The sequence below is a fragment of the Melanotaenia boesemani genome, chromosome 9 (assembly GCF_017639745.1).
Source record: "Melanotaenia boesemani isolate fMelBoe1 chromosome 9, fMelBoe1.pri, whole genome shotgun sequence".
NCBI lineage: Eukaryota > Metazoa > Chordata > Actinopteri > Atheriniformes > Melanotaeniidae > Melanotaenia > Melanotaenia boesemani.
The window spans coordinates 10,497,627-10,785,984 of record NC_055690.1 but is presented as its reverse complement, the minus strand read 5'-3'; the positions used below and the strand labels follow the sequence as shown (position 1 = coordinate 10,785,984).

At 38.9% G+C, this 288,358-nt stretch overlaps 6 protein-coding genes and 1 long non-coding RNA gene across 21 annotated transcripts in view; 6 read left to right on the top strand and 1 right to left on the bottom strand.

Moving 5' to 3' along the window:
• zgc:85932 (uncharacterized protein LOC405875 homolog) overlaps positions 1 to 882 on the top strand; it is a 19,158-nt gene extending 18,276 nt beyond the window's left edge. Inside the window, exon 20 of the mRNA XM_041993814.1 lies at positions 1 to 882. This exon is cut by the window's left edge and continues 154 nt beyond it. The gene's annotated coding sequence lies outside the window, so the exon portion shown is untranslated.
• A 7,171-nt stretch (positions 883 to 8,053) lies between these two features.
• LOC121645572 lies at positions 8,054 to 10,099 on the bottom strand. The gene is made up of 3 exons (XR_006011449.1): positions 10,032 to 10,099; positions 8,873 to 8,941; positions 8,054 to 8,114 (listed from the first exon to the last, which is right to left on the bottom strand). It is a non-coding gene; the product is annotated as an uncharacterized LOC121645572 (long non-coding RNA).
• Positions 10,100 to 10,166: 67 nt separating this feature from the next.
• actn4 (actinin, alpha 4) lies at positions 10,167 to 61,929 on the top strand. Of its 7 annotated transcripts, none has more exons than XM_041994067.1 (23): positions 10,169 to 10,513; positions 39,599 to 39,713; positions 40,188 to 40,307; positions 43,520 to 43,606; positions 45,621 to 45,708; positions 47,283 to 47,361; positions 47,456 to 47,537; positions 49,383 to 49,468; positions 50,572 to 50,664; positions 50,749 to 50,874; positions 51,017 to 51,121; positions 51,320 to 51,467; positions 51,740 to 51,890; positions 52,013 to 52,121; positions 52,271 to 52,411; positions 53,656 to 53,838; positions 54,255 to 54,389; positions 55,098 to 55,277; positions 55,519 to 55,665; positions 57,173 to 57,253; positions 58,016 to 58,081; positions 58,773 to 58,931; positions 60,025 to 61,929. In XM_041994067.1, exons 1-23 carry the CDS (start codon positions 10,388 to 10,390, stop codon positions 60,181 to 60,183), a joined length of 2,766 nt encoding a protein of 921 aa, XP_041850001.1. In that variant the 5' UTR covers positions 10,169 to 10,387; the 3' UTR covers positions 60,184 to 61,929. The 7 variants fall into 7 exon arrangements, with proteins under 7 accessions (XP_041850000.1, XP_041849999.1, XP_041850001.1 ...); XM_041994068.1 differs by lacking the exon at positions 49,383 to 49,468 and adding an exon at positions 48,158 to 48,243 and having other exon boundaries at positions 10,170 to 10,513; XM_041994065.1 differs by lacking the exon at positions 57,173 to 57,253 and having other exon boundaries at positions 10,168 to 10,513.
• A 790-nt stretch (positions 61,930 to 62,719) lies between these two features.
• On the top strand, positions 62,720 to 82,967 carry LOC121646736 (SPARC-related modular calcium-binding protein 1-like). 3 transcript variants are annotated; one of them, XM_041995915.1, is made up of 12 exons: positions 62,720 to 62,752; positions 62,923 to 63,281; positions 71,557 to 71,731; positions 72,142 to 72,378; positions 72,552 to 72,605; positions 72,925 to 72,963; positions 73,993 to 74,073; positions 74,690 to 74,891; positions 76,169 to 76,239; positions 76,471 to 76,558; positions 78,219 to 78,559; positions 82,057 to 82,967. In XM_041995915.1, the coding sequence occupies exons 2-11, from the start codon at positions 63,201 to 63,203 to the stop codon at positions 78,556 to 78,558; spliced, it is 1,368 nt and encodes a 455-aa protein (XP_041851849.1). In that variant the 5' UTR covers positions 62,720 to 62,752; positions 62,923 to 63,200; the 3' UTR covers position 78,559; positions 82,057 to 82,967. The 3 variants fall into 3 exon arrangements, with proteins under 3 accessions (XP_041851849.1, XP_041851850.1, XP_041851851.1); XM_041995916.1 differs by having other exon boundaries at positions 62,722 to 62,752; positions 74,699 to 74,891; positions 82,057 to 82,966; XM_041995917.1 differs by lacking the exons at positions 62,720 to 62,752; positions 62,923 to 63,281 and adding exons at positions 68,461 to 68,503; positions 68,576 to 68,621.
• Positions 82,968 to 100,415: 17,448 nt separating this feature from the next.
• On the top strand, positions 100,416 to 265,765 carry slc8a2b (solute carrier family 8 member 2b). 2 transcript variants are annotated; one of them, XM_041995158.1, is made up of 17 exons: positions 100,416 to 100,553; positions 159,349 to 159,386; positions 194,985 to 195,047; positions 228,114 to 228,614; positions 233,629 to 233,766; positions 234,017 to 234,244; positions 234,476 to 234,862; positions 236,494 to 236,619; positions 236,912 to 237,107; positions 238,527 to 238,657; positions 244,258 to 244,631; positions 248,048 to 248,151; positions 249,551 to 249,568; positions 253,931 to 254,055; positions 256,958 to 257,057; positions 258,014 to 258,289; positions 261,163 to 265,765. In XM_041995158.1, the coding sequence occupies exons 4-17, from the start codon at positions 228,234 to 228,236 to the stop codon at positions 261,537 to 261,539; spliced, it is 2,961 nt and encodes a 986-aa protein (XP_041851092.1). In that variant the 5' UTR covers positions 100,416 to 100,553; positions 159,349 to 159,386; positions 194,985 to 195,047; positions 228,114 to 228,233; the 3' UTR covers positions 261,540 to 265,765. The 2 variants fall into 2 exon arrangements, with proteins under 2 accessions (XP_041851092.1, XP_041851093.1); XM_041995159.1 differs by lacking the exons at positions 100,416 to 100,553; positions 159,349 to 159,386; positions 194,985 to 195,047 and adding an exon at positions 221,222 to 221,236.
• Positions 265,766 to 266,375: 610 nt separating this feature from the next.
• On the top strand, positions 266,376 to 273,109 carry srsf7a (serine and arginine rich splicing factor 7a). Of its 3 annotated transcripts, XR_006011520.1 has the most exons (9): positions 266,376 to 266,610; positions 268,157 to 268,390; positions 268,564 to 268,737; positions 268,878 to 268,970; positions 269,108 to 269,149; positions 269,373 to 269,417; positions 270,208 to 270,306; positions 271,183 to 271,721; positions 272,285 to 273,109. XR_006011520.1 is itself a non-coding variant. In XM_041994621.1 (8 exons), the coding sequence occupies exons 2-8, from the start codon at positions 268,167 to 268,169 to the stop codon at positions 271,274 to 271,276; spliced, it is 771 nt and encodes a 256-aa protein (XP_041850555.1). In that variant the 5' UTR covers positions 266,376 to 266,610; positions 268,157 to 268,166; the 3' UTR covers positions 271,277 to 273,109. The 3 variants fall into 3 exon arrangements, 2 of the variants coding, with proteins under 2 accessions (XP_041850555.1, XP_041850556.1); XM_041994621.1 differs by having other exon boundaries at positions 271,183 to 273,109; XM_041994622.1 differs by lacking the exon at positions 271,183 to 271,721 and having other exon boundaries at positions 266,377 to 266,610.
• A 644-nt stretch (positions 273,110 to 273,753) lies between these two features.
• LOC121645691 (heterogeneous nuclear ribonucleoprotein L-like) lies at positions 273,754 to 286,065 on the top strand. Of its 4 annotated transcripts, none has more exons than XM_041994291.1 (14): positions 273,754 to 273,883; positions 274,609 to 274,724; positions 274,904 to 275,141; positions 275,752 to 275,837; positions 276,196 to 276,292; positions 277,048 to 277,120; positions 280,240 to 280,272; positions 280,924 to 280,992; positions 281,583 to 281,824; positions 282,346 to 282,467; positions 282,665 to 282,866; positions 282,989 to 283,046; positions 283,634 to 283,744; positions 285,536 to 286,065. In XM_041994291.1, exons 1-14 carry the CDS (start codon positions 273,806 to 273,808, stop codon positions 285,592 to 285,594), a joined length of 1,584 nt encoding a protein of 527 aa, XP_041850225.1. In that variant the 5' UTR covers positions 273,754 to 273,805; the 3' UTR covers positions 285,595 to 286,065. The 4 variants fall into 4 exon arrangements, with proteins under 4 accessions (XP_041850225.1, XP_041850224.1, XP_041850227.1 ...); XM_041994290.1 differs by having other exon boundaries at positions 280,921 to 280,992; XM_041994293.1 differs by lacking the exon at positions 280,240 to 280,272.
• The last annotated feature ends 2,293 nt before the right edge of the window (positions 286,066 to 288,358 follow it).

Here is a 288,358-nt window from a genome sequence, read left to right as displayed (position 1 = left end):
ATGTAGTAGCCATAAATCCGGCCTTCTTATACTGTTTATTTTTTCCTCTTGTATGTGAGCCTGTAGTTGAACAGAAGCATTTACTCGAATAAAATAAATATAGAGAGAATTTTTATTTTTCATGATCCTGCAAGGATGAGTAAATTTTAAAAGAAATAGATTTCAGTTTTCTATTTTAAGCAGGTGTTTTTTAGATCAGCTGTGTGCATGTCAGCAGCTCCTATCAGGTTGAGGTGCGATGACAAACAAAGGGCTGAGCCCCTGAAACATAAAGGAGAACTTTTTCAGTCATTGCTTTTCTATTTTAGCATAAAAATATAGAGAACTCATTTGAAACAAGAAGAAAGCCTGAGTCATTCAAGAACAGGCACTAAATACATCACATAAAGTTTCAGATTGTTTTCTTCTGCAGAATCTGAGAAGTCTCAAATCTTCTTTTAGCCCCCCTTTTTCTTGCGGAGGTAAGATTCTCCTCTAGCGATCAAGGACGAGGGGTCGTCCAGATAAATGATTTCAGTTTTTCTTCTTGATAACAAGAATAAAAGGTGCATCTTACCTCTGCACATCAGCTGGTAAGGCCAGTGGGAGGTACTGGGATTGTGCTTTGGACTGGTTCACTATTCAATCTTGACATCTGAAAGCACAAAAGGCTTTGTTGTCATTTAAATTCTTGCTTCTTTCACTTAACTCATACACTTATTCATCATGTAACTCAACCTCCGTCTTGTATTTCTTTTAACTCGTGGAGCCTTAAAGCTGAGCTGATTGTAAAGATGTATACAATGTGGTTTTAAATCTTTGCCTCTTACTAAATAAATGTCGGCCCATTTTTGCTTTATTATGTTTGAATAAAGAATATAAAAACAATGTTGAGAAAGTGTGAAGTTATTAAGTTTGGAATTACAATAACCACCAAGTATGCAAAGGTTAGAAAGCTGGATTATAATAAATTAAATTTATTATGAACATTTAGTAAAACTGAACTCCACATCTTGAAGAGTTTTCTTTTCTGTTTTGTCTGAAACTGCACCAGTGAGTCAGCTTCAGGCCTGTAAATGTGAATGTAGATCTGGATCCATCTTTCCAGTAGGAGCAGGTCTGGAAAGGTTTTGATAGAACTGCCAGGCACAAGCACAGACTGGGAAAAGGTGGCACGTGGAAATGATTTACAATACTGCTACAAAAATCTAGATTTTAGGAAATAAGTATTTATCAAACAGATATTTAATCAGTGTTTATTCAGCCCTCTGGCACAGTCCTTCCATCTGCTGGTATTATGACTTGAACATCCTCTATATAAAAAGTAAACAGTCTGGACAGACATGGGATCAGTGTCATCTTTTATTATCACAGATGTATGATAAGAAGGCCTACTCAGCATATAGTAATATTCCGTGTGATTAAACATGAGGAGGAAATGAGCCATTATTTACTTATGTGGTCTTCTAGTAAAATGAAAATTAGGAAGAATTCACTTCACTTCACAATGCTGTAGTCCACGGGGATGATGCAAATAGAAGGACCCAAATGCAGCATAGAAACGGAGGAGATAAAACCAGGTAATATCTGGTGCCTTTAATGATGAAACTAAAGTAGGGAACTGATCATCCACAGTAAGAATATAAAAACAGAGAATGAGGAGTGACATGAAAATGATCCAGCAACAGTCAACTGAAGGCAAGAGTCCATATACACAGATCACCAAAATGAGCAACAGGGGAGAAAATCAGCAAAAGAAACCAGGTTGAAAGAACAGGATGTGATCAGAACAGAATACAGAAAGTGGTAAACCTACAAAATAAAACAGGAAACAAGACAGAGGATTTGGAGACAACATCAACCAGAAACTAAACCAAAAATCCACAGACCATGACCACGTTGTTGGAAAAACGTGTTATATCATGAATTCCTTGTTACTGTATGGGTGCAGGTTTTATTAATTTAGACTTTTGTGTGATGCATTGAATATTCATTAATAATGACACTCTTCTAATATAAAAGCATAATAATAGTAAGAGGCCATTGGCCTAGAAAAGCTCTTACTTCTGCCTTTTCCTTTCTTTGGACCACAAGGATTTAAAGGAGATTACAGGCAACTTTCGTGTTTTTCCTGTTTGTTGTTATTTTGGTTTTGCTTTGTTATTGAATATGGACTTTTATTTCATTTATTGCATTTTCCCCCTTCTTTCACTTTATATTCTTTTACTGTGTTCAAAAAGTAAATTAATAAACGAAACAAAACTAAAACTTTATTTAACCCCATGGGGGGATTAAAAGGCGCAGAGAAAGCACCGCATTGGAAACATAATAATTAGTATAAAACCCAGTAAAATTTAGGTAAAAAAAAAACCTCAAAATGTAATGTGCAGTTCAGTCAGTACCAGAAACATCCTTGGGGAAGGAGCGGTTGTGATGTTGGGACAGGGAAGGGTCAGAATTCAAATACATTGCACAAAAAGTACAAAGGATTGAAGATGGTTCTTATCATTTTTAGATGAGTGGTCACACGACCTACAGTATATAGCTTTGTTTGTTGTCTCAGCTCTTTTCTGTTCTAACTGAAAACATGAAAATATCGTTCTCCCCCTCAGTTTATCTGTTCTTCTTTTATCTCCTTCTATAATTTTTCCTGACCCAGCTTTTACATACGTGGGTATCCAGGAATTGTCCTCCAGCTTTATTGAAAAACTTTCCAAAACTCTTTGGGTGTTTCATGCCTTTTGTTCAGATGATCCCACACTGCTTCAATTATGTTGAGGTCTAAGCTTCGGGGGTGAATCATCACTCTATAAGCAAAGCAACATTATCCTGGGTAGTATGGCTTAGCTTTAACCACAGCCATGCAAAGATTGATATACTTCACTGATAGCAGGAGAAAAATTACCTTGAGCCCAGTCAGAAGTTTAATCAGTGTTTATTCATCCTTCTATTCATCCAATAAACTTGGCCCAGAAGGATGATTCACTGGTATTATGACTTTAACACCCTCTTCATACAACCCATGTAGTTGGATAGATAATGCTGTATGTTGTGTTTTATTTAAAATGCTATCGTTTATTTAGAAAATTAGAGAATTTCCAAGTAAAAAGGATCTGCAAGGAGACACCATCTAGCTTCCCTAGAACTGTTTCCCAACTCATGTTTTATAGTTGCAGCTGTTATTCAAGGGCTAGTTAGCATGTAGTTATATTTAATCTATTTATTTAACCTTTATTTAACCAGAGTGGCCCTTGAAATGACTGGCCTAGAAAGCATGCTACAGCAGTCAATATGAATAAAACAGCACACAAAAAAACTATCAACAATCAAACAAATGTAAAGTACATAAATTCAACATTAGGAGTGGCCCTCACAGTTACATTGGTTCTTTAATAAAGCTTTACATGGACCAAAAGAAACCAAGTTAGTGATTTTTTTCCTTTTGTTTACATTTATTTTCCCAGGTTAAAAATGTTTGAGAAGCAATTCTTCTTTACAAATATTGAAAACTGTGTTTCTGTTGGTATTTATTTGCTGCAATACATTGGTCTCCTTAGCTAGGCTATTATTTCTTTTATGGCTTGTATGAATATTGATTGGATCACAATGAATTGGCCTGAATTGATTTGTCTGTAAATGTCCTGAAATGACTTTGTTGTGAATTGGTGCTTTACAAATAAAGCTTAATTAAACTGAATTTAATCTAATCACTTTACAAAAAAACAAAACAAAACAAAACAAAAAAAACAAAACAAAAAACAAACAAACAAAAACTGTTATGCTTTTATTTCCTTAGAATATGCCATTTATGTCTACTTGCCATATTTATTCCATCATTTTTACTACGGTGTCTTCAAATGGAAAAACAACACTGTGTGTGAAGTGAGAACCATCTGAGCTTTAAAACTGCAGTACTGGCTTTGTTTGATAGGTGCTAGAGCACTGTTTGAGATGAGTAACACCTTAAAAGAACCATAGAAGAAGACACATTACCACAATGTTGAAGTTACCTGTTTTGCAGTTATAGCAGAACCTGAGGCCACTTGATCCACTCACAGATGAAAACATGTTTATGTCTGGAAGAATTTTGACCACTGAGGGCCACCGTCAATTCACATCTGTACTTCATATTTGAAGTCAGTGCTATGCCAATCTTTATGCCCAAATTAAAATGGGCATGAACATTATTTGTTAGTGTGAAGAACATGTGGAAAAAGGTAAATAATGACACCAGTTACAGGCTGAAGAAAAGCGTATGACTAGCCAATATTTAACTTTTTGAGGATGAAGTGAAATGTAAGCTGTTGAGCTTTCCTCGTAGTTCTTCCAACCTGGTTCAACTTACCACACAGCACCTGGCTCATTTTACCTCACAGATATAATAATATCAAGCTAAATGTTTATCATGGTTTAATACAATGATAACTTAACAGCAGATAGCAAAAATATTTTTAGACTTGGATGAATTGGCTTTAATTTAGAGGCCGTTATATCTAATGGACTAAAATTCTTTCTTTGACAAGCCTAAAATAGTTTTTTAAGGAAAATGATTGGTCATTACTCCCCACTGTGCTCCTTAAATGATATATGGTTCCATGATGAATGGCCACGCGACAATAATAATGTACAGTTGTCACAGTAAACAGGGTGAGTCAACTTACTGCACTTTGCCCTACATACTCAAACCATATTTATTTTACTTACCTGCATTTCTATTCTCATTCATAAGCTGGAAAATAATTCCCTGCCATGTTTTATCTGGTAACAGTAGCTTGTTCCTGTGCAAACATGCTAACTTTACGATTGCGATAAGGGATACTTATGTGCTGCATTCACATGCACTTGGGCATCTGAGGCTGACCCAGGTACATGTCAGTTTAGACTGGAAATTTCTTAGAACATTGTTGCCTAAACATGGATTGGCATCTGGGAAGGCAATCAGATTGTAGAGGTGATCCATGCCTCCTCCCAGCAGCCCATGATTTTGGCTCCACCTTTGCTTGGCAGCGACCCGAACCTCAGGGGATGTTTTTAGAAATTAGCCTCTGTCCTGTACTTCTGTCAGTAATGTGTAAATATCCGTCGTTATAATTATCCTGTAAAGTAAGGGCAGTCAGAGTTGTGTGTATGTTTGTTCATTATCCTGCAGTGCTTCTGTTGCCTTGGATCAAAGTGACTGTTGCTTCCATGTGTAATGGTAATCAGTTGAGCTCTAACAGGCTGCTGAGATGAGTCTGAGTCTGAGATGAGTATTTATGTGAAAATAAAAACTGCTGTCATCAAAAGTTCAAACTATTACAAACTGTGTAGGATCTACCTGTGGATGTTTTTATAAAAACACAACTAGAACAAACTCACTGCACAAACTTCAAGCATCAGTTTATCACAGGAAATGTAACTGTTGAACAGATGGGACCAGTTCCAGGCATAAGTGTTGTGATCGACTTGGTTACTGAAGTTCAGGTTGTTGCTATGTATCATTATCATTGGTAAATATGTGGTTGCAAATATTGCTGAAGTTAAAGTAGCACTGTGTACCCTTCTGATTTTAAAAATGTGTTTCTGGCTTCTTTTGATGGCTCAGTGACATTTATTATGTACATTCCTGGAACCATCATTGCCCAACAGCAACCCAAGGCAAGGAAACCTCACGTTGTTTTCCTGGGCGCTGCGTTACTTTACAGCAGCTTTATGGCACTGTGTAACTGGATATCAACTCACTGGCTGTTTTGAATGTGTACTGTGGCTGATTCATCAAAGAAAAGCAAGAGGACATTGTAGAGGAAGCAATAATAAAAAGATAAAGGGACAGAGCAAGAAATAAGACAAGAGTCAATGTATGACTAATTTTTACTGCCTGGAGAGAGCTCAGAGTAGAGATAGGATGCAAGATGGATGCTGAATTAGCCATCGTAAAGGGCCGCCACAGTGTGAAAATCTTGCAGTTGCTGCTTTAATTTAAGTTGACTGAAGTTAGATTTAGTTGCAGGTGTGATATGTGTTGCCAGAGGATATTATTAGTTCAGTTACTGTTGTTTCACTAACTATTGTAGCTTATAGAAATGTTGCTGTAGTTTCAGAGGCTGGTTTAGTCACACTTATGTTAAATTTAGTTGTTGCTCTGTATGTGTAGGTATAAAGCTACGGTGGTTCCAGTGCTTCATTGGTAGCTGAATTTGTTGTGTTTAGTTGCATTGCAGTGCATCAGAAGTTAAAGTTGGTGTAGCTGATGCATTTTCAGAGGTTGGTTTAGTTGAAGTTTTGTGTTTAGTTGAAGGTGTTGCTGCAGTTTCACCCACTGCTTAGTAGCAGTTGATAGTTTGTTTGCAGATTTTTAAAATATATATATGTATTTTTACTTTTATTGAACCAAAAACTGCATTGAGATTAGAAATCTCAAAGCTATGTAAAACACACGTGATACACAAATGATCAATGAGAGAAGTAATGATATTCTTTTTTCACTGCATTCTTTATGATGATTATTAATATAATAGCTTTTAGTATAAGAGTTTTTGGAGACAAGTCCATGATAATGGTGCATTGGTGGAAAAAATACTGTTTTACCAAAGTCTGTCAAAGTTCAAGAGCAACGACTAGGAGGTGTGCAGATAGTAACCATAGAGCTGATAGTTGGAAGGGTGCTGAAGTATTCTAAGAATTTACCCAGCAGAGTTTCATAGATGAACATCTAACAGTGTTGTTGTGTCTGGATGGTAAATGTTGTCCAGCCAACCAAATCACAGAGCGTGCAGTGGTGAAAGAGTAATGCATTTAGAGAAGGATGATACACTGAACTGAGGCTCCTTAAAGTGGAGGAGGCTGCATGCTTCTACAGTACATATGCATAATCAGTCACAGACGATGGTGATTGCTGTTGCTGTGCAGCAGTAGTAGTATTCAGAGCTATTACTTCAGTGGCGCTGGTTGTCGTAGCTACAGATGTTGCTGTGGTTGCTCAGCTGTTTAGTTGTAGTTGTTGTGTTTGGTAGTGGCTTTTGCTGTAATATCAACAGCAGGTTTGGTTGCAGGTGTTGCAGCACACCAGAAGTAGTTTTTTATGTCTTTGCTGAAGTTTCTGGTTAAACTGCTTTTTTGTTACATTTTTGTGCTGCTGTTATAATTTCAGGATGGCTTTGTTTTAATTGTGTCATACTCTGTTTTTTTGCTTTGTTCTCTTGTTAAGATGTTGTTAAGGCTGTATGGCTTTGTTATCATCACTGTTTATGTTCATGCCTGAAATAAAAGTCCCTCTGTAAAGTTTCTCCATATTTTCTTTCCTGCTTTTGTTTGATGCACTTCTCTGAAATGTCTGTTTCCGCTTTAAAAGAGGAAATTAATTTATGTAACTCTTAGCTTTGAAATGAGGTTTTTTGATGTCTAACCAGCAGTAGAACTTACTGTTGAAAGATTGTATCATAAATAATTTTTTGGGACAAAATCTGGTAACAAACATGTTTAAATGAAATGTCACATTTTGTAAGGTTACATCAAATTTTTATATGGCGGTATGTTGATTTTTTTTTTTTTTTTTGCGTCTCTGCTTTCACATCATTGCCTCATGTGCAAAATCAGCGGCTACATTCCATTCATTCATAAGTTCTTACAGTCCACGGTGTGATTACAACTCCTGCCTGCTGTGACCAATCACAGAGCTGCAGTGCTACACGTCGTCACATGACCACATCAGAGATGAAACATGTTCATGCCATGCTGCCCCGGCTGCAGTGACGCTAATCTACCAGGACAGCCTGAGTGTGACCTACTTCTGTAGGTGGCTCCTGCAGGCAGGACAGCCAGCCTCGGCACCCGCCCGGAGCCTCCGCCTGGCAGATGTGATGGATGATACTGCAGCTCAGGCCTCTTTGCTTTGTGATGCCTGTCCTCTGGGTCAGTGGCTCTCAGGAGGGCTGGACCACAACATGAATCAGCTACTGAAGATTAATTCTCCTGGTTGGTTCTGTTTCTTGTTCACAGGAGGTTGAAACATGGGAAACTATATGAAAACATTTTTACTAATAATTATTTAATAATGTAATAATTCAACTTCCAGAACTAATAAAAGCATAATTATGTTGTATGTGTATTTGTCATCATTGGTCCTGATAAGTTTGTACTCTCTTCCAGTGAGATTTCTGGGAAACAAAAAGTTCCACACAGGTATGTAAACGGGGACAAGTTATTATTTTGCTGCTTTCAAAAACAAACAAACAAACAAACAAACAAACAAACAAACAAACAAACCAAAAAGGTCAGAATAAAAAACAAAACAGCATTCAAGAATGAAATTAGGGTGATGAGGTCTGTTCTGTCATACACTAATTTCTAAAATTACGTCACATTATCTCGTTTACTGATAGCATTTGTGCAGTGCTTTTTTAAGATAATTTATGTGTATGCAAGTTTCTGTTTTCTTAATCTGAGATAATTATTTTATTTTAATATCAGAAATGCACTGCACTCCTATAAAGGTAATTACAGATATGATGACCAGATAAATTACAGTTTCAGATATCAAAATGTGTTTTAGGATATGTAAAATGACATAAATATCTAAAATTGTTTTACATTTTTGGAATTAAAACCTCAGTACTCAAAACTGGAAACAATGACACAATCTCTCCCATTAAGAACAACAACTTATTTTTCTAATATTTTAAATGGTCATTTTTGGTAAAACTGAATGTCATTAATGATTTTTCAAATGTTAATTTTTAATTAATTAAACTGAGAATTAAGGATACCTGTAAGCGCATCTTGTGTAGCTATTAAAGGAGACATATTTAACCCTTTTCTAGATAGTTGACACAATTCCCTGAGGCTCTAATTTAATGAAAATGCTACAGAGAGTTCATCAACTCCTTTTTATCCTTAAACCTCTCTTTACACTGACCTGTTTTTGGGTGAAGATTGACCCACTCTGTTCTGTCCACCCCTCTCTTCTTCAGAACCCTTCTCTTCTCTTTAAAAAAAAAAAAACAGGAAATGGTTGAAGAGCTTTCACTACCACATCCAGCAAATCCAGTTTAGACTACCCCACACTGTACTTTTATTTTCATTTTCTGCAGTTCAGCTAAACACAACTCTTACAAATCTTACTCATACTATAAACATACATTTATCTGAAATAATAAGTGCAGCAACTGTGATGGTAATTTAAATTTAGATTCCACTGAACTTCAGGGGCAAATATTGTAAAGGAATTTAGCATATTTTAATTATTAACTAATGAATCCTGCAATCATCATACTATAATATGATTAAAACTGCATAGACCTCCACCCTTATGTGTAATACGGCATAGTGTTACATTGAAATAGGCAAGGTGGTTAAGGAAGATAATTTATAATGTAACAAGAAACAGGAATATGACTTTACCAACAAAATAACGTGTTTTTTTTTAAATCAGTTTTGAATTTATAAGTTTTTTTGATTGTGGCCTTAAATCCTAAACATATGTTCTTGCAGATAATTAGTCTATTTTTAATAGCTTTCCAAATAAATTAACTTATATGTATATTTGTTCTAATTTTTAAAGTAGTTCTTTATTTATTAATTTTAGGTTTTTAATGCTTCATTGTTTCAACAGCTCACGTTCAAATACGACATGCATATTCATGAACTGTGTGGACCTATAGAATCTACTGGAGTATTTGTCAAGTTTACCGACGTTACCGGAAAAAAAGTGACGAGGCCTTAAACATAAAATGTCACAGCTTTGCAATTGAGATGGGGGCGTTCAAATGTAAAAGTGGAAAATAAAATATCTCACGGACATTTTTAAGGTCATATATATGCTAACTGTAAATGTTTGAATAAGCACATAAAGTTTCATTATGATAATGGATTCAGGCTGGCTGTGAGGATTTTTTTAAACATTTCAGTTACATAGAAAATTAAAATAAAAAGTATTGTTGAAAAAATATATATATAAACAAATAATAGAAACGTATATGTCTTAGTTTTTTTTTTTTTTTTTTTTGTACATGTGTTAGTGGAAATTATCGTTGAACCGAACACACGCAGACTAAAATGTGATTGAAAGGCATTACCGGAAGTGGTCCTCGTGGGTGCTCCCTGCTTGTCGGACTCGGTGCAGCCCGTAGGAGCGGCCGGTTCCTCCTCCCAGCAGCCACACCGTTCACAGGGAAAGCTTTTCTTCTCACAGCAGCAGTGGGGTTTTCTGACTTCACACACCGGATACTCATCACATTAAAAAAAAAACTCTCACGGCTGGAAGCGGCGAGAGAAAAAACAGAGGAAGAAGGACACTTTCCTGGGTCGTGTATCCCTGCCCACCCCACCTTTCTGATTTGGGCCGCGTTCGCTTTTCCCGTTTTTATTTTTTATTTTGGATAGTCTCCTCCTGACAGTTTGTCTGTGGCGCACTCCGGTTTCTTTTGCTGACATGGTAGATTATCACGCTGCCAATAACCAGTCGTCCGCGGGCGGAGTGCAGACCTACATGGAGCAGGAGAATGACTGGGACCGGGACCTGCTGCTGGACCCGGCCTGGGAGAAACAGCAGAGGAAGGTAAGGCAGCCTGAGTCGGGCCCAGCTGGGCCGAGCGGTGCCGGTCTGAAAGGAGACGGCGGCGGGCTGAAAGAAAATGGCAGGGGAGGGATGGGATGAAACGTGGAGGTCAGAGACCGAACACGGGCCTCTGTTTTGCTCACTAAACCCTATACGAACTCCTGAAACTCCCTTTTATCTGAACCATTTCTCTTCCTCGCCCGGTTTTTATCTTGGCTCGTAACCGAGTGCATGAGAAAGTCTTTAATTGTGTGTCTGACATTAGTGCAGCTTTCGCCCTTTACAGGTGACATTTTTTCTTCTCTGATCGGAAACGGGGCCCCTCATTGTTTTAGAAATCCAAACTGAGATTGTGCAGACATTTTTGGTTGTGATAACATATCAAACAGCGCTTTTAAAAATTGTGCAGGGCGTTTTCAAGGAGGCTTGTGTGACTGTTTAGAGGCCGATAAGACTGAACGAGGCGAGTTTCTACTGCTGCTGAGGATCTGACCGCAGCCAGGGTGTTAAGAGCTCTTATGTGAAAAATTTAACTATAAAGCTGCCACGATTCAGCTTGTCCACGTTGAATCGTGTATGATAACGGGTTAGTGGTGTTTTCTTTGTGAAATTAGTCTGGGAAACATCTTTACTGAACCCCAGGGCCTGCTGGTGGAATTCCTTTCATGGTTAGCAACTCTCTGAAGCCTTAGAGTATTTGAAGCATCGCAGCTATTTTAAAACGAGTAATAAATCCTAAACAGTTATGGAGTTGACTGTAGTATGTATGCATGTTGTCTGATTGTAAATACTGACTAGATTTATCTGACAGGTCAGGTGAAGAGAGGGGTTATTTAACCCTAAACCACATCCTGTCAGGGGTTATGCCATATTAAGGACACTATTGCCCTCTGTGCTCTGACAGAGCCCCCGTTTTACAAGTTTATGCAGCCAATCTGGTTTCGCTGATCTGGACTGAACACCCACTGTTGATACTGCAGATTTTACCCAAATAACATTAAACTGTGCTCACATCCCACCATGCCCAACCTTTGTTTTAATGGATTCTTTGTTTTAACTTCTCTACCTTTCTCCCTGATGTGTTTCTTAACCCCCTAAACCTCTCACATAATTTCTTTAATTCTCTAATCTTTTTTTTTATTATAAGGGAGTTGATGTGTCACCTAATGAGGGATCATTTGAAGAAGTGTGGTTTAACTGTGTGTAATGACTGAGTAGCCAGATGACTGGTATTCTCTTTAGGTGCATGACTGCATGCCGAGCATTGTCTCGTGCATTTCTAGTTGTCACCACAAATTCCTGCAGGTAATCATCAAACCTGGCGGGTAGGTCCTCTGCTGTTACCTGGTTGGTCAACTGTGTGAACACTCTGTCCAGAGATCACACAGGGCAAAGGTTCCTCAAAAGAAAAAGTCAAACCTACCAATGATTAACAGAGAGAGGCCTGTTGTACTAACCTGTGCTGAGGTCCCTCCCAGTAATGGTTAGACATGTCATCTTACTAAACCTGAGCTGAGGGGAACTAAAAGTCAAAGTAATGCAGCTGTATTCACATTAACTGTGTGAATTGTTACAAAAAAGTGAGGAGTTGTCTATTGCAGGAATATTTGTGAGATAAGTGAATGCCAGAAGTGTGTGAAAGTGTTTAACACACCCTTTTTCAGCCATGCTGCCTCTGGCATATCAACCGGGTTGAGTAACAGTAGAAATGGGAAGTATTTTTTTTTTTATTTTTTATTAGTTTTGCTCAAAATAGTAAATTGTCTCATGTAACTTGAACCCTGGTGGCAGAAATATTTGCAGCATCTCTGTATGAGCCTCACTGAACAGTAAGAGTTGAGCCTGCTCCTTTTTTAGCAGAAGCAACGTTTGTCCTTGCTCAAACGTTTCAGGTTTCATCAACTGAGCAACATTTCTCTACACCCCAGAGCTGCTGAACCGAGCCCAGCCGAGTCCAGTTAATTGCAGTTTATTACAGGCGAAGCTCCTCGTCTGCCAAACATGTCATTAAGTCTTTTTTTCACTGCTCTGGGATCTGCCACACGTCGAAACATGTCAAAGTACGCAGTGACGCCACCAGAGGTTTTATTGTAACTCTCAGCATTGCATCTTCTTGGTGACAGTTGGGCTGTGCATATTTCTCATGTCATGTGGCGGGAAGAAAGCACAGCGAGGTGGGTGGATGAGCTAACAAGGAAAAGCTGTAAAGTACACAAGCCCGAGGGCCCGGTGTAGACGGCGTCACTCGAGACTGACTGTACAAATGATTAAAACATGTTACTACTGATACCAAGTGAGCTACCAAAAACGAGCCTTTAAAAACGGAACATGACAGAATTTGGCTCCTGAATGAAATTTTAGAGTAATTTATTTGTTTTGTTTTAACTGCAGTTTAACTGTGGAGGATTTCCTCTCTGTGGTCGTGTCTGTTTTTCCTATACTAACAGCTGTTTGTGTCAGTATGTTTGCGCTGCAGTGATTGTCAAATGGACACTGATGTCACACTTAACTGTAACTGATAAGATTTTTCTTTTTTACCTCATGAGGTGGAGAAATTGTTAAAGCTTATTGAGTTGTGCTAAATTGTTTTTAAAAACCTCATCCTTTAACATGCTGCATGGATGAAGTAAGCAGCACAAGTTTGTTTGCATTCCCCAGACTTCCCCTGACTTATACTCTGTTGCTGGTAAGGTGGGCAGCTGGACACAATGTTGGTTTGTTCTTTTGTCGCCCACTTTCACATGCTTTCTGTGTGTCCGCCTGGCTGGCAGAGGAAAGTTCAGACAGCCTGGGTTGGCTCAGGACGAGCTGTGAGCGACACTTTGTCAGGACCCAACAATGCATTGCAGCGCTCTTCACTACGCTGGCTGAGATCTGACTGCATTACAAACTGCCAGGCCTGCTATTTTTCCTCCTGCCATTTCAAAGAATGACAGGAGCTAAAAATGTTTGAGGAGGGTTGTTTAAACAGCTTGCTTTCTAAAAGACAAAAGACATTGTGTCTGTGTGTGTTATTGGTCAAGATGTTTTAGTGGGAGCAACTGGAGCTGGGTGTCTCAGAGAGAAGACAGACCTTTTATCTGTTTTAACCCTCAGGCATCAGTTTAATTAACTACCCTCTTAAGTCATTAGGGTAAAAATGTAATGGATAAAATGGAGCAGATTTCATTGTTTTGAGCAGAACTGAAGTTGATCAAAAGGTTTCTCTAAAAATAATGATTTAAAAGGGTAGTCAGTTTTAAATTGGATGCTACAGAAAAGCTAAAATTGCATCAAAGTCAGTATTTTGGGTAATCTTTGACGTGTCCATGACAAGTTTGAAAACAATCCCCCAATAATCCAACATTTGTGTTATCTAAAACATTGTTCTAATTTTTTCCCCATAAACAACTGTGAAATGAAGTCATCAAGCTTGTATTTAAAGGGATAAAATCCAAATGGACGAAAATATCCATAGCAATACATGAGGGTTAATTAGGGAAGTGAATTGTTGAGCAGATATCAGTGAGTTGTGTCCACTGATTGCAAAGCTTTATCTGTAATCCTGTTAATTCTGTTTTCTCTGCCTCACGTGAACAGTGGGTCTGCTTAATCCTTATCACACACTGATGCATGCATTACATTGCATCCTCTGAATATACACCAGGCTTAATCTGCTCCACCAGGATCATCTAACTCCATATAGCAGTAGTAGCAACTGCAGGCTCAGACACCTGAAATTGACCTCTGTGCTTATTTTGCCGTTTTAAACGTGTTTTAGTGGAATTGCATGAATAAATATGAGATGTGCTGCCTGGAAAATCTGACATTTTAATTGGACAGATTATTGTTTGTGTTTGACATTTAAAGCCACTTCTCTAATGTTTAATGGTCAAAAATGATCTTTGCAAGTATTCGTGTGTCTTATTTCCTCACTGCCAGCTGATTCCAGGTCAGCTGTGGGAAAGCCCTCTCCCTCAGCTGACTAGGATCCAGAATCAGCCTAAACAACGAACCAGTCAGTCAAGCAGACAGCCGGCGAGAGGACAGAGCAGAGAGGAATGTAACCCCACTCCCTCTCCCCTTTTGTCTCTCCCTGTTCTGCCACTGAGAGCACGCAGGGGGAAACATTCCTTTGGTGGCCTGTTATAGCCTGCTGGGCCAGTGGGAGTGGGCTTTGGTCTAAATGGGGGGCGGGGTGGCCTGTTTTTTTGCACGACAGGGGGAAAAGGTTTTAGTGTGAGGAAGGGGGTGTTTTGTAGGATTGCAGATGCAGTTGTTGTGGAGAGGGATGACCCCACTGGGGGGGTTCCATCCGGTTCAATGTTGAGGAAGTCGTGGCGCCAAACGCTGCTCCAGATATTTGTCTGCAGAGACTTTCTCGTGCACCACCGTGCTGTGATTGATTGCACATTGGAAGCATTTGGTTTGTTTCTGGTTGACAGTGCCGCCCTGAGTTTTTGAACAAATGCAGCAAACTTGAGAAACACCCCAGTCAGTCGGTGGAGGGGTTGCGCTGAGGTGGTGGACCTTAATGTGTTTGTCCTTTTAAAAGAGATTTCTTTACAGTCTTTCTCTTTGTGTGTAAGGAAGCCATTGTGTTTTGGGGCGAAGAAGAGGACTGGGGTTTGACTGAATACCTTCACAGCCACCGATTCAGTTTATATCTGATATAACCTCAGTAATCGTTCTAACCGTGGCGGTTCACAAGCTTACATCCTGGCTGTTGTGCATAGTTATGGGGATTAGTAAATAGCATTTCCCACTGATGAATTGAAATTGGCAACAATAGAGACTGAGAATTTCCTTTTGGTCGGCTGCCAAAATGCCTGTTGATGGTTTTAACTTGAGGCTCAGACCCCCCCACCCCCTTCTTCGAATTTAGCCTTGAGAGGAATTTTGACCTTTCTTAGCAAATACAACTTAAGTTTCCGGCTCAATTTGACCCTTTTTAGATTGTGTATAATTTTACTGATTTATTTAAAGTAATTCATTGTAAGCGGTGAAAGTACAGAGGTTAGAATCATTCACAGGATGTTATATTAGCTATTAGCTCATCAGGTTTGAGGAAGTTTGATATTTTGTAAGTTCATCTCATTGCTCTAATTTCATCCTTTTCATTGCTTTGTCCAAACTCCCACTTGTGACCTGGAAATGGTTCACAGCTAAATGTGCAGCTGGAGGAGAGAGGATGTTAGGGTGTGCTCTTCTGTAGTTTTTAGTAACCCCAATGTTTGAAAGGGGATTTTTATTCCACAGTTTTGATACTCACCAGACAGAACTGATCAAATTCTTAAAATTTAACTATACAGTGGCTGATGTTTAGTTAATTTCAAGGCAATGCTCTGAAGGAGCAACATCTAGTTTGGTTGAATACCTCTTACCTCAGTTTCCTTTCCTGAAGTTTGTTCCCAACTTCTCTGCTTCCATCCCTGGAGAGAGGGACTAAGACACAATTGTAGGAGTGAAGTTGGTGAATCAGGTGTGTGCAGATTGGGCATGCCATTGTGAGGGTGAGGTGAAGCTTATTGCTGCTCCTGCCATGCTGCAGATATCAACTCAGGAGGCTGAAAAAGCAACATTTGTCAATTTCAGCAGAGGAATTGTGACTGTGTTGTGCTGTTTGTGTTCATGCAGACCCAGTTTATAAGAAGGTCGAGGGCGGTGTTGCCTAAAAGCAGCACATTAAAAAATGGGATGTGTTTAAGTGTGGAGCACAAATATGAAGGGTTGGGGTCTTGGGGATGGGAGTGTAAAGGTTTTTAAACGGAACAGCTAACCTCTGGTTCCTCATGTCCTCACTTCCACTATTTTTGTCTGTATGTGACTTTGTTCGTCATCTGCAGTCCATTGAACATGCAGGAAAATAAACTTAGGACATTGTTTGTCGTGTGTTAGTGGAATAAGCAGTACAGTAGTTTGCTTTTAGCTTCCTCAAACACTTCAACATAGAGGAATTACAGTAAACTCACACCCCCTCTGCTCATACTTCTGTAAATTGTTCTGCGTTGTAGTGCTAAAAGATCATATATATATATAAATATATATATATATATATATATATATATATATATATATATATATATATATATATATATATCTCAGCAGTCTGCATCTTATTCTTAAATCTAGTCTGAATTTCTAAAATTACATACAAGCTTCACCTCAGAGGAAGAGCTGAAAGATAATTCATGCCTTTGTGTCGCTATGAAATCTCAAGATGAGAGTATAGATGTCGGCGTGGTGCATCTTTTAACCCGGCCCTCTGCCCGGCCCCGCATCTCTCGCCTGTCTCCATGGCTGCAGAGTGCAGATAGTGTTCATATGTGGATCTGTGAGGCTGCAGCCTCTCTATTCTGAACAGCAGCGCTCTGCAGGGCTCTTTATTTTTGGAAACAGCACTTCAGAGCTCCGTTGTCAACCGGCACCTGAGATCGAGCAGGAGACTTGAAATCCAATGAAAATTTGATCAGATAAAATAAGAAGCTGAAACCCTTTCTCTCTAGTGTCGTGTCAGGCTGTCCTCTGCTAGAAAGGAGGCCAGTGCACATGTCTGTGTGTTACATTGGGAGCTATAGATAGATGCTTGTGTTGCCTACACCATTAACACTTTTTTCAGTGTTCTGTAGAAAAACAGTTTTAAGGTGCTGCTTTGATGTGAGAGGATGTATTCATGCATTGTTGGCATTTCTGCAAAAAAAAAATGCAGAACTAGAATTTAAAAACTTCATTTTTTTTCATCATCATTTAATTCATTGAGAAACTCACTTTAAGGCAGTGTTTAATCTTTCTTTCATGCTGTATTTGGTGTGTTTAAGGCTCCTTCTACTTGATGTTAATGGTCATCGTCGTTGATTTTTACTGAATTCGTATATAACATTGGGAAAAAGCATTATCAGCTTGTGGAAAAAAATATTTCTACATTTATTCTGAAACTTTCCATAATTTCAACACAGATCTTTGAGTACAGTGTTCTCCATCTAGATGTAAAACTTGTAGAAACTCCCTCAGTGTTGTTTATGTTCAATGAAACAGTGATAAAACACGCCAAAAATGACAAAAACACTCAAATCATAAGATAGTTGAATCAGCTCAACTTATCAGTCTTATTTTCATGAATCTATGCCAACAATGGCATGATGATGATGATGATAATAAAAAATGGTCACTAGCACAAAATGCAAATGTCTTTTCAGGATTTCAGGAGAGGTCTGTTACTCTGACAACAAGGCCCATTTTGATGTATTTGCTCTGCTTGTTGCAAACAGCCTGCATTGTTTTGAAGAGAAGGCTCATGGTTGTAAATGTACAATACATGACCAGCAGATCATACAAAGATTACATCCAGCTCTCGACCACATCATGTCCACAGTGTACACGAAGTTGCTGAGTGCTGGATACACACTCATGAACAAGCAGGTTAGGACCAGAAGAGCCAAAAATGCAGCCTTTTCATAATCTTGCTCCTAATAAAGAATAAAAGGGTGAAATGTTTGCAAATCTTTGTTAATATGACCTAAAAGTTAAAATAATTTCTTCTCGTTTATGATGTTTGATCACTGTAAATCAGTTCAGTTTAATGTTCTCCAGGGTCCATTGATGGAAAACCTGCTCAGGATTTAACCAGTAAGGCATAGCTTAGCACAATTTTTTTCTTTGGTTGGTGCGTCCAGAAGCAGGTCAATGCCTTGTAGCTTTAAGCTGGATGGCTATCTGCATATAAGGCCACACCTAGACAGGTTATTCTCCCTTTAGTGTGAGTGTTTGCTAAATGAAACGGATCCTTACATACTAACATAATAAAGGCCGAGGATGGTAAATCCTGCTATATGTGGAACACAAAGCAGATATCTGAAGGGCATGTTTGGGAGGGGAGGAGGGGATCTTTTGTTTTAATCCCAAACCGAGCTAACAAGACAATACAGAAAGATGATATTTTTTTGTCTGTCAGAGTGTTAGTGTTATAAGAATTGCTGCTTTATAAAAAATGTTATGTAAAAGATGATCAGGGAGCAGCTCAAAGTAAGTCTGTTTGAACAGGGAGAGCTGTAGTTGTTGAGCAGCTGCCTGAAGTTTTTACACTAACAGAAGGTTGGCAACTCCGATCAGAAAATGAATGTAGTGTTGTTACAGTTCTGCTCCCGAACACCAGCACTTAGTCCTGAGAGATCAGTTGTAAACAAAAGCATCTAAATGAAACATGCTCGTGGTTTTAACAAAGAACATTTGCTCCTGTTTTGTGGATGTTTTGAACTGATGTTCAGTGATGGGGAAACACCAGATGAGTCTGCAGATTAGTTCATGTTGTGTTCAAACAACTGCTACTATGTAAGTGTATTACAGTAGCTTTTAAAATGCCGTAACGGGTGAAGACGTTTCCACAGCCACTGTCTCTGATTTCCTCTACGAGTTTCTCCTGTATTATTTAACAGCTTTCAAACTGGGCCACTGGGCAAAGAGGTGAGGAGGAGAAGCCTACTGGGACACACGCATACAAACAGCATACACAGTGTGTTTGGACAGTGTGTACTCATGTATGTTAACTCTCAATCACTCTAGAACTGCTCTGTTTTCCTTCGATAAACTATACCATGCCAATACCATAACATTGAAGCAGATATGCAGCCGTCAGTCTACACAGGAATAATTTAGGAGCTCGTGTGATTTTTCAAAATTAGATTTGTTCCTTTTGCTTGGGCACCTGAAGCAGAAACCTCTCAGAGGGGTGTAGGTTGAGCCTGTGTTGGTTTCAGGCCACAGAAAAGCAGCATTAAATATTTACAGGTTGTGGCTGGCCTTCAGGTTCCTGTGCTCTTAAAACAGGATTCTCTGCTCATCAGATAATCCTACGCAACACTCTTCCTCTCCTTCCGACTCCTTGCATTATACTGGTTTGCATTCCTCGATCCAGCCCTCTCTTGCCAGTGTTGTTACAGCAACAGCTGCACCAGATTTTTTTTCTGTACAATTTTTCACTCTGGGGCTTCTGTTTGTAATGTGGAGGGTACATTTGTGGTCAGGCATCTCTAGCTGCAGCCTGAGGCCTGCTCATAAGTCCAGTCTGTCTGTATCTTTATTTATTTGCTTTCACGGTGGGGGTCTTTCTCCAACTTCAAGCCCACAACTTCTCCAGGACAGTTTTTAACAACGCAAAGGTACTGATGTAGGATTTGATTCAAGCATGAGCTTAAATAGACATTTAGAAATATTTGAAAGCTTTTTGTTAATGATGTCTACAAACGTAAAATTACATTTAAATTCAGTTGCATGTGAAAAGAGGCAGAGAGCAGATGGGTGATAAACACAGAGTTGCAGCTATAAAAGGAGATGGATGCTAAAAACATACAACTGCAGACCTAGAGGCCATCAACAGAGAGCAGGAGAATTCGTTTTGCTGCTTGTTTTTCCGTCACTTTTTGTCTTTACAAAGTAACGACAGTCTTGTCGGGAATAGTGAGATTTTTTTTTATTGCTGGTAAAAACATGGTCAGTGTAATCTGCACAAAATGCTTTAATGTCCCTAATTAGCATCTAGAACAGATGCAGCTTCAAAGTCCAAATCTCAACTCACAGAAGAACGTAAAAATTAAGATGAGTGTCTGCATCACTGACTTGGCCTATTGGGAGTCATTGTAGTGGAAAAAAAGAGGAAGTAAGGCTCTGAGGTTTCTGTGGTTTTCTGCTCTTTCCCTGTTTGAAATATAAAGCCACCACACGCAAACACTAAGTCCTCTGAGTCAGGCCAGATAGATGGGTCACTGTGTGTGTCTGTTGGTGTGTCACCTCTGTGTTAATGGACCAGATGGTTTGCAAAATAAACGGGGAATGCCCGCTCTTAAACTTTACAGCGTACTGAATCAAACTACAGAGCAGAGAGTGACTGCTGTCCAACATTTGTCTGAGCTATCATGTTAAATGACTGTCCACATTTTGAATAGGTTCCTTAAAGGGGAAATTGGAGACTTTGCATCATCAATGCACCATCTTTTCAACATCAGAAGTCTGAGGAGCTGCTTTTCCAGGTTATTCCAGAAAGTGTTGGAGTTCTCTGCCCCACTGCTGGTCTCTGTGTGTCAGGGAAGTCCTCTGCCCTCACCGCCAACAGCCACAAGCCTACTATCCTGTTTGATCCAATCAAAGCTAGCCTGCAAGGGATTATTTAGCTACTGTTAACAAAGATAGCTCTGTTGGTCCTCCTCTGACTCACAGCTCTGTAGTGAATGCACAATTATGTACACGTGGAGTTAACCCAGGCCCCGATACGCTGCAGTGACTTCACAGCAGTTCTGATGTGTGTGTGTGTGTGTGTGAGAGTGTGAGAGAGACAAATTCTCTGGTTTTGACACCACTGCTGTGGAGGCTTAACAGTTTGACGCTGCAGCGTGAGAATCGGGTTGCAGTGTTTCTTGCTCGGCTAACCACGGCATTATGAGACAATTTCTGCTGCTAAGATGCTTTCTCACAGTCAGTACTTAATGTGTTTTTTTTTTTTTTTTATTTTTGTTTGTTTTTTTTTGTTTTTTTTTTTGCTTTCACTGTCAGACATTGATAAGTGAAGTCATGCACATTGACTGAAGGAGGGGTGAAATCTTTTGTGGGGGAGAAAGACAGGAGTAATGATTAAAATGAAAGCATACAGTATGCGAGGAGATGATGGAGCTCATGACTTCGATTAGTTTGCACTATGGACACCATGCGCTGAGATGCATTTTAAACCTTCTAAAAATAAGATGCTGTAGTCTTGTGTTGCCTAGCAACGACCCTGAAGCAGAATTGTGGTGCTAATAGGGCTGCTGTGACCAAAGATTTCCTTAATGAAACTTAAGTGATGAAAAATATCAAACTGATAAGTGGCTGTTGCACCACAGAAAGAAGCTGATTCTCCCATAGCTGCAGCCAACCCCTCCTTTAAGTTTAGGCTTAATTTCTATAGATGTAGATAGTTTGAATCAGTGTTTAAACCTCAATAACAGCTGAGAAGTCAGTGTGGATTTAGGAGTGTCTTAATTCTTAGAAGAGAAATGTCAACGAATGGAAACCAGTTGATGTGTGAACCTGTCAGAGGAAGTTCGGCATTTCATAATCTGACTCCTTTCCCCAGACTGCTCACGCATGCATCAAAGCATCTTTAGAGTTGCACGATGACTCTGTACTCTGCCAAGATTTTTGCCTGATATTGAATGAATACGTGCATCTTAAAAGTTTTGGAGATTTTATACTTGTTTTTGCTGATTTTTGAGATTAAGCAGTTGCTTGTTTGCAAACAGAGTAAAAGTTTTGGAGATGATCCAACTATCACTGTTTCCCTGCCCACACATCCTGGGATGCTCCATATACAGCACAAGAAGAGGGGGAGGGGGTTGCTGTGATATTAGTAATTTTAAAAGGATTACATCAATCTACACAATTTTTGTTGCCATGACCACGTCCTGCATCCAGAGAGGATCAGAGAGAGGTTGTGTGTTTACTGTGCGAGTGTTTTTAAGAGCTTTGCCTCGGTCTGCATGAGTATCTGGGGCAGGAGGATCACTATGTTAAATCAACTTAAGGTTTTAGGGATAGTGTGGCAGGAGTGTGTAATTGATGTGCATCAGGGCAGCAGTGGATTTTTAATGTGCCCCGTTTTGGCTTTGCAGGTTTGAAATCCTGTCTCACATGTTAGATGTGACTCCAGCCTTATCAGCTTTACTTATTGTACACGACTCTGGGAAGATGTGGGATGTTAATGATTTTCCATTTCAGTAATGAATTAAACTCTTACAATTGAAATCTGACTAGCTATCTTAACTTCCCTGTTTGTCTCGTTTAACACTCTCAGCAGTTGTTTGATGTACATTTGCCTGCTAATTTGCCTTTGAATCCGCTTCACTCTGTGTGTGTATGTGTGTGTGTATGTGTGTGTGTCAGAAAGGCAGAGGGCCAGTGAATCATAAAGCCATAAAGGGCAGGGTGAGCTCTGGAATGTGTGACGGAGAAAGACTGAGGGGGTAGGTTTTGACTAGATGTGCACGTGTATGTGTGTGTGTGTGCGTGCATGCGTGCATGTATACACGTGTATGTGTTTTGTACGGATCATCAACAAGCGGAAACTCAAGGAACAAACAATGTGCCACTCCTTGTGCTCAGTCTGGACCCTCTGAGCTCCGTTTACAAAGTCTTCTAACCAGGAAGTCCATTAAAACGTCTGAGTTGGTTTAATTGATCTACAATGAAAAATTGATCTCATTTGAAGTATTTTAGGATCTGATTTTGACACAGCAATGACTTTTCTGGCATTCAATTATCAAAATTTGTTTTTTTTTTTTGTTAAAGCAAAACCTAAAATTCACACGAACGTTGTGTCTTTCATCTGCATGTACAAATAAAAAAAAAAAAAACTTTACTATTAGATGTATAAAGAGCCAAATGAAGCACAAGATTTACTTTTATAAGCTAGACCAGATTTTATTTGTGTGACAGCGAACATTTTGACATGCATGGCAGGTAATGTACAGGCCCATCAATGATGGCTGAATTGCTCTTGGGAGACGGTCCTTTGGCTTTGCTTTCTGGTTCATTGTCAAGATTTTCTGTGGCACTAAAGGGAACTTGGTCATCAGGCTTTTTATGATGTGCCTAGTAGATGTCTGTTATGGAAAAGGTGTGTTGATGACACTAAAATTTCTTATTTGTTCTTAAGAATCTGATTATTAATTCACCCAATGGGGATTATTAGGAGAACATGAGTAAATGGCTGAAACTGTCAGGTCTGTCCTTTTTTTCTGAGTTTCTTTAAGCTTTGAAACATTTTGTCTGTTCTGACACAGTTTGGACTTCAGTCTTTGGTTGCCGACAACTTGACCCTGATCATCGAGGTTTAAAGGATCAAACTTTTCCATTTCAGTCCTAACAGATCAGTTGCTTCAGCCACATTTGCTACCACATGCTGTTCTGATTGTCTGCTGTAATCGTGGCTTTTCATATGTCTTCACTTTACTCTATACCAGGGATCACTAGCTTCAGACCTCTTGAGCCAGTGTCCTGTAGGTTTTCTGTGTTTCCATGCTGCAACACACCTGACTCAAACTTTAAGACGAGCAGAACTTGACAACAGGCTGTGGAGAACCATTTCATGTAAACCAGGTGCAGCAGAGTTACATCACAAACCTACAGGACACTGGACAAGGTAGTTTCTACTGACACTTTGTCCAACCTGCTTCCTGTCTGCTTAAACCAAACGACTAGACTCCATCAAAGTGATCTAACTGTAGCTAGGTTTCTGTCCATAGAGCAATGAATCTTAGGAAAAAGGCTAAAATCATCTCAAGTGTGGTTCTGAAACTGCGGATTTTACTCAACTTAAAGATGCTCTACATTAAAGGTTGATGCAGCTAGTGATTTAAGAAGAAACGGTTTTCATGTCTCATTTCTAGAGAAGCACTGAGTCAAAATCGTCACTTGGTCAGAAATCTAGTTTGGTTTCCTCATCATGAGTTTAGGCTGCAGCACAAAGAGTGTGAGGTTAATAAAAACCACTTAAGTACATGGATGCTCTTCCTATGTGTGAAGTCACTTTTAGTTCTTGTTGCTCTTAACTTTCCTCCTGAGTCTGTCCACCCATCCCACTGCTCGCCTGTTTCTGCTCTTTCATAGGAAGCAGAGGGGAAAGAGGAGGTGTGTGTGTCCTTTTACACATTCCTGTACTTGAGTACACGTACACACACACACGCACACACACAAAACAGACATGGATGTAGTCAGGTAACTTTAAAGGGTCACACAGTCAAATTCAAAGTGAGTGTGTCTATTTTCATTTAATTTAAAACCCCCCATGCATGTCCATTTGTGGGTGTGTGTGTCAGCAGGGGGTGCATCTTGCTGCCCTCTTACATCACCATTGTCGCTGACAGGCACTTAAATGTGTTACCTTATAAGGTAAAAGCGTGCAAGCCGGGTGGAAAGGAGGAGGGGCAGAAAGAGCCTGTTACCGTGACAATGCTGTCTGCTGCCGGGCAACTGAGCCAGCCTGAAACTCCAGTTTGACCACATTTACTAAAAGACTCATACACACTCACACAGCCCAGATTGTTCCTTTTTTTCCTCCTCCTTTCTTGTCCACTTCTGAAGTCACATGACTCGTCACATTTTTATTTTGTTGTCATCAGAAATATTTTTGTTGCTTTTGTTTGTCATTACTTTCTGAGGTGTGTGTGCATATTGTCGTCATATCCTTTGCGCACAAGAAACAAAAATGCCAAGTATGAGGGTTTAAAGCTGAAATACTGTAATACTCACACCACACATGCACTCAGTTTGCTAAGCTAGAAAAACAAGCAGCTGTAGACCTGCTTTATTTGTTCACACTGGAGGACAAACCAGCTTTTCCTTTCTTTTCTCCCTCTTCTTCCCCTGCTTCCTTTTTCCTCCTGTTTGTCCAAAATGCCAGGTCAGAGGGTCAGCATGTCGCCACCTTGGCTTCTTTTTTTCAGCTCTGTCTAGTTTGACCTTATGGGGCAGATAAAGTGATGCTCAGCTAAGCACGTTTTGGCTCATGTCTCTGGTGTGTAGACACTTTTTTATTTGGGCTTTATGAATAAAATAACTCAGCGCTGACTAACTGTGTTGTTGCTGAATTTAGCACTTACTCACTCCATCTATAGTGATGTTTACTCACACAAAGGCAGACTTATTTACACAGTAGAAATGCTGCTGAAACTTGGTTAAAAATGCAGAACGGAAAGATGTATTTAACTTGTAATGGAGTATAATTTTTGAAGGAAAAAGTTTCATTACCCTGCAAATAATGCACAAAGAGAAGTTCAGCTGTGCTCTCAGAATAATTACTTCTGGTCTGACCAATAACTTCCTCCAACAGACTTGTTAGTTTCAGATCAGGTTTCAGTCCGGTTTTAACAACGGCTGAAGTGTAAAGAAACACTCTAAAAAAGTATCTGTATATCTCACTTTATTATGACACAATTACTTGAATGATTTTAAAGACCCATTTCCCGTAAAAGCAAAGATGATGATGATGAGAAACAGCTACCAAGCTAAGGGTGCAGCGAGGCACTGTAAATGTGTTTTGTAATAGCTACGATGTCTGGTATTGTCTGGCAATCATATATTCATAGGTATTTAGGTGTGTCTCACATTAGATTTGACTCATTTTCTCTTTCTCTTACAAATGCAGATCAGCCATAGCATTAAACTCTGCCTGGAAACCTGAAGTTCTGATATTCATATTGTTTGACCTGAACCATCCAGCTAAACATTAAGGACCATCAGTGCCAAGGCTCTAAGCCTAATTGCAAACTCATCTGATCCTAATTAAGCAGAAATGAGCAGAACAAGACAAATCCATGTAGTGGAAACCCCTGGACAAACCATGTCCTTACTGGTCTAAGAGTTGTTGGACCTCCACAACATTAGGCAAGTGGTCTTTTTATGCTGTGGACGATCAAATGGACTAAATGACTGTCACATGTCAATGAATCCTGTTTCCAGAAATTCTCAGTTCTTTGGCCAAAACGAAAAACTGGCAACAGAATAATGGCAGCCAATGAGAACGTGATGTTTACAACAAATTTTTATGATTGAAATTTTAAAGCTGTTATGGTGTCATGATGGAGCTTCTTTCCCGCTTTCATTATATGCACTGATGTGGTTAACTAGCTACATTTCTTAAGGGACAAGAAGCTGCATGATTTCATTCACTCTGTTTTTCAAGAGCAGCAAGTACAGTCCGTTAATAGAAATACAGATATATTTTCATTTCATTCTATAAAATCTATTGTTTTTCCCTTAACCAGGCTATTATTTATTATCATGTATGAAAACTGATTGGATAACATTGAACTGGCTTGAGGTAATTTGTCTGTAAAGTGCCCTGAAATGATGATGTTGTGAGTTGTTGCTATACAAATAAAGCTGAACTGAATTAGTTTTTAGTTTGTTTTTGTAGCATCAGTATGATTTAACCACCATCTGGTAATTTTTAGGTGGTTTGGTTAAGATAACCATTAGCTTTCTAACAAAAGGAGGTTGGTGTGATTCTGTTTCCTGCTGCCTGAACTGATCAACAACAGAACAGCAGAACTGTTGCGGGGCTCTGGAAAGATTCAGCCAGCGGTTTTAATAAAAGGCCGACACAAACAGCTGACGCTCCTCCCTGCCAACTGCTGCTACTGCCTGCCAAACCCCTGATTTGTATGGTGTAAAAACACACTCGCATAGAGAAAAGTGGGTGTGTAGTAATAATAATGACCTCAGCTCATTCAGTGATTAGCGTGCTCTGGATTTTGTAATGGGAGGTCAGACTGGTGAAAGAAGGGGAGCACCACTCTGGCTACTGGTGGCTTCTCAAACCAGCTCCTGCACAACAGCTGGAAATTTGAAAAATAACTGAAAGGGCTCACATGTGCATCAGAGCAAGGCAAAGGTGAACTCAAGGTTGAAAGGAGGCATATGTTAAACAGACATGGGTCCTTTTTGCCATTTGTATCAGACACTTTCTTCTTCACTTTCTGTTAATTTACTACCGATAACTTTGACTCTCAGCCAAGTCAAGACAAGAGAAAGTGGGATGAGATTTTTGCAGCTGCTGCATACCACTGTAAATATCTCAAACATTACAGGAGGGTAGAAGTTTTAACTGTTAGCTAAGAGTATGAAGAAATCAGAGGAGTTGCTAACTGGACAATGAGTTGCTAGTAAATGAAGCATTAGATAAACGTGGCACATAAAAGATGGAATGGTGGTCAAACGGGTTAAAATCATCTAAAAGACTGCCTTAGTTTGGTTAATTTAGGAAAATAAGATGATTTCAGTCAAAACTGCTGCAGCAGAAAGCTAGCCACAGGTTACGCTATGATTAATCAGTTATGAATTTAGTTGTTTGTTTCGGTTCGGGTACTGCTGCATGAATGGAGAAAAAGTTAAGTTTCCTGCTGAAATCCTGAAACCGTTGACCCCAGAGTCTTTGAACGCAACCCAGCCACCTTTTACTTCTGGAGCTGTTGTTTCTGTCTGACCTCACTTGGCCTTTTACACCTTTTGACTCATCATAGCGTGGCAGGCTTGTACAAACTTCCTGTGTGTATCGCACGCTGAACTCTGCATTGAGATGTGTCACTGGATGTAAGACTGTACATACTCAGAGAGCTGATTTTTAGCAGCTTTAACCACTTGCTCAGAGGTTAATGTTTTACATCTTGTACAGTTGGATTCATTCACTGCATTCCTGGAGAATTAACATGGACATCCTCCGCCCACCCCGTTTCCTGTGCTGTGCCTCTAAAGACAGGAAGTGGATTAGTTGGCTGATGATTGGCTGAGGAGAAAAAGACCTGATGGTGTGATATGAGAGAAACAGACACAATCAGAAGGAAACGCCAAGTACTGCTGACTCCCTCCAGTGAATTAGATTGTTGTCTCGTGTCATTTCTCTCTGTCAAACAAGTCTCTTCTGTTTTCCTATTTCTCTCGTTTGACTAAAATGTGCTGCTTCACAGTTTTTTAAAGTAGACCAGGGACATATTTAACCTTTTTAGATGACCTGCTCATTCTTAGCAGAACATTGACAGTAATGTAGAGTATTTTTATTTTAGAGCCAACTACTTGGAGGAGGATCCTCAGCCTCTTGAAGATTAGACACCAATTAAAGATAGCCATAAATTAGAGGCTTGTTTTCTGTCAGCAGTGTAAAAGGACAGAGACCTCTTGATCCACCATTAATTCTCTTAAGTTTAGCAGCTTTGATTTTTGGCAAAGATTACATTAAAAAGACAAAGATTACATGAGCCTGGAGCTTAGACAATTTGAAGAAGTGTACAAAGAATGATTGAGATGAGACGGTATGAAGGGGAAGGATAGTTAGATGTATTAGAAAGGGAGTTGGAGGGAGGAAGAACATAGCTGGCATTCCTGACATCTTTGTCGTGTTCAACGAAGTTGACACGTCCACAGACTGTGTCCTTACAATGCAGACTTGGCACAAAAAGACAAATTTAAAGCGAGATGTTTGTGGTTTGTTTTTGGCAACTGAAGTGGGTGGAGTCGTTCATTCAGAACTGGGACAACTCACTGCTATTTGATTTGTCTTTGGAAGCAGTAGATAAATTATCCAGAAAGGGAATTTTGTGGAAAGTGTTGATGGATGACATTTACTACAAATAGACCCCCCCCGTTATAGAAGTTATAGAAGACCCTGTTCTGGATTAAAGATCAAAGTCTGAGAGTCTCCCCTTTCAGCTGTCACCCCTCATCCTCATTAAAGTGTGTCTCACTGTTAAATGAAACCTTCCTCAGACTCTTGGGCAGAGCTGTAACAGAAGTATTAAAGTCAGTGGCATTTATTTATACATACCCAACATGCGTCCCTCTTCAGCAGCCTTCATCTTTCTCAGCTGAAGTGTAAAGAGAAGAGAGAAAGTGATGCATGTTTCTGCAATGAAATTCATAAAAATGAAATAAAATATTCTTAATAGGAATTGATGGCATCTATTCTTCCCAATCTGCCTTGAAGAATAGATTAAGTTTGAGTTTATTGCCTCTACTCTTTAGAGTAGAGGATATTTTTTGCTTACTACTTAAATGTGGCCTCTTCAGAGCCAGCGTGATCGCATACTTTACAGGATTAATATTTCTAAGCTCTTGGTGATTTTTCTGCTGGTTTGCTGTCAAATAAAGAAAATCATTAGAAAAGGAAGAGTTGTTTTGTAAAACCCGTTATCACGTGACTGGCTGTAACTGGTTACTAAAACTTTAGTGCCACCCCAGATGTGATCATTTCCAGTTCAGTGTCTCAACCCAAGCTCTTCTAAATGCAGTGAATGGAGAAAAGAACATGGGGCTTTGTGGTGGGCAGTGTCAACATGCACTTATGCAACACTGGACTGTGTGATTTGGAGTGGAGCCGCTTGCCCAAGTCACCAACAGTTTGTGTTGACACACAGCGGCCTGATATGGCCTCATGTGACGTTGGAATATTCATACTTGGTGGGTAAGAGGCCGTGAAACTTGGCTGGCATTTTTCATATCGAGCTTGGATATAGACGTGGAGTGTTTTTGTATTATTTACATATAAAGTGACGTTATAAGTCAACAGTCCATAATTCAAGTTTGGTGCTAGTGATGGATGAAGAAGCTCTCAGTTTACCACTCTTATGTCAAGAAGCTGAAAAAATCTTCCAAAACCCTTAATGTGGATGTTAAGAAGCAAGCTGTTTAATTCAAGTAAGCACATAAAAATGCTTCAAATGTGTTGCTGTCCAGCAGACAAACAACTGTTAGCCATCTTTAATAACTCTGTTTTTATAAGCAATTTGTTTCTTTTATTTGTTTGATGACTTGATGAAAGTAAAATGGGTTTGAAAGTTTGCCGTCAGGAGTGGTGCAATCCAACCCCTGGCCGGACTCTCGAGCAACAAAGGCAGGAAGAGACATAAATAAATGAACAAATAACCACATCGGTTGACACTTTACCCCTTCCCTCCCTTTTCCACTCCGCCTCCTCACTCCTTAATATCCTCTGCTTTCTCTTCACCTTTGGAGCTTCCTGTCAGGAAAAAAACTACCAGTCACTAAAGATCGCCTTTGAAGATTATCTGGAGGTAAACGGACATCACGCAGTCGGTCACTGGAGGGCAAAAATGTCTCTTTGGCTGCTAAAACTGCAAATAAGGTTTTAGGTTGTTAAATGTACAGTCAGTTGAAATGTTGGAAAGATCTGCAGCAGATTAGCAACTTGGGGCCTTGCAGAGGTTGAATGCTTCAACTCATTTGTCTTTTTTCTAGCCAAGATTTTTCTCAGGGGTGTCCAAACATATTTAATAAAGAGCCAGATTTTATAATACGAGGAGAGAGGAGTTCCCTGTGACAATATTGTTTTTTTGGAGAAACATAAATAATAAATTTAGAAGACAGAAGGCACGTGTCATAAGGATGTATGTGTGTGTTCTTTTTAAATTTTTATAGAAGTGCATCAGTTTATTTACCTCTTATGGGCCATATTCGGTTGTCAAAAGGCAAAAACCATCTTAGAAAATCAAGGACATTTCTTCTAGTGTCTCCACCTGTTTGTATGTACAGGAGGATGTTGCATAAAGAAGCTTGTTTTATTAATCAGGTTGTATTCTGATCAGTGGTCGTGCGTGCAGCCATTCACTCAGGGCTAATAAATACAGCTTTTACAGGAAGGACAGGGACATATATTTTATATGAATGAAATGTCTCACAAATGCTTAGACATGAGCTTTAGGTCACATATCTCTTCTCTTATTCTTTTATCCAATAACTGCGTATTTTCTTGGCAGGTCATTTAAAACATGCTCAGTACAATCCATGTGAGAGGTTAGGATTGGGTCATGTTTGTATTCTCCTGTGGGGGGACAAGCAAATGCAGCAATCATGCAAGTGTGCTCTGTTACGAAAGCTTGAGTCTGGTTCCTTAGTCTTTCCAGAAGAGATCTAAAAACCTAAACTTTGTTTTTCACTGCAGCTGAAATCATAATTTTCCCCTTTTATTTAGCATCTGTTGAGCTCCTTTATAAACATCCCACCTCCTCCTCAGCTTTTATTCACCCGTCTGTGATTTGAACTTTAAAGTAAGTCTGATATTTGTGAGACAAAGTCTGACTTTCACATCTTTCTTTCTCTTTCCCACATTTTATCACTCTTTGTCCCCTGATCATCTCCTTCACCCCCCCACCCCCCAACCCTTTCCATTTCCTCTCCCCTCCTGTCGTCCTCTCCTTAATCCTCCCTTTCCTTTGTTTTTGTTAGCTGCTATATTAAGGCTTCTCCAGAGATCTGCATCTGACTGGACACAGTCGATGAAGCTTGTTGGAAACTGTTGCCGTTAAGCTGCTCACTCGCATAATGGCAGATCTGAAGGGCATTAGGTCAGCCAAGTACACGGCAATTACACATTTGTCAGCTTCGTCTGGGGGCTGTGTGTGTCCTTATATTACAGCTCTGGTTTACAGAGTACCTGTCAGCACATGAAGCAGGAGGGAGGCTCCCCCAGTTTGTGTGTGTTTGTGAACCCATGTTAATGATCACCTGTCTAGACTTGAAAAGATAATGAGACCAGAGCAACCCCTACAGTATGGTTCTTCTACACCTTCCGTCTCAGACTGGTTCTTTCTCGTCTTCAGTGACCGCCACAAACCTCCTGGTTGTGCTTTTTCTCTCTGTAGAGCCACTGTTTTTCTTTTTCACTTAATCTGCATCATTCCTCATGAAGCTGGGTTAGGGTTAGTTGTGTGTTTTAATGTTTTCCAGCAGCCCTGAGAAAGTGTGATTCTTCAAACAGCTGTTCACTCCTTTAGCTTGAGGCTGTTTCTTCCCTCTCATTCTTTAAGTTATCAAACCACAAACCATCCCAGGTGCCATCATGGCCCCCGAGGGACAGTGTCCTGTTCATGCAGGGTAAATCCAGAGTGCAGCATACCTATACTACAGCAGGCAGCGGATGCTGTTACAACACAGTTTGAATGGGCTGCCTTTAACCGGAGACGAGCGGATTCTTCTCCACAGATTGTTTTTATAGAGTTTGTTCTCCGAAGTTGTCATGATGTTTAGTCCTGATATTGATTTAGTGGATTTTAGTGCTTTTTGACTCTTTTACTGGCTTGAGGAAAACATTGAGTTGGTTTTACAATTATCATTTGTATCAAGAGAAATTAAAACCTCATGACTTTTTATCCTGTCTGGTCTTGAAAAGTTTCTTACTGTAGGGTTGTGTGAATTAGCAAAACTTTTCTTTTTTTCCCTTTAAATTTCTTAAATTTTAATGTGAATAAGACGTGATAAATAGGAATGATAAAATTAAGTTTTATTTTACATTTTTAAATCCCTACTATTTGGCAAAAAATTGTATGCGCTCCTTTGTGTTTTTTTAATGTTTTGTATGAAAACTTTATGCACAATAGAAGCAACTTTGAGTCACATCTGACCTAGAAAAAATTAAAATGACCCAACTATCGAATTACAACTGCTAGCAACGCAGCTTTTACCATCACAGCCTCATTTATTTGCTTAAAAACATTTTTTTTTTTTTTTTGCTGCCTTCTAAAATGTTAGTGCTAGTAAATGAAAATACAATTGTTTTATCCTCAGCAGACGGCGGTTAGAGCACGCTCTGTTCAGACCACTGAAGTTTCCTGACAAGCGAGCCAAGCTGAAAAGCAACACGTAGGAGTGCTGTGCCAATACTATACAGTGCATAGTTTTAATATTTGGGTTGGCGCATTTAAGAACTTTTATGGCAGTATTGAGATGTTCAAATGATGTTTTAATATTTATAACCGAGTTGTTGTGACAGTGCCAAAGGATTGAATCTTGAATAGAAAGGTGAGATGAGAGGAACATAAGTTTTTGCTATCTACAAAACTTACTACAGTAGTGATGTGTTATAAGCCAACAGTCTAGTTTTTGCTCAAACAGTTGGGAAATTTGAGGTTTAGGTTTAAAATAAAAATTGTAGTCTTCTCTTTTGTCCTTTCTGAGTAGCTCTTTGCTTGACTTGTCCATCAATATTAATTTATTTTGCCCCAAACTGAGAGCATTCTGATTACTCCAAAGTATGAAGCTCCACATACTCAGAAAATGATGAAATACCCTTTTAAGACAAGCAGCAAACAATCATAGAGCAAGTGAGGTGAAAGTGTATGTGACAGTAGTTAGCAAAGCTGCTGTTGCAAACCACAGCCCTCTTTTAATTGGCGTGTTTCTAAGAATAGGAGACCTTCTCAGGCCAGACCTGACCAGTAACAGAGCTGCATTCACTGGGCCAGGACAGCATGGTTTTGGCCCAGCTGAGTTTGGTGCAGCCAGTCCAGTCTACTTTGGTGTTGTCCAAGTTCCTTGAGGTTGTGCTCCCTGCCAGCAGGTCCACATTTTTAACTTTAGCTATCTTCAAAGCTTTTGGTGCAGCATCATGCTGCTGCCACAAACTGTTGGGGCAGCTTGCATTTAATTTCCTCGTTGACTTGTTGGTAAGTTCTTAACTTCTAGAATATTTTAATGTTGTGATGAAGAATTATTACAGCAGAAGTACAATGTGGAGGAAGCAGAAGGGGATAAAATATGTCACCAGCATGCTTCAACGTGTCCTTGAAACCCGATGTAACTGATGAAATCAGATGGTAAATCGTATGTGTCTCATTTAAAAAAAGCTGCCACTAACAGCCATGTTTCAGCTCCCATCCTCTGAGCTCGCCTCGTTGCAGGTCTCTGCATGCCTGACTGGTAGCCCGTTTAACTTGCCACCAGTAGAAAAGCGTGAGAGAGTGCAACTGACATCCAGAGTTTGTGTTTTTGCTGTGTGGGTTGAGAATACATGAATCACTGATGAGGAACTTAAATAAGAGGTGAAGTTTGAAGGTTTGGAGTGTTTAACTGTGCAGTCATCTCAATACAAACATCTGACTGACAGCACAGGCAGTGTGTGGAGTTGCTTTTATAGTAGGTTCATCTGTGTTGGCCTGAAAAAGGGTGTGTGATCTTCAAAACTCACACACCCTCGTACGATGCACAGAATGCGAGGCAGTTGTGCAACAAGTGTTCAACCTGGCTCATTGTTTCCAATCATGGATTGACACACCCTCATCATCCTCTGTGTGTGTGCAGTCAGCGGTATAAATGCAACTATGACACGAATGAAGTCAGAAAATTACACATGCATTAAGAAATTGGGTGTGGGAATAATTAGTGTTGCTTGGATGTAGTTGAAGTTAGCCACACAGATGATAGATGTGTGTGGTTGGATGGTTCTTGTGTAACTTGAGAGTACATTCCTGTACAAGGTGTGTGTGACTGATGGCAAAGAAAGGTGTAATAAAAAGCACGAGTCTTTATGATTTAATGTTGAGTGGATGTGAGTCGTCGTGCTTGTTTTGTGGTGTGTTGGGGCATTTCAGACCACTCAGTTCCCTCATTAAGTAATAAAATCTATATGAACTTTTACATTTGACTCAGTCAGATCAGAGATTAAAGATTGGAGTCGCCACAACAACTGTGGTACAGATCTGTACTGGTATGTGTGTGTGTGTCGGCTGACCCCATGTGAAGTCATTATCGTAGTGGTGTAAAGATGTGAGGAGACAGTTGTGTATCTGCCAGAAATGTTGGATGATTTAACCCCCTCCAAAACATTTTCTGCAACTTGAGTTGCAACTCAGCAGTCACCTTCTACAGCTACTAACGCCCACTAATCACATGAGATTATTAGTAGATACATTATTACAAAACAAGGATCAGCTTGTAGCTCTGTTTGTTCAAGTCGTGGACCACTCCTCATTTAAGTCTTGAGCAATAGCTCTGAGACGTTTAGACATTCCAACGTTTTTTAAAAGACATTACATGTCTTTTCACTCATTTTTAGCCCAGTCTTTGTGTCTGACCACAGCTCAGCCACTTAACGCTGGAATCTATGAAAAAGGGCATTCTTGCAAAAACAAGGTAATTCCCAAAGAGCTGAAAACTTGACATACCTCAGCTCATTTCTTTATAAAAAGTAGTGCTAAATCTAAACTATTTACAGCAGATGAACAATAATAAATATGGAAAAAGATCTGGTACAGGACCTGAGAAATGTTTCTTGACTTACTGTTGATTTGGAAAGCTTTGGAAAGGCCTTCCAAAAGCTTGGAAAACTTAAGGACATGAAAACTCCTTAAATAAACTACAAGAAAGCTTGTGTAAGAGCTTGATTTTGTGTTTAACAAAGCTGTTCATACCAAATGTTGATTTTCAACCTTTACTGACTAATTAGACAAACTGTTTTTTGCCTTAAACTGTATTTCCATTGAAGATTTTAATGTTATAAATCATATATAAAGCAAAAGATGTCTCAGGAATTTTTCTCAGTATTGTAGAAGTTTGACCCAGTTTCATCAAAACCACTGTTGGCATGTGAAGGCTTTCATGGAGAAAACAAGAAGGGGGGGGGGAACAAAAAACAAAACACGCCCTTCAAACCAAACAGACATGTTGTTTCGGGATATGTTTGTGCACAAGAAAAGCTCAAAAGCTCTGCACTGGCCCACAGATCATTTTTACTGAGTGAAGTGGTCTGATCCTATAAGGTTTCCTGGTATTCAGTTAATATTTTTTCAGTGTTTGTTGGTGTGTTTAACAGGAAAAAGCAGCTTTAAACCAGGTCAGCATGATTACATTTCAAGGTTATAGATTGACAGAGGCTGATGCATGCAGCAGTGACTGGGGAAAAAAAAGAAACTGGGAGGGTGTGTTTCACTGCTGCTGAAACTGTTATGTAATAGATAGCAGAGGATAAGCTCCTGAGCCTCATGTCTACAATGTAAACCTTCTTAACACTTAGATCCACATGGACCTCAGCTTTTTATCCATGTCCTCAGTCGAGGTTAGAGATCCTCACAGCTGATCTGATGAGTACAGCCAACAAGGCTTCAGTTAATTATCAGTTCAGTTAATTATTCGAGCAGATTATTGCCTGAATTAAAGCTAGAAAGGCTTTAATTCACACACACAAATTAAGAATAACAATAAAAAATATTTTACACCCTCAGCTGACGTTAAATTCAAGTTTAATTAGCTTCATAAACCAGCTGTGCAATGGGAATAAAGGTCAGTCCAGATCACATGAATACTTTCCTGTAAGAGGTATGGAGGTCACATGCTGCACCTGTTCAGGTATTAAAGTTTGCAGACTTGGCAGAGGACAGTTTTGTAAAGTTGGCATGATGTAGTACCACACAAACACAGACACTCACTGTTAGATTTGGCTTTTTAAAGCTCTGATAGAGGTGGACTAAAGTGTCCTTGTGTGCCATTCACTATGACTTTGGATGGAGGTGATGATACACAAGCACAACGTGTCACATGTTGTTTTGCACCAAACTCTCTGCAAGTCTCAACCTGTTGCTGTTTGTGTGTTTTTACTCTGTATTGGCACTCCCAAAGGCAGCAGCTGCTGGTTTGCTAAAGCTACTCTTACATATTTGCCATCAGGAAGCCTCCCTGTTCTTTACTTTGTTCCAGTGACACCTAACGGGGCAAATTAAGTTTCCGCGTACCAACATAAACCACAGTTACTGTGGATGCTCACCTGATGTTGATTCTCTGTATTGGCTGCATTTAACTTCATATGATTTAACAAACTTTAATGTTGATGTTTAAAACTTGGAATTAAATGATAAAGATTATTCAGCAGATGTGGACTAAAAAGTGCATACACAACAAAAGTGGTAGGGTTGCTATAGGACAAAAAGTGTTGCCGGTTTAACTGTATTTAATATGCAATGTATAATTCAAACTATTTTTCTGAAAGTTTCTGAAAAGTTCAGGTGCAGAGATTGCGGTCGTTTAGATGTGGGAATTTTATTGTCTTTGTCAGCCTCGAGTTTTTTATTCCTTAATATTTTTGACTTTGTAAAAAATCAACTTTGCAAGAGTGTAACTTTAGTTTCTAATGCATCAAAGGTAACAGCACAGATATAACATTTTACATATTATCTTTACTAAGTTAGCATTTATGACATGAAGTTGGCCTTTAATTAACCGGACGCCAAAAAGGAAGTAGTTGAGGTGGTTCAGGGAGACTTCCTGTGGAAGGTATTTTCAGGCAGCCCGTCAAAACGAGGCCTTTTCACAGACCCAGACGTCTCTAGAGAGCTTGTATCTCAGCTGATTTGGGAATACCTGACTGCTTCCTCAGGAGGACGTGGCGGAGGGAGGAGGTGGTCAGGGATCTCTGCTCGGACTGTTTGCCCTACAATCCGGTACCAGACAGGTCACAGAAGATCATCGGATAGATGGAAGAACATCAGCCAGTCGCTGTCTCCCTGTTTCTTGACTGCGGATGTAATGTTACCGCCTGTAGGTACCGATAGTAATGAAAGAAGGTGCTGCTGTGTCAGCTTTAGTAGTGGTTACAGTAACCAATGTCAGCTGAACACATGTGCTGTGGATGGAGGCAGTTATTTCTCTTTACGTGTTTACATTTGACGTACAGCTTAGATTGGAGTCAGCTCTAGCCAAACGTATCCCAGGCAACTGTTTTTGTTGTGAAATTGGCTGATGTAGCTCAGACCAAACTCCGCTCAACATCTGTGATCTGTTGAGTCTTTTTCTGATCAACTCGTGTTTTCTCTTACAAAAACATTACAAAAACATGTTTGTTCTCCAGTAAATACATCAATTCAGACGCTGTGATTTGTTTTCATGAAAAATTACTTTATAAAATTAAGTTTAGATGATGAATTTGAGGATTTATGGCTCCAGTGGAGTGATTAATGCATCTTCATTCATTGTCTTCTTTGAGCTAATCTAAGCTGGAACTTCCTGTCATTGCAATGCCACTTCCTGCTGCATTGTATGTGAGTGTGTGTGAGTGTTTGTGTGTGTGTGTGGTAGGCATGACATTGTCTTTCCACTGGTAACCAGCTTTGTATGTCTGTTTATGTGAAATGTATCACCCCGTTCTCCTTCCTCCCTGCCTTGTCCATTTCCAGCGCGGGAGGTGTCTACGTTTGTGTGTGTTGGGGAGAGGGGGTTGGTATTGGGCAATCTGGGGTAGGGTCATGCACATGTACACACACAGAGCAGACTGAGGGAGAGCACAGGGGGCTGAAGGGTGCTATTATCCACTGGGCTCAATGGGTGCTTTGTGCCGGTGGCCACAGTGGGACGGCGGGGAGAGGGGCGGGGTGGCAGCAGCACCCTGTCATAATGTTTTTGAACAGGAGGCATTGCAGACAAAGAAGGAGAATGTATTCTAATTTTGCTGTCTTTAAAATCAGGGAAGAAGTTGTGTGAAGCTGCTTCCAATCTGGTTATGATCAAATGGAGCTAAATTACATAAATTCCAAGTAAACTGAGATGTTTCAGAAAATTACTATCTCTGTTTTCTACTGAAGGATAATCGGCATGTGTTCCTGCAGTGCTTCTGAGTCAGTTTTATCCTTTTTAAACAGTCCCTGCTGCCATTAAAACAACATTTATGCTTTTCTCCCTCCCCGTTTGCACTGTGATTTGTTTTCTGTGGAAGAAGCAATTTAATGATGTCACAAATTTAGATGTGAGATGGGATATTGGTCTTGGTTGAAGTCTTGCTGCACTCTTCTAGTTTCTTCCTTTGTTCACATAATGGTCATTGCTACTTTGAGCTTACATTTCACCTGTAATGCATTTTATATGGATTTTTAAACCCACATAAGGTGCACTTTGTGTTATTGACTTTAAAGTTTCAGGAAGTCTTTGTCACATATCGACCATTTGAAGATTTTTAATCTGCATGTCCATATTAAGGCCAAGCCTTTAATGCAAATTTAAGACAATCTGTATTTTATTTGTGATTTAAGTTAAATCATAAAGTTTCTCGACATATTTAGCCACTTTAATAGGTGAGCTCAGAGATTTTTAAAGACAAACTTAATTGAAAAGCATCTGCAGTGTAGCGTGCCACCTCTGTGCCATGATCTCCTGCAAAAAGAAATGTATTAAAACACATTTTAAAAGAATTCCAGCTAACCAGAGGTAAAAAAAAAAAACATGGCTTCCAACCAGCTGTTGATGTGTGATTTCTGCTGGTCTGCCTCGCATCCCATATGTGTGTGTATGTGTTTTTGCGATTTGGTACATCCCTCTGAGATTTGATTACAAGCAACACGGATTGTCTTTTTTCAGTAAAGTGAATCTTTTTTTCAACTTGGGCAGCATCTCTTGACTTGTGGCTTTTTAATGGCAACATGGCACTGACTCTCCTACTTCTGAGGCTAAAGGAGGGCACGCTGAGCTTCAAAAAGTGGTTGAGTTTATTTATGGTTTCTGTGCAGAGCTGAAATAAATTCATGACCAACTTACAAGAATGTTGTAAAAGACAAAATGAGAGAAAGTGTCGCCTACGCTGAGAGGCATTTGTTATTTATTTGCCAACTTCACATATTGTTAGAGATCAGCAGTGTTTTTCATTGTTTTCTCTGGCTGTTTCCTGTCGTCTCAAAGCACATTCCTGCCTGTTCATTGAAGTTTTTTTTTTTTAATTCTATTTTTAATGCAGAGGGGTTTTTTTTGATAAAACTTATGGAAACTTTACAGGCCAGGGGTTAAATAATCAGTTTGTCATGTGTCTGTTCTCACCTGCAGACGTTCACGGCATGGTGCAACTCCCACCTGCGGAAGGCCGGGACGCAGATCGATAATATTGAGGAAGACTTCAGAGATGGACTCAAGCTCATGCTGCTGCTGGAAGTCATCTCAGGTAACACATGCATGGCTTCAAAAAGCTGCAATCACCAGAAAACGCAGCTTTTAATTAAACAAAACCAGCTGTAATAAGTGTTTTTACCCGCCTGACACAGAAGCCACAGGAAAAGCTGTCCAGCTTAGCACACGGGCACATCTGTCACCGGGCAGCAGTCGCATTTTCAAAGCTGTCTCAATTAAAAGGAAAAATAGTTTCAGATGTTAAAGATGCACAACATCTCGGTCCACTTCAGGGTGTCGGCACTCGGTAGCAGCCTCATCATTGTTCAGAGGCACTTTAACACACTTCAAAAACATCTGCATATTTCTTTTAGCCAAAATAAAGTTTGGCTTCCTTTTTCACTTTTGCTTCACTTCTAAAGGGAATTCAGACGTCGATGCTGCGCTGACAGAGCGTTGTTCTGCTGAGCCGGTGGAAACGTGCACAGCTTCCCTTGCCACAGCGAACTCACCGTTTGTGTGTCTGCAGGCGAGCGGTTACCCAAGCCTGAGCGAGGCAAGATGAGGGTCCACAAGATCAACAACGTGAACAAAGCCCTGGACTTTATTGCCAGCAAGGGAGTCAAACTGGTGTCTATTGGAGCAGAGGGTAAGCATCCTCACATTAAGCCAAGCATTATGACATCACCATGGAAACCACCAACTCAGTCACCCTACTGTGTTACCGTAAACAGAAAGGGAACTTTAGAGTGCATATATATATATAAAATTTGTGTGTGTATACACGCACACTCTTTTAAACAAATAATTCTTACTAACCTTTTGCGCATGCAATTGTTATTTTAAATATTTCACATTGTTAAGATTTGGGTTTTAGATTATCAGTGTGCAAATGAGAATACAAAGGAAAAAAAATCTGAAAATACAGGTTACTGTAGATTTAAATAAGAGATAATGACTTATTACTGGGTGAGTCACCCACATTCATAAATCAAGTTAAGACTCTTGGTGTAGTAAAAAAGGTAAGATAATGCAAAGATATATGTCAGGAAAGAGAGCTGGGTGTAAACAAATACTGTTTCTTTATCTGTACAACAGAAAACATCTCATTAATCCAAACTACAAAACCAGGTGTGGTTTTATAGTTTTTAACCAGATGTGATATTAAAATTTTAATGTTTCTGAAGAGCCACTGGAAAAACCCATGTTGAGTAAACAGGAGTTAGATCCTGAGAGGCACCTAAACTTGCAGGCAAAACTTTATTAATACCAGACAGGACCATTACAAATGTTTTTTAGCAACCCATTAGCAGAATTACACCCCCCACACTGAACACACGATGAAAGATTTAGCTCTGTTTTTCTTATGCAGTACTTTGTACTGAATTAATCAGTCGTTTATCAGATTTCTATTCAGCACTGAATAAGTGGTTATAAAACACCAGAAGGTTGTCTTAAATGGAACAAACCTCCAGAAAGGAAACAACTGTGGTGGACATCCACAAGAGTAAAACGGAGAAGCATCTTCTTCAGGAAGTAATTTAATCTCTGGTAATATCTGGAATATTACATCATATTTGGGGAAAAGCCGTGAGTTTACTGAGGATTTAGGATATTAAAAGACTTATTCTCACTATGTCTTTTATGAAACAGGCAAATTGATTTTTGCAGCTTCTGTTTACCTCTCCTTATTCACATCTTTTCAGTATCAGTTTATCCTAGAGCTCTATTGAGACCTTTAAACCAGAAAAAACTGAGCTAGGCACATCCAACAAATTTTGAAGTCAGATATTTTGTGTCTGAAATGAGCCCTGAATGTCCGTGGAAAGGATAACTTCGCATGGATTCAAATTTATGGAAGTGCTCCTTAATCTAGCAGCTACTTGAAATCTACTGGGGGAAAATGTATGTTTGAAACTTCGGTGCACAGTTGAAGAGATGATGCAGAATGGACCCTGATATAGTGAATTAAAACTGGTTACTGGGCTTAGCGATGTTGTAGTTGGTAAGTTTGCAAGACTGGACTTATATGGGATGTAAATTATGCAACAGCTGTTGTAGTGCAAACAGAATTAGACAGTTTCTCTGGTATCATGTAAAAAAAAAATATATATATATATATATATACATCCAGAATAAAATGAGTTCTCTGCCATATGCCACACAACCCTAAATCTTAAGTAATAACATACACGGTGAAATTGTAAGGTCATTATCTGTCTGATGGTTTATGGTAGGAAACTGTTGAACAGTCCTGTGGTTCTACTCTTGATGCTTCAGACCTATAAAAGGAACAACTTAGTCTGTGGTTCCTGCTATTGTGTGCATTAGCAGCCAAGCATAAATGGTTCTTGGTTCACATTCAGAAAACTTTATTTATCCCACACGGGCAATTCATTTGCAGCTTACCACAGACACCAGGCAGCATTCAAAGTGCAATTACATTATCAGTACACAGTACCCATGAGATTGTTGGAAGACACAGTAAATTAATACATTAAATTATCAACAATAAAACAATCAATACCAGTACAGGCTAAGGGACCTGTTAGCTCAGCTAACATAAAGCAATGACAGAATAAATGTCACTTAAAATGATGGCTGTCAGAGTTTGTGTGACAGGTGAAGGAATAAAAGATGCAGAATATCTATTGGTTCGTCTTTGAGGTGCATGATAGCGCCGGCCTGATGGCATCAAAGCAAACACGTGGTGATGATCACTGATGATGGTCTTTGCTTTCTTAATAACCTGAAGCTTCCAGAGGGATGTGAGATGCATTGAGCCTCTGAGTTAAGATAGAGGTCCGAGGTCACACAATCATATCACACTGTAGCCTTGTGTTCCTGTGTGTATGTGTGTGTAAGCTAGAGGACGGTGACCTTTCTCCTACTCTATCAAGGCAACCATGACATTCCTGCAGCCTGACGCAGCTGATACCAGTGACACTTGAACACAAAATGTGGCAGTCCATCGTAAACGCACGCTGTCTGGTCCTCCCATGAAAGGAGCACACTAAAGGCCATCAGCTGGAAACTTCCTGAGAGAAATGCCAACATAGCAGATGGAAGAGGAACAAACTAAATGAGAGAGGAGGACGTCCTACACTTTCCTTCTCAGATCTTCCTTCCTTCTGGAGCTCAGACATACAGTTAATCTGCAGCAACGTCAGCATCTAACGTTTCTGTAGTTGTGTGCGCAGAAATGTTGATGGCAGGTCTGAAGAATGTTGAAGTAACGCTAGTCATGAAGGACAAATTCACAGGTGACAGCCGAGAGTGCAGCTGATAACCTGAGAGATGAAGTTGGTGAAAGTATGAAAGGACTGTTTGAACTATGTGTGGAATCTTACTCAAACAACATGCTGGCTAACATATCATCATTGTGCACTATTTAGTGTGTGTTCAATAACCTGTCAGATATTATGTTTTAACTGAGATAAAGACATCTAAAAGCTCTCAGGTTTCATTGTTAGATTAACTTGAGCTTATTCATTTTATTGGATGAAATTCTGCCACTTGGAGTCGAAATAGCCAAATAGCCAAACTATAAAGAAACTATTTGTTCTTTTTTTTAAGTGTTGAGAAGCTGGAGATGTCTACTGTAAAACTGGTTTAGGAGATTGGGTGTCATCTTTACAAAGAATTTATTTGATTTTTGAAAGAACTCATTGTTTTATAAAATGCAGTCTTTCTCAGTAAAAACTGGAGCTATAGCAGTCGTTAGTTGTGTGTGGGTGTGTTGGTGTTATTAAATGAAGGAGCAGATGTAACGCTGTAAAAACACAATTGACAAGAATTGTGGTCACTTGTGGAGCAAAAAATGTGGTCACTGACTGAGATGACTTCTTGTATTTCATGCAGAAATCGTTGATGGAAATGCCAAGATGACCCTGGGAATGATCTGGACCATCATCCTCCGCTTCGCCATCCAGGACATCTCTGTAGAAGGTACTGCTACCTGTGGTTTCACTGGCCAATCCTAAATTCATCATTCATTACTCTTTCTTTCCCAAGCAAAGAAAAAGTCCAAATAAATTGCATAAAAACATCCTACGCTGCCAGCGAGCTGAAGACTTAAAAGGAGATTTTACACACATGCAGATGTGTGTGCTTAATGTGTGTGTGGGAAGTAGAGTGGAAGGCAAGCTGTATACACACAGTGGGGTGAGCAGCGGCAGAACGGAGCCAAGATAAAGCCGACCTAACCTACATGACTGCCATGATGATCACAGAGCAGGAAAAAAACTGCATGATGCCACGTTTTCCTGACTTCTGTTAGAGGTTCAGTATAAAGACCTAAGATAAACTTTATTGACCCAAAAGGAAATTCTATGCCACCAGCTGCTCAGTACACAATAAAACCTTCACTCAATACAGAAAAAGAATAAAATAAGAAATACAATCCACCTTCTTCCTTTTAAAGTTACCATATTAAGTTTACTATGCAGTGTGGCAAAGGCTGGAGGAGGTGACCAGCGTCTTGCCTTGAAGGTTGATTAGATTTCTTATTTTATTCTGTTTATTTATTGAGTAAAGGTTTTCCTCTGCTTATCTGGGATTGGGTCTTGGGGGCAACTCCCTAAGCAGGGAAGCCCAGACTTCCCACTTCCGAGCCACATCTGCCAGCTCATCCGGGGGGATCCCGAGTGATTCCCAGGCCAGCCAAGCGATGTAGGTCCTCCAGCATGTCCTAGGTCTTTTAAAAAGAAAGAAAGGGCAACAAAAGTGAAAGATTTCTATTGTCCTCATTTATTTAGATGAATCACTGTTTGTAGAAATGGAGGAATATGAATGACCATTGCTTTGAGTGTTGTTGCCTCAAGGACTTAGGACACAGAATTAGCTTGATATTTCCATGCAGTATTGTCCAATCCTACACTTAAAGAGACACTAAACATGAGGCCCATTTTATTATCATTTAGAGAACTTGACAATTTCTTATCATGGCTGCCACTGAGATACTTCTGGGTCATTTTACCCCAATAAAAACCTTCCTAAACATGCAAAGACTCTTAAATAAACCCCTAGATTGTTCTGGGTTATTATTAAGGTAGTGGATGGATGTTGATCACTGGCTGTACGTTTTGAAGGTTTGGATAAAGGTTATTCATGGCAGATTAACTTGCTCACTTGTGTAATTCATCTTCTGCTATATTTTAACTTTAATTGGCCTTTTCCCCACGATAATAAAATGCTTGTATTCATCAAATAATATCCTAGTTTTCAATTCACGGTGCAGTCCAGTGATTTGGGTAATAATATAATCAGAAGTCACTACAACAATCTTTTTTTTTCAATTTCACTCTAAACTAATGAAAACAGTAATGAATTATATTAGACACTGGAACATAAACATTTTTAATGAACCAGCAGAAAATTCTCATTTAACCTTCTTGTTAATCTTCAAAAAATGTGGATCCCTTTTATTAGAAAGTTTTAATGTATACAAGATGCTGCTGCCATGCACGCCCATGCTAGTTGCCACGGCAACCACTGCTTGGAGACTCCTCCCGGCTCTGATTAGTCATTTTCATTCAGGCAGAGTGGATTGTTGCTCATCGATGCCATCGGAGCAGTTTTGTTGTTTACATTTGTTTCATGTTGATTAATGCTGACTTGAACAGTTTCTACTCATTCAAAGCTGTAATGAATCTGCTGCTGCATTAAAACTGTCTCTGTTAAATTAACTCTGGTGGGTGTGGGAGCTACGCAGTAATCTGAGTCACATTTTTTTAATTCTCTCTTAGTATCTCATACTTGTCTGATGTTTCCACAAAAAGGCAGCAAACAAAAACATCCTCATATTTTCAACCCGCAGATAAATATCGAAGCTGTTTACATTCATGGAAGTAAACTGCTAATGGACTCAAAACAACTGCAGTAAACAGTTCAGGATGGCGAAGACTCGTTTCTTCCTTACTCAGACTAACAAAGAACTTTTTTCTCCTCTTCCTCGCTACAGAAACCTCTGCGAAGGAAGGTCTTCTTTTGTGGTGCCAGAGGAAGACGGCTCCCTACAAGAATGTCAATGTGCAGAACTTCCACATCAGGTAATGTACCACAAGCTTTAACTCATCTCAGTTAAGGGCCGCTGCTGTTGGATCATTTTAGCATGTTTTCAAAAGAAATCTAAAGGGAGAATTTTGTTCTCCATCTTGAGTTTGGAAAGTCTTGGAGGAGATAATATGTGATGGAATGTGTTTGTGGTTTGCTGGGGCCTTCGAGGAGCTGGCCCTCCTTCAACAGATGGAAAAATGATAAAGTGGTCCATTAATATTTAAAAAAATGTCTATACATCTTGCAGTAGTTGTTGTATATCAGTAGATACATTTTTAAATTTGTATATTTTGGTTAGAGGAGGTGATTAAGGCCAGTTGGATGGATGGATAACTATTGAAAAAATCAATTCAGAATCAATTCAAATTCAATTCTGTAGAAAGGGCGCCATCTGGTGGAGAATCTGGGTCATGATTGTGCTCAGAAGCCTCTGCTGTTTAAATGTGTGAAGGGAATATGAAGTATGGAAGCTGAGAGCGGTCGTGCTAACAGGATAATTTATCTTATTATAACAGATTATTCAAGTGCAGGGTCATGAGAGGGCTGTAGCTGTTCCTAGTCCATTACAGAACCAATACAGAGAGACAAACATTCAGTCAGACCCTCACTCATAAGATGCTTGTCTTTAGACTGTGGGATGACGCCAGGAGAGAACCCGTGCATACATGGGGACAACATGCAAACTCCACACAGGTTCCCCCCCAGGCCTACTTGTTTTTAATATATGAGACTTATAAAAAGAAAAATTAAGTATGTACGTTTATAAATTATTTTTGGATTTTATTGAGTGTGTTTGTGGTCTACTGAGAGAAGGGGTGGTTTCCAGTCTAACTGCTGCAGGAAGTAAGGAGTTAGCTCTGCAGGGCTATCAGCAGGAAGGGTGTGAGGCGGTGGGGTAGGGGGCTGTCCTTCAGCATGGACACGAGCTTCGCCGTTATCTTCATCTTTCCCAACACCTCAACTGATGGATCCAAGTGGCATCCCAGTACAGACCTGTTCTGTACTGGGATGGCACAGTATAGTCAAAGCCAGCAAAAGAGGCAAGTAGACGTCAGATGGAGAAACGTCCATCACTGATCAATACATCCGATTTTACTTCTAACAAGTCTTAAAAGGCTGAAAATGCCACGTGTCAAGTTTTACCATCACTCATTTACAGAATGACACATATACACAAAGACTGTAGCCCCTCCCATCAGCTGTCATGGGGTCTATTTTGATCAATGAAATCAGGTGTAAAACAGTAACCACTTAGTTTTAAACCTACCACAATCACCTCTTTATCTCGAGAAAATAAACTTAGTTTTCTGTAGATAATGAGAGAACTGAACCCATTTTCATGAGAAAAGGGTCTTTGTTATCGATTACAAAAAGAATAATAGTCGGGTTTGGCCTCTCTCAGCCTGTGTAATGAAGTACTACTTGGATGCAAAACATTTTTTTATTAATGTTTCACTTTGAATTAGTTTCTATATGAAGTCTTATGACTCCAGTCAAGATGAGGTCTAGAAATTCAAATGTTATTGTCTGCCTCTTCTACATAATGAGAGTTTGTTTCCCCAAACAGCTGGAAGGATGGTCTTGCCTTCAACGCCCTGATCCACAGGCACAGACCGGATCTCATCGACTACGACAGCCTCAGAAAGGTGAACAGATTCATTCATCAGATCCAGTCCCGACCTAAATAATTTAAAGTTCATTTAAAATTAATTGGTGTGTTTACTGTCCTCTGCTGTTTAGGATGACCCTGTAACTAATCTGAACAACGCCTTTGAAGTGGCTGAGAAGCACCTGGACATCCCCAAGATGTTGGATGCTGAAGGTGGGGTGAAACTTGCCATCAGTTATTTGTTTTGTACTTGCAGTTATCTAAAATACTACATTTACTTGCACATAAAGTGATAGTTCCTCATGATGTTGGTGAGATGTTTCTGTGATCTCTGTAAACAATGAACAAAATTATTTTATCTGATTTAAAATGTTGGATTTTACATGATTTCTTTTTTTGTAGCAAAGTTCTTGTGTGTAAAAGACCCGCCGTTGTTATGCATGTGACTGTAAGCAGTCCTTTGGCCTGGAACATGAGTACAATAACATGAGTACAGTAACATGAGTACAGTGTAGTTTGACATGCTGTGATGTGCATGTGAATGAGACCACTGATCAAAATGTGGTTGCACCTCTTGGTTTGTATGTGTTGTAACTGTTTGCATGTTTTCATCTGTTTTTTTGCATTTAAAATAATCATAATCTGTTATTTAAAACTTTTTCAGCTTTGATGTATGTTAATGTAAAATTGAAATGTTCCCATTTGCTGGATCTGTATTTGCTTGTGTTTGTCTGTCTGGCTGTTTCATGTGTGTTTGTGTTGAGCTTCCTCCATATACATCCTCTGTCCTGCCTGTGTGTGTGTCTTCATAACCTCGGTTTCCCCCCTCGTAGACATTGTGAACACTGCTCGTCCAGATGAGAAAGCCATAATGACTTATGTGTCCAGTTTCTACCATGCGTTCTCTGGAGCACAGAAGGTACCTTCTGACCTGATGTTTGACATCCTGTTACTAACAAGGTGCTGCTTCCTGTCCAGCATGGCTTCACACTGTCTGCAGCGCTGCAGCTCAACAAGAACACTGGTCTGGTTGGGACACAAACACACACATGCGCTAGTAAACACATGATGTGAAAATAAAACTCTGGAGACTACATCTGTATCATCAGATGGTGTCTGTGCAGTAAACATAAATTGTATTTGTCTTTTGTACAAAATGTCACAAAATAAATAAATAAAATTGTGCCATTATTGTTAGATTTTGGCCCACGAATCGGTCACTTCCTTTATATTGAAAAAACTGTGCTTACAAAGAAGTGTACCCGCCCCTGTTAGAAGGTGGATTTCCTCCTTTTCAAAGCAGTGTTTTTCAAACTTTTTTGGCTCTGTTGTGGGCTGCTCTTTCATATTTTTAACCATGAACACAGACTATTAGCACAAATTTGACTCTGCGATAAAAACTAGACTCATACTTGAAAATTAAAACTCTTTAAAGGGCAGAATTATAATTAACACATCATGCCAGATATAGAAACATAATTTTGCTGCTATGCTGGTTTTTCCTTTCGTTTATTTAAATGTTTATGAATTATAACTCGATGAGTTATCTTTCCAGTAAAGTATTTTTTTATGGAATAATTTTTTTTATCTATTTGATTACATTGTATATCAGATGAAAAATCAGGAGAGTGCTCAACACTTTTTATTTAAAATAGACCAGAATAAGACTTTTTATGCTGATCACAAGGAAATTTACATTTTTACGTCACCCTGTGCAGAAAAAAGTGTAGAAAATAGACAACAATAACAGCTAAAATGTTTGTTGCGGAGGTGGTGAACACAGCTTTTCTCATTGCGCTACAGTTCATGTGTGTGTTTGGGTCCCAACCTTGAACCTGCAGCTCCGGTTGTTCTGACCTGTGTTCCAGAGGACCCCTCTGGTCCCGTCCTGGTGATAGGAAGAAGTTGAGGCTGTGGATTTCACTTCAGCCAGTTGCTCTTGCTCTCAGATGCCGCTGTGAGCAGGAACCATTTAGCTTTGGGTTTTCAGCTTTGGCTTCACTCTTTCAGTTTACTTCTCTTTCTCTGCCTGTCTCTGTTCTGCTGGGTGATGTGTAGACATCGTGGGTACTCTGAGGCCAGATGAGAAGGCCATAATGACCTATGTATCCTGCTTCTATCACGCCTTCTCTGGCGCACAGAAGGTGAGCTCCTCACTCTTCAGACTCACATTAATTTATGAGTACAGCAAAGAAAAACCCTAAAATCACAGCAGTTTCCATCAGATGTGATGAAGTTTTATTACAGACAATCAACTAAATATCAGCCACTATCAGAAAATTAATCTACTGGAATTCTTATTTCTTACTGGACTGAACTTAAGTGACAGTTTCAGTTTCATGGCCATGGCTGGGCTTATTAATGGAACCGTGATGGAAACTGCAGCCAACACTTTTTAATTCTTCTGTTTCTGGTCTTTGACCATCACCTGCATTTCCTTTAAAAGTGATTTACAATCTGGTCTGAATTTCAGTTTCCTTTTTTATCTTGCTGCTTTTTGCAGCTTTTTTGGCTTCAGATTTCTACCTGAAGTTTCCGTCTTGTAATACTGTAGACATTGTGCAGACCAGTTTGGCTTTATTACTGTGGGAAATGCTGGTTGATATCTTTTGAGTTTCTTTTCAGCTATTAACACTTCTCAAACTTAAATGTTTTTTTTTGTCTGGTGAATTTATCTGGTGAATTTCATTGATTACATTTGTCTTGTAAGTGTAGTGAGAGAGAGTGGTTTGTGCAGTTTATGATATTTAATTAGCTTGTCAAAGTCTCTACTTTTTTTTTCTTATATATATTTCAGTGGTTCAGTAGGGCAATGTCCTAGGCAGACGCACTGATGTGGACTGCAGCGCATCATGAACCTGTAACTAGGTGTTTGGACTGGTTCTCAGGTTTTGAAGGGCGATGCATGGAGTTTTAAACTGTTTTAAAACAGACAGATTTTTGGCACATTGAACTAACCATCAGCAGCATGTTTTTATTAGTCAAATTAAGCTCCATTGTGAATCTGTGCACATTTTTAAATTTTGTGTGCCTAAACCTTTTAAGATGATAATTATTCACTGCCTGTGTGTGGAGTGTGTTCGCACAAGTTTGAAAAGTAAAATTTGATAAATTCAGGAGCTGAGATACTAAAAAGCAGCGTTCACACATTACTGTGTTTAGAGACCGTTATGATTAGGCTTTGAGTATGCAGAGTAGACACTCTCCTGTCACTGTGAGCGCTACTCATCAGACTGTTTCATGATAGGCCGAGACAGCCGCAAATCGAATCTGCAAAGTGCTGGCTGTCAACCAGGAGAACGAGCAGATGATGGAGGACTACGAGAAACTGGCGAGTGATGTGAGTATAAAGCATGTTTGCACCTGCTGTGTTTTTTTTGTTGTCTTTAAATTCCCCTGGCCTCATCTTCCTTTTTGCCCGCAGCTGCTGGAGTGGATCCGTCGGACAATCCCCTGGCTGGAGAACCGAACCCAAGAGAAAACTGTAAATGATATGCAGGCAAAACAGGAGGACTTCAGAGACTACCGTACAGTGCACAAACCACCCAAGGTTGAGAAAATGTCTGCAATCCTTTCTGCACAGCAAAATCCAACAATGGCTTTACATTTAGCTAAATGAATTTTGAGCAGTTCACCTTCAGCTTGTGTTGGATCTGTATCCTGATGATGTTTTCTCTGCTGAATCTGGTCAGGTCCAAGAGAAATGTCAGCTGGAGATCAGCTTCAATACTCTGCAGACTAAACTGAGACTCAGCAACAGACCTGCCTTTATGCCATCAGAAGGACGCATGGTTTCTGTAAGTGGGCAAATAGTTTCTGTGAGAGTTTACAGTTCAGATTTATTATCCCAAGTAAATCTCTGTGCTATCAGAGAACCAGGATTTGGAATATCTGAGATGTTCTGGTTCGGTCTCAGTTAATTTCTTTTATACATGGCAGAATACTCAACATCAAGTGAAGGACATCCATCAGTAATTGCTGCTTTTGGGTTTCAGGATATCAACGGAGCGTGGCACACTCTGGAGGGAGCAGAAAAAGGCTACGAGGAGTGGATCCTCAGTGAGATCAGACGTCTGGAGAGACTTGAACATCTGGCTGAGAAGTTCCACCAGAAAGCTGCAATCCATGAATCCTGGACTGATGGTGTGTTCAAAGACTATCAGAAAACAAGACAATCCAATAGCTGCATTCTGTATTTTTGCCAGTCTGGTTGTTTTATCCCATCTTTTCTAATGGGACCACTTGAAACAAGTTGTGTATCTTCTTAACATTCTCACCCTAAACTGGAAAAAGTAACTTAAAGTCTCAGCAGCACGCTGACAACGCTGATATTTCTTAGTAAATCTGATTTTTTTGCAGTTGTGTTCAGCTTTAAATCGTGTAGTTGGTTTAGTGAGTTTTCTGTATGTGTGCAGGTAAGGAGGCCATGCTGACCCAGAAAGACTATGAGACCTCCACTCTATCAGAAGTGAAGGCGTTGCTACGGAAACATGAGGCCTTTGAGAGTGACCTGGCTGCCCATCAAGACCGAGTGGAGCAAATCGCCGCCATCGCACAGGAACTCAAGTAAGGAGGGAGGGAGAAGAGTGAGGGCAGCTCTGCAACTGATGGATCACAGAGGAAATGAGGCATTAACTCATGATGACATTTGAGATCAGAGGAATCACAGGTTTTGCTCTTTTTGTCAGTGAACTGGACTACTACGACTCTGCCAGCGTCAACACTCGCTGTCAGAAGATCTGTGATCAGTGGGACGTCCTAGGAGCCCTCACCCATAGCCGCAAAGAGTCACTGGAGGTATGAATCCGTCTTTTATTTATCATTCATTCATTCATTCAGCTGTGAAGTTGATTCAGTTTGTCATCTGCCCGCACTGATCTGTTATGGCTGCATCTAAAAATTAATTATAATAAACCTCCCTCTTGTTTTGATTGACTTGTTAACAGAGGACAGAAAAGCAGCTGGAGTCGATAGATGAGCTCTACCTGGAGTACGCCAAGAGAGCGGCGCCTTTCAACAACTGGATGGAGGGAGCGATGGAGGACCTGCAAGACATGTTTATTGTTCACAATATTGAAGAGATCCAGGTAACTTGACACAGTGCTGCCTGCAGGACGTTTCTCTAGACAAAGCAAGTTTCTAAACCTGACCCAGTTCTTTGTAATTAAACGAGTTTGACGGTGGAGCCGCCTCTTTACTGGAGGATTAAGATTATTTATTATTATTTAGGTGATTTACATGACATTAGAAACAACTAAACGTCTTAGGCCAAAACTGAGCTCAAGGCAAGCTCAAGTCGCTGGCCTTGAGCTCGTAACTTTATGACAAAGTCTGTGCAGTGATTTTGGCTTTACTGACAGTTACGATGATCTCCCAGAAAGAAAGTTAGAAGTGTTCGTGGGTACTGGAACACATTAAACATATTTAACTCAGTTTATAAACAGTGTTTACAGCTTTGGTTACAGAATAGAACAGAATAAAATAGGCTTTATTGTCATAATACAGCTGCAAGTGCCACTAAATGGGCGTTTCACTTGGCTGCTGTGCAAAATAAGGTGTAAAACACACATTAAATAGAATAAAATGAGAGGTATATAAAAGAAAGTACTGCGCAAACTATGCAACAGACATCATGTTTGAACTCTGGTTGAGCACCAGCACTTTTAAACATCTGTCTGTTGAATTCTCCATGAAACGTTGGACTATAGTAAGTCTGCATATTTTACACATTTCTACTTCCCTAACAAGCTGCCCCCTGCTGAAAACTGTGCTCTTGTGTGTTTTCTTGCATGTACAGTTGGTATATTGTATACCCCTGAATGCAGCACAAGTTGTCCTCTATTTCCAAGCAATAACAAACTGTGAAATACAATTAAAATGACGCAGAAAACAACTTTACTTTTGGTCCACATGCTTGTGATCTCAATGATGTAACGTGCAGCACTGATCATATAAACAGTTGATTTCACGAGGACCTTCAAACTGCTGACAGACTGATGACGTTGAGACACCAATTTGCTGGAAAAACAAGTCAGATTTTGTGATTTGTGGAGAAAAAAAACATTTCCCTGCACTTTGGTCCTTGCAAGAGGGATGTTCAGACAACAGAACCTCTGTTAGAAGAGATATTTTACAATGACGTATTGACACGGCCCTGCAGCGGCGCCCTGCAGCGGCGCCCTACACCGCAAAAAATAAACCAATTCTTTAAAATGTAGACCAGCACCACCAGCGGATTTAAGCTGGTCAAAAAAAAGAAGTTCAGGTACTGAAAATTGTATTCATGTGGAGAAAATGGAATCAAACCTTTCCCTTTTTTTTCTTCAATTAGGGTTTGATCACCGCCCATGAGCAGTTCAAATCCACGCTGCCGGAGGCCAACAAAGAGCGGGAGGCCATCCAGGCCATCCAGTCTGAGGTGCTGAAGATCGCCCAGAGCAACGGCATCAAGCTGAGCGGAGCAAACCCCTACACCACAATCACACCCAAGAGCATCGACAGCAAATGGGAAAAGGTGAGCTGCTTCTTTTACATTCTGGATGAACACTGTGGAAAGGGTTAATCCTGCAGAACTGATGGAAATAATGGCATTGTGAACTCTGATGAGAGATGAGTGAATTCATTCCCTTTTCCCTCCATCTGGCTTCCAACACACCTCATTTTTAAATATTGAGTTGTTTCACAGCACTGATGGTAAATGTTTACCTCTTACTGTGACTGTTTTTACTTCATTACACATGTTCTGCAGTGAGAACTTAACAATAAGTTCTATAATAAACTTCTAGTTTCTCAAAACATTAACTCGGGTGAGCCCATCATGACACACGTCTGAATTTGTTCTTCCCAAATGTTTGTGTTTTGGTAAAACGTGCACATTGTGTTGGTGTAGCCATGTTTCTGCTTCAGCTGTGTTTGTGAATCGGCTTGCAGGCGATGGCCATGGTGCCGCAGCGTGACCACGCCCTGCAGGAGGAGCTGAACAAGCAGAACTCCAACGACAGTTTGAGAGCCACATTCGCCAGTCAGGCCAACGTGGTCGGTGCCTACATACAGGCTAAAATGGAGGTAACTGAAAATCTCATGCAGTGAGTCCTTTTGTTTAGGACTGTGCTGAAGCTTTACCCAGCTGTGTGCAGTTTGTCACAGTTTTCAGATCTTCTCTGAGTTCAAAGAGAAAATATTCAACAGGGTTTAGCAGATGATTCCCCCACAGTTTGCGCTTCACATTTCTACTTTTGCCAAATGTATTTCTTTATAGTTTTTAGATTAAATCTTGGCCGTTCTGGGGGCAGACAGTAATGACCGTAAATATCCTTTTGGCTGGAATAGTTTCCCTTTGTTTTGGGGTTCAACAATCAGGGGATAAATATGACTCTAGGTTGTCTAATTTGAACCCAAGCGCAGTGAAGAAGGTGATGAGAAGAGTTTATATCACTGGAAGTGTAAACCAGGATACAGGCGATCAGAGGTGGGAAGGGGAGAGTGACATGATGTCTGTGATATCTGTGCAGCAGCTTCCTCTAAATGCTAAAGGTGTAGCTACACGTTCTAGCGTCAGCTGTTCAGTGTTGAAGCAAGCCAAGGATGGTTTTTCTATGATTAGTGCAACAATACATTGGACTGAAGTTCTCTTGTGATATAGTTTCATCTTCCATTACACATAAAGTAATCTTATACACAGGCAGTCATGGTTGTATAAACGTGTGCCGTGTCACCTTCAGACTTTCCATTTGTTCAGACACCTGGATAGTAAATGCTTGTCTGTGTTTGCAGGAAATTGGCAGGATATCCATCGAGATGAACGGCACTCTGGAGGACCAGCTGACCAACCTGAAGGACTACCAGAAGAGCATCATGTCATACATGCCTGAAATCAACAAGCTGGAGAGTTACCATCAGCACATCCAAGAGGCCCTCATCTTTGACAACCAGTACACCTCCTACACGATGGAGGTAACAAACATCTAAACCTTCATGAATGAATTTTCAGTCCATCCTGGTGTTTCCACTGCACAGCAGCAAAGTTTCAAGAGCAGTAAAGTTCTCATAAAAATGACAACATCTCTACCTACACGAGCTGTAGGACAGATGATAGTGACTAAATGCAAACTGACAGGTATAAGTGTTGCACCATATTGAGAGAATGTAAAATAGTGAGCATCACGCACCCCCTCTTTGTCCTCCCTCCCTGTAGCACCTCCGTGTGGGGTGGGAACAGCTGCTGACCACCATTGCCAGAACCATCAACGAGGTTGAGAACCAGATCCTGACACGTGATGCAAAGGGCATCAGCCAGGAGCAGCTCTACGAGTACCGCGCCTCCTTCAACCACTTCGATAAGGTCAGACGTCCAAGCTTGTTTATCCGACTCTTTTGTTGTCAAGTTGCTGTTTTTTATGCATTTACTCTTATGAAGAGCTCAGATTTATTTTATGTTGATATAAAATGTATAAGAAGGATTTTAGAGTCATTGTGATTTTTTTGAACTAGAATTATCTCAACATTTACACTCATGCTGAGCAGCATACTGCACCTTATTAGAGCTGATTGTAAGAGACATCCCTCTTTTCCATTAGGGATTCAGCCTTTTCTGTATTAATGTGTAATATAACTGAATGTTCAGAGCTGCAGCGGGGGTGAGAGAGGAGCCAGATGTGTGAGTACCCATCCTGATGTTTCTCACATGGCTGGTTTCTGCACGGGAGGTGTTTCTTTAGTTTGGGTGTTAACGGTGCAGAAAAGCAGGAGCCTGTCATCATGTGCAGGCACTGTTGGTTTTTATTTGAGTTGAGAAGATGGCGAGTGTGGAAATGATGCAGGAAACAGACAGTTTTGATTTAAAGATGATGAGTTCAGTTTAATACGATAGTTTTGTTTTGAATCTGCATGAGTGATGTAAAATGAAAACAAGTTATTATAGTGGTTGCTGGTAGAGGGTTTTAGTGATATTTATTGGTCAAAATATTGAAGAATTGGGGGAAAAAAGATCTTAGTTTTCTGGTAAAGGAACCCTCACTGCTCTTTTAGCTCTATTTCTCCCACATCTTATCGTCATTAGGATATAATCCTAAAATGAAAACCTATAAAACAGTTTTTACTTCAAACCTATTTTTTCTTAATTCATTGATTTATTCTCAGATAATATCCAAGTTTTTTTCTCACAAAAATTAATTTTAATCTCTGAAATGTTGAGGGTTGTTTTTTTTAGGGAAAGCATTTTTCATGTTATTAATGTGAGAATTTTCTGTGCACACGTCTACGCAGTCTGCGACATTGTGCTTGAAACTGTTTCTTCATTGGCTGTAAAAAGCTAAATGTTTTTTTGTTGTTAAACCTTATCTGGAACTTCGTGAAGATGATGAAAGCAGCATCATCATTTACCATCTCCCACGGCTGTGTGTTCTTCACTGTGGTGGTTCATAAACACTCATTCATCCAGCTGTGCTCACTCATAAGTCTGTCACGTCGGTGTGTGTGGGTACACAGCACATCTTTTGTCTGTTCGCAGCAGAAATGTGGATTTTAAGCCTGACTTAAAGACGGAACGGAGTGCAGCGTTCGGATTCAGTCCGACTATAATCATTTTAAGCTAGAAGTCTTTTTTTTTTTGTTTTATGCACATTCATATATGTTTCTCCTACACATGTATGTGTTATTCATGGGTCAATCATGACTGCCTGCCTCCAGAGTTGTGTGTGTTGACATTGTCTAAACATCCATGAATGTTTGTCTGTCCCTCCACCCATTCCCTCATCCTCCCCCTGCATGCTGTGGATCGCATGGTCACCCTCCACCACCACCCTGTGTTGTGATGCGTTCATCCTCATTGGGTGTTTGGCCGCCCTCAGGACCACAGCGGGGCCCTGATGGCTGAGGAGTTCAAGGCCTGTTTGATCAGTCTGGGCTACGATGTGGAGAACGACAAGCAGGTAGGAGCTCCGGGACCAGACGGAGGGAGAGCTGCTGCCTGTCAGGTCTCTGATCAGGAGAGCAGAGATCACTGCCGGCCACTGACTCAGCTGTTATGTTAGCTTTTTAAATAGATGGTGTATCCTAACAAACTGCTGCAAAGTCAGACATTTAACTCATGGACATATTTTTCCTGACTTGGTAATTGTAACTGATTTATTTTTTCCCATTGAGAGAAGGAAGTAGTTAATTGATTTAGTAGTTTAATTTATCCAGGAGCGCACCTGAAAACTGCACACAGAATGCTGTGTAAAATGGATTTTTCCTGACATAAAAAAACTGTATTTACACACACATTTAAGCTCATACTTTCACCCAAATTGAAGTGAATGACAGTCGGTCAGTGATCTCTGGACAGTCCTGCTCAGAGCCTCCTGATGAGCTGAGACGGGATTCGGTCCGTCAGCATGGACAGTTGACAGTTGCTGCGTCCCTGTTTGTCCACCGGGAGTCTCTGTTGTTTTGTGCTGCTTCAGCTCCGTGGGGGCTCCCTCTGAGTGGACCTCTCGTCTGTCTACCTGTCAGGCTTACGACCTAGTGGGACTTTCTCTGTTAACTGTCTGTGCTTTTTTATCTTTTCACCACCCCAAACACTCTCACTCTTTCTCCATCTTTTTATATGTACGCCATCATTCTTTCTCTCCTTCATATTTCATCCTCTCTGGCTCTACATCTGTGATCTCGCCTCCCTCCGGCGTTTTCTTTGCTGTGGCGGCCTGCAGAAGCGATCGGGACAGATGGTCTCAGATGATTTCCGGGCTCTACTCATTGCTACAGGAAACAGCCTGGTACTGATGCTGGTGTGATGCTCTCCGGGTGTCTGCAGGTCCAGCACATTCAGTTTAGTTAGCTGGAGTTTGAAGCCTTAAATGTCCTTTTATGATGCAACTGGTTTTTCTTCCTTTGAGCTTTGATCCAGATCATTCATCCTGTTTTTATTTTACATTGATTTCTTTTAAACCTTTTTATGCCGAGTAGAAAAATTCAGCTTTTTGTCAAATAGAAGATCAAGCTTGAAGAAGATAATTGGTATAAAAAAAACATCAGTCTTGTTTGTAGTTTTTATTAATGTATTAACTCTGTCATGTGACTTGACACCTGCAGACACCCTGACCTCGATTTAAGATCCTCTCTCTGCTTTCTTAATGTTTGTTTTGTCTTTACCTCCCTTCATGACTCTAGTGAACTAAAAATGTTTAATGTAGAACCTCTGAAGTGTTTTTGTCCTTGGTCCCCTCATCTATTATTGTCTTTCTTTTATATTAACCAGTGGTCCTGCAGAGTGTGTGTGTGTGTGTGTGTGTGTGTGTGTGTGTGTAAAGTGCATCTGTCAAAGTGTGAAATATAAAACCTCAGGACTTCAATCTATTTAATGCTGGTCCTGATGTTTTACTCTTTAATAACAGCATGTCGTGTTTTCTGTGTCTGATTACAAAGTGACGTCTTTCCCAGGTTAACCAGTTGTTTCTTGGTTGCCAGGGCGATGGTGAATTTGCTCGCATCATGGGCATCGTGGATCCCAACGGCAGCGGTGCCGTCACCTTCCAGGCCTTCATTGACTTCATGTCCTCAGAAACAACTGACACGGACACCGCAGACCAGGTCATCGCCTCCTTCAAGATCCTGGCTGCAGATAAGGTGTGTATGTGTGAGCGTGTGCAAACACAGTTAAAATAGGTTGGAAAGTTTCTGAGTTTACTTTAAACCTTTTTTTCCTTAATTGTAGAAACAAAAAGAAGCAGAAGAATTTTTATATTAAAGCAATAAAATTCTTGCTGTGAGGAGCTGGTGTTGACACCAGGGCACTCGCTTGTTTCTGTTTATTGCCGCGTTGTTTCCAGCTGTTATACCATAACTTGTCTTTATGTAGCATTTTGAAAAGTTACATTTTTTGTTTTTTAAACCTGAGTCACTGGTAGAGCACGTTGACTCCACATTTAAAAACATTGTCACGATGCCAGCCTCGAAGGGCAATTTCCACCAGGTGCATGTGCGCCGCAGCCTCCACAGCTATTCAGCTACGCCATGGTGTCATTTGCTAACTAAAAGCCCCCATGCAGATTTGCTGAACTATGTAAACATTACATCATTAATTGGTCTGGTGGTCACAGTGGGTTTTTATTTTTCCATCATGGACAACGACACGTTTATCCTGGAAGTATAGAATCACAAGATTCTTCTGTGATTTCAAGATCCAGCTAGGCAGACTGCACTCACGGGTGCTCCACATCTGGCACGCTCCCGGTGTGGATTGAAACTTCTGCGGAGGTCGGAATGAAACTGCTGCGCTGCCAGAATGCGGTGCACACGCACCCGGTGGAGATTGGGGGTCACAAAGCTGCAGAAACATTGTGCAAACCTTTTACAATACGTCATGACTTCATGATGGCTGCTTCTGCTTGTGCGTTGGGTCTGTGTGGGAATAAAACTGCGTTAACTGGATCAGTTGGGATGGTCTGCATGCACCGCAACCGCTAACCCTAAATCCTAACCCCTAACCTACTGCAACAGCTAACAGATTACAGCCCATAACATCCAGAATTGTGTGGACTGTGCAACCCCTAACCCTAATTGCATTTTATTTTTTAAAGAAATGCACCAGTTGTCAAACATGGTTAACTGGACCGAGCATAAATTTTAATATCTGACTGCAACTGGATTCTGGTATCTATATAAAATATTAAAAACAGCCCAGTGATTGTTCACTGTCTGCTCCCTCTATTTCCATCAGAACTTCATCACACCGGATGAGCTGAGGAGAGAGCTCCCACCTGACCAGGCGGAGTACTGCATCGCTCGTATGGCGCCCTACGCGGGGCCTGACGCTGTCCCTGGAGCCCTTGACTACATGTCCTTCTCCACTGCTCTGTACGGAGAGAGCGACCTGTAGAGGAGGCAAGAAGAGGAGGAGGGAGGGAGGGAGGGGAGGAAGAGGGGAGGGAGGCAGAGGAGGCGCCAGGAATGGAGCATTTGAAAAGTGTGTGCAGTGTTGTGAGGTGCCCCTGCGAGTGCCGGTTTAGAAACCGTCAGAATATTTGAAGCCTCTGAGCTGGATGATTGAACTGTAGTTGGGTTTGAGCCCAGACATGTAAAGGTTCAAACGAACAGGCACCTCCAGGGGCAGCTGTGGGACACTTGCTCTCTAATATCGGTCCTTAGCTTCACCCTCTCTGCCTTTTTTTGGGATCAAATATGGGGAGGGGACGGGGTGGGGGGGTTGGGCACAAGCTAATCTGATACTTATGCTAATTTTTGTTTATTTTATTATGGTTTTCTCTTGCCAGATGGGTTCAGGGCGTTGGGGCTGGGAGGGCTTGAAGTGGGGATTGGCAAGGTTTGTGTATTAGATCCTAGAGAGATATATGCTGCGGGTCAGGGATGGGAGGGGAGGGGTACCCAGCAAGAAATAAAATGACATATTTACCCATTATCCCATAAGGTGCCCTGTCTAACCTCAGCTCTTACCTTCCTCCCATCTTTCTTTCTTTTTTGTTTTGTTTTATTTTCTGGAGCAGTTGGGTGGGTGTTGGGTTGGGGAGGCTCAGCGCTGTACATACTTTTTTTTTTCAGTGCAAGGGAACGCCACACAGTACCGTTCATTAAAAGTAACCAATCAAAGGCTTTCCAGCAAGTCAGATAGTGATGTTTATTAAAAACCAGATGAAAAGAGACAGTGATGGCGACACGCAGAGCAGTTTCACCAGTGGGCAGGTTTGAACTTCCAGATGTTTTTCTTATTAATGGAGAACACTTGTGGACATGTTGAAGCTGAAGTTGAAGCTTCTCCTGTATAAATCCAGTGACAGACAGCTGCAGATAATCCACATCTTTGCTTCTGTAAAACTGTTCTTTGTTTCATTCATATAAAATATAAAACTTTCAGAGCTAGTCAATTTTATAAACCAGAAATTTTGCTTATAGAATTATATACCGGTGTATGGAAGCATTTAATTGGCTGAATAAAGGTCTCACTGGGTTTTTATCTTGGGTTTTTACAGTAACCAAACTGTGGGAGCTCCCCAGGTAACTTCTGGAAGTAATGAAATAATTAAGTGGCTATTGTGCTGGCAGCCCTATCCCTCTCTTTTTACTCCCTCCTCCATCCCTCCATCCCCTCATCTGTCTCTCAAGAAGGGAATAAAAATTTACTGCAAGGAAGAAAAGGAGGGGAAGAATTGGGGAGTTTTTACATAGACATTCCATTATGTGAAAATGAAAGGAAATTATGTAAAAAGAAAAAAAAATAGAAACTATGCAATCATGATGTGATCAATTGAGTTCTAGAGAAAGTTGAGGAAATCTATCAGGCTCTTTCTGAGAAGGTTTCCTGTCCAAATTAAATGGTGAATAAGTGATTTCCTCTGTTGGCTGATGGGAGAGGAGGGGGCGGCAGAGTGGAGGGGCTGGCGGACAGGGAGGGAAGTGAGAAGAAAAGACTTGGACCAAAAGCTTCTTTCTTTTTTGTTTTTTTTTTTTCTTCCTGGTCAGGATGAAGAGAAATGAACTCCAGAATTGTGATTTTCCTTTTTTTGTACTCTTTAATATCAAACCTTACCTGCTGTACTGGAAACTGCAACGCCTTCTGTCTCTAATAAGTGAGTTTCACAAAGCACACATAAAGTTTCCTTACAAAATACCTCCAGTTGTCTTCATGTGGTTCTTTCTTCTGTTTGTTTTAAAATCATCTGCCTGACTGAAAGAGTTTAATTGGAAAGACTTGGCCACTTTATTAGGTATACTCATTCAATTTCTTATCACAAATGGCTAATCAGCCAATCGCATGGCAGCGACTCGATTCATGTAGACAGGGTCAAGAAGTTCAAACTGAGCATCAGAATTAAGGCAGTTCTGAAAGAAAAACATTTAGATTGGATGATGAGTCGATTTAAATCTTTGTCTCTAATTTATTTCCCTTTTTGAATAGTTTTATGATTTATATCTCATGTCTCTGAATCAAATAAACACCATTCTGGGCAGCCAAAGAATGATGGAGACCTTTTTTTTTTTTTTTTAACAAAGTACCAAAATAAATAATTAAGAACAACGGGTTGAACTGTCAGCCTGACTTTTACAAACTTAAATCCAGACATATTTAAGGCCTATAATATGAATTAAAGAAATAAACCTATTTAAAAAGTGACTTATTTACAGCCCACATAGACTTTCTTATATAATAGTGTCTTAAGACCATTTGAGGAATTCTCAAAGTAAAAGGAATTCCTGTGGGCTTCAGGAAATAATGGTCCAGTTGATTCCCTGTGCCAGATGCGCACAGTTACAGATGTCCAGGTGGCACGAGTCCCAGTCTGCAGGAGTGTGTGTAATTCCGACTGTGACGGCATAAGTGGCTTCGTTCAGCAGTTAGGCAAGTTTGCATCAGATGACCAAAATGTGGCACACTGTTGTACCATTTATTTCTTTTGTGGTTCTTTTGGGGGGATTAATCTGCTTTAGCAGCGGTAAGAGGCTTTAATCTTTCAGTGTGAGTGGCTTTTATTGTAATTAGAAGGGTCACGTGGTGTAGGTAGGCTAATACCTCTGGCTAAGGAAGAAAAAAAAGTAAAACATTTTAAATGGTAGGCTGTTTATCTACAGCAGACTTATCTTTGTTGACTGTTTTTTTTCCAAGCTTATGTTTTGGTGTTCGGCACGCGGAGAGCGGAAATGGGCTGTACTACATGTTGAGAACTAGAGGGTCTGAACTGCGCGTGCAGCAGCACACTGGAGCAGTTGGCGACCACCACGTAGATGCCATCCGCAGCAGCAGCAGCCCCGTGCTTGTGACGTGCCTCCGTGTTTGCTTACATCCTAGACGCACTGGCTGCCGCAGCTCCGCGCGCTAAGACCTCGGAATATCAGGCAGCCTGCGGCGCGCAGCCGCTCCACGTCTACTCCGCAGTGGCAGGGATGATGCTCGCGCTCACATTCACCTGCCGCGCGCTGCTCGTCTTCCTGCTTTCGGAGTCGGTTCAGAGCGACAGAAAAGCGGTAAGATCTGAGCTGTGACACCTGTAGGTGAAATTAATTTTTATTACAAACAAGTTTGATCAGAAATGTTGAGGGAAATGGGATAAAAACAAGTAACTATAGCAACAGAGAGAACTAAACTACTCTGCATGCGTTTTTCTTTATTCTGCCAAAGACAGTTGTGCTCCAGACAAAGACGTTAATGAAAATAAACCACAGAAAAAAACAAACAAAAATCAGTCCAAGATGTGACCAGCTGCAGCTTAGACCCTAGGAATGTGTCTTCTTGCTAATTACAAAGTTTACGAATTTTTTTCCCCACAAAACTTTTAGGCTGAAGTGATTTGCAGGCACCACACACCAAAGTGTCTCATTAAATCAAACGTTATATCTGAATGTTTTAAATATTATCTTGCACATTACACCACCTATTTGCTAGTACGTGGCCCAACAATGACAGTTTTCCAGAAAACATCTTAATATCCATAACTCATCTTAAATCATTTTTCAGCTCAGCAGAAATTAACCAAGCAGTCCAAAGTTATTCTTTCCAACCTTCATTGTGGAAGCATTTGTAAAACATTGCAAACAAACGCAGCACAAAAAGTAAGGAAATTAGTGTTTGTTGGATTATTTCTGTGTTGTAACAATGATCTTTGGTTATAAATCTTGTTCTGTTGGAAAGCCTGTTTTTTCTCTTTTAAATGGTGCCACATTTGGAAATAAAAATACATTTGTGGGATAAGCCGCAGACTTGAGTATGTGGGTGAAAATCTTGCCAAATCTTCTCTGCCACTGCCAAACAGCTTATTCTGCTATTGACTTTTGCTGGATATCATTTATTTGATTGGATGATTGAAGTCTGAAGAAGCAAGAAGACATGTTGTCAATTTAACACAATTCATTTAACAATCAGGGGTCTCAGTAACATGTGGAAGAACCACACACAGTCACAATAGCTGGACATGCATGCTGTGGGATGGCATCCCAGTCTTATACCAGCGTTTGTAACAACTAAGCCAGTGTGGTTGGAACAGCACGCCAAAGCAATTATGGGATTGCCACTGATAGCAGATTCTCTTCTTGATATCTTTCTGCATTAAGATTCATCCAGTGATGACAGATCTTACATTGAGGGACATTTTCCTCCACACTACCTCCACCAAAAGCTGTTACCTTATCAGTGTAGCAATAAGCACAGATTTCTCCACACTTTGATCTTAACCTAAGTCCCATAGGCAGAATATAATGTTCCACCACATGTCCATGTTCCACCCAGATTTTAGACACATTTTGGCCTAATCTGGGCTACTTTTGTCGCTTTTGGTTCAGTTATGGCACTGGCAAGTGTCATAGTGGGCCAGAAGGGGTGCAAATATGTGGAGCCGGTATGGACATGGATTACAGCATTTGCTTGTTTGTCACATTTAGTTGTCATGTGGCTGAGTTTTGGCAGCCAGACTCCATAGAGTCAATGCAGTGAGTGAAAGCCAAACAAAACTAGCTGGAATTTGCCCCATAGTACAGGCCCTACCCAGGTCAGTCAAACGTGGTATGCTTGGAGTGGACACCAAGGCTCAATCACAAACTGCCCCCTACACACTTATTCTCTGTTTGCTGCCATATTAAGGGTTGGCCCAAACCACGTAGTGTGGAGGGCAAGTGGACCATTCAGCCCTCAAATAGCGAGTCTGCAGTGCTCCACACTCATGAGGCTTACAGCTGGTGCAAAAGCAAAATAGAGGATACAGCCTTCAAATATGAGTTCTGCACTTGTCCTGCATGTTCGTCACACTGACAGAAAATCACAAAAGGTTTAGGAAGATAAAATGAAACTTGCAAATCTGATGTTGATGCTGATGTTTGATTTGATAGAAGCACAATTAGCAGCATTCATTCATTTGTTTGATTGGAAATGTCAAATGACAATGAGGTTGAAAGACGTGTGCATGTGCATTTAAATTTAAATCTCACACTGTTTAAAAAGTGCACAAAACTCCTAAGGTTGATTCTGGTTTAATTTTTTTTAATTGAGCAAATGAAAATACAAACCCTCAAAGAGAATAAAAATAATAATAGGGATGAAAGTTAATAACAGTGAAACAGTGGCTGACGATCTGGCCTGGGGCACTAACAGTGCCTCAGTCACCAGAAGGGGCCAGCAGGATCTTTACTACCTGAGGAAACTGAGGAGAAAATATCTTCCACAGAAACGCTTGACTCTATCATTGTGCTATAGAAAGCGTGCTGACCTACAGACTTTTAGTGTGGTTCTCCAGCTGCACTAAGGCTGAACAACAGGCGCTCCATAGAGTGGTGAAAACGGTGGGGAGAATCATGGGGACCAGCCTCCTGGAGATCACCTCACCTATTTACACCATCCGCTGTCTGAGGAGAGTGCACAATATCCTGCATGAGCCAGCACAGCCTGCACATTACTTGTTTCAGATGTTGCCCTCAGGGAGATGATACGGGTCCACCTGGGCCAGAACCGATGAACTGAGCCACAGTTAATACCCCCAGGCAGTGCAGCAGCTCACTGAGCACTTTATATCATCTCTCTCCCCACCAGCGATACCCCCTTATATCTTCCAGACAAGTACAATAACTGAACTAGACTTTGCATTGTTGAAATACTCCTCCCTTGTAACATCTTCCTCCACAGGTCCAGTCCCTCTTTCTTTCTTTCTTTCTCTCCCTCCTTCTGCTGTCTCTATTAGAATTGCTGCTATATATTCTGCACTGTTTATGTGCAGCACTTTGGGTTGGGTGATGCTTTATTATTATCTTGCTTTCTGCAATGAAAATAAAAATCGAACTGAATAACCTGTTTAGCATTGGCAGAAAAGATTACAGACTTTTTTCATGGGCACAACCCACATTCAACTCCCCTACTCATCCCACAAACATGTTATCCTTCCAAATGTGGCATCATTTGAAAGGGTAATAAACAGGCTTTCCTATAGTATAAGATTTATTGGCAAGAATCATTGTTACAACAAAGAAATCCAGTTAAGTTTAGATAATCTGCCTCTCATCAGAAAACAAGACAGGAGTTACTCATGTAAAGGCTGTTGACTTTTACTAATAGCCTCAAACCTTTCAGGAGAAAAAAGATTTACATTTTTTTAAGTGTTAATCTGTCTCTTTTAGCCTGGATAACAAAACAGGTGTGCAGCCTGTAGATTGTAAAAAGTGTTTAATCTGTGTAACTGACTGATGGTTTGGGGCTTGGGAGGCTGTTAGCTACACCACATTTTAAATGGCCAAACTGGAAAAATTTAGTTTTGAAAAATTTTGAGTCTCAGAGCGATGTTGTGTGATTTGGTTAATCTATCTATGTCAGAAGTTATTTGTTTTCAGCCTAAAGAAAATAATCACCAGGTTTGCTGAAGATGCTGTTCTCTCTGCATGTTTGGTGTCCCAGGAGGACAGCAGGCAGGCTAAATCAAACCACAAACACACACAACTCTGCCAGACAAATATTTAACCTGCTTCTCAGGGGAAGTACGCAGGTGTGTGTGTTTGAGAGAAAGTGTGACCTGTTATGAGAAAGAGCCACAGTAATCCTGTAATATATTACAACACGTTAAAGCTAGAAACTTTTAAGAAAAGCAGTAAAAAGTAAAAATGGATAGTGAATTACAATTTCACAGGATGAGGTAAGATCATCAGGACTTCCTGCTTAGTGTGCAACCCTTGATGTGCTGTGGAAATTAGAAATGTTTCAATAAAATTGACACAGTTTAAACTACTGAGCAGCCAGCAGTGGATTAAAAAAAGTGAACTAAATGTTCAACCATTACAGTATCTCAGGTGTTTACTCATTGTTCTGCTACCTCAGCTGGGCATTAGTATGATGAGGCTAACAACTAGCGTGTCTGTACTACTGCCAATCTTAACTAGACACTCCTTTGACTAGGAATTAGCACGGAGAGAATGGCAACCAGTATGCCAAGGCTAGAAACCCTCTACATCCTCTACTGTTTTGATCACTATCATGCCAAAGCTAACCAGATTAGCTTCTGATTTGGTTAGTGTTTACCTTTTACATTTAAAGTTTTTGTAAGTTATCTTAAATATGAATTGTTTTTGGGTTAAATTTGATCTAAATTTATGCCATATAGTGTTCAGACTCAGTAAAATGGTTCTAGTTTAAAGCCACACCACTGATCTTTGACAGATTTTTCTCAGGGAGGCCCCCCTAACGGCGGCTATCCATCTTGCATCCTACCTGTACTCTGAGCTCTCTCCTGCCAATAAGTCTGTGTGATTTTGTCTCTTGCTCGGTCTTTTTCTCACTTCCTCCAAAATTGTCCTCTTGCATTTCTTTGATGAATCAGTCATGTTGTACATTAAAAATGGCCATGGTATGGATATCCAGTTACTGCTGCGTGATGTGTGTGTAAAGTGAAATGCGGCTTTAAAGTGATGCATCATCCTGGAAATAAAAGTTGTGAAGTGCGGTTTTTTAACCTCGGGATGCTGCCGGAACAACAACTGCTCCAGGAATGTAGAGTCAGAAACAAATATATTTAAGGTCAGTTGCATAATAGTACTTGAGCTTTAAAACTGCTGCATAAGTAGGAAATATGAGAAAGTGAGGGCCGTGATATATGACAGAAAAAAGGAAAAAATATAAGAAATACAGTACAGCATTTTACAGATAATGTCACAGTTGTTGCAATAATTGGGTTGTGCAGCCTCAAAATATGACACAACAAAATAATAATACATTTTATTTATAACACACTTTACATTTTAAAAAAAATCTTAAAGTGCTACAAGTTAAAATAAATTCATAAACTAATTACACTAAATTCTCAAACATTTTAAATGCCAATTTGTGAAGGAAATCGCAGCAGAAAGGGCTGTCTCTGCAGAGAAGCACACCACTGTTATTTCTACTGGGGCTTGGCAGGGGTCACACTGGTATTTCTTGTTTTAAAAGGATTATTCTATATTATATGCCTTCAAGTTACAAAAGTCTGCAGGGATAGCATTTACTTTATTTCTTGAATAGTCACTATGTGTCTGTTTCATGTCAGTGTGCATGTCATCACTGCTGAAGGCGTGTTACACTGATGTTTGCACACACATACACACCTCTGAACCCCAGTGTGTGTTTGCTAATGAGCCTTAGTACCAATTAAGAATGAAGAAAAACTGGAGAAAAGCTACATGACTCACAACAGCAGAGGCAGTTCGTTAAGATGCTAAATCTGAAAGCAGGCTGTCAGCAGGTATTTCACTTTTTCAAGCCAAACATCACAGTTCACAAAGCTCAGGAGATGAGATTTCATGTTTTCCTACAGAGCCAGCTGACGGTATCTGGAAGGTGTGAGGCATCATAAGACAGTGGTGACTTGTTCTCTCTTTCTTGCTGCATGCTGACTTCCCCCTCCTCTCACTCTCTCACACACTCACACAAATGAGGTTTTATTGGTCTTAAAACACTGGTGGTAATTGTTTCAGCACTGGGGATCGTTCATAGTTCTACCTGAGAGGAAATGGTCTACCCAATGCTTTGCACCTGGACCCCTGAGCACCACCACTCTTCCCTTCATTCCTCCCCTCCCTCTAACTTCCTTCTGGTCATACTTTTTGATAATTTCACCTAAATTTTCACTCCAACTTGCAGCCTCTGTACATTTTAAATGTCTTTCAATTCATCCCTTCCCCTTATTTTCATTTACCTCTCTCTCTTACTCCCATCTTAATCTCTTTCTCCCGTTTTTAATTTTAGCGCATCTTTTCACTGAATTAATCACTTACTTTCTGGTGCTTCTCTTTATCACTGTCAGCTTTTTGCTTCAACACCATCAGTGCAAATTTGTCTTAATTTAAACTCATGTAAAATACCATAAAGTTAGAAGTAACACAATTATTATTATTATTATTATTATTTAATCTGACACAGTGCACATCTTCTACCTAACAAGAGTAAAAGACTTCAAATATCCAATCTGTAACAACCATGCTTATAATAAGACTGCTCTTATGCTTTTAGCCATAAACCAATGTGGCATCTCTTAGATACTTTAGATATAGACAATTAATAAAGCAAAACAACAGCCTGGTGTATGTGTTTTTCTTTACTGTTTTATGTATTGACAGCATCATGTAATGAAAGCCGTCACTTTTAAACCACACTGTAAGACTGTAAATCTTAAGCAATAAATTGTTAAATAAAGAGCTTGGATCTTACTTAGTTGTAGCAAAGTTGTAGATGAAAAAGTCTGCAGTGTCTGCATCTCAGTCATGTGGTGGTTCTTGTGCTAGCTGTATTAGCATCCAGAGATTTCCAAAATGCTGACCAAATGAGAGCTCATCTGTTGTTCTACTTAATATTTTTGAAGTTGTTGTATTTGCTTTAACCTTGAAAGGACCAAACTGTATATGTGCAGGTATAGCACTGGTGTCGACCCACTCTGTCAGACAGAGGGTGATTTTTCAGTGCAGACTGGCAGATTTTTAGTCCTCTAAATGCTGTGCATTGATCAAAAGCTGATTGGATGAAAGTCAACGGGAGCCAGAAGGGACTGACAACAAATTTCACAATAAAGAGGATGATGCGCCAAAAACTGATGAAGAGCAACAAAGCACAGATGACATGCAATTACATTTGTAGTGTTTAAAAATTAAGTTTAATCTCTACAACCCACCCATACACACAGCCAAAGATGACATAAAAACAAAAGGTCAAATATTTGGGTCCATTCTCATAAACACTGGTTAGTCTCATTAAACATTAAAACTCACGAGGAGCCCATGCTGATGATTTACAGCTTCTTCTTTAGCTTGACTTGTTATCTAAAACTCAGACCAATTCATTTCTGTGGCAATGTTTGACAGATGCTATTACATTGACACAGGAACCAAAAAACTTGTCAAATCAGTTCTTAATTCAATACAGAAAGTTATTTCACTAGCAGAAAACTAAGCTCTCTCTATAACTCAGGCTCACACTGATGTCTGAGGTCAATACTTTAACGTTTTGACATTAAAGCACAGAAGACTCATTCAGCTCTAAATTATATCAACAGTGTCAGACAAACCATGGCAAATTTCCTCATGTGTCTCAGAGTTTGGGTTGGAGGAGGGGCGTGATAGACAAAGAGGTACTGATGAAGAGTGAGGGTGGGGTCAATAGACAACTTTATAGGTATACGAATGTGTGTGTGTGCACTGAATGCGCGGCACCTTGCGTGTCTTGGGTGTTTTCAGTGAGTCTGAATGGCAGCGTGACAAATCTGTGTGTGTTTACACAGAGATGTGTGTGATCCTGCTCTGAGGAACATGTGGAAGTAATTTAGATCACTCTCACCACATTCTCCTCTTCGTTTTGCTCTCAGTTTTGTTCTTTTTGTGCTTCTCCTCCCAGAGTCGTGTTATTTGTTAAGCTAAAGTGCAGCACTTTCAGTGCAGATACAGCTTTCTGAGTAATAAATGTATTTTAAATGCTGATTATATCAGTTTAAACAAATGACTTAAAATCATTTTGACAAACTGTTACTTCTTGGATTCGACAGCAGAAGCCAGAAGGCGGAGTTGATGACCTTAAGAAAACATGAAGGAAAATATTTACAGACTGTCCTCCATTAAAACTGTTTATTTTATATTTTTTATTTGTTTGAAGCATATCATGGGTGGAATAAGCTCCCATTTTCTCTTTTGAAACCCTCAAACATAGGAAAGAAACTAAATATGTTGAGGATGTAGTGCATGGGCAAAATGGAGAAAAAGGTGGAAGAAGTCTAAATAATTTTCTCTCTAGTCTGCAATTATTATTTCTTATTTCATTGTGAGATGTAATGTACTTCCACACTTAACTGTGATCCAGCATGCTTTGCTCTACGAATGATACTTCCACTTATTCATGTTATGATGTTGCCAGTTTTTACAGAAAACATTAAATAATGATGACTAACACATGGCTTAAATACTTAAAACAAAATACAACAAAGTCGGAAAAATCAATAAAACGGGTAAAGACAGGAAGTAGTAAAATAACATTACAATTAAGACAAAAAATCTGAGTGGATAAAATTAAATTCTCTGGTTCCATATTAATCAAATGCTAAAGAGAAAAGGTTGGTTATAATCAGTGTCTTGAATGTTTCAGAGGTTTAAGCCGTTCTTGTATGAAAACAGTAGTTCTAATGCACACAGTTTGAGTCGACATGAGAGGATAATATGATCCACATCGCCAAAGATCTAAAAGCACAAGCCCAGCAGTGTTGGTAATTAGTAGTGGTAAAACAAGCTGAACAATAACTTTGTTTTCTGCTTGCAGCCTTTTCTGATCACAGAGAACATGTGGCCTCGTGGTTGTGTCCTGAGCTGCCAGAGGGGGCGCCACGGAGCCGTGTGTGGCAGCAACGGCAGACTGTATAAATCGCTGTGTGCGTTTCAGAGAGCTCAGTGCATCAACACACAGCTCCGCATAGCTCCACGGGCTCACTGCTCAGGTACGCAGCGGGACAGCAACAACATCCCAACGTGTTAACATTGATTTTTTTTTTTTTTGTTTGTTTTGTGTGTGTTTTTTTAATTGTAAGAACTACTACCTAGATGACAAATAAATGCTTTACTTTTATTTAAGAAAAAACCTCAGTTTAATGAAAAAAATGGATTTTGTGACTCTTCTTTTATGCCCAGCTAGATAGAAAAAACACATTCTTGATCAAATGAAAATTATCTATAAATCTTAATTTGTCTTGGGTAAGAATAATTTTCCTTTCCAGTAAAGTTAATACCAGCTGTCTCTTCACTGATGTCAGCAAATAGACTGCAGATGCATCTGTGATGTCTCTATCCAAAGTTTCCACCCTCCCTATGGAATGGGCAGACATGGATAAAGATTTTCTTTTCCTTTCAGATCCAGCGCAGACCAAATGCCAGCTGGCCAGAGCTCAGGGCTTGGAGGCCAGGGCCCGCAGTGGCAGGGGTAGCCTCATGGGTCCTGCAGCCCCCATTTTTGTTCCAGAGTGCAGTCCTGAAGGGCACTTCCTGCCAATGCAGTGCCACAGCCAAGCCGGATACTGCTGGTGCTCCACGCCTGACGGCAAGCCTGTCAGCGGTACCACGGTCTTCCAGGGGACGCCCGACTGTACTGGTTAGGTGTATTTTATTCAGTGTTCAGCAGGTTTTCTTTACATTTCCAACAAGCATTCCTTCTGTAAGAGCAGCACTGACGTTGACAACCTTAATCTGCTTTTATAAACCTGAATAAGATTTTATTTATTTTTCCACTCTGATATAAACCTTTGGATATGTTTTTCTAAACAGATCACATCCCCAAGTTGACTCAGGCCACAGATGCAGATTCAACTCTGATCAAAGGTAAGAAAAATGTTTAGTTAAAAATCACAAGTGTGCTTTAAACACTAAGCATTACATTCCTGTATGATCTGATCTCTCAGTTTTTCTGTCAGGATTTTAAAAGTAGGAGGAGGTGAGCCAGTCGTTAGCCTCGGTAGCATGACAGGATTCTGGTGAAAGTTGTTTCTGGCTCTCTCCAAGGTTTCCCAAGAGCCATACAGTATTAAATGTAACACTTTCTTGTCACATTTCCAACTTTTTTGCTTTAGGTTGTGGTATTTTTAAACAAACTCAGGCTTCCAAAATGATGTGATTGTTCATATGTTTCTTATGTCTGAAGGTGAACCTGGACCCACATCAGACCCCAGAAAACCTGCAGGTGACAAACCAAAATCTTCTTTAATAAAGAAACTGAGCTACATCTGTACCAGGCTGACATACAGTACTGTTTTACTCCCATCACTCTGTTGTTTTCTTCTGCAGCTGAAACAAGACTTCTTTAGGCCACCCTGGCATTCAATTATTTATTTTCCATTCCTGCTTTATTGTATTCAGAGATGTGTGGGGACCGGAGCTGATCCAGTCTTATATTACTGTGAAAAATTTTGAGAATGAATGTTAAAACAGTATAAGAAGAAAAACTTAACTTGGTCAACTTTAACAAGATTAGAAGTTAATATTTGTTCTGAGGAGCTTTATTCTTCAACTCAGTCTGAACCCTTTTAGACAAGCTTTCTCATAATTCCCTTAAAAGTCTCCAGGAATAGTTGTCCAGGCTTCATGAAGGACTTTCCAAGGCTCTTCTTTGAATGTTGGCTGCCTTTTCTGTCAAATTGATCCCACATTGCTTCAGTAATGTTTAGGTGTTGTTTCTGGGGAGGATTCTTTCTTCATCAGACCTGTTCTGTGTAATTTGGCATACCTCAGCCTTTTCTCCCTCTTAGGTCTTCCGTCAGGTCTTTGCTGGATTTTTTTCCCTATCTCTTAAGGCCATTATTTTCAGATACTCTTCATATGCTGTAGAGAATTTTTTAGGCACCTCTTTTGTCCTCCACTTGTCCAGTTTCCTGAAATATTTATCAGGACACTGCATGCAATGCTGAGATATGCCCAGTTTTCAGCTTAAAGCTCTTTGGTAGTCACCTGCTGCAAAGATACTATTTTCCCTCTCTCAAACAGTTATCTTTGGCATTTCTACAGATGAAACTTCAGAAATGTGAACAAATTATGTATCTTTCTGACCGGCTGCTAGTGACAAAGTGACTAAATATTCAATCTAAACATGTTTTTTTGCAAAGTTGTCTAGATATAGCCTAACATATGTTCTTTACTTGCCTCTGTATAACTTCTAAACAAGCACAAATACTATAAAAAAATTTTCATTATAGTGACGTTCTCTCCTGTTCAGAGCTGACAGCTCCTCCTTTCTGGGTGACCATCCTGATGAACTCTGAGCCCAAAAGAAACTGCTCAGCCCGACAATCCACCGGTGAGTCAGTGCTGTATTAGCTTCTCCTTCTGCAGACTAAACAAGGAGGAGCAGCATTTAGCTCTTATGCTGCAAGTGGAAGAAACTGCCAGTAAAGATTAAACTTATCCAGGTTAAAAACATTTCTCTTTTCATGCACATATGCATGAAATCTGTATGGTAACGTTTAACCTATCTTGCTTTTAATCATTTCAAATTTATTTATGATTTTACCATGATTTTAGTGTGATTTTCTGCTATTTGTTGCTGCGTTTTACTTTACTTTTTTTTACTTACGTTTTACTGTAATGCTTGTAATGTTGTGGGTAAAGCACTTTGAATTGTCTTGAACATAAAATGTGCTGTACAAATAAACTTGGCTTGCCTTGCATCTTTAACATGATAACGAGAAGATACATTCTCAAGCAGTTTGAAATGTTTTCCTTTAAAATCGACTTTACAAAAATGCCTTCAGGTTTGTTATTTCAGCATTAATTAATATATGTGTGCTCCAGGTTCCCAAATAAATCTGAGGTTAACTATGTTCCCATGATGACTTTATACTTTGTGTAGAGAACATATAGTAAACTGAGAATCTACCTGATGTATTTTAATAATACATGTGTGTGTGTGTGAGCATTTACAGACAGTCCTCTGACATGTGAGCGTGAGCGAGCATTGTTGCTCTCTCAGGTTCGCTTAGCCCGACAGGAGGAGCGTTTTATCCCAGAATGCAGTGCAGATGGTCGTTACAACCCCGTCCAGTGTCACACAGCCACAGGTTACTGCTGGTGTGTCAGAGTGGACAGCGGCCGGCCGTTTCCTGGCACCTCCGCACGGTGAGTTATCTATCATCTGCTCATTATTCGGCTTGTAAACAGTAATTCATCTTTACACAAAACTTCTGCTTCTGAACACTCAGTTTTGTTCTTTTTCCTTCTCGCCTGCATCCAGTTTTGCACCAACTGGGACAAACTGTGGTCGAGCTGTTCTGTTCACTCGAGGTGTTGTTACTGAAAATGGTAGATGATGTTTTGTGATAGCTTGGACTCACCAACAACAAGTTTTTCTGTTCTTTCTCTTCGCAGCAGTGTATGCAAAATGTATCGTATTGAATTTGTAAAGTACTTAAGATCATCATGTTGTCTACTATAAAAACAAAAGATTTTTGACAAATGAGTCATGAAAAACAAAGTACAGTAAGAAAGTACACCATTTTGCTGATCTAAGGTTTTATTCACCAGGATATAATGTAAAAAAAAAAGAAGAAAATCTGGTCTTTACCAAGTTTAATGACCAACACTTCACATATTACACAGTGTCATTTATCCATGCAAATCTAAGCCAAAGTGCAGAAGCAATGAGTGGAAAACTAAATCTACCCTCACTGCTTCAGTACAAATCTGGCAGCAGCCAGATGGTGCTGATCAGACACACTTGATTATTTCATCATCAACGGTGCCCAAGAGGGAAGACATCAGCAGTGACCTTTGAGAGTAAAATGTTGGCCCCCATCAATCTGGAAATCAGGGGTACAAGGTTGTTTCCAAACTATCTGGAGTTTCGGCACAAACATCTCTTAACAACTCCTGAGCACGGTGGAGGGAGGATGATAATTTTGGTTTGTTTTACAGCTACAGCGCCTGGATGTCTTACAGTAACTGAGTGGACCATGAACCCCTCTGTAAACGACACTATTCTGAGATAAATGTGAGGCCATCTGTCTGACAGATGGAGCTCAGCTGAAACTGAGCTATGCAACAGAAAATGACCCCAAACAGCATGAAATCTTCAACAGGATATTATTGTTCATCTGATGTTATATTTAATGAGTTATATGATGATCTGTAGAACAGTAATTTAATCTGTTTTGAATGCTGCAGTTTGTAATGCTACATTGCTTGTGTTATTACATTGTGTCTCTAAACTTTATTGTCTACACTTAGGTTGCACAGGTCAGTACGTCTGATATTCAATGTGTTTTCCACCTTTTTAAATCACACAGAATAGTTTAGACCTTTTAGAATAAACCTGTTAAATAGTCCTTGATGTTTCCAGTTCTAATGCATAGCTTGTGTTGTCTTAATTGATACATGCTCTCCCTGCTTCCTTGCAGAAATCGTATCCCAGATTGCACTGGGGCAGACACACTAATGGACAGGAGGCACTGGGAGAAACCTCTACCTGGTACACACTACAGTTTATGTCACATCATCTAAAACATTCAGTTTCACTGGAATAATTACAAATATTCTAAACACATTTTACGATAAATTTCAGCTTTGAAATATTTTAAAGGACTTTTAAATACCTTCATGTTGCTTTTATGAAACACACTTCTCTGGGAGCAGAATTACATTTTTGTGTGCAGAGGCAAAAGACTGCAGCGTCATGATTTTTTTTTCTCTGTTCCTGCAGGATGTCCTGGACCTCAGAAGAAAGAGTTCCTACAGAGTCTGATCAGGGCTCTGCAGTTGGAAGCAGAGCATTCTGGGACTCTTTACAAGTAAGTCCATTTACAGTCAGCTACTACAGGTGTGTGGTGTTTTAAGTGAATATTCATGAGAAGGTTTCAGTTGTTTTTATTACAAACAGCTGCCCAATGCTAAATACATAAATACACTCACTAGGTTCTTCTTCAGGTCCATCTTGCTAGAACCATTTGGACCCCCTATGGACCCTTGTCCATAGGGGGTCCAAATGGCTGCATGTCGGCTGCATCCATGATGAGACTCACCCGTTCCACCACATCCCAGAGCTGCTCTATTGGATGGAGATCTGGTGACTCTGGAGGCCGTTGGAGTCCAGTGAACTCATTATGTTCTAGAAAGCTGCTGGAGATGGTCTGAGCTTTGTGACATGGTGCATTATCCTGCTGGAAGTAGCATCAGAAGATGCTGCACCGTGGTCATAAAGGGATGGACATGGTTAGCAACAATATTTCTTTCATGATATTTCCACCAAATTCTGAGCCTAGCATCTGAATGTGGAGCTGAAATGGAGACTCATCAGAACAGCAACGTTTTTCCCTTCTTTTTTTCCTCCCAGTTTTGGTGTGTCTGTGTGAATTTTGGCCTCAGTTTCCTGTTCTTAGCTGACAGGAGGAACTGGTGTGGTCTTCTGCTGCTGTAGCCCATCTGCTTCAACGTTGGAGATGTTGTTCAGAGATGGTGTTCTGCGTAGCTTGGTTGTAGCAAGTGACAATTCAAGTTCCTGTTGCCTTTCTATCATCATCATTTACATGAATGGAATTAAATATATGAGTGGGTTGTATACATTTATAAATAAGAAAAGAGTCAGTTTTTTCCACTCCAGACTCATGTCTTAAACCTTGACTTTGGCTTGTCATCACCCCAGAACAAAACCTTCTGCTCTGAACTTGTGTGCATTCTTGTAAATATTTTAAAAAAGGAAAAAAAATGCAGTATCCTGTTCATCTGTCTTAAATCAGAGCAAAGTCTCACATGTTGGACATGAATCGATGCATAACTCTTCCTCTGGTGGTTTATGGTGCTAAGTTTCTGCTCAGATCAGCACATGAAAACCAGTCATACACTTCACTGCACATTACAGGCTTGATCAATTACCTGATTAACTGTTGGAAGAGCAGAGCAGCATCTGGTTTCATTTGTTTTACCGTCACATATTTAGTCTTTCAGTGCATACCTCATCCCTTCCATCTGTTTTCTTCTCGTTGCACTCACAAACATATTCTTTTACTTATTTTTTTGTGGTTATATCGGCCTGTTCTCACCCTTTTCTCATTTTTACCCATCTGTGTCTCATCCTTCGGCCGACACACTAACACCCAGCCACAGAACTGCTCTTGATAACTCTGGGTTTGCTGTTTAATAAACTCCAGCTATGTTTTTATTCAATCTGACAGGGAATTGAAGCTGTGTTATGTTGCTTGCTGCATAACTTTTAAGGAGAACTGCACAGCACTACGCTGATATTGTTTTTCAGCATGCTATGAAATAGGATGTATATTGACTTCTGCAAATCTGATTGATGCCAACTGTTCTCTGTCATAAGGGTTCATCTTCAAACAGGATATTATACCTGATTTTGGGAGGTTTGATCAGCTTTGAAGGAAAAGCTGCGGGAACAGTCTGTGATTAATTCAGATAAAAAAATTCAAGCTTTTCTCCTTCTTGTTTCACCAGTTCCTCCAAATTATCTCCTTCCAACTCATCCTTGCAATCTTCAAACCCTCCATCCTCTACCACATCATCCTCTTCCTCACCTCTGGATGTTGTTCCCTCCATTGTTCCACCGGAAACTAAACAGTCTTCCAGGTCAGAGGAGGTACTACGATGGCACTTCATCCAGCTGGATTTGGACTCCAGCGGGATGCTTAGTGAGCGCGAAGCCCGGCCCCTCCGTCAGTTCCTGCGTCGGAGGCTAAAACCACGACGGTGTGCCAAGAAGTTTTCCCAGTACTGCGATCGAAACGGAGACCGAGGCCTGACGTTAGAGGAGCTGAGGCTCTGCCTCGGCCTCTGAGGTGAGTTAGACTGGTGTGTATGTGTGTTTTACCTTTGTGACTTGTAAGTTGTGAGATTTTCTCCTTATCAGATGATCTAGCAGGTAAATAGATACATGGGGGGCAATGTGATTCAGTGATACCTTTTTAAATACCTGTGATAGTGTCATGCCCCCAAAGCCGCTACTCTTTACCTTATAATTTCCTTTGACCTCATTGAGTTGTGGCCAGATTGTGGTTGAACAAATAGCTCATTTTGTTTGTCTGATTTAGCCTCCGTCGTTCCTCTGACCCTAAAATCATTTGCAGCAAAACATTTTAAAGATGTGCTGTACAAGAATTACTGACATCTAGTGGTAAAGACAGGCATAAAAATCACATTAAATGACAAGCACAGTTGTGAATAGACCCTGGCCTTCAGTGGCCAAAATGTTTTGATCTGCAAGTGGATCCAGTGACCTCAGGTGCACTTTTGGTGCCTCTTAAGACATTACTTATCTCAAACAGTGCTCTAGCTAGCAAGAAGGCTTCTCACTTCACACACAGAGTTGTTTGTCCATTCAGAGACACCGTAGTAAAAATTATGGCACAAATATGGCAGCTGCCATGTATGCAAACCCATGTCAAGCAGGTATAAATGGTTCATTCTAAGAAAATAAAAACATACCAGTTATTTTATTAAAGTAATTAGATACCAGAAAAAGCACAGTTTTTAATAATATATTACAGTTTTGTATCATTGAAGTTTGTTTTTGTTACATGCTACACCTTTAAATACTTTGTAGAATCTTAAAATTCACCTGTTATATCTAGAGGGTATATCTAGTTGTTAATCCTACACTTTCAGTTGAAGTAGAAGTCAGTATCTACCTTGTCACAAACAGATTTGATGCTCACTTGGCAAAAAAAATGTTATGCTACAGCTAAGACCCTGAATTATAACTTAAAACCTGTGTTTTTACTCTCAACCTGTAAGAAATACCTCTAAAATTATAGCTCAGTCATTTACAACTCATCATAACCTCATTAAAAAATCTGTCCACTTCAGTTAAAATAAAAAATTTTAATGAACTTCAAAAGTAAAATATATTTCTCTCATGAAACTCACACCACTGTAGTTGGAAGTATGATAATTATTATTTAACTGAAACTGATTTGCCAAAAAAGACAAACCCCACTTTAAGTAAGTAAGAGTTGGCAATTTTTTAACCAAATCAAACAAAAACCAAATCAAACAAAAACAGTTTAAACAGAGGAGTCCTCACAACATGGTTCTTTATCCCAGCATGCAATAGTACGGCATGATCGACCTCTACATTCTCTGTTGCATCATAGGCAGGTGAAACATCCATTTCAGAGAAAAATGTTGCTTTGACTCTGTCATATCTGCTGTAAAATCTAATCAACCAGCTTTGAACAGTTGAATCAGACCATCAATTTTATGGCATTTATTTTTAACAACCGTTGATGTTACTACAACTTCACTGTTAAAATCTGGTTCCTAATCGTATTGATGAGTCTTCCTTGATCTGAGTGGCATTGCTTCAGGAGGATTCTTAAATGTTCATACATTTGGCCTTCAGTCCTTCACAGCATATCACATTTTATCACCTGAGTGTATAAAATTACTCAACTGATGTGAAAAATTTCCCCTGCAGAAGTGTTAATTGGCAGTTTCTTCTCACTTCTCTCTCTCTCTCTCTCTCTCTCTCTCTCTCTCTCTCTCTCACACTCACACACACACACACACACACACACACACACACACACACACCTCCTCATCAGTCTGCTGCTGAACATAAAAACGTCTTTTTCTCGCGTTCAGGTTGTTTTCCTGTTGATCCCAGGCGAGCCCAGTAATCGGGCTGCCTGCCAGACAAATTATACCACCGATGTCTGAGTGTTTATGTACATTCATGAAATCAAAACAAATGTGGGCAGCAGGAAAAAGACCCGTGTGGTGGCGAGCTATCAGTCACAGCCAGGCCACAACACCAGCTCACTAATCAGCAGCCACAGACTGCCTTGACAGCTCCAGGTTGTGTGTGTGGTTGTGTGTGAGAGTCTCTTGAGCTATAGCTATAGGTGGTTACCTGCAACCTGCTTCAGACAAAGAGTCTTTTTCTACGTTAATATTTATGCTGTTTCTGTTGACGCACACAAAACGAAATATCTGCTTCAGACAGAGAACTTACACAGTTTTTCTGACGTACATGAAAAAACACGGTTATACAGTCTGAGACGTGGACAATACACAGAAAAAACACAGAAAAAATAAGTAATCCCAGAATGGAATATTTTTTTCATGAGTAATTAAATGTCATATTAAGATAATAATATGCAAATAATGTGCAAATTATGTATTGTATTGTAAAAATTGTAGTTATAATAATGTAATAAAAAATGGCATACTGTGTAAATGTGTATTTACATTGAAATCTTATAGAGTAATTAAAAATATATAAAAATAAAAATATTTTTCTTTAAAAATATCTGCTTGGTTTAAGATTGATACCAGCAACAGGACTGGATTATTTAATTATAAGTACAGTATTGAATTTTAGCTTCTATGTTTTTATTTCTTGATACATCAGTATGGAGGCAGCTCATTTAAGCCGCTGGCTCTTGTGCTACTGAACCGTGTTATAATTTTTGCAGAATTCGGTATGACTCCCTGGTCTGGATGGAAGCATGTGCTGCTCCAAAATATGTAAATATGGTTCAAGTTTTTAACAAATGTCTGTCCAAGTGATCACAGATGCTTCTGCTCTTTCAGACTGTTGTTTAAAGAGCAGGAACTGACTGGTTTGGAGACTCCAGGCAGAGATAACTGGACAGAAACAATGACCCTGAAGCTTTTCCATTTTAAATGACATGTCCTAGTTTTTTTTTTTTCTTTCTTTCTTTCTTTCTTTTTGTAATTTTTTAGTTGAACTGTTCACAAACATTTTAATAAGCTCAGTTCTGAAACATAAACAATATGAGGGAAATAAACATATAAAAGTATATGATCCGTAATCCATGTTATGTATACAACTTAGCTCTGCTGTGTAAGTATAACCCTGGATACAATCACCACTATCATCAATCAAAATAAAAATAAAAGGCAACTCACCTGCAAAACCTTCTGATAACCCACTGATCAGTAAAAGTCGCTTTCTGATGCAGAAAGGCAAAAAGTGGATGAGGACGAATGATAAGTGGCACTGTGTGGAATGTAAATGTGGGAAGCCAGTGAGAGGATGAGCAGAGCAGTGAGGTGAAGAGGAGACAGTTTTCCAGGTGAGGAGGGAATTCTTAGGGGGCAGACAGACAGGACACAGGGATAAAACGGAAAAGTTAAGGAAAAGTTGACGTGGAAGACACAGCAGGGACCTCCAGTGTTGATGGAGGAGAAGAGCAGAGACACTGATCAGCTGGCTGAAAAACACCTGCTGAGTTGAATCAGATTATAGTTTGATTTTAGTTCTTGTTGTCCATTTTAATGATCATGATTTCTTTTTAAAAATGTCTTTTAGGGTCAAACCAGCAGAACAAGACAAGTCACCATGTTTCCTCTTGTGTCCAAAGTTTTCTTTATTCATCACTGGCCAGCGGACGCAATGGAAATGCCACCTATTGCCACTCTCATTTAGACTGGCTTCCCTGCTCTTCAGCATCTGTAATTTTACCTCCTGCTCAGTTTTCTGATCTTCCAGCAGGGCAGCATCTCTGAAATTCTCTGTATATGTATTAATCTTCCATGATCAATGTTTGATGATCTTCCACTGAAGATTCTTTCTTAGTCTATAATTCAAACCTTGAATAAATCCTTCCATGATGCATTATGTCTTTCCTCCTTCTTTTCTTTAATTTTTCCTCAATTTGGTTAGTTGCTTGTTTACTTTCCTGTCTTCTTGACTTCTTGGTATAGACTTACACATATATTACACATAGGCAATGTTTTAATACAAAGTAATCTGATATTTGAATTATTTTTATTTCTTGATTATTTTTTACATGTTTCATATTCTAAGATTTAATCTAAATCATTTCCAGATTTTTATGATTTCTTGATGTTTGTATAATTTGAATAAAAACATATTGGTATGACCTTGTTATTAATTTCAACAGGGATGCTGTGAACATTGTTTATCTCTTCAGTAATGACAGGATATAAATGGAGTCGCCTCTACGTCTGTTTGGCCTTGTTTGACTGTTGTTGGTTGCCACAGTAACAGCTGCCCTAATTGCTGTTTGGCATTAAACAAATCAACAGATTAGCAGGAAAACGTAGGAGAGGAGCAGGTTTCATAATAGCTGTGTAGACCTAATTTCCTAAGACATGTTAGCTCCTGCTGAGGTCATCACTGTGGCTCACTGTGATTGGATGGGACACTAACAAAGCACATATGCTTGAATGGGAGAAGCCTTCAGTGATTTCTCTTCTTTTGTAGTGTGCAGACTGAGCTTGAAGGTCATGAAAAGTTTAGGTTAAAAGTTTACAAATCTTTACTTCAGTTGGTTAGGGTCTTTCTCTGTTAGCTTCTGCTATTTTGTGGGTAAATTAAACTCATGAGGCAATAAAAGCTGTTGCTTTCTTCTTGTCAAGGTTGCGATTGCTAAGTAATAACAAGTGAGTTTACCTCATTCTAACTTGAGGTAATGTTTTTGCTTGATTCACCAGGATGTCCGAGCAATCTTTACGATGAGGACAACAGACTGGGCCATCAGATAAACAGCTGGCCTCAGTTTGTTTACACCAAACACATGATGCAGTTATAAAAACATCTAAATATGTGCTTACAGGAGCAGAAACAATTTAAAAATTGTCATGAAGGCTCTTAACCACAACTGCTTTTATCCATTCGCACACAGGAAGTTATAAGATTTCAAGGTTTTCCATGCTTTCATCTGCTTGGCTGTGCAGACAGCTCGACTGAAGCAGCAGTTAAAGATTTCGGGAAACTGAACTGATGACTGTTTCACCAATTCAAAGCTTTCATCTTAATTGGTAACATAAGAATCTATGCCACCACACACGGTAGTTCAGGTTAGTTACACAGTGCATGAACTGGCATCTAAACTTGGATAATGTTTCACATCCGTCAAAGCAATCCCTCCAAACTTCAGCTCCTGCCTGCACTGCTGCACCCTGCCGAAGAGGCTGTGCAGTAAGGACTTGTGCAATAAACAAACAAAACTATGATTGATAGGAATTTCACTCATGTTGTTCTTTTGTTTATCATGCAGGATGTTTTGTGTCAAATAATATGGGAAGCAGGAGGAGCCAGAAAAACAAATTTTTTTCTGACGGGAGAGAAACTGTTCATCTCTCACATTGTTAACTTCTGGCTTTATAGCCAGGAAACTGGCCTATACAAACTAAACTTCACTGAGATTATACTGCACAGCATACACTGTGATCATGAGACATTTTATTGAGCCTTCAGTTTTAGCACCATAGAATCCACCAATGTAACGCTCACACTAAGCTTTGTTTTCAAATGATCATATTTAAAGTCCTGATGTGGTGAATTTCATAAAACTGTCTGAACTCTCTGTCATGAAAAAATCTGGAGGATGTTGCCCAATTTAGGTTAGAAAATGCAAGTTTAAGATGCTAAACATCTTAAACTCACCATCAGCCGTCCAACCGTGCAGAAAATATGTATGTGTGACCAGCAGATGGCGCTCTGGCTCTAAGGCAGCTGGGAAAGCAGCATCTCAGAAGAAGGAACCTCCTGTTATACACACTATACTTTTCCCCTGACACGCCCTTATAATAACAGCTACAGAAAAACAGATAGAAACCTGTACAAGTTGGTGATGTATTTCATAAAAAGAGGTATAGATTATTTTTTAAATAAAAGACAAACTGCTCATGAGATGGAAATGAGCAGAGTAAGAGCCTGGAGGGTAAGAAGTACGGGCTTGATATGAATTGTGTGAATGATATGATGTAGGTATGAATAATAGATGAGCTGCTGCTATTTTAATGTACAGACTTAAAGAGGATGGATGTTGCAGAGAGTGTGCTTGTCCCGAGGTTATGGGCTGAGAGTGCTCCACTGAGCGCATGACCGATAACAAAGAAACGGCCTTCAGGCCACACACAGGCATCAATCTGCCAACAATTTAAAAGCCCAAATGCATAGAAACACAGCCACCCACACATGCACACAAACAAATGCACACAGTAATAGCACAAGTTGTTTGCATCTTGAGATTAATCTATAATTCATCCAATTTAAATCCATATTTCCTCCCCTCACTTGGAATCTTTGATCTGCAGAAATAGCCACGTCGACAAGATGGAGACCATGTAATTCTTGTAATAGCACACACACTAAGTGATGCACACATTGTAAAACACACACATGGCATTGCAAACCAGCTTTATAACAAGTTTATCTGAAATTTGATTCCTTTGTGTATATATCTTTCCAGCTGTGAATCCCAAATCTAAAGCATCCTCACATAAAAACCCACATCAGTGTTCTCCAACGCTGGTACACAGGAGCCATGGTCCTGCAGGTTTTAGATGTTTCCCTGTTCTAATACACCTCATTCAAATTAAACGGATCTCCTTAAAAAAACAACAACAACAAACAATTACAGCTTTTGTGATTTAGATACTAAGAAGTCATTTATTTATTTAAATCCTTATGTGTTAGGACTTTTAAAAAGAAAGTCTGAGGTCTGAATGTATTAACATGTGTAAGCATCAACTAGTGATCACTGATGGTCTTCAGGACTCTTCCTGAGCCCATGCAGGGATTTATCCTCATCATGCCTGTTTTTAATGCAGTGCTGCCTGCAGTGCCTGACCAGCAACATTCAGTATTGATTTTCAGTCTTGTCTCTAATGTGCAGGGTTATCTTTTAATTGCTTTATATACTCGTAGAAGATAAATCCCCCAAATTCTGTCTATGTTGAGGAGTATTACTAAAAAACAAACCCCTCACCTTATTTGTTTCTGCAAGGCTCAGCCTTTCTGAGAAACTTGTTTCATCACCTGTTAGTTAACATAATTTAGTTCTTTTTTTTTTCAAAACCTTTACATTTTTGTTGTTGAAATTACAAAAGAACGTAACTAAGAAAAAAAAAAAAAAAATCTCAATTTCCCCTCTTGTCATCTTGTCTTCTCATTTAAGTGAAACTGCTGCAGTGATAAATGTTGAGTTCATTGTATTTAATTATATTTGTATTTGCTGAACTGTATCTTTTATATTGTATCTGAGGTCAATATTTAGTAACAAGAGGGCAGAAAACATGTCTATGTTAATGTCAAAGCTATTATTATTAAAGTGATGCTGTTGCCATAGTGATGTTTATTTCTCTCTAATCATTGTAAAGCATTATCACTGTTCTAGAGTCAGTTTTTTTTCACTGCTACTTTCTTTCCAGACCAGCTGGTTTTAGTTCATTTAGCTGCCATCAAATATTGACTACCTCTCACTGCTGAGGAAAGTAATGGTAATGTCACAATCAGCGGGAATCAATATAGCGCAGTTCTAATGAAATCAATTCAGACAGAAAGCATAAAGGGTCAAAAAGTGCAAATGCTTTTCAGAGAAAATGTTCTGTCTGAATAATTTGTTACCTCTGCATGTTCCTATGGGAAGGATGATGGTGCCGATGTAGAGAAGAGTCTTGTTAGCTGACAGAATTATGTTGTAGCACCCCTGTGATGCTTTGATGAGAAGATGGCCTGCAGGGTCAGGTCCTCACATTTCTATTCATCTGTTCTTCTTCTGTATTCAATATTGTCATTATCTGAAAATAAATCAGCTGAAAAGATACCGCCTGTTTGGTGAAATCAGCAGAGTCTTGCATGAGGGTGGCATGATTTAGTCAGTGTTACAGGTAAATGTGCATAAGATGTGGCTTCTGTTTCACTTTGCACTAAGCTAGTACAAAAGAGCTCTGATCATGTATGATGGACAACTTTATGTTTTAATTTTATGCTAATCTAGATTTAAAATGCAGCGATGTCCATTAATCTCTTGTGAAACAGAGATATCGTTGGTAATAGTTTGAACAATCTCTTATGAAAATCATTTAAATGTTTTACACCATTTCCTATTTCTTTTCTCATGTCATCATATGCACCTTGAAATGATGACACACAAAAAATGAGGATGCTGCACATGTAGGTTTGTTTAGATGACATATTTTATTCTCACTTGCTCTGAGGCTGTTCAGTTTTCACTTCTAGATCATATTTTTATGCACAGTCTAAGGTGCTTTCTCTAAAATCACATCTTAGTAAACTTCCAGTCCTCATGAACAACTGATAAACATGTCTACCTACTACAAATTAAGAAAAAACAAGTGTCTTTTGAAGAGATTCTAGACCAAAAGCGCATGGACAGTACAAAAACAGTTTGAAGTAATCTAAACTCTCACCTCAATAAGATTGCATCTGGAGTTAGATTATAGCCTAAACTAACCTTCGCCTGGAGTCAGGCTAGGTTCTGCAGAGTCTTCAAAAACATATGATATGAGTGCTGTCTGGTGCTCCTCTTAAATGAAACTTAACCTTAGCATTAAAGGTCCCATATTATGCAAAATTCACTTTTTAATGGTTTTGGAACAGTCATACTGGTCCCCCCGCATGTGTAGGAGACCCGTAAGTGTGAAACTCTTTCAGGCGCTCTCTCTCCCCCCTGCTCCACCTCTAGGGAAGTAAGCGCTGAAATGAGCTTGTTTGAAAGCGTGTACGTTATGACGTCATAAGGGACAATAACCACTCCCCACAGAGCGATGGACCCGTCTACCGGCTCTCAAAGCCCGCCCTCTAAAAATCACCTAGCGCCCAGTGTTTATCCTTTTCGGCAACCCTCGTTAGCGGACATGGCTAAGCGACAGAAGCACTGTTCTGTTTGTGGCTGCATAAATGAACACGAAAACGTTTTTTTACTTCCATCCACTGAACCCACGAGGACTGAGTGGATTAATTTTATTTTTGGAGGAAATGTACCCGGAAAACTTCCAAAGGTTTTGCATGTCTGTGGCCAGCATTTCAAAGAGGACTGTTTCCACAACATGGGGGCATGGAAAGCAGGCTTCGCCGACCGTTTGAAGCTGAAACCAGGTTCAATACCAACTGTCCGTGACACAGCTGGAGAGGTAAGAGCTGGCAGTTATTTTATCGTTTCGGCCACTAACGTCCTGTTAGTCTTCTTGCTCGAACTTCTTCAGGAATGGGTTCCGGTGTTCCGGCGTTTGTTTATCCTTCACTACGCTGTAATCAGCGTCTAGTAACCGCTAAGGCCTAACCTGTCAATCACCTCATGACGGGCGATGCGATGGGCGGAGCCAACAGCTGAGCTGCTCCACCAGGGTTCCGCCCACCATAAACGGCACATTTCTGAAGCTGCTAAAAAGAGGGAGGTGAAGAGAAGCCGCTGCACTCAAACTGAGGGTCGATTTGTCCATACCATGGCGGAAATATTTCATTTAGATATTAATGAATGGTCTCAGATTGGGAAAAAAGTGTATAATATAGGACCTTTAATATAAAAAAAACACTGCTTACAGGAAAGTTCAGAAAAGTTTGGGAGACTTCATAAACACTTAGAAGACGGATGAGACTAAAGCGGAACATCTTTGCAAACACTTTGTCTGGTTCAAGTACAACAACTTGTATCACCCCATGAACAGTGTTCCCACAGGTAAGCATGGTGATGGCAGCTTCATGATGTTGTGATGTTTTTCCTCTGCAGGAACTGAGGAACTGGTCAGAAATGAGGGAACAGAGGATTGTACTGAATACAGAGAAATTCTTGAAGAAAACCTGGAGGTTCATCTTCCAGCGGGACAATAACCCAAAGCATACTGAATTAGCAACACTCGAGAGGTTATAGTGGAAAGTTTTAAATGTGTTGGAAAACCAAAAAACAATCTGTGGTAACTCTACCTGTACACCAGCAAAACCCATCCAACTTGAAGGAGCTACAGCAGCTTTGCTTAGATGAATGGAGACAAATCCCAGTGACTGCATGTGCTAACCTCATAGAGGTATAACCCCACAGAAAGATGCAGCTGAGACAAGCTCTTCAAAGTACTTAATTATAGAGCCGTATGCACAGAGACCTTTTTTCAATGTTTTAAAGAAGCCATTTTGGACTATATTTTAATATATTTTACATAAAATCCCCAAAAACCTGTTCAAAGTTCAGGTTGTAGTGAAAAAAGATGAATGATGTATGAATAAAAGCTGGAAATACAACAACGCAAACAAGTCAAAACTGCAACCTGCTGTACATGAAGGCCCTGGTGGTCAGGACGGGGCTTGATGTTGCCTTTCTTTGGAAGTCAGACGTGTAGTACCATCCTCCAACTTCTCTGACCCCTAAATACTGAAGACTTTATCACATAATAACTGTGATGCAACAGTTAGAGTGTGATTATTTCACAAAATGCTATGTCACTGTGTTACTCTGTGGAGTTATTTTGTAACAACAGTGAAAATAGTATCTGTAACCACAAATTAATAAATTGAATTTACACAACTATGTCACATTTTGCTGAGGCTGAGTTGGAGTCACTCTTGGCCACAATCTAAATACATCCTTTCACACATATCTTTAGCCACAAATTTAAATATTTTCAACCATTGTCACCAGAAGGTCTGTAACATTGCCGTTGCCACTGATAACAGGGAACGCAGTCCTTGTGTGTGTAAATCAGTAATAAACATTGCTTTCATTGTTTTGCTGGATCAGGAAGTCTCTGCTTTCATTCTAGCCTCAACCAATGACTGCTTCTAACACTAGAGCTGAAAACACTGAAGTGAGATAAACTCTGCAGGATCTCAGCCCAGATGGCTGGAGCCAGAGGCAAGAAATGTACCTTCATCTGTCACTGAGTAACTTTGCTTAACTAATCCAGCAATATGATGATGTAACTAAACTTTGGGGCCGTTAAACTGTCTAATAGAAAAAAAATGTAATTTTTGCAGCCACAAAGTCTCTGCTGCTGTTTTCATGAAGGTGCCTCAGCAGGTCACAGAAGGGAAATCCCTGTTAAAGACAAAAATGAGGTAGCAAGAAGTCAAGTCACAGAGGGGAAGCAGCCCATCAACTTCAACTGATTGAAGTTACACCGATTAATTGAATATGTTTTCCAAAGCCCCCCACCAATCCCATTAGTGTTTGACAGGCAGGAAGCCCTCTAACACATAAAAAAGAATTGCTAAACAGCAATTCATGGAATCATGAACCAAAAAAATCATTCAACCTCTTCTTCATGAGAGCCCCCCATACAGGGGGCAGCATGAGGTACATGCAGTACAGAAAATCTTTGGACACACTAGGAAGCACGGACCCCTAACATGAGCATACAGACTCAACCAAGCACTGACATCCAAATGAAACATAATTCACACCCCAAGCTATTATATATGTAAAAACAACAACTCTGTAACTCTCCCATGATTCTGCTGCCTTTGTTTGGAATGAACCCTGAAGGTTCTGGTAGTTTCTGTGAAGATGAAAGAGTGCTTATAGTGAAGTATTCTTTCTTCCTATCATATACTATCTTGTAGTTCACTTCTTTGTGGAACCTCATGGTGTTTCTAAGATGAGTTTGGGGGCCATCCCTCTATTCTCCTGATTGATGACTACTAGAGGTGTCCATTATCAATATCAGCTAATGGCTTCCTGAGATACTTACCTGTGAAACACCTCTGTTAAAACATCTTTAAAACTGCTCAGATTCACCCATTTAGCTTCTACTTTTGCACAGCTACAGACATTACTTTAGTAACTCCTAGATGAATTGGGCTGTGATCTTCTGGCTTTCACTGAAAGTAATATAGTTTTCTTCTAGAAGAAGATCATCATTTACATTTTCTATTGTGTTCCAGGTGAATTTACCCTCACACAGTAACATGTATCTTGACGCTGACACTTTTGTAGTAATCTCACATGTCTCAAATTTTTTGTTACAAGATTATACATACAGCCCTTGTAGCTGTGAAGATATACTTAATTTATTTTGGGTATGTTATTGTGGACACGAGAGGCAGGAAAAAGGCCTTCTGAAGAGGAGTTTAAAAGAAAAGGCTATAATTAGTACATTGTTGTCTGATAACTGGAATTATTTTTAGCATGGACATTCATGAGAAACAACATTCTTAGTCAGTCCAGCTCCCTCTTCTGACAGATCAGCTTTGCTGATGTTTATCCAGAAGAAAAGTTTGTTGGTTCCTCACTCTGAGCCAAGATGCATTACCTTCCTGAAAGATCATTTCATCACCACCTAACCTACTTTTGATTGATGGAATGAGGAAAGTGTCAAAAATTCCCAAGCACACCTGTGCAAAAAGTTTTCTTTTCTGTTGTTTACACTGACAGCTCTGTTTTTAGGACCATGTTTCCTGCAAGTCAGTCAGGTGCAACAGATCAGCAAGGCCTGCAAGTACGGGATGAGGAAACGTGGGATGTGTGTCTACAAGTTAACATGCAATAAAATATTTATATGTATAATTTCATATAAAGTTGAGAATAAAGATCCATGTTTACTTGTACACATGTCTTATTTTACAGTTTCCTTACTCTGATGCAATTTAACTGTAGACTCAGTTGCATATTATTGCTTGTGCAGGTATTGTTTTAGAAATGCAAATTACAGGGTGATTTAATTTTTCCCTACCTCATCATTAACAACATTACATGGCTGAATGACAATCATCAGCACTTTATTTATGAAGCACTTCAACACTAGCTGAATAAAGTACTTGGTATGATGTGGCACTTTACAAAACAGCACACAAAAGAAGTAAGTAATCAATAGGTAATAATTAAATAATGACTCAACAGTCAGGAAATTATATTTTTTCCTGTTTGTCACTGATTACATATTGTCCTTTTTATGTTCTGACCATCATGTAATGATTTCTAAGCTCTACTAAAGAATTCCATTGTACTCAAAAATAAAAGCTTAAATCTTAATAAACCAAACTTTTCATGGTCATGTATTGGTCAGTAAGTACTGGTTACCTATCCATTAGTCCCTGATTCGTTCCTAAGTTGTTCTATAGTAACGAAGCAGGATTTTGTGCACCTTATTGTAAAGCGTTGATTTTTTTGTTGCCAGGGGTTGTAGATTCAGGTTTTAACAACCGTTTTTATGGAAAATAGTTATTAAAGCACAACTACCGAAAATAACAGACTTAAGAAAAGCTAGACAGGACTGTTGTAAACAGAATCTAGATCCACTACGCTGTAGGCATCTGAAAATGGCTGAATTACAGTAGTTGACGAAAACATGTCACCTTGCACTCTGTGAACACACTCACCAGAGCCTGAGGTGATAGATGAAAGAGGATTAATGTGTGAGCTTGTGGAATAAGATTCTCTCTGATCCTGGATAATTACATGCAATACATACATACATTGACTAAGGTCATTAAAGAGCAGTGGCTTGTTATGAAGCCAGAGTTTCTCAATATTTATACATTCTGACACAGTCCAATGACCACATCCCTGCTACTGCCTCACCAATCTGTCTGTTCTGGTGTCTTGTTAGTCAGCAAGACATCAGAAAGATCAATTACACAGGTTCAGAACTATTGGAAGTCCTGAAACTAGTCTCAGAAACGCTCATGTATTAACAGGATATCGTGACCCAGAAGCCAGCTTGTGTTTCCGCCTGTTGTCACCGACAGATGTTATGTGCGTTAGGAAGCCAGTGAGCTTTGGTTGTATAACTATTCTTAGTTGAATTTTACTGATTTTGAGTCAGTGATAAACATAAACTGATGTCTTTTAAGAGCGCACTGCAAACGGTCTCAGATCAAAAGTTTTCTTTTAAGTTTTTATAGTGATCTCCAAACTGTGCACTAATTTGCATTGTGATGTCTGCAGGTGGCTTTTTGCAGATGTAAAAAGTGACCATTTATCTTTAATCTTTGGTAAAGCTTTCAGCTGGTTTGAAGTTGTTTAAAGATTCTGCTATAGCTAATTTCTGCTGTTTTGACTGAACAATATGTTGCAAAACCTACCATGTGAATATTGGACGATTAGCTCTTTGTGTATAACCATCATCGCTGCTCTCATTCTGTCAGAGTCCCTCACACAGCAGGGCCACTTCTGCAAAATCCATCACTCCTTAAGTGTTTCTGACTGAGTTTAACAATAGCACATAGATTGTCGTTATCTGTGATAACAGCAGCATGGATGAATTGTGCAGGTGTAAAAGGGTAGAAGACGACTGAAGGACTGATGGCAGCTCATGGAGGTGAAATCAACTGAACACATGATGATAAGCTGAGGAGCCTGATGACATCCAGAAACACAACTCAAGGCCGGTACCAAAAACCAAGTCTGTTCAAAATCTCTATTTGTTGTCCTGCTTTTATTGCATTGCAATCTGGAATTTAATTGGATGTGATTTGTGCATTTATTTAATGGGCTTGTTCAAACTAGTCCAAATCGGTGAACTGACTTTCAAAATAAAGGCTACCTGTGTGCAATCTGAGTGTCTCATAATCTCAGTGTTAAAAAGAAAACTTTTGTGAAAGGTCCCAGAATCTGACACAGCATTGAGCAAGCAGCAGCATGAAAACCAAGGAGCTCCCAAAACAGGTCTGGGACAAAGCTCCATAGAAATACAGATTTAGGTTGGTTTATAAAAAAGTACCAACAATTCTGAACATCCCTCAGAGAACTATTGAATGGGCAACAAAGAGGACAAACTTAAACCCAAAGGAGCTGTGAAGCTCCACAGCAAAAACTGAACTTACTGCCCACAGAAATCCTTCAAACCATGAACTCCACAAACCCATGACTGAGAACACGGAGGCCACATGGAAGCACGGAGATGGCAGCATCATGCAGTGGCCATGTTTCAGCGTCTTAAAAATTGGTGGTCTGGACTGGAGTCAAACTTGACTTTTCTGCTTGGAAATATACTCCACCCCCTCCAACCTCCACATTCAGACTTCTTTGCCTCTGACATGTGATGGTGGCTGATTTCTGACTATTTAATAAGATGCAGTGACTCTGTGCTCCTCTGTTATGTTTGTATCCAGAAGAATGAAAAACAGCAAAAATCATGTGTGTGGATCTAGAGGTTCTGAGATTATATTACATTTTGCTGTGAGACTGAGAAACTCATGTAGTGCAAACTTTGCTTTATGTTCAGCAGAAATACAGCAAATGCTAAAGAGTTTGCAAACTTTGGAGCAGAGTCGTGAGTCAGTTACAGTTTCTCTTCCTCCAGACCTGAGTTTCATCTCACTGCTGCCTGTTGTTTGGCCTGTTCCTTTCCATTTTTAGGCAGCATGCAGCTGCACACACACACACACACACACACACACACACACACACACACACACACACACACACACACACACACACACACACACACACACACATGCAAGCCACTTTCACCCTGTTACCACAATTCTTTACTTTTCATTTTATTCAGATCCACTTCTTTCTCTCTACTTTCTTTTCCAATGTTCACCAACCTGGATTGAAGTCTCGCGCTACCTTTCTCTTATCTGATTTCAGTCTTTCCTCACTTTCTTCAGTCTGTAATTTGACATTTCTTTTTCTTGTACCATCCTGTTTCCTCCTCCTTTCCTGGAATATTAAACATGTTCATCTAGTCTGAACTTATAAAATTTGCAGTCTTTACCTGAACTGAGCTGAACTTGGGTTACAGTAGGTTTCTCGAAGCCCAAATATGACTGGAGCACAAAATCAATAAGCCATTTTCCTCTGGCAAATTGCGAGTTTCAAAATTGTTCACAGATATTTTTATACTCATGTCTGAACTGAAACAGGTCAATTTGATAAAGGAACTATCTTCAGGTTTCAGGATGGTGAAAACAGGAAGCAGGCAGGAAATCCATGACCCTACACAGAATAATAAATGCAAATCTGTAGGTACATCGCTCTGTCTGACCTCATAGTGTAGCTGTTTGTCCTTGTTAAGTTATGTTTTAAATAGTTTGGTGCATCAGTGGTTACCTGCACTTTTTGGCAGAATAGTGAAACCTTAGCAGGTTTGAGTCTGAAAGAATTTCAATCATGTTTCTCATTTTTAGAAGAAGTTATCTTTCATAATAAAGAAGCGCAAATCTGAGACATGTCTATATGAAGTGTGTATATTCAGGGTACTCGTTGTATATATGTTGCCTTATACTCTCAGTACTCTCAGTACAGCTGCCAGGAAGTGATCCCATCCTGCTCTGTCTGTTGCTTCTCAGACATACACTGATGATGCAGTAGATGATATGATCGTTCTATGTATAGCTTCCAAACTGTGAGGATGTCCTAAATTCAGATGTATGTTAAAGCATCACCTTATAAGAGAAAAGGAACAAGAGAAAGTGACAGAGCAAGTGATATGATGAAAGAAGAGATCAGACTGACTGTCATGTGTTGATAATCTGAGGTTGTTACCTAGTTTTAAGACCTGGCAAATGTGGGATGATTTTTAGTCATACCCTAAAATCTTAGAACTGAAAGAGGGCAGTTTATCTTTTCCTTGTGACCATAAGACCTATTTTGGTTAATGACAAAAGACAGGGTTGTTTTGTTGATTACTGGATATTTTTGAAAGTCCACAATGATTGTTTTTGTTTGTTATGTAACTCATTTCACATTTCTACCTGTCATTTCCTGACAATTTTAAGCTAACTTCTTTATTAAACCTATAGATTTAAGGTTTAGGGACTCTTTGAGCATCTTCTTCTCTGTAATTGTGCAAGTAGTGTGTGTCTGTCTCCAAGCACAAAAAGAAGTTTATTCAGCTTTTCACTGGTGCACAGTCTGCCATTTTGAGAGACTTAAGCACCACTTGCTTTTGGCCCTGAGACTTCGTTCTGATTTAGAGTTCTTTGGTTCAGACTGTGAGACAACAAAGCTCAGATTTCCTGCTGATGAAGCACTGAAGGATAAACCCTCCACCCTCATCATCAATCATCAGTTCTGCTCCACCAAGCTGCAGCAGGAGCATCAATAAAGGGATTTCTGATTTAAATTATTTGTAATTTTCCTGTGTTGAACTTCCACTTCATTCTAAATATTGTTTTTCTTTGCTGATATCCATTTTTTTCTTCACTTATTTCCATCTTCCCTCGACTTCTCTGTCCTCCCTGTTCTATGTTTTCTAGACCGATTTGCAGCCAGCCATCTTCTGCCTACCCATAGCTCACTCAAGCTGGCAGAAAGACAGAAAAAAAAAAACTCCAAACACACACAGGGATGAAATGAAACTTTAAGGCATACTGAAACTGATTTCATTTAGATGCTGCATCATGCAGAGCTTGAGGATGTTTGCTCATCTATATGAGGTGCCTGTTGAAATAAAGAAGTAAGACATAAAATTATCTGATTGTGTTGCAACAGTACAGCTTTCTGTGCATGTTGCTGGAGACCAGTGAGTTTGTTGTTTGTGGGATTTGTTTGTTAACCCTAACCCTGTATTTATAAGTCTTAAGTGTAACCATTAGCAGGTGGGAGCAAAGTGAAAAGTAAACAGATTGAGAAAAAACTTGTAAACCAGCAACATCCTTCCTTAAATTAGCACCATGTAACTTTCTGACCTTAAGAATATGTATTTCTGACTCTTTTTGATGACCAACAACATTTATTATATACAATCCTGGAGCTGTTGTTGCCCAGCAACGCCCCAAGTCTGAGAAAGTGTACTTCACAACTTTTTCTTCTGGGACACTTTACATCACTTTACAGCTGGTTCTGCTTTATGCACTAAGTCACATTTCCTAGCAACTGGATATCAACCCACTGGCCACATGTGGCTGATTTATCAAAGAAAAGCAAAAGGATGTTTTCAGAGAAAGAAAGAAAGAAAGAAAGAAAGAAAGAAAGAAAGAAAGAAAGAAAGAAAGAAAGAAAGAAAGAAAGAAAGAAAGAAAGAAAGAAAGAAAGAAAGAAAGAAAGAAAGAAAGAAAGGGACAAATCAGTCCAACATGGTTAATATTGGACTGACTTCTTCTGACTGGAAGGTGCTCAGAGTAGAGGCAGGATACAAGATGGATGCTGAATTAACCTGTTAGGGGGCGCCTCACTGACAAACCTTCTGTAAAGGTTGATGACATCCACGTCCCCAACCTTCCTAATAAGGAAACACATTGCAAATGTCAACATGTGGAAGTGTCATCATTACCATGGCAGGAAATGCATCGCAGCAGAGAGCAATGAAGGCAAAAAGTACTGGACTACATGGTGATCTGATCACCAACTCCAGACCTTTTGGGCCAGTATCCTGCAAATTGTAGGTGTTTCCCTGCTGCAACATACCTGACTGATATCAATGGGTCATTAAGAGATTTGTGCACAACTTGACTACAAGTTGTTGTAAAACCATTTAATTTGAATCAGGTGTGTTCTAACAGGGAAACTTCTAAACTTGTGGGACACTGGCTCCAGAGGTCTGGAGTTGGCGATCCCTGTCCTGGACATATGAAAACTCTTGCTGCTAATTAGCCAAAACCACTTCCTTCTCAAAACTGACCCACCAAGTCCAAGTCCAACCAGGTCTGGTAATTTAGGTGATGTCTGATGCCTCTTTTCCTCAAAGATGCACTACTTAACTTTTGCCATTTCCTCAGTGAGGTACTCCCTATTGACGGCTAATGCAGCATCCATCTTGCATCCTACCTGTACTGTGAGATCGCTTCAGACAGTAAAACAAAAGTCCTATGTTGACTCTTGTCTAATCTCTTACTCTGTGTCTGGCTCTCTCCTTTACCTCTCTTCCTCTGATAACATCTTCTAATGTTTCTTTGCTGAATCAGCCACGTTGCATGGTCAAAACAGTCGATTTGAACATACTTGCTAAAGTGAGATGCGTGTGCACAGTGAAACTCAGCTGCAGTGTTAAGCTGCATCCAGAATGAAAAAGTTGCATAGTGCAGTTTCTCAGCCATGGGATGCTACTGGGCAGCAATGGCTTCAGAAATGTACATTATAGATGTCACTGTGCAACCAAAAGAGTCGATAATGCAGAATTTTAAGGTTGAAAAGTTACAGAGTGGGTCTTTAATATAGTCAACAAACAACTGTAAACATGTAAAAAGTACCACCTTTGGCTAGGTTTGCCGTTGCCATGTAAACAAGAGGGAGAACAGTGCATACTTGTGATGTTAAACCAATAGACTGAAGCGCACAACTAAACATTGCAGGCCACAAACCCTGGTTGTCCAGTCCACACATAAACATGACAGTCAGAGTCCGTGATGTTCATCTTGGAGGGTGTTTATCAAAATGTTCAGTTCCACCACCCAAAAACTGTTTGCTTGTGGGTGACAGGTGCAAATGCAAATAAAAATCAGTGATCATTAAAATACCCCTGTCCATGTTTACAGAGCCTAAATTTGTTTGTCCCTTTCACTGCACCATACGGAAACATCTTACAAATGTGTTATTCCTCATGATGCAGAGACTTGAACTTAAATACTGATTTAAGCATCTAAATAATTTTTAAATGATATGATTTATATTTAAAGTGCATTCTGTACACTTTCTTTGTAGGAGAACTAAGTGTTTATAAATGTTTTTTGTAAGAAAACCTTAATGAGATAGATATGAATACAAAAGAAGCAGGTGTAAAGGGAAAGCATCAAAGTGTTGTTTGTGTGTAAATTTATAACACATGCCAGCATGTGATGCTCTTCTTTAATAACTATCTGAGGCATAAATGGCTGAAACATCATCTGAAATGCACCACAGTGTCTTATTACCATAGAAATCAGAAGGGATTTCATTGCCAACATATAATTTATTAAACTGCACAAACATCAGACGCACTCCTTATCCTGCATCCAACGCTTGAATAAATGAACACTGATTAACCATGACTTCTCCCGGTGTCTGTGCTCGCTCTCCTCCTCTGTCTTAAAATAATTTAAGCGTAAACATGTTATTTATGAAATGAGAAATCTTTTGCTGCTTCTCATTTACATATTTCTCACAATAGGCCTCACATACTGAGGCCCATACACATTATTTTCATGCAGGCAAAACCATTCGCAATCAGTTTGTGGGGTATGTTGGGCATAATTTAATTTACTCTGATGTGTGTGTGTGTGTGTGTGTGTGTGTGTGTGTGTATGCAGGTTTTCATGTGCATATGATCTTGATGTGGGAAGTAGATTCTCTTTTGAGATAGACTACTTTACCCAGAAGCCTAAGGTCAGTGAGTCTTCAGTTTATATGTGTGTGTGTGATTTATAGTGTATCGCTGGGTGAATCTGAATTTTTGTTTTGTATGTAAGGCTAGTTTCTAAAAGCTGCAAGGCTCAGTTATGTTTTTTTTCTCCTCTCACTGTTAATTAGTGTGGGAGAAGAGATGGGGATGTGTGTGTTTTCCTTACATTCAGCCAGTAGATTGAGGTCACATCATTAAGGTCACATGTCACTGATTCATCTGACCAATATGTTGGCCATTTCACTCACTGTCACCATGAGTTTTATCATTTATTTAATAAATCCAATGTATAAATGGTTGTAAAAATGCTGGTGGATGAGAATGAAAGTGACATTATAAATAGAGTTACCATCAGCAAAATACCCAATAACACAACAGAGAAACTATCAATTCCCCAACTGTACTGCAAAGCTTCAGTTTCTTTCTTTTAGTTTGTCACATGTCTGTTAATCTAAATGAAGCTCATATTGTATGTTTAAGTTAAAATCCTCTGACATATAAATAAACACTAACAGTGGGACTTGGCAATTAGCTAAACATATCATCCATTGTATTAATCTTAGTATTCATATAAACTTAAACCCTGAGATGTGAAAATTGATCATTTTCAATGCTGTAAACTGCATATTAAGAAGCTGAAGCTGTTATTATCTCATTTGTGTGTTTTATGTAAAGGGTTCAGCTGTGCATACAGAAATACATTTAAAAGGTAAACAAGGATGTAAAGCTGTAAAAATAAGTCATTCACAGGCTATAAAATCAACCTGTAAACCCACTTGTACACATAATAAAAGGAATAACTGAGAAGAGAGAAGTGAGCACAGAAGGTCAGGAGAAGAGGAGGAGGATGAAGAGCTGTGTTTGACATAGACTCCATTTAGACTGAGGGAGGATTTAGTGTGTTTATGGACTAAAACTGATTGACTGTGTTCCTGGCTGCTTGGTCAGCAGGCAAAGTAAAGCCTGGAATGTCGCACACTGTTAAGTAATTGGTCCTGCCTGCATGGTACCCTGATGGATGCCTCTTCCTGCAATGCCCCTCTGCACCCCTCTCTTCATTTATTAGGTTACTTGAGATTATACTGAACTGTAGAACCTGCTAATATTTAGATTTGGATATTTTAGTGTAAAGTATTAAAATATATAATAAGATAAATAGATGCAGTGGAACATCCTGTTAATCTTTTCGTTTTTTTACTTTTAAATCTTTTTTAGTTTCTTTCCTCTCTTTCTTGCTCTCCTTCCTCATCTCTCAACTTATTTTTTACTCTGCCTCTCCTGTCTCTTCCACATTTTCTCCTCTTTTGATCTTTAATTTCCAAAATTAACCTGTCCATCTCTTTGCTCTCTTCTCTTCTGCCTCCTTCTTTCACTGTTTCTTTCCAAATCACGTTTTGCGTCCCTTAATTCTTAACTTACAGCACCGTTAATTTCGTTTATTCTTTCTACTCCATCTTCCCTTTTTTCGTTTCATCTCCACTCTCCAAGCCCCCTTTTTATTTATTTATTTATTTTTTACTTGTGTCCTTCATCTCCCCTCTCCTCCTCGCCCAGACACACATTCCCTCTCCACATCCATCCGCGCCCCCGTGGCAGCCCGTGCTCCTTGGCACCCCGCCCGCCTGCGTATCTGTGCATGTGTTTGTGTGCGTTGAGTGTCTGTATGGACTGCAGGGAGGGGTGTGTGTGTGTGTTTGTGCAGTTTGCTGAGTGTGTCGGGGTTGGGAGACAGTGAGAGTCGAGCAGCGCAGTGGCGGACAGTTTCCGCTTCCCCTCTTTCATTCTCACATCAGATACTATGCTGACTGCTTCCAGTCTGGGCTGGCAATAGAACAGAAGGTAAGACGCATTTTACAGTTTTGCTCTGTCTGTCTGCGGGTTTGTTGTGCGCTGAAGCTCACGTGCGCTTGGCTCCATGCGGACATCACTGGCTGCTGATTGTGGCCGTGTGCGACCATGTGGAGCAGCCGTGTGTGGACTGACAGAGCAGAAGGGGGCTTTAAAGCCTGGAAATATGTGCGTCTCTGAACGTGCCAAAGGAGTATCTGCTCTGACGGACAGCTGCGCGCATTTTAGGAAGGATTTGGGTATATTTACAAGCATGCGTGCAACATGATTAGGATCATCTTTCCTCGTGCATCCCGAAGCATCTCTGTGTCCTGTTTATCACCAAGTTTAGAAAGCGTGTGTAAAATGCTGAGGATGTTGTGTTTTTTTTTCTTTTGTGACATGCGTGTTAAGCTAAGCCTCCAGCCCGACGCTTTCATCCTGAGTGCCTCCGAGTTTAATGAGCGTTATGCCCTTCGTGGCCCCCAAGGGAGCCCGCTCATGGAGAACGTATATGCGCTGGAGTGTGTATTGTGCTCTAGCGCAGCCATCAACACCCTACTTTAACATTTATGCAGGAGCTGCCTTTATGAAAAGTTTATTTCACATGTCATCAGCTCAGATTTTTCTGATTCACATGCGACACAAACACAAATATAGGCTCATCTTGGTGCTGGTGACAGAGATTGTGGTAAATCTCTGATGGTACTACGCCTCTTAAATGCGAAGATCAGTAAGAGTGGACAGAGGAAAAACACTTCTGGTTGAGCTTTCAGAATGAAACTGCTGCTGAGCGGGTAGTGAAAATGTTTGCGTGTCTTGTTACTGAATAAATTTGAGCACATACATTAAGGGTCCCAGATTCTGCTGATTCTCATTCATTCAGATCCCTGTTTACAACTAAAACATGCAGCATCAGCTCCAGTCAGAACTCAGTTTAGATTATTTTGTCCTGCTTCATTTGTCCTCATTTTACATAGTTTAAACGTTTTTGTTTGAAAATAGCATAATTTTCTTCTGTCTTTGTCTGTCTTGACGCAGCAGAGTGATCTGTCCGAGCTGGGCTTCTCTCCTGAGCATCAAGCTCATCACTCGACTGCCGCTTCAGCTGTGAAGCTTCTCTATTGTCCACCAGACTCTGTTACATTGCGCGTTTTCAGCACTATTATAGACCGTGCAGCAGGTTTTTAACCAACAATGTCTTATAATAGTACCCAAGCACGAGTATCAAGCATATAAATGTATCTTACTCGGCAATACAATAATGAGAAGGGGTTTCTAAAATAATAGGTCACAACAGCATGTGGACTTGTGATGTATAAAGTGACGCAATTAGCTCTGCAGGCCTAGTGCAGATTTGCAGAATGAAGAGAAAAATCTCTATATGTTATGCATTCAGCTGGAGGTGTGACTGTTTTAATGAGGGTGCAGCTAGACTGCAGCATGCAGGCTGTCTGTGCAGAGCAGAAACGGGATCCTCCTCAGAAGCTGCAGCGGGGCTTCCCTGGGCTTTTCCTCTTTCTTTCCCTCTGCATTTTCTCCGGGGCTTCCCTTGTTTTCTCTGCACCAGGCTTCAGCCGATCCCCTCCTCTATCCATCTCTTTGCTCATAAGCCGACCCCCCACCAACCCTTCCCATCACTGAGGGAAAGAAGCTGTGGCAGCAGATTAAGAAACCACACAACTCTTGTGTGTCTAGGAGCCTTATTAGTACTAAATGTTATGCTAATGTCAGGGCTTACAGTAAAATACAGTGGTTGATGTTCCAAGGAAATGTTTTAGAAGAATGAATCATGTTTCATGGTCTAACTTAGCTAAGATCAGATTTCTGTCTTCCTGTCTTTTGCAGATTGATGTCTGCTTCTATATCCCTTTGCACAGCACAGACATATTTAACATCTTCTGAGCCATATCCAGTTGTGGGTTTACTTTATATGTTGTCTGATGGATTATTTATCACAACCCCTCCCTTTTCCTCCACTCTATTATCTCTCCACTCTTTCTTTCTTTCTCTTTCGCCTCCTCCCTCATCCTCCTCTCCGTCAAGCTCCCTTGGTATCTCCTCCTATCTCCTCATCTTCTTCATCTTTTCCCTCTCTGTACTGTATCACATTTCTCAACCATTGAGCTTTCAGCATCATCTCTCATCTGCAGCCGCTTACAAACAGAGGCATACAGTATATCCCCATTTTCTGCTTCTTTTAACCTTTATTTACCCTAAGGATGTGATGCAGCTCTTTCATTACCGCCTTTCTTGCACTCATACATTTACAAATCACACTTGGGAAAAGCTTGGGCAAAACCACAGCCCTTCTTGTCGGCTGCTGAGCAACTATGACAAAGCACAGGGCTTTTACACAACATTATTCTTCCTAATTCAGCTGTTAGTGGTAATAGCATCATGCCTCTTATTTGAGCTGTATGATGTAGTAGAAAGCCACATCATTAAACCTCTCCCAGTTGTAGCTCACATATGATTAAAAGATGCATTTGTGTTTTTGTAATGAGCTGAAGAAGACATTTATCAACACTTGATGATTTATAGGGAAAAAAATGAAAGAAGCTTTAAATTAATCTACACTGAAAAAAAAAACATATAGGTCACAAAAATGTGATAATTTTCATTGTGATGCTGTTTCTCAATGTTTAGAGGCCTCCATGGAAAAGGTCAGTCATCTGAATACTCGCTGAATGAAGCATCTGTCCATCCTGGGCAAACTTTACTAATCAGTGATTACAAACACAGGTGTCTGTAATAACAGGACGGTGATTGAACCTTTGTATCCTGCTTTAGAGGATGGCAAGATGGATTCTCATCTGATTATGATTTCACTAATTTTGAGAATCCAGTTGCCCTGAAAGAAACATTTTATTCCCAACAGACATTTGAGAACCCTTCTCTGCCTGTACACAGAGAACTGCTGCATATTGTCAGTTATCCTTCTTTAGTGGTAACTGACTAACTGGGGAGACCCCATGCATTCTAAAACTGATGCATGTTAAAGGTATATTTAATCATTTATTTTTTTAAATGTGAAGCACTAGACAAGCAATCCTCTTGGTTTGAAAAATCATATATTACTAACTGTTCTTCTGACTCGTTTTGGTGGCACACTGACATTCTTTAGCCATTGTTGCCCTGCAGTTTCCGGAGACTGAAACCACACTTCACAACTTTTTTCCACCCATCACGTGGCAGTTGCATTTTGCTTTGAGGCACCGGCCACACACCAGCAGCTGGATGGCTCTATGGCTGATTCAGCCAAGAAACGAAAAAAAAGAAAAGAGGACGTTTTCAGAGGAAGCAAGGAAAAGAAAGAGAGAAAGGGACAGAGCGTGAGATAAGTCTAGAGTCAACAACAGACTGACTTTTACTGGCGAGAGCTCAGAGAAGAAACAGGATGCTAGATGACTAAATTAACCTTTGTTAGGGGACGCCAGAGTTCAGTAGTACGGCTTTGAAGATGTTTCAGATGGAACTTCTTCATTGTATTTCTTCGTGTATTTTCTGCTCTTAATACTGATGATAAAACACTTATATTTTAGAATTTTGTGGTATTAAATGTAAGAATTGAATGTATTTAAAATTAAAGTTTTTTATTTGATTCACTATTAAAAGACAAGACATTTGAAAGAACTGCAGGCTGATGCAGATTTGAATTCCTCGTTGCTTTCTGCTGTTTTTAGTAGCCAAAAGAATAATCAGATTTTTTCCAATGCAGCTTGAAAATACTTTCTACTTCTTTTCCCCCAGATGCTTGGAGGAGACAGGTAAGATAGGTAGTATTCAGCTGGCTTCTATTTTTAGTTCACACTTAAACGTGGATCAACCCCAACAACTTACTGTTGTTCAGCATATCCTGGTAACTAAATGTAAACATCAAACCACAAATTTCCTGATGGAAACAAACACTATCTGTAGCTTTTTTAAAGCAGAGATTTCCAGAGGGATTTGTGAGCCCTAAAAACAAAAGGGAAAAATAACATTTACCTCCCATCAAAGTCTGTTTTCTTTAGTGTCCGATCAATCTCCTATCTAACCCTTTAGTCCTCACTTTTCCCTTCCCTGTCTGATTGCTCTCAGGGGACACATACAGGACAGTTTCCTGCTTCAGTCACTCACTCAGAGTCTCTTCTTACAGTTTTTAATTACATAAATGATTAGGTTTATTGCCTGTCTGAGTGGAGAGGGGACACAGGATCATTAACAGAGTCAGGGGGATTCACTGTTGCCAGGCAAACAGACACAGTTAATGCACTGTGAGGATGCAGCTTTCTTACCAACATTGTAAGTCTGAAAAGCTAAGAGTGCTGTTCTTGGGTGATTGCAACAAATTGATCTTTTTCAGTTCAAACCTACTATTCTTTATTGTGGATGGTGAAAAATGAAAAAAGAGAAAACAACCTGTGAGAATAAGTCAGGAAAGAAGGGTAAACAGACACAGACTGAGCCTCTGCAGCACCGAGGTCCAATAAGAGCTGAGCGAAAACAGGTGAAAAGCAAATTCTACAGATCAGATAAACAAAGACTTTGTGAGAAGAGAAATAAGGATTACAGGAAGAAATGGCAATGTAAACACATGAAAGACGGACATACAAACACATCAGGTTTCTGAGCTTTTCCCAACTCATCTCATGTGCTGAGATCCTTTGGAACTAAATTTTCATTTTTTTAAAGAGACTGAACTTGAGCTGCAGCTCATGTTTTCCTTCCTGTGTATGGATGCCATGAATCTTAAACAATCTGTAGAACCTGTGAGAGTAAAAATAATCATCAATTGTTCAGTAAATGTTCTTCATCTACCATTTGAAGTTTCTGAAATTCTGTCAGGTCATTTTTGTGAGATTTTTTGGTATTAAATCTAAAGAAAATATGATGTTACCATTTATATCCAGGAAGTAACATGTCTAAATATAATTTCTTATTACTTAAGCTAAAAACTTTCTTGTTGTTCAAAGTAGAGTTTTTATCCTGAGTTCCTTGAGGGATGTTTTATTTTGGGCTTTAAAATCAGTCAGTCTTGTCTCTTTTGAGCTGTGCCCACTCTGACAGCCCAGAGTGCAGCACCCAGTGTCCAGTACATGCACCTGGATGTTGTGTGCACATCAGTTTTGCGTAATAAAATCCACTACTGCAGCAGATTCATGCTGATTGAAGACTTTCACTTTCACCTTCTCTGCAGTTAAAAGATGTTTCATATCTCCTGTTGTGGAAAGTGCAATCTGCTTTGCAACCATCTACTGGGACAGCATCAGAGCAGGAGACTTAAATCGGCCTCATGTAGCTTCAAGATTATAAAAATATGTGTTTTTGACTCATTTTGATGGCAAAGTGACATTCATTATGTACATTCCTGGAGTCACTATTGCCCTCCAGCATCCCAAGGACGAGAAACCACACCTCAGCTTTTTATTATTTTCCCCAGCCATTAATGTCACGTAACGGCTGAATTTTCCTTTACACACCATGTCACATGCTAAAAGGATATGGGGAATAAGCACAAAGCAGGGTGCTATTTATATGCATGACCATGATATTACTGTATGTGAGGAACTCCTTTTGGACGGCCTCACATTAAGTTGGAACCACAGAGTGGATACTCTTGTGCTGAGCTGTATTTTCAGACACTGCAATGCATTATGTATTAGACTGCTGCCACATGGTACTGCAGCATGAATAGGAATACACTCGCCTGCTAATGTGTCTCACTCTTACAAAAGTAACATAACAAGTAAAAATGACTCCCAATTTGACTGATTTAGACCTTGTAGCCATGGCGATGCTTTGTCTTTTATTATTCTTGGGATTCATAGCATTTGTTTTTCTTCTGTGTTAGTCCTGTGGTGTGTCATGTGTACAGTAATATGCTTCACAGTGTACAGCAAAACAGAAATTACCATGTGTAACTGCAGCTGTGGCCACAGTGGCTGCACTACTGTCTGAACATTATGAGCGACAAATAAAATATATACAGTATCTGCAGAGTAAGCACGACCCTGAACTGCTGAAACTCTGCACAGTGCATCTTTACAGAGTTGGTATCTGTATTTGTAATTAAAAATAAAAAGCTAATAAAATGCACAGATGCTATTTAATGGCAATATCCTGACAAATCAAACACACTTCCTTTTGCAGAATCAGAATAAAAGCAACTTCATGTGTCTACAACTCTGCCCCTGCAACACAGCCTGGAGGGACGTCGATGAGTTGGAGTCCAGCAGGATGACAGACGGGGACATGCAGATGACCTCTGCATCATTTATGAGCTGACAAAACTCAGAGTGCATGTGTGTGTGTGTGTTTGTGTGCTGCTGCAGTGAAGCAACTTCTCAGTTGTCTGATGTGACATCACAGTCTCTCTTACTCTCATCATCTCATGCATTTGTGACAGATGACCTCACATCCCAGGAAGAAAATGTGTTTTGTGTGTTTACAGTGGTGCATCTGTGTTGAAGGTTAGGGTTAGTTTTACTTTCTGTGCCACAACATTACACAAGTAACTGTGAAAAATTCCCGCCTTTGTTTGAGGCCCCTCACTCTCCTGGCATCTGAATAATGTCTCTCCAGCTCTTTCAAGTTCCCTCCTTTCCATTTCTAAACCTTACCCTGAACCTTGCAGCCATCTGTGTCTCTGCTTTGATTTACACTGAATTAGCATATTATTCTCACTTTATCATTTATGTGGGTCAGCCCATACTGATTCATCCACTCAGGTCATGTCCTAGACTTTTGTTAAAACTTTCACATGGAAACTTTGAAAAATCCTGAATCTATTACAAATAGTTTTATTTAGGGAATTTTTGGACTTGAGCTGCAAGAATGAGTCTTTCTAGTCTTTTAGTCACTTGAACAGTGACATGCGGTTAGCGGAGACAGAGCTCACCTCCAATCATTTTTAACATTCTCTTAAGTAAAATTCGTGCATTACCTGATAAAACGGGGCAGAAATCCAAGATGCGGCGAGCATCCCCTCACCTCTAAATACTGATCCCAGACACACTGCATGGCGCGTGCCTCTTTCTGTTTCTCAGCATGTCGCCAGTATAAAGTTTACAGAAAGATTTACTGTACACCGTGACTTTCTATGTCTGTGTTATGTGTCTAATGTAAGTCTGTGACAATTATTCTCACTGATTGGAAATTAAAACTGTGTAGAAAAGTAATAAAGTCAGGCAGACAGTACTCTGCTGCACCTTGAGGGGACTCATGTGAGCTGGTGGGTGCTTGTTGCTGCCGCACTAAAGTGTTAGCTAAAGTCAGCAGGTCATGTGGTGCAGCGCTTTGTTTATTTTATGCTTTGCTTTGTCTAACTCCTCAGATGGAGGACTAAAAACTAAATGAAAAGATTGAAAATAAACATACAGGTGGAATAAAACAGATCAATAAAGACTTTCTTCTTTGGCCGTCATGTCTTTAGAGAGATCTTTGTGGAGCAGGATAGGTGCATGGACTTATACAATAAAGGTAAGACCACAAATAGAGGTTTTCTTAAAAAATAGATAAAGTGAGTGCTTTTAAAATATAAATAAATAAATAAATAAAATAAAATGACCTTTAGTGAATTATTCTACATTTTCTTGTTATCCTCTTAATGAGCAGCCTGTAAAATCAAATCACCAGAATTTCAAGTTTTAAAAACAACTAAGAATTTAACTGAGGATCAAAACTGAGTTTGTGTTCACATCTCTAAACTTTAATTTGTTTAGAATGAATGTGAATTGTTTAGAACACATGAAGGGAGCAAATTTGCTCTATTCATCGTCTGTTGCTGCTATAAAAGTTGTTTCTAGGCCAGATATGTTCCTGTGTGTGTGAGTGAGAGACGAATGTTGATGAAACATTACCAGTGGGGCTGCCAGTTGAATAAATATTGATGCATGTCACCGCATTTAAACATATTTAAAAAATAGAAAACTCCAGTTTAGAAGTTATAGTTGTTAGTGTTGACTTGTTTTTGCAAGTTTTGTAGCCTGTAACACCATATTTCATGTATGAAAACTAGTACAAGTGTAAATCAAATAATTGTTTGAGGATGATTTTCACCTACTGGTAAAATCAGCTGGGGCTTGAGCCGGGTACTTCTGAGTGGAGTTTGCATGCGTGGGTTTCTCCCACCGTCTTACGATGTGCATGTTAGGTTAATTGATCTTTTCCCACTCTGGACTCTTCCACCTGTCAGAGCTGTTTGTTATCATAGCTGTGATCAGACGTGTCAGTGCCATGTGAACAAAGCTTTGTGTGGGCAGGTGTGGGTTGGATAAGCTCTGAGTGGGCTGGAGATTTGAAGAGCAGTGATTTTTAGGGCTCTCAGTTCTTCTGTGTTAATTTATTGGTTCACCAGAGATGAAAGGTGCCCATTTGATGGCCTTATCTTTCTTAATTCTACATGTTCTTCTTTGTCTTACTTTTGAGCAAGAGGGTTAAAGTCTCAAATCCTCTCCAATCTCTTTAATATCCATGGGTGTTTGATTTAATGTTTGAATACAAAAACCTAAAATTCAGCAAAATAAAAAGTGCACCACTGTGCTGTTGATCTGTAACCTGTATTAAAAACAAATGTGTTACTGTGGCAAAATAGTATGAGTTGGATATGGAAAATAACCTGATCTTACTATTAAATGTTATTTTAAAAGTTACTTTATTTGTGCAGACAGACGTTGGGCTTTTAAAGTTTCACAGTCATGTATTTCAATCGGTGATGTCAGGAGATCAAAAACAAATTCCCAATTTATCAAATGATAATAGCAAATATATTATGTTATTCAAAAATATTTGCAAAGGAAAGATGTAAATAAACTGATTATAAATGTATTTTCACTAGACCAGTCAAGCCCTTCCCATAAAATAACCAAACTACAGCTACCTCTGCCAATGGTGCTGAAATACATGCAAACACAATCACATCATCAAATAATATTAAAGAAAAAATTCCGAGATGTGGGAAACTATGACCATTGAAATAAAGATTTAAATACAGAATAAATATGTAAAAATCCAGTTTAAAAAGATCATTTTGCACGGTTCATATTGCAGACTTTAGAGGTGGCGGCAACATGTTCATGTGTTTTAGCCATTATGTGTGTTGACTGAGTGAGTGCATGGTCTTAAAAAAGATACTTAAAACTGTTAAATGTTGAATCTAAATGTAATATGTTAAGTTTAAACATTAATTTTAATTGTTATTTATTTTCTCTTAAATTGAAATCTGTTTAATTAATTTTCATCTTAAATGTTGGAGAAATGTACTATAATATGAGAAAAGTGAGTAAATAATGAAAATGTAACAGCTACAACTTTAAGACAAAATTTCTGAACTTGGCTGTGAGCAAAAATGTCCACGACGTCCTTCTGCATGTAACTTTCTCTGCAGGAGATCATTATACGTGTAAGTACAGAAGAATTTGCTGCACAGACATTTTAAGGATTTTGTAATAGCAGAGCGACAGTCCGGAAACGCTTTGAAAGACTGTGTAGGTGACTTCATTTTACCGTATTTAGATCAAACTTTAAATGTTAAGTCATTTTCTAAACAAATTTAATTTGCAGAATGTACCAGCAAGTTTTACTCAACAGTTTTCATGACTAATGTCTGACCATCATTCAGAGAGGAGGGTTGTTATTCGTCTTTTTCCATCAGATTCTAACAAGCACTTTGCAGTAACATGGGCTAAATGGTACATGCTTCACAGCTTGTCTAAGTTACTCCAAATATTGTACAACTTTGATTTTTACTCAAAAATTTAACATATTGAGAGAACTTGTTCACTTCAAAGTTTCAGAGCCTGAACTCACGTTGTCTCTGAATTACCGCAACCCATCTGGTTCTCTTTTCTTACATTTTAAAAGTCTGTACAAAGACAACAATGTATTCAGTGTTGAACACACAACCACTCTTCTCCATTTTAGATGTGATGTCTGCTTTTTTTATTATGTCAGCAGTCTGATGATATACAGAGAACATCAGCAGACAGGAAATACACCTTAAGAGTGAATATGTCCTTAAAGCAGGCACATATCTCTTTTAAATCAAAACCACAACGTGTTTAATTTCTCCGTTTAAATACTGAGACAAGATATTTAAAGACAGTCATCACTTAAAGTCCTCTGATCCAGAAAGCTCCCACTCATCTTCCTCGCTGTGTGACTGACAGATTCGGTAGCTGCCTAGTCATTCCTCACTCCTCCTCCTCTTCCTCCTCTGTCCTTCATCTCTTGTCTTCCTGCCTTCACACATGATCCACCCTCAAGCTGCTCTGTTCCCACCATGTCACTTCTGTGTTTGATTGACAGGAAGTAAATGTGTCCACTAATGCATTTCTTCTCTCTCCTGAGGGAGCGGAAGATGAAGGACAGATATTAGTGGTTAGAGATGATTTGGCACCTTACATCCTCTGTCTCTATAAAAAGTCAGGCATATAGAAATATGAACTTAACTTAATATGATTATTATGGATGTTGTGATGGTTTCTATTCCCTGCTGTGATGCTTACAGAATTCAAACTGATCACAGAAGTGTGAACCAGTCTGGCCATGCTTCTCTGTTCTCAGAGCTGTTCAGTCTCATTTTAATTCACAAATGTTCAATAGTTCAAATATGGACACAGAAATGTCTTAAAATGCACAAAGACAACATCTTTTTTTGCTCAGTTACATTGATTATGGGATCCTTTCTCATCCTTTTCATTAACAGATAAAAAGCACACACGGTGTCACAGAGTGTTCAACAGATTGTTGTACTCAGTTTTGACACAAGGGAGACAGAGCACCCACTGAGAAAGGCTTCGTGCTCCAAGACATCACCAAACACTAGCAAATACACATAGACATTCATGATGCACCCCACTGGTCCGCCCACATACAGCCGTTGGTCCGAATCCAGAAACTGAACCACCAGCTGTCTCACTATTGGCTGTTGTCCTGGTCTAAGATCTGTGCATGAGTGTGTGATATCTCTTTTTATTTCTCATCACATCCAGGATTTTGAGATGTATGACTCTCAAGAGTGACTGACTGAACAGCAGGTTGAACATCTTGCATCATCAGGGCCAGACAGAATGCACAGAGAGGCACAAAATGAAGGAAAAACTAAAATGTGACCCCATAGGTCATTTGCTTGTGCAGGACAAAATGACCCTGGAGGAATACGTGGCCTCTAGTGGTTGTGAGAGGAAAAATGTAAATAAACTGATTACAAATGTATTTTTACAAGACCAGTCAAGCCCTTCCCATAAAATAACAAAACTACAGCTACCTCTGCCAATGGTGGTAAAATACATGCAAACATAATCACATAATCAAATAATATTAAAGGAGAAAATTTAGAGATGCGGGAAACTATGAAGGGAATTTTAAGAAGAGATTGATGATTTCCTTGTACTGATGAGGGCTGATCAATGAAAACTTGAGCTGTCTGTGTAGGAAACAGTGTAACATGTTTGAGCCTTTCTGTGAGGCTGCATCATGTAGCTTGTTTCTCTTTTTAATTTAAGTTTACATTTGGCTCTAATATGTATTTTCTTTAAGCAGAAAACTGTCTTATAGAGTGACCAGCAAATGTGAGAAAGATGTGTGAAAGAATTGTGACTGGCTGAAGGTGGACATCAGCCCTTTGGTAGCAGATTACTCTGTTTTCCCCTTCACCAGCTCACCACTGGTTATAATAATTAGACTGACGTCTTTGTGGGCCACTGTCTCATCATATCTTCTTCACACACACACACACACACACACACACACACACACACACACACACACACACACACACACACACACACACACACACACACACACACACACACACACACACACACACACACCCACAGTGACCACATCAAAGCCTGTCAGTGACCTCTTTAAACCACTAAAATCCTCACAATCTGTCTGTTGTAGACTACATTTATTATGTATATATTGTATATTTGCTTATCAGAGTGTTCTGTGGTATCACAGCTGCAGCGCTATCATATGTTGTGGGGTAAAATTTAACACATCTTTTCTTCTTCTTCTTTAAACCCCTTGTCCTGTCCAGCATCATGCAAGCAGAATGATGGTCTGGCTGCCATGTTGTGCCAAACATAATTGCTTTGCCAAGGAGAGCCCTCACACTACATCCTTTAGTGTTGTTCTTTATTTTTTAATTTCTTTATTGTTTAATTATATATCAGTGCTGTACCTGACAGGGGGAACAAAGGAAGGAAGGGAGTGAAAAGAAAGGAGACAAAGATAGAAAACAACAGCTGTACAACCAGAACAGAAAAACCAGACAAGCAGCTGCTACATCTGTGAAATGATCTAATGGACTCTGTAAGAAAACAAAGCAGAGAATCATCAGGAGCACTTAAAGAAAGGTTAATTGAGAAAAACACAAACAACAACACCAGCAGCAAGTCTATGAAAAACACACATGTATCTATTGTTGATTAGAACACACAAGAAAACACAGCAACTCTGTAAACACATGTTTTAGTGAATAAGTGTGTGAGTGCAAAATATAAAGAATGAGTGGAGTTTAGTGATGGGTGCAAATGTGCAAGTACTTTATTTTTCTTATTAATTATAACATGGATGTCTGATTTGGCTGCAGGACTCTAAGATGCTTGCAGACCATCTCATCGTGTGTGTTCTTCAGTGTGTGACCATATGCTCATTAGTAAAATGGTTTGTTATTGAGATGATAAGCAATGTATATCTGTCCTACAGAGTAAACTCATAATGATTGTAAGGAAACATGTCACATTCTCTGGATTTTTATTTTGCTTGCTTTTTAGGTGTTGAGTTGTTTAGCTAAGAAAAACAAAAACTACCTAGTTGAATTTGATGGAGGTCATTCAAGATCTGGAGTATCTTATTAGCAGGAGAAACCTGATCTGGTTGTGGATCAGAAATCTCACTCCTCAGATTTATTAGATCAGTGGTCTATGAGGATTTTGCTTTGTGTAAATCCCTCTAGTCTGATAAGTTCTTATTCAAGGTATTTATTTTCATTTTACAATTTCTTCTGTTTAGTAAAGCTAGATTATGTTGGTTCTGATTTGAAAATGTTTGCACTAATTTCCAGTATTGTGCTTCTACAGCCTCTTTTAGTCAATGCCTACTTTTCAAGTGACAGATTAATATTAAATGCAACGTGATGTCCTGGAGCTCCCTGCCCTGTCAAGCTTTATCATGTGAAAGACTACAAATTAGATCTGGATGCATGTTGCAGAACCCTCTGGCTCTAATTATGCAACTCTGAGCTCATTGTTCATGCTGGTGGGATGTTTTCTTCTTAGGCACACGTAATCATGCCCTCCTCCTGCCACACACTGATCTCAAAATAATAAATCTTGCTGTTTGTATATATTTTAAATTTATCAGTTTAATTTGCAGGTATACACATCGATGAATCCAGGCAAATACCAGACAGCATTATTGCTGCAGTGGCATTTCTGTACATATTACAGCAGAGGAGAGGCAACTCATACTGTTTTTTATCAATTCGACACTTAATTTTACGTATCCATGTTGCCATGAAGGCGCATCTGGTAATGTTTGTCATGCTAGTTAATGTTAATGGACCAAGAGACGAGCGGCTGCTGTATTCCAGTGTGACTTGCCAGTTATTAACAGCAGCTTCTGTCAGATGAAGCAGAGTTTACATTAATACACTGATGTCCAGCTAACATGAGAAACAGAAGAACTTTGAGATCAACATATAATATATCGTCCAGCTAGCCGTGCCGCTGTCCATGTCAGCACACGGTAGCAGATAGGAAGTATTTATGGCTCGCTGCTAATGGTGGTGCCACAAAATGGCACAACACACAAAACACGGATTCATCTTTTTTGAAGAATGTACAGTTTTAGGCTGAAACCAATGAACTGCAGTTACAATCACATATCCCATTAAATTGGCTTTATTCTGAGACCCTGATATTTGACACAGTTGGCTTTTTTCTGTGTTAAAAAGAAACAATGAGCTGTTCAGTCAAGAAAGGTGGGTTGTTAAAATCAACACTTTTGGAGAATAAAGATTATACAAATAAGGCAAGAGAGGAATGCTGTTAGAAATATTAATCAGGTAAAGTTTAATCTCTCAATGCGTTTACTCAGGAGATCTCTGAAAGTCTGCTCTGGATTCTGGCTCTGAGGTTTCAGTAGCAAAGTTTTTAAATCTTAAGTTCGGCGGTAGGATGGGACTTGCTTGTCCATCCTATCCAAAAGAGCATAGAGATTTGCTGGCCTGGAAAATTCTTCAAACTTGCTTGTGTTGACCACAAACATTTTTACCCACTTTTGCAGTGTGGCAGGGGCTGCGGAAAGAGGCCACAGTCCTCAGAAAATTTAGTTTCATTTAATAAGCCTATTTGGTCAGCAACGATGTTAATGGAGAAGGTATGTGTCAAAGTAGCATCCACATGAAAGGCATGAGCACGTGTTGCCAGCATCATACTGCCCTGACCAGATTACCCTCTTCACATTGTCCATCCTGGGGTCATGTCTTCCTCAGGTAAGTGATGTACATGGATACACGTCATGTTAAACAAAAAAGATTCATCTGACCAGGTAGTTCAGTTGTGATGCTTGTGGGTCAGCAGGGGTACGGTGGTTCGTCCGCAGTTAACTGTGTATTCTAACACCTATCCAGCATTAACGTTTTCAGTAATTTGAGCTACAACTCTTCAGTTAGACCAGACGTCATGGCATCTTTCACTCTCCAAAGGCATCATTTAACCTTTGCTGATCCTGATGTTGGCAGCTCACCAGTTTTCCCATATTGGATCAATATTAGGAGTTCCTGCCTGCTGCCTGGGAACATCCCATAATAGCTGTTGCGGTGGAGAAACTATGACAGTCAGTGTTCTGCCATAGTGTAAATTGACTTGTGTGCTAATCAAATTAGGGTTAAAATTGGACTATGTCGGTACTGAGTGGGCATGAGCTTGAACTGAGCAAATTTTGGAGATCCCATGTGGATGTTTTTATTTATTTATTTGGTTTTTTAGCCCCACATGGGCTCTCACCAAGTTGGACCCCAGATGAAACCCAGTCAGAGCCAACTTGAAACCCATATGGGCAAACACAGGTGAGGCCACTGTGGAAACTGCGGCTAAATCCACTTGGGATCCTTAGCTACAGCCCACATTGAACCCTTAGGGGCCCCACATGGACATGCTGGTTAAGATACATACAGTTTGCACTTCTGTAATGAGGGTGCATCATTAATTTTTGGCTCAGTTTTAGCATGGATATTATGTGTTTTCAGCAGGTAATCTGCATTGTTCATAGAAAAATATAACCAGGAAATGACACGTGTAATGCTTGTTTTCTGCCAGTATAATCTAACGTGTGACAAGTGCCTCCTATGGAGCAGAATATGTGTTCAATATAGGTCAACACAATGATCTCACCAAGAAAACAGTTGCCTGTAAACACTGAAAATTGTAGCTTTAAACTCAGCTTACTTTCTAATGCTGAACCTTTGTCTCTTAATTCTTTTCTGTTGTTGTAGAGCTTAGTTTAAATAAGTAGATCTCTTCTTTGAAATACATTCATGCTGCGATTTATGTGTTTAACTTTGCTTTGAGAGACAGTGAAATGTAATGCCCAGAGAGGTTTTGTATATCTTGAGGAGTTAAAAGTATATTTAAAAGGAAGCCTAATCCATAATTATGAGATTTCTTTTCTTTCCCTGAGGTTTTGTAAAGAAAAATGGATTCAACATGTTCTGGAAGTGTGCCTTGGTAAGAGGTGAAATGTAAACAGAGTAGTTTGTGTATACTGAAAATCTCTGCAGGGCATCCATATTCTGTTTAATTTGGATTTCTCAAGTCTAGGATTAAAAAATATAATAAAATAAAAATAATATTTCCTTTGTATCACCTGAAGAAATGAGACTGTTCTACCTTAATCAGCTCTTATTCGTGTGCGGAGAGCATTTTTAACTTATTCTCATTATCAGTGTCAAATGCAGTTTGAGATACATACTTGGTGTTCTTTTGATAGGCTGCACTGATGCGTCGCTCGCAGCATCAACAGAAACTGAGAACAAACAACAAAAATTATTCTGTTCTGATCCTAACAAGGTGGCTGGAGGGGAGGTGGAGGAAAGTCACACAAATGTGAGCTCATCTTTAAAAAGCACTTTTCCTCCTCCCTGTTTATGTGGTGCGTTCCAGTTCTCTTCTGAGGTTGTTTTCTGACTGAGTTTTCTTGCCTAAAATGAAAATGAAAAACCCTATTTTTTCTGAACAGAGAACCTGAGATTCTAGATTCCAAGATGGCTGCGCTTAGTACCACCAGCGGTTCATTGTTGTCTTTATTTAACTTCTTTCTAATACATTTAGTGTCCATTCAATTTCTAGTGTAAAAAGGTCAGAGTTGTTTTTCCTCAATAATTGAATTGTAATGTGAGTTATTTGTGCAGTAATGCGTAAATATATGTAGTTTATCAACTGTTATTGAAACTCTGGCTAGTGTTCTCATGGTGCATGTTTTTATAATTGATTTGTGGTTTTCTAGTTTTATGCAGCATGACAGATACTCATTCACATATTAGCTATTTTAGAGGCGCTGATGCAGCAGAAACATCAAACAAGAGTTTCCCCCTGGTAATGACTTCATGTACTTCAGACACTTGGAATTATGAGACAACTGGAATGCACCATTATTCACTTAGGCCTGGTACATAATGATTTTTTTAATCTTATAAGATTTTTTATCTGGTCGAGACCTCACACATGAAGATAAAAAAGCTCATTTTGATCATATTGTTTGTGGTGTGCTCTGATAATCTAATCACAGAACAACACACATGACAATGTTGTCCCTCAACTCATCTACAATCTAGTCCTCCGAACTGGAAAAATATCGAAACTTAGAAGAAGAACCATTGCAACAACCGGCAAAAAACAAAGAAGAAGAACCATAGCAACAGCCGGAAAACACAACACACAGCATAGGATATATAGGACGAAGGAATGATGGTGGTCTTGGAACTATTGTTCACTGACAAATACAGAAATGAAAAAAATAACAGACTGGAGACGGCGTGAACACAGACTTTATTTACTTCCTTGTTCCCCAGCCAGCTCGCTCTCTGATTGGCTACATTCTGTACCACATCACCATCCACACAGTCACAATGCACGAGTCGTCGACGTTCCTCAGAAATCGGCTCTGAAATATTGAACATGTTCAGTATTCCCGATTGTCAGCTACGGGTGAACAGAGGTCGGGAAGAGGCAAAATCGGGAGAGAAACAGCCCATAAATCGTTATGTGTGTACAGGGCTCAACTGGTTACCTTCAGTTTCAGGTTTAGGTTTAGTCATTATAGGAAAAAAAAAAAAAAAAAAAAAAAAAAAATGTGAATAGTTTTGAAATGCAGAACTTCAACCTGCTAATCAAGACCACAGGCTACTGATGGGAAATATAGGAGACATATGTTTACCGAAATTTTGTTTTACTTTAACTGGAAACAGGATCTTTGTTTTCAAGCTTGCCTAGAGGCATATTTTTATACATGTGCAGCCAGTGACCAACTGGGTGTAAATGGTCCATGACAGTGGGAATAAAAGAAACAATGATGGCAGGTCTACGTGAGTCTTTGAAAAAGAATATTCTGAATTGTGGAAAGGCCATCATGAAGTTGAAGAAATGGGATTCACTGGAACATAATGTGGGTGAAGAAAGGAGGAGTGTGTTTACTATGATTATAAAAAGAGGTTTAAAAGAGGGCTGAGCTCTTGCAGCTGTGGTAGAAGCCCATCTTGTAGATGTGATGAGGAGCTGGGGACGGACAGCTCTATTTCACAGCCATTACCACAGGGTCACCCAGTATGTGAGGATGCACACTCAAGACACACAAAGCCATTAACTTAGAGCTTTACAGCTTTCATCTGATAATGATGCCATCTACTCCTCCAGGCACTTGGAGTTATAAGATGACTGAACTCACCATTATTCACTTACTGTTTACTTTCAGTTTTACTCATTCTTGGGTTAGGTTAGTCATCACAGTTTCTTGGTTGGGTTATGGCAAAAAAGTGAATAGCTTTGAAATGCACAACTTCAACCTACTAATCAAGAGCACATGATACTGATGAGAAAATGTGTTTCTCTGCATTTATATGCTGTTAAACTGACACTAAAGGCTTCCTTCTAGATTAATTTGTGACATAACTACACAGATTATGATGCTGTAAACATGGAAACAGGTTTGCTTCCTGTGCCATGACAAGATGATCTTGTGCTGAATGACCTCGCCAGGCCCCTTTGGCTCTCCTTCTGTTGCCCCCTCAGCAGCAGACTGTTTGGTTTTGTTAGGTATTTTGGACTGCAGCAGGGTCAGAGCCAGGGTCAGTCACTACAGAACTTCTGCTCATTGTCTCTGACACACAGATTTATCTTCTGCTGCTAGCATGCTGCTCAGACATGGCTGTAGCCCATTTAAAACTGACTTAGTTTTGTGGCTTTTTCAGAACCATCCTAACAAGGATGACTTATTAATTTAAAAAGCGACGCCCACACGAGTGCATTAAATGCACTGACACACAGTGATGTGTGTGTCAGCAGGAGCGATTGTTTTGCTTTGCTGGTAGCATTGTGTTCGGGGTTTGCCTCTCTTATCTGGTGGCCTGCCTGCACCAACGTCTGGCTGCTCTTCCTGATAACACTCTGTTGTATTCGTTTGTTCTTTTAGCAGCACATTCAGTCAACTCCTCTCACTGTAAGCTCTAATGGGACTCTGTTGGCCGAAATATTGGTGCTGGGAAGGAGATTAAAAGTTCTGATGCCATAAGGGCATTTATCAAACAAAATACTAATCTGATTCTAGTCCCAGCCTCTCATTTATGTCTAATTTATTTTTAAATTTTATATCACTGCAAACTGAAGACTTTGTTCAACATAAAACATTTGTGAGGACATTATTTTGAACTATGTGTAAACTATGACATATTTACAGTTTTAAATTCCTGAGATAAAAATGAACTTAAATCTTTTTTAATACAAGCAACACTCATAGCTGTTGTTATTTGCTATCAGTTTTAGAATAGAATATATAATAGAATAGAATAGAAATACTTTATTAATCCCTTTGGAAAGTCCACAGGGAAATTTGGGTACCAGCATCAATACAACACCAACAGTAAAGCAGGACAAGCACAAGACACAATATATACAGGTTGTTGTTATTTAGGTCTGAGTGCTGTGGTGTTTCATGTTCACTCAGGGCTTTTGGCACGTAAAATACCATCACTGAAATACAGAAGTTGCATTGTCCTAAACATTGAATGTTTGTTTAGGAAACATCAAAACATTATGACAATTTGAAGGTGGTTCTTAACATAGATCATCATTTTTTTAAAAGTGGAACTACTGAACTTTGGCATATTTTTACACTGTGGTATCCACTAACGACAACTAATTCAGTATCCGTCTTGCATCCTGTTTCTTCTCTGAACTCTCTCCAATCAGTAAAGGTCAGTCTGAAGTTGATGCATGTCTCTTGCTCTGTCCCTTTCTCTCTTTCTATTCCATGCTTTCTCTGATAATGTCTTTTATGCTTTTCTTTGCTGAATCCATAGTGTGTGTTCAAAACAGCCCATACGTTGATAGCCAGTTGCTGGGGTTTGATGCAGTGATGTAAAGCAAACTGCAGCTTCCACATGATGGCCCTTACTAGAAATACATTTTGAACTGTTGTTTCTCAGCCCCAGGATGCTGCAGGGCAACAACGGTCCCTGGATTGTGCATAATGACTGTAAAGGTGCCATCCAAATGAGTCAGAAGTTTTAAGGTCAGAAAGTTCTGTAGTATTGTTTGAAACTAACACAAATTGTTTAAACAGCTCATACACCCTACAGTGGTGACCATTAATGTTTCCTTAACATGGGTCCAGGCCTTTAAACCAATTTTCTTCACTGTGCTGAATGAACTGTCAAAAATCTGCCAAAAATATTTTTTTAATTCTGACCCAAACTTGACTGTTGAATCCACAGGGTCCATAAATATGTTCAGATGGGCACAATTAATGTGGAACCCTTTGACAAGCCTGTATGGAGCTGATTTATAACCCATTGGACCCAATGTACAAATATTGACTGGGTGAGCTGCAGGGCAAATAAGGATTACTCAATCAACTGTGCCAAGCTGAGTGTTGATGACAGGTATATTTGAAATAGGTAGTTCTTGATTTTATGAATTATTCATAATTATGCATGAAACAAAAAATAGAAAAAAACATGCTGATTAGTTTTCTTTGAGTGGAGGAAGTGGATGTTAACTTATGCTTCCTTGCATAATCTGTTTTCCTTCCAGCATTCTTGAGGACTTTTCAGTCCCTTAATTGCACATAAAAAAACAACAAGACTCAGAAAAGACACAGCAATTTCCTAACAGAACAGAACAACCCTAAGTAACATTACTTTCAACTCTTGCACCTTTGCCTATGTAACCTGTTCAGCCTCCTGCCCTCTGGTAGGAGGTACAGGAAACTGTTCCCATACCACCAGACTCACCCTCAGCTCCTTCCACCAGCTAAAATGAAACTGTGAACCCCTTATTGTTACTGTTACAGTTAGCCTTAGAATCAGTTCATGCCTTAAATCTCTGCACTTTATTCATTATCATTGTGTTATGTCAGATATTTGTTGTACCTGTGCATGATTTTTTATTTTTAATGGTTACTTCAGTGTCAAATGTCCCGTCCTGTCTTCATCGTGGGACAGTGGGAAACATAATTTCGATTCCTTTGTATGTCTTGTACATGTGGAGAAATTGACATTAAAGCTGACTTTGACTTTACATGTAATGAAAAACAAGCTGACTTTTAATTTTTTAAGATTTTTAATTTGGGAAATTTGGCTCCTTCATTGTTATTTATTTACATTTCTTTCACATCCTTTCTAGGAAGAGCTGAGACAAGGGGAGACATATTAATGTAATAAAACAGCCAGTGTAAGACTGAAAGTGGAAATGAGAGAAATGCATTGAAGGTGGTTCTCCTGGGTGTTCTCTCACAATCACGATTCTGTCCTGAATACATGGAATAAGTGCTGGAATAAAGTGGGTGAAACCTGAAATATTATCAAAGATAATAATTATAATATCTAATTATAAATAGAAAATATTCAAAAACCATGCAAACTGTAGTGCACATCTGGAGCCATCCTTTCCCTGCTCTGATCTACAGAGCTAATAAAACAGATGCTCCAGGCTAGAGACGCTCCCTCTAGTAAGAGACATCTATTTTCCAAAATTTTGTTTTACTTGAACTGGAAACAGGATCTTTGTTTTCAAGCTTGCCTTGAGGCATATTTTTATATCTGTGTGGCCAGTGACCAACTGGGTGTAAATGATCCATATAAGTGGTAATAAATTAAACTATGGAAGGTCTACGTGAGTCTTTGAAAAAGAATATTCTGGTGTGCAGAAACGACCATAAAGAAGGAGAAGAAAATAGATTCGATGGAACTTAATGAGGGTGAAGAATTGTGTCTTTACTATAATTATAAAAGAAGATTTAAAAGAGGAATGAGCTCTTGCAGTTGTGGCAGAAGCCCATCTTATAGATGTGAGGAGGAGCTGGGGACGCACAGCTCTATTTCACAGCCATTACCACAGGGTCACCCAGTATGTGAGGATGCACACGCAGACACACAAAGCCATTAACTTAGAGCTTTACACAGGGGAGCATTGTGCTGTTTTCCACAGCTAAGACATTTTCCAATCCTGACCTTTTATATTGATTACTTTAGTTTCAGATCATCTGGATTCTGTTCAGGTTGTGGAACGGTAGACAGTTAGCAGAGTAGTTGAAGAAGTTTTGGAAGTTTGACTCAGTCTACATGTCTGCTTTGTGCTCTTCACTTACGAACATGTTCTCTGGGGAATCAGAGTTAAGCTTTGGAGAACCATGACTGTGCACCATCTAGTCATCATATTAGAACTGTGCCGTCTTGTCATAAAGTTAAAGATGTTTTAGAGGGCTTGTGACTTCATAATGGTTGTTTTTTTCTTTCCAATGTTGTTTGTATTACTTGAGGACATGATTTTAAGTGATGGTCGAGGAAAGAAAAGTGTTCAGTTTGGGAACCTCAGAGTTACATCTCTGCTGTTTGCTGATTGTGTGGTTTTGTTGTTTTCAGAACATGACCTCCAGCACCCTCTTGGGTGGTTTGTAGCAAATTGTAAAGTAGCAAGGATGAGAGTCAGTAACTCAAAAAGCCACATATCTCTACTGATAAATGATGGACTGCTCCCTCTGGGTTGCCAGTGAGAAAATGCCCAAGGGAGTGATAGAAAAATGAGTCATGAGACAAGAAGGAAGATGTGATGTTTGCAGTCATGTAGAGACATTTTAATTTATTTTTGTGTCTGCCATCGAAACCTTGCCTATGGTTATCAGATCTGCGTAGCTTCTGTTAAAAAAAGATCGGGCAGTCAGTTGAAATTAGTTTCCTTGGCAGCATCACTGAGCCTCAGAGATGGGATAAAAACATAAGACATGAGCTTGGATCCTACAGGTTGAAGTAGTCATTTGATTAGGAGGCCTCCTGGTTACCTAGTTTTAGAGGTTTTACAGGAATGCCAAGTTGGAAGAAACCCTGGGGTAGACCCATAACTTTCCAGAGGGTTGAGATACAGGGAACATCTCAGGTTTCCCCACAAGTAACTGGGCTGGGAATTATTATTGGTGTACATTACTTGTATACATCTTATCAATAAAAGTTGTTCATAGTTTCTTTGGGATTACAATAGGAGAAAAGATATATATTTTTGCAGCATATATGTTGTACTTTATACTGTAAATGAAATGGCTTATCCTTAACCTACTGAGACCTGAGCTCTAGTTTGACTTACGTTAGAGATTTCTTCTAGCTATTTGGGATCAGGAGGAATAAATAGATTTTTTTTAAATTTATGATTATACATATTTTTATCATTATACATTTTTATTATATATGATATAGAAATAAATATTTTAAGTTTAAAAACATAATCTCTTCTGACACAACTAAATGGCAGTCTAAGTGCTTAACAGGTTCTAGGTACAAAAAATTTAGTGTTATGGTCCAGACAACCAAATATGTAATGTTCTCGTATGAGGGCGCTAGGTCTCAGGATGTTAAAAGATACAATGATCCGGTGGGTTTTCTGTATCAACTGACATGTTTTACCAACAAAACAGCAAGATCCTCAGTTTTCCTGTACTTTTTGAACTCCTGCGTCTACACTGTCTGTTGGTTTGTACAGAAGAGCTGCTGCTAACTTACTTCATTTGAATAAGGTTCATGACTTGGATACACTCTCAGCATGTGTATTTGCTTTCATTTCACACAGGCTGAGAACAGAAATGATCTCACAGACAAGGTCAACAGTAGCTTGGAGGTATAATTGAGTTTGTGTGAGTCACTTTGAAGCAGAAAAGTGCAAACTGGATGACACGTCCTTCTGTGTCATTGTGTAATCTGTAATGTTTTAGTTTTTCCAGACCCCACAGTGTGACACTCAAAATTGATTTGTTGAACTGGTAGTAAAGGGATATCACAAACTGACTTATGACTTTTCTTTATGGTTTTATGAGCCACAGTATTGCATCTGTTTTATTTGTGCAGCTGAACTGACTTGTTGTTCCTTATAAAACTGGCAGCATGAGATAAATGTGAGAACATAAAACTATTTGAAAAGTTTCTCCACATGACTGAATGGAGTATGAACAATGCTTTTTATATGTTCACCAACGACAGTCTTCCAATCAGATTTAAACAGATTTATATGAATTGAATGTTCCATCTAAATGCATGTTGGGGCTACATTTTCATTGCTGGTGATGAGGATCACTATTTGTCTTATATTACCATTAGCAACATGACATTAGCTGTTTGCTAATGTAATCTAGTAAAAGTCTCAAGTTTCAGCAGATGGCACACATATTTAGGCCTGAGCTCATCATAGACTAGTGTTACAGTCCCAGCCTGAGGCTTGTTAGCTTATTTTAAAAATGATGATAATGTGGGCGATGCAGGCAGGTGACTAGTCTGGCCGTGGCGTCACCTGTCCATGATTGACTGGATAGTCTGAGTTGCTCTGTCTGTTTCTTTTCCTCACTTCCTCCAAGAATGTGCTCTTTACTGATGCAGTCCAAAATGGCCAGTGTTTTAATATCCAAATTTTTGATGTTATTAGGTGTTATGTGATGTTATGCTGTAAGTTAAAACACACGTCATGTGATGCTTTGAGCTGGAACACAAAATTATGAAGTGTGGCTTCTCAACCTCTGGATGCTGCAGGGCAACAAGGATAAGTAAATAATAAATATATCTATGCCATCAAAAAGGGTCAAAAACAGAGTGTTTAGGTTGAAAATGTGTGTAGTGTTGCTTTAACTGTGCTGCTGACATCCATGCAGTGCAGCTGTCCTAGTTTTGAACAGCTTGCCACCTGAGTAGTTTGGTCCTTTGATGATTTGCTAATTTGTAATAGGATCACTTCATTTTGAACTAAATGGATTGTAAAATCTTGTGCATGTTTACTTCCTTAAATTAGTCCAGAATACTGGATTTTTGTGTCAGGAGCAGCTAGCTTAATTTATTTATTTTATAGTTTTATGTTGCTTGTGCACCTCATCCTTTATTGGCTGGATTTAGCTTTGTATCCTAACACCTGTTTTCAGTTGTGTGCGTGTGTGTGTTTGTGTGTGTTTTGGTTTTCACCGATAAATAAATTACTTTACTTTCCTTAACGAATATTTCCTGGGTTTAATGTCACTACAGTCACTACGGGGTTAAGAGTCATGAGCTGTGTCTACGTAGATTTGGGGGATGTGTTGTATGGGCCAGATGTTGATGTTACTACTTTTTGCTCCTTTGGTTTCATATTTCCATTTGCTATCAGCTGGATAAGCAGATAAGTGAGTTGTTAAGTCCAGCTTTACCACCGCCTCAGAGACTTATCACCTCTTGATTGGACTACAGTAATCCGGTGTAAATCGTCTGGATAAGCTCGCTGCATCATTTACAAATTGTTCAAAATTCTGCAGCTCATGTTTTAACTGGTTTTGGAAAGCATAAACACATCTCCAGTCATTGCATCCATTCATTGACACTCTGGATTGCCTTCAAAATTATGTTGCTTACTTTTCACATTTTAAAGGGCTTGGCTCCATCTTATTTAATAGACCTTAATGTGGTTAACCAGCCAATTTCCAGCCAAGATCCAAAATCTAGATTGAAATCTATCTACAACGAGCGGTGTGTGTATTTATCGTTATTGAATAAGAACAAAGTAAAATAATCTCAATTACAAGTGTAACCAGATTTTTACAATATATCTTTACCATCTAGTGGCCTCTGTATTTGAACATTATTACATTTGTTTTTATGTAATCTAATAGAGGCCACCACAACTGTAGTAAAATGTTAAAGGGCAAAAGGTTTCCTGAAGTGAAACCAGCAGCAGCAAATGAAGCAGTCCATCAGCTGTCATTTAAAGGTCACCACCAGGAACTCTGAACATACAGCTCAGCAAGACGAACTGAAAAGATCTGCCATTGCTCAGTGACTGTAAACAACATATTCATAAAATTGGGGAAATACAGATTCACAGTTCCCCACTCTATCCTTCTCAAAACTGCTACAGGTTTTATTCTCAGTTCTGATGTCAGTCTCATCTTTGTCCTTCCGGTTTGTAGATTTGAAATCAGTCTGAGATTGAAGTCTAAAGATAAATTATTTAGAATAAGCGTGCAGACAGGAGGTGATAAACATCCATTTTATGTTGAGCAGAAACAGGTGTGGCTGGTTAGACGACCCTGATGGTGATCAGAACGTGTTCAGCAAAGTGTTGGTGTTTACACCACTTACTGATTTGATTTACAGTGTTTAAGTGTTTAAAATGGCAGATTGTTTGAGTAGGCTGCTTGTATTATTTCAAAACTTCTTTCTACTCTTGAAAGGACAAAAAAATCCTGCTTCTTTTCTTAATTTTTCTTTCCACATTTGTCGCCTCCTTCCTCCCTGGGTCGTCTGGCCATGTTTTTCTGTGTGTTCCCACTGTTGTGTATTTTGATATTCATGGATGGTGTCCTCCCCTCATTCAACAGCGGCTCTCTTTCATTTAGGCTTTTCCTCTGGCCCTCTCTGTTTTCTCTGTCATTCGTTTATCCCATCATCCCTCGCTTCCTCTCAGCTTGTCAAGAATGGGTCTTTGTTTCAGAGCACTGCAGCCTGACACTGAATGGCACTCCGTCCCCCTCTTCATTCACGCATTGATCTTACAAGCTTCTCTCACGCACACACAAACATCACAACACATGCACAATTAGATTTAAACTTTTAGGGATACATTTAAAATGTTTTAAATCGACACAAATCTACACACACTGCAAACTTTCCAGAATTTAGCAAACTGCTAAAAGAAAAATTTAAAGACAGGAGGTTGGTTAACTGAAGGGCAGGAAGCATTGTGTGTTTGTGTGTGTGAATAGTGTATACTATTAAATAGCAAGCAGGAAGTAAAGAGCGAGAAGGGGGCTTAAACTAGATATGGATGAGATGAGATGAAGTGTGATGGAAGAAGTCACCTGAGTACAGCAGCTTCTCGCTGCAGTTTCAGCTTCTCCTTGAACATTGACAGCTGGGGGAGCAGGGACTCAACTGAGGCTCCTCTCTGCTCTCATTTTATAACTTTATTTACTTTTTTATTCACACAGGAAGGAATATAAAGAGCCCAGACATTTCTGTCACAGATATTTGGTTCAGAGCAATGCAGAAACACAAAATCCACATGGAAGTTAAACCTTCCACATTTTATTATTAGAATCTATTTATTTTAATTCTTAATTAAGTTGGAATGTACCCGCTTCTAACAAGTTAACAATTAGATGTAAACAGACACATAGCTGAAACTAAACCTTTAGCCAGTCCATCATGCATTCATGTCTCCCTGCTGCAAACTGCCCCCATGCATCTCAGCCGTCTCGTGTAAGATCTTCATCTGGAAGCTCGACGCTCAATTACAAATAGCAAATGACAATCTGTGACCATGAAACTGGGACAGAAAATGCTCATGTTGCTCCTGATTGCCATCTAAGGCTGAAATGAAGTGATAACAGTTTGATATTCTGCAAACAGTAAATAGGTGAAATCGTTTTTACCTCTTTTTTTTTCTTTTTTTTTGGGGGGGGGGGGGCAATTTGGTTTTTTTAAGCATTTTTGTCTTTAATTATGATGTAATTGTAAGTGGTTCCAAGTAGCTGAATGATTAAAGTTAAAGTTAAAAATTAGTTGAATTAGAAAACTAATGAACAATCTGTGTCCAAGATCAGAGTTCATCATGTCTTGTAGAGAAATAAACAGATTGTAGTGTACAAAGTAGGAACAGACTTATTGTTTGGCCTGTATGAATCACAGTGAATGAGAGCACTGGAAAAATAAAGGTTATTAAATTTATCGGGCCAAGAGCAGAAATCCCACTGTAGTAGTTCATGTAAATATACTCTATATCCATTTTCTCTAACGGAAATTTAAAGCATAAATATTATGCTTGTTCCCAGCTCTATAGTTTTGTTCTTTTCTTTTTTTTCCTCACCTTTGTGCAGCACTCTCTCTAAAGCTCCAAAAACAAACTTTAAACTTAGTATGTGATGCCAGTTCCTGAAATGTCTACTTTAAATTTTTATCTGTGCATTTTAACCACTAATAAAATCCAGAGGATAAGAAACTGTGCTCACATACAGAAAAACACAGCAGGACGTGTCTGTTCAATCAAACTCAAACTTTATTTATAAAGCCCTTTTCATGCCAAAGGAAATAAAAAGTTATTATTTGCTGTTTAATATAACAATGGATTTTGTTTATTTCTGTTCCATGCTGTAAATGAAGATATTTATAGTGAAGTGCATTGAAATGCTGTCTGAAGTGGATGTTGACTGGTGTTTTCCTTAATGTAGAATCATGTGAAAATTAGAATAATGGCTTTCACTTTTTAAAACGTTGCCTTCTGCGTCTTGCAGCTCTGGCAGTGAGTTAAATACATTCAGCACCAGAAAGCAGGCAGCTGAAGAAAAATAAGTTACTCATCTTGGTGCTGGGATGGCAGATAATCCAGGGAACATAAATCCAAGATGCAAAAAAAAAAAACCTGACAGGACCTCGACAGGAGGGATAAATACACAAAATAAATAAAGACAAGGATAGGTGAGGAGTATAACTTTACTGTGGGATAATAACCACAAACTCAATGCAGGTTTCGTAAATGTTAAACTTTTGAGCAGGTGGGTTAAAAACAGAAAGTTTGCTAAATGAAACAAGGCTTTAGAAATTTAAGGTTTAAACCTCTAAAAGCATGAAACAGAAGCAAAATGAAGTCAGAAGATATGACAAAACCTAACAGAAAGCATAAAACAAGAACAAATGAGTCATTTACATGGCACAGGTCCTTCTTCTGGTCCAACATGTTCAACCAGCATGTCTACGGTAGCCCAGCATGGTCAAACCAAATGGTGCCTGTTGGGTGGGAGTTTTCATTTTTAGTGGCCGTCACAGTCTCTGCAAAAACAGGGAGAAATGAATTTGTTTTGATTTACAATTTCACAGATGAATGTCTCCATCCTACAACTCTGGATCTTTATTTCAGATATGGTGCAGTTAGCAGTGTTGTTCTCAAACTGGGGGTGGGGCAATATGACAGGGGGAGGGGGCGTATGGAATTGGGAAAATGTAGCAGACAAACTAATGTTTCAACAACGTGGGCACTTGGAAACGTTCTGGTCCACACTCCAGACCACTGGGTGACAGTAATGCACCACTTGGTTGTTGCCAACCACCAAAAAATATAAAGAAGAAGAAGAAGAAGAAGAAGAATGACCCCCAATCCCAAACCGAAAACTTGAGCACTCGCCCTGAGCCCCTGATGACTAAATGACATCACCTGCGTGAGGAGTCGAGGGTGACAGGCCACAAGGGCTCGAAATGCTTTAAATAGGATTGGGACAGCACTTTGAGACCTGCACTGCAAGGAGAGAGACGCCATACACACATATATATATATATATATATGTGTGTATATATATATATATATATATATGTATATATATACACACTATATATATATAGTATATATAGTAGAGGTCAGGAAGCTCCTGTAAACGCCGCCGTGGGGAAATTAAACGGCGAAAAATATAACGACCCAGCGCCACAATACTGAAGAACATGTTTCACACGTCGGCTTCTCTCGGTAAACTCCGTGTTTCACGTGACATCGCAGTGATTTATGGGTAATTCCTTAGCGAAAGTTGGCATCGATGCTGACTTATGGAAAGGGGGCAGAAAGGGCTCAAAAATGTCCGCCATCATCCCTTGATCACTCACACAATTCCAATTGGAATACCACTGAACCCTCGAGCCCCTCGCGGGAGCGCGCCCTTGAGTGCAGGAGTGCTCAAGTGTTCCATTTGGGATTCGACCGAAGAAGAAGAAGAAGAAGAAGAAGAAGAAGAAGAAGAAGAAGAAGAAGAAGAAGAAGAAGAAGAAGAAGAGCAGAGATCATGGTTACTGAACACATTTAAGGGAGAAAAGAAAGAGAGATATGGAGAAACAGGTAACTGGGATGAATGAGGGCAGATAGCTTGCTCTTGGTTTAACAGTAAATGTGTTTCTTATGACATCTTCCTCACATCTGTGATGTCATGATACTCAGATGTGTTAACATTCGTCATATTTCAAAAACATCCCACAATATTTAAGTCCTGTTGGCAGATTAATCTTCCTCATTTCAGCAAATATTTTCTGAAAAATTATTGTTTTTTTCTTAAGAGTTGAGTTTTTGCAGGGTAAATGTTGCTTTTGATATTTCAGAGTAAAAAATAAAATAAAAACCCAAAACAATCATGAGATTCCTGTCATAACTGAAAATATGTTAGTGAAAAGGTACATGGAGTAAAATGGAGTCAAACATAAAGAATAGAAATTGTCTGACACACACTCTGTACTCTCAGCAATATAATTCCATGTAAGACAGGAACTCACATCACCCAGCACACAATTTTCCGCTTAATTAACTTATTTTCACATTTACATAAATGTATTTCTATGAAGCACATAAGCTGCAACATCCTTATTAATATGCACAAAAAGCACTGTGTTGATACCGAGTCACCAGAGATTCCACTTCTCCGGTCTGAGTGCTTCTGCTAATTGAGCTGCCCTGGATTCATACAGTCGGAGCATGGAGATAAAAGGCTGGTGGTACTGAAAGATTTAACCAATGTGGAAAAGTATCAGAGCAGGTCAGGGGGCGGAAAGCTCAGATTTAAAGTTGAAGAGAACAATTGAGCTATGTGAGCAAATTACACAAGTGAGTGGAGATTAATCTGAACAAAGGAATCTGACAGGTCTTAGAGAGGTAATTCTCTGTAGTTTTTCTTGCAATAATATTTTGCTCTGAGCAGAATATTGATTGTAAGTCTAGATAACTTACAACAACGATAGTGTTATTTTTCCTCCTGAAAAAAATAAATTACAATTAATGTTCATGAAAAATTCATGTCTAAAGTCATTTATCTTGCTTTGATAACATTTGGTAAATTACATATTGTCTCTTTTTTTTTTTATCAAGTAATAATGAATGTTTGATAAGAATAAAAATAAAAAACAACCATCCTTGTTCTGAGTTTAGAGCTGAGACTGTTTCTGAGGAGGTTTTTGATAAATAGAAACCTTGAACTGAAATGCAATTTTATGAAAAAAAAAAAAAAAAATCTGAACAACAAAATCTTGATGAAAATGCTGTTTATTCTGCAACTTAAAAATGGTACAAACCACATTCAAAGCCTGTCTGCTCACACGCTGTGTCGCTGGCGTTTCTGCTTCTGTGGCTGTCAGTGTCCCTCTCAACTCAAAACTGCCAGAGTGTGCAGGTTTCTACCAAAAGATGCATAATTTATGACCGGAGGGCTCACACAAGTGTGTGTGTGCATGTGACATTCATGAGTAAAAATGGGTTTGTGTGTGCAAGTTGTCATGTAGTCCGAAAAAGCTTGTTCAACCTGAGTCACTGATTGTATGTAAATGGGGTTGTTGCAGTAGATTAGTCCCATTAGAGGAAATCTGCAGAAATGCTGGATTCCACTTAACAGACAGGCTTTGTTGTGTTGTTGCATCTGCAGAAAAACATTTTCTTAAATGTCCCATATTAAATTCACTTTCTAAAGGTTTTCTAACAGGCATGTGTGTCCTCATAGCCTATGTATGAGGCCCAAAAATGAGAAAATTCTGTCTCCTCTCTCACTTGCTTGCTCCACTTTTTAGCGAACATGTGCACAAACGGGTAAATCTGAGATCCTTCCCTTTGTGACCTCACGAAGGGAAATAACTACTCCACTGGTAGTGGATACTGCCAATGACCCGCCCCTCTTGCTAGCTGAGTCTGCCCTCTAAAATCAGTGAGTGGGCACCAGCAAAGCCAGATCCTCTCCCAGAGAGGGGCGTGTACAGGCACAGCTAATGAACATTTAAAGGTTCAGACACAGAAACAGCCCGTTCTCATTAGAGCTCACTAGAGCTACTTTTCAAATGGCTGAAATTAAGGACCAAGGCTGAATTTGGGGTAATACACTTTGAAAACAATGTTGTTGGACCTCTGACACCCATTTGAAATTGCTGAAAAAAATGTATAATATACGACCTTTAATCTAAAACCAATAATTAGGTTGTATGATTATTTGTTTCTAAAGGCCTCTGAAACTTTGAGGATTTTGTGTTTGTGAGGTTGCACGAGGAGTTGCATGGTGCAGCTATAAATATACATTTAACACTCTTTCACAAGCTGGAATGAAGCGGTCATGAACTTTACTCTTAAAAGCTGAATGTGTTTTCCCTCAGTCATTCATCTTCTACAGTACTGACCATTATGTCAGAGCTTTTGAATTTTTTATGATAGTAAAAGTGTATGTTTTATTAATACAAGGGGCTGTCCAACCACTAAACCAGCAGCTGGCTTACTAAACTACCTGGAAATCACAGCGAGAAATCCTATTGTGTAGATTAAAGAACCCTCTGAGTGTATAAGTTCTGTTTTCTTTTAAGACCAATACAGACAGAAAAAGCATATAAAATATAAAATAGAACATAAAATAGCCAATCATAACCTTGAAAAGCTAGTCTTCCAGTCATACGTCCCTAATCGCTGTTGGCGTCTTCTAAAGGACTTTTAGTGGAGATCAACCATTAATGATGTTCTTAGAAGCACCAGCCTGACTGTGTTTGTGGTTCTTGAGTTTTGCTTTAAAAGCCAAGAAAGCTGTGCCTTTTGAAGCTTAAAATTTAATCCATCTGTAGTAATCCTGTCATTAGCCTGATTTGCTGTGACAATGTTTATTTCTCCAAGTCTTCTCTAAGTGGCGACAACCTCTGGCTAATGTTCTGTCATCTCATTAAATAAAAAATGGCTTCGTATGTGTGAGTGTGTTAAGACTCTCCTACTCAGTGTGTGCTTAACTCGAGCTAATAATTGTACTGTTGTTAAGAGTCTGCTGAATCAAGAACAAGCTGGTTATTAATATATGTGTATGTTGTGCACTCTGAACAAATAGGGTCTGAGAGAGTGTGCATAAATTAGTCTCCTGACTTGCATGTTTGTAATAGTGCACGTTCATTTTTGACAGTGAAAATTTCCATTTAGTTGCTTTGCTTTTGCAACATATTGTCTCAGTAGGCTTTGTTCTGCAAGTCACAGTTTATACATCTCTGGTTACATTATTAATGACTCATGTTTACATATCTGTAAGTAGATATCTGCTAATCATTTTTTATATGAAAGGTTATGCAAACCTAATAATTTTTATAATATTTTCTTCTTCCTCAGTGTAACTCAGACATTTAGCAGTGGCCTCCTCTTACAGTTTGTGCATAAACTTCCAAAAAACAAAATAAATATATAAATGAAACACTAAAATGTATTTGTAAGAGAACTTAAAATACTGAAAACTTTCAAAGACTACCAGGATTTAACGGTAGATATCAATGTTAAAAACACTGGTTCATTAAAAGAGATTTTGCCATTTAGCATATCTGGTTGGAGAAAACCAGTCATGTTTAAATGTAAACCTCCAGGTTGTAATAAGAAGGGGAAGCAATAAGTACACGGTTCCTTATGGTAGCCAAAAACTTATACTAGCTGTAAATATTGTGGTTAAAGGTGAAACTGAACATTTGTGCAGCTCTGAGACATCAGATCTCATGTTAAGTGAACAGGGCTGTACATCCTCTACAGAATAATCATCCATCAGACAGAATTAAGTGGCTATAAAATTTTAAACAAATTAACAAATGAACTTTTTTTGGAGAGATGGAACTTAAATTCACCAGCTTAATGAAAAATGCCAACTGCAAACAAATTAGCTGTTAAAATGCAGAGAAATAATTTAGATCTTTGATAAACAATTATTATCTTTACCTCCATCTTTCCCTGAGGGGGGATTTAGGTAGAGTTTTTAATCCAAACTAACACTTACTTTATTTGGGAGTTTCACAGCTTACATTTTAACTTTTTAAATAAGCAATTCCCTCAGGAAAAAATACGATCTTTGAACACCAATTATTGTGTCCATTTGTTGCGCCTGCACAGTGTTGCTGCAGGGAGATTATGTCACGATTATTCAGCCGGTGCAGTCTTAGTATGCAGCATCTCCCCTGCTGCCTTCACGAAGTATATTGAAAATATTTGCATTTTATAACTGGTAACAAATTGAACATTTGTTTAAAAGCATAATAAATATTAAAGACCCATTTATTTCAACATGACAAAGCCATTGTTTTATGGATGTAGATTATTTATTAAAGGGGGTTGAGATGGCAGCTAGAGGGTCAGTAATTACCTCTTGTTACAGATATTTTTTTGTTTTTATTCCAGCACATGTTTACAAACAACTTTGCTGCAACTTTTTGTAGAAATGTCAGGATTTAATTAAGAATTTGATATTATTATAGACTTTTTGCATTTGCATTGATAAGCTAAAGCAGAACTAGTCTTGGATATTAGCGTTGTAATGTGGCTAGATTTGAGACCTCTTGGTGAACACTCTTCATAAATGCCACAGTTAGTTATTGTGTTTGCTCACCATTTATTATTTTTTTAGAAATCACTGAAGTGTTCCAATGTTTGATAGCCAAACAAATTACAGATTGCAAGTAGTATTTTGAGTAGTATTTAGCTTATAATGAAATAACTTTAAAAATAATGAGCCAGTTTTTTTTTTTTTTTTGTCCATCTACATATTACTTTTATTATTATTTATAGCATATAAATCCTCTCTACATTTGTCGAATACTAAAAAGTAATTCAGAGGAGTATATTCTGGATGGTGTGTAGCTCATCTGGTTGAGCAGCTTCCCCATGTGCGGAGACTCCAGCGCCTCGGTGCAGGCAACCCAGTTTGAATCCTGGCCTGGGTGCCTTTGCTGCTGGTCATTCCCTGCTCTCCCCACTCTCAGACCCATGTAAACTACAGGCCACTAGAGCCCAAAAATCCTTTAAAAATAGAAGAGCTTATATTTTCGGAATGTGCTTTACAGTTTGATGCATAAAGGCTTCACCGTGACTCACATGCATTTAAAAAAATCACCAGAAAACAGGAAATGACATGTTGAAAACTTTTATTTTTTCCGGGGAAAGTAAACATAAAGCACTGTTGTGTGAACCAGTTATGCTTCTGGACCACCGCTTAATTTCTGCTCTGGCTGCGACTCCGCCATAAACTGATTATTATTCTTCGGAGTGCAAATTTGGATCCGATTCTCTGGGCCCAGCAGAAAAAACTGCATTGTCAACTCTCCTTTATATTTGAGTTGCTGTTGGGGAGGAGGAAGATTCATGGCTTCATTTAGCTTTTGGCTCCAAATAAAGTCAGATATTGGCATTTTATTTAGTGAGGTGATATGAACTGAAAATTAAATCAATTCAACTGAGAGATTAAATGCAGCTGTCTCAGCTGTTGGCATGTCCGATGGAGGAAGAGGTAAAGAAATGGTGAGCTACTGAAGCAGCAGTGTGGTCAGGTGAGATAAGACTTCTGGCTATTGAGGATCAGGCCTGTGAACTCACTGTTACAGGACTAACTGTGATTTTTTTTCTTCTACTGCTGCTCTGCTCATTCTATACTGAAGTGGTGACACCCCCCGCACCTCTTCCAGGCCTGTTTGGCAATATTACCACACCATATATTCTCTGTGTTTTGTCCTGACTCCAGCCAGGTTGGCAGTACACAGTAAACCATCTGTTAGACCTTTACCATGGCAACCAAAGAGAAATAAGGGTGAGAGGGAGGGATGCAGAATGGACATGGAGATGGTATTGTAGGGTAAATAGGTTTGTACAATAAATATGTGGAAGCAAGTGGTTATTTTGTGCTAGAAAATTTTATATCGGGATGCTCATTTTTGTTTGTAAAATATTCGTTTATGTGCTTTTTTTATATTTAATTGTGATCACAGCATTATGGTTGCAGTGACTGGACAAAATTGAAGGACACAGAATTCACTATGATTGGCTGAATTTGCATTATCAGTTCCAATCACGAGATCTGACAAAAAGATAGGTAATTATAAAGGTAAAGACTTGCAGGAAACAAAGTTTGAAGGGCTGTGATTGTCTATAAAATGATTTTTTAAAACAAAAACATTTTTCTCTGAAAACTTTTGCAGGTTATGTGCATGTGAATGCTTGTCTGGTGTCAATGAAGAAATGGTCTTGGAACAAAAACTTTGCATTTGTGTTTGATTTTTTTTTGTAGGATGTTCTTTTTGTGTGTTTAGGGGGTGGACTCAGCCAGTAATCCAAAAAAAGTGCATCATGTTTCAGTGCAAAAAGTTATTAAATGATCTGTTTTAGGGCAAGTTTGATATTTTCCTGCTTTCACCAGGAAGTTTTAATGCTTAACCTGTACAAAAGTGAAAGGAAACAATATTTTTCCACGATTTAGCTTGTCATCCACACAAAAGCAGATTTACAGCATTAAAAACGATTCTTTCAAATATGTCCGACCAAAGTGAAGATTTGCGAATACTCCATTTATGCGTCTGCATGGGACATAAATAACTGGGGGTTTAGGCTTCGAAATGTTACTGTCTATGACAAAATGCTCCAACTTTACATGTGCGACCTGTGTTTACAGCATGGCTGCCCTCAAAACTGTGTTGGTGTTATCAATTGTCCAGGCGCTTTTTGCTTGCCTATTTTTACAAGCTCAAGTACTGCTTCATGTCGAAAACCACATGCGAGGACGACATTATACGATTATATCATGGTCTGGGTGAACACTCGATTATGATTGGCTGTAGGATGTCCATTACACAGTGATAATGGACACCTATAAAAGAAGTTCTGGTCAAATAGCCTTATTGCTGTAAATTTTTGTGCTGACTAAATGCTAGTTGGTAACCATAGCAACAGAAACTCAGACGCCGGGCAGGAGACACGCCAGATCATGTCTGTGACGGCGCATTGCTGTGAAAGCAGCTTGCAGGCTTACAGGGCCCTGTCAGCCCAGGAGAGACGAGAATGGAGCAACATTTTGTCGTCCCGCAACGTCCCAACCAGCAGTGGTCAGGGTCCACAAACATTAAATCGCCGTCCTACAAACGCCACTATAGACATGCCAGTGTCTTTATGAAATGTCACAATCAACGGCAATGTTGCATTTAATGTTAAATAGTTTGTCACCTGTCTTTCTGTCTTGATTACCTTACTTACATACTTGCTTGATACAGAGTGAATGGTGGATAACGTTATAAAAACATTTTAGGATAGACTTACTTGCTTGATACACATTTAATGATCAGAGTGAATGGTGGATAATATTTCGTGCCATAAAAACTATGTAGGAAACTATCTATGGACTTGGACTGTTTGATAGAAAATTTCGCATCCTCCTCTGGACACACACAAGCTGTAAGAGCCGCACCTGCCCTCTGAAATGCTGCAGGTTCTGTGTCAGAGACGGTTACATGGGAACATGTCACAACGAGAGATATTAAATTGTCCACTCAGCCGCTTCTTGTGAAAAACCTTATGATTTTATCGGTAAAAAGCAACATTAACGTATTAATAATTGATTTACTATTTATTTCTTTTGCAAGTGACCATGGTATAAGCTGGGTTATGCCCTTCAAGGTGTCTATTATCATAAATTAATGGACTTCGCCTCCGCCTTGTCCATTAATTTATGATAATGGAAACCTAGTCAGGCATTATTTCTTACTTATTTTCCTCCGCCTCGCCACACCTTCGCTAAAGATGCCATGTTTCATGTTTTGTGGCAGTGAAGCCAAGAGATGGAAGTATATTTTGATTGGATAGGGTTTAGGGAACTACTAAAGGTTTGGCATGCTTATGAATGAACTCAACAATGCTCTTATGCAGTTAGGTGTGGATATATTGTTTTCTAAAAAGGACGGGGTGTGGACTCATGTTTTTTTCTAGTTGGAGGGTGGTTGTAATGCAACAATAGTTTCCTGACTTTCATGAAATGTTATCACACATTGCTTCTCCCAGAATACATTTTCCATTATGATGGAAGCAAAACCGTTTTTGTGGCTATGAATCAATAGAGACATTTTCATGACAGTTGTATGACTTGCTGAGGGTTGGGGTGGTTGTATGAGTACCTACTTGTGTGGGATCGATCCTATAATGTGAGCTCCTGCAGGTGATGTGGGAGTACCTCATTACCTGCTGGGAAGATGAGGAGAACAGCAGGTTACCTGTTAGTTACAACATGGACACACATACTCAGACACACACTGTGTCTCATAACAATGCAGCATCATTTTGGTTATGAAGCTTATCCCTTGGAATGTAATAAATATTAGCATCCTGGTTGCTGATCAGTGTTTGTGCAGGTCCATTTGATTTTACATTTAATACTTCACAGCTGACTACAGCTTTGCATTAATAAATGCAAACACCTCATTATGGCTTTAACTTATCCAACTCGTTGCCAGCAATGAAAGATGAATCTAAGTAATTATTAATCACAACAAATGAGGGAATCTCTTTCTCAATGAATATGAAGACTCAGGGATCTGGTGTATATGTGCTTCCTTTGGTAAAAATGATGTAATAATGTAAAATAAAGCATGTTGGTAAAGTTTTGTTGTTGTGGTGGTTTGGTCCTGGTGGACTGATGAATGATCATATACATAATAGATTAGTTCTGATGCACAAATCTCTTTTCAGTTTTGGAACTTTTTCTCCAATCCTTGATTCGTCATGCCATATTTGACCATTTAAATGTTTTTGATTTGAAAACATGTAGAGTGTCTGTCGCTCAAGGGGTAGAGTCTTTCAACAAGATGACTAGTTTATTTCCCAACTTTTCAAAAGGATTTTTTCCCCATGAACAAAGAAGAGAAGTGCATTTAATTTCTCCCAAACAGATGAGTGGACATGGTCCAGGAACATAGACTGTATATAAAAGATGGATGGAGCCTCCGTGACGTTATCCGTAGGTTTCTGAAGAGCAAGGATGTGTCCGAATGTGCCCTATATAGTGGTCACACCCTTTTGTAGGGGTGTCCAAATGTCCAGATGGGTAAATATAGACCACAATGTGTTGCTGGCAGAAGCTCAACATGGTGCAAGGAGGAATAAAAACATTCTCTATTGAATAGATATGCAACAAAGAATAAAATACAACATAAAGAATAAAAATAAAAATATTTACACACAACTTTGGATTGGATTTGGAATGATATCTTGATGCACATTGTGGTTGCCGTGATGATGACAGGTATTCACATGGTCTTAGGCAAGGGAAAAATAGGCAGCTTTGTGTCCGAATCGCCAAGAGAATGAGTGCACTATGTAGTGTGCTATATAGTGCAGCCCTATGTAGTGAACGAGGGGTTAGGGAGTAGGGAAGCTCGTTAAGTGTTCCCAACGTAGCCATCTTGGTAGTGTCAAGCGTGTCGTTAGTCCCGGAAAATCCAAAAATGGGCAAAGAGGTTGAGCTGAGAGGGGGACTGTGAAGGTGGGGGTGGATGATTGACAACCATCAAACTCCGAGCTACCTATAGCTAAGAGCTAACTGAGCTAACCTGGAGCTAACAGTAGCTAGCCAGCTAACTGAAGTAGGCGGGCTAAAGCCAAGGCACACTGGTTTTTGTGTGTGCCTTTTTGCTGTGCTGCACTTCTTTCCGCAGATATTGCATACCTGTCAACTGCAGTTTTTTTACACTTCCGCATAGGCTTCACATTTTACAGGCGGAGGTTGCCGCTTGTCCAGGACAGGACGTGGGAAACTGTTTATCTGAATGTGTCTCTGCAAGCGCTCTGGCCATGTGCACAAACATGTGCCAAGCTATCGCTTTATCACCAAACAAACAAATCTACTCCCCAGCATGGAGGGATTTTCCATATTAATTTTTCTTTGATTTGTTTAACTGTTGAGTTTAAGCACCAGAACCTTTTGGTTCTGGTTTAGAAGAGATCATTGTTTGACTTAAAGTACAAAAGCAACCATCCTGCTCACTCAAAACAAAACCGAGACTAGACTGCTGGATAAGAATGGTTCTGAAATTGTCCGGTGCTAACCTTTACCTCAGTGATCTGGCTGCTCTCTCTGTCATCAGACATCATGATTAAAGACTTATAGTGTCTGTGCTCTGTTTAAAGGCTTGATAAAGGATGCATGTTAATTATTCTTTGATTATCCAGCAGTGGGATGTTTGCTTGTCTGAAATCAGGAAATGGGATTTCACAGCAGCCATCTGATAGAGGAGTTTGTTTTAAGATGAGAGTTTATTACATTTTGTTTGTTTTCATTTAAAATCTATGGAGGATTTTAATTTAAAGGCTGTTGTCTTTCAGTAAATGTAAATCTGGGAAGAGGTTGTTGTTGAATATTAACATCCCAGTGCTGCTGTATGAGATGATGTGCTCATTAGTCAGAATGGCAGCAGCTGTACCATAGCTCTTCAGTGATCAATTACCTGTGATTCAAAAGCTGTCACCCCAATTTATCCATTCATTTTCTATATCTATACCCTTTTTATTAATTCAGGGTTGCCAGAAAGGGCTGTAGTTTATCTAAGCCGCCACTGATTGAAAGGCAAGGTGCAACCTGGATAGATCACCTGTCCCTAACAGGGTCAAAAAGAAAGAAACCAGACAAATAACCACGCACACCCACACTCACTCCTACGATGGATTCAGAATCACTGATAATCTTCTCCTCACACAGGTCCACAGCTGTCATCACCATGACGTGCTTTACCTCCAAGTCACTGCAAAAATGCAATTTAACCTGTGTTAGTTTCACATTTATATTATACATTATGCACCTTGCAGAGATTTTCTTTCTGTGACATTTGAAACATTTTTTTTCACCTAATTCTTCTTCTTTGATAACAAACTGTGCATCTTAAGAATTTGGCTCTATTGTTGGTGTGGGACAGACTGAAACCTTTTCATAACTGTATAGGGAACAAAGAATTCTTAAAGAGCTTTCATGTATAGTCCTCACTATGCTCCAGTGCTCACAGCATCTGGTTTAACATCTCAGTCAGACGGCTATAACATAACCACTTTGTAGGTGTTTCTGACTCTGAACTGTTTCTTCTTTTTGTCTGTGCTCATTGCAAATATGGAAATACCTTCCTTTTGGTTTGAGGAGATGTGTAAAGAAGTTTTCTTCTTTGCTCTCTGCTGCTTTGATGAGGTACAGTGTGGCTGCAGTGAGGAGGTTGTTTGCCCTGATTAATTGTTTCAGTCACAAGTTCAAGAGCTTTGAGTTCACACTTTCTCAATACTTATATTTTTCTGCATTCTTATGCAGATGTGTAAGTTTTCCATATGGAAAATCAAGACATTGTGCTAGAGTAGAAAAGCCTGAGAACATATTAAAGTGGAGGTTGCTCATCTTTCTGAATGGTGTTTGGTTTTTCAGTGCCTAAGTGCAGTGCATCATCCTTTTTATCCATCCATGTTTTTCAAATTGTGTACAGAAATACTTATGTCCGCATACTTTACATCTAAATTTGTGGACTTGATCCTTTTTCCATAACAAGCAGTGGTGTCTGTTGGTGCTGCTTATTACTGAGAAGCAACATTAGCCACATTTTTTTTTCAAGAGACTCACATCGAGTCAGCAGCCTCTTGTAAAACAGAATGGACCCTCATATAGAGCTGTGTGCACTGGGTAAACCAGGCTGTGTAACACTGTAATCATGTGTTGCATCAGTACAGACCTAAAACCTAGAGGAAGCCTCTGTTGGTGACAGGCTGTGCAGCTCATCCTGGTGCTGCATTGTTTATTTTCATTCGGTTTTAACTGTGATCAGCTGGGTGTGTTGGAGTCATGAATCATGACATGGCTGCATCACCTTAACGCAAGACAACAGTGCAGAGCTTCGTTTCAAACAGATTTGTTTGTGGCCATATTGCATAAAATTGTTAAAAACCCTGCGGGGCCTATTAGCTCATGTGACGCTGCCTTCCTGAAATGTTGTGGTGACAAAAGAGTCCCCCCAGGGGCATTGTACCTTCAACAGCTTTTCCTCAAGAATCATCTCAACCTTTGTGTGTTCTCTTGGTCCCAGTGTTGGTTCTTCTCAGGTTTTTTTTTCAGATTCCTCTTTAAGTCCAAAAACATGCGACTTTAAAAGGATAATGAGGGAATATAAATTGCCTTGGTTGGTTGTCTCTTTGATGGACTGGTGACCTCTCTAGGTTGTAACCTGCATTTTTTCTGATGCAGCGAGGACAGGCTCCAGCTCCCCTATCCTATTTTTAACAGTTGCAGTCAGATAACACATTATTTATTTAAATTTTTTTATTATGGTCATGTAAAAGAACATTTGGTGTGAGTTTTTAAATGCTAACATTAACTGAAGTTTATGAGATGCATTTTTACAAACATTGACAAGTTTTTTCTGTGTTTTTGTGTTGCTTTAATATGTCAAACCCATCCAATTACACTAAACTTGTTTTTATTTTGTCTGACCAGTCACTTAAATGGTTCCCTTCATGTTTCTACTCTGATATATGAGTAAAAAATAAACCCTATAAAATGAGTTTAATCAACCAAGATTAGTCCTATGAGACAAACACAAACCGGCCCTTTACTGTATACTGTTTTTTTTTTTTTAATTATTTTTATTTTTTATCAGAAGCATATTAAACAGTGCCCAGTAAAAATCTTAAATAAAAAACCTATCATGCTTGGATATTTTGATAGCTGACAGTAAGTGACGTCTACCCGACCATGTATGTGAATGCAAAAGACATGAAGCAGCAAGTCAGAGAGAGAGACAAATTATGGTGTCACTGCAGAGCACTCTGTGGGCCTTTCAACACAACATTATTTATTTACACGAGTTATACAAGTTATTTATTGCATTAAAAATTTAAAGATCACTTTAATAAACAATATGTAGAAGTTCAAACTCTTTATTGTGATCGACAGGATCACAGCCTGTCGAGTTTTGAAGAAAAAGTGTGAAGCCTGAAGGTGAAGTCAGTGAAAGATGCATCATCTATCAGTCAGGTCAGTCTCATCATACATCAGTATTTAGAGATAGAAGCAAAGATACAAAATACTCTTTTATTAATAAAAACTATATCATGTGTGTAATTTCATTGTGCAAGTTTCATGTTTAATAAGGACTGAACCCAACTATTATACACGCATATAAATGCAACTCATCATTGTTTGGAAACACAGGAAGCAAAATTAACTTAAATGCCATGTGAATGTCAGGAATTACAAAAACAAAGATGGAATAGGCAACTGGACAAGAAACAGGGATGATGAGGACGAGTTATTTGATGGGAGGACAGAGAAAACTGAGGAAGGTTAATACAGACAAAGAGATCATGATTAACACTTTACAGGTGTGATGATTCATGAAACAGCAATGGGAAGATAAACACAGTAAAACAGTTTGGAAATAAGACAGGAAACAATAGGTGGAAGAATTTTAAGGTACATGTACTTTGAGTGTCTTCAAAGTTCACGTGTTTTCAGCTGTGATTAAACCAGTGACTTGTGTTCCAGATTTGTGTGTGGGTACTCATGCTGTTTGTTCGACAGTTTTAACCCCAGACACATGAAGACACTCATACATGTTCTTCCATTTTCCAATCCCATCATCCAGTTTGATTTTTGCTCTACATTTCCAGCACAGCCAGTGAAAAGCTAAATTTGCGTCCACAATTACATTGTCTTGTTCAGGTGCACTTCAGCAGTATTAATGAGTACGTAACTACAAATGCAGCTGAGCATTGGTTGCAAGAATATCATCCAGGTCCCAGTGAACGTACACTTACTGTATGTTTGGTCCCACAAACAACAAGCACATACTGCAGATGGCTCCTATGGAAACCAGCCTCTGGGCTGCCACTGCTCATATGTACTGTTTGGAAAGTTAAACATGGAGTAAGCACATGTTTGTTTGTTTATTTATTTATTTTATGCACCAATCATTTCTGTTTAAATAGTTTAAATTATAGTCAGGATTTAAGAGTAAACTCTAAAGAGTTATTTTTGCTCTAGTGAGAATTTTTCCAGGGTAATGATGATGTATCCTCCAGCTGCTCCGCTTCGTGCTGTTTTTCCTTTTCCATCTCCAATCAAACATATTCCAGTTCAGCTTAAGTAATGATATATGAACATAGCCTTTATGATAAATGGTTTGTGGCTAAAATGCTGATTAAATGCAGAAGTTTTAGATTCAGGATAAATCTGCTGAGAAGGGACTTTTCCCAAGTATGTGTGTGCGCGCTTCCTGACAGAAATGTGTGGGTGTGTTTTTCTGATGTATGAGTGCGGTGACCTGTAAGTGTGAGGGTGAACGGTGCATGGAGTTACAACATCCTGATGAACACCTCACCAACTGAGAAACCACCTGGATTATAAAAATCTATTTTGCTTTGCAACACAACACACACACATACATACACTTACCAAGGGAGTTTATCTCAGTTTTGATAAATTCCCAGTATCTGTTTATGCATGCTTGCAACAGTTAGGGTAAATTATTTGCTTTTTCTCTAATCTCCCCTCATATTTAGCTGCAGAACATAAAGTTATATATAAAAATGTATATATACCTATGCAACTCCTCTCTCACCCTGGTGGAGGGGTTTGCGTGTCCTGACGATCCTAGTGGTTATGTTGTCGGGGCTTTATGCACCTGGGAGGGTCACCCATGGCAAACAGGTGTCTAGGGGAGGGACCAGATGAAGCGCGGCTCAAAACACCCCTATGATGACGACAAACCATGGACCCAGGTATCCCTTGGCCTGACGTGGGTCATCAGGGCCCCCCTCTGAAGCCAGGCCTGGAGGTGGGGCAAGGAGGTCTCTAGGGTCTCTGGGTCTCTGCTCTTTGCGGGTGATGTGGTTCTGTTGGCTTCATCGGGCCGTGATCTTCAGCTCTCACTGGAGTGATTCTCATCCGAGTGTGAAGTGGCTGGGATGAGAATCAGCACCTCCAAATCCGAGACCATGGTCCTCAGCAGGAAAAGGGTGGAGTGCCTTCTCCAGGTCGGCAACGAGTTCACATATTTCGGGGACTTGTTCTCGAGTGAGGGAAGGATGGAGCAGGAGATCGACAGGCAGATCGGTGCGGCGTCTGCAGTGATGCTGACTCTGCATCGGTCTGTCGAGGTGAATAGGGAGCTGAGCCAAAAGGCAAAGCTATCTATTTACCAGTCACTCTACGTTCATACCCTCACCTATGGCCATGACCTGTGGGTAGTGACCGAAAGAACTAGATCCTAAATACAAGCGACCTAAATGAGCTTTCTCTGCAGAGTGGTCGGGCTCTTCCTTAGGGATAGGGTGAAAAGCTTGGTCATCTGGGTTGGGCTCAGAGTAGAGTCACTGCTCCTCCACATCGAGAGGAGCCAGATGAGGTGGCTTGGGCATCTGGTCAGGATGCCTCAAAGACGCCTCCCTGGTGAGGTGTTCCGGGCACGTCCCACCGGAAAGAGGCCCCGGGGAAGACCCAGGACAAGCTGTACGGACTACATCTCTAGGCTGGCCTGGGAACACCTTGGGATCCCTCCGGATGAGCTGGTGAATGTGGCTGGTAAGAGGGAAGTCTGGGTTTCCCTGCTTAGGCCCCGTGACCGACTCTGGATAAGTGGCAGACGATGGATGGATGGATGGATGGATGGATGGATGGATGGATGGATGGATGGATGGATGGATGGATGGATGGATGGATGGATGGATGGATGGATGGATAAAAATGCAGTTTGACTGAATGTGAAAAAACATTGATGTGACTCTGTTATAACAGACTTCAAGAATTACAAAATTACTGTCATTATGTTTGCAACTGACACAGAGTTATTAGAGCTGCACAGGATTAAGAAAGCATGCAGCATGAACATATACTTCAGTGTAATTTAACAACGGCTGCATTCCACGTCTGCACCTGTGGATGCTGGTCATTTGTAAGATGCACAAAAGCAGAACTTCCTCTAAGTGGAATGCAGCCATCAGTAATAAACCAGGTCCTTTCATTTCAAGTGAAAATGTCTGCCACAAAAAAGTATAATAACCACTACTGCAGTCCAGGAGTCTTTATGCAGTTCAGGTGTAATTTTCTATGTTATTACATAGTTTGTCAGGGTGCACAATGTTCTTCTTTTGCAATATCCGATTTTTCTTAAAAGATTTTATGATTGCTGATGCTAGCACAAATACAGATTTATGATGATATGTGTTGTGGAATGGAGATTTTATTTCTACACATATTGGGAAGGTTCAAGGTGAGAATTGCACAGGAAAAAAGATTAACTTTACATTTAAAATGTACATATTCATGTACACTCACCAGCCACTGTGTTAGTTCCACCTGTTCAACTGCTTGTTACACAAATATCTAATCAGCCAATCACATGGCAGCAAGTCAATACATGGTCAAGTTCAAACTGAGCATCAAAATGAGAAAGAAAGGGGATTTAAGTGACTTTGAAGGTGACATGGATGTTGGTCTGAGTATTTCAGAAACTGCTGATCTACTGGGATTTTCACACATAACCATCTCTAGGGTTTACAGAGAATGGTCTGAAAATAGAAAATATCCAATAAGTAGTAGCTTGTTGATGTCAGAGGTCAGACAAGAATGGGCTGATTGGTTGGAGATGATAGAAAGGCAAAGGCACTAGTTTCAACCAAAGTATGCAGAATAGGCATAGTACAACTAAACAACGAGGTGATTCAAAGTGCTTTAAAGAAACATCAGAAAATAAGAAGCATAATTTAAAATTAAAAACACAAGACAAAGGAAAAAGAAAGAAAATTAGATAAAATCAATACTCAAATTTAAATGCAGCAGAGAACAGGTGGGTCTTTAACCTGGATTTAAATAAACAGTGTTTCAAATCTGAGACTTTCTGGGAGTTTGTTCCAGATATGTGGAGGATAGAATCTGAATTCAGCATCTCTATGTCTGGTTCTGACTCTGGGAACTGATAAGAGACTGGATCCAGATGACCTGAGGAGTCTGGTAGGTTCATCCTTGGTGACAAGGTCACTGATGTATTTAATAGAACAGCATCTCTGAGCACACAACAATGTCCAGCCTTGAGGCAGATGACTGACAGCAGCAGCAGACCACACCGGGTGCCTCCTGTAAGTTAAGAACTGAAGCTACAATTTACACAGACTCACCAAAACTGGAAAATATAAGATGTAAAAACAATGCCTGGTCTGATGAGTCTCCATTTCAGCTCCACATTCAAATACTAAGCTCAGAATTTGGTGGAAACATCATGAAAACATGGATCCATCCTGCATTGTAATTAACAATTGAGGCTGGTGGTGGTGGTGATTTATTGGTGTGGGGCTATTTTCTTGGTACACTTTGGGTCCCTTAGTACCAACGTGGCCTGGTTTAACCACCACAGCCTACCTGAGTATTGTTGCTGACCATGTCCATCCCTTTATGACCACAGAGTAGCATCTTCTGATGGTTACTTCCACCAGGATAACGCACCTTGTCACAAAGCTCAGACCATCTCCAGCTGCTTTCTTGAACAAGACAGTGAGTTCACTGTATTCCAGTGACCTACACAGTCACCAGATCCCAATACAACAAACCAGCTTTGGGATGTGGTGTAACTGAACAGTTTTCTGAATATAAGCTGGTAAGATCATCACCTGGATGTTGATAACTAAAACTATTTATCAGGACATTGTTCATTCTGAACTTGTGTCAGCCCTAAGTCGTAACAACAGAATTATCTGCATCTGTAGTCGTGACGGTAGCAGAATAACAGTAGAAACGTCAGTATACTATTAAAAAATGATCAACACTGCTACTGCACAAGGGAGAGTCCCCAAAGTTTCCTCTCTGCGCTTCAAAATGAATCTCATTCCCTGCACCCTGTTTTCTTCTGAATTTTGTTAATCTGCTTTTGAAAATTTACAATTTTTTCCCAAATTTCATTTAGTTTGTTCCACAGCCTGGTATCTCTCCCTCTTGTCTTGTTGCCCTGTCTCTTGTCCAATTTCCCCATAGCCTGCCTTTTGTGTCTGTTACAAGCTGAAAGATTTATTACAGCTATTTGTTCTTTTTACCACCCCCTGTCTCTCCGTCTGTCAATCTGTCAATCATTATTTCTCACTCATGCCTTTACAATTATTCATCAGCTTAAATCAGCTTGGGCAGCCTTGAACAATTTGCATGTTTTGTTCCTGCACTATTATTTCTGCAGGCTTCATGGTGCTTCACAAACATTTCATTCCCTTTTCTCTGCCTCAATCTTGAGCCATTTTAATCTCATGTCTGCCATTTGTCTCGCCGGGAAAGTCTCATTAAAAAGTAAACTCTCTCTTTTGGTCAGAATTGATGTCTAAGAGCGAGTTATTATTCTAGAAATACAAGAAAATAGCTTCCTCTGCCCGGTAACATTTTACTCATGTTCAACAAACAAAGTGCCCATTTTAAACATGAAAAAACATTTTTTTAATTAAATTACGCAAAACATTTAATCTTCTGAACAGGTGCAGTTACTCTGAGCTTACCCATCATGCTGCAACAGTTAATTATTCCTATTAGGCTAGTGCCTTGTTTGTTTTTCTTTAAGCAGAGATATCTTGTTATCGTTTTGTGGAAGACATTGTCAGTTTCTCATAGGGTTGCAGAAGAATTAGGATCCACTCTTCTTTATATTGTTGTCTAAGTTCATTGCGGTTTGGCTGTATGAGCATTTAGTGATCTGTACTTTGTAAATTCATGACAGCTGTATGAACTTACATGAAACACAAGGTGAGCACCAATGTCTGAGATGGAAACAGGTGGCAGCACATTTAAATCGGAACTTCATTCAGTGTTCAGCAGCTTGTAAAGATCCCAGTTATTAATTAGTGCTGTTTTGCACTGGAACAACTCTTTGCTTCTCCTGAAAGTTCATCATGGAAAGGACGTTTCTCTTTAGTATGTTTTTAGACAAAGTTTAGAAACCTGAAAGTGTAGATGTAAACAGTGGCCGGGTTCCCTCAAAATGGTGGACAAAGCCCCAGTGATGTCATGTGTGCATTCTCTGTACAGAGGAGTTCACTGTCCACTCAACGACTGGAAAGTGTCCAGGTCCTGTGGCTGCTGAACAAGTCCAACTCACAGGTGGCATCGACCCTTACGACCCACAGGACGGTTGGGTGGGTCAACGACACTCAGGTGTAAATGGCTAAACAACAGCTTATAAGCCTGGAACTCCTCACCAGCCAGTTTTAAACTGAAGAAGCTTTTTGGATGAGAGTTGAAAGATTTTCAAGAGACAAAAAAGAAGTAAAGTTCTTAGGATTACACGATTACATTGCCAACACAAGGACTCATCTTGACAGTGAGGCGTTATAGCCAGACACCTCCAGTTTGGACTTATCTGTCGAAAGGACAGTGTCCCAGATATCTTTAGACACCTGCATCATCAATCAAAGCATTGCAATATTAAAGCTTCATTACAAGGCAGAGGTAACAATCTGTCTGTTAGCAACATAACTCAACAACAACAAACATCTGTCCATAAAGTTATGGACAGATTTGGATGAAATTTTCAGGAAATGTCAGAAATGGAATAAAAAACAAGAGATTAGATTTTGGGAGTGATCTGGATGGCAGCGTGGATTTAGGATTTTTTTAAAGGGTTCTTTACTATAAGAAGAAAGGGATAATTTTGCCCTTACAGCTTCTAACCCCAAAATAATGCCCACAGTCAGTGGCAAAAAAAAAAAAAAAAAGAAAAGAAAAAAAAAGACCACAGCTTGGCGGAGGCCTGCGCTCTCTAAATGCTTCTAGTTAACAAAATGCAACAACAAGGGAAGAGAATAATTTTAATTAATAATCAACGCTGAGAGAAAATAAACCTTATTTAGTCATAGTCATAGTTATTTAGCAGGTCATTATTGGTATGTACAGCTGTAACAGGAACACTATACTGTGACGATGATGAAATTCAGTCCCGATGAGCCAAAAATACTTTAGCTATGACTAATCAGTGCTGTGTTGAGTGATTTAGAATGAGCTCACAATGCGGTGGTTGTTGTCAGAAGCTGACTAAAGGGATGAGAAAAGGGAGGTAAGATGGAGGGAAGAACAAAAAAAAGGTAAAAGAGACAAATGAGGAAATAATTAGTTCAGATGCACCACATCGTGGAGGCACCTTCTGAGCGTCTTGACTCTGTAAGCTTGTTGGAGTCGAGATGTTCTGCAGTGAGGTGTTAAATGTGCTTTGCTGTGTGTTGAAGTGCCTGCTATCGGCGTGATAAATTTACATTTCACAGGATAAATGTGCCTGTTTTATCTGCTCTCAGAGCAGTTGCCCTGCTCTGGTATCATAGTGACACAATGACACACAGCTCTGGGACATTTCTGCTGAAATGCACTTCGTATTTAATTAAAATTATGTCACTTCTGATTAGCTCATTTAAAAATATTAGACAGGCAAAATTAATTATAAATCTGGCTTCAGATGCCAAGATAAAAAGCAATTTAATAGCTCTTATTGATTAGTCACATATGAGTGTGTTACTTATTGCTTTAAATTAAAATTGAATAGATATTTGACTGAATCTGCATCAGTTTCTTCTAAACTTTTTAATAAAGTTACACAAATCTTTTTATTTTTATCAGTAGATCATATTTGACTCTATCCCAGTAAATCCTCCTCCTTTCTTCTCAGGCAGGCTTGGCACACAACGCCCTGTCTCCAGAGTTTTTGGTGCATCAGACTTCAGAGAGCACAGCAGTGTCAGAGCTGACTGGCTTTATAAAGAGCAACTACCAGAAAAACAAGCACAGCTGTAATTCAATTAGTTCCCTGTGTGACTGTATCTTATGATAGGAGGGAGTGGATGGATGTCTCTTGTCTCTAGAGCTGCATTTTGTTCTTGATGAATATTATGCAATAAACTGTCCTAGTCTCAGCTAAACCCTCTGTATTTATACCAGTGTTGAAGCTCATCAAATATGGAGATCAGATTTAGTAACTTGCTATAAAAAGTTAGTCAAATAAAGGCCTTTGTGTTTTGGGTATTATCTCATTCATTAATGATTAAAAAGAGAAAAACAACCGGATCTAGTTGAGCTTTTGCCACAGCTGTAATCACAGTGACTTCACACCAACGCTGTGAACCCTGAGCAGACTCACAGCTGATGGCTTCAGCCTGAATCTTGAAAGCTGTAATGTTTTTGCTTGTGGCTGTGCCTGCTGCTGACATGCTGGCCTGAGCTCATATTGGATGCACAGCTGCTTTCTGAATGAACATATAACTACTAAAACAACCTTTTTTTCTTTTTTTTATATTTGATATCATGGTGTTATTGTGCACTGCTGTGGTAAGCTGGTGATGGACCTCTCTGGATGCTTTTGAAATGCACCGCAAGGCCACCCTGAAAATTTTTTTCCAGTGTGTTGGCAGATCTGCCACGGTGAGTTTTTAATAAACGTCAGCAAATCTTTCTTTTCCATCCTGTAATTATGGGACACAGTCAGGACTGAAATGGAAGAAGATCTTCTAACAGAGTGGGTGGATTTCCACTGGGAAGTTATATTACCCATTCCTATCTCATCCAGCTTTCCATCTCTCTCCACCTTCCTTTTTAAATGATCTCTGCAGTGTGCCTGCAATGTGGAGGCTTCACATCTGGCCCCTAAACAGATGGAGGTCTCTTTATGGAGAGATTGGTAACAGATGGATAATGAGTTAAGATTAGGTTAAGATCAGTTGTGTTGTCTTTGTACCCTGATTATGCACAGATAGATGGATTACTGTTAATACCCATAGGATGACTGGTAGGAACCCACACAAACCAGAATACTATGAGCTCCAGTCATGTATAGAAAGAGCTGCAAATACTGATTTAGCCCCTGATATTCAGCCTAGCTGTTGTATCATGTAGCATACTTCAGCCTCTTCTCCCCGTTTCCCTTCCTTAAGAATGGCTTCTTGACACCCATCCTTCCATGGAGACCATTTCTGGTGAGGCGTCGGAAACAGTAAACGGATCAGCAGAAGGTCCAGCTGCATCACCCAGGTCCTGTGTTGGGTCTTTGCTGGATTTGGTCTTATTTCTTAAGGATGGCTGTGGAGTCTCTTTCAGATCCTGTTCATCTACTTAGATAGTGTTTTAGGCCTGAAACTTCTTCTTGTCCATCACTTTTCCACTTTGCCCATCATGCTGAGATATGCCAAGTTTCCAGCTAATAGGTTTTAGGGAAATCGACTTGTTGCTGAAAAAAATACTGTATATATATATATATATATATATATATATATCTTATTATTATTATTGATGAAACCAAAGAAATGGATATAAATTATGTGTCTTTGTGACACTGCAGTTTTAATAAAAAAAAAAAACTTAAAGACCAGGTCTGCTTGTCATCAGATGTAATGAGTAAGGGTTCTATCACTTACTAAATCCTGAGTGTATGAGGTGAAATGTTTGCCTTTGGTCACATTTCTGGTATTACGTGTGCAGAAGCAGATGCCACTTTGATTCAGTGTTAATAGATTTTTCGCTCTCTGAACAGTCTGCTGACTCTGGTTCTGCTTGAGTCTTCTGTCCACCACCTGAGAGGATTTGAGAAGAAATAGTTTGTCATGGACAATATATCAGTGCCTCAAAGTATTTTCTACAGAGCCTTGTTCTATAAGCTGTTGATTACTGTTTTTACTTAGATATATTAGAGCTGTTTTCTGCAGGAGAACCTTTTACATTCATTGTTATTTCAGACCTTTGGCTTTGTCCCTTCATTTTATTTTATTCAAACTATTCAGTCTTGTAGGTTTTGCTGTTTTGAAACATTGCAAGATATCCAAGCAGCCCACATCTGACTTCCGCTGAGACGAGGAAGTAAACAAGACAATCTTTTAAAACTTTTGTAGTTTATTTTATGTCACATTTTGACTCAAATGGCAGTTAATCTGCAGTTTTATGTCCTCTCTCTGCACCATTTTTCTCCCCCTGGCAGCAGTAAAATCCTTCATCCATCACCTTTTTGTGTTCGAGTATTTCTTGTCTGGCGCCTGCTGTTGATTGTGTACCAGACCTCCACTTCCCACTGATTCACACATGCTGTTACAGTGATTTTTGAATTCATGTCCTTACTTTTTGTTTGCAGACACATCTCATTATTTATTAGTTTGCATCCTCAAAAGGCAACCAGGGAGCCTTATGAGCTTTAAACTGGTGATGAATTAGCATCCAACAGACCAGTTACACCTCTATGTGGCCACCTGCCTCCCACCACCGCCACCTCTGTGTCCTGTGGTGGTGTAAGTCTGGACCCATAAGTGTCATGCAAAAAACTTCTGAATGACAGGAGCAGCAATATGATTTAATGAGTCCTTCAGTGATGGTTCTCACCTCACATTAGAGTTTGGCTTAAACCTTTTATCTGCTGTATTTGCACAAAGAAACACACACATGCACATACACAACAATTAATGTGACCTGCGGGGCTGCAGATGTAACAGTACCCATAATCCTGAGATGACTCTTTTTGTGTTTTGCTTTCCTGTCTGATGTAATCTGACTGAGTGTGTGAACTGTTACTGAATCAGTCAGATATTCTGCTGAATGGGATGCTGTCAAGTTCCATTGAGGTTTCCAGGAACTTTGGCAGAAAAACAAATATTTCCCTAATGTGTGAGGCAGCGGATTTAAAATGGTAAACAAAGAGTTTTGTTGGATTCTGAGGCTCATTTTCTGTTCACTGCCTTCAGCTGACCAATTTTTCCAACTCAGATTCCCTGATACTTAAACTGCTATATATCTGTGAGATTATACTGGGAATGGAGTTGGTTAATGAAAGAAATACTGGATAATGGACTGTAATGATAAAGTTTCAGGGAGATTATCCCATCCACCAGTAACATGTTTTAAAGGAGGCAAACAGGAATAATCCTGTAAAACTTGTAGCTTAAATGCAAACATGAATACTCACCTTCAAGATGAAAGAGTTTCATTTTTTTTACATGTTGCAGGACTTTTATGTTATTAAATTTTATTTCTTCAAAATCAGAAGACATGGAAAAATCTTCGACTGTGGTGGACGTTCTACTCTACAGTCTATTGATATGTGCTTGCTTTGCATTGCTTGCTTTGTAGTCCTTTACAGCTGCTAACTGGCAAACAGACAAAACTCCTAAATACCAGCTGCATTCAACCTGGAGCTGTGTTCTTTTCTGTCCTCAGTCCACATCTCACAAAGACAGACGAGAATCAAATTCATGTCAAAAGATCAGAAAGTATCAGGTCAAATTCAAGTTCACTTGAGATTTGGTGTCAAAACCACATTTTTATTCAACTTTCTGTTGTAACTCAAACTGCAGCTGCAGCGTTTCTGGCTGCTTTTTATTCTATTTAATATTAAAGTTTCTTTTCTGTGAATTACTTCCATGTTTAATTATTCATCCCTTCTATGCCGTACATCTCTGATTTTGCAGTTTTCCTCTCAGTGCAAAGCTTCTTGTGAAATTCCTCTGAGTCCTTTAACAGGAGCTGGATCGGCCAATTTTTCTTGGATATTTTATTTAATGTACAGAGAACAAGGTGCTGGTGTATTTTCTCTGGTTGTAGTTTGTAATTTAAAAACCAAAAGTAGTTGATGGTGTTGGGCTGTTTCTGTGGAGAATTAAATGAGGCTGATATTTACTGCCTTTGAACGCCGGGAACATTTGCTCAGATCTGCTCGATCCTGACTCCTACGCTTTTGGGTTCTTGTGCAGCGGCAGGATTGTTGTGTAAACCGAGTTGTTATTTGTTTGTACAGCAGCAGAGGAGGGAAGGAAAAAAATCAATGAGAGTTAAATGTGCAGCTTGCTCTGGCCTGGGAACCTATTTCTCATATTACCAAAAGTTTCAGCCAGATTTCATTTTATTGACTTAGTCTTTATGTATTTATGCGTGTTGGAGATGTGTGTTTGTGTGTGTGTCATAACCGAGCTGCATTGTTAACCAAGAAGCTTCTCTGTCTTGTTTACAGTTGAGTTTTACCTGTCCTGTGTGTTTTCTGTGTGTGTGTGGAGGTTTGAATCATCATATAGGTCATACCTGCTTGTTTACTGCTGCATCATTTTTGTTTGTCCTGTGAGTGTGTTTGTGTGTTTTAATGTGTATTTTCTGGCAGCACAACAAAACTGGGAAACAAAATGTTGTTGACAGAAGAAAAACCGAATGACATCAGATGCACACGCACTTCCTGGTTGACCTCAGTTGTTCTTTTCTTCTGCGCTACTCCTCTGCCTGTCTCACCACATATACACTGCAAAAACAGAGGCACTAACATTAAAACATGTAAAGTTGCTTTTTGGCTTCTCACCTGGTATCAGAAACTATCTGTTGTGTTTTTTCTGCCATTCTTTTTAAAAAAAATTGCCCTCTCTTCTTGCCATAGTTTATCTCACAAAGTAAATTTTTTTAATAATAATAATAATAATACATTTTATTTCTTGGCGCCTTTCAAACACCCAAGGTCACTGTACACAAAAGGATAAATAAATAAAAAGACAATAAAAGGGAAGAGGGAACAGTAAGGTGAACGGAGGAGGATGACCTGAGAGCACGGGAGGGAGTGGCAATATGGAAGAGATCAGACAGATAAGGAGGGGCGAGATGGTGAATACCTTTGAAAGTGAGGACCAGTAACTTATAGTTGAGTCTGTATTTTATTGGGAGCCAGTGAAGTTGTTGAAGGACAGGGGAAATAATGTGAAGATAAGCTTCTGATTGGCTGGCAGATATTTCAACAATCCAACATCACAGTAAATTACGACCCTTCATTAATCCAATTTTAGACAATCAGTGAATTACTTTGTAGCTGAGGTATTAGATAAAAAAAACCACATGGAGTGGTAAAAGGAGAGAAGTACAATAGTCATGAGAGCACTGAAGCATGCTCCTGTCTCTGTAAAGTGCCTTCAGATGACTGTTGCAAATTGGTGCTATTTAAATAAAACTAAATTGAATTAAGTGAGTAACCTGCTTCATTTCTCATGTGGGAACATCCCTCTGGCAAACATTTAAAACAAAAGTCAAGAAAATAGAAGATTGGATGGAGCATGAACTTTGTTGTAATATCATGTGGAATCCCAAGTGTGTGTGTGTGTGTGTGTGTGTGTGTGTGTGGCTCCAGCATTAAAAGACTTTATCACTGATTTAATAAGTTTCACAAAAACAATTTTTTATTTGACATAAAGAAGAAATGCGTCCCAGGATGTAGCTCGATAATGTTTAACATCTGTTTCATAAACTTCAGTGAGACTCTGTTATTGTATCAGCTGCAGCTGATTTACAGTTGCTGGCTTTCTGGTGGTTGATGTTGGTTGGCATTTAGAAAATATGAATAAGAAAGGGTGAAAAGAAACAGCATGTTTGTAAATAAAAAAAACTTTCATTAATAAGCAAAAGACTTTTTACACTCACAGTTTTTATTTATTTATTTATTTATTTAGCATGTTTTTAAGAAAACTCAACATGTGTTAGGGGAAGTGGAAACAACCACAAGACTCTTTTCTGACCAGAAAAGAATTTAAGTGGCTGAAGTTTTCTCCTCTCTAAACAGTAAATGCTATTGAATTACACCAGCATCCCTTAGACTCACTATACCACTACCCTTGCTGACCCTATGCAGCCTAATTAATTCACATCACGTCACACTCAAAACATGCTGAGTTAGCAGTAGCTCAGGCCGTACAGCACCACCGGAGCGTGAGTGAATAATGGATTTAATGTAAAGCACCTTGGGTGCCTTGAAAAGTGTTGTATAAATCTAATCCAAAATTAATAAGTCTGATTCACATTTCTTTCAGAAGCTCGCTTCATGGTTTGTGTTTGTGTTTGTTAGACCTTAATCATTTTTAGGTTGCTGTTTTCTTTACATTTGGGTGCCTGATTAAATAATTTTCAAAAGTGGTAATATTATTGGCAGCAGTACAGATTCAGCTGTCAGGGAGAAGCTGGTGGCTTTTCTACAAAATTGCTTTTCTTTTGAGCAAGCAGTGGCGGGGTGGAGGAGAGGGGGGAGAGTAAAGCAAATAAGAAACCTCGGACAAAGGCAGAGAGTTTACCATCTGCGTCAACAGAAGAGAAACAGCAGTAATAAAACCACCTGCCTGGATTATCAACATACTTTACAAAGTTAAACTTGCTTTGTTTTTATCCATGTAGCTTTGCAAGCAGATTTGTGACACTATGTGCTTATAACCACATTATCACAATGCCACTTTACGCTCCGCAAAACTTTACAGACTGACTCCTCAGTGACCTACTCATCTAAATTTACTGTGCAGAGTGCATAACTTTTCCATTTAGATAACAAATATGAACGTTTGTTGCCTCTAGAATTAAACTAACACTAGCAACGTGCCTTAAATTAAACCTGAAAAGCTTCAGTCACCAGCCCCCAAAACACAGTTATCATCATAATAAATGTAATTTGAAACCTCCAGTCAGTCATGTGTAAAGTAATTAAGTCTGAGCAGAATGTGCTCTTGATATGATATGATAATAGACGGGATAATTAGGCAGTGGCTTGACTGGTCATATGAAGTTAGCAGGAGTTGCAGCAGCTCCTGCCTGCAGTGAACCAAAATGATTTCACTCAGTTCAGACCAGAAATCACACTCACATCCTCTCTGTGGAACGGTCACATTTCTGCTCACATGAAGCTGTCTGAGTGAATTCCCCACGAGTATTTATCTGGAAGCCTCACAAGAAAATGGTTTAATTACTGTTCTGTTACATTTGGGCATCATAGGGTGCTGAAGCCTTTCCAGAAGAAAGACTCATGATATTTAAGTTCAGCAGCCAAACACACCACTCACTTCAGAAGTGCTGGACTGTCATGGCAACAAAGCCAACAACTGGGCAATTTGACCACAAGAGAGAAAGAGAATGTCTCCTAAACATGAAAGCACTAGACGTCATCAGCCAAACAGGATGCAAGCACACTAACAAAAAAAAAGTCCCAGTGAGAGCACAGAGGACTGCGAGTTTGTGCATTTCATGTTAACCTTACTTCTTAATTGCTTTGATGAACCTTTAGAGCCAATTTAATCTTGGAATGTTGCTTTCTGTGATAATATTAAAGGTCATTGCAAATTTATGTTAAGGAACATTATTCCAAAGTTGCTCCACAGTCTGTAGTTGCAGTACCCCCCCCCCCCGTTCTAAGGTGCTCTTTCTACACTCAGTCTGACCTGTCGCCATTTAACCTGCTTAGCTGCAACATGGCCCTCCATCTATTTATTTTTATCAGCACTAACTTTTCCAGCCTTTTGCAACCATGCGTTAACTTTTCTGAGACACGCTGGTGCCATCAAATTAAAAATGTAGGGTTACAAGATTTGTAAATCAAATTAAACTTAATATGAGCCCAATTTAAACAGATTGTTATTTTCGAGTTCTGGCTTGCAGGTTGAGCTTGTTTGTAGAATCAAAATGTGTCCTTCATGGAGATAATATTAGCTTATAAATGTACTGGATGCATATTATGTACTAAATATTGTGTCAGCCTTGGTGGATTCTTTCAGGAACAAGGCTAAACAACAACAACAACAAAAAGGACTTTAATCTATAATCCAATCTTTATGTTCTTGTCCTCTAAGGAGGGGAACCTTCATCACTATCTGAGGCACGTCTCAGTAAGGGGAAAACCAGACAGAGTGGTGAATGAAGCTGAAAGCTTGGCAACCCCCACAGACCACTAAGGCATTCAAATTCCCACACTCTCTAAAGCAGGATGCTGTTATTTTTAACCTCTAATTTATTCTGGCAGGTGTTGTAAACTTTATTCTGTTTACTAGGAACCTTGGCAGAGGTGAGAAGCACAATCGCTGCATCTAGAACAAATTAAGCGCTGACATTTGAGAGGATTAAAGTAGTCGCTGCTGGTAAACCAGCGTTGAATATTCACTGTCTTCCTCTGTGTTCTGCACTAACAGGCACCACATCTAACAACAATTAACACTCAAGCAAAGTTCTCAGTTGAATACATCCCAAGCATGGACTTCTTACTGATCTGTCTGCTTTGGCTGTTTGTCGCTGAGAAGAAACTGGTTTGGTATCAGCAGGAAGCCAAAACACATTCTAGGGATGTGTGTGTGTGTGTGTGTACGTTAACATTGTATAAATATGTGTATGTGTTGTGGCTTGATAGGCAGTGTTACACTGTGTTCTCAAGGCTAAAACACATTTTCAAGAAAGCAATAAATTATAGATTTCATTACTTAAACTAAAATTTAATTGTATGTTGTGTAATTTATTGTTTTCAGGGCATCCACTAATTACATTTCTTTAATTATTGCAGGGCTGCTGAACCCCCACAACCCCATGACTTTGGTTTGGGTAAGTAAACTGGCTTTGTGCATTAGTCTGTGGATAAATTATGCATTCACACACACACACACACACACACACACACACACACACACACACACACACACACACACACACACACACACACACACTGGAAATTATGTCCTACTCAATGCAAAGTTGTGATGAGCAGTTGGTTTATGCACAGCAAATGTTTCCTGGAGAGAAATTCGTCCACACACACAAATACACAAACACTCACACACAGTAAGAGTTTCAGTGAGAGTCATGAAGAGGCTGCTTTGCTTCTGAAGCCTGCTTGTGCTCTCACTTGGTTTTATTCCTCCTCTCTGAATATTAAACATCTTACTGCTATTATGCAGAGCCAGGAATTCAAGAGCTGTGTGTGTGTGTGTGTGTGTGTGTGTGTGCGTGTGTGTGTGTGTGTGTGTGTGTGTGTGTGTGTGTGTGTGTGTGTGGTTGACGCATTAGTTCTCACTTATCCACTCATATATATAAGCATCTCCATTTAAATTCTGGTTAGTTTATTAGTCATATTGTGAACACTGGTTTCATAGTTCAGTACAACGTGATGTCTAGAAGAATCCAATCAGATCAGCTTCAGGACGCCTGACATTTAAAGAAAATATGTATAAAAAGGTTTTTTAATTCAGTGAGGCATGTTTTTGATGGGCACTTTACCACAGCAAGTGTATGTGAGTGTATGTTTGTCTCCATCTGTGTGTGTGTCATCTTTCACAGGTCATGTAAGGTCATGTGATGAGGAAATAGAAACTTGTTGCCATCAACAATCATGTCTGTTAAATCCATTTTGTGTTGTATTTTATCAACTTTGTATTTTTCTGAAAATTTAAATAGCATCACTTTCATGTGACCTGAACTAACAATTAACACCAGGAACATTTAGGGAACAAAAACGTTTTTCATTGAGGAAAATTTACCTTTTTTTTATTCTGGCCAATTGTAGCTCAGAAAACTGCATTTGTAGGGTCTTTTTTGACTCCTACCTTTGAGCTAGTTTTCTCTCAGCACTGTAATTTGATTGGTTTAGAAATCACAAGGCTATAGAAGTGTACTATGATTGATTGAATGGACGAATACAAGACTAAAATACTGTAACTACTAAAAAACAGTGAACATCTGTAAAATGTCATCCTTATCCAGCAATAGGACTAGCATGCTAGTAGTGAAGTAGTCGGTATGCAACAGAGGAATCTCACCCAAGTTGTGACCGATCTGGCTGTTAAGCCAATTCAGGAAATAACTGTTGAACTGATCCAAAATCACCTTTTTCCTCAGCTTTAACTTTGAATTTTCTTCTCTCAATTTTCCCTTTTAATTCTGTATTTTTTATTTTCTTCATATAGCACATGACAGCCTCATTAAGGCATCATACATACAGCTGAAACTTAACAAATAATGGGGTCTTAGATGTACTGTAATCCTGACCTTCACCATCTGTGACAGGTTATGTTTGTTGTCAAGGCTAAACAACAAACTCAGTATGTGACCAATTTGCAAATGAGAGTGTGTAAATGTCCAGCCATAAAAAGGCTGCACAGCAGTGTGGAAAAGACTGCATCAAATTCTGGTGGGTTCTCATTTAGCTGTAATGATAGAAATCTGTGGATCACTTTCTGTTTTTTTACTTACCTTAGTTACTCTCTTGCTTGCTGTTTTATTTACACCCTCCCTTTGTTCTCTTGCCCTGCTCCACACACCTGTCTTCAGTTCATCGCTCACCTCAGTACAAACACTCCTTGGTCCATTTGCCAGGTCATGGATTCTCTGACGTTTGGTTTTCCAGCTGTTTATTAGTTGTTTTGTTTATAATCACCTTTTCCTGATCCTTTTCTGATGCTGTCTTACGTTTGGGACCAATTTTGATTTTTTCCTGCTGAAACCACCATCGCACATTCTTGCTGGTTGACATGGTAGTTTTCTTGATCATTACCAGAGTTCAGTCTAAGCATGGATTGTTAGGACTTTGACAATAATTTGTTTTCTTGCTTCAGTCTTTATCTGTTTTCTTGCTTCAGTCTTTTGTCCCAAATATTTTGTGTTATCATGCTAAAACAAAAGTTGTGAGCAAGTAAAATGAGATCACTCACTGCCTTAGCCTCACATAACCAGTAGCTTGAAGTTTTAGTTTAGATTAAATGATGATCCATGTCACTGGAACCAAAGCAAATGACCATCCAGGGCAACCACTAGATTGACAGTTACAACATTATAAAGAAAACTCCTGGCAAGTAATCAAGTCTCTAGTATCACACCACCGCGCAAAAGGTTCAACTCATGTAGGTTTATCTAGTTACAGTCTGACATGCTACTTTATGTGCTGATCCTCTACTTTCATACCTTGTTTTTTTCTTTAATCGTATGAGGCCTCAAATTATAAAGACATCCTGCCATCTTGTTTTACTTCTGTCCTCATTTCTTTCCTCATCGCCTTCATGTAATAGTTATATGATTGAGGACAGTTCAGCAGAGTTCAAACAGTAAATGATTGGAAGTGGAGAGCTAACCTGTGATTATGTGGGCAGTGGCCCAAAAGAATAAGGCTGTAAATGGTGAGGCCATTTCTTCTTCTCTCTTTCTGCGTTTGCAAAATGGTCATTTTGATGGCTGGCTGAATCCCCTCTGCTTCTTCATTAACACTTTATTACTTTCATTGTATCACATTTTATTACAAGTAATTACCTCTCAGCAACATTTCATCCGTGGCATCTCATTTTGTGGATGCAGTGTGTGTGTGTGTGTGTGTGTGTGTGTGTGTGTGTGTGTGTGTGTGTGTGTGCGTGTGTGTGTGTGTTTCTATGTTTGTGCTGCATGTGAGATGTCACAGTAAATTAAATTGATTTGATTGCTGTTTCATCAGCTTTGTAAATGCAGAATAGATGAAAAGCCCCATTAAATTAAAGATGACTCTTTCATTTTGTGTCCCAGGTTGTAGTTAATACCACACGTGATGAACACTGTACTCATGTTTTTATATCAAACATCATCCTGCTCCTTTTCCTCATAAAAGTAATTCAGTGACTCCATGATTCATATGTGGCTGCTAAAATAACTTAAACAACATAATTGTTTCTTTGGATCCTAAATAGAAAAGTGAGGTTAATTTACAAAAAAAAAAAAAAAAAAAAAGGATTGTGCCAGTGTGTGTTTTTGTTATGACCAGTTAGATTTCCAGCTATACTTTGTGTTATTTCTCAGGCTCTCTTGCTTCTTTGGGCAAAACATGGGATTATTGTGACTATAAAGCAGGTGAAGAACTCTTCAGACTGTCCTCTGAAGACACCCAAGGCTGTTTGTTCATGCAGACGATAATGATCCATACATACAGTTAGAGAATTTGACCTCTAGTGGTCTTGACAGGAACTGCACGTGAGTCAAACTGGTATCAATTTAGGTGATTGTTGTGTTGTAAAACGAATTTGCTGTAACTATAATCATTCTCTTACTTAAACCAAGTGATGTTACATGAACCCAGTCAGGGAGTGACAAACAAGTTTTATTAAAGTATTGTCATGTTATTGACAGAAAACGGTGGACTGTACTTAAAGTTGCAGCTGTTAGTGAACTCACAGGTAAATGACAGAAAAATTTAAGGTATATTTAAAAACTATGTTTCTATTGGAACATAATCACTTTAGTAAAATAACTGCTATGGTTTTATTCTCTTAGAATGAGCCATTTATATCAGCTTGCCGTAGATCCACATATGTGGTGGGTGTCATATTTATACTGTTTTTTACTACTGTGTCTCTGAATGGACAAACAACTGTGTGTGTGGCGTGACAACCATCTGAGCTTTAAAGCTGCTTTACCAGCTTTGGTGCTAGAGCACCGCTTGAGATAAATAACTCCTTAAAAAGCACATAGGAAGAGACACTACACATGCACAATGTAGAAGTAGTTACCTGTAGTTTAGTCTTCGCTGCACCTGAGGAAACTGGATCCACTCACAGATGAAAACAAGCTTATGTCTGGAACAATTTTGGTCACTGACTGCCACCATCCATTCACAACTGTGCTTGGTATTTGAAGTAATTCCTTTACCAATTTTTACCTTTAGATGTCAGCAATTCTTCCACACTGCACATTTATTTATTTGTTTATTTATTTTTGAGGTTCAATTTAAGCAATTTATTTAAATCAGTGGTATGAAAATGACATAAATGTCCTGTTTCCTGTGCAGGTGTGGTTGACCCTTTTTACTAATATGTAAATGTGTAAATGTTAAAATTGATGTGTGTGATATGCAGTATTATTTACCTTTACCAAGAGAGATCTGTGTTGCCAGATCTTGTGAGAACAAAGTAAATGCACAATGTGGGTCCCATGTTTTCCTTTTAAAACTACCAGTGTCATGGTATACATGACCAAATGACCAGGAACCGGCTACTCTGGAAGCAAGTGTTTCAGCCACTTTCCCATTAAAAATGGGGAAAAAAGAACTCTGTCACCCTGATTATTCAGGGATCAGTTATTTTATTAACAGCTATGTTAAAAATAATCTGCTTTTCAAAGAATAAGTCAGCTATGACAGCTATGTTGTATTTAAGTAAAAACATCCTTCTCTGGTTCCTTTCTTGAAGCACAACTCAACTTCTTAAGCATTGTCACTACCTGAACTTTGTCTCTGCACACTTTTATCATTAAATGATTAAATTAAATTAAATTTATCATTAAATGATAAAAGTGTATCATTAAAATTATACAAGTGGATGGGTGAAACATAATTTAATTTATACATAATTTCATGTATATATGAAGCATCTGTCTATGAAGGATTTGACCTCAGGGCCCCTGGGTTGTATTTAAGAGGATGAACAAACATCTAAGTTGTTTGTTTTGATTGGAGGACTTCTATTTCAAATGATTTTTTTATCCCCTGGAAATTTTTGTAAGGGGATGAAACAAAAGGAGTGTGATTTCAGACTGTTTTTGATGCAAATCACATTAAAGATGGAGATTAGACATTAGAGATTTAGTTTTTTCTGTAATCTTTTTCAGACATGGTGATCATTGTGTACTTAAGGAGGAAAGAAAACACCTTTAGCAAATAATGCCTACAAGTAATGAAGATTTTACTCTAACAGTTCTTGGCATCAGTTCAACACTCAGGGGCGGGAGGGGCAGACAAATTCCTGTTCATACATTGTCACACTGAACAAGGATAAAAACATAAAATGCTGATGTTAACATATCTATACTGTATACACACACTTGAAAATGCAGCAGGCTACTTGATATAACAATTATATCTCCTCCTTTGCTGCAACCTTCACAAAATACATAACATATACTAATTCATAAACAGGAGATGGAGCAGCTTTAGAGTTTATTATAAAGTATTTAATATTAAATATGACATACCTCACTCTGCTTGCAAAAGGATGCAAACTCCAAACTCTGAAAACTACCTTAATGACTGGTTTTGCACACTGAATGCTTCCAGCTGGATTGATACTAAAAATAGCACTTCAATGGAGGTGGCTAACAATAAGGAAGAGGAGGTCTCCAAACGCTGGATTCTACCGTATGAATAGGCAAGTAAGAACAAATTTCGTCAAATAATCTGAAGCTGGATCTGGAGAGTGAGAAAGATGAAAAGAAATATGGCTGTTTGGAAGCAAAATATAAAAAAAAATCATTGATAGGACAACTTTTCTGCTTAGCACGAGTAGAAACCTATGCAATGACTTTTTATTTTTAGCATTTTCATGACAGACCTGCTGTGTTGCTACCTGCCCTGCCTCCTTCCACACTCATTCACACAACACCTTTAATCATCCAGACACTGTTTGCCAGAGACTTTCATATTTCCTTTCATACCAGTCCTGGTTGCAGAATACAAACTGGTGAATCTGCAGGGAATTTGAACCCAATAACCTTGTTATCTCCAGAGACAAAATGTCAGTCCTGCTTCTCATTCTGAATGCGATTACCCCACAAGCTAATCCATTATTATCTGTGAACAAAACAGACTCATGCACACCAGTAGCTTTGGCTTATTGTGATAAAACGATTGAAACAAAATCAATATTTTTTCATTAGAAGGTGATGACATCCCTCCTACGTGTGAAAAATACACAAAATTGATTAGACCTGCGTAGATTTCTGACATATTAGTAACAGCTCTTGGGTTTGGATTCCAATCTCATCAGAAGTCTTCTGTCCATTATGATGACATCACTCTGCTTTTACACCCGGGTTACAGAAGAAAAATCCATTTGAGAAAAAAATCTGTGAAATCTGATTTTTTCACGGCATTTTGATCGTTAAAGTGGAAAGAATGAAGAGACAGTGAAGAATTGCACACAATGAAGATCTTTGACTGAACCACTCAAACTGCAATAAGATATTTAGAAATATTTACAGATGAGTTGAAATCCAGCTTGTTCAGCCCTCGAGAAACTGTCAAACATTATGGATCTGATTAAACAATCGTTGTAAATGCTAGTATGGATTTAATGTTTTAAAAAGTTCAAAGCTGACACTTTCATTGTGTGAATCAGTTGTGTGTATAATGACTTTTTAACACGTCGTTGTCTCAAGTTTATAGACTTAGTCTTGTGCTTATGTGTGACATGAATAGTCTTGTGTCCATGTAACATTTTGCTGTGTGTGTGTTGTCTTTAATGGCTTCTGCCTGGATACAGTAGTGGGTGGATGACTGGCTTGACGGAGGGAGGGAGCGTGTGTGTGACTTGTAATTGGGTTTCTGAGAATGGACCAACGGGGATCTGAAGATCTCCGAGTGCATGTGTTTGAGGAGACGCATTGATCCACAAGGAGGCAATAAACGGTGATGACTTGCAAGAGGACCTGAAGTGTCTCCACCTGAATGTGTGTTCGTTCAAGAAGACACGTTTTTCTCCAGCCATGTGCTTCTATCTCACCCTCTGTTTAATCCATATAGAGAAACACATTCACATGCACAAACTGTTCTCTGCTTTAAAAATACGTAGCTGCCTCCCTTCAGTTAACACATCCTAATAAGATCAGGAAGGAGCACAAATGGAAGGTTATGTTTGTTTTTATCACCACTTAGCCTGGTAACCTCACCAAGCACACAAACACACATATAATCTCAGGCCTTTTTTAAACATGATACATAACATTATTAGCTTCATTTATGTTAACTCAGTGGCATTATTCCCCAATTATTCCCTCATTATTCCTTTGTTTATATATCCAGGTGAATAGACTGCCCACAGGTAGATATTTGCCATTTGTTTAAGATCAAGGAATAAAACAGGCAAAGTCTATTTCTAAAGTCATAGTTTGATTGGCACTGGAAAACATTTAAAAGGGTACATAGACCAGGGACAGTCTTTATATGCACATAAATGTGAATGAAACCTCCAAAACCAGTGATTGCATCCAAGAAAGCGACTGATAGGGTTTAAAGCACGCCTAAATTTCCCAGTAAAAAGGGTTGCTGATTCAGATGGTGAAAGACAGTTGTCAGATAGGTGCATGAGGAACGGCAGCATCTGTGTTTTAGGCCTAATGCACACCTATATTCTGTATCAGCTCAGAGTCCAAAGCAAGGCCCAGATCAAAGTCAACCAGTGGCTCATGAGTTTCCCCTGCTTCCATCAGGTTGCAGGTACATCCTACCAAGAAGCAAAACTAATAGACATATAGACATATTGTTTTGTCCCTGCAGCCACTGCCCTGTTAAACGAGTAGCTCTATTTTTCTCTTTTAATTAATTAATGTATTTTTATCTATATATCTTAGTCCTTTTAGATATTTATTGTTGTTTGTGTGATTGTGCACTGACTGATTGTTTTCACTGCTTGCTGTACAAGAAATTACCCCCACGGTATAATAAAGATTCCTTGATAGGTGTTGGAGAGAAGAGATGATTTCAAGTTGGGTTAGTTTTTAGACCAGCCATCAACAGATAACTACTTCCCGTGTCACCCCATATCTCCTTCTGACGGAATCAACCAGGATGGTACACCCAGCCCTGATGGCATTAAGATAAACAAACTCCATTCTCCCGACTCCAGCAGAGTAAACACATAAGCCTGTTCAGGACCATCATCTTTTTTACAGGCAGATATTATTAATCCCCAACAATGAGGTCCATCATTCTGAGGATCTTCACAAACTTCCTTGCTTGCACACATTGTCTATAACACCATGCACAAAATCCCAGGGGTAATTATAAAATAATTATGATACTAACAGATGAATGGTACCCACCGCTGTGCATGTCAGTTAGTTAATGTGACTGATGTAGTTTATGCTTTCGTCATGTTGGGAGTGACTAGTTTATGTGCAGCTAGGATCAACTTGAAAACAGTTTTTTTTTCATTTCACCTGAATCTTCAGCATCATCTCTAATAACAGATGTATGTGTGTGTTTTTTCTGGACACTTCAAGTGGTGAAGGAAGGCAAGGAAAACCATGGAGAAGGACATTATTTGAGAGCTTTGTTTAAGAAAAAGATTGGTTCAATTCCTCTGAAACCATATGACACAGCAAAGTTAATCCGCATTTATATCATTGATGTAAATGTTCTCAGTTCAGACATAATAAAAGTGATGTGTAAATGTTACCAGATCAAACGTACTACAGTCACCATCACAAATTATTAGAGAAAAGCAGCATGGATATGGAAGTAAACGTGTGCGTGTCTGGAAAGGGTTCTTGGCTGAAATAGAATCTTAAAGCCATCAGTCATCATCTGACAGCGTAGATTCAGTAAATTTGCCTGCATTCAAACAATGACATGCACATAGGACAGGAAGTCTTGACTCTGGCATCCATTATCCAGATAAATGCTGTCAGTAAAGAACCAGATATAACATCCATCGCCACCAGAGGCAGAGTCATTAGTCTGCAGCTGATGGGTACTGTAATGGTGTGTTGGTAATGGTGATGTGTCCGTTAGGGAGGTAAATCTTTTTTCATGAATCAAATTATCTGGTTGATCACAGAATGTTTGATCAACTCTCAATCATGCACACATATGCAGACATATGCATAAGCATCATACCAGGAGTCCTTGAATGTGTGTGCCCAGGCCTCTGACTTCAGCTCAGAAAAGGTGAAGGCTGATGTAAAGCAGTATTACCAGGGAGTGGAGGTGGTGGTATTGGGGTATTTGACAGGCTTGCATACGCACCGTAATGAGGTGAGTATTGGCTGGTATGGAGGGAAGGCAGGGCCTTTGTAATTATGGAGGGCGAACTGGGAGTGGGAGATGGATGACTCTCATTCACAAACAGGCAGCAGGAGGAGAATGAAAAAAGAGGAAGGGAGGGATGAAGGAGATGTGCAGTAAACACGACATGCCTGCACAGGCATGGCTCTTTTTTCAATATGTGCTGTATGCATGTGGTTCATATTTATGACACCTTTGTACTTATGATGAATTCAATTCTCAGCATCAGTGACAAATGAAGGTGCAGATTTTTCTGTATATGATTGCAGTTGTGCAGCTCATTTTAATTTCATTATAAGTACTGGGTCATAAGTTGTGAAATAATTTAAAGTAAAACAAATGCAAAAAATTGTTTAGGGTTTTGATTCTGCTTGGAAGCAAAGCTGGTATGATGAGAGTTACAGTCTTTCATCTAAAAGACACCTGAAAGAACTCCTTTCTGTTTATGTCATGTGAAAATAAAGATATCTGTTTACTTCCTTAAAATTTATTATTTTACCAGAAAATCTAAGCAGTTTGAAAGCCATTCATGTTTAATAGTAGCAACAAACAAACAGCAAAAGCTCCTCCAGCTCAGAGGGTGTAAGAAAAGCAAACATGTTTCCATAAAACTGTAATCCCACCATCTCTGCATTTGATGTGCAGTAAAGTAAAACTACATAACTTTCAACCTTTTAAACTCTGTGCTTTTGACTGGTTTTGCAGCACTTCGTTGTCCTGCAGCATCCTGATGCTGAGAAACTGTACTTCACAAATTTTTTCCCAGCCTGGAGCATCATGTGACAGCTGCGTTTTGATTTATGACAATTTGTCACATGCAACATGGCTAATTCAGCAACAAATCCCGTTGCAATGCTATTGGAGGAAGTGAGAAAAAGAAAGATGCAGACCAAGACCAAGTTAACTTCAGACTGGTTTTTACTGACAGGAGAGAGCTCAGAGAGGAGACAGGATGCAAGATGGATGCCGTATTAGCCTTCATTAGGAGGCATCAAAGTGAGACAATCTGCCAAAGTTCATTTATGCAGCTGAAGAAATTATGACAATGGGTTTTAAAGGGTTAAAATATTTTGACTGGTTGACTTCTGGAGTCACACTGCAGGTTGTATCAGTGTAGTTATGTGATAAATAACTAGGAACTTGGATGGTTGATTGAGAAATCAAAAACAGACCAGCCGAGTATTTCTAGTCACTCTTCTCTGATTTTCACACAATTTAAAACAGAAATAAACACTTGAATGAATTCTGAACATTTCTCAAAAGCATGTTGTGTTTTATTAATCTATTTATTCCCATTTATTTAGCATTGCTTGTTTCAACACTCAAACCCCAAAACCATTCATCACAACACATTTTTACTTCCTGCTTTGTGGATATTTCTGCATTTTTATTCCTATAGGCGATGCAGGGCAGACAGCTTTGTGTACTCCCTGAGGCTCTGTGCTTATGAATGTAGCGTGGAAAAGGACCTTTCCTTTTCTTATATATTAACCAGTAAACACAACACAAAATCATGCCTCTGATATTAATGTCCTTTAAAAATGGTCGCAACTCAAGCAGAGAGAACCTCTAATGAGGTCGGACACACTTACACACACATCACAATAACACAAGAGTCGCACCAGAAGGTTCAGTGTGAGTAAAAGCATCAATCAAACTACTGTACACATGCATTTACTTTATACACACACATACAGTATGTTGTACACACCATTTACTGTACACATGTGGCAGAGAGGGATTATTGGATGTCATTTTAAAGCTTCATGCTCTGTAAGATATTAAAACATGTTACACCCAGTCATGCTTTAATCTGAAGATGAATAGTGTGCCGATGGAATTATGGGGCAGCTTATTCATACCGTCAGGCTGCAGTGGCCGATTATGGTTTTATTTTTCTATTTTAAGTAGTGATTACATAAAAATGGAAATTTTTATGAAGGAAAAAAGACTCTGCAGACGGCAACACATTTGTTGCAGCAAAACAAGTCTGAGATGTATATTTTGAATCTGGCTGTAGGCATTAAATTTGCTTTGTGTTTATTTTGGGCTGAGATTCTTCTCACAGTTCCAAAGCTCAGACATTGCCTGGGTGGGTCATCTCTTTTCTCTCCATCCATTGTCTACACCCGCTTATTTCAATCCAGAGTTGTGAAAGGAGGACCGAGATGCAGGGTACACCCAGGACAGGTCATGTCCATGACAGGGCCAACGCAGACAAACAACCACTCACATTCACTCAGTGGGAGAATAGAGACACAAATGAACCCAACATGCATGTTTTTGGACTGTGGGAGGAAGCTGAGAGAACCCATACATGAACAGGGACATGCAAAAATGAAAAAAAGAAACTTGAAGTCTGAGATACCTAAAAATCTTATACACAAGCAAGGAAGAACATTTACTGACTTAATTTCCTTTATCACTGTTTCCTGTTTAATCGATACAACTTTGTGAATGAAAATAACATTTTCTGTGGCTTTTCCGTGAACTGATCTTTTGCGGGTTTTGTGATCATTTTCTAGATTGGATTAATATTTTGTTCACATTCATTTGTGAAGCTGTTTGAAAATAAACAGTTTTAAGCTCATCAGTCCAGCTGTCAGTGGTACAGATGGAAAAAAATGCTTCTATCCGACTTCAAAGAGGATTTTTTTTTTTGAAAGGATGTATCATCCCACCAGGCAAAGCGCACTGTTGATGATAATCTTTGCAGTTCTTGGCTTTGTAGTACGAAACATTTTGTTTCAAGGGGCTGTGATGTGAGTTTATGCGTGATGTGATCTGAACAGTCTACCCGAGAGAAAGAAAAGCAAAGATTTGTATTTTTACATACAAATCCAACTTAGTGGAGCTGTAATATTATTAGGTTTAGACAGAGTGATGGCCAGGGATGGAACAAACAGGAAGAGACGCATCAGCTGTTGAAGCATCTGGTTTAGCTGAAATTCATATATTATCGGTTAGAACTGATGTGCAGGACAGTTTATTTCCTCTAATGTTGGTTTACGCTTTGTGTAGGATGTGAGATTAATAAGGCTCCTTCTCAACTGTGACAAAAAGAGTATCTGACTAGTTTAATATAGAATAACTGGATAAATTATAAAATAGAAAAGAGAAAACAAAGGAGGGGAGGGAGGGGGGATAGAGAGGACAAAGAAGTCAATAAAACAACATTAAAACGGAATAAACAATGCTGCCTTAAATGACTGGAAAAAACAATAAATTAATAATCATAATAATAATATCAATAATACAAAAGTATTTCTGTGCTTTTTATTTTAAAAATCTGTTCTCAAGTCACATTGGAAGAAAAACACAAAAAAAATATTTCTGGAAAGTTCCAGAAATCAGATTTTCCAACAGCTTTGTAAGAGTTTCAGTGGATTCCTGTGAGACACGGTGACTTTGTGCCTACAGGATTTTATGAACAGCGTTGACTTCATCAACAACACAAACATCCCTGATTTTGTTTTGCTGTGGCGCGCAGAGACAGACGCTGACAACCGAACAGCGTTACAGCTCATCACGCTGAACCACGTTCTCAGCAGATCTTTGGGGAAATTAGCGACAGGTAAGAGTGAGAGTAAAGCGTCTGTTTAGTCTGCACAGCTGGAGCATGTCGGTGACAGGTTTAATATTAACATGTCCAAGTAGCTGAAAATGAGGAGCTTCCTTTTAAAATAGTTTCCTCTGTTCTCCAGAGGTAAAGTCAAACATTGATGATCAAATCTACATCAATAAGTCAGCTGGCAGGCTTCAGATGAGATTATGATGGCAGAATAATGTTTATTAACCCTTAACTTCTCATTAAAAATGACAAGGTAATAACGACAAATTCCAAGTTGCACATCATGAAACATCATTACTGTTTTTTTTTTTGTTTGTTTGTTTGTTTGTTTTAATTGAAAGTGTTTGTTCAAGGTTTGTCCTCATTCAGGGTTGTATGCAGAGCAGTTTGTGAGGAACATTTGTTATTTACGATGTTGGACCAGATAGAGATGATTTTCATTATTTTTTCTATCACAATCCGACCAAATGGTCGTGTGTTAACCGAAGAAGGAATTTGTTGCTGTTTTTCAAAAAATAGAAGCACAAATATTTTCCCTTTCGAACAATAATGCTGTAAAAACCTTTAACAACTGGAAACCTTCTGCTTTTCCCAGACTGGATCTGATAGAGCTCCATTTTTATTTTTGGCTAAACAGACCTGTTGCTTTATAGAAAGATGAGATAATGACCGATTTGTTGAAGTATTCCAAACCAGAATCAGATCATGTCAAATTGGATGAATGAATGATTGAGCTTTGGTCATGCTATAAGTCATGAAATCCTCTGCAGCCTGGCTTGTTTCAGCTCTGATCCGAGCAGCCGGTTATTACAACTCCGGCTCCCCTGCCTTGCATCAGCCTGTTCGGTGCTCCAATCTCATTTAATGCATTATGCTTATAGGAAATGGATCGGCTTGCTATTGTTACAAACCAGTATTGATGCTGACAACAAATTCTTTACAAGCCTCCACTCTGTTTCCAACCATATGTCACAGCTTCAGCAGATTACAGCCGAGAGAGTAAACGGCTTCCACTCAGCCACGTCATCCGTCATCTGCTAGGAGAATCTGCTTTATGGTACATAATGGTATTTCATCATGAGGCGCGGTCAAGCACAAAGCTCTACTATGATAATATAACAAACCCAGGGGGGGTTAGACATGGATTTAAGCTACTTCTGTTCTGTTCTGTTTTGACACTGGTCACCTGGTTTGTAGGGGGAAAAAAAGACACAGAAATATATTACTCATCCTTTGTTTTGAAATTTGCATGTTTTTAGTGCACAGATGAAAATGAAAAAGCACCGTAGCGATCCATCCATTAATTTTCTAAACCAGCTTAATCCAGTTCAGGGTCACGAGGTTGCTGGAGCCAATCCCAGCTGCTATGAGGTGAAAGATGGACAGTGGTGGAATGTAAGGAAGTACAAGTACTTTGTTACTGTACTTCAGTATGTTTTTTATGTATCTGTACTTTATGTTGTGAAAACTTTTTACTTTTACTTCACAACATCTTTTTATCTTTACTTTCTACTTCTCTACATTTCTACATGGTACAGTCACCGGCAACTTAAAAGTTTGTTTTGCTAGAAGGACTTTTTTTCTTGGTGGAAGCCATGACAGGACAATAAAGTCATTAAAATAAAACATTGTATGAAGTTTCTATCGCTTTGGTAAGTAAACGAATAATAAGCAGGATATAATGTACATACTGTATAGTCGGACAGTCATTATTGGAAAATAATCGTGTCACAGAGGGTAAACACAATAAGAACATTATCTTTTCACTAATTAGAATGGGATTTTTCCAGTGTTCCCAGTAGCATAATCTATATTATTGTTAATTTAAATGGCACAGCCCATAATATGTATGTAACATAAAGTCAATACACTTAATGATATTATGTAGACCCCTGCATTCGCCAATACATTCAGCAAGTACAATACTTTTAATACTTTAAGTATATTTAAAAGCAAATACTTACCTTTACTTAAAATAAAAAAAGTTAATGTGGTATTTCTACTTTTACTAGAGTACATTTTTGTCTGATTGAACCTTTAGTTTAGTACAGTGTTTGAATACTTCTCCTACCACTGGAGATTGACAGGTTACCTTAAACAGACAGTCTGTCCATCACGAGGCTGCAGAGCCTCATTTCCACACCAGCACTGCATGAACTGGAGGTCATTATTTTGTAAATAGTAAAACAGAGCAGCAAACACACACTGTGGCCTGTCAGACAAAAACATTTCTCACTTTTTAATGTGTTTAAGCCTGAAGGATGTTTGTTGACTGTAGACTTTGTGAAATCTAAATGATAAAGGATGAATAGATTGGAAATAAAATATACAAACGTGTTCTAAACAACTACTAAAAAGTAAAACTCAAATAAAGTTAATTGTATTCACCAGAAAGTTAAGACATAAAAAATGTGTGGATTAAAAATAGATGAAACAAAAGAAAGAATAAAGAAATAAATAAATAAATGAATAAATATGATGATATTAACGATGATTCTCATTGTGTGAACAATGAGAATCATCATGATTTTGAGTCCATTAAATGTTTGCAACAGAGGAAATGGTTCTGCTTTAATCTTCCAGTCAGCTTCATCAGATGATTTCATTTCTGTGGTTAAAGCTCCCGTCTGAATAGAGACCTGCATCCTAGTTCTCGACTATCCTTCCCACAGCAACATTAAAACCACTCCACTCCACAAGATTCGCATCAGGGTCCCACAGGATCTCCATCTCTGCTGTGCACTCTGAAACCTGTTCTGTTTTGTTATGAGCTACGAACCAGACAAAACAAATGTAGGTAGGTTCAACTAGAAAACGGAATCTGTTCCTTTTATCCCCTCAAATGTGTTAAACTCTGTTCTTTCAGTAAAACCAGCAGTTTTTCCAGCCTGCAGACTTTCCTGCGTTAGAAGTCATGCTTAAAATGTAGAAGCTGGGATTAAAATTAGCTTTGTTCATGTTTAACTGTGGAGGGCTTTGAATTGTGCCACATCTTGATAGGTCATAATTCTTGTAAATGTCAATAATGTGACAAACCTTCAGGCCGGCAACAGAATCCAGATGATGACTGATGCTGCAGGGATGAGTGTGAAACATGGTTTAGCTCCTGTGTGTGTGTCAGGCCACGTTAAGGTAGTATTTTAATGATGCAGTTCAGTGATTTATAGGTTTTTAAATGAAAGACTTTCTTATCAGCCCTGAATTAACATCAGGGGATATCAGTTTAAAATAAACAGGAGAGAAAATTAACCAAAGAAAGATAATGATCAGCAATGATCATCTAGAAGTTGCTCAAAAGTTGAATTACAGAGATAAGAAGATAGAAGGAAGGTTGAAATAAAATGCTATATATATGTTTTTTGCCTAACTTTACAGAGTCTCTGTCTGTTTTTAATAAATGACTGAAGCAATTTAAATAAGTCTTTATTGTTGCTGTGGGATAATGTGTCTGAACCAGCAGATGACAGAATATAGAAATGTTTGCTGTTAATGAACAAACTTAGTTTAGACAGAGTTTAGATGTGAATTAAATATTTATTGATATTTATCTAAAAAGTCCAAAAGTAATAGAAAAAAAATTGGGCACATGCTCTCTGGTTGGTAAACTCTATTTAATTGTCATTTATTGCCCTTGTTGACAGGCAATCCATCCAGAGATTACTCTTTAACTGAGAGGCTTGTTTATATCGTTCAGAAGCTGATTCACAAACATTTGAGTGATCAGGTTTGTAAAAAAAAAAGCTGGCCTTATCCAGTGTTAATATTTATAATGTGGAAATGATGTGTCTGCTGCAAGTAGCTGCTGGAGGATCACAGCAGGAAGTGCACCATGTAATTTTATTCTAAACATGGCCACCTGTCAGAGGTCTGCAGGAGCTGCTGCACCATCATCACACCATCATGACACAAAAGTGTGTACACAATCCCTCTGTCCCACCTCATCAGTTTCACAGTTTCCTAAATACCACCCTGAAGATACTCTGTTAGCATTTGCATAAATGAGCTGATGTTACTTATTCTTCCTGAGCAAAAAAGGAAGATGCTGTATTTTACTGGTAAGTGACGAGAAATAGATTAAAGATTCAGAACTCTGGTTCTTTGCTTTGTTCTTCCACAAAATCATTTCTGGCTTACAGCTAAGCTAATGCTGGTTCTTTCTTTTCAAATTTGACTTTTAATGATGTTTTTAAATATCTGAATAATCCTTCTTTGTAATATAATCACTCGACTGCAAAGCAACATTTATATCGCTTTGTAACCCCCTTTAAATAACAGGAATTGTGTCAACAGACAACTTATATAAATGTTTTCATCGGATCCATGTCTTTGTATTTAAGAGACTGTAATGTCATTTTAGCTCAAAGTTTTGACAGAAATTTCAAAATGACGTTATCCTTTACAATTTAGATACAACTTTGTCACATTGTCTTATTTTATACTATAATCAATATTAATATTGATAATAATGGTGTAATAGTAGCATTTAAAATGATTTAATAAACAGCTGCTGGTCTTCTGTGCTCTTTATCTTTCTCCCATCACAATGTTTCTTTTGTCTTTCCACCATCTTGTGTGTTCATGTGATCCAGATGAGCTCTACAGAGTGCTGATGTAACCATTCTATCTCTCAGCAGCACTTCTTAAATCCCTCTTCACTCTTCTATAACCATCCAGATCTTTCCTCATTCTCAGCATCTTTCCTTCATCTTTCCCCAGCTGCAGCTGCCTTTTATCTCCTCCAGCTGAAATTAAATCCAGTGTGAGATCTGCAGTGTTAATGTTTAGTAGCAAAAGCTGTCTTTCACATCAAAGTCTTCAAATAAACCTGTCACACCTATCCATTTAACTTTTATTTATTTTGCATTGTTTACGTAAAATATAAAGGAAGTAGGAAAATAGTGTCATGGTTTTCTTATTCTCTTGTTTCGTCACAGCTGTGTTAAAAAAAAAAAAGTTATTTCCCGTCCAGAGCACTGCAAGGAAATGCTACAATGCTACAACTTTGTGTAGCAAATAAATGCAATCTACAAATGATACAAAAATCCAGTTTTAAAAGTATATTTTTAAAGTTTGAAATAGTTTAGAGTTTACTGTTTTTGACACACAACACATTTTGCAATAATAAAGCTGCTCTCTTCTAGGTCCTTGTCCAGTTCCTAAGAATGAGTAAATTACGTCTGAAAGATTAACAAAGTTGGAAAATCCATTAATAAAAAAAGCATCCAATAACAAATACATATACTGCTTTTAGTGGAATGTTTGTTGTGCACGTAAGATGCAATATGGAGGTGGCCAGTAGAGGCAGTGTGACTAAATGTGTAACATCATTGATTTGGGGACCTTAAAAAAATCTTCTACAATGTCAAAGTCTATTTTTATGTGGTTTTAATATCAAGTAAATGCCAGCAGTTTTCATTGTCTCCATGGTAACTGTTTACACCCTGCAAATTCTGTGGTCTTCGTTGTTTGGTATGCCCCCTAGTGAAATCCTCTGGTAATGGTGATATTAGACAAGCATGTCAACCTTGGAGCCATTTACTTAAGTTAGGTTAAAATCTAGCATATTTCTGGCCTCACAGCTTACTTTCTCACTTATTCCTTCAACACCACTTCACTCTAAATGCAGTCAACCGTCAGCACACAACAAAAATCTACCAATCTCAACTGAAGGATGAAGACTGAGGCTCCACTCCCAGGAGTCTTCACAACTCCCTGCTGGCCGCTCTCCTGCAGCACATGTTCACTTCTCACTTTACTGAGCAACTTTCACAACAATTCATCACATATTGCTGCTCAGCTGAGCTTTCTGTGATGTCACTTCAACCTGTTGAATTTCACACAGTGGTTCTCCGAGCTCCGTCACACTTGATGAAACAGCGGCATCAGACAGAGTGAACAAAAGGATGGACTGAAACATGCTATTTAACAAAATTATCCCCTATTCATGTTACATGATAAAACTACATTCAAGTTTATTATTTAAAATTATGCTTCATGTTTCAATTTTCTGGATTTTTTTTTGTTTGGATTTGCTACTTCATGCAATGTTGGATTAAACTTTTATAACAGATGTAAAATCAGATCTAAATTTATCATTAATTACCACATGCAGGTGTGTTATTATTTAGTATAATAATAGTTAATGTGATCCCCCGGCTCACTTGTTCCATAGATTTTCATGGAAAGATAGTAAACAGGGCCACTAACACACACACACACACACACACAAACACACAAACACACACACACACACACACACACACACACACACACCCACACACACACACACATATATCTATTTTTTTATTTAAATATATATATATGGTGTGTGTGTGTGTGTGTGTGTGTGTGTGCGTGTGTGTGTGTGCGTGTGTGTGTGTGTGTGTGTGTGTGTGTGTGTGTGTGTGTGTGTGTGTGTGTGTGTGTGTGTGCAAAAAGGGGAATCAGTGGGGGAATTGGCTGTACTTGTCTTTGTACCTTATTATTGGGATACTGGTTTACGCTCTTTGGTTTACGGTTACTGGTTTATTGTTCTTGTATTGTTCTACTGCTCCCACAAAAGCTTGGAGATGGAACATGATGATTGGGACCTGTAATATCTGGAAAAAATTAGGGATTGGTAATATTGGCAATCTGTGCATCGAAGGGACTTTTGCCTCTGTCAAGCAATTCCAGCAGAGATATAACTCGCAGAGGAATATTTTACATATATATATATAAATATATATATATATTTAAATCTGTAAGTAACACCTTCCTAACTTTAAGAGGGCAAAGGCCGACAAGCTAGAGGGAATATTAAACTGTTTGCCATCTATTACTCCATGGTCCCCCAATTATATGAGACCTTACAAAACATGTACCTCCCAAAGTCGGATAATTTTAAGGAGGAATGGGAAGAAGAGCACCTCGATACCCCCGAAGGTGTGGGAGGAAAGTCCGTTAATACCCAACACTGACTGATCCAATTTAAATTCCTACAGAGATTACATTACTCCAAGACTAAGTTGCATGGAAAACTCCCTGAGGTTTCCCCTCTGTGTGACAAATGTGGCTTTATGGAGGCTAACTTGTCACATAGCTATACACTTTGTCCCAGATATTTTTTCTCCGGGATTCTGGAACTCCAAATAGCTCCGGACCCTGTTTTGATCATTTTGGGAATATCTAATGAGCTTCTAAAACTGAATGCACCACAGCAATCCCTTTTAGCATGTGGCATTAGGACTGTAAAAACTTTTATCTTACTTGTGTGGAAAAAGAAAGAAGTTCCCCCTTTCAAACATTCTCAAATGATGTTTCTCAATAAGCATATGTGAAACACAAAACCTCAGTTTGTTGAAAGTACCCATATTTGTGTGAACTGTAGGCTGTCAGGAATACAAGATGAGAAGTATTCTTTAAAAGAAGAAAAATACTGCAGGCTGTGATTATTATTCCCAAACTAACCTAACATTGTTTCATTTACTCGTGAGTAAGAGAAAGAAATATGTGGTGCTGGTGAAAATGATTGCCCAGCCTCCACCAGCTCCATTTGGTCACGACTCCCATAGAAACCAGCATCTGGAACATGCAGCTTGATCTGACCAATTACAGCTCAAGTTCTCAACATGCTGCAATATCTCCAGAGCATAATCGTATATCTTTTTATGCTCATGCAGAAATTAGACCAGACATACACTATGAACTGAGCACATCTTTTATGTTCAGAATGAATGAGTCCTTCAGTCAGCAGCAGTGGATCTGAGCCATCGAATAATAGAATGACATGTAATACACATAAAGGGACATGTAAGTACACGTCCTCTTCATAAAACTGCACATCAGCTGTCTTAAACCCTGTTCAGCTGTGAATACTGAAGTCACTAAATTATTCAGCGGCAGCTTTGTTTTCCCTGAAGAAACTCTCAGAGATTTGCTGCACCCGGACACAGAGCGGCAGTGGGAGGGGAGGGGACGTCTGAGATGTCTGTTTTATTAGATGACATAAAAAATATTACAAAGATCAAAAATAAAGATGTCAAACTGACTATAAGGAGGTTGCTGTTGATAAAAATTTAAATCAAACTGAGCTTGAGTCACAGCAAACAATTGGAGTGAGCCACATCTGAGGTACTGTGTTTTTTACTTCACATAATAATTTAGATATTTTTGATTTATCGTAATTTTTTTGTTGTTTTGTTTGTTTTTCTATTGGCCTCACCCAAATTAAAAATACCAGCTATTTCTTACCAATATTGCTTGAAGCTAAGAGATATAGCGATATCTTTCTCATACATTACTGTCGCCTGAATATTTCCACCATCTAGCTATTCATTGCTAATCTTAAGAGCTCTGCGGGTAAATACAAAGATTTTCCCATGAAATTACAAGAACTGAGAGTTGATTTGAAAGCTTTCGTGGATTGGAAGTAGGTTAAATCACTTCTGTAGTTGTAACTGTGCCGTGTACAATGAGACAATCCATATATGAAAAGCAAAGTTTTTGTTGCAGTACAGTGACATGTTTCTTTGTAGTTGTCCTACATTCTCTGAGAGGAAACAGAGCACAAAGTTTATTGGAAGGTGAGTTAACCAGCAAAATTCATATTAATAGATCATAACATGGACATCTGTATAGTCCACAGAGAAATGTGATCATTATTTATTACCATCAGTGGGTTGACCTCTGTGTTGACAGTAGGCCTGTTAGTGCCTGAGCTGAATGTGTGTTAGTGTGCAGCATCAGTGACCTGCAGTGAAGTTCATTGCTGGTGAGGCACTCATTCCTAATAGTTGTCACACATTAAATATGGCACAACAGGCTACAAAACCTGCAAAAAAAAGGTCAACACTTTACATAACTTGTAAACTGAAGTTTTTCTACTTTTCAAATACATTTAAATGCAATGATGTGTGGTGAGTTTCATGGCTGGTGAGGCACTGACTCCTTCAGAGTCCGATTTACAATTGTAAGAACTCTATCTATTGAACTGGCAGCAAATTCTTCCCTGGTAATGTTTCATATCTTATCAGCATTCTTCTCTCTTACTCACTCACCAACACAAACACGCACACAGGAACATATCTGGCCTAGAAACAACTTTTATAGCAGCAAGACACAATGTATAGAGCAAATTTGCTCCCTTCATGTGTTCTAAAAATTATTATTCATACTAAACAAATTAAAGTTTAGAGATGTGAACACAAACTCAATTTTGACCCTTAGTTATATTCTTGATTCTTTAAGAAATACTTTAACTATGGGATTATTTGACCATTAGCAAAGTTAGCATGCTAGTATGCTAGTTGAAATATGTTCTGTAAGGTCAACCCACACAATTTGCAGTGTATGACTATTTTATTGTCCTTTAGTGTGCATGCTGCTGCTAGAATGACCTCAGAGAAACCTGATTTATCTGTTCAGACAGAGAGTTGTTTTTAAAAATTTTCTAGTCAGGAGTTTTTTTTTTATCATTTTAATGTTTGCTAGTGTGAGCTACCGCTTATGCTACAAACTGTGTGCCCCTCTTACATGGTAATAATAACATGGTAAGTGTTGCCAAATATTACTAATATGAAGTAGCTCTACTCATTGTGCTTGTATATACAGTACTTTACATCAAGACAGCCAAATCCTCAATGAAGGAGTCTCATCTGTCTATTCTGAAAAGCAGCCTGTTCAGCCTCTGTCCAGTTGAAAGCTTCTTCTAGTCTGTTCTAGCAGTTTCACTTTGCCACTTTTTGTCCAAGTGACAAGATCACCTTTGAAATTCATAAACATAAAAATCTGCACTATTGACAATATATGTTGTACATTTTTCATATTTTAGTACAAATATAATAGAATATAAATAGAATTTTTGTGAAACTTGTTAAGTTTCATGTGGATAAAAGTTACATAAGCAGTCTGAGTGATGATCAAATTTTTCAGTACCAGAAATGATATGTATGAAAATATTACAACTGGGTCCAGGAGGTGATTTCCCATCCAGCTCAGAGCAGATGTGGCGTTTGGCTGCTGGCAGCTCTCTGCTGCTTGTCATGCTGCTGTGCTGTGAGACCTGAGCAGAAGTGGGCGGCTTTCTGCAGAGCTGAGCTTCTTGTAGGTTTTAACTGCTGCCATCTCCATGTTTGTTTGAGCTACTCGGAGAACCCGCCACAGCAGAAACCCATAAACAACAACACCAGCACATGCAGTTCATGCCCACACTCATCACCCACACCACGCACATACACACAAGGTGAGACCCTCACACACATGAAGTTTAATTCACACACATTCACACAAGTACAGAAAAACAGAGGAGGTGACAGATCTGGGAGAGGAAGTAGTGGGTGTAAATAATTTAGGACTGTGTGTGTTTATCAAGAGAGAAAGGAAGGACAGATTGGATGCAGACACTTTTGTTTTTGTTGTTGCTTCAACAACAAAATGGGGGACACCATCACATGCAGCACAATATGCAGACTGTTTCTGTTCATACCTGCCTCCATCTATTGATCTGGCTGTAAATGTTTGTTTTTCCTTCATTTTCATCCTTCTTGTGCTTTTTATTCAAAGCATGCAATCGATATGAACCAGGCATTCAACCTGAGCTCTTTATGCCTTCAGAAAAGTATATAGGAATCATTGTAGTGGCCAGATGTCAAGCCTGATGATGAATGATGATATCACCAAACATTCAAATCAATAAGCCTGTTTGACTTAATTTCATACAGAGAAAATATCTGCATGAACCAAAGCAAAAGGTGACACAATGTCATTTTTTATCCCTCTCTGTTTGGATCAAATTTATCAGACTCCAAGCCACAAGTCTAAGGCAGGAGGGATTAACCTTCTCTTAGCTTGTTTTCCTCTTCTTCCTTCTGTTTCTTCTGCTTCAGCCATCTGTTAGTTTTTATTTACATATCTTTTAATTCATACTAAACAGAATAAAGTCCCATTGAAAGATGCTTGTTTGATGTTGTAGTAGCACATCAGTCTGGACTTATTCACTAAAACTGGTAACTTAATACAACAGATTTATAAAAATATCCAACTGAGAAAATTTGAAATTGATTGCCAGGAGAAAGGAGATCAATGAAACTGGCGGAGTGGACATAAAATAGATGCCAGAAGAAATTTGAATGAGAAATAACTTATGTCATGATTGATTAAAGGTCTGCAAAGTTAAGCTACAAGCCCATACCTGTGGATGTTACGCACTCCCAGAGAAGGCCCATTCTTGTCCTTGATAACTGTATAACACATTTATGTTCCTCACTTGGAAGTCACGTTGGATAAAAGTATCTAAATTAATGTAATGCAGCATTTACTATTAACTTCAACAGACTGAGGGACATCTGTGTGTTCAACTCTACGCAGCCTTGCTTCGCAAACAAATGTGAACATCATGAATCTTTAGCTTTTGACAGACACAATTCTAAAAGGCTTGTTGAAACATTAACACTATTTATTTATTTATGTATTTATTTATTTTTTGCAGCTACCACATGAATACATCTTCAAACCTAGACAATCTGTATATGTGACGCTATGTCATTTTTAGTTAGTTATAACGCTCTGTTATAAAATCAGCGCTTTACTTGAACTATTTGCAGCAAATATCCCAGAAGGAGTAAAGATGGGCTGTATATATAGTTTTTATTATTTATTTAGATATCTGTTCAGATATTTGCTGTTTTGGTCAGATTTGTTTGCCCCCACACATGCACGAACCACATTAAGTATTTTCCTCTGCTAAAATATCAAATATTCTGTGTGCTGAAAGATCAAAAATAAGTTTTGTTTTGTTTATTTTGTTGTTTTTTTTTTTTTGTTTTTTTTTTTGACACATTGTCAATAAGAAGGTCACTGGTTTGAATCTGGGCTGGGGGGAGGTTCGAACCTTTCCTGCAATGGACTGGTGAACTGTCCAGGGTGTACCCTGCCTCTCACCTGCTGGGATAGGCTCCAGCTTACCTGCAACCTGTAATGGACCAAGTGGTACAGACAATGAATGAATGATGAACATCCCCATAACATCTATAAAAATCCATTGTGGAGTGATGTGGTGAACAACTGGATTTACTCCCATGTGCACAGAGAGATAAGTAAAAACTGTTGAGGTTGTAAAATGAATTTGGCGACACCAAACAAGAACTAAGTGTAACTTGTGCTTTCATGTCACCTTTTACGCTTCAGTCTCAGCTGGCTGTTAGCTCTTGTATAGCTACAGACTGTGTTTTAAGTTTTTATCACTTCTTTTTTCCCTTTCTCTTACAGATTTATGCACCAAAGACACTTGGTCGAGGTTAGGAAAACATTTTAATGCAAAGATGAACATTACTGGAAAAAAATTGTGCATTTTATAAATTTTAAACCTCAATATCACACCAATTTCAGAAGATTCCTGTTAATAAATTAATACTAAGTGAGCATAATATTGGCTACCCAAGTTCAATACAGCTTTAATTAAACCACTCCAGCAAAACAACAAGCTTAATGGAATTGAAATGGGAGAGTTTCTCTGTAATTTACTTAATAACTAGAGTGTCAGGGATCAACAGAATCTCGAACAGAGACAATTTATACACATACATTCACATGGTCATGATGACATTTTATCTGTCTGGAGTGTAAAGGACCAATTAGAAAATAAGGAGGTTGGATGGGGTGAGTGGGAAAAGATTGACAGGAAAATAGATGAGAAGGGAGAAGAGGCACTTCACTGGAATGATAAATACTCTGAGCCGAGCAGAGAAAGAGGAGGAAAGAGGTCAGGGCAACAACGGGCCATCAGTTCAGTGGTTGAAGAGAAAACAAATAGAGCGTGCTTAAAGCACAACATTATTGTTACAGAGCATGATAAAGAGAGAGGACGGAGAAGAAATAAAAAAAAGGCAATTTAAAAGGGAAGAGATTTTCCTTTTTTTTAAAAAAAAGGAACATTTGGATGCTTTTTATGAAAAACTAATGGCTTAAATAATCATCCCTCTCTGACTGAATCATTGAAGTGTGACATTCACCTCCAGCTTCTTATTTTTCTCCAACATGAAAACGTGTGATAAATTCCTAAATGAAACCACCATAAAGAAGTTACATTTACACATGCATGTCCTAGTATATACTTATATATATCTAGTGTGTTTCATTACCTACCATTCACTTTCAGACACCGATGACCCATCAGTGTCTTGGATAGGACATTTCCACAGCTTGGGACATCAGTAACTGATGCACTGAACTTCTGATTGGTCGACAACTGCCCTCCTGAGCTACTGCACAAATTATAATGCCAAATTGTGTGCTCAATCTTAATATATATTATAATCTTTTAACTCTTAGCCCATTTTTTCCTCCTTGCTTCTAAAGAAACCTTTTTTTTTGTTTGTTTCAACAACAGTAGCCAAATATCACAATAAACAGATACAAATATTACAACAGATTTACGGTCTCAAAAAATTGCTCTGAAAAGTCAGGTTTGAAATCAGTCTTCGGCCCAGGATGCCACATCCTGCTGTCATTGAATAAACACGAAAAAATAATAAATAATACGTTTATTAACCAAGAAGTTTTATCTAATCATAAAGAGTAAATATTCTCATTATTTCTCAACAAGTGGAAGTAACAGATTTTTTTTTTTCACATAAATGAAAAAGAAAGCTAAATAGTTTTTTTAGGTTAGAAAGCAAAAAAATAGTAAAAAACATTGTCATTAACATCTCATTTAACATTAACATTTGTGATTTTCCCCTCTTGTCTGTGTCAATAAAGCAAGAAAAAACCTATTAAAAGAAATAAAATCCACAAAAATCATAATTAAATCATTTGAATGCTTTTTAAATGCATGATGAAAATAACCAAAAAAGTACTTGTTGATATTGGGTTGTTTTTGGGTTTTTTTTTAATGTCCTGTCCAGCTGAACAAACTTGCTCTGCCATAGGGGAGGCCTATGGGTAAGGCTCCTCTTGATAATCTGATTCAATTATTTATTTATTTACTTTGAATTACAGAATCTATGTAATCTTGCTGGACCTAACCGGAGGGGACAGAAAAAGATGGAAAATAGTGAAAAGAAGCAAAAGGGAAAAAAGAAAGGAGACAAAAACATCACAGACAGAAGGCAACGACCCTTCAATCCACACCATCACCAGACAACAAACTGTTACACCTGTACATGAACACACCAGAAAATTTCCTACAACTTTTACAAAAAAACAGAGCTGCTAGTCTTTAAGAGTTTTGAAATAATAACGAAATCAAAAAGACTTGAAAGTAGCACAACAGCGACCAGATACTAACTCAGGAAAAAAATAAATAAATTAAAAAAAAGAAGAAGAATCTCTTAGTATATAAACCCACTGGACAACTCAGTGAGTGTGTCAGCATGTAGAGCATGAGGAATAAGGAGTGTTTAGTGATGAAGAGTGGTGAGTGAGATTGTGCAAATGCGACCACGCCTCTACGGAGGTCAGAGGCAGACCAGGGCAGCCCAAAGACCCGGGCCCTCAGCAACAGCCCCGGGGCACTAACCCAAGCTACCCCACCCCGAAGACGACTCCAGCCCCACCTGAAGGGCAGCAGAGGAGAGCCCCAGGAAGAGCCCCCTGCGGTCTTGGGGCACAGGTCCCAATGGGCCAAGATCGGCAGCCGCCAGCCCCACCAGGGACTGGCCACCCAGGGCAGCCCGAGCGATTGGCCCAGGGCCCTAGGAGCCCAGAGGCGGCCCCCCCTACCCCCCAAACACAGAGGGCCTGCACCATGCCCAGGTGAACCAGGCCCCCCCAGACAACCACCCGGCGTAGGCTAGCACACACCCCAATGTTCCAGCTGCACACCCCGGGAACCAGGGCGTCATCGACCCCCACCCTGTGTGTGTGTGTGTGTGTGTGTGTGTGTGTGTGTGTGTGTGTGTGTGTGTGTGTGTGTGTGTGTGTGTGTGTGTGTGTCTATGTGTTTATGTAAGAGAGATAGAGAGCAGGGAGGAAGAGGGGTCTGGGAATGTAAGTCCGAAGGGAAGAGAACCTCCCTCCAGATGGTGAGCTGCTAACAGCACTAGGCACCCCGGTTCCCGAGGAGGCCCACCAGAGCAAGACAGGCCAGAGGCAGCCGCCCCCCACGACCAGCCCACGCAGCAACTGCAGCCAACAAGCCGCCAACAAGCCGCCACCAACCCCAGAAGACACCCAACCACCAGACACCCAGGGGAGAGGAGCGGAAGGAGAATAGTGGGAGAGCCCATGTCATCCCTCCACACCCCACCTACTTACCTATGATCTTGCACACTCCCACTCTTCCTAGCACATGCATACACACACACACACACACACACACACACACACACAAACATACCCCCCCCCCCCCCCCCCCCCCCACACACACACACACACACATCATCCACAGCATAGACACACACAACATACATCCCTGTCTCACACCCCAGCACCTCCCCCTATAATCCCCCGAATCCCACTCAGCCCCCCTTCAAGCCCCTACACCCCTCCCTCCCCCGGGCCATACTTTGGGTCCCAGGGTGGTAACCATACACTAGGGCATGCACTAACCCACACCATGGCAGCACATCCAGGCAGGCCCAAACCCCCGGCACATACAGACCCCACCACCCCGGAGGGAGGGGGGACCACCCCCAGGCACCAATGCCCACAACCCCCGCCCGGCCCAGGGTCGACACCCACCAACCCAGGCACCACCAGTGGCCTCACCCCCCGCCACAAGGTGACCCCAACCGCTGGCCCCCACAACCCCCGACATGGCCGGACCCGGAGCCGCCCCCACCGCAGAGCAGCCCAGTCCCGCACCACAGGAAGCCATTTACTAACCCCCAAAACGACTAGGTCACAGTGCTCCACCTACACTAAGTGATGGAGCTGTTGATACTGTTTTTGTTGTTATTGTCGTTAGATTGACCGTTATGACAGTATCCTAGGTGTGATGTTGAGGCTGAAGACATTTATGCACTGCTCTTTCCTGAAGTGCAAGTTTGCATTTTCTCTATAAATAGTTACAGAAAACAAAAACTGTCAAACACTCACTTTAAAAAGCATGAACTGATTTCACAGGATCCTTGTGTTTTCAGGCCTTTGTTTTGTTTGGCTGTGCTTTGGCTCTGCATGACAGGCCACTTTTCTGTCTTCTTCCAAAACACCAAATAAGATTTGTCTTCATGGTCACAACAGAAATTGTTTTGCCGTTTGTCTAATCCATGTCCATCTGTGCCCCTTGACACAAAGTGAGCAAAAAGCTGACAGCTTGATTCACTCGAGTGCAAAGACATCAGTAGTTTGGATAAATAACTCACTGTTAGTTCTTCAGGACTCCTTATAAGTGTGTGGAACACCATTTACATTTTCTTCTCTTTGCTCCACTTGTGAGTGATGGACTTGATCTGAAAGTGTGTTTAATTCAAATGCATCTCTTGCTGCTGAAGCTGCAGCTCTGCACTCTCTCTGAACTCACTTTCATCACATGATGCCAACCAAAGTCAATCCTCTTGACATTTATCACCTCTGGGTCACTTCAGGGTCACAGTAACTGATTCAAAGTAAACAAATTCATAAAGAGACAACCAGCGTCTTGTCAGGAAGACATAACTGAAAAGCATCACAGTTACAGTATTTCGTGTTCTGTGTGAAAACTGAACTGTAAGAGTAGCTTTCATCTCTGTGCAGAAATCAGTCCTTCATCCTGTGACCTGAGGCTTCTTAGATAAATTCAGTCAGGAGTCCTCCAGAGTTTGTAAACTGGTACTTTCACGGTTGCATAATCCCTGCCTGTTTTCATCAAGTTTGCACAATGCAATTTACGCCCATCCACAGTGTTGCTGCAGGTGTTTGTAATCTAATTAAAACAGCCATAGATGTGGGATTATATCACAGGAAATTATTTAAAGTGGTGTCAGAAAGGACATTTCAGTGGCATTACCTTCTAAATTTTGCTGCTACATGAATAACCCCCAAAAAAGTCTTACAGACAATTTCTTTATTTAATTGTAGAAAAGGCACACTTACCACACTTTAGTTTTTATTGTTCATGGCCTCAATATTTATTCATTGATTTGCAATTATTTTTTAAATATTTCAAAGAGCCAGAAAAAGCTTCACAAAATCTGCTACCCTTAAACAAGTATATATTATGACTGTCTTGCACTAGCATCTGGGTCATAAAGGTTCAGCTACATTACCTGTATCATACTAAAATCAATGCATTTCTGCTGATCTATAAGGCTGACTTAATGCACTTTTAACCAAGAGCCAAAATGCAGCAGATGGAACAGCTGCATAAACTCTAAAAGTGATGAAAACTGGCCAGATTGCACCAGTCGACAAAACTTCGGCGACTGCAGCTATTTGCAATTAGTAAATGGGGGAAAGTGAAAGAGCTGGTAATTGCATCAGTAAGTGTTACTCTCTTACTTGGTGGAATTCATTTAATTGACTTTTTAAAATTTTATTTACTGCTTTTAAACTGCTTATATTGGAGCAGTGAAAAAGCTGACACAGAAGTTTCAGTGGAAGAGTGGAAAAGAAAAGTGGGAGAATTAGTCAATATGACTCTTTAGGGCTTTCTCAGTACGCATTTAGATTGTTGCAACCTGTAGTTTGTATTTGTAGTTTTCTCTAAGCAAGTATGTCTTTGTGGTGAGTACATATGTAATCTGTAGAGATTTTTGTTTTTAACCTTCAAGCCTAACTTAAGGGGGAATTAGGGTGTGATGGATACAGTTTTGGTACAGTTTGCTAACTTATTTCTGCATGCAGTTCAAAGTGGATGATTTGTTGTTTTACATCTTGTTTGCAACCATCCAATGTTACATCAACATGTCAAAAAGCTGCTTAAAGTTTAAGATTAAAAATGAAATCATATTTGACGTGTTTCTTCAAAGTCCAGTTGCATATTGAGGTGAAACGTGGTGTTCATAAAGATTCAGTAGACAATACAGTTTTCACATTTGTTGAGAAACAGCTGTGGTTTTCCCTTTAGATCGTATTGTTCAGTCTAGTGTTTGATTTAAAGAACAACCTGGTTGTGTTGCTTAGTAGATCAAACTGTGTGCTAGTAATAGGAAAATTGTTGGTCCGATCTACTCTTGAATTTTTACTTTTCTTATTGCTGAAATTTAATCAATTTCCTCAAATAAAATAATGTGGAACATCTTCTTACCAGTGATTAAGGCTACTGGGCTTAATTTGCTTGAATGGTGCTTGAATTTGTCCAGTTGCCTTCAATTCAGCTCTTACGATTGCCATTACCATTAAATCACAAGTTGCCTTCATCATCTCACTGTGTTAACACATCCACCACTGCATCCCACTATCTGTTACCTTGTAGGATGCGCCCAGAAAGTTATATAACCCAACCTTTCCGGCCTGAACAGCCCTTTTTCCTCCAAAACCATTGCAACCTGAACAAGACGAGCTCTTCAGTGTCTCTGAAGATGATGCAAACCCAGTTCAGTGGATGCACTTATGATACAAAATTATCCACCAAGCCATCTGTTCCTCCCAGCATGGAACAATAAACTGGTGCAACTCAGTCCAGGATCTTGTCTTTGAATACACATAGGATGTTTTATGAGCCAGTCCTACCCTACTGTGCAGTAGTTGTTTCAGGTATCATGACCTGGATTCTAATAGTTCAGCTTAGAAAAGGGAAATTGACTCATTGCATTAATTGTGTAGCTGCTGGAATCAGGAGATGTAAGACAGCAAATATTTACTTTAAGGTTAATGATCAGAACAGTGATTTTCAGTTTGAACAGAGTGGGACTAATCATCTTTTTTTTATCCACTCTTTATGTTTAACATGGTATCAGTCTTTCCCTCTGCCAGTGAATGCAGCATTTCCAGAAACAAGCTTTTTCCTAGAAAGCTTCTGAAAGCAAAGGGAGGGTATTATTAATGCTTTTCTCAGAAACCCACTCCTGCAGTGCCCATTTCAGTCTGTATTCCTCACTTATATTTAAACTGATGTCTCTGATATAATCTCCTAATCCTGGTTGAGTTCAAACAGCCAAGGTGGCTGCACGGTAGATTATGCATTCATGCTATCTTAACATCTTCTTGAAATAAAGGCTATTTTGCATTAAGACGAGCTGTGCCTGGAGGTGCCACAGAGGCCATCGTGTATATGAGCAGTAGGTTGCAGAGTGACTGATTTCATTTTCTCAGTTTAAGAACTACTGTTTTCCAGTTTCATTGGTGTATTCATAGTCCACACACATGGTCTGGTGCTTGTTGAATGGCATCCAGGACTTCTGAAAGTGTTTAACAAAAAGTAGCTGCCACCTGATGCTACTTTAGTTAATTGTGCTTAACAGGAAATCTGAAAGGTGTAAAAACAAAAGTGACATTCTTTAAAACAAAATAATGATTTTTGAGACTTTGTGTAGCATAGGTATGACTCTAATTAGCTTAAATATGAAACAGCAAATGTTTTTATCCTGTTTTCTCATCTTCTTCTGTCCATTGAGATCCTGTCACAGTAAAAAAAAAATTTGATGCTTTTCTGTTTAGGGACATGTTAAGACAAAGAGGCCCTGTTGTCATGGTGACCAATATTCCTAATTAGGAAATAAGTTTGGATAAATTTCCTTTATCCTTGTTTGTATGTTTGTATGGATCTGCTTTTCTTGCACGTTACTGAAAGTTATTTTCAGCATGTCTTATGACTCAACCTTTAAAAAAGAGATGCTTCAAAGGAAGCTGGAGAAAAAAAAAAGGTGCAGGAGGACAAAGCAAGAGCAGTAATGAGATGCAGGGCTGCACTGTGTTGAACTCTGGACTGAGGGAAGGAAAACAGGACAGAGTTATGCTGGGTGAAAGGACACGGTGATTAGAGACAGCTCAGGAATGGAGGTTTTTTTTTTTTACCTGTTGAACTTCATCTTTACTCTTGATGAATGCTTCTCTAATGAACGCTTGGCATCAACCTTTCCTCGAGACCTTTATATCGGTCACATCTGAGGGAAGAATGAGGCGGCGAGGCAGAAAATAGACTGTTTATCAGCATGTCACACATCCAGCTCTACAAACACACATTTGCAATGACCTGAAAGACTGTGAAGGACTTTGAAATGTGTCAAGGGGACAGTTTCAAAAATACATTTTTTAGAGAGCAATGAATGTACACACACACACACACACACACACACACACACACTTTCAAACCCTCAAATATCATTAATGGATAAAGAATAAAGATTTAAAGAGGTTCTTCATTGAATATTTCCACCCTGGGGGACTTGTAAATGTTATAGAACACACATGGCTACTACTGTTCAAACAATGCAGAAACTACATGGTCTCTTTAGTTTTGCTGAAGTTTTTTTTTTTTCCCCCAAATAACTTCCATTTGTCATGCACTAGTGTCACTTACATGCATGCATGCACACACACATACTCAAAGGAAACAGTTGGGTTTATCTCAATATGAAATAAACTTATTCAAATGAATTGACCCTGCAGAGGAGCACATAATCGCTTCATTTCTGACCAGCAGATAAAGAATAATAGTAAATAAAAAATAAAATGCTCTAGAGTGGCTGCATGTGAGGAGACAAATGTCAGTTGCATTTTCTATGAAGTCTTTGTGGAACAAGCTGCCTTCTAGGAAGTCATAGAAATAACAGTATGAGGCCCTACATGATCACAGCAGGTAGTTCTTCAGAGCGTTCATGGCAGGTGAGAGTGCCTGCTTGTGTCTGACATACTCGTTTCTGTAGGCTTATAATCTCACTCTGTGATTTTGTTGATACATTCAAATACACATCAACACAAAAACAGGAAGCCTCACCCTCCATTATCAGCATGCTGTAAACAAAACAGTGCATCTCCAGATGTGATGTGTATTCATGATCCTACAAACACAGAGAAAGTCAAATTCTCTCCTGCTCTTGTATGAAAAAGGTTTATTTCTTTAAATGTGATGCAGTTCTTTAGTATTCCTCCTTAAAATGTTTTATATTACTCAGATATATTGGACTCATTTACTAAATTCACTGTGACCTCAGTATCTGATAACTGACTCCACTCTGATCAGCTGTTTAATGGGGCACTAAGTTTAGAAATAAATGGCCACATCAAAGCAGCAGGTCTTTGCATTCATATGGAATAGCTTTTAGAAGATTTTAATTATGAAAGTTAAGAAAATTATTTTATCAGATTTGCTGTGAATTACACAGATGAAAAAAAATAATTGTAAACACATAATTTAAGACTTGGTTAGTAACAAGGACAAATGGCACTGTTTGTTGAGCAGCATTTGGATTGCTTTTAGGTTTAAAGTCCATAAAAGATCCTCTGAATGTGTCTAAATCTCTTCTCATCTCACCAGGAAAAATGGTGTAAAATGGGGTATATATTTGTGCAAGTCGATAAATATAAAGAACCGTCCTGTTAGATCTTGATGCTTGAGATGTTCAAGAATGCTGCAGTGCCCCAACCAGGATGCTGCCTTGACCCTGGTAAAGCCTCCAAAGAGACCTCAAATTCACCGTACAGTGACACTCCCCATCCATTCAGGGGGCTGTGCTACACACCAGGTTCCACATAGCCATGATATTTTCTAGTTATCTTGCCTAACTTGCTGGCCTAACTTGATCTCGCTAAGCTGGTTATCAACACAGCTGCTGCAGCTGAAGCAGAAAAGAAAGATGACAAAAAGAATCCCAGTCTGCTCATGAATGTGTAAATTAAACTAATAAAAATCAGTCACATCATTAAAGAAACAGTCATTTAATGATTTTAGATGTTTATTTATTAAATGAATGTGCTGCAGGTGTATTCTTGAAGCATGAGGAAGTTTCAATTTGAGCTTTGGGCTCAATTTAAAATAAACCCAGAATGAAAATGTTGCTCTACAACAACATATAATTTCACTGTGTACTTTTCTGCTCAAGGACATCCTGAGAGGAGAGAATGGTTTTTATCTAAAAGTGTAAAAGCTCTTCAAAATCTTTCTCGGTCACTCTGTGCTTCTTATAAGCATTAAATTTCACTCTGGTGAGTAAATCATAACAATGTGGGATTCCATATGTTTGACACCTGGATCACATTTAGAAAACTGAGCCCTAATTTTTGACTTAGTAACTGAATATTAGCTACTGCAGAGTGGGTTGTATCATTTATATTTTTCCTCAAACCAAAGGCAACAACTGTTTCATCATGTTTATATCATGTTGACATACAGTGTCCTCTACAAGCATATTGATAGATTTAACCCTGTGCATCTGAAAATCCTGATATTTCCAGCTTGCTGAAAAAGCCCATGAAACTCTTTGGATCATCGTGGGACACTAATGTTGAGAGCTCTGAAAAACTTTAAAAGTGATTGCAGGTTAGAGTGAAATCTCTGTCTTTATCTGGGGATGAAATCAGTTGAGTATATGAGCAGAAAATTCATCTGTCTCATGCTGCCACTTCATCCTTCCCTTTGCTTTCATACCATCTGTTATAATATGACTCACTGATGGAAAAATATTACGCACACAAAATGAAGTGTGTGTTTAATGTTTGTGTTCAACATGCATGACCCACCTCTGCAGATGAAGGCACATCTAATTAACTGACATCTATCCAAATGAGACCTGATCACTGACCTATATCACCGCTCACACTCTACCTCTCCCTTTATTTTCTTCTCTGTCTGTGCATCTCTTGGTTCGTCTTTCCTCTGTCTTTTAGCTGATGTGGGATGTGTTCCTGGATGTGGTGTGCCTGTCTTTGTTTTGTTACTCATGTGTGCCTGTGGGAGCTGCAGAGTTTTGAAGAAGCTTTTAGCCATTGCTGTTCTGGTCTTTGCTGCAAAATGCTTTAAAGAGCATCAGAAGTGAAAGCCTCTTATCTGTTACTCTCTCTGCAGCCTGCCAGTGAGTAGGAGCTCTATGTGGATCAAGACTTGAAGAAGGAGCACCTGAGACTGGTGGTAAGTGTGCTTTCCTTTCTGTTTTGCTTTTTCTTTACTTTCCCTTGGGAAATATGCTAATTGGGCCAGTCATTGCCATGAAGAGGAGATGAGGAGGGAGAGGTGCAGTAATCTCACAGCGTGGATAGTGTTATGCTTTTCATCCATGATGCTGGATCAAACCTGCCTCAGCCACAGAGACTGTCAATGTGACATCAAAGAAGCAGTGAGGACCGCAATTATATTTATAACTAATTAATCTGTCAATTTGCTTAGTTATCAGTCAGATTAACAAGAAATTATTTAAAAATTTGGATTAAAGTATAACTTTTTTCAGTGTTGGTTTTTAATGTTTACTTACGCCACCACAAAAGGTAAATAGTAATAATAATAATAATAATAACTGGTTATTTAAATAGTTTTTAATTTAAATAGTAATAATAAGAAGCGGCTGTACAGATCAAATCATGCCTGATGAATGTTAAGATGATGTGGCTCACCAGCTGTTTCCAGTCTGAGCAGGCAAACAATTAATTCTTGGCATCGCCTCACATATGATAATATATCTTGGATATTCCAGAGATTAAAGTCCTTTTTGAAGAACAGCTCTCTTCAGTTTCCTCTTATGAATAACAACCACAATTTTTACCTCCTTGAGTTTTGCTTCTGGTTTGGACAACTACATCTTCTGCTGAATTTTACCACCAGCAGCTTAGCCACCCGCAGACAACACTACATAGCCTAGTTTTTCTCTTTAAACAGGGTAATTAATACAATTTCACTTTCATGTTTCTTTTCCTCAGACTTTCAAAATATTCCTTCAGTGAATGAAAACTCATCTTCTGATTTTCACAAATCCAACCAAAAGCTTCACCAACATGAGCTAAATCTGCATCCAGCAGGTTTGTGTTCAAGTCAAACAAAATGTGCTTATTAAAAGAGAAAAAAACTATTACAGCACATAGAAAACAGCTTGTCCTTTTTGTCTCAAACCACATTTAGACTTTATCAGGTCCAGCTACATCGATTTGTCATGAAATCATTAATCTCAGTTTCTTTTCTTTATTTTATTATCTAAACAGGATGTAGCTTTGGTTGTCTCACTTCTTTTACCTTAGATGTTGCTACACCTTGCAATTTACATCTGAATCTGTATACTCAGTGATCAAATGTCTTGTCAACTTTAAGTTTAAAACATGAAATATCTGGTTATGGTTAGAGAAAAATATGTTTTGGTGTAGTCAATCAAAAATACAACATGAAGAGGGAAGTTTAACGAGATTTTGAAATACACACACACTGGAGTGTTTCTGGTCTTTCCCATGCATTAAGTGGCAACTACTTTTTTTTTTTTTTTTTTTGATTAGGCTGTTTGTTGGTTTGTGGCTTATCCACAGCCTAACTTACAAAGTTGGAGTTAGTAGGTGATTCTTTATTATTCTGACTGAGCTTGTATCTAACTGGATACGTTTCTAACCTTAATCCCAGCCACTAAGACTTGGATCAGTTCTGACTGCAGTCACAAAAGCACAAAAATCTCTGCTTTTGTGATTGCAGGTGAGATTCTGGTTGTTCCGTCTAAAACTACTTTCAGTGTTAAATCTGTAGAAAAGGCGCTCTACATACGTGAACTCAATGCTGATATTGTCTTCAGTAAAGAAATCATTAGTTAGACTGTGTGCTGTACCTGTGGGAATCTGTTATGTTAAATTTGTCTCCAGACTTCCAAGAGTTTTGTCACATTTCTGTTTTCAGCACTTTTGGCTGCTCTTTCATTTTGTATGTGAAAACTACAGTTATCATGAATCTGAATCATCCATGAATTATTTCTGAAAACTTTGTCCAAACGTTTCAGAACCTTTTTCAGTATGTTTTCAGTAGGTTTGAGGTGACTGAAAATAGATGATTAGGAAGGCGGGAAAAACAGATATTTGAATAATGAGATAATTATTGCACCAACAAGCAGAAGACTCATACACAAGCATGCAGCATAACACATGTTTGTCAATAACCAATGACCATGAGTGGTAGGGCTTGAGGGCTATGCAGTGCATTGTGGGTAACAGCAATGTCAATGGCTCATTAGTTGAATCCAAACGACAACCAGCCAAGTAGTGATGAATGAGTGTTGTTAAAAGTGATTACTGGTCATGTGTCTTTGTGCTACTTTGTGCCAGTTGTTTCTTAGATTTTTCCCTGCTTACACTAAACTGGATCAAAATATTGAGTCATCAACAGGCTTGTAAAGAACGTGAGAATAAGGTGTTAAGATCTATTTAATTTGATTAACTTGTATGAAAATAGAGAAATATCTAAAACCTGCAATTAAAAGAATATCTGCTAAAACTGTTTGATCAACACTTTGTCACAACTGTCAAACATGGTGGTGGAGGGCTCATGATTTGGGCTTGTTTTGCAGCCACAGGACCTGGACACCTTGCTGTCTTTGAGTGGACAATGAACTCCTCTGTATGTCAAGCATTCTAGAGTAGAGGCCACCTATTTGATCTTTCTAAAGCTTGACTGAAACTGTGTCATTAAGCAGGACAATGGACCCAAACATAGCAGCAAATCTACAGCAGAATGGCTGAAAAAGAAAATATCATGCAGAAAATTATTGTTTTCATGTTATTGCTGCAACAGGTGGATCTACAAGCTGTTGTGGTATGGGATGTACTTTGTTTTTTACTCACTTTGTTGACTAAATAATGATGCAGAGAAGGCGTGAGTTACACAGGGGTTTTTGGGGGAGCCTTATTTTCAAATCATGATCATGCACATGCATATTGGTGCACAACCGCATGATCAAAAGCAGGATTACTCCCAACAACATTCTGCTGCTACTGTATGCAGCTAATTGAATCTGAAACATCTCGTATAGGGATGGAAAGTTCTTTTAACAACCACAAAAGCAGCAAATGAAGTGGTTGCTGTTTGGGCGACTCAGCAAACAACAAAGTATATGTGTTCATCATCATCTGAGGTTGTATTTACTCAAATTTGAAGATTTCATAAGGAACAGATATTTTTTTATTAAGTCCTGATAAACATTAAAACTGAATGAGGGTGTACTTTCTTATTCATATGTCTGAATGTGTTTTTCATCAGAACCATGTGGGCAGGCCATTAATATGTGCATTTTATTTATTTCATTTAACCTTTTTTTAACCATGTAGTCCCAATGAGATTAAGTCTTTTTTACAAGGGAGACTTGGCCAAAATAGTAGCCATACAAATTCAACTATATAAAACAGATATATAAAACACACATAGTAATAAAACAAGACAGCTGATCATGGTGCATCTTTTCAGTAGAAGCAATGACATTTTACATTTACTCTTACAGTTGCTTGCATGTCATGTGGGGGGATTGAATGGTAATAATATTCACATTGTGTATGTGTATGTGTGTGTGTGTGTGTGCCTTTGTCCAGGTCTCTTCAAAGCCTCAGAGCTCATGTCAAGTTGTCAGGTATCCAGAGAAAAGCCTCAACAGACTCAATTACTGTTTTCTCATGGACCACAAACCTAACACACCCATATAACATACACATTCCCCCTCATCTGGGACACTCCTATTTATTAACTCACAGTTTCTCTCCATCCTTTAGGAGAATTAAGTCTCTGCCGTGTCTCTTGAACTCAAATATCTCCTCCAGATGTGTCACCCATCTCACTGTTTTCCCTGTTAATATGAGGTTTAATGGTATGTATATGGTTCTATATGCTAGAGTGGGTGTGTGTATTAAAACTACCTTCCCAGTCCATCTGAAGCACCTGGAAGATGAAACACTTCACGTTTTAGATGGGGTTGAACAGCATATCTTATCAACATTGGCTGTGACAGACAATAAATCAGCCTTGTTTTAATACTTTATTTATTCCAGAGGGAAATTACAATTTATTGATGCAGTAAGGCAAAGTGTAGCACAAGCGAAGACGCTACCAGAGCATAGAGAGATACTGTATGTGTCTGTTACTGATGAGGCTGATGAATCTCAGAGGCGTGTTATAAAGAAAACATTAGTAAACTGCAGAGAGCAGGAAACTGAAGGAGGATGGAAATGAAAAACTTGACTCTGTATACTTTGTATATTTAGAGTCCAATTTTAATATGGTTTTAAAATTATTTAGATATTTGCCAAGTGTTACATCAGCTCCTCAATGTGGTCTGCGAAGTAGAGGTACAATTCAGTGAAAGTCGAAAGGTTTAAAGAAATGCAAACCAATGTATCAACCAGGATAAAGAAGGTATTACTGTCTTCTCACAGAGTCTGTGCTTGTCTGTCTCAAGACATTTAAAGATGAGAAATGTGCACCAAAAGATTAAGTTCAATTTCCAGACCTTTTTTTTTTTCCCCCTTTTTTTACTTGTTGTCTATATTTTTACGGTAGCAAATAGAAAAAGAAGAGCAGGGATTTCTCTAGAGTGCAAGATGGTGTTCAGTTTCCAGTGACACGGCTGGTGGAAAAGTGAGTGTTAGTTGAGACAGATGCATCTGTCCTGGGATGTGCCATCTGTGCTGTTTGACTGTATGGAGGAAGAGAGGTAGACAAAACAGAAAAGCAGGAAACCTCATTTATAAAGCACATTTAAATACAATAGAGGCAAATATTTAAAAAAAATTTTTATAAAAAAATTAATACATAAAATAGAGTTAAACATGAAAGGATGAATAACTCTACAAGTTTCATATCAGATAAAGTTGAGAGAAGGTTAAACTGGACATAAAAAATAAAAAATTGTGAAGTCCAAAAAAAAAAAAAAAAAACATCTTTAGGCAAGAGGACAAATGTACTGTTTACTGTTACCTTCACCAAGGCGAAGGTTGTTTTTGATGGTTGTCTGTCTGTCTGTTAGCAACAAAACTCAAAAAGTTATGGAAATTTTCAGGAAATTTCAAAAATGGAATAAAGAATAAGTGACTACATTTTGGGGGTGATACGGATCATCGCCTGGATCCAGGACCTTTTAAAAGATTCTTTAGTATTGGGTGATACGAATCATTTTGCCATTACAGCTTCTAACTCAACAGATTTTGCCCAGAATCGTGTTAAATACACTAACAGCTAACCCAGTTTGTGGCTAAGTCAGCGCTCTCTGAGTGCTTCTTGTTAAATATGTTGATAATTGAGAAAGATGAGGTAGATATTGTTACTTTAGTCTAATTTTTTATGTCATAAAGATGTCACCTGGAATAAAAAGAGAATGAAAGAGAACTGCATTTTAAAATGACTTTTTAAACTCAGCGCATTGTTGTCCATCAATCTTTTCCTGACTTTCCAAGCATTTTTCCCATGATGCAACACAAATTTTGTAAAAAAAAAAATGCTAGAAGAATCTCACCTGCAGTCACCTCCTGGGATTGATGGGAAGAATCCGGACTGGGAATTAAAGAGAAAATGTTCCTCCATCCTTCACTGGTTCGGTGCAGTTTGTTACTGCTTTAGTGGAGGTCCCTGCTGGTGAGCTGCAATAAACAGAGACAAATGAGGTCCACTATGTGCAGGATACAATTCTCAGCTGAATAAAAACACTGTTTTCATGGTTTTGCTAGTAGAGACCAGGAGCTATATGTTCCTCCTGCCAGTGAAGTCTTTTCTGAGTGGAATTAACTCTGGAACCATCAGGTTGGACTGCTTATAAATTATCTGTGTGGATTTGCTTCTCTGGGCATCTGTAGAGGTGTAAGGACACAAAACAACGTGTCACTGAGGGAACAAATCTGTAATAGTTAAGAGTCTACACAACAAATAAAAAAAAGGTTTTTGAAAATGTCTGAATTGATTAAAAATGATCAATGCTGGCTGTCAACAAAACAAAGGATGAGGCTGAGTTTACTGTCTTTATCATTAAGGGAGAATGCTGAATATTTTGAGCCATTTGGAGGGACATCACAGATGTTTGGTTTTTAGTTTAAATACAGACTAATCCCATTTTTTAAAACTGCTTTGTTCTCTGAATACAAGAATTCAAATAAAGTGAAACATAAAAGAAAAAAGGGACAAGAATGAGAACAATGATTTTAGACTCAAAAGTTACAAGAATTGGGGGATCATCAAACCTGAAACTGTGTTTAAACTGTCCCCTTCCTCGCTCTATAGTCCACTACTGGTTTCACCCATTCTTCAGCTTCATTCACTATGTAGTGCACTACAAATTCCTCACCTGATACAGTACATCTGTCAAAGCAGACCATCATGCACTGCGGCCTTGAACCAGGAGCTACCGAAAGAGAGCATGCTTATGCTAACTCTGATCCTAACTGCTATAGCAGTTAAATTATTTTCATATCTGTTATAGATTATATAATATTACTTTCAGGATATCTCAGCCAGAAAGTAGCTTGTATCCTCTTCTGCATGAACAGCATGATTTGGGAAATTTATCAGTAAAATGTGTTGCAGCTTGTGCCTCTATAAGTGGATACAGCACAATCAAAGAGAGTTGAGTTTTCTTTGATGCTGTATAGTGAATGAATGGACAATATTAAAAGCCCCTGTTTCTAAACTGACAGCCCTTCTATTTATTACCTATCCATCCGTCCTGCCTTCTAATGTGGACTTTTGTTCAATATTAAATTTCCGCTGCCGATGCATCGAAGCACAGATGCCAAAGGACACCTTGTCTGTGTCTGTGTACAACTAATAGAAAGTCTGTTTGCCTTGTAGAATCCAAAACTGAAAACAAGTCTGATCAAATGAAATAGTATGAGAAAAAGCTGAGGATTTACACAACAAACAATGGCTGAGGTTTCTTAGCTGTTGTCTTCGATTAATTTGACTCTTGAGTTCCAACTTCAATCAAGAAAAACATCTTGCAGTAAATTGGATGGATCTGTCTTCAGAAAAGAATTCAACACAAGAAAAGAATCAATATTTAGATTGTTTTTTTTATGTTTTATAAACAAAGGATGTGTTGTAATGCTAATTTTGTAATAAAAATGCAGGAACTTCTTCTGCTGTGCTGATAAGGCTTCATCAGTCTTGTGCACTCATTGTATTGGCGCTTCGATCGGGGATCAACAGGCCCACAGACAGCCTCAGCAGGCAGCTAATCAATCAACAAGTTGCATTACATTTAGAGAACTTTCAGAAATTTCTGACACATAGGTCAGAATTAACAGACTATGAATGAAATCCAGACACATTTTTTACCATATTTATCCCAAATATCCTTTTTTTCTTTGCACTAATCTTTACTGCTAGTTTAGCAACCCTGCCGTGGATTCAGACAGCCGACTACAGTTGCACTGACATAGTGTGAGATTCATCAAACACCTGCTGCTTCACATTTAAGTTACTCAACAAATAAAATATGGGATGCGTCAGCTTAAAGCAAGCACAGGAAACAGTGTATTTGCCACAAAAAGCAAGTTATTTTGTCATCAGTGGATCATTTGTCAGTTGTTTTTTTAACTTGAGTAAAATAATGCAAAACACTCATTTCCACTTCCTCAGCAAGGTCATAAACTCTATTAGCTGTGTCCTGCCGCTGTGTAGGAGACTGAGTGCAGTGTGTGCAGCATAAAATTAGATCTGCTCTTTGCAGCAGCTGGAGTGTTTGTTTGGCTCCAACGATGGCAGATACAGCCGGACTGCTCTGCTGTTTTTAAGTGATAAGATGCTCAGGGAGTGTGTGCTGCAGTAAAACTGCACCAGCAGTTCCACAACTTCAGTCCAAGTTTCAGAGGGACATGTTAAAATTAATTTCTTTGAAAAGAACTTGTTGCTTCCTCCAGTTAACCTCTTTTCTAACTCTGGCACTAAAGAAAACTAAAGATGAAATAACAATACATATCTGATCCAAACATGGACAGACATCCAAATTTCCAAACCTTTAATTGATAGAGCTTCAACACTTTGAAGCAGGAGGTGAGCAAATACAAAAGACAAAGACAAAAGGCCAGATCCATAAATGTGTGCTGACATGTTCTTTTTACCAGTTTCCACTCCTGCTTTAAGCCATGAATGTAGAAAAGATTTTGTTTGTACCACAAGTAAAGAGGAAGTTCTGTTTCACCAAATGCAAAACTATTATTGTGGTAAATAACATGCAAAGTCATCTGTTTTTCTGTGAACTAATTCTAAATAAATAAAATAATAAAACGTGAGTAAGTTTGTGGCTGCAGGAAGATGTGGGGAAGGAGGACACTAATCACTCTTCAGCTACAGCCTGGTTAGGTTTAGGGAAAAAAATGTATTGCTTTGGTTTAGATAAAGATTGTTAAACTCTAACCTTGTTGCCCTCTGAGGCAGAGCTGCTCCTCACATGTGAGATTTGCTTGTAGCTCACCACTGATTGTGTTTTCTTTATGTGGGAGTGAGAGAATGATTAGTGGAGGGACTCTGGACAAAGCAAGAGTTGTTCTACTAATCTCTCAATCATGTTTTATTTATTTATTTTTTTTACCTAAGTCCATACTATGGGATTATATTTGGGACAGTAAGACAGACAGAAAGCTACAGATCAAACGTTGCCTTTATCGTTAAAGCAGTTTTTGCTCCCAGGTCTTAATTCCTCTGTGACTTAGCTGCAGCAGGCCTGCAGCTCTCCAACCATTTTAAGCAGGATTATAACCAGAATTCATCTCTTCAAGCTGTCAGCAGCTCTGTGGTCTCAGAGCATGTATTTCTTTCTGCCTCACGAGTTTCCTGCAAAGGTACCTCATGTAGGATTTTGCTTAATTTAATAGTTATAACTCTTCCTTTTTCCAAAAACAACCCCCAAAGCCTGTGAAATGTCTCATCCCTTAATCTTGTATAATTAAGCAGGAATTCATAAATACCTGGAACTTGAGGATAAGCTAAGGTAAAAAAAAACTTGACCACCACTGTCTTTACAGTAGAATTCAATAGAATGATTTAAAAAAACAGCTAATGTTCAGGTCAATTTAATTTATATATCCCACTCATTCCAACATAAATCATCAGTGCACCTTTAACTGTAACATTAACTCAGTGTAATGTATGTTGCAGCAGTTTTTTCCTCCCTCTCATTTTCCCTGACATTTTCCTTTCAATGTGTACACCAATCTCACATCTGCCTTTACACTACAGTCATTAAACCGGTGCCTTTATGTACAGTGATGTATTGTACAGTAAACGCAGCATATTAATCCAACGTATCTGGATTATAAATAGATGCTTATGGAGTTCCAACGATATAACTGTGGCTTTCGATGGAATGATGTTATTTAATGACCTCATAGAACAACCACCTCCACCTAAAAAAAAACAAAAAACAAAAAAAAACATGGAAAAAGGATTTAACATACAATAATTTTCAATAAATAATTTTACATTAGATCTTTTTCTTTTTTTGGGGAAGGAGGGTTACTTTTCTATAATATGATTCTTGAATGCTTATGCAGATAGTAACAGTTAAATTACCCATATATTATTATTAAAGGCGAAATAAATAACAATGACACCTAATGTTTCAAATCAAAACTGCAGTTGAAAGAGAAAAACACCCTACCCCCCAGTTTCGCACAAGTTGCCAGTTTGTGAAAGGACGGCTCTCTAACAGTGTGCCAGCAAACAAAATTATTTTTTAGCAGCACGTCGCAACTTTTTAGGTTTTTCTGAAACTATTTCTGGTCCGCTTCTTTTACTAGCTTCCATACCTGCAGGCTGTTGCTCTTTTGCTGACACAAAATACAGATATGCTGCACTGTTGTTTGGCAACCGTGGGGAGTCAAATATGATTGGTTAAGAAACCAGGAAGTAGTAAAGAGCTACACAGTGCACCAAAGTTATTCCATCACGTAACTCTTATTTTGAAAGGAGAAAAGCTTGACAAAGACATCAAAGAGACAGATTGTTCGTAGGGAAGCATCCTTTCATGCCTTGCAACAAATGAGAACATTTTAAATTATTTTTTACAGAAAAATGTTTCTTATTTAGCCTTAAACTGCTCTCATTCTTAAAATGGCAAATATAAACATGACAATATAATGACATGTTATTTTTACAGTGAGCAGTATGAAGTTATACAGTTAGCATAATTGGTATCATTGGGATTTTATTGATGAAATACTTATTATTTTTAGTGTATTATTGTATTAGATCCATATTACAAAGAAGAGATTCTTTTTCTCTAAGAGAAGAACATAAATGTAAATAGTGTTTAATTAGTTCACACAGGAGCAGCTGAAGAGCTGGACGTGTATTTCCTCTTTTTATGTATTCAATATGACAACCTGATAGACAGTAAAGGATCAGATAAGCTTCTACCAAGGGTCAAAAAGAAAGAATATATAAATAATAAATAAATAAAGAATTAACAGAAACGTCAACTTTGATCACACATAGAAACACAGCTAGTAATTGCATCTGAACGTAAAAGAAACACAACAAAATTAATATTTATTAACCTGGCAATAAAATTTAATACCACAATGTCAGTGTTGTTTCAGGGGCAGCAGCTTTTTATTTCATGACAGTCTGCATCATCACCTCCTGAATGGCTGTTGAAGTGAGGGAATTTACCCAGCAGTGATTTGGAGAGGCTCGACTGCACAGTATGAAACATTACTGGAGTTTGTTTTGTCTGTTGAACCTTCAGAGCAGGCTGCAGGGAGTGTGGCTGGCTGGTCCACGAGGTCTATGAAGGTGATCTTACCACAGGGAGCTTGTCTTTCAACATCAGCTATTTCACCCAATGCAGTCACAAAGAAACACCTGCTGTGGCAGCTGGAAGGAAATGATGAGAGTCCCAGGTGACAGTGGGTACCTGTATGCCAGAGAATAAAGCCCAGGGGAAAACAATGGAGGGCAGGCTGAGCCCAGGATGCCAGCAACTGTCTGCTCTCACAGTACATACATGCAATGGACTTGGTGGGAGAGATTCCCCAGAGAAATATCCAGGGTTCAGCAAGCGTTTGTTTTTATCACTTTATGTCAGTGCTTGATATTTCGTCCTGAAAAAAGTGAACGTTATAATGGTTGCTATGCATCTCCTGCAGTTGACCTGTCAGTATTGTATCATTAAAATTCAGGATTTTTGATTCAGCCCCAATCCTAATATGTTGTTAAAAAGGTTGTACAGATCTCTGTGCTCATGTTTACATCTCAACTGAAACTGTCTGTGACTCTCTCTTCATGTCTGTCTGCTCTGTAGACTGACCCTGATGGTCTCCTCAGAGAGAAAACCTCAGCAGGTAAAAAGAAAATCCTTGCTGAGGCCAGTTTGCACCCTGATTTAGCCATACCTAATCCTGAGAGTTTGTATTGAAGAGGGAGAAAATGGAAACGAGCGTGTGTTTGTCAGCCTCTCTTCGCTGTTTTTGCGAGCTTCGGTCCTGGTGGACAGATGAGTCAGATATTGTGGTAGCAGAGTTGTGCAGCAGGAGGAGCAGCTCTGGACATCCCTGCTTCTGGTTGTAAGAGGCCCATTCAGATCATATTGAACATGTCGTGTGACTCACAGTCGGTGGCGGCATGAGGCTGCCAGCTCAATAATTACTGTAAAAACTACAGTACAATCTGGTTCTCTGATAAGTCAAGGGCAGACGTTTATTAGATAAAAATGCCCAACACAGAGCTTTTCTATAAAAAAAAAAACACTTGAAATCACCAAGCATAAAATAATCTCAGTTAAGCAATTAAAGGTGGACCAAAGCTTAAAATTTACTCCTTCCAATTGTAATTAACCCATTAAATGAAAACTGAGTTATATCTTTAATATTGTGTCAACCAACAGCTCCCAGATGTTGAACAGCCTAGGGCTTTTTTAAGATCTTACAAGATTACTTCAGCCCTGGACCTTTTCCAGTTCAGCTGAGGTCTACGGCAGTGTTTCTCAATCCTGGTCATCAAGGTCCACTACCTGCAGGTATTAGATGTCTCCCTGCTGCAACACGCCTGTTCAAATGAAATGGCAAGTGCTGCACAAGTCTGCTAATGAGCCATTAATTTCAGTAAGGTGTGTTGAAGCAGGGAGACATTGACAGTCTGCAGGCCAGTGGAACTTGAGGACCAGAGTTGGGGATCCCTGGTCTAAGTCTAAGCAGTGTTTCTCAATCCTGGTCCCCAGGACCAACTGCCCTGCATCTTTTAGAGGTAACCTTACTTTTACACACCTGAATAAAATAAATGGCTAGTTAACAGGTTTGCAAAGAACTTGATGAGTAATCAAGTGGAACATGCAGGGCAGTGGGTCCATGAGGGCCAGGATTGAGAATCACTGAAATAAAGTGTGTCGCTCCGTCCGCTGCGTCGTCACTGCAACGCTGATCAGAGCTGCTGTAGTTTTTGGTCTTAGGTGCTTTGTGCCTTTAGATGAAAACTGATGTGAATCAGTCAGAAAGAAACTTTTTATCAGTTCTTGTAACTACTGGATCTATAGCTCCTCATTCATTCAGAAACTTGCTCCACCACAGCTGCTTGTGGCCGACACGCTTTCTGACCTTTCCAAGGCTACTACTTCTGTGCTAGGAGCAAAAATTAACAGATTTTACAAGCAATTTGGTGACTTATACGGAAAGAGAAGAAATTAAATGATCCAGGTTCATGTTAGTTTTTTAAAGTTAAGCAGAAAGATCACAGAAGACAAAAATAGCAGAGGAAGAAGTGGGAGCAGAAACATACTTATTATGCTTTTTATAATGATTTAATTAATGAAAGAAGCATCATCAGATCCAATAATCTGATCCCAGACTGGGCATATTGCAAACACTGAACATTAAAGCTCAAAAGCAGTAATTAAACCATTCATGTCTACAACACTTTTATCAGTTTTAATTTAGTTCCTCATTACAAACACAGAGGGAGGTGCCGGCGTGTTGTAAAGGGAGATGTAGGGGAGACAAGACAGATGTTTGGCTGATCAACTACAAATCCAAGCAAGACAGCAAAGCACAGAGGAGAAGAGATGGACAAATTAAAATTAAGTTCAGACGAGTTCAAGAATTGCTGTGCAAATGCACTGATGTGTATTTAGTCTGGATTTGATAGCAAGCTGAGTTTCAATAAGATTTTAATTAAATGCAAAACGTCATGCTTCTATGACTTTCATTAGAGTTGGACTAAAAATGTTGTTTGAATTACAAGAAACTTTGCTTTCAAATTATAAACTGATATTTGTACCCAGCTGTCTCCTTTGTGTTAATAATTAAAGTGCTGTAGAGAGAGAAAGCCTCTCCTCTCTGGAGTTCTGGATTATTGATAGTTAATACCCTGAAATAGTGGATCCAGTGAAAACGGATGCCTCACTTGTATCTGTGATCTCAGATTAGCAAGGTGATAACTGAGCTGCAGCATCAGGAAATGAAGACAAACAACTGAGTGATGACTTGAAATTGCCGGATTCTGCAGTGTTTTATTGATATGACGTGAGCTGCAGCAGCTTTCCTGGTATTTCCGGATATTTCCTGGTATTTCTGTTAAGCCATTCCAGAGAGATTTTATTTATCACTATGACATGAATAATTTTAGCTTATTGTAGTTTATACATATATATATATATATATATATATATATATATATATATATATATATTTATACATATATATATTTATACATATATATAATATATATAGAGAGCTTGAATTACACTCGGCTTTTGAGGTAGCCTTATTTTCGCACGTGCACTGTGACTTCACGCATCACGTGCATGAGCATTTATATTAGTGCACGTAGTGCAGTTAAAAATATGGTTACTATTAAAAAAAACTACTGTATGCAGCTTGTTTAATCAGAAACCGCAATGGAGTGTTCTTTAGTTTCTCTTTTTTTTACTTGTACTCTGCAGACCTGTCCCTTATGCTTAAAACTAAAAAAATTATGCATTAATGTCTAAATGTACATGAAAGTGTGATTAATAGTCTATAAGTTTGAAAGCATGCTTGGATCGTGATGGGAACCTTCTGCAGATGCTGAATAAGCGGTGTCTGTTTCAGGAACTTTAAAATCTTATAGAAAGTTGTGTTAAGTGGAACGACTTGCGTTTGTAGAAATTAAACTGACTCAATAAATCTGAGTAAATACATGAGATTGGAAGCAACTTGATGTAATTGAATCTTTGTAAATTAAAGGTAATGCTTTACAAAATTTGGTTTTCATTTTCAATTCTCATGATGATTTCAAGTTCATCTTATTTAGATTAACTTATGAACTTAAATAGTTCGCAGCAGGAATTAGTCTTGTACTAATGCCACACCGACCTTTAGAGGCAGAGATCATAACATCAGATAATTTAAGTGTTATTCATTATTACATTACATAATGTAGAAATACTTCTAGAGATATTTTAGTTTTTAATGAGTGGGCACCAAATCATAGTTAATTTAAAATGATTTTGGTCTTACTGAAAACTTTATAAACTTATTTATGTCATATGAATTATTGATGAACTAATAAAAAATACTTTGAAAGCTTCTGGGTAATTGAAAGTATTATTAAGTTGCTGAAATAAAAGTACAACGTTGGATACAATAAGTCGGCAGTGTTTATCACCACCATCCCCATTTTACATACTCATCTTATTTACATTGATTCATCTTTTATCCACTGACTTTTTTGTCTGTTTTCTTATGAATAATTAACAGACTTTGGAAACCTTCCTCCATATTAAGGAGTGAACGTGCTCCTGATGTTAAATCATCTTCACCTTAATTGACTGACTGTAATGCAGGTCATTAATTCACAAAGTAGTTTTGTAAAAGGTTTTACTGATTGAATCATCCAAATACAGTTAATGCCCTTGTTGGTCTGATGTGAGGAACAATGTAAAATGTAACACTGGTTTTATTGGACTAGATGTTAGTAATACTAATCTTCAATAAGTTATATGAACTTTGGAGGGCAAAAGGTTGAAAATCAGTGTATTTAACCCATAAGAGCCTGACGTGACATATTTGTCACATACAGTTTCTGAGACAATTTGCTTCAATTTATGGTATAAACTTTGCTCAAAATCCTGTTGAAGACAATCTGATACTCGTCTTCTGTCCCCTAATAGATACCCAGAAGCAGAAAAACATATTATAATATTTTTAGTCATATGGTAATAAATAAAAAAGCCCTAATTTTTTTTGTTAGATTTTGTTAAAGGGCCAAAAAAAGACCTCATATTAAAATAAACTGGACTTTTCTTACCATTATTTCATGGGTCAAGCCTTAGAGGGTTAAGGTAAGTACATGAAGAATTGTGGCGGTGGGGTAGTAAGCAAGAACATGTTTGAGTCCATCAATTACTTTAAGTAAGTTGGACTTGAAATCGTCATGTGTTTTGAAAATAAAACCAACTTTTGAAATTTATCAAATCAAGTTTCTTCCACAACCTCATAAAGTAACAGTAAAATCAAATGGATTAAGTTTGTAAAAGTAGTTCAACATACTAAAACCATTTTAGTTAACTGTATTCAATCACTTAAATTAACAAAAACTATGTATATGAAAAATATGTGCAACAAATTTGCATATATTTTTTAAGTAAAACCAACTATGTGGTAAAAAAAAAACTTGACGTAATCTATTTAGTTTCCAATCTCCTCTTGGCCGGTATAAAACGTGCATGTGTGTGCATATATTTGTCTAAATGCATGTGTGTTGGGACTGGTTGCTAAGCAGCTGCTGAAGCTTGTTGTTGCCCAGGTTGTTTGTCCTAAAGCCATCTGATGAGAGATGGAGAGTTTGAAAGAAAGCGAGAGAACGCAAATTAGACAGTGGAAGACATGTTGTTGTTTTTTTCACAGTTTTCAGGACGTTAAATTAATTTAGATTTATTTCCTTAATATGAATTGTAACTGCTGCTCACTTAACACTAACTCTAAACTCTGCCATCACCTTAGAATCTAATTTTATGGAAATGTGTGTGCGTGTATCTTCAAAATGGAGTCAGGCCACAAACGTAAACCCTAAAGTCACCTGATATTATTTTCTCAGTTTGTGCTTCCTTTAATAGGGCGTTATGTCACAGGCTACAAATTTAGGCTAAATAAAGTGGCAGAAAATATTTAATCTTAGAAAGAACAAGTTTAAACGTCATCTAAGTGACGTAAGGTGATGGACTACATGGAAAAAGAAACTGATTCCCAGAGTAAAGAACCCTATTCCCATTCATTTGTTTAGCTGATTAAAGTGCAGATTGATGCAAACTTTACCTTAGTATAAAAGCCTGAATGTAACTTGCGTGTCCCTTCCTCTCTGCCATGCTTCAGCTGATGTGCAGGCTTGTAACCATAGCAACTGCAGAAACTCCTCCTGGATCTGACTGATTGTTTTTACTCAGGCACAGTGATTTTTAGCAAATCATGTGAGAAAAAGCAAGAAAAACTGATCTTTTTTCCCATATTGCTGAACATACTAGTGACAGTTTTAGCAAATATATGCAAAAATATTTTATTTAAATTTCCACGTTCATCTTTAAAGACAGACGCTGGGAAGCTTTACCATTGGGTTGGTTGGTGCTGGTGTGTAATACATCCAATACAGTAGAGATTACCTGATCAGTAGATATGTGTGTGCATGTTTGTGTGTGTTTGTTTACTGATATCCTGCTGAATCACAGATGTCTCCATTTGTGTTTTTGCCAGCCAATGGTGACATCAGCTTACCAAAAAGAGCATTACATCCACACATAAAAACACACAGATTACACAGAGACAAAAATTTGGGAAAATATAAAACGATGGTTAAAAATGTTATTTAGTTATCTCCATCTACAAAACCAGCTGCTATTTTAATACTGAGGGATTCAAGCTACAGCATGTAGCAGACATACTACACATACTCCCATTACCCCAGCCTTTTACTTTCCACCTCAATACATAAATGACACTCTGCTGTCTACACTGACAAAGGATAAAAACCATGAACTATTGAAGTATCCTGGACACCCTTCCTTTGGTTTCAAGGTTGCATGTGCAGACTCTATAACGGCAATATCTTTGGGAATAAATTGCGTCAGTCAGTCAACCAACTGCACAGTTTTGGAGACAAAAAAACATGAAATAAACCAAATCTGTGATTTTAAACTGCATATTTGTCAAGTCTTCAGCAGATTAACATGACAAACACAGAAGCATACTGAGCTGCTGCTGATTTCTTTCCTCAATCCAAAAAGGCCAAATGATTAATACACACCTGACAGCCAGGTTTCTCTGTTGATGACAGACTTGATAATCATTTGCTGTAGTTGGTCGGGACTAGGTTCAGCAACATTTCTCACAAGTTTTAATGCTAAAATGTTAAATATTATGGATGCTATTGCACCTATTAAGATGAAGGTTGTCTCTGGAAAGACAAAGTCTCCAAGGAAAAATTCCACACTAGTGAAAAATAAAAAAAAGAGTGTTGGAAAGCCGAGTGCAGATGAAGAAAAACAAATGTACAGGTTCATTGTGACATGTATAAAAGGAAACTTCACTCTTATGATTTGCAGCTGAGGAATGCAAGAAAGTCTTATTTCGCCAATATTATTAGCACAAACTATCATAATGCTTGGACCTTATTCACGATTGTTGACAGGTTAACAAACCTTCCTGTGTCAGTAGCACCTGAACTTTATTCAACCAAGGACTACAATGAGTTTGCCAAATTCTTTACAAAAAAATCCAGAATATCAGACAAGCAGTTTGTTCATCAGCAGCAGGTTCAAGAGACATACTGTGTCCATTGAAAACCACTTTAAACACCATGACACAGTTTAATCCCATTAATAGCACAGATCTGGGCAACATCTTACATCAGCTGAACTCCTGTCCTGCCCACAAGTTCTTTCAAAAAGGTCTCAAAGACTCTGGAGCCAGATTTGTTACAGATTGTGAACTTGTCTTTAATTTCAGGCGTCTTCCCAGAACTTCTAAAAACAGCTGTAATCAAACCTCTGCTAAAAAGGGAGAATCTAGACAAGACACAAATGAGCAACTAATGTCCAATCGCAAATCTTCCATTTCTAAGTAAGATGATCGAAAGAGCAGTTTTTCATCAGCTAAATGACTTTTTAACACAAAACAACTGCTACGATGTCTTCCAGTCAGGTTTTAGAGGTCATTAATGACATATGTTTGAATACAGACAATGGAAAAATGTCAGTCTTAGTCTTACTGGACCTCAGTGCTGCATTTGATACAGTTGGCCACAATATATTACTTAATTGACTGGAGAACTGGGTGGGCCTCTCTGGTGCTGCACTACACTGGTTTAAATCTTATTTAGAGAACAGAAAGTAGTTTGTGCCAATAGGCACATATAACTTTACATCTAAGCAGACAAGAATTGCATGTGGAGTTCCCCAAGGTTCCATCCTGGGCCCTCTTCTGTTTAACATCTACATGCTCCCACTGGCACAGGTCATAAAGAAAAACAAAATTAGTTACCATAGCTACGCAGATGACACACAGATATATATTACAATGTCACCAGGAGACTGAGGCCCCGTACAGGGCTCTTGGTAAATCCATTGAAGAGATTATTGTTTGGATGTGTCTGAACTTTTTTCAGTTAAACAAAAACAAAACTGAGGTGATTGTATTTGGAGCCAAAGAGAAACAATTAAAGGTCACCACAGAGCTTCAGTCTATATACACCTAAAAACCACCAACCAGGCCGGAAATCTGGGTGTATTGATGGACTCAGACCTAAACTTTGAAAAGCACATTAAGGGAATCACAAAGTCAGCCTACTATCACCTTAAGAATATATATCAAGGGTAAAAGATTTGATGTCTCAGCAGTACCCGGAGAAACTAGTCCATGCTTTTGTCCTTAGTCGGCTTGATCATTGTTATAGTGTTTTTACAGGTTCTACCTAAAAAGTCAATTAGACACCTGCAACTTATTTAGAATTCAGCTGCTCGAGTCCTCACTAAGACCAAGAAAGTGGACCACATCAGTCCAGCTCTGAAGTCTTTACACTGGCTGCCTGTTCGTCAGAGAATAGAGTTTAAAGTTCTGCTGCTGGTTTATAAAGCAAAGTTAAGTTATGTGCCCAAAGAATGAACTCAGCTGATTACCTGAATATACGGAATGAGCAGATTATTTTATCAGTGGATTTTTTCTTCCCTGATGTCACGGCAGTATTTCAAGATGACAATGCCAGGATTCATCAGCCTCAGATTTTGAAGGAGTGGTTCATTCAGCAGGAAATGTCATTTTCACACATGGATTTGACACCACAGAGTCCAGATCTGAATCCCAGAGAATCTTTGGGATGTGCCTGATCTTGATGAAAAATTAATGCTACACTGGGTGGAAATAAATCAGAAACTTACTGAAACAATGACACATCGAATGCTGCCAAAATCAAAGCTAAAGATGGCCCAACAAAGTATTAGATGCAAAAAGATGCTAACAGAACTACTGCAGCAGGAGTTTAGTTTAACATGCAGAAAGCCACAAGTGTGGATGAGTCACAGGTCTGCAGGGAAGGACTGGAGATCCAGTACAGACTTCAGTCAATCAATCAAACTTTATTTATATAGCACCTTCCAGACAAATTAATGTCATTCAAATTCCTTATAAATGATTGAAAAAAAGGAATTCTGAGACTAATGCATGCTATAAAAATCAAAGACTAAAAGCAGATCTTGTAAATAATAAGAATAAATATTAAGTAGGAATAAATCTAACACTGCAACATTAAATTAAATCATGATCATTTAGATAAATACAGAAGAATAATAAGTAGTTTTAAACAAGAGGCGAAAATGTTAGGATACATTATTAAAAATCTAAACAAAATAATGAATAACATGACTAAAAACTTAAAATTGTAAATTGAAAGTTACTGGTTATATTGCCTTGGTAACTTAAACTAAACACATAACCAGTGGAGTAAATCTTGACAAGTGTGACACTCTTTAAAGGTGAGAGAAGAAAACATGTTGAGCTGCATGTTAGTGCAGTTACAGACGGGAAACATACAAACTGAATTGCCAAAGAAACATAACACAGAAAATCCTTAAAACTCTGCCCTAATGTGTCACAAATTTTGTTTCACACTGCTCAGAATAGATAAAAAAGAGAGAAAATTCAATGAGTTAAATTGATTTAACTGTGACTACAATAACTTTGTTGCCTCTTCAACAGTTTTCTCTTCAGGGGTGACAATAAACTTTTCCCTAACATGCATGTCATCACAGAGTCCAAATTCAAAGCCTCAAAAGCCTTTAGTTGCATCATTTGTATGTATACTGTATTACTGTATTATTGTATTTTACAATATTACCCATAAGTACTGTTAAATCTGAATAACTGATCCAAATCTACAATAGCAGCTACTCAACTGTAGGAAGGAGAGATTGTATTCTGCAGTGAATCCTAAAAAGAACAGATTAAAATCCCATCACATTAGGCACTGTTGTCCCCTGTCTGATCTGAAGATTGAAGCCTTAAAGACTCAAACCACCTGATGTTTGGGCAGAAGAAACAAGATTGAACAAACTGTTCTTCACATAAAAAAGGAAAAAGGAAAGTTATTATAAGTGTATTGGTTTTTTCACCTTCCTGCAGTCTTCTACTGTGTGTCACCAGTTTTTGCTTTTTTGAGACGTGAACACATGGCCAAGTGGCATTTTTACTCCTTAAAGCTGAGAGGACTTTGTTGATGACAGTAAATTGATGGTGAGCCATCTGAAGGACAAATTACGGCCAGTTTATTAAGTTGTGTTTTTGTGCTTGTACGAGGAGCAGAGAAGCATCAAGAGGACAGAAATAGAAAAGCACCCTAGACAGAAAGGCCTCCATCCTCCAAAGTGTGTTACATCTAATGCTGTCTGCCTTTCAAAGACCAGAGACAAGTCTTTCAGACTGCTGACTGTTATTAACTGTAAGAAGCTCAGAGTGGCAGCTGTCCTTGAGTCACTGCTCTTTGCAAAATGCCGCACAGCTTTCAACTTTTAGCCTTAACCCTGAGGGCCTTCATAGGTTCCACATCCTCTGTTTTTCTGTTTTTCACTACGTACACAGACAGGAGCTTTTACATTGTGTTAAAAGATTTGCTGCTGAGTGCTCAAATGAATTATTTTTATGATTTGCTGTCAAATGACGTCTGCTCCAAGAGAAGATTATTTGTGACGTTTCATTAAAGTTGCATTCTTGTTCCTACCTTTAGTTTTGATTGTGGTCCTGAAGGACAGTTTAATCCAACTCTAAACCTGTGATTGCAGTTCTCCTACAGGAAATAGTCCTTCCTTTTTATTGGCATGCCCACAAAAAAGAATTGATTTCTCTTTGTCTCCTGTAGCGAGACATAAAATGTTGAATTACTATGTAAAACACAGCATTTTCATTGGAAAACTAGCTCCCCTAATCCTAAACTTTCTGATTTGAAGAGCTGACTCTGAAGGGTCTTTTAGGACAGACTGCTGGGTAAAGGGACAGTTTTAGAACAATTCTGACAACTTGTATGAGAAGAAACCAAACGATATTGAAACTTAGACCCACCCTGGAACTCGGTCTAGGGGGTCCACCATCATTGATGAGTGTCCGGTGGTTGTGCTCATGGGATAAACGTCACAAGGGACATACATGTGATCCTGCAGTTATTGTTAGTGGTCAGAGGGGCTCAGGCATTATGGCAGCAGTTTCAGGAGAGAACTTTGGCTTTCTGATGCTTTGTAACTGGTCACAGAGACATCAATTGATGTTTCTCAGATAAATTCTTTTAATATTTCAAAGTAGTAGACTGCAGGGCTGACTCAAAAAACACTGGAAATATGGTTGAGATGGTGACTTCCTGATATCGCCATAGAGAAGCTAGAGGAGGTCTGTCAGGAGGTCTCAGCAGCTTCACATTGGACCTGTTTCCCCCCACAGGTCCGGTTAGGTAAGATACAGGTCAGTACACATTTATTTACATCTCCACGGGCAAAAACTGGAAAGGGTACCAGAATATTTGACCTTAACAGTCACACTTTTTTGGAACCCTTCTGTTAGGGTCCTAATCTTACCAACCCAAAAAGGGGAGCTTGACACGCTTCAGTCCACTGATTGGTTGAAAGTATTATCATATCCTGTGAAATTCAGCAGTTTGTTTTAAGCCACATGCTGAGTTGGATGTCCACCATTTTCCTCCTTTTTTTCTGGGCCTGTGACATCACACTATTACATAGCTGATGCTTCCATCGCTGTCCGACTGATGCGCTGTCTACCAGGTAAAGGTACAGTTGGCTGTGGAAACACAGTAGAGGTCAGGGTTTATCAAATCAAACCACACCAAACGGTCTGTACTGACCCGGACCTGCTGGTGGAAATGGGGCTATAGACTCCTACACCCACAACTTGAAACTGGATAAGAAGCCCTGAGTCCAACAATTAAATTTCAGTAAATGGAATTCAAGCCAGTGGGAGTCTTTTTCATTTGTGGAAAAAAAAAGTAAATATTAGATGAACAGCTCCAGAGCCTCTGTTCAAGCTGACTTCTGACCTCCACATGCAAAGTAATGCACATGCAGATAATGTGGGGATCAGCTGACAAATGCTGGCAACCGGAGACTGGTTATTAATTGTCTGATTTATATTCCAGCACAGATGTGCACATTTTGAGAATGACTGACCAGCAGCACTGACGTTTAAAATATTCTAGATTCATGTTCACTTTGATGAATTAATGATGTTTTAGACCTGAAAACCTGTAGCAGGGCAGAGTATTTTTGTCTGAGTGCTGAAGACAGGACAGATAGTAAGACTGTAAGATGATGAGTTATGTAACTGTTATAAATACAGAACGACAGATAGAAATTAATTTAAAAACTGTTTTTGAAGTTTTGTTTTAAATAAGCTTTAAAGAACATGTTCCTTGTGTGAAACAGGAAAAGCAGTGATAATCGTATTTTGTGGAATTTTGATATGTTCTCCGGTCTCTGAAGCCTAACTAACTCCTGTGCTGTGGATTTTGGGCCATGTAACTCAGCAAACGGAAACATGATCATGTTTCTACACAGATAAGATGCTGTGTTGCAGTAGTAAAAACTTTTACACTTGTCAACTAATATGTTTTCAAGAATGATTCAAACTGTTGGAGTCTTGCAGCTGCAGCTATTTTGACCCTAAGCAGGAAGACATATTCACAGAATGAATAACACCAGCTCAGATGTTGACTTTGAAGAGTCTTTGCAGCCTTGGCTGCCTCGTCTGAGGCTTCTTATGAAACTACATGACTTCAGCAAGCGATCAAATCTAAGTGCAAATTCTTCTAAAAATGAAGTTAGTGTGTTTGCTACTGTGGAGTCTGTTGGGCTGCTTGGTGTTTTCAGCACTATTATTACATATATTGAATTCCACATTGATTTGATGCTTACTGTGTGATATTCTCAGAAAAAAAATGGAGTAACAGGAGGGAGGGATGACGATAACTTTACAGACTTAAATAAAGGAGACTGTGTGTGACCCAGGTTGTGAGGACTTCTTACCGGGTGTCAACGCAGCTCTTCAAATGAAAAAAGATGAAAATTGACAACCCAACTGTATGAAATGAAGACTTACCTTTGAAACTTTGAGCAGCTTCTTATCTACAAATAGGTGAGTTGAGATCATTTAATCTGAAGTGACTGCCTCATCTGTACATCAAAATCTTAGTACTTTAACATCAACCTGATATTTTGCACACTTGTCACTATTAGCAATAGTGCTGTGATGTTCTCTTGAGCGATTACTAGACCTGAAGAAAGGCCAACCAGTTGCTGCAGAGAGCGGTTGATAACATGGAGGACTAACTCCTGGAGCTTCATGAGCAATCATAGAAACACCAGCATGAGCCAAATCACTGCTGCGCTGATTCTTGACAGCTAATTAATTGTTTAGTGTCAAAGTGTCAGTGTAGCTATGAGTTATGTTCAAAAGGAAGTCATGTGTTGCTAATCAGCACAGACAGAAAATACATCAATCTTACTCCTGTTGGACATTTTGCAGCTTCAGCTGCAAGTGAAGCTCTCGTCTTTTACATTAAACGTTTTCAGGGGAAGAAATTATCCAGATTATTTGTGTGTTTTGTGGGTAAATTATTGGCCCAACATTGTCTGAGCATAAAATCTATTAGTACAGGTATGCTGACTGGAACATATTTGTTGGTAATTTGTCAATAAATAAAACAACAAGCTGCTGTATGAAGCTTCGAGCTAGATTTGTGTCAGCTGATTAATTCAGAGAGGGGAAACTATCCAATTCATTGGCAATTTGCAGCTACACTACTGACAGCAGTTTGCTTTGAGTCACATATTTCCTTTACCTAAAATGTAACTATTCTTATAATAAATTAGCAGTTTATCCATGTAATATCTAAAAATACTAAATCAAAGTATGAAGTGAAAATGGTGGTAGTGGATCATGTTTAAAAAGTAAACTTTAAAACTGTGCTTCTGACTCATTTTAATGACACAGTGACACATTATGCACGTTCCTGGAGCTGATGTTACCCTGCAGCATCCCAAGGCTGAGAAACAGCACTTCACTACTTTTATTTTTTCATCCTGGAGCATCACATTACAGCAACATTTTTCTTTATGGCACCATTTGCCCGGAACTGGATATTGATGCAGTGCCAGTTTTGAACGTGCCCCATGGCTGATTCATCAAAGAAACCAAAGAGGACATTACTGGAGGACGTGAGGAAAAGAAAGAGAAAGTGGCAGAGAAGGAGATAAGAGAAAACATCGGACTGATTTTTACTGGTTGGAGAGAGCTCAGAGAAGAGAAAGGATGTTGTACGGATGCTGAAACCAAACTGTGAAAAGTTCACTAGTGCTGCTTTTTTTAAAAAAAAGGTTAATTTTTCCCTTTTTTTCATTTTTGAAGTGTGTCAGAGAAAGAGACATTGCTCCTACCAAAGCAACACCGCATGAATGATGTTTACAGTGTGATATAAACAGAAGAAAAGTAGTTTGATCAAGAAGAAATTGTCTCCTTTTTAGCTTTTAAAATGTATATGTGCCTTCTAGTGGTCAGATGAAAAGTTGCATGTGAAATCTCCTCATGGTCCACAACGCAACATACAAAAGCCTGGATTGTAGCTTGATGCAAACATTGCATTTAAATCCAAATTTTATTTTTCCCCCTACAGCGAAATATATATATATTTTTTTTATTCTTAAATCTTACTGAGTTGATGTGAGAACGTCTTTGGGAAGAGAAACAGGAAAATAGAAAGGAAAGAAAAGAATGAATGAATAAAAAAGAAAGTGAAAGAAGCTGGTCCAACGTTGTCAGGTTTTTATTTATAAGCATTTCTTGACAACTTTGCTGTTGGCATGTATTGATGACACAACGGAAATGCAAAACTGAGTTACATCTGCGTTCATTCAGTTCTGAGATGAAACCGATTTGCTCCCTGTGGGAACATCAACTTACAGGACACTCCTGTGGGTATGAAGAGAGTAGATGTCAGAACATCTTCATACACCTTTAAATACAGAATGTGGTTGGAGCCAATATGTGCTCCACTCGACCTGATGGTCAACAAGAGCTGCTGATGATGTAAGAGGTGGAGAATAAAATGAGAAAAGCCAACTCGGCTACAGTTTACAATTCTGATTAGTTCAGAGCAGCGGTTAGTCTTTCAATAATACCTGCTAAAGAGAACTGTTTTTATTTCTCTTTTATGATTATTATCAAGTTTGTTGTGAAGCTGCATGAAGAGATGAGGATCGAACTGTAAACTATTCCAGCACAGTTCGGAATTAAAACTAAATAACCAGGAAAGACAAGACTAACTTAACTAGAAGATAATAACAGAACATGTGAGTAATTTTGGAAACCCTAAGAACAAAATACAAACCCAAACAGAACGAAACCATAAAATCACATCACCAGGAGAGTAACAGAAAGATCATACCCTCAAAAGCATGACTTCTTTTGTATTTGCAGGAAAGTACCTCTTAAATTAAAAATGGTCTTGCAGCTTTCTTTCTGGAAAAAGAAATGGCTGCTGTCCACATGTTTGGAAAATAAGCTGTGAGAAAGAGACAGTATGTTTCACATACATAATGTCTCCAAGTTGGCATAACTTGATATCTTACAGGGTGCAGACGGATCATGCAGATTTTAGTAAGGTATATACTTACTACAGCATGACATGGGTGATTTGGTAAAGTCAGTTTGGCTGGAAAGATTTGATCATACAAAGACTGATCATCTTCATGACCCTCCAGCTTCTGTTGTCCTATCAGCTGGACGACCAGCCAGCTTGTGATGTGCTCCGCCTCAGACCAACACACAGCAGAACCCACAGCTTCATCATAAAGAGTCCTTTTGTGTTTCTCTGCATGAGTGAGTCACATAAACAAGACAAACTGCTGCCCCCTCAGAGCTCTATGTTGTGCTACAGAACACCTTACAGTAACAGCTTAAAGTCCACAAAGTCAGAATGAAAAGAAATGAACAGAAACAGCTGAATCATCAGCAGCATCTGATAAATGGAGGGTTAAAGTCAGAAGCTAATGAAGGCAGTTACTGTAACTGCATTACAGAAGTGGATCTGGTGCTCCATACGCAGAGGAGGGAGATGGAGGAGTGTATAACTGAGTGTGTGTGTTGTATCACGATTGCGTCATGCCAGTGTGTGTAATGTAATTTTACAGAGGAAGACATGGTCTGCTAATCTTCGTTGCAATCACTGCTCGGTCTGTGAACTGCAGCATCTGTTTAGATAATCATAATAATCCTCAGATTTAGATATAATCTGTATTGGCAGCACTATAGAAACATTCATTATTTGCAAGAGAATTTGGGAACCATTACATGTTAAGAGTGTATAGGAGGGTAGAGGATAGACTCAGTTGGCACATATCCACCATGCAGGTCCCTGCAGTGGCGCCATATTGTTTATGTTATTAAAACTCAAGCTGCTGCCATTTCTCAAAGGTTGCAGGTCCTAGCAAGTCAAATGAAGATACTGCCTGGTACTGATATAATTAAAATTGTTTAGGAGTCATTTTGCATGAGATGTTGCACAGTTTTAGTCAAGATTCAATAACTCCAGTATCACCGAGTCTCTGTCATGAGGCTGTTATTTCCTTTCTAATTTAAACTTGTGAATTTTTGCCAGAGACGCAGGGCTTGTATTGTCTCTTATCTATTATACCAGAGCTGTAACTGACCGAATAAGACCTAAAGTTTCAGTATGTAACATTTAGGATGATCAGTTAGCAGACATTTAATATACAACTCATAACTATGTTGTGATTAGTTATGAAACGGCCTGAAAATAAAAACCGATTCCCTCAAAATGTTGTGGTTGTTGTGGTTTGTCCAAAGAGGACAAATTGATTATTGTCTCAAGCTTGGTCACCCTGTAAAAAAATCTGCCTTAAAAATTCAAGTTTGTGAATGTGCAGAAAAGGGTTTGCATGGTTGTAAAGATAAAAAGATCATCCATCTTTAAAACCTATCTACTCCTCTTTACGAACCTGCATTGATGCGGGAGGACCGGAAGCCGTCTGCTCTCTGATTGGACAGTTTGATTTGTCATCATCCTATCAGATAGAAGTGTAAAAACTTCAGTTTTTCATGTTGTGTCTGTGAACAGATGTTTGCAAAAGCTCTTCTATTTTTCTTTACAAATACACATCTTTTTTACAACTATGCAAATCATTTGCTGCACATTGAAAAACTTGAATTTCTCATGCAGATTTCTTTTAGACTGACAAAGCTTGATTTAAAAGTGCAAACGCTGAAATTATTTGCAAACATTTACAACTGCAAAATCTTTATGACTTTATATTGAGCCCATAGGAATAATTTTTAATTCCTGCAAGTCTTGGATGCAAGTTATCACAGTAGCTCTGAAGTAAAAGAATTCTCAGTGAGGCACCTCCTAACTACTGTTAATTCTGCATCCATCTTGCATCCTACCTCTACTCTCAGCTCTCTCCAGTGACTAAAAGTCACTCTGATGTTGACACTTCTCCTATCTCTTGCTCTGTGCCTTTCTCTCTTTATTTTCTTCTTTTCCTATAAAAATGTCCTCTTATGTTTTTTGGCTGAATCAGCCATTATGTGTGTTCTAAACAGCCAGTGTGTTGATACCCGGGTGCTGGCGTGTGATGCGGTGTGTAAAGCGAAACTCAGCTGGAACACAAGGTTACGAAGTACAGTTTCTCAGCCTTGGGATGCTACAGGGCAATGATGACTCCAGGAATGTACATGATAGAAGTTATTGTGCCATCAAACAAGTCAGAAACACAGAGTTTTTAGGTCGGAAAGTTGTAAAGTGCTGCGTTAAAGACTAATGGTCTTTTCCTAAACAGCTAGTTCTAGATGTGAAACAGTAACTTTTTACACTCCAGGTAGTTGGTGTGTGTGTGTGTGTGTGTGTGTGTGTGTGTGTGTGTGTGTGTGTGTGTGTGTGTGTGTGTGTGTGTGTGTGTGTGTGTGTGTGTGTGTGTGTGTGATGATGATGATGAATGGGGGCTCATTCCCTTTTTCCCCCTCTTTATATCTGCCTCTCGCTCTCTCTCTCTCTATCACCTCACTCACCCTTCCTGATCGATCATCCCACCAGAAATCTCCCCTGGTCACCATGACAACACACTGCAGTTGTACTCTGATTGACGACTTCAAACAGATTTACGACTTCAAATCCTCACTAGCCTCTCCTCCTTCACCCCCATCCCTCCTCTATTTATTATCTAATTACCTCTTTTCATCCCCTCTTTTTCTCCCTCCTCCCAAACCCTCCTTTCCATTAATCCTTTCATGCACTCTTTTTTTCCCCGTTCCTCTGGGCCCTCCTTTTATTCCACCTTCTACCCTTTCCATTCCTACTGCAGACTTATATTATTGTAGTATAATCTATTTTATTGATTATCAGTCACATTTAATGACCATTTTTTGCACTTTCTCTTAAAAGAAAGAAAAATAGAGCAAATAAAATGGTTGTTTATGTATCAGCTTGGAAAGCATTGATAAGAGAAGTGCTTTTTGCAGACACATCAGAGATGCCGCAACATGAGCCAAACAAAGCTTACTTGGTGCCATTGATGTGTGTGATTTAGCTTTTCTTTTTTTCTCTCTTTTTTTTTCTTTACAGAACAATAAATGGTAAATATTCAGGAAATATTGTAGACTGAATGTCCCTGCAACAAACTGACCATAAGGTTTCCCATCAATGTTTTCTCGCATTCCTCATCTGCTCCCCTGTTACTCGTTTGTCTGCACCTCCCATCACCCTTTAATCCAGCTGTTTTTAATTCTTTCCACCTCATTGCCTCTTTAAAGCTCCATCCATCACTCTCTGATCACTCCACAGCTCTGATCCACTGCTCACCCCTCTTTGAATTACATAGCATTCCTTTCCCTTTCTTCATTTCCCATTCACTCCATCTCTCCTTCCCATCCCTCAGCTTTTCAAGCTCTCCCTTAAGATTAAAAAACATCAAAAAAATATGACTAGTTGTTCATTTCTGTTCAATTCAGCTTTATTTTTATAGTGCCAATTCACGACCAAGTCTTATCAAGGCACATTTAAAGACACAGTTCAATTTAGTCCAAGTCATTGTAGTCCAACAACCAAAATAAATCCATTATGATCCATACTAGTCCAATTTATACTAACTGTGTTCAAACCAATTAATAAGAATCTAGCTAAGAAAACCAAGGAATTGCACTGACTCATACATTGATTCAGTCCCCCATCTTGAGCATGCCAGGATGCTACCTGACCCAAATAGCAGTGGCTCAGGCGGTAGAGCAGGTCGTCCAATGATCGGAAGGTTGGCAGTTCGATTCCCGCTCCCGCAGTCATCTGTCGTTGTGTCCTTGGGCAAGACAATTAACCCTCCTTGCCTCCAGTGTTGGCATCGCTGGTGTATGAATGTGTGGATGAACGTTTGGTGATGGTCGGAGAGGCCGTAGGCGCAGACTGGCAGCCACGTTTCCGTCAGCTTGCCCCAGGGCAGCTGTGGCTACACACGTAGCTTACCATCACCAGGTATGAGTGAGGAGTGGATGAATAATGGATTCACAATGTAAAGCGCTTTGGGTGCCTTGAAAAGCGCTATATAAATCTAATCCATTATTATTATTATTAAATAACTGCCTACTAACACACTGTTATGTCTTCATAGTAATATGTCACACAATTTTTAAATTTGATTGTGAAACTGCTGTGTACTGCACATGATGACAGACAATCCCATTTAACATCTATCTCACCACCACACCAGTATTCTGATCCTCAGCTGGCAGGCAGATCAGATTTCCTCAGCTAGATTTTCCTGGAGAAAGTAGATTTTTTTGACTCTTCTAATCAGCTTTTAATGCTACATGAGCATGTTGCTGACTTAACACTGCAGACAAGGAGATTTTGTGCACATTTTAAATAAGCCATTCTAGTGAAACTGAGACAAAGTGGCTTGCAGAAATCGAAGCAGGTTGTTTTCACCAGTGATGCATTTAATAAAGTCAGACACGTCCTGCTGTGAAGAGAAACTCTGCTGGTTCTGTCTCTGCTTGTGCTGTCACGTTTATTCAGGATTCCTCTTCAAGAATTGAAGTGTTTGATTATCTATGGACAGAAAAGCAACATAACAGATCTTTACACAACATGATTTACCTGGAGCAATACATAAACTGCCAGTCAAACGTTTTATGTTTTGACAACTTTCCGATTAGATTTAATGGGAAAGTGTAAATGCAATTATATTATTCTTTCTCAACTTATTTTCTATCAAGTTTTGATCTTCAGAAATGTTTCCACATGATGATAATGAAGATTTTAAAGTCAGAAGTGTGAGTTTAGGCACTGAAATTTTTAAAAAGAGAGAAAAATGTAATGAAGATAATCTTCTTGTGGGTGAGACTTGAACTGTTTTAATTCTGGTCAGAGTCACTATCTGTTTCACTTGATCATCTTAGCTGATGTTCACAGTCCAACATGAGGCGGTCCAAAAGGACAACAGAAACCTGGAACGGCTTTTCTTCCTGGCAGCATGATTGTGTCATTCCTGTTGTGTTTGTTGGCACAACAGATCTGCAGCTTTGGTGTGTCCTGTTCAGCTCAGGCCTCAGCAGATACACAAGAACAAACTAGGAAGATAAACATGTTGTCTGGTTAGATTAATCCAAACCGCACACCAGTCCAAACACTGAACTCATCAGGCTTGATGTTTGTCATGAAAAGTTTATCAAGGGACATGCAACATTTGCAGAGACTGACCTTGATTCATGATAACACAACAACAGGAAGCTGCTACTTTCCACAGCTTGATTCTGGCATCAAAAACTAACTCTGTAGATTATATAGAGGCTTCCTAAAGTTCCACTTTTTAATTAAAAAAAAATACCTTATTGTATTTTAGGTAAATTGCAGAAATTTCATTCGGTCCATCTGTCCATCCTTTGGTCTCATGCTGAGGTTTAAATCTCACCAACTGGCAGGAGTCCGGCTTTCATGTCCAAACATGCATCCTTGTTTTTATATCATTGTTGGGACTTATAAACATAACACATTCCTTTGCTCCTCAAACAACCAGAAGGCCTGACCATGACCTCAACATAACGTAAGATTACATACTTACTGCTGCAGAAATGCACAGAGAGAAGTATTATTAAGCATGCTGACATGAGACTAGAAAACCTGATCAGCCAGACCAAGAAGCAGACTGTTTTTTATTCTGACCTAAAGAAATCTTCAAATGCAGTCGCAGGTCGAATTGGTTAAATCTGTCAAATGAGGTTTTATAATCAGCAAAGACTGCAAAGTCCCACCTTTTCTATCTTTATGTAAAAAATATGTGTAAGTTTGTGTCAATAAAGCCGAACTCCCAATAAAGCTGTTATTTTTCTGTGACTTTTGTCAGAAATCTAAACATTTCAGGAATTGTGACTGAAAAGCAGAACATACAACTCAACTCAAGGTCATGTAAACTAATCATTTCTAAACTGTTGCTTTGCTCTGATGAAATCCTTATTTTATAGCTGCAACCTGACCTGATAAATTTAGTTTATTAAGCCTTCTGCTAGTACCAACTTGGCTCTACTCGACTCAGCTCTACTCGGTTTATGTAGTTTTTCAGTACAACTGAGTACTTCAATGTGGGAAGGGTCATTGTAGCAAGACCGCTGGACAAACATCAACCATAGTGTCAGACCTTAGAAGGAGATCGGAAATCGTCCTCATTGTTTTTGTGTCTTTCTTACATGTACATCTTTTCCATTTCTTTATTACCTTCATTTCTGTTTTGTTTTTTTTTTCTCTGAAATTCCTGCCTCAAATTTTCAAACTCAAATGAAAGATTATTTATTTATTTCTGTATAATTTGTCAAAAAAAAAACAAACAAACAAACAAGCAGTAAGCTTTTTACTTTTTTCTTCTTACCTCAACCTCACTTTCTCTCCCTTCATGGCCTCAGAATATTCTCCATATCTGCAGTCACATCATTTTCTAACTTTCTTTACTTTTTTTTCATTTCAGTTCAAGTTCTTTTCATTTCTGTTTGTTTCATATTTTTCTGTGCCAGTGACTCACTGGCATGAATCAGAATCGCTGCTGAATCTCCTCTTCTGCTCTGAGTCACACTTTTTATCAGTTTATTTTGCCCAGATTTACTTTCTTAAGGTCAAAGTTTGAATAAATAGGTGTCTGAAAGTAGTAAACTTTAAATGTAAAAGCAGCAATGAGTCAGTGAAAAGCAGATAATGTTCTTGGCTTTTTCAACCCACAAGATCAAGACAGATAAATAGAAGCAGCTCAGTTCATCAGTTCAGTTAACATTAATTTATATTTTATAACACACAGCATACTGAGGTTTTAACTGAAACATTTTCTGAATTTCAGGAGAACAAGCAGAGATTGTGACTTCTCTGTAGCTGATGGTGTTCAGACCTTATTCTGCTGGCATGTTTAAAAGTTTTCTGCACATTGTTTAATGACACAACAGACTGCTTCTGTTGGTAAAGTTGATGCAGGAATGTAGATGCCATTTCTGTTACATGAAATGTAAAAGTTTGCTAAAAAGTTTGCAGGTATATATATATATATATATATATATATATATATATATATATATATAATCTGTTCAATCCAACACATTTTTCAGATCTCTTTTATCCTCTTTTATCCTCTAAGTTAGTTGTTTCTATGTGTTTATGTTTGATATTTTCCCCTTTCTAATAAACTTATTTATTCTCTCCCTCTGACTGTAGGTGACCTAACTGCACCACTCTCAGCTCTCTACCTGGAGTCTCCAGGCCCCATTTCAGCCTGATCCCATTGTCCTCTTCATCACCCTTCCCTCCTGCTGCCTGTGGGAACCGAAGACCACCATGTCTTTCTTAGCTTCTCCACCCATTTTCCTCTTCCTCCTCTTCCTCCTCCCACTGCCTCCCTGCCAGCCAGAGTCCCAGCGTGGTGAGCCAAGTGTTGTCCCCGAGCTGAGAACGGTCTTGCCCTCCACGTTTCCCTTCTCCTTCCCACCCTCCCTGTCCTACGGAAACAGCACAGGACTTGGGAATAAAGACAAATGTGAGGAGGAGACTGTGTGCAAACCCGGAATCCTGCTCCCCGTGTGGAAGCCCAACCAGCCTGGACTTGGCTACCAGGTGGCCAGAGCTGTGGTCTACTTTGTGTCGCTCATGTATATGTTCCTGGGAGTATCCATCATTGCTGATCGCTTCATGGCATCCATAGAGGTCATCACATCACAGGTAAGAGAGTAAAGACAAGGTTGATCTCAATTTTTCTAAATTTTTATAGATAAATAGGCTTTGAAAAATACCAAACTAGTGTGTTCTGTTTAGAAAGGTTGCATTAGAAAGAACATTTAAGTTGAGTTAAATTTATTTTAAGTTTTAAAAAGGGACAGTGCATATTAATGAACATAAAATGTAAATATGCATTATTATAGCAAAGCTAATTTCCATCTTTAGTCTCTTGATGAGCCAAAACGCTACAAACAATAAAATAAAAATAAGAATAACAACAGAAGGAGATTAAAGTGCACAATAATGACAAGAAAAATAAGATGGAAATAAAAAGAGTTCTTCATCAACCAGGATCTAAATCAAGATGTTAAAGTGCAAATTGCAAAGTGTCCTACATAACAATGTGCATCAATGAAATTGCACAATGCCTGCTGATATATTGCACATTTCCAGTTCTACTAAATTTTAAAGTGAGACTGTGAGCAAAATCTGAAAACAAAGCCATCGTTATCTGTCACACAATCTCTATGTAGTGGATTATGAGTCCTCATCAAACTGAATTAAAAAACAAACAAAAACAACTAAAGTACCAAAAGATGAATAATAATAAATGATGTTGTTCTACAGAAATTCTTCAAATAATATCTCAGCGTAGGAAACTTCACTGACTGACTGTTTTTTGGCTGTAACATATAAAACATTGTTTAACTCCTCAATTACCGAATTAATGGTGGGTCAGTGGTCAGAGACCGCATACACTTCCTGGCCTGTTAACAACTTATTGTCTGCTCCAGATAGATAAAAATCTTTTTATGGTCTTTATTTCTGCTGCTACTCATATTAACTGTGAAGAGCCACCAATCATCATGATTATTTCTGCCAACATTCAGGTGCTTTGGACCATTTACAGTAAACTGTGAGCAGACAGAGGGCAGGAGATGATGCCAACAGTGTGCACACATTTTCTGGTGGGCTTTACTTTGTAAAGAGAGCTTAATGTGAGGATAAGCTGAATAAATCGGACCATTTTTGGCTCTTTGTGTATAAATATCATTTTAATCTGAATCCTATTTAATGTTAAATTAAATTACCTCCCCACAACCAAAATCAGAGAAAAGTTTGCCAACATGCAGGAAGCAAAAGTAAATCACTCCTTCATACCTACTGTTTGCTGACCTTGAAGAAAAATCCTAAAATAACCACCCTTCATGATGACGTTTTCAAGGCCGTCATTTTGCCACAAACGATTCAGAAGTGTGTGAGGTCAGTAAGCATCCAGGATCGCTACCTGTCACTGTTTTTGCCATGTTTTTCTTTAATGGGGTCGACAGAGATTTTCCGTCCATCCATTTATACTGTATAACACACTGAATGACCTTCAATCCATCGTTGGAAGGATTTGTTTGCAGACCCACAGCTGTGTGTGTTTGTGGTTGTCCCAGGTGGCCTGTAATGGTTGAAGTGTTGAGGTTGAGCACTGCAGAAAAAAATTGAAAGAGGCATCCTCAGAGGTTTGGAGGAAGGTCGAGTTTTCATGGGGAGACATGAAGGTCAGGAAAAGAAAAGAACGGAAGGATGCAGTTTGTTCTCAGTGAATGGAGGGAGGTGGAGGTAGGATTAAAGTAGGTGGAGGTAAAGAAGTGAGGAATCATTGTGACGCAGGGATGAAGGCCAGGAATCAGAACGTGACTTAATGACCAGCAGGCAGGAAAACAAGTGTTAGTCCAACACACACAACAAATATTTAAAAACTTGAAAAGCATGTCTCTAAAGAGAGAAGAGATGTAATCTACAAGGCAGTCTAACACTGGATGATGATCTGCAGACGAAGAGTTAAATGCCAGGATGATCAACTATCAGGGAAGCAGGAGGGCGAGGAAGCAAACAAGTTTTCACACCGGAACTCCAGAGATGGTGCTTGTTTTTTCATGTATATGTGGGCACCAAAGAAGCCAAAAGACTATGTACAGGAATACAAGTTTTATTTATTTAATTATTTAATTTATCACTTTTCTCTTACCTGGGTTCAGGCTGCAGTGGGAATAGTCTGAGCAGACATACCCAGACCTTCCTGTGCCAACAACCTCCTCCAGCTCTTACAGAGCAACACAGAGATTTTCCAGCTGTGAATTAAAATCTCACCAGGAAGTTCTGGGTCTGCCTCGAAGCCTCCTCTTCGTAGGAAATGTCCAAAACACCCTGCATTGTGTCATAAAGGTATCCTGACCAGGTGCCTGGATCATCTTAGGTTTTTCTTTTTGATGTAGAGCAGTGGCTCTATGACTTCAGATGCAGCTCACTTTTGCTGTTTGTGTTTGTAACTTCATTCTTTCAGCCACTACCAATATTTCACGACTATGGAAAAGGGTCAGAACAGGGATCAAGTAGCAAACTGACAGCCTCGCCTCGTAGCTCAGTTCACTCTTCACTACAGTAGATTGGTCCAATCCAAACATGTCAATCTTCCACTTCTGTTGTCCCACAACTTATGAATCAGATCCCAAGCTTATTTAAACTCTTCCATTCGAGGCAAACACGGCACAAGTCTGAGGACCATCAGTGTCTCATTTACATTCTGTCCCAGTAATAGTGTCATGAATTATTTTCATTGGATCTATTTGGCCCAGACTGTCCTTCCCCAAGAGCTGTCTCACAGTATCTAACTCATTCCTCCGGCTAAATAGATAGAAAGAGATGGAACGAATTGCATTTGGACCACCATTATGGAAAATTCATCAGATAAGATGGAAGCAAAGAGAAGGACTGCATGATAATAGACTTTGTAGCTGAGAGCAGAGGAGATAGTAAAAGAGTTAAAGGAGGCAGGCTATTCCTCAGTCCTCTTCAAGGTCAGTCTAAATAAATGTTCGTATTTGTGTAGCATAATTTATCACTGTGGTAACCACAGCAACACCTCAACTCTGCCCTGCTGTGGCCTGGTTAGTTTCAGTATGTGTGGACAGGTGTAGGTGTGTTTTTTTAAATGCACTTCCTGTTTATGCTTCTGCATAATGAGGATTTGTGAGTGCAGTGGACACACACTATAACTACAATAGAGTACATCAGTGAATCAACTCAAATTCAAAAACATGTTATTTGTCACCTGAGGGCAAGCTTTGAGTCATGTAGAGTAATGTGACAAAGGAAACAAGAACCACACACAACATACAGTGATGACAAAAGTGTTCAAAGTGGGGGTGTTATTTCTGTGGCGCAGGTTACCTGTCAGCCAAACTGTTATTTTCAGTAAAATATTGCGATTTGGTGCATGTTTTGGGACTTATGCAGTTCCCAACTTTCCAGAGTCTTTTCAATAACTACTTCCACAGTTTTTCTTTGCAAAGACTTTGACAACTAGCCTTTTGAGTCCCTCGGTGGCGTCAATAGGAAAATGTAATTGCATAGCCATAACTTCAATCTAAGCTGGAACAACAGGTAACTGATGGATGCTTGTCAATTTCGCAGTTGAACTGATAAAGGTAACTGTACTGAGCTGGTCTTAAGGTTTGAAACCTGCACTTTAGCCTTGATACATAGCAGATGAGACTGGATCCAGAGCTGTAAGCATTAAACAATCCTTATCTTCTTCTGTATTGATCCCATTCATAAAGATTTTTATTTTTTTATTTTTATTTTTATTTATTTATTTTTTGCATCCACATGCAGTCATACAAATTCTCAGTTTCTTCCAGCTCCTGCCTGATGAAGTCACATACTTATTTAATGATAACACTGTGCTTAACAACAAGGACATTGTTATGATTCATCAAAAGATTAAAATAAAATTGGTTAACTTTAAATCCATCCATGCCTCATTCAGGCCATAATGGTCCTTGTCCTTAAGTGTGAACGTATTAAAACAGTATATTGTGGCCACAGTTTAGTTATCATATTTCCACAGTCCTGAAATAATTAGCTCTTTTCCACAACTTCATAATCTGTGGCCATTTGATGGTACTTTATTACAAATGTTAGCAGAAGGTCTCTGCACCAGCAAAGGTGTAAACACAGATTCATTAGCTAGCCCTCCTGCAATGAGACATTATGGGTTTCATTATGGGTTTCAATTTTTCCTTAAAGATGAGTTCTGCAAGATGTTTAAAAGGCTGCAAAGAAGGTTTGCTTATTATAGACCGAGATCCTGCTGCTCTAATACAAAGTTAATTTTCTAAGAGCACCTTTAAACTGGTCACAATCATCTAGGGCAACACTAAACACACAAGAACCCCCCCTGTTAGACATTAAATGTTGTAAACAATAGTCAAATAAACAAGTATATTTTATATTATTTTAGCACATATTGATCCACATCATCAACAGCAGCTCAGAGGCAGAAAAGTCATGACAATAACACATAGATCATTAAAGGGCAGGAGAATGAAGTAAGTGCCCAAACAGCAGCCTCACAGCAGACATGAGCATCTGGTTAGTTAGTATAATTGTTTTATGTTGGCCCAAGAGAAATGTGCACAATAAACAGTGAGAAATCATGAAGTTCACAGCTCTTCTCCTGTGACAAGATTTCATTTATCTGTTTTATTTGAGTCCCAGCCAGGTCTCTCTTGATATATAAGATATTTCTCCATCTTTTGTCTTTGGTCCCTCGATATATCAAATAAATAGACCAAAAGGGATAAAACACAAGATCAAGGTAGTCTCCCCAAATATGCATATGCATCAAACCCCAAAAAAAACACAAATTTCAGCTTCGTGTGCTGTTTTTCAACAAAAGTGTCAAAATCAGTCAACAAAAAAAAGAAAAAGAACAAGTCTGGGTATGACTTCATACAGTTCAACATTCGTTTGTGTGGCTTTGGTAAAAGCTTTAGGCTCCTTTAACAAGCCGGTGGATTCTGGTGCATGATTGTATTTTATTCTCTACTGAGTTAAACATCCTCACTGTAGCGAATGAGTGTATCAAGGAACTTACTTTTTCACAGGTCTTGTACTTCCACCTTATCTCAGGTCAGTGTGGTGTGTACAGATTATTGGATTGTGTGTGTTTGTGTGCCACCAGGAGAAGGAAGTGACCATCACTATGCCTAACGGGGAAACATCAGTGGCAACAGTTCGAATCTGGAACGAAACCGTTTCCAATCTGACACTCATGGCTCTCGGCTCCAGTGCCCCAGAGATACTGCTGTCGGTTATAGAGGTACACACACACACACTCATATCCAAACACACTACAGAGTTACGTTTGAGTGAAATCTGTTTAATTAAACAACACACTGTATGGTTTTTCTACATCAACATCAGACTGAATAATGACATGAAATGACTAATAGTAATGGTTTCTTTAAAAAAAAAAAAAAAAAATTTCTGTGTGTTTTGTGGTCTATACGAAGTCATCACGCTCATATTCCCTCCCCTTACTGTAAATGCCCCACCCTGAATCTCTGTAGGTTTGCGGTCATGGCTTCGAGGCCGGTCAGCTGGGGCCGGGGACCATTGTTGGCAGCGCCGCCTTCAACATGTTTGTAATCATTGGGATCTGTGTGTGGGTGATCCCCAATGGGGAGTCACGCAAGATCAAGCACCTCAGGGTGTTTTTTATCACTGCATTCTGGAGCATCTTCGCCTACATCTGGCTCTACCTCATCCTGTCTGTCATGTCTCCAGGCGTCGTTGAGGTGAGGCAACTAGCATTTCTTGCTTTTCTTCATCAGCTCAATCAGCAGCTTTTACAGCCTAAACTTTTATCCACCTTTGGTAATTTGTTGTCATACGAAGGTACATAAGGATGAGTGGGCTTATTCTCTGCAGGTGATACAGTCTGTAAAGGCCTTGCTTTGGAAATAGTTAAAGGTGCAAGGGAGACATTTTGGTTGTCATTATTCCTTGGATGTTGCGGTGTGTTTCAGGTCTGGGAGGCCCTGGTAACCCTGCTCTACTTCCCGGTGTGTGTCATCCTGGCTTGGATTGCTGACCGCCGCCTGCTCTTCTATAAGTATATGGGCAAGCGTTACCGTGCTGACAAACGTCACGGCATTGTCGTGGAAACCGAGGGTGACTTGACTCCCAACAAAGGTGGCATGGAAATGATTGCAGACAGCAAGTTCCTACTTAGAGGGAATGACGCGGTTCCTGCGGAAAACTGTGGGGGTGGTGCTCAGGATGGCACAGCCGGCGCTGCAGCCAACAACGTCGGTGCAGCAGGAGCCGTGGCTGCCGGGGGCAACCTGCCCAACTCCAACAGTGCAATGGTCAATGTGGAGAGCAGCAAGGAGCTGGATGAGAGCCGCAAAGAGGTGAGAGGAAGATGCAATCAGCTTGATAAAAACACATTCAAAACTTCATTAAATAGAGTGGATTTCAGTGTTTCAATTGTGGTCTGAAGTACCAGATCAGGAAAATTAATCCTCTGACCTGCTGTTGGACATCTGTCTGAGCTGCAGTAAGAAATAGTGAAAAGAGTAAGAAGTTCAGCAATGTGGCATCTTCCCACAAGTGTGTTGCTTCAAGTAAAAACCTCACAAGTTTAAGTCTAACCAGAACCCAAAACACTGCACAGCAGATAAAAGCACAGAGACAACTTGTTGGACACACTCTCCCATCTCACTGCAATAGTTAAAGATCTACGCCCAGCTAACTGCCGAGCCGACAGCGTCCCTTCCCGTCTGTTTAAAGAGGTCTTCTGTTCTGTTGAGTTATTGTTTTGTGTAAAGCACTTAGGAGGCTTTGGCTGTATAAATGTGCTATATATATAAAATTGTCATTGACTTTGACTTATAATGTCTGAACTGTCTTATGTCACCAATGTCTTTTGTTACAGTGAGACAAAAATTAATAAAGAAATAAAACACTCACATGATAGAGTAATGCGTGTAATAGACTGATGCAACACCTGGACAGATGGAGTATTGTCTCGATGAAGCTCCTGCATCATCCTTCCTCCCCTCAGTGGGAAACTTTGAATACTCCTGACCTTTTTATGAACTCCTAAAAAGACGAAACATCTCAGAAACAATGCTGGTTAGTGAAGAGCATCTCATCAGTATACAGTGTATGCAGCATAAAGCTGTTCACAGAGGTGAAACAATGAAGTCACACACTAGCTGTAAAATTTAAATTCATCTGTCAAATAAGTATTCAATCTAATTTTCCATGTCTTTAGTCAACAAACAATGCAGTTACACAGATTACATTTCTATTGTGGTGAATATGATACGATCATGATGCAAAATATTAAATCATTTCCCTGCAGGAAGAACTCTTTCTGTCATTTGTCTGAACATTTAAAGTCTGAGCTTGATTGTAAAATTAGTACAGATGACAGCAAACACAGGAGGAAGTTGTAAAGGGAATAAGGGTTAAAGGATGTGCTTTTACACCAGTTTACAACTTGCTGTTAAAAAGAGTAGTTGTTCTATTTGTGAAGGCAGTTTTCTTTTATCTGATCACAGACTTAAAGTCCGTTGTTGCAGATTCATCATGTCATTTAGATGAATTTACCAAACAGCCATGAGGAAAATGAGATCATCTTTTTTTGTTAAGTCTGCTTTTTATCCATTTTTTGCTTTGAGAAAATTTGGTTTTAATGTTTCCTATGTTTGAATTAGAAGTTAACTTAGAGCTTATAGAGATGATGGATCAAATCATAAAGAGACACTAATGTTCGGTTTTGATTTCCCACTTTAACAATAAAAGAAAAACACATACAATTAACAGAACTGACCTCTAACAATATTAAATAGTGGGATTAATCCACTTTATTGGCTGACTGGAGCTTCACTTTAAGGTTTTAAACTTTTTAAGAGGTGAGGCTGTGTTTTTTAGGAAATTCATCCTTCCTCCTGCTGATACCAGATGATAAGAATCACCTCTAGACCACGTTTATGACCTAGATGTCTGAACTATCTTTGTGTCCTCTCTCCTGCAGGTGATTCGCATCCTGAAGGAGCTGAAGCAGAAATATCCTGATAAAGAGTTGGACCAGCTGGTGGAGCTGGCCAATTACTACGCACTGCTGCACCAACAGAAGAGCAGAGCCTTCTACCGCATACAGGTAACACAAACACACACTCGTACAGTACAGGCCAAACAAAAACACACAAACGCTGAGGGTGTCTCTGAGTTCGGAAGGGACATAAATTAGTTCAAAGACTTTAAAGTTCTTAATCAGAATCAGCTCCTGATGAAACTGGATTACAAATATTTAATGGACATGAGTCATAGCTCAAATAACACTTGCTTTTAAATCCAATCAGTTTCTGATTTTTAAAACATGATTTTTGAACATGATCCTCTCAGACATTTTCTTTCCTTCCATTCCCCTCTTCCTCTCTGTTTCCCTTCAGGCGACTCGTATGATGATTGGCGCTGGCAACGTCCTGAAGAAGCATGCAGCCGATCACGCGCGACGCGCTGTTGTAGCTGATGAGGAGGCCCCAGAAGACGACGACCTGGCCGTATGCAGCCGCATCTCATTTGAGAGCACCCACAGTCAGTGCATGGAGAACTGCGGCGTTCTGATGCTGACTGTCGTCTGTCAAGGTAGCGGCATGAATAAGTCAGGAGCCAATGATGAGTTCACATGAATAAGTTAAGAATCTAAGGCTGCAGGGGTAATAAACTATAAAATATTTCATTTCTTCACACTGATGCTCAAACTTCTAGTTTTATTTTAAAAACTTTGCCATCTTTGATCAGTTCCTTTTCATTTTTCTACACTGAACTTAAAGTTAAGGTTTAGCCAAAGACTATTAAACTGACAAAGCTTTGTATCCATAAATATCCGTACCAGATTCCCATAGGAATGTGAAAAATTAGATGCAGCTGAATCTCGTTTTCTAGCTTGCTGAGCTGAAGTTATCAACATAAACTCTTATTGGTGAATCAGTTGTTAGATGTTGTGCTGTTCTGGAGCCATTAAAGCCTCATACTTCATATTTCAGATAGGATTTAAACTTCCGAACACATTAAAACACAATTCAAAGAATGTTTTCAAATTCCCATTTCAGCAACTTTATTTATCAATGACAAGATAACAAACTGTACGTACAGAAATGCTCAAATAAAGAATGCTAGAAAAAGCTAAACTGTTGCTTCTTCATCATTCTTTATCTTAGTCTTTCCATTTTTTCCTCCATTATACTTTTACACCCCTAAATATATATATATATATTGCTTTGACTGAGATTAGAGCCGGTATGTTTGGTGTTTTTACTCATCCTTTTTGGCAGCTGTAGCTAAGTTTATGCTGCTATGGATCCTTCACCAACACAGACAAACACACACACACTCACACACACACACACATAATGGCTGCATAGAGTGATTTTTTATTTGTCTGTTTAAAGAGAAATGGTGCCTCAGGGGAACATGAAAGAAGCTCAGACAGGACATGCAGGTTGTCAGGCAACAGGCAAAGTCCAGCTCCATGAACCATCAGTCTTCTGCCTACAGCTGAGACGGATAGCCAACATTTGTGCACATTTTCAGTTTTAACTGCTGCAGCGCTTTGCATTGTGTACAGTATTTGAGATAGGTGGATGTCATAAACAGAGCAGAGTTTCTGTAAATACAATCCAGCATGACATTTAAGTATACGCAGCATTTTGCACTACTGGCCAAATCAGTACAAACCGAGACTGGACTGCAATAATTAGCATATAGGGATATTAACAATGTTTTGAACCTTAATATAGCAGCAAACTATTTTCTAAGTGATGGTCACACCAGAGTGTCCTGTCACTCTACCACTGTGTGTTTTTTTCTCATGTTATGTAGTCAGGATGTCCCTGTGTGCATGTTGATACACCCATGTGCCATTTTAGCACATGGGTGTATCAACACCCTATTTCAATGTTTTTAGGCATTACAGCTTATTTGGTTGAAGTTTTCATGTAAAAAAAAAAAGTCTTTATAAAATATATATCACTTCTTATTTACGTGTTTTTCTGTTTTATTTAGGAGGTCTGGGAGAGAACACCTTCTATGTGGACTACAGAACGGAAGACGGTTCAGCCAACGCTGGGTCAGATTACGAGTATACTGAGGGAACGCTGGTGTTCAAACCCGGAGAGACTTCTAAAGACATAAAGGTGAGTTAGGACAGAGTGGGAAGAGAGAGGAGAGATTTAGAAACATCACAATTTAGTCTGCTTCGCAAACTACCTGAAAGATAAGACCAGAAGCCTGTAGGATGTGGGAGAAACTGAAGCCCACAAAGTGATTTTAGGTTAAAAAGGGAATTTTGTTCGTTACTCAGGACTGAGTAGTTTCTGCCTTACCGGCAGCAGACAGCAGAGTGGGGTCTGTTTGGAGGATCAGATGGCTTCCCAATGGACGAGCTAAAGCTAAATGCTAAAGTGGACCTTTCTAAAAAATTGCCAAATGTTCATGTTTTCAGCCTGGAAAGCTGATTTTAATGGTCCTTTAACAGCAGATACCGGCCATCTCTCAGCTACAGTACAAGTTCACTAACTTCTTCTCTCCTCTCTGACAAACGCCCGAGGCAGAAAACACTTTTTTATCCTTTAAATTTAAATTATTTACAATCAGTTCTTAAAAGAAACTATTCATTTATTTTTGACTAAAAAGAAATAGCTAAATCTTTTTGAAATTTCCAGCATCTCACATTTAACCAATCCATCCTTAATCCTAACCATAATGAACATTAATTCTTCCTCTTTAGTAAAAAAATAATTAAATAAAATGATAATAATAATTTAGAATATAAACTATTTGTTTTGGCTAATGAATCCTTTTGTTATGTCTAACTTTTCCTTTGTTTGTACAAATGTTAGAGAAAAAAATGAGACTTTAATGAACCCTGTTCGCAAAATCAGCCCATCATATTTATTGTAAAAAGGAAATCTGTCAGCTGAAATGCAAAACAAAGCTGGCTTACACACAGTAAGAGTTACTGAATTACTGCACATAAACACAACCAAACATTTGAATAACCTGCAGCTTGGCTGCAGAGTCTGGAAAGAGACAGATCAAAGCAAAAGTGGGGGGAAGAGGATGATGAGATAAATAATGAGAGTCCCAGCTGGAGAGGCAGAGAAAGGCTGAGGAAAAACAGGAGGTGACAGAAAAATGCTGCTGCTGCCACAGGTATGAAAACCCTGCAGGTTCCTCAAAGACATAAACCTTGTAGCTGCTCATGAGGTCAATAAAGACATCATTTCCATTCATTTACATGAAAAAAAGATTGACTTTAACGTGTTTTACTTTAGTTAAAATCTGTTGGCCTTTTTAGCTTATTGGACAGCTTGCTCTGGTTTCAGGGAGATGTTTAACTCATCTAGCTAACTCTGAATGTTACATGTATTAAACTATGCAGGGGTGTACTATTTCTGCTAATACTAGAGGAAGTTATGATTCATGTGTGCACTCGCAGCTGGGGCTTGTTAACTATCAGGAAAGTTTAACAGCACTAACTATAACATGTTATTTTAACCCATAAGAGTCAACGTGACATATTTGTCACATACAGTTTCTGAGACATTTTGTTTCAATTTATGGTATAAACTTTACTCAAAATCCTGTCGGACACAATCTAAAAACTCGTCTTCTGTCCCCTAATTGATACCCAGAAGCAGAAAACCATATTATAATATTTTTAATGTATCACATGGTAATAAATGGTAGATATCCCCCCACAAAAAATGTTAATTTTTTTGTAACATTTTGTTAAAAGGCTAAAGACCTCATATTTAAAAAATTGGACTTTTCTTACCATTTTTTCATGGGTCGGGCCTTAACGGGTTAAAGATGGACAGTCTGATGATCTGTTAAACAGAACATCTATAAAGTTCCCTACAAACTTCCCCTGCATTTTCACCTTGGATCAAACAATGTAGTAAAGATTTTTTCACTATGAAACTATAATTTCTAAAGCACTGTGTGTGAAGGGAAAGCAGGTGGGATGATGGGCGTGAGGACTTGGTAAGCTGGGTAATCTCTGCTCAGATTCAAAGCCAGATTAAAGATCAAAAGCAGTCTGAGAGCTGGACGAGTGGAGAATGCTGCAATAGCCTGCAGAGTCACTTAAAACAGGCCTGGGCACTAGAGACAGACGGTAGCCTATAAATTGGCTTATCCGCCATGAGTGAATGTAAGGAGAGACGCTGAGTGAGTATATTACAAAGGTTGGTGTCATTTATTTGAGCCGTGTAACCTCGGATTCCATTGATCGCCGTGCTGGTTAGAAATGAGAAGCAGGAAACCAATTAAACTTGAATAGCTCACCTGCCAGAGCTCCATTTTCTCTGCTGTATCAGTTCCACTGTGTGAAAGTCACCTCCGCTTCACAGTCCGTCCCCATCCTACAGAGGAAACGCCTCACTGTCAGACCTCAGCAGTCCAACCAAGAGTCCAAGTGTTATGTCAAAAAAGAAAGAGGCAATTATTGGTTTTTATTCAGCTGTTGTTAATGCTACTTAGAACTGATGAGATGTCACAATGCACGTTACCACAATTACAAAATGAGCTCAGCATAGTGCTTTATACATGAATGTTTTTAGATATTACACATCTCCAAAAATAAACAGTTTAAATGCCATGAACTACACGACTCCCTCCTCACGGTTACGATGTGTAGAGGTGAAAGTTAATCTCTGCACGTCTGCTGAATGAACGAGGATCTGCTCTGACTTGTAGTTTGTAAGAGGATGATGCAGATTTAAAAACATTCAGTTCTGCTGTTCAGATGTTTAAAAAATGATGAAACAAGATTTCTTGAAACTGCAGTTTTGTCAAGTCTAAGAAGCACAAAATAAAACAAAAGTACTTTACTGATGACTTCATGTTGCTGAATGTGAAGCTGATCTTATTGATGATTAGTGGTCATTTCAGCTCCTAACATGAGGTTTTTTACCAGCCTCACTACGTGTTTGCTTTGTCCTGATTGTGGAACAGTATGAGGTGTGGCAGCTTGCTGGTAGTGATGAATCCTTATCAGCTGAATGTGCAGATTCACACCTCTCTGTGGAGCTCAATAATAACTTTCATCTTACTGTTTTCTGTCTGTGTTTATTTCAGTGCTTGAGCAGCATCATTTTCATCCACAGCAGCTGATTACAGAAAGATAGAAATTATACTACAGAGCCTTATTATTTAAACCCTTTTCCAGTATGAATGGTGATATTTTTATAGTTAAAGCAGTAGATTGAAGTCTTTATTATTTAAATAAATACAATTTGAATACTTTTTTATAGCTACAGTAACAAAGAAATAACACCTGTGATGAATTCTCTGCATTTGCTCTCATTAAGTCTTTTAAAGTAAACTTTCCCAGTGAAAAGTATCAAACCGTCTGACAATGCTGACGCTGTCTCGCTTGCATTTTTGCTTCTACAGATCTAATTTGCACTGACAGCTCTTATGACTGCATGTTGTGAACTCCCAGCAGCGGCTCCCTAAATGCAAACGCCAGACTGGAATCAGCTTCACACCTTTAACTTGTTTAACTTGTGAAGAAAAATCAAGGAATAGCCCACATCTGTCTGTGAAACCGATGTTTCCGCTTTCTTTAAAAAGACGGTTCTGCAAATCAAACTGTTGTAATCTCTAAAGTGTAACTCCAGTTTAGATGTAAATTAGACTCTGAATAAACCTTCTAACCTTCATACTTGTTTGTTAACCACTGAAAAAACAAAAACTATGTCAGTGTCTAAAGATTTTTGGTCACAAATGCACAGCGGACATTTACAAAAGCTTACAAAAACAGAAATTTAAGTTGAGATTTGAAAGAAATTAAAGGTCGGTTGTTGTGGCACTGTTGGCAAAAGCCACATCACCTTTTGTCACAAACTTCATCCACAGACAGCAACAGGCAGGATGGCACATACCAGTTCAGAAAATGTTTTGTGTTCACTTCATCTCAACCGAACAGACACACCAATTCTAAAATAAATAATTAAAGCATTCAGATTCGCTTAAAATTCAGAAGACGAAGCCAGACTAAAGTCTGCATAATGATGGGAAGAAAACTTTTTTTTCTGAAAGGCACAATGCTTCTGTTATCTGTCTACATGATTCTCCATAACTTGTTATATACCAAGCATGAAAAATAATAGATGATTGACACTAAATCCATCTTGGCCTCATCACATCCTCATTTCTTCCTTTGATTCGGCCTTCTCTCTCGTCCTGTCTAACTCACTCATGTCTCATGAGTCCCTCATTTGCTCTGATATTTAAACAATAATGAGCACATTAGAAGATTTCTCACCAAAATTGAATTAAACTGAAAAGCTCGGATGATTCATGCTGCACGTGTCTTTAAAGTGCTTCCTTCTGATTGGCCAACAAGCGTCTCAAAATGCCATTTAAATTTCAACCAGCAGAAAAAAGATGAAGGCTCTTTATTCATGTATATGTATTCATGTATAGTTCAGGCCTCCTATTTAAATTTCCACCACCTGTGAGCACAGCTGCATCTGCAGTGTCTGTGGATGTGGTTATTTCCTGGTCCATGTTGCTGTGGACCCGTCCGTAGCAGCTGTGCTGTGGCTACTCTTCACCACTAAGAGAGCATCTTTCAGACAACAGATGTGTCAGCCAGACGCAAAAATGTACAAAAAACTTTTGCTAGCCCTCATTTCTATATATGTTGCCTGGAAAAAATGAAAAATGGAATGGAATCCTTATTTAACCAGGAAGTCCCTTAAAACTACTGCCTCTTCTTTGATGGAGACCTCAGAATAAGGCTTCTAAAAAACTTTCTTCTGTAACTCAGCCTGAACCCTCTTAGACAAGTTTTCTTGTCTTTTTTTTAACGTAGTCTTCAGGAAAACATCCTCAGACTTTATGAAGGACTTTCCAAATCTCTTTTTTGGATCTTGGCTGCCTGTTGTTCCGTTCTCTAACAAGATGATTTCATGCTGCTTCAATAATACTGAGGTCCAGGTTCTGGAGAGGATTCTGTGTGTGCTCAAAGCTGGTGGAACTTTAAATAGGAGGTCTGAGTGGTAAATGAATAAAAAGTCACCTCCTCTTTCTGCTGCTGGTTGAAATTTAAATAGTATTTTGAGGTACTTGTTGGCCAATCAGAAGGAAGCACTCCAGATACATGTGCAAAAAACACACTGCACAGTACTGAGATGTTTTCAGCTTGTATCTCTTGGGGAATCACATTGTTGCAGCAAAAATACAAATTTCTCTCTGTAAAAGTCTTATTTTTGACATTTTTTATGGATGCAGCTAAAGAAATGGGAACAGTGATGTGTCTTGTTACAGACTGCTTGTGACAAAGTGCATAAAGATCCAATTTAAAACTAGTTGTTTGCTAAGTTGTCTGTTATGTTAGCTCATCCTCTGAGTTAGTGCTTTTATAATGCTGAAATCAATCATAGCTCAGTGTTGAGTGGATTACAAGAACTGGACGGAATATTAAGTTGAAAAACAAAACCATCAATGTCCAAAGAAAAACTTTGAAAAACTTTAAGAAAACTGGAGAAATATTGATCAAGACTATTTTAAAAGATTATGAGGTTTGGCTGCTCTGAGACATTTATAAAGAATTGAGGGATGGATCAACACTTATGTATAATACTGTTCCTCTGGAGTTTGAAACAAACACTGACACAAGACTCAGTCAGCTGAAACACAACTTATTAGGCACATCTTTAAATTTCTGCCCTGTCTGTGTGTGTGTGTGCGTGTGTGTGTGTGTGTGTGTGTGTGTCTGCAGATTGGTATAATTGATGACGACATATTTGAGGAAGATGAACACTTCTTTGTCCGCCTACTCAACCTTCGTGTTGGCGATGCAGAGGGGATGTTTGAAAGTGACGAGGTGGGTGCCACCCCGAAAGCTCGTCTCGTTGAGCCCCTGGTTGCCACGGTGACAATCCTGGATGATGACCACGCTGGCATCTTCACCTTCAGTGAGCGTTTGGTGCGTGTGAGCGAGAGTGTGGGAACCATGGAGGTGACTGTGGTGCGCAACTCCGGGGCGCGTGGCACCGTCATCTTGCCGTACCACACTGAATCCGGGACCGCCAAGGCAGGAGAGGACTACGAGGATGCACGAGGAGAGCTGGAGTTCACCAACGACCAGACCAGGTGAGTCCAAAGAAACGTGGCACAACAATTTGCGGAACAAGTTCCATCTGCTGAAGCAAACCACAGAACAGCTCAGGGTGTTTGTGCTCCATCATGTTGACCCAGCAGCAGTTATCCAGGATTCAGCCTTGCGTCTCACTGATTTTGGGGGTATTCAAAAGCGTAACTGTTTGATTTGAGAGCAAGATCTCTTGTTTTCACACTCATTTTCTGTAATCTGTAAGCTGTAATCATATTGCTCTTTCTCAAAACTCTGCTCTCACGTTTTAAAAGTCTTTTCTTGCTCTCAAACTTCCACCAAAGTTTGCTTATTATAATCATTTCATAATTTTCCTGTTTTCTTTTAAAGTAGACAATAGATTTAGAAAGTAGATTGTTCACTTTAATAGAGACACAGTTTTAGTTGTATGAATGAAGTTTTTTCATGGGCTTGTTATTGTTACACATCATAACTTTAACACTTACGGAGCAGCTATTCTAATTATATGTTTAGCTTCAATTCTTTATTATATATGATAGAAATGTGCTTCATAAATAAAGTGGATTGGATTTATTAAATCAATTTGTGTAAAAAGACTCACCGGTGTTCATGGTCACATAATTATTGCACAGTTACTTTAAGTGTGTTTGGCCTCTTTTAGCTCCGTTTTTCAGCTCTTTATAAACTCCCCAGCTGACAGACACAAGGAGTGCTGAAGAGGAGGAACATCAATGCTAATTGCTAAAAGCTAAAATTGCTGAAGCTGCTAAAAACAAACTGTCTGCTAACTTATCAGCCATAACTGTTTTTGTTTTTGCCTCTTACTGCCTGAAAATTCATCATTGCAGCCTCAATAATAATAATAATTCATTGATGTTTAAACCAAACACAATTCCCTGCTCAAATCAGATCATTTTCTTACATGAATGTTTGTTTCTCTCATCAGAGAAGAAATGCAATTTTAAGGGTTTTAGGAAAACAATATTTGAATAATTTCAGATTGTCTTCCAGCAGATTAGAGACACATAGATCTTACAGTCTTGACCTGATATCTGTTAATTGCTGATCAAAGCTGAATAATCATTGGTTGGTCAATCATTTCAAAAGCAGTTTAATAGATTAAAAGTTTACTTCCTCATTCCTTTATAGATTATCATTTATGGATTTTCTCATTATTTTTTCCATCTTCCCTGCATCCTTGTCTTCCCTCTATACCTTCCCTCTTATTTATTTTCCCTCCTTCTCCTCACCTCTTCCAGCCCTCTCTCCCATCTCATGCCGTCTGTCTTCACCTTTGTGTTTGTAAGACAGCAGTCCCATCCATTATTCATCAAGGATGACCCGAGGGAATGCTGATCCCAGTATCAGCCCAAACACATCTTTACAGCAGGTTTTAGTACAGCTTTTTGTTTGAATGTGCAGATAAAAATATGAATTGAAATATTTCAGTTTAACAGTGCAAATGGTTTAACTCTGAATTCTTACATACAGATTAAAAACTCTGTCCTACTTGGATTTGTAGCAGACTACAGAAGGTTCACATTGCACTTTTTTATTTGTAACTACTTACTTGAAAGGACGCTGGCGGATCCCAGTGTTTTACTGTGTTATTTACTTAAATAAGTTAGAGCATGCCACAATAAACTTGTCTGTTGAGTGTTTGGATAAACTTTTGCTTCAGTCTGTTGGATTATTAACTGTTAAATGAGCTAGTAAGGATTGCTTCTGAATGTGTGTCTATTGCAGAGGTGTTTTGATGTGTGCAGCATGTGTGACAAACTCGACCTGACTGTTGCTGGTGTTATTCTGGCTGCAGCAGATCTAAGTTGATGTTAACTGGCAGGTTCACTGACAGGCAGGGAGCTGGGTGAGAGCAGGATGGACTGGAGATCCCGGGGTGTTTTTCAAATGATGGAAATTTTTATTTAATCATTTTCCTTGATGTCAGCACCACCTCAGGTCAGCTCTTCAGGAGGAATTACAACTTTTTTCTTGTATTTCCTTGTCTTAATGACGATCCAATCAAATGTTTGAGGATCTAAAACTATACAAAGAAATCTAAAATATTAGCTTTTGTCTCGAGTACAGTACTATTCTTTATGTTCCCTTCCCATCAGCCAAAATCTCCTAATATTTTAAAGTGGTCTTGAACAACAGTCTTCCAGTTTTCTAAAGATCTTTCAAAGCTTTCTCTCCACATTGGCTGATTGGTCATTTAGATTCAGTCCAGTCCCTTCAGCAGTTTCAGGAAAATGCTGACCCATGGCATATCTCAGCATGATGAGCAGAAGATGTGGCGGAACTGGACAAGTGGAGGATCAAAGAGCTGGTTATCCACTGCTTAAGGAGAACACCAGTTCATTAGATTATAGCTCTGAATTTTTGTCATCAGATATGTCAGATAATGAGTCTACAGGGACATCTGTTGTCTGGCTGAAATGCTTTGAATCTTGTAATTAGTCAATTATTGAGCAAATCTAGACAAGACACTCAAAACCAAAAAACAAATGAGCGATTTTAAGATTTTAAGACTAATTACACCACAGTAAATATTCACTGTTGTGACTCTTTCAGGTTTACATGGACAGAAAATACCTCATTGCATATGTGATGTCATACCTTAGTAAATCATGTTTTTTTCAGGCCACAAAGGTCGAGGATCTAAACCCCATGATGTTCCTGATTATTGCGGTTTTATACATTAAAAACATGTTTAACTTGCATTAAACTGTGTAGAGTGTGTAAACTCTGAAGAGAAGTGAATTCTACTACAGACATCACCGCTCTGTCCTCACTTCATCTAAACAAACCATCTTTCATTGTTGTCACTTCTACACAAAATCACTCCTCACTATGGAAGAATGGTCACTGATTGCATATGTCCATCTTCTCGCATCTTTCCACTCTTTGTTTCTCTATTCCTTACTCTGCTGGTTTTCACTTTACATCTGCAGACTCAGTTTTCTTCCTTCTACTTTCACTGTCCTCCTGTCATCCCTTTTCTTTTCCCTCCTCACCATTCCTTTCCTTCTGTCTGTCATTTGCTTTCCACCTCTCTACCGCTCTCTCTTGTCAGGGTACATTTTCCTCTGCTTTTAGAGAGCTGTTTTCTACTGCAGCACTTCAGTCCTCAGAGACACTAAAAGTTCTTGTCATCATCACCATTGCTTCATCTTAACTTCCCTGAGTCACACTGTGCAGCCTTAGTTCATCAATGATCATGAACATGTTGTGCCTTCATCAAGAACAGCCTTTCCAAAACTGGGGGTCCCAAGGTCATTTCAAAGGGTTACCAGATCACTGTAAAAAAAGAAAAAAAATGGTATTTATATTAGGGCTGGAAAACCCTGCGAGCGCCACTGATTAAACATTTTTCTATGTTATGTGTCTGAAACTCAGGCTGTGTGTCTGTCTGTGTGTGTGTGCGTTTTTACAGTCAAACTCTCCAGGTGAGGATAATTGATGATGAAGAATATGAAAAACATGAAAACTTCTTCATCGTGTTAGAGGAACCCCGCTGGCTAAAGAGAGGAATCTCAGGTATGTGTGTTTCTGTTTACATTTCTCTAACAAATAGCTACTGGAGTCTAAGTATGCTAATAAGTCTGCAGGTAAGGAGGGTGCATTCAGGGCTTAATGACTGTTGCACCTGGCTGCAGGAATCCCAGCCCAAATATGACAGATGTTAGCAGAAACAATGCAAATTATTCTAAAGCGCCTTTTAAAAAGGCAATTTAGCTCAGAGTTTGGCAAAAGATATGGCTTGTTCCCATCCAGGTGTGTGTAAATTTTGGGCAAAATAGGAAGGTTAGTAGAGGGAAACATAGAGGTCAACCAAGGACAATGCCAAAGCATCAGGACAGAGAATTTAAAGTAAAATAAAAATAAAAAAAACTAAATGGATAAGACTGGAGTTATTGTCACTGGCTGAAAGTGCTTTACATACCAAAAAAGAAATTAAAGATAAACCATCACTTAGAGCTAAACAGAAAAAAAGAGAAAAGCTGTCATGAACTGTGGATTATTCCATAAAAGTGATATTTAGTGGGGAATAACGTTTCTACTTTAAACAAAGAGATGATGCTGGGACTTCTGTTTGGTCCACACCCAATAAATTATAAAAAGCTGAATGCCAGAAAAAAATAATATTCAGAATCACTGATTCCGTGAGGTTGCTGTCAGGAACACAGTCCCTGAAACTTTGGGTACTTTTCTAATTCTTTTAATAAACAGTAGACTTAATGATAAGGAGGTGATTTGTAAGGATGACAAAAGCTGCTACATGAAAGTTGGAGCCTAATAAAGAATATTGTTTTTCTTTGGTGAAGTCCTGCAACGGGTTAATGAATTCATGATTTTGTCCTTTACTTGATCTGAAAATATAATTTATGGTCTTTTTACCAGCTGCACCTTCAATTAATAATCATTTAACATAAAAAAAGGTGACCATGTGAACCACATCATCATTTCTGCTGTTTGATTTGTGCTTTCCATATTTGTTTTGTTTTTACTGGGTTTTGCTTTTCAGCTGCTTCAGTGGCTCACTTCACCCACAGCACTTATCTTTAATGAGACACAAAGATACAACATTTGGAGTCTGTCGCCTCCTTTTTCTTTGCAGTGGGAACATAGAAAGGAGACATTGTGTGAGAATCAAAGGATTTTCAGACATTACAAAGTGTTAGTAACTGCAAAGGCATCAGTAGCTGTAAGTCTAAGGTATAAGAAAAAGACAAGAAAATAATCACAAAGAGCAGAATGAAAAGTGATTACATCAGCAAAACTGTGAAATAAAAAAAAAAAGTAGGTTCTTTCCTGAGCTTTATTTTGCCTGTGTGTTTTTGTTTGGATTTTAAATTAATCATTAGGATGTTTTTTGTTGTTCTCTTCTTTCCTGAACGCGTGCTGCTATTTACAACTTTTCCTTTTCTGTCCGCAGCTCTGCTGCTGAACGAAGGTAAGACCGTCTGAATTTTCCTTTTAAACCTGATCTGTCAGAAATGACCTTTTCAAGATCAGCTAAACTTCTCTTTCTTTCTGGGTTGATTGAATTATTAACTGATGAACAGAGTGGGAGAAGATTATGAAAGATGCATTTTACAGCTCCCTAAAATTTTAGATTAGATTTGGTCCATGTCTTCAATCATGTTTTCTGGCCAACAGCCCAGAGATATTCCCTGTTTGATCAGAGAAAGCTGTTGTAATTGTTCAGTTATCAGGCCAGCTGCTGATAAGTTTTTCTGACCTCACAAGGATTGATGATAAATTCTGATGAAGAGATCCATCAATTGTTTGTTCCTCTGCCTTTGTGTGAAAACTAGAAAGAGTACTTAAACTCAAATGTTCACACTTCTGTGCAGCAGAAAAAAGTTGACACATAGATCTAACTGGATGTCAGGCTGTTTTTACCAAAGGCCTGGTACACACATAACGATTTTTTAACTGGTTGAGACCTCACATGTGAAGATAAAAAAAAAAAAATCAGTTTTGATTGTATTGTGTGTGGTGTGCTCTAATAATCTAATCACAGAACAACACACACAACTCATCTACAATCTAGTCCTCCAAACCGGACAAATGTCAAAACATAGAAGAAGAACCATAGCAACAACCGGCAAAAAACAAAGAAGAAGAAACATAGTAACAACACAACACACAGCATGAAAGGGGATATATAGGACGAGGGAATGGTGGTGGTCTTGGGACTATTGTTAACAGAAAAAGCCAGAACTGAAAAATAACAGACTGGAGACGGCGTGAACACAGACTTTATTTACATCCTTGTTCCCCAACCAGCTCGCTCTCTTATTGGCTACATTTCGTACTGCATCACCATCCACTCAGTCACAATGCACGAGTTGTTCCTCAGAAATGGGCTCTGGGGGGCATTGTTTTAACCATGGAAAGCACTTTGTGCTGCATTTTTGTATGAAAAGTGCTTTATAAATAAAGACTGATTGATTCCCTCACTGATTGTGAGCTTATCAAGTTACAGCCTGTATATTTCCAGCAAAAACTCATTGAACTTACATACCTTTCTGTATAATTAAATTTTTCTAGCTTTGGGGTTTATGTAGGACATTTCAATGAGTAGTATCGGTGGACATAGTGAAAAAAATACAACAGGCTGTCGGCCAATTCCTGGATTGGCTGTTTGATCCTCCTCATCTGCAGGACATTGGATGATGGTCCAGCTAGCATTAATAACATAACGGTTCAAAAATCATCAATCAAATGTCAGTGTGTGAATATGCAGCACATATTTCCTCATCTTTCTCACAAGAAGCATAAGCTGCAAGATTTGATCTTTACTGTTGACAGAAGGACTGCAGATATGTATTAGGGACCAGAATAAAAAGTTAACCAGCATCCCTGCATTCATTTGAAATTAGAAACTGAAGCTTATTGTAGTCCAAAAGAACTCTTCCTCATTGCTACAACTTTCCACATTCCTGATATTACAAAATCAACTTAGTGTAAAAAGTAATTACGTTTCATTGCTAATAAATTTAAATAGATGCCAAAATTTCTTTTCCTGCATGCACTCAGGTTTGCTGCTTTGCCAGGATATTCTTTATTCTGCAGCACATTATAATTATCTGGCTCACATTTCTGGCATCTCTTAAACCTTCTCTGGGGGGTGATGGGTATTTGTATATTTGGATCTAAATCACAGCACAAATGACCCTTGTGAAGCTCAGCACAGAACAGATCGGTGATAACTTCCTTCAAATAAATTAGAGCCCTTCATTGGGGATGCAGATATTTGTGGCCTCTCTTTTAAAAGGATGTGATTGTAATAAATTCTAATAAATTGTTCTATGACTTTCATGGAGTCTAGCCCGTGGGCATCAAAAACAGACTGATACTGAACTTAATTTATCAATTTTAATGGAAATTATTAACTGAATGACAGCTGAGCAGATTCATCCACAAATGACTGAAGATCAGAGGCAGAAAAAAAGAACTCAGAGCTGAAAGGAAGAAAAAATGTGATGAGATCAGAAATGCTTTATGGTACTGATGACTCATAATGACTGTTGTTGTCCTGAAGGTGATTTCTGGTTCAGCACACCCATCTATCACAGTGCAGTGGTGGTCCCTGCAGGGTGTCCTGGCTGCAGAAAGCTGAAATATGTTGCAGTGCAGAGGAAGCAAAGCGAAGCCATATTTGAATGTGTGTGTGTGACATCCTGAAATCGTGCTAAGTGCTGCAGGGACTGTTGCCAGGTTCTGCTTTACTCTTGGTCTTCTTATAAATAGATGAGGGTTACCTGAAGAGGAGGGAGGATACAATCCTTCTCACTCATTCACACAAAACAAATAAGTAAATCTCACAAAACCTAATCAGGGGCCTCAAAGTGCCTTAGAAGCTCTTTTAGGATGTCAATGTCACAACGTACCTGTAAAACAGCCGATTAACTCAGTTGTGTCTTGAAATTACCTCTGGTTGATTGTGGATGTTGTTGCTACTCTGTTTACTGTAGATCAGTAGCACAAATAAGGTCTCACATCTGAAAAATTTTTTTTTGCTCTAGACTTCTTGTAGCTTATACTGCCAAAGGAGAGAGAGAGACTCAAGAAGTTTTTATGTCCGGGTAAGGACACGGTGTGTCTGAATTATTGTCATTTGGACTATATATTGGATGGCCTTCAAAATTTATTTCAAATAAAGCTTCTATTCTCCTCTCTAGTGACCTTAAGTCAGCCTGGGGTAGACCACCACTGAGCCAACCTTTCTGATAATCTTATTGATTTTCTTTTTGTCATCTGTAGTGATGCTGCATCCACCAGCAGAGCACACAAAAGAAGAGACTAGCCAAGATTCCCTGATAAAATGCACAGGGAATCTTCTATATTGTATCACTAGATCTGAGCCTCCTGAAGCAAAATAACCTTGACTGAACTTTGATTACTCACTGTTCTTTCTCTAAATAATGTACATCTTCCAAGTAGCATGTCAAAGACATAACACTATCAATTTAAATCATAAATAATTTAACATCCATTCATGCCTGAATGAGCAACAAGAAACTGGATGGAAGTAAGTATGGATACGTGTTCCTCAAGAATTCATAAACTTCTGTGTGGGGTTCCCCAAGAATCAATTTTCAGTCCTAAAACTTTTCAATCTGTTCATGCTGCTACTTGGAGGTTTCATCAGGAGGCACAGCACTGAATTTCACCACTATGCTGATGATATGAAGCTTTACATTGCTGTGTCTCCTGATGACCTAGAGCCACTTAACATCCTTTAAAACTGTATTTTAGATATAAAGCCATGGATGGCAAATAATTTTCTACAGGTTAAACAGGACAAAACTGAGTTTTTAATTATCAGTTCTCAAGACAAGAGAGAATGTTTGAAGTTGTTCTGATTATACTTTGTTGTGTGAAGGCTTGTTTTATTTTAGTATGCATAAATTGTTTTCTAGTGTGTAAGGCACATTTTGTTGCTTCTGGTGTGAAAGTGCTTCATAATTAAATTTAAAATTTTGACATTTGAATTTGAAGAATGTAAGATTTCACTGTTTAATGTTATAAACCAAACGATATGTTTGCAAGTTTTTACAAATCTCAGAAATTAGATATTCATTTGATATTCTACTGAAAAAACCTCCTTCGGAAAAATCCACCCTGTGAACCAGAACTATTGAGGAAATAATGTAAACACAGTTTTCTTTGGTTTAAATGCAGGTAGGGAGTTCTTCATATTTTCAATGTCTGAGCTGTAGCTTAATTTGTTTAATGCAGAATTTAAATCTGAATATGTTTTTTTTTTCATTCTGTGGGATTCTGGACTGTTTCAGACTAGATGCAGCTAAGAGGAGAAAATAGAAATCTCTGGGTTTCAGTGAAAAATCTAAAAGTGAAAACGTTCTACAAATTTAATATTGTCATGTTCTATGTGAATAACTTTAAACTGCACAGTTTCCAACCAAAACAGAGATTTTATTGGAGGCAAGTTGACATACAAAAAAGTTGTAACACAGTTTTGGGGTTTTAAATGAGCAAAAGAAGTTATTAATTATTAATAATTATTAAGTTTATTTTTATTTCATTATATTTATAATAACATCCATTATTTATATATGGATGTTTACACTGAATCTGATCTGGTGTTTTACTGTTCACTCACATACGAACATGCACAGATATACATATGGTACATCTTCAATCAGTCATGCAAACACTTACATACACTCAGATACATTTATCATAATATTATTGTGCAGCCTTCACTAATACACTGACTTGAAATCTAGTTTTTTTATAGAGGTAAAATCTTTGTTGTTGTGTGTTTGTCTCTTGTGTACAGACGGGGTAGAGGGGCAGATGAGTGCTGAAGAGGAGGAAGCCCGAAGGATAGCTGAGATGGGGAAACCCATTCTGGGAGAGCACAGCCGCCTGGAGGTGGTCATCGAAGAGTCCTACGAGTTCAAGGTGCACATTCACTTATTTATTTTCTTTTTTTTTACCTATATAGGAGCAGTGCACTTTGTTTGTTTTCTGTATTGTTATTCTGTTTCTAAAAATAAATGTGCTGAAGACTTTCTAGTGTTAGCCATTAACAGCTGTAAACTTACTATCCAAGATTGCTTTGTGTCAATTAAAACAACAAGGTGGTTAGAAGATTAAAAATTATTTTACATGCACAATTTTAAACTTAATTTCTGTCCAGACATTATGGGAATGGTTTTATTGTAAAAATACACACAAGAACAGATAGATGCATTCAGGGTCCTGCTCTGCACACAGGTCTTACTCCTGCGCTTAAAACAAGATGTAAAATGTGGTTTTCTGGTCATATTATATAAGCCATAATTGGACCGGGGTCTTAACCCTCACTGTAAGGTGGCCTAGTATGTGTTTGAATTATTTAAGCTGCATTAGTTGCCCTCCATATCGCTGCAGGCATGCAGAATGCAAACTCTCACTGTTACATCTTCAGGCTTTCTCTGCATTTGACAAATACCACAGTCCTCCACAGGAGCCAGAACCTCCTCTCTGCAACAAACAGTGTTAAAAGTCATTTATAGTTTACAATCTCACATCATTGTGTTATATTAATACTTAGTGTATTTTATCTGCTCTCAAGAAAATACAAACAAGAAACAATCCAGGTAACTTATTTGTAGTAAACTCTTCTGTCAACTAAATGAAAAAAGCTTTTTATCAGGAGTAACATAGTAACATAGATCGTAAAAATAACTACCAGTGGCAACCGGTCACCCCTGAAATCACTTTGAAAATTGATAAAAAACAAAACTTTTCAGTGAAAACAAGCAAACCAGGCATTTGCCTCATTTTCAATAAATTAAAAAAAACAACCACAGCCTGGACTGTTTGAGAAGAAATCGAAGATGGTGAGGGAATGCAACAGAAACAACAATAACAACATCCACCAAATGGTGTAAATTAAATTAAATAAAAGTCCATATCCCCTATTCTGTTTGATTAAACTGACCCCTTGTAGACAGAATTAATTATCCCTGTCGCTTATGATTTGTGGGAAGTGTGAACCAGCTTGAGGAAAATGTAATCAGCATGACTGACATTCTGATTTTGCTTCTAGGACATTAGACTGAGCAGCTCTGTTTGCAGCCTGCACAAATTAATGATGGATGACAGGGAGGGAAATGCATGTCTTTTTTATAGCTGCAAACTAAAATCAAGTGTAGAGAATGTGGAGGTATGCCATGTTGAGATGCAAGTAATGCAAGGGTGAAAGTAGCATCTTATAAAAACATCTCTCCTCGCAACTCGTTATTACTGTTGTTGCTTGGTTAGTTTGGTTTGTTTAGCCTAAAATGGTCAAATCTGATGGAGAACAAAAAGAGAGAGAAAAGATGGAATTTACTTGGAGAAATTAAACTGCTGACAGCAAAATCTGATTATCAACAACTCATTGATGTGTCGCAAAATCAGATTCCAGGTTTATTGGCAAATTTATGAAAGTAAACAAATTATAATACTTTCAAAATATATCAGCTCAATAAATATCTCAAATTTTATGCAATGGATAGATATGTTTTGTATTTGTTCATCAAGAGTAGAAATGGACTGAGAATATGATCTTAGAGGCTACAGTTTCAGTTGTCCTGAAGTTATATTTATCTTAAAATTAGGTAAATGAGATCTAAGAAGAGCAACACATGGCACACTGCACCAAGTAATTAAGTTCGCATAGACTACAGAAGTAATATGTGGGAGAATGAAGTGCACCCAATGATTTATGGTAAAGGTTGTGTAGTATGTTACTTTTGTTAAAATTTTTAATCCAGCTAAGCTGTATTATTTTCAGTCTTTAAGTTGTCCTTACAGATTTTTTATTTATTTTAGATTAAGATCACTTTATTTTTACTGTTTCTGCCAAGCTTAACAGTACTGTCTTGTTTTTTTTATCATTTCTTTATCTTCGTGTTACGGTTTCCTACTGTTTCCAGTCTTTGATTTTGGATGTATTAAGACTTGAGACTAAAAACTAACCATTCACAGTTTTTATACTGAGCTAAAACAAATATCTGTCTCACTTTGTGTCCAGTCAGTGTTAAACTAATCCCAGTCAAGCTAACCTTCACACTTTGATTCTACTTCACTTGTGCAGCCTATTGTTTTCCTTTTTGTTCTTTCTGCTAAAGACATACAGTGTTGTACTGTTTAGTCTTCATTTATTACCAGTGTTAGTGTTGAGCTTTTCCATAATAAATTAACATTATGGACACTTATAGCTCAAAAAAAACACCAAGATTCCTTCACAGGGTCAGTTCACAAACCAATGGATAACATTAGAGTCTGTAGTTGCAATCTGAGCTAAACAGCTGCTGGTTAGTTTTCTTATCTCACTATTTTACCCCCCAAAAAATATTGAAAGCATTCACCAAAAACCAAACTGTTGCCCTCTATTAGGCAGAATTAAGGCAACAAAGGCTGATCAATGTCACCTCCTATTATTCCCACCATGGAACACACAAATAATAGTGGATCCATCCGTTTATTGTCTTTCAACTTCAGATTTATGTTTTAATTTGTTTGTTTGTTCTTGTTTTTTTTTTGTTTCTTTGTTCTTGTTGTTTTGTTTTGTTTTTTGTTTGTTTGTTTGTTTGTTTGTTTGTTTGTTTTTTGGTCTTTTTTCTTTGATCTTTTTTTTAAGTTATAAAAGAAAAACAAAGATAAAACCCAAAGATGGTCATACTTAATCCACGAAGAATAAACAAAATTAGATTAATGAGCTTCAGCAGCATTAACCAGCACAAGAAGCCTCACCTGACCGACTCTGTCCCCTGTCCTTGAGTCAGTTATTAACTGCTTGCTAATAAGCTGTGTTGTTTTTTCTGATTGGCAGAGCACCGTGGACAAGCTCATTAAAAAGACCAATTTGGCACTGGTTATCGGCACACACTCCTGGGGGGAACAGTTTGTGGAGGCGGTCACTGTCAGTGCAGGTGAGCTCTGTTTGCGTGTGGACGTGCTACAGAAAGTGAGCCAACAGCTGTCACCAGGAAACTCTTTCCCTACAGTCAGCCACTCTAAACAACTGCTGTTGTGTGAGGAATCCCCTCGTGTCACGGTGTGAAAGTGGCCCGTGAACACTGATAAGCACTAACGTTTAAGTGACAACTTTCTTCTCAGTCTGACACTTCTGTGTCAGGTTGTGCTGGTAAATAAGTCAAACTGATTAAAGTCATGCTCCCTTTTTCCAATCATGAGTTTGCACATCTCTGCTTACATCTACATGCAATACATCAGGTCTGCATTAAATCATTCAACAAACTTCAAAACTGACTTTTTTTTATAGTTAAACTTAAGATTTTTAACCCCTTAATGTCCTGCTTCACTGTTTGTTTAGCATCTTTTTCCCTTACTGAACTGAGTTGGTCTTAGTGTAGATATCAAAGAGTTAAGATAAGGAATTTTAAATTAGTGAATATTGAAATATAACAACACAGCCAGCATATGTATTTGGGGTCCATGTGGGCTATAATCATACTGAAAGATGTGACCCATATTGTGTGTTTGTTCACAACTTTCACAATGGTTCCAATAAATTGCCCACCTGGGACCCCTTATGTCATTGGCCCCAGATAAGATGCCTATATTTTCGTCCATGCCCATTTTTGTCAGTAACTGGAAAATCTGTTATATGAATGGATGTTATTTTTCAGCCATGCGAGTTGTTTACAAGCCATTTTTGTGACTGAAGGCCACCCTCTAATGGAAGTAAGAATTCACTGCAGACAGTAGTTAACCCTTTCTGGTGTTAAATGTGAGCTTTTGGATTCAACATGTTTTAAAATTAGTTTGTATTTATATTTTAAGTGTTTCTCACACAGGCTTTGTCTGTGTATACTGTGAAGTTTGGGCTAGTTGTTCTGACTCTTAGCTTTTTACTCTTTTCCAGGTGACGGCGATGAAGATGAGGAGGGTCGTGAGGAGCGCCTTCCATCTTGTTATGACTACTTTATGCATTTCCTCACCGTCTTCTGGAAGGTTCTATTTGCTTGTGTCCCACCCACAGAGTACTGGAATGGCTGGGCCTGTTTCTTTGTGTCCATTAGTGTCATTGGTGTCCTCACCGCCATCATTGGTGATTTGGCATCGCATTTTGGCTGCACCGTGGGGCTGCGGGACACTGTAACTGCAGTGGTGTTTGTGGCACTGGGAACTTCTATTCCAGGTGAGTAAATATCTTTGTTCACAGAATCAGAGTAGGGGGTGACATGGATTCATGTTATTTAGTTTCTGCAGACCATTGGATAGATTATAAGACAACTGTCTCCCAAAAACAAACGTAAATGTAAAAAGGCCCCAGTCAACCCGACAGTGGACAGCAAACAATTGTGTCTCCATCTCTTTGTGTGCATTACTGTGCAAAAGTCTTAAGCCATCTGCCTTTTCTTTATATGTTGTCAGGAAAACTAAAAGTAGTTGCAGTCCCTTTTGAAGTATCACTTCTGTGGATGTTTCCTTTTGTTCCGTTCTTTGTCCAAATCATCACACACTGCTTCAATACTATTGACATCTGGGTTCTTGGAAGGATTCATCTCTCTATCAGACTTGTTGCCACAGATTTTCAGTCCAATTCTTGTATCATCTGGCATATTTCAACCTTTTCTCCGTTTCCTTCCTTAAGAATGGCTTCTTGACAGCCACAAAGACCATGTCTGATGAGGCTTCGGCCAACCGTAGATGGATCAACTGAAGGTGCAGATGTATCTGTCAGGTCTTGTGTCAAGTCTTTGCTGGATTTGTTCCTGTTTCTTAAGGATGTTACTTTCAGATGCTGTTCATCTGAAAGATGGGGTTTTTTAGGTTTGACATTTTTGTCCTCTACTTGTCCAGTTTCCTCAAATGTTTTAAGGCCACACTGCAGACCATGCTGAGATATGCCAAGTTTTGGCCAAAAGCTATTTAGGAATCACCTTGTTGCTGCAAAAATACTATTTGCTGTTTTTCAACGTTATTTTTTACATTTATTCATCGATACAAAAAAAAGAACTGGGAACAAATTGTCTTTGTGACAGGCTGCGAGTTACAAAGTGCCAAAAGATCCTATTTAAAACTAGTTCTTTGCTAAATTGTCTGTTATGTGTCGACACAACACTAGCTCATCCCTTGAGTTACGAGATGTTTTAGGCTTAAATGATTCATAGGTCAGTGTTAAGTGGCTTAACAAACAAACAAAAAAAACACATTTCTCTGAAAATAATTAAGTACAAGAACTGGACTGAAAATGAGTGATAAAGCAACAAACGTTTAAAGCAAAGAAAAACTTTTAAGGACTTTCAGAAAGTCTGGAGAACTGTTCATCGTCTCTGCTTTCAAAGACTGGCTGCACGGGAGTTTTTCCACTTGTTATTCTGTCTTTTTAATCATTTTTGTCCCCATGAAATCTTTTTATTGTTTAATTTTGCTTCTTTTTAAGTTGATTTGTTGAAGTATAGTTTTTTTAAGTTGTGTGTTTGGTCTTTTTTTCTTTCTTTGTTATCGTTTTTCATTTCATTGTAGTTTGTTAATTTGAGGATATTTTATGACTCTTTCTAGTTGTTTATGTAATCATTTTTCCTCTTAGCAGTTATATGAGTTTCAGTTCAGATGCTCAGGCCCTGAGGCCCCCGCTCATTTTTATCTGTGAGAGTTTAGTGTGAAGCATTCACGCCTCACAGAGCAGCCATCTGTGTATATATGAGCATGTGTGTGGAGATAACCATTTTATTCTGTCCAGTCAGTTATTGATGTCCAGATGACAGTTATACCTTCATAAGTGAAGCATGACATACGACGTCATGGCTTGACCATTGCATTCTGCTGATGCACATGCTGTTCTGAAATCTATGGAAATTCTGTATGAGTGTTCCATGTCAGATCATGTACCGTTTGTTATGCTGCTGGATACAAATAGTCTTCCTGAGTTGATACACAGAGTAAATGATGGCTTCAAGCTCAATTTGGAATGGTCCAAACTTTCAAAGGATGATCTTTCTGCCTTATTTAATTGTGTTAAAAGTGAGCCCTACAAAGTAGGAAGTATTGCTAACAGGGATGCAGTGTTTATCACTCCTTGTGAAGTGCATCAAGCAATATCACAATTGTCGGACAATAAAGCAAATGGCTCGGACAATATCACAGCAGAACATCTAAAGTATGCAAGCCCAAAGACTGCTGTACTGCTCGCTTTGTGTTTCTCTGGGTTCATGACCCATGGACTGTTACCTGACTCCTTACTTTCTGTTACTCTTGTGCCTGTCATAAAGGACAAGGCTGGCAAAGTTGAGAGCCTGGATAACTACAGGCCAATAGCCTTAGCTAGTGTTATATCTAAAGTCTTTGAGAAGATAAAGTATGATGTGAAATATAACGCAAAAAAGAGTGTTGTACTAATTTGTCGGACCACAGGGGACAAAGAACTGTGCTTCCCTGACTTCTATTTGTCTGAACAAAAGTTAAGTGTCTGTTCTAAAGTTAAATATCTGGGTCACTTCATCACAGATCAGCTCTGTGATGATGATGATATATATCGACAGTGTTGCACTCTGTATGCCCAAGCTAATATTTTGGCTCGGAAATTTCACATGTGTTCAGACAATGTAAAAATCCAATTCTTCAGAAATTACTGTACACCTCTGTACACTGCTCCATTGTGGTGTAAATATAAGAGAGCTAGTCTACAGAAGCTCAAAGTTGCTTACAATGATGCATTAAGGGTTCTACTCAAGAAGCCCAGGTCCAGCAGGGCCAGATTTTGTTCTCTCACGCTCGTGTCAGTACCTTTCAGCCACTAATGGGAAATTTGATGTATAGATTTATCTGTCGCTTGATAACTCTGAAAACAGCCTTGTCCTGATGCTGGTGAATCCTAGTTTTAGTACAGTTCGTTACCAGTCTCCTCTGTGGAAACACTGGTATAAGTGTCTTTTATAACTGTTGTTGTTGTGTTTGTTTTGATGTTTCTTTTTATGGACCTTGAGTGTGACAAATAAAGATGATGATGATGATGATGATGATGATACATGATACATGATTTACAATCTTCACATCTTTCCCTTTCAGACACTTTTGCCAGCAAAGTGGCTGCTGTGCAGGACCAACATGCCGATGCATCTGTTGGAAACGTTACCGGTAGCAACGCCGTCAATGTGTTCCTGGGTATCGGTGTGGCATGGTCAGTGGCTGCCGTCTACTGGAAAATCAAAGGAAAGGAGTTTAGGGTGGACCCGGGGTCACTGGCATTCTCCGTCACACTCTTCACCATCTTCGCTTTTATCTGCATGGCTGTTCTCCTGTTCAGACGCCGGCCCTCCATCGGTGGAGAGCTCGGCGGCCCGAGAGTACCCCGCCTCCTGACTAGCCTGCTGTTTTTTGGTCTGTGGTTCCTCTACATCCTCTTCTCCAGTCTGGAGGCCTACTGCCACATCAATGGCTTTTAAAAAGGAGACGACGACGAATGTTGCAGAAGAATATTGCACTGCAACACACACAGCCTTTATATTTCAACCCTCAGTTCATACAGTCCACTGTTTGACATGTTTAACAGGGCTATCTTCAGCCTGAAGGTGTTCTGGTCTTTGACGCAGGGATGCTAAAATAATTCAGATACATGTTCACACACACAATATGTACACATGTGTAAACAGATAATTACAAACACACACAGTTGGAATGATAAAATGGCAGGAGGAAGTGCTAGTGAGGGTGCAGAGAGAGACAGGGGGTAATTGTCATGTTGACATTTTAGAGGTTAAAGGAAAGTCAGGAGAGCCTCCACAATGCTGTTTATATATATCTTTGGCAGAGGTGGTTTACTCCCATCACAGTGGGTTTACTTTGGACTGGAAGAGCGGTCCTGCAGGATCTGACCTCTAACAGAGGAGCAGACATGTTACTGTAAAGAAAAAAGAAACACGTGAACATCAGGCAGATTTCTTTTATATGAGTTGCCGTAAAGGAACATAATCTTTCTCTCCTATCTCCCCACTGTACCACAGACTGTACAGCTTCATGTTTTTACACTGAGGAGGTGGAACACTGTGGAAAAAAATGAGTCAAATGTTTACAAAACAGTAACATTACATTTGTTTACTACGGTACGTTCTCATATAGATGCGATTCTTGTCTAATACGCAGTATAGATTAAGGCAGTCCTCCACATGCGCTGTAAATAATAAATCCCAGTGTACATGTAAATTGTAGTGTTTTCCAGAGGCAGACAGGGAGGCCTATCACTGAAAATTTCAGAATGGATGTGAAAATGCAAAACTACTAATCTGCACAATTGAAAGAAAACTGAGGAAAACCTGTCAGATTTCTGTTCTGCCAGAAAAGTTTCAGTGCTTCAAAAGTTTATGCAGAGTTGAGTATCAGAGATCCCAAACATTTGATTGATATGCTGCTTTAAAAAAAATACAAAAAAACGAAGAAAACAAAAGCAAAAGGGAGCAAAAACGTGGCTAAATGTTCTTGAAGAGCAGCCAGTCAGCTGTGTCTCTTTACTTAATAGTTTCTTTGGGAGCCACAGCCTCTTCAATAGAGCTTTGTACATCAAAATGAAGAATCATTTTTGCATGAATAACTTGGCAGACCATCTTCACATTACATGTCACATATGTTAAAGGGAATAAGCAGAATCCATCTGTAAATAACATTTATGTTTCAGCTTAGTGGACAGAAACCACCAGCCGGTCTTTGGAGCTGAGTTTTCCTGCATTAAGCAGGCTCTGTTTGCAGAGAGCTTTAAACACTGGAAACGTGGATGGACACATCCATACAGACTGAAATCTAAGCGCAGACTGAACTCCAGTTAATCACTGAGGCATTGTGTTCAGTGACACAGTAAACCCTAACTGTGTCATGTAACCTGAGGGACTATTCTTTTACTTTTAATAACAGAAGCAGAGGCAGAAACACATGCACGGATAGTCAAACAAGAAAAGTGTTAGTTTACAAAAGTGATGCTTCTGAAGCCACCAAAGTACGATTTAATAAGTTTAAACTGAAAACATTCAAGTAAAACTCTTAATATTCAAGCTTTCAGCTGTATAAACTGCCCAGGCTGCACTTTGTTTGATATAATTAATACATAGTGTTGTGTTTCTCTTACTTGAGTGCAATACATGAAACTGGTTCTGCTGACTAATGTAACACTGGATCCAGATGGAACCATCATGTTTCTCATCCTGTAAGAATGTATTGTAGTAATTTATCCATCCATCTCTGCTTGAAAGCACAATATAAGTACCAGACAGGCTAAAAATGACTTCCATCTAAACTGACTGTCTCTATGTTGTTTAGAAGAAACAAATGGGATCTGTCTCATTTTAATCCTTTCAGCAGGCAACTGTGCTTTATTTTGCAGACTATGTTTTCAGAACTATAATGTCTTTATCTGAAATGAAAAGTCTTAAATGCTATCTCAGTTTAGCACCACAGCATATGTTGAATACATAGGAAAACACATAAGAAAGCACAGCCCTGCACGTGATCAGTATTGCATCAAAGACTTGGGACAAATGTTCACAAGCTACTGAAACTACCGGCTGCTAAATAGAAAGCAAAAATCCATCAGAATAGACGACTAGTGACGCACAGACCTAAACTACATGCAGAAATCCACAAATTTGCTGCGACATTTGCATGCTGACATTTTAAGGTTATTACTTTGAATATTGAAGAACACATGAAGTCAGTGCTTGAAAAATGTCACAGCTAATGTGGCGAGCAACACATAAAATTATAGTATAGTAATGATAGAGCAATGAGCTATTAGCTTTGACAAGAGACTTGAATCGTTATTATTCTGTAATTTTCACTGCCTAATATCAGTCACCTTAAATATGAATTATGTGAGGACATTGCATTACAAAACTCCCACCCACAAACAATAAGTGCTTATACATGTGATGGTTATTACTGTTAATACACACAATGTCAGAAACAATTGAATCGTTTACCCAAACTAACAACTTTGTAAACTTTCTAAAGTCAGTTTTGTATCTTTTCCTTGCAGATATAGCCAAGGTAGACTTTTTGTATTTCTAGACAATGTTCAGATTAATATCCGTGAGTAAAGCAGGTAGTGTAGATTACATTGTTGCTGAATTTAGTGGATTAGATTTTGATATATTTCTCACAATGAGGAAGTACCCTTTTAACTCCTCCAACAGTGTCAGAGTGTAAAATAGCCAAACATTGCAACATCTAATATATAGAGGTACTGTTTTTTGTTTTGTTATTTTTGTCTATTTTTTTATTTGTGTTTCTCTTCATTAGATAGTTTATTATTTACAGAGGATAATTTCTGTACAGATAAGCTGTGCCGCAGGTCCTTGAGGTAAACAGTTTGGGGTTTAGTTCAAGGATTGTGGTCTTGATGTGCAATACCAGAAAAAGGTCATCTGCATCTTATTTCATTAGCAGCTTTGATGGGAGCTCAGTTCACATCTCTTCTTGCTGCAGTGTGTGTTGTAACCCTCCATGCATTTCTTCACCCAGTCCTTGTGAAGGAGGGGTTTTTAGTGTAAGTAGCTTGTTTACATGAGGAAACAGTGTAGAACATTGCCAGTATAATTGTCTCAGGCTGTGGTGATCTGAACTGTTGTAGATATTAATGGTGGCTGTGCAGCACGTCAGAGCTGTGTGAGGCTGGAACCGTCGCTGAACTCTTGTCAACTTCCTAAACCACCAGGTGGGACCAAGATAATGCATTGCACCTACACTGGTCAGCTGAACTCTTGTAATCGGTGGCTGTGGACTAAGTGGATCACCTCCCATCATCTGCCCAGCAGATGTGACCCAGATGTGGCTCAACAGCCAGAAACAGGACTGTCCACAATGTCCAGACAATGTTCCATGTTTCCATGAACTTCTGTACTAACTGTCGGCTTCGGCCTTGGCTGTTCTGTATTTAGATGTGACGCCTCCCCCATCCGGCCTCACCCTCTCACCCACCCCTACCTAGTGTACGTCCGTGTTCGCCTTCCCTCTGTGTCCCCCTGCACATGCATGATGAATCCTCGTGTACGTGTGTTAGCTGCATGGTCTACTGTGATGGACGCCTAGAGGCATATTTTATCAGGTTTGATTTCCAAATACAAGTGTCTCTTTGTGAAATACAGCAAGTGTAACACACAGACACACAACCACAGTTCCATTCACACACAGAAACACACACGCACACGGCTGTCTACAGCTTGTTTTGTTACCTTTTGCTGTCAAAAGAGAGCCTACTCTTTGTGTCTAAGCTTTTTCTGCAACAAGCAGCATTCCAGGTCATCCTTTTGTTTGTTAGCGTATGATATGTCTGTGTTAGTGTTCACCTTCCTCTTTTCCTCTTCCTCCCCCATCCCCCCAGGTCTTGCTCTTCAATGTGTCTCTTTGTGAAATTGTTTCTTGTGATGATGAAAATTTCTCTCTGCCTGAATCTTTGTAGGGAAATTATGACTGAGTTACTACAGTATAATGTGACATTTATTCAGTATTGTAATAAATTAACTGAAGATTATATTTAATTTTTTTTAATTAAATGTAAGCAAAAAATTCTTTGGAAAAAATTTGTTTTTGAAAACATGGCATGAGGTGTAATGTGTTATTGAAAGAAAATGAAGGTCTTTAATCAAGTGAAGTTGACCTTAGTTAAATATAGTTTATTTATTTTCAAGGTTTTATGTGTCTGAATCATTATTTTTGCACTAAACGACAGTACAGCAGCCAAAGTATACTGTTGGAAGCATTTAGAAGGCTGTGTAAAATGTAAAAACAGCTTTAAATATTATGCAAATTATTTAAACTCAATGTTTAACTAAAATCTGTACAAAATAACATAATTTATCTAAAAGTGGCTTTTGAACTTTGCATTGTTAACAAGTTCCCTCACCACCCCACCCAGAGGATGCAATGCTTTCCACCACAGAATTATTTCTGTTTTTAATACTCTTTCCTTGAACTATCCCTCAGTCAGCTTTCTCCGGTAATAAAACAATAGGAGACTACAGCATCTAAAATAAAGACATTAATCAAACAAAGTACTTATATGCGCAGCTTTGATAGAAATGTATTGGGGTGTGTTTACGAGGTCAAAATTTGTGAGCGACATGATCACAGTAATTACTTTTTATTGTGATAATTATATAAACATTTTTCTTCTGCAACTAGAATTTTATTTATTTGTTATTTTTTTTAAACGGTATAGTCTCCATAAACGATGTAATTTTAACGAGTCAAGCTTTTTGAACTCATTGGTTTCACCGGAAGTGTTCCAGTCACAGTACGCAGTTACGGAAGCACGCGGATAGGTCACGGTAGCCTCTTCATCGCTGTAGGTAAAGTCGTCCAGCTTTCGCTGAAGATATGAGGGCGATCAATTGATGTTCGTTTGTGAGGAAATTTGACGACTCCATTCTGCACTGTTATTGTGTAGTTAGTAAAATCAGAGCGCAGGCTTTTGTTAGAGACTGTTGAAGTTTCGTCTCAGCTTGGAACGGAATCAGGATTCAACGGAAGAAGGTAAGGCTAGCTAACGCGTGCTACCGCCATTGTTTATGAGCAGGGGTAGGCCTTCACTAATTCCTGATTTTAACATTAATACGTAGTCGCTAAATTAATTCTGTTTTATATCTTTATTTTAAGATTACCCGCAGTAGTGTCTGTTTGTATTAAATTATCCATGGTGTCGCGTTAATGAAGTTGACTTGGCTCAGCTCCTGGCCGCAGTTGCTCATGTCGTTAGCACGCGCAGGGATAGCCGAAACTGCATCTACAATGGAAGTATGTTTTTCATCATAAACCAGTTGTGTCTGTGACTCATGTTGACACATTTAGTTTGTGTTGGGTTGAATAACGGGATTGAAGTAATACTGGTTTAAGAGACATGAAGGGATCTTGGCACGTTAAGGAGGTCGTAAATACACGGTGGCGCTATAACACCTGCTGAGCCATTACAACAGATCGAGACTTTCAGGCAGTTGAGGGGCAGTGGCAAACAACACCTTTAGTTTCGATTATGTTTCTTTTATCATGGTAAGTCTGCAAACACAGTTTGTTGCACTTATATATATATATATATATATATATATATATATATATATATATATATATATATATATACATATATAGTTAATTCGGGTTTATTTATGAATTAATAAAATCATAGATTTACAATGCTGGACTGACTTTTTCAATGTTCTTTTGTGGATTCCACTCTTTAGCTAGTATTTTAGCTACAAAGGTATGTTTTAATCCTTAGGCCCTTTCAAATGTTTTCTTTTATGAATATGTCAAACAAATCTCCAAACTGATTATAAATGTAGACTAAAGCATACACACATCCCCATTACCTAAATTATATATTTAACCTTTTTGGATAATGTTTATAAAAACCAAAACTTACTTAATGATTTTGTTTCATTATCATAGATTTGAATTTCCCTGGGATTTTAAAGGAATATATAATGGGAAAAAATATATAACATGCAAAAGTTTTATGGGAAATGGTTGACTTAATGAGCTATAGCTCTGTAATAGCCTACTTGAATTTAAGGAAGGCAAGATAGTAACCCTATAAATTAAATACTTATGTTACTGGTGTAATCATATGCACATTGTTTATATTAAATGGTTAATTGTTTCAGTAATATGTATTTAAAAAATATTTGAAATTACTTGGAATTATTGGACCATTTTCACTTGTTTTTCATTTACACACCATTGGCATCTGAGCTTACTGCATCACGCGTTAAGGTCCATTTATGCACAACAGAAGTAAAGTCTTAAAATAAATTACGCAATGGTTAAATGATGCAGCTGTCACACATTGTATTTAGCTGTCGTCAGTTTAAAAGTATAGTGTTGAAGTTAGAATGTCTCATTAAGTTGAATACCTGTCAGTTCGTCTCCTTTGTGTTTGTTTCCGCCTCCTCTTCACTGGAAGGGAGCTCAGTGCCATGTTGCAGTGATAGTAACATCTCATAAGCTTAGTCCGATATCAAGACTCAAGTTGCAGTGATTGGTATCTGATTGTTCTGGCTTATGGACATTTGCCATCCCCCAACAGGCAAGGAGAGATGTCATACTATTCATCCTCTCGTAGTTCATCGCGGGCCACTGACTGCAAAGTTTACGTTGGTGACCTGGGTAATGGTGCTGCCAAGGGGGAGTTGGAGCGAGCATTCAGTTATTATGGCCCTCTGAGAAGTGTCTGGGTGGCCAGAAATCCACCCGGGTTTGCCTTTGTGGAATTTGAGGATCCTAGAGATGCAGAAGATGCTGTTAAAGGAATGGATGGAAAGTAAGTTACAAAAAGACCACACAGAGACCAAACAAAAATTAACAACCTCAAAGTTCTGTGTCCATCTGCATTGTTTTAGTACTTAGATTCTCTCAGCACAACAATGAGAACTGTCTTAAGGAATTTTACACAAATGGTGTAAATTCCTCTAACTTAAATCTTTTCCCACTCAGGCTTCTTTGTGGTTCCCGTGTTCGTGTGGAAATGTCAACGGGCCTCTCTAGGAAGGGTCGTGGGCGGCCCAGTCGTCGCCAGTTTGACCCAAATGATAGATGTTACCAGTGTGGGGACCGGGGTCACTACGCTTATGACTGCTACCGCTATAGCAAGAGAGGCCGTCGCAGCAGGTGAAGGAATAATCTGTTTCTCTGTCGCTACACATACAATTTAATTTGCTGTTATTGTGATAAAAAAAAACTGCATTTACCTTCTTGTACCATCAAAGGAGCAGAAGTTTGAGGGCGTTAAATTTGTCCTCTCATTCTAGGTCTCGCTCTCGTTCGCGATCTCGGTCCAGGTCCAGGTCACGTGGACGCCGGTACCGCTCTCACTCTCGCAGCCGTAGCCGAAGCTACAGCCGGTATGTTGGCATGAGGAAAAAAGACAGATCTAATGGAATTAGCTCTGAAAACTTCAATTGTGATTACAGTGTGAAGCCACTGTATGTATGTGTTTGTGATTTTTCTTGTTTTTTTTTTTTTTCTCGCACTCTGATAGGAGCCGCCGCCGATCTCCATCCTATTCCAGACGCAGAAGCCGGTAAGATGCCAGTTTTCATGCACTAAAACTAAGTGATTTATGGTATCACAATATTTTAATTTCCTCTACATGAACAAGATTTTTTAAGACAATATCATACTTATCCTCTGAATCGTAGGTAGATTATCTTTCTCTGAAATCAGTTGCTTTTTCATTATCTAATTAGATGTTCCTAATGTAATAAAAGTATTTATCAAACTATTCTTTGTTTTTATGACTTCAGTTCTGGTTCCCCTGCCCGTTCCAAGTCCAGGACTCCAGCGAGAAGGTAGCTTTTTATAAAACTGCCTATTGGTACATCTACATTTCTGCAGGTGGGATCTGAGACAAACTGCTGTTCTCGCCATAAACTACAGCACACTGATTGGTGATTTGGATCTGGAAGTGTCAGTTTGAGTAGCAGTGACTGGTAACCAGCTGACCAGTCTCAACATCACAGTCACATGCACGCGTCAGCATGTTGTGATAAAAATGTTTTTTATTAGAACAGTACTGGCAGTTCATCATACCATCTATGTTGCAGATGCCAACCAAAGCCCACATGAAGTTTGTCTGCAAAAGCACAACAGTGACCGTACCAGCACTTAAGAAATTCAGAAACTTTTCCTAAAAGGGTTCAAAGCAGTTGCACACAAAACAAGGCAGTGCCCTCTGGGGAAAAATATTGGTCCTGCACTGGTTAAATGATTGTTAGGTAAACAAGATTTGCTGCATTTAAGCTTGTAAGTGAAAGTGCTGTGTAGATATTATGTTGTAATTTGTTTAAACATGTTCATGTTGCTGTTTTGAACATTGATTTATTTTCTTGTTAATCAGAGCCTGAACAAAAACAACAGCTAAAACTGCAGTAGAATTCCATTTGCATGACTATGTTGAATGGTATGCTAAGCCAGAAAGAAACAACCACTTGGCATGAAGCCTGATCTGCTTGCAGGGATACTAAAGCTACTTCATGTGGAAATGTAACACCTTTACCTAAATGTCTACATCTGCAATGGTATAATGTGAGGTTTGTCATCAAGCTTTGCAACAAGTAAAATGTCTCTGTTTGACATCAGTCGCTCCAGATCCCGGTCTCGGTCTGGCTCTGCACCCAGAGGACGCTCTGTTTCCCGATCCCGGTCTCGATCTCCGTCAGCCAACCACAAAAGGAACAGGTAAACCCTCCGTATAGATGCCGCTTTTTCACTGAAACAGGGTATGGGTGGTGTAATAAATGTGTAATGCTTAGTCCTGCCAGTTGTCTTTTTCTTTTTACATGTATGTAACGTCTCAGTAGGAGGATGTGCCAGTGAGCTCTATATAGATAGATCATAGATTTTAGATATACTGCGTTCCAGGTGAGGGCCAGTCTTTATGTTAGCCAGGTGCAGTGATCCAGCCTAGGTCTAGGTAAGGAAAGATTTATAAATAGACCCTACTCCAAACTGCGAGTGTCATGCTGCCTCCAGCCAACTGCCACATGGGGACAAGATGGACGACTGCTGAGATCCCCCTACCTCCTCATCAAAGAGATCTTCAGCCTCTACAGTTGTGGACTGGGTGGGGTAAAGCAGAGACCTGGACCCTAAGTCGGGTCTAGGGAGATTTAGGTAGATGACAGATTGGACTTCCTGTGCTCTCTTTTCTAAGTCTTGATGGCTCCGCATTGTTTGGCTTTTTATCAGTCCCACTTGATCCTGAAAAGAGAGCACATGAAAGACAGCAGCTAAAACCACTGAGATCTGTACTCTGTACCCTTATCTGTACTCTTACCTCTTTTTAGCTCATCTACCGTAGCTATAGCCCTGTTATAAATAAATTGTTGAAAACTGACAGTTAAAGCTATTTTCTGGATTTACACTTGTTTAAGATGGTCAGACATAATTTTAAAATGTTTTTATATTTCAATATAAATTCCATATCTTGAATTTGGCTAGATAAGAACTCTCCAGAAAAATAATTACTGAGATTAGATTTAACAGCACCAGTGGTGTGACTTGCGGTAAGCATTTTTGCAGCAGTTTTGTTTATTTTTCATATTTTCTTTAAAGCGTGTGGTGGGAGCTGAGCACTGCATTGACACCGCAGCTGATCCCAGGCCCAGGGTCTGCCAGCTGGCGGTGTGTACGTCCTGCGGGAGGGTGACTAAGCGCTGACCTGAGATCAGCCTTCGCCTGCATCTGGTGTTAGACAGCGAGAAAGAGGTCGACCTACCGACCGAACCCTCCCCACAGTGAATGGGTGACTGTCTGTTCAACCGACGCACACGCTCAGACGAGATCAGCCCGCACACACATACAGTTGTTCTACTAGAGTCACCCAGCCAGCCAGCCAGCCTTCAGACGTACCAGAGGGCTGACCCACACAGATCAGAGTTCGGCCTTTTAAATCCATTACCTACCTACCAGACCCCCCTACCTACCAGAGTTCTTCGCCTGACTTAGCTTCTGAATGTGAGAGAAAGAGCTGACGAGAGATCAGTCTTCAAGAGCCTCCCGGCGCAGTGTCTCTCCAAGTTGTAGTCATCCGTCCTACAGTCCTTTCATCCTTCGCTTCTCTGTACTTGTTGTATCTACCACTGTCTCCAAAGGTAACGAAAAATCAAACCCCCTGACAAGCTCATGTTGATGGTAAAAGAAAATTTACAGGCTTGCTAAAGTTGAGCCTTAAACAAGCATGCACAGAGTAGAAGTGTGTGAGTGAATGTGAGTGTGTTTGGATGACTGAATGAGAGCAAGACAAGCAGGCACCATGAATATTGGGGGGTTGATATCAGGAGAGGGTTTTTCATGATTTTCTTGTGTAACACATGTTGACTCTTCATTACCATTTGAAGCCACATTTGTTTGTGCTGTAAATTTCTCAGCAGCGAATGAGATAGTGTCAAGGACTTGCAGTTTATTTGTGTAATTGTTGGGTTTAAGTACATGTTTAGCTGCTGAGCTTGGACAGCTGTTTCTCAAAAAGAATTGTTGCTTCTGATATGAAATTACCATGGATTGAGGATAGAAGTATTTTGATAGTTGAGAGCAGTACTTTTCAGTAAAAATGTTAAGTTATACATAGTTTATTTAGATGTACGTGTATATTTTCCCTAGGTCTTTCTTCCATCTTCCCCTGTGGCAAGCTAATTCCTCTCTGTTTTTGTTTCAGTCGCTCCCGTTCAGCAAGCCCACACCGAAGCCCTACACCAGCAGATGACTGAGTGAAGAAGATTTAGTCCCTACCACTTTCCTAAACAACCCCCCCCCCCCACACCCTGTCTGCTTTTACAGCCCTACAGAAGCAGTTTTTTTCTTATTTTTTCTGTATGTATGTGTGTCTAGTCTACTCCCCAAATTACAGTTATAATTTTACCTACAGGCTTGTAATTTCTCCACAGCTACAGATTCCCAGAGATTTAGTCAGTATAGCATACAGGCTTTATTCTGTTTATGTTATGGCTGCGTTGATGACTATTTTTTAGAAAGCATGTAGCAAAACTAAGAAACAACACCTTTATGTTTGGCTTTTAGCAGTAATATTGGCTGTTCTTATAGTAAATGTTAAGTGTTTGGGGACATCTGAAGCAGATCTTGAGACAGAATACACTGAATGAAGAACCTTGTATTCCCCAAGTGCAAATATTGGATTTTTTTCCTCACTGATTTTTTGCTAGCATTATCTTTGTTTCGTATTCTTAAGTTGATGCTTGCTTATCAGTGTTGACATTCATTCTGGTTGCGGTGTATAGTTGCTGGTCTGCATACCTTTGAATATGATGTCACATTCCTTCAGATTTTTCTTCTACACAATACAGTCCAGTCACCGTCACTGTACTAAATAGATTCCCCATGTTTTCCTTTGTTCCTTGGACTTGATTTTAACGTTGCATACAATGCTCAAGTTTTGATTTCTGCAGGGGCTGCTGTAATTTTTTGTTTCAAGCCCAGATGGTAGAGCTTTGGCAGTTTTATTTTTGAATAAACCTCAACGTATCACACTGGTCCTGTATTTTTTCCCTCATCCATTCATGAAATGCTATTGTTATAATGAAGATGTGGAAGATGGTAGTTTTCAATGTTTTTCTTTTCAACAAAAATTTGCTATATTTGCTCATTGCTATTTGTGATAATTGTAACTGCAGATTTCAGACTTGAGGCAGCTGCACAATGGAAAATGAAAAAGAAATAATGGAAGTAACGTTTTGTTTTGCAACAACGTTTAGTGCCAAATTGCTGTCTATAATCTTGTTTCTTTTAGGTTAGGTTAGTCACTGATGACTTCCTCTAAATTAATATATTTTAAACTAATTTTAAACTGTTTCATTGACTTAAGTATACGTACAGTGCATATAACAAATTTTTAAAAAGTCTATTTAGAAAATAAACTGAACTGCACTAGTATTTTCAGTATAAACACATTTCCCTTGGATTGCTGGGTCCACGCATCACACTGCCGAACGTCATACGTACCAGGTAGAGGAGAGCCACGAATACGGGAAGTCGACGCCTGCTGACGCAGCTAATCCTGTTGGCTGGTAATCAAGGCATACACAGATTGACATCTGCTTCCGCCTATCACAGCACGTTGTCTCGTTACAATGGGCGTGGAAACTCCCGCTTGGTTTTTCTTGATTTTTTCCGTCCATTTCAGTTCATCGTCACTACCACCATTCTTTTTAACCGGGACAACATGGCTACTGCAGCGAGCCGTTACTACAGCGAAGACGGCAGGGCAACGAAAAGACAGAAAACCGACGGAATGGCCACGGTGAGTCGATGATCTGCGTGTTACATTAGAGATTTTTTTTTCTTTTTGCACAGCAAACACGACCAGTTCGGTTAGTCTTATTTGTTGGTAGAATTTGATTCATTCAGTTGTGCGTTGCTAAAGAAAAAAAGGTGTCACGATGCACAGTGGGTCACTGAATATGCTGAATGAAAGCGCTGTCCCATATAATTTTCCGTTATATAAACGCCACATATCATTTCAGATTGTGCATTTTACATGTAAGGTCACACAGGACACAGTTTCAAACATTAATTGTACACGTCCTTGTACTGGTAACTTCGAGGGCGGTTTCCCCAGCCGGGCCTCACCGAAGCCCCGCTTTGTTCTAGCACAGATAACGTTAGCATGGTGCTAGCTACACCCCCACCTTTTTTTCTTTTTCTTTTTTTTTTTTTACTGGGAGGACTAATTGGACTGGCTACAATCAAACCAGTAGCTCTTTGGTTGATGCCGCTTTTCTTTACGTGTTTTGTTTGTCAAATCAGCTGGTAAGGATAACGGTCTTTTTTAATAAAATGTAAAAAGAGACCAACTCACTCCGCCTCCCGCCTAGGTACTCCGTTAAGCTCATCCTATGAAAACAGTCCCAATCACAATCGCAAAGCTAAAAGAAAAAAATCCTTCCGATGTTTTTGGCACCGTGACATGTTTGAAAATATTTCTGACAAGTAACATTTATTAAATGTATTTTTCCCTCTTTGCAGGGATATGAAGATCCACATAAAACGCTTCCTTCCGTGGTGGTTCATGTCCGGGGTCTTGTGGACGGCGTTACAGAGGCTGACCTTGTGGAAACCTTACAAGAATTTGGAGCTATCAGGTCAGAATCAACTAATTTTGTGTGTGCGCAAATTATACTAGAATGATAGTTTGATCTTTATCTACCAAATAAAACACTCATAAATAAATTGGGATGAGAAACTAACTGCCACTTCCAATTTTGTTGTACTATGTATAATGACAATAAAGACCTATTCTTCTTCTTTTCTTTTGTTGTAGCTATGTGGTGGTGATGCCAAACAAGCGTCAGGCACTGGTGGAGTATGAGGACATGAATGGATCATCTACAGCTGTAACCTACGCTGCAGACAACCAGGTCTACATAGCTGGCCATCCAGCCTTCATCAACTATTCTACCAGTAAGAAGATCTCAAGACCGGGAGATTCTGACGACTCTAGAAGTGTTAACAATGTTCTTCTGTTTACCATCATGAACCCCATCTATCCCATCACTACGGTAAATACAGAGAAAAAAACTGCTGTGTGTGTGTGTGTTGCTACTACAGTTGTGTGGGTTTTGAGCTAAACTCATACATGTAAATTCAGTAGTGTTGAGATCAGGTTTGAACATGTTATAGGAATGTTGCTGTCACTTGTAAACAAACTCATTTTTGGTTTCAAACAACTTTAAAAGTGAAATTGTTCTTATGGGATGACTTATTTATGGTGTTTTAGGGGTTTGTTGGCATACCAAAATGACTTTTTTTTTTTGTTTGTTTGTTTGTTTTTTTTAGCTAGAATAGCAGTACTCGGCCAAACTATTTGTCCATCTCATGTAATTTGTCCATCTCATGTAATTATGCTCATACTGGTTTTATGTATTTTAATGACCAATTGTGTACTAACAATGGATGCAAAAGACGTTTCCAGTAATAAGAAATCTACTTAAAAAAAAAAAGCTGACTTGTATGGCAACAAACATTCCTGATCCGATCTGATTAGATAAGTTGTCCGTAACTCGCTGCTGTTTGCATTTCAATCCAAGATCAGATCAACATTGTTTTTTTTTTTGTTTGTTTTTTTATCACTTTATCTTGTGTCTTTGTTTTTGTGTGCTTTGTTATCAGGATGTCCTCTACACTATCTGCAATAACTGCGGGCCTGTCCAAAGAATTGTCATCTTCAGAAAGAATGGCGTCCAGGCAATGGTGGAATATCCTTTTTTTATGTGTCTTCTGACATGTAGTCTTAACCATATTGGGGACTGTTGCCTAATAATTTTCTATTTTTCTTTATGTAAGTGGTAAGTCCCAGCTTGTGGGAAGAAACTTAATTTTTTAAATTTAATCTAAAGCCCCTTTCACACAAGTACAGTTCACTAATCTGGGGACAGTTGAATATGTCTGTTTGAATGAACCAGCTAATGTGTGAATGATTGAATGGCATCTCTTCAACAGGTTAATGAAGCCAGAAATTCAGCATATCTCGTATGTGAAAAGGCCTTCAGTCTCGAGTGGTTTCTGGGAAAAGAAAATATGATTTGCATGTTCTTTCCTTAACTCTGTCATCACATTTGACTCAGTGCAAAGTGCACAGCGGGCTAAGGCATCACTCAACGGAGCAGATATTTACTCTGGCTGCTGTACTCTGAAAATCGAGTATGCAAAGGTACATCTGTATCTCACTTAGTGGGTGTAGTTTGCTTTTCACAATATAAACTCTTAGAGATCAAAATAAAAATTTAACACAGTAGCCCTGCAGGAAACATAACCACTAAGAATTTTTTTCATTAAACTGGTCCCAGTGCTGCTTCAGAACCAGATTCTAATTTATAAATCAGTTCACAGGGCATAGGGACGGGGTTGTGGAGAAAAACTCTGAGCCAAGTGGCAGCTCAGCATTCCTTTTCATTTTTCTACTGCTGTTTTTTTTGCCAGTCATAGCAACAATAAATCCAGTTTACGTAGCTACAGGCAACCTTTCCAAACACCAGCTGGTGGTGGCGTTCACTAATGCGAGCTGTTTTAAAACGACGCTGCTGATGTTAAGACATCAGTTTTGATCAGATTAAACAAACATTGTGATCTGTTGTTGTTTTTGTGTGTCCTGCATTGTGGCCTTAAACAGAATGCAGATTTACATTGGAGAGAGGAGTATTTGTGCTAGAGGAGGCATTTAAAGTAATATAATGACCAGATTCTGACTGTAGAAAACCAAACCAGTTCTTAGCCGGACCTGTCTCCAGCACCAGTCCTGAACCAGCACTGGAACCACTTTGGTTTCTCTCATTTCATAATGTTTTTTTCAATAAGCTTCAAATCTTTTAAGTATAACTAGAACTTCATATGCTCTGTATTTTAGTCGGTCTAGTTGAAACTGTAGTCTTTATATTAATCTATGTGTCATATAAATTGTTTCTACAGCCAACTCGCTTGAATGTGTTCAAGAATGACCAAGACACCTGGGACTACACGAACCCCAGCCTGGGAGGGCCAGGTAAAACTTCCAGCACCCAGACACATTCTTGAGCAATTGCTGTGCGTTGCACATCTGTAACTGACAGACGATACATTTCAGCACCCGTACTGTCGCTGTGGGGAGTTTTAGCAAAAGGCTTAACTGCTCAGAGTACTACATGGTTAGTTTAAATTATTTTTGTGACCAGCAAGATTTCTCTATGAAGTCTGTGTTCTCTAAACAGACAATCATAAAAACAAAACTCCGCCGTGTGTTGGGAGTGGCAGGAACGCATTTGCACACTGAAAGATGATAGCGGGGTATCAACATTTTTGTTTTTCTTCCTATCCTACGGGGTTTCTAGTCGCTAATAGGCTGTGTGGTGACACTCAATGCTATTAAATATCTTGGGGCTAGCATTCTTCAGCCTAGTGGCATGTAGCTCTTCTAGTTTGCTCAACCTTATGAGACATTTACAGCCTCTGCGAGAAACAGAGCTTCCTTCAGTTCAACAAATCTCTTGTACTGGAAATTTGATCAAACATTTTTGTGTGTAGCTACATCCTGTTCAACAACATGATGGCTAATTACTACATGAACCAAGTTCATGTTAGCCAGAGTTTTTTCAACAACTCAGCTTGCTAAGCTTGTTCACCTGGCTGGGTTTTTTTTTCCCCAAACGTAAAAGGAAATAGTGACTGACGTTCTCAAACTTGAAGTTATGGGAATTTTAACTTGATGTTATCTTTCTAACTCAGTTAAAATGCTTTAAAAGCACCTTCAGGTTAATTTATGACCCAAATTGGAACAGACCACAGTCATGCAAAGAATAAATGTTTATTCGAGGTGATACGTGGTCAATTCTTTATTTCAGTAAGCTTAAAATTTAAATTTGTTGAGTTTTGGCTCCATGTGGAGTTTGTTCTTAAACGTGCAGACTAGTAACTTGTCTGATATACTACAGATTAGTTGATAATCATCACTTTAGGACTGTTTACATTTTTGTACTGAAGATGTGAACCTGTTTTGAGCACTTTTTGCCTGCATTTGCTGTTCCTGCTTCCCTCACATGTGTGAACTTTGCAGGGTTTATGGAAAATGAATTTTCAGTTTAGAAGCAGTCACTGGAAACAAGACTGATCCTGGTCTCTCCAGTGTTTTCATACTGTAAATTCTTCTATTTGGATCTATTTAAACCTTGACCACCATTAGTCCTGCTCACTGAGAACTAAAATAGAGATGGCCTTTTTGTTAAATCTGCTGATACTCAGTGTATTTTGATTTTGAGGGTAAGAGATGAGAATGAAGACATGGACCAGCATCAGTTAACAGGCTATCTGCAGTCTGTGATCTCCTCCAAAGAACACATGAATGTTGTGCTCAGAGGGAAAGGCAGACACATGCTGACATCACCACTCTGCAGTCACCACCTCAAGTTTCCACTTCTTCACTGAGGACACAACCACTCTCATACAGAGGGCCAAATGTTCCGAGATACAAGGAGATAATCTACAAGACACCATCCACTCAACATGACGAAGTAGGACTGATATACCACTTATTCCTCATCTCTGCATTCTTGCAGAAGAACCATGAAGACAGTTGAAGAGTGTGGGGAGTTTTGGGCACTGAGCTACTCTTAGTCCCTCCCCCCTCTTTCCTCTTCTACTGATTGCCAATGACACATTGAAGCAAGCCAAAATCCCCACAACAGCGCTCCACTGTCCACACCAAACGGAGATTTACACCAGAGGATGCACAACTCCACCCAGAGCGAAGGTAGTGACAGACATCCCCCACTACAGCAGATGATGCATACTGACATAATCAGATCTACTGAGACCACATTTAAAAGTCTTGGCCCTTCATGTACTGCTGTGAGCTGCGTTGCTCAACACCATTTTTCAACACAAAAAAACCTGAAACATTTGAGCAACACACTGACATTTGCTGACGCCGCACCAACTGATCCAATCGATGAATTACACCACGCATCGGGCCAACACAAGGCAACTGATGAAGACAGGACACTGCTGACAGCACCATCAAGCACACTTAAACCCCAGTCAGCCCTATTTTTGTTTTTATTTCCGTTTGTACCCCTCCCCTACATGGAATTCAGCTTCTCTGTCTTACTCTTTCTACTTTTCTCATTCCCCCTCTAATTTTCTTGCTAATTATCCCTGTTTAGATATCCTTTTTTTAGTAGTGTTTTAAGTATGAGTCTAGAACCTGTGTAACGCCTTCCATGTAATGCAGGTTTGGCAATTTGCGGCTAAGAGGAGCCACCTTCCCTACTGACATGTGCTCTCTGGCAGCCTCAAGGCGTACCAGTGGACGCTAAGCAGACTAAACCACTAAAATGGAACACAAAGGATGGAAACCCCAACCAACCCACCAATGAGCATTTCAACTTGATAAAACCAACACTCGATGCTGAGGTGGAGAGTTGTCCCTCCTCCCCTTCCAAAGAGGAAATGGATGAGAGTTTGGGATGAAATGAACTGAATGAAGAGTGTGGGAGCTGCAGTAAGTAAATCGAGACCCTCATCGTGAAATAACTGCACAGCACCACACGACCACAAAGCCCAGCAACCAACATCGACACACAAGACAAACATTATTCCGCTTTTTCTTTTTCTTTTTTTTGTTTTGTTTTTTTTGTTTTGTTTTCCCTCATACAGGCTAAATCTTCCTCTTTGTGAAAGAGGCTGATGGTTGTGGTTGTGTCGATGCCTGCTTTGAATGTCGCACAACCGTACTCTGTTCCATATATATTGATGGTCCCTCTGTTGGCAGTTTACAGCCATGAATAATCTCATCCATGTGTGATTCCCTGGACTTGTGATAGTCTCTTCAGAGATTAAATCATGTTATTTATACAAAGCGAGAGTGCAAACAGCTGCGTGGTCTGCTGGTGTACAAATTGCCTGGCTGGTCACTTGTACAGGTACCAAGCCATCAGCATATTACAGTTAATTTAGTCTGCATTTATTCTAAGATGCTTCCAGATGAGGACAGACAGGCTTGTCATGAGTATATTGAATGCACTCTCCTGACATTTAACTGGGATAACATCAGTTTATTTGCCCTGTATAAATGTAACTGATTTACTGGCCTCCATTCTGATTGTGTATGATTATTGTGTACCTGTACAGATGGTGATGCAGATGGCAATGGGAGCAATGCAGGTGTGTGTGAGCGTACAAACTTTTTACTTTTAAATTTAGCCATTTCTTACACACTGTTCAGAGTGACTTTGTTTGAGATCCTTCCCTTTTTCACCTCCTAGATCATCAGCATCCACCTCATCTTTGCCATGTTTTTCTGTTCCAACTTAGGTTATCAGATTACCATTGTGGATGATTTTGAATTAAAAAGGATTGTGTTTCAGGGTCATTTCCTGTTTAAAAAAAAATATTGGTCTTGCACTGTTACATCCCCATACCTCCCTCCCCATTTCCTCAACTAATTTTGAAATACAGAATATAATAACTGAGTTCAGTTAGGAGTGATTGTAGCCAGTCTGGAGCGTAATGCGGGGGGGAGGGTTGTACGTCTGTGCTGGTGTGGCTTTTCCAGGCTAGATGAATCCATCTTGAAATGCATGTGTACTAATCTGGAGTCTGTGTTTTAAAGAGACCCTGACAAATTTGTAGACTGTGTGTATGTTGTTCGGTCAGAGGTGGTTATTGGCATCAAAATGTCAAGTTTTTTTTACACTTTAAGGTTGGGCATTGGAAAGATTGAAACTAGTCTTGTTTCTAGTATAATTTCATCTGTGAATTTTTGATTATTATTTTTTCTCTACCTTTTTTTTTATCCTCTCTTCCTTGTAGAAGATGTGAATGCCAACCCCAACAAACGGCAGAGACAGCCGGCTCTACTTGGTGACCACCCTTCTGAGTTTGGTAAGTCTCGTGCCCCTGGGGAACAAAAATACACCCTGCAGTACATATTTCTACAAAATACTATGCTAATATCTTCTGTACTTTTAAAGTTTTTACAGTGGTTATTCTTTATTTTACAAAATAAGAGGTAAAGCAGTCTGGGCTTTGAAACCTGCTGTAAGCATGACAAAAAAATTGTTTGGTTGGTATTATCAAATGGGAGGAATAATCAGTGTTGTATTATACATCATTGGGATGATTGATCATTCACCTTTTTATGAGGTATAACTTGTAAGGATCATGCATTTCTGGAATGAGCAACACAGCTAAATGTGTAGACAGACCAAATACTTTCATGTTAGTTTTCACTCTTGTTTAGAGTTGCTTGGTGGACTGGATGGTTGAACCCTCTCACAGTAATAAGAAAATACAACCTGTATTGTTAAAGAGAAGAAAAAAGAGACCAAACACAAATTTCCATAATTTTTGTGCCAAGTTTGTTTACATTAAGTTTGGTGGTCTGTCCAATATGGGGACTAAAATTTCTTTTTAATAGATAATGACCTTCCTTTACTCACTCCCTTACTTCTGTCCTCTGCTTTGTTCGTTAGGTTACCCTAACTACGATGACAATTATGGATCCCCACAATATGAGGGTCGCCGTATGGGTCCTCCAATGAGAGGGCGAGGAGGAAGGAGCTATGGGCCTGGCTATGGACCTCCTCCCCCTCCTCCTGGCGAGTATGGTGCCCATGCTGATTCTCCAGTTGTCATGGTTTATGGGCTGGAACCTGCCAAGATGAATGCAGACCGCGTTTTCAATATCTTTTGTCTCTATGGGAACGTAGAGAGGGTCAGTATCTGCTAGAAAACATCCTGAAAGAATCTGCTCCAGATTTAACTTTTAAATGTTTTAATCATGTTTATAAGAAAAATGGACAGGATGTAACATTTCATTAGTTGTGTCCAAACTTTTGACTCGTACTTAATGTTTTTGTAAAACTGAAAAGGCGAGTGCTCATTGCTCCGACCATGCAGTTAATAAACCAGTATACCAGTATTGTATTTTTTTTTTTTTTTTTTTTTTTGGTCAGGAGTAGCAGCTGATGCTTTCAGTCATGGTGTCATTTAAAAGACTTGCCTCGAGGGCAAGATCTGTTATAAATCTCACACTTCATTAACAGGATTATCAGAATAGACATCTTTCAACAGATTGACTTTGACTTTAAGACCAAAATGAAAGTGCAAGAGCATTGCAATGGTGTTGAAGATTACTGGATGTATTGTCATTCATTCATACCCAAATGATTCTCTTTCTGAGCGTTTGTCTTGAACCTGGAGGAAAACTGGTAAATCCTGTTCTGTGCTCTCCAGGTGAAGTTCATGAAGAGTAAGCCTGGGGCTGCCATGGTAGAGATGGGAGATTGTTATGCGGTGGACCGTGCTATCACTCACCTCAACAACAACTTTTTGTTTGGGCAGAAACTTAACGTATGGTGAGTTTACTCAGTACAGCTAAAACTCCTGAAAAGAGCTCTAAGATTGCTGGAGGGGGAATTGGGTCAGACTGATTACGCTGGCTCGGATGGGTTACCAACAACAATCACAACAGTCTCTAGTCTCGAGTTTTTCTTCTGTGCTTTTTTTGTTCATTTTCAGAGCAAAATTATTGAATAATCATCTCTTCCTGCAGCGTTTCCAAGCAGCAGGCTATCGTACCCGGTCAGTGTTATGAACTGGATGATGGCACGAGCAGTTTTAAGGACTTCCACGGCTCCAGGAACAACCGGTTCACTTCCCCAGAGCAGGCAGCTAAGAACCGAATCCAGCACCCGAGCAACGTGTTGCACTTCTTCAACGCCCAGCCAGATGCCACACCAGAGGTTTTCTCTCAGGTCTGTCCAAATAGAAATATTTTTATTTCATTTTACTGGAATGTGTGGATGGTTAAAAATAATACAATTTCCCACACTGTAAATGTTCATTCAGGTTTTAATTTTTTTTTTGTTCTTTACAGATTTGTGAAGATATTGGTGTCAAGTGCCCAGTTAATGTCAAGTTGTTCACTGGAAAAAGTAAGCTACTCTGTGGAAATGATGAAACATGAAGAAAAACTATGTGTATGTATGTTCCTGTAGTGTTGAGGGGGGTGTTACAAAAGTGTTGTTGCTATCTGTTTTTTTTTTTTTTTTTTTTGTTTTTTTGTTTTAGACCTAGAAGATATAAGAACTAATTCACTCAATAACAAAGTTATTCAACTTGGGGCCAAAGTAAATCTGTCATTTTTAAAGAGGCACTTTAGAGCTTTGGCAGATTTTTTTGTGAGCTCCCCCACCCCCCACCTCAGCGACGTCAAATTCTGCATCCATCTTGCATCCTATCTGTATTCTGCCTGTCCAGTAAAAGACATTTCTTTTCCTCTCTATGTTGATATCATCTTGCATTTCTTTGCTAAATCAGCCACGGTGCACGTTCAAAACGGCTGGCGTGTTGAAGTTTGGTTGCTGAAACAGTGTGTTTGGTAACGTGAAATGTCACAGGGCATCCCTTAAGCCAAAGTTGTGAAGTGTTTTTAGGTTTTAAGTTCGGAAATATGTGTAGTGCCTCTTAACATCTTCACATTACTAACACTGAATGTCTGCTTGGCTCTCCTAACCACCAGGTGGCGCAGCTCCCAGTGATCGCAGTGCTTCAGGTTTGCTGGAGTGGGAGTCCATTAATGACGCCATGGAAGCACTGGCCATGATGAACCACCACCAAATGAAAAATCCAGGTGTGTACAAAATACACAAAGTAAATAGTGTGACTACATGAAGTACTTCCATAAGACGCTGTGCTTTCCAGAATCCCATAAACATAGATGGTATTTGCAAACTTGACAATGAAGCTGGAATCAGTTGTAAAATATGGAGTTTGGTGGAATTTGTTCAGATGTGGGTGAGATCTGTTGTCCCCACCAATTTGAGTTTTTCATGGTGCTTGAGCCAAACGAAAAGGAAAAGCTGGATGAGAGTTGAATGCATTTGTGCAACGTTGGCTAATGGGACTCAAGTTTCCTCTAGATGTTCAGCAGCAGCTAGAAGGCTGGCAGAAACACACATTATCAAAAAAAAAAAATTTTTTTTAACAAATTCAATGTCATCTGGTTCCAGAAAAAAATAATAAAGTTGCATCAGGCTGACAAAATATGTGCAAACTCAGAGGAGCTGGTTTTTGGCCTTTGCTGCAGGTTAGCTAGTCTTTCATTGACCACTTTCCTGTCAAGCAACTGTCATATAAAGCCCTCTAAAGCTAAAAATAATAGCATTTTAAGATAAATAAACAGACATTCTCTTAATGCATTTTTAAATTTTATACACCTACCACAGAAGTAGACATATCACCCTGGAAAAAATTAAGCCACATTAAAAAAAAAATAATCTGGAACAATAATAGTAGATACTGAATTTAGGGAAAAAATAAAAGGGAATCTGGAAAATTGTAAAATGTATTTCATATTGCTTCTTCCTGTAGTTGAAAAAGTTGGCTCTATGATAACAAGACCTGAGAAATATATATATGAGGACTATAAAGAGCATAGCAATCTTTTAATTAAAGAAAAAAGGTTTCCTTCCTCCTCAGTACTTTACAGCTGTGTCTACCTAATTTGTTAAACATGGACCATAAAATAAATTGCAGCTGCATTTTACGTAGAGGTGCTTGAAGGTGTGGCTGTTTTTGTTCCACAGACCTAACTGAAACAATCAGCTCCTTGTGTTTCTGCCCCCAGTTTGCTTTTTTTGTAACCAGTACAGCTTTTTACTTTGACTCGCCACCTTGCTAGAATGCAGCCGTTCAGCTGCTTCTTATCCGCATCGGTGGCTTTGCTCGTCAGGCACTGATCAGCAGGGACAGCTGTCTTCATTCTTTCTGCTTCATATGACTTCTTTACTTTCATGTTGTCATAGCAAATAAATTGATGCCTAGGAGTTTGTGGTAGTTACTTGACCAGTTCTGTATGTATGTATGTATGTATGTATGTATGTACTGTAGCCTTCAGAACTACTGAGGGTAATCACACTATTTAAAAAAAATATATAATAATGATAATAATAATTAGCACTTAGGACATGCTACCAGCAATCATCTGCTATTTAATCCTCCATTGAATTGAGGAGTTCCATTATTGATCCCTTTAAGACTTCTTTCTTGCTTGGCTTAAAGAACCTTCTCAGCTTTAACTGCTGCTGTTGAGCAAGGCATTAAATGATTGTTGAACACGCTATGCCTGCTCGGCATGTGCCAGAATGGCAACTAGGTAGACTCATTAAGATGGGAGAAGTGGTCCAGTGTGAATGTTTGTTTTGTTTCTTAAAGGCTCTGCAGAAACTGTTAGTGGTTTATCCTGTTTTGACTACCCAGACAGGATAAGGAGGAAAAGTCATAAAAACTGAGCTTTCCTGCGTTTAACAGGCTCCGTGTCTCTGTCAAGTTTATTGCTTTTAAAAGCCGAGCCAGTTTCAGCTTGTGTGTAATTTTGTGATGTTAAACTGTTACCTAATGTTGAATCTCTTCTTTCTCCTAGCTGGTCCCTACCCTTACACCTTAAAACTGTGCTTCTCCACCGTTCAGCACGCCAACTGAGTACATTTTGTAGCTCGAAGATGAAGACTGGTCTGCCATTCCCATGTTCACATGTACTCTGACCATGTTTGCTTGCAGAACACTTAAGGAAATTGTTTTTTTTTTTTTGTTTGTTTCTCTTTTTTTTTTTTTTTAGCCGCATATTTGGAAATGACAGGCATTTAAATTAGATATTTATGCCCCAGATGTGGTTAAGAGTATTAGTTCCTGTGTCTTGAAGTTGTCCTTTTTACTTTTTGTATAATGCTTACACTAACCTGACATGGCATATTTGTGAGATGGCTGGTTTTATGCTCAGGTGGTTAGGTGGCAGTGGACAACATGGTTTTGTAAAAGTTTTGAAACTTTTATTATCTACATTTTTTCTTGTGTTAATTTTAATTGCTGACTGTTCAGTTCTGTGTTTCAGTGTCTGATATGCAGATGGAGAATCTTTTTGTTCTAAGAAAATAAAAAAAGGAAAAAAATTGATGTTGAGTGGGTTGTATTAATTTACTTTTGTATTGTCCCAATTGGTTTTATCTTCCCAAACATTATCCTTTTAAGACTCCTTTACTCAAAGGAGACTGGAAACCATCTTGTTAAAGACAAAATATATCACTGGAACATGGCATTATTCTAAACAGTCTGTTATTTTATAACTTGGATGATGGCACTATTTTCTTTTGTTTTATCTTCTACATCTCAGCAGATGTTGCAGCAAACTTTTAATCTTCAGCAGTTATTTGCTTTTATAGAAGCTCCGTGTCAAATGTAAACTGGATGAGAGGTTAAGAAATAAACTGCATACAAACTCACAATCATTTAAAAGAAAAGGGTATCACCTGGCAACGCACTCCTCAGAAGACTGGTTCTTAAATGGAGTGTTTAAACAGAATAATGCTACAGGAATCCTTTAATACCTGGTTTTCTGTTTGTAAGACCTCTGCGGCACATAAAACTCATAAACCTTAACAAGCTCTTATCCAAATAAAATGAATGTTCTGTTTTAATGTCAGGCTTGTTGATGGTAATTTGGACAAACACTTTTCACGACCAAGTCTTTCAAACACAAGAACAATTATTAATTTACCAAATGTTTCTTTTAACTTCTCATTTGTTGAAAATTTAAAGAACATTTTGTCCTTGACACTTGTCTTAGCGTTCCAGTTCCATTTCAAAATATCAAATTTACATAATTTTTCAGTTTTCGTTTTAGTCCACATTACAACGCCAGGAAGAATCCATTTATACGTACCCTGGTGTTCCACAACATCCTGCTGTCTTGCCTGGCAACCCAAAATAACACTTGTCACTCATAATATAGTACTTAAAGGGTTAATGCAATTAAAATTACCTGTCACAATACATTTAATTTACCACATTTCTGACACCAAAGAATACATACAATTCAAATCACAGTGAATACAGCCTCTCTGCAAACTCTCCAACCCACAACGCGCCTCAAATTACTTTGGACACAAGCCTTACACTGGAACCACTTAATGTGAATTGTATTTATCATCTGCCATCTAGTGGTAAACAGAAGTTTCTACAGTTTATTAATTTTTTTTCCTTACCTTTTACATTTATTGGTAATAAACCTGAGGTAAATTAACCCAAACAACATATTCAGATGTTTCATACTCATTAGATGCACAAACAGGTCAGGTGTATACAGCACGATATCTATATAGCTGATAAATTCATCAATGAGTTTAACCAACAATTTAATCAATGCAATAATGGATTGCTTATGTGCAACTTTATCTAAAATTATAGGCTGAGGAGTGTGATCCCCCTGTAGTTGGAGCACACCCTCCGGTCCCCCGGAGACCACCCCAGTCTGCCAGTCCAGGGGAACTGTCCCCGATGTCCACGCAATGCTGCAGAGGCGTGTCAGCCAAGACAGCCCTACAGAATCCAGAGTCTTAAGTCTCCACTCCATGGCTAGATCAAGAGCTTAAAGATTATATGAGGCAAAGGAATCAAGCTAAGGTGGAAGCAATTAAACATAATGATGTGGCTCAGTGGAATAACTATTGTAAATTAAGAAACAATGTGACTAAAATGAATAAATGTAAAAAACGATGTACTATCAGAATAAAATTAAAGATGCTGGAATGGACAGTGCAAAGGTCTGGAGTACATTGAATGAAGTTATGGGAAGAAAAGCTAAAGGAAATATAACATCATTGGAGGCTGATGGAATTAACCTTACTAAACCAAAAGAAATAGCTAATTATTTAGGCAAATATTTTAAAAATAAAATACTAAAAATCAGACAAATCATGGAGTTGGGACAAGATAAAAATATTTCACATGAAATGATGACCAATAGGATAATGAGAGCAAAGCAGTGTACATTTAAATTTAAAACTGTAACAGAGGACAGTGTAAAAATACTGCAAGCAAGTAAGGATAAACCCTGTGGAATAGACAATATTGAGGTTAAACTTTTAAAGATGGTGGCAAATCATATTGCTTTCCCCATTTCTAATACTATTAATTTAAGTTTAACAGCAGGTGTTTTCCCTTCGCTATGGAAAACAGCAAAAATCATACCTTTGATTAAAAATAATAAAGAGCAGTTTTCAGGTGGCAATAGCAGACCAATAAGTTTGTTACCAGCAGTGAGTAAAATTATAGAAAAAATAGTGTATGATCAAATACAAGGGTATTTTGAGTTGAATGGGTTAAACACAATATATCAACATGCTTATAAGATGGGTCATTCCACAACTACAGCACTCACTCAGATTACTGATCATTGGCTACAGGAGAT

What these genes read in the sequence shown, in the direction of transcription:
- actn4 (XM_041994067.1), top strand. Translation starts at nt 10,388, where the DNA reads ATGGTAGATTATCACGCTGCCAATAACCAGTCGTCCGCGGGCGGAGTG. An exon ending in GTGCAGAACTTCCACATCAG is followed by an intron (nt 45,709 to 47,282) that starts GTAATGTACCAC and finishes TTCCCCAAACAG; the next exon opens with CTGGAAGGATGGTCTTGCCT. An exon ending in ACGAGAAACTGGCGAGTGAT is followed by an intron (nt 50,665 to 50,748) that starts GTGAGTATAAAG and finishes TTTTGCCCGCAG; the next exon opens with CTGCTGGAGTGGATCCGTCG.
- LOC121646736 (XM_041995915.1), top strand. Translation starts at nt 63,201, where the DNA reads ATGATGCTCGCGCTCACATTCACCTGCCGCGCGCTGCTCGTCTTCCTG. An exon ending in AGACCCCAGAAAACCTGCAG is followed by an intron (nt 72,964 to 73,992) that starts GTGACAAACCAA and finishes TCTCCTGTTCAG; the next exon opens with AGCTGACAGCTCCTCCTTTC. An exon ending in TTTCCTGGCACCTCCGCACG is followed by an intron (nt 74,892 to 76,168) that starts GTGAGTTATCTA and finishes GCTTCCTTGCAG; the next exon opens with AAATCGTATCCCAGATTGCA.
- slc8a2b (XM_041995158.1), top strand. Translation starts at nt 228,234, where the DNA reads ATGTCTTTCTTAGCTTCTCCACCCATTTTCCTCTTCCTCCTCTTCCTC. An exon ending in TACTGCTGTCGGTTATAGAG is followed by an intron (nt 233,767 to 234,016) that starts GTACACACACAC and finishes GAATCTCTGTAG; the next exon opens with GTTTGCGGTCATGGCTTCGA. An exon ending in AGACTTCTAAAGACATAAAG is followed by an intron (nt 238,658 to 244,257) that starts GTGAGTTAGGAC and finishes GTGTGTCTGCAG; the next exon opens with ATTGGTATAATTGATGACGA.
- srsf7a (XM_041994621.1), top strand. Translation starts at nt 268,167, where the DNA reads ATGTCATACTATTCATCCTCTCGTAGTTCATCGCGGGCCACTGACTGC. An exon ending in AAGAGAGGCCGTCGCAGCAG is followed by an intron (nt 268,738 to 268,877) that starts GTGAAGGAATAA and finishes CTCTCATTCTAG; the next exon opens with GTCTCGCTCTCGTTCGCGAT. An exon ending in TCCAGGACTCCAGCGAGAAG is followed by an intron (nt 269,418 to 270,207) that starts GTAGCTTTTTAT and finishes GTTTGACATCAG; the next exon opens with TCGCTCCAGATCCCGGTCTC.
- LOC121645691 (XM_041994290.1), top strand. Translation starts at nt 273,806, where the DNA reads ATGGCTACTGCAGCGAGCCGTTACTACAGCGAAGACGGCAGGGCAACG. An exon ending in CAAGAATTTGGAGCTATCAG is followed by an intron (nt 274,725 to 274,903) that starts GTCAGAATCAAC and finishes CTTTTGTTGTAG; the next exon opens with CTATGTGGTGGTGATGCCAA. An exon ending in CCATCTATCCCATCACTACG is followed by an intron (nt 275,142 to 275,751) that starts GTAAATACAGAG and finishes CTTTGTTATCAG; the next exon opens with GATGTCCTCTACACTATCTG.